The sequence below is a fragment of the Echiichthys vipera genome, assembly GCF_963691815.1.
Source record: "Echiichthys vipera genome assembly, chromosome: 7".
NCBI classification, from domain to species: Eukaryota; Metazoa; Chordata; class Actinopteri; order Perciformes; family Trachinidae; genus Echiichthys; species Echiichthys vipera.
This window is the reverse complement of record NC_139832.1, coordinates 14,382,426-14,660,026: the sequence shown is the minus strand read 5'-3', so window position 1 is coordinate 14,660,026 and position 277,601 is coordinate 14,382,426. Positions and strand designations below refer to the sequence as shown.

The following is a 277,601-nucleotide window of genomic DNA, read 5'->3' as shown; positions in this document are numbered from 1 at the left end:
AGGAACCTGGACAGTGTGAGAACAAACTAACTCCACCCAGTTTGACTGGGGCTCGAACCTGAAACCCTCTTGCCCCCACTGTGCCGCCCCCATGAAAAATGATTACCTGTCATCTGTTGTTCTGGACACATTTACTGAAGCGTAAACTACCACAGAGACAGTTTCTAAATCAACTGGTAGATGTAGCAGGGATCTTCTAACCCATATCTATAAGGCGGATGACCACTGATTATTACATTATTATTATTATTTATTTGAGTGATAACATCAGAAGCAGGTGGTTTTCAACATTTTGTCACACATTTTTATGTATCTCTATCTGTTACGAGAGCGACTGTGCAAGATACAGTCACGGAACTAGTGTGTAGTTGAAATCAAAATGAAGCTCTAGGTTAAAGATGGGTGTGGTCCAAACAGCTGGTTAGTGTGATCCCATTGCAATCTGGTCCCTAGTTAAAAAAAGGAAAGCAAACCTCTTTTGTGAAGATGAAACCTTGAAAATGACTGAAACAATTAGCGAACCCGTTGTCAATCGTGTGAATCGACACATCATTTGAGCTGTACACGTACATTTCCATATTTTTTGTATGAACAATCTTAATTTGTAAAGTAACTCAAGCTGTTAAAGCTGCATTTACTTACTTACATTCTCGCAATGAATCTTGATGTGTCTTTTCCTTTAATCAAACAACCTACAGACAACAAAATGACACCAAGTCACTCATTAATTCATTCATATTCATAAATGTATACTGTTTACATGAGTTACATTGAAGGTAACAGCTGCTTTGGAGAACCAGCATAGCATTGAACTACTGAACTTATTGTAAGTCCATGTGAATCGCATAATGTCTAAATCATTCGGCATCCTGGGGCCTAGATGAGACGAGAAGGGAGAATCACATGCACCTGCACATGTAGCGTTATTGAGCTGCCAGTCAGTCTATATTTCCTTTCTGCTCCATGTATGCAATCATGCAATGTATACACAACAAACTGACATGAACAATAATCTGGTGTGTACTTTGACCCTCAGGCTGGTGTCAGATGAACTCATCCTGCAACACCCTAATTCCTCCCTCAGATAGATACGTACCTCTCCACTCAGCAGTGGGTCTTTGTTATTCTTGTATGGAGCTCTGGTGCCGTTTCTTCCTCCAGTGTGGCTCAGCAGCAGGAGGGCTTTACTTGTAACTGTCTGCTGGTGTCAGTGACCATCACCCTGTCTCTGAAAGGAGTTTAACGTGTCACTGAAGGCACCAGTGGTGTAAAGTGACACTTTATCAAGTTCTGCTGAATTACAATTTTGAGGCACTTTATTTGAGATTTTCATTTTATGCAATTTGTCTCCTCCACCTGAGAGGGAAAGGTTGTTCTTTTGACACTTTAAATTAAATTAAAATTGTATGCACAAAACCTGAGCAGCCTCTAAAATATAAAGATTTGACTGAACTACTCAACAGTATGTAGCGACAGTAACAGTAATATTCTACTTACAGTACATCTGCTATGTAATATAACATTTACATACATAATATGTGGAATTCCATTAAATTCAATTCACTTTTATTTACAGTGCCAAATCATAACAAAAGTTATCTCAAGACACTTGACATATAGAGTAGGTAAAGACCACACACATTTTTCCCCCATGAGCAGCAACAAGTATCACTATCTTTAATTTAAAAAAAATAAATTATTATAGTTATTATATACAGTATTAATCCAACTATCTTGTGCACACTGTGGATACAGACCTTCCTTTTAATGAGCAGGAACATCGAACAGACCCAGCTCTATGGAGGACGGACATCTGTCTTAACTGGTTGGGAAGGAAGAAAAGGAGAGAGAAAGAGAAAAGACACAGACAGACAGTCCCAGAGATTTAAAACCTTGGGATACATCTTTTATTTCCAGCAGTTAAATGGTTGAAATGAAAAAAAATATTTGCACATTCATAGCTTCTGGATTTTTCAATGGGAGAGGAGAAAATGTGCTAAACGGAACTTTTCTGGAGGGGATCTTCAGTTCAGTTTGAGTTTTATTGCTCATACTAGGTTAACACTGGGTCAAATCTTTAAGTAAAAATTTGAATTTAGCAGGCCTGTGAATGATTTGTCCAGGTCATCGTTAACCCCAAAGCAATTTCAGTCAAAAGCAACTGGACTTGGTTATTTATAATCTTTTAGAGTACTTTTAACTCTAAAAGATTATATTTGCCTTGTGTTATTTATACTTGATATCTTGATGGTGTCTCTCCAGAATGACAGGAAGGCTACTTTACTGTGAGGGCGGTGTATAACCACAATCCTTTAACAGCTTTACCTCTCCAACAAGACAGTCATCACTTGAGGTTTGAGTTCAAATCAGGCGTCCCACTGTGATTCACATCCTCTTTGATATGTACAAGGACATTAACTGGAGCAATCAGCTCATACAGGGAATATTTTACAACATAACGCTCTGAGCTGACACTGAGAGGTGTAATCATCCTCTGCGGTCATAACAACTAAAAACAAATGCTCCATCTCTCAGGTCCGTGCAATTATCGTTGAAGGTGTTTTTGTTCTTGTCTGCTGGTGAGGTTTACCGCAAAGATTTATGTCTGCTGTTACTGTCCTCTTTCATTTAATCACACAACAATTAAAGGGACATAAGAGGAGAAATGGGGTAGTAGTGTGCTGAGATGGAAATTGCATGAACAAACTGTCAGCTTAACTGCAGTTCCCACTGATGAATGTAATAGATGATGGAGTCTCTTCTCAGAAGGGAAATGGCTCTTATGAAATTGATACTTGTAGAAACTTTAATGTAGACAAAACAACAACACGGAGTAAAATACAAATATTAAATAAAGAACAGGAGAGGGGTTCCTTGTGGTTTGCCACAGAAGAAAACAATAATAGTAACACCAAAAAACACAACTTTTTTAAATGAATTAACAGAGAATATCATCACAACCACTAAAGAAAATGGGAGTAAATCAAAAAAGAGACTTGCAGGCATATCAAACTATAGTAGCAGTAGTAGTATAGTGCCAGTACCAATTTTCTCGAAGTGAATATAGCAAATAAAGGGTCTAATCTAATCTATAATACAGTATTTACAACATGTATATTAAAATTCATAACAATGTGAAGTACACAGGACTGAGATTTTCATGTGTGTATGAAACATAAAAAGTGAAGTTGCAAAGAAGACAGTCCAATATTAGTGTGGACACTGACAGAGGAACTTGTCCTTACAGATGGAAGCTGTGCGGTGTGTTCACTGACAGTAAAACAGCTGAATCTGACCAGTTAGGTTAATGTCTTTTCTTTTTCTTTTTTTAGCTCATGGTGATCATCTCATATTTGTCCTTCAGACTGCTGTCCTCATCGTCTTCATCGTCCTCCTCGTCCTCATCCTCCTCCACATGGGGCTTCTCGGGCTCATCGCGGTGGTGGTGCAGCTCAATGAGCAGGTAGTAGATGATGGCTGCGATCACGCCTCCCACCATGGGCCCGGCCACAGGGATCCACCACCAGTTGTCTGCAGTGCTGTAAGCATAAAAAAAGACGTGAGAAGAAAGAGTTAAATCAATCTCTGGCAGTCACACGGGCAGCCGACACTGAGGCCACCGTGGGCCACTGGTGCCACCACTGGATCATTCACAAGCATCGACTGCATCTGTCCAGCACATGTGACATTATGTAACACTGTGTCAGCAGCTCAGGTATCAGTTTCCAGAACGACAAATGATAAACTACATTACTTAATTTATCAACTGTCTACATTTAACTGCAACAATCTCTTTAAAGATTTATTCTTTGACTAAATTCATCCGTCAACTATCTACAAAATGTTAATCCGAATCTGCAAAATGTCATAAAAGCAGGCGGTTATACTATATATAATAAAAATGAAAGGTGAAGTAACTCAGAGAGCGCAGACCTCTGCCAAAGCCATGCCATATTACAAAATGTTAACAAAATGAAAAATATTTTGTCTATCTGCGATGTTATTCGGATTCTCTCCAGATTTCAAAAGGGCTCTTCCTTGGCCTGTGCTACAAACCAAACCGAAAACATGAAAACCAGATGTATTTCTTCGAGCGACCAGAATCTTGTATCACAATGATATCAAATAACATCTATAGTATAAAGTCAGACAAGCAATAACATTTTTCTCGGTTCTCTCCCACAAATGATTCACATTATGGATACCCTTTTCTATGTTTCTATAATGGAGCTGGAATACAATTCATCAGTCGACAGAACTGACATTTTATTCATACAATCCATAACTTAGAGTCAACTATATAGGTTGATAACATTATCATTAAGTGTTTAGATGTAATTCGTATTTATCCTATGTTTCTTTATAGTTTTTTATGAAGTTATTTTCCTGGTTCTCTTTAATAACATCATCTTATAATCAGTAAATCTAACCACTTTTTAAATGAAGGCGTATTTTGACACACATAACTGAATTGATCCAACCTAGGTACATGAGAAAAATAACACATCAAACTTATCAAAGGGCTCTTTGGGGGGGTTCAGTTACCTGAAGACCTCCATCCCCCATCCCGCTATAGCTGTGAACAGTCGGGGTCCCAGGTCTCTGGCAGGGTTCAGGGGGTAGCCACAGTTCAGTCCCATTGACACGCCGATGGCCATGATGATCAGACCAATAGCAAGTGGCTCCACGCCTTTGGGAGCTCCAATGTTTCCACCATCAATAATAGCCAGGATACACAGAACCAGCATACCTGTCCCTATCACCTGCAGGAGTGGAACGTCATATATTTGGTAAACTGCAGAGTTTAGGCAGGTATGGGATCAACACATGCTAATATTTTCTGTAATTTTGTTTCTCTTGACTTGAGAGGTTTGTGTGTAAGCTATTGGCTACCTACTTCTCCTACGCAGGCTTTTTTTTTTACATGTATATATCAGTCTGTCAATATACAAATGTCATTGTTTGTCTTTTTTAAATGAATGAAATATGTAGAGTTTTAGGTAAACTATGTCATATTGCAGTATATGATACCTTCTAACTGTGTAATCTGTAATATGTATAACTGAACCAAGTGATCTTATAGGTTTTAACTGCTGTCAATTCAGTATTTAGGGGGTGCACCCTTTACAGCACCACAGTTACACAGACATTTGAAAGAAAACATTAATGTGAGCACAGCCACTCTGATGAGAATTATCTCAGTGGTTCACTGGGTGTGCTTTTCGACAGTTTTAAGCTGGTAGACGTGTTATTTTTGGATCACTGCACCGACTAAAAAGGCAGAAAATGGTGTTAATTATAGATCTGACCTTCCACTGAATGCCAGGAAATGGGTCATTAGACCCAAAACTGAAGCAAAAGGGGGGGGGGTTGTTCTCAGACTTAACGGGCCAATCAATTTTGCATTAGTTACATTTTCCGGACTTTGCAGAATTTAGAGCCTGAATGGGAGCGGCAATGCAAAATTTTGGGGAGGTCATTGGGTCACAGCAACTAGAGCTCACCTGATCGATGAAGCCGCCAAGGATTGACAGGTGTCTCGCGGGGTAGGAAGCAAAAATGTGACCTGTTGCGTTGATTCCTGTCACTGACAGAATCCCACTGGTGAAGTCCATGAACGCATCTGTGAGGAGGACAAATAGATGGTTGTAAATGTGCACAGGGACCCACATTAGTATCTCATATTGATGAACATGCAGCTGAAACTTTCTCTGCGGCAGCCATTACCAACTGGTATGGTTTGATATGCATGTGTACAGGAATAAAGTACAGGTATATTCACCATAGTATAATGCAAAGACTGCTGCAGCTCCAGCAAAAGCACCAAGAAACTGGGCAATGACGTAGAAGGGAAACTTCCAGATCTTTAGTTTGCCCAGAATCACCATGGCCAGAGACACAGCAGGGTTCACATGGCCCCCTAGGTTGGAACACAAAGCAGAGAGTGAAAGAGGGGTGCGGTGGGTGGGGGGTGTCTGGCATGATATCCTCTCCATCATTAACAAGACTGTCACATTTACGAGGGGCAGCAGAAGGGAAGCGGCCCCCGGGGGCGGTGCAGGGTTTTGTTATGTATGTTCACGGGCAAAGAGGCAGAATAATGGTCACATATTAGAATTTCAACCTAAGCCAGAAAACAAAAGGGAGCATTATTCTGCTCCTTTTTTTTCTTCTTTTTTTTTTTAAGCCAAGCTGCACCCACATCCCGGCAGTTTTTAATTTTTAAAAAACATCTGTCAGTGATCATTCTTTGTGAATTTTATTTGGTCCTTTTGATGTGAAATTGAAAGTAGCTGAAGCCCAGATGAGGCAAACAGTCTCATTTAGACAGATGAGCGTAGCCTATGATCAATGCAGTTTGCAGGACATTTAGTGCCCTGGGTTATGTATGACCCAAGAGAGGCTGTGCACTAGCACTAACAAATCAATGGTCAGTACACTTTCATTGGCTCTGGACCGAGAGCTGGAACGTTCCTGCTGACACTGGAGCTGTGGAGGTGGCATATGGCTGGACAGGAAGTCATAAAGTATTTTTTTTACAAGCTGTATGCCTCATGGGTAACAATGTTTTCATTACAACACATGCAAACAAGCTGTGTCGGGGTCGTTTGCATTAACTTTTAATTATTTGAATGCAGTCTGTCGCTGAACAGTAGATTTATCGCAGCAGAGATGCTGAATATACGAAAAAAAAACTATATTATTAAATCTTGATGTTTGTTTGTTGATTTGACAGGATACCCGCAGAGTAGAAACTTGATCTTTATTATGTTATACTTTATATTTCATGTGTATTAGATCCATATCAAGCTGGCGAGGTGTGGTGGGTCATGCAAAATAAGCTGAGTGAAAATAAACAATTAGGTGCAGAAGTTCCTCCAAAGCACATTTACCTGACACTCCACCAGCCACGTACGCCGCCATCATCAGTCCAACAGAGAAGCCGATGTGGACGGTGAGAGGCTCACCCAGGGTGTTTCGACTGAGGACGGTCTGAGCGACTGAGCCGCAGCCAAACAACTGAAAAACAAGAAGAAAACAGCAGATTGTCCCTGACATTATAAAGGGACAGGAAGATTTCTGCAGTCTGGAGCTCAACTCTTATAAACAAGATCTCAGAGTTGAAACAATTTTTAAAGCAAATATTTATAGCAATATATTTAATATTTTTTATTTCTAGCCTGAGAAAAAAAAAAACATAATTTTATAACATATAATGCTACTTACAACCAAGACAAATGTCCCCAGGAATTCTGCCAGGAATTCCTTGAGTATTCCATGTTTGAGAGCGCAGTGTTGCCTCATGCTTCTCTTGTGCTGTATTTCCAAGTATCACTCTGCCAAATGTCCAGTGGTGTGAACCTCTGGAGCTGTCAAATCTCCACCTCTACCCGACCACAACCATTCAGCACGGACCATTGATCCATTTGTAAAACCCTCAGACTCCTCTTATCAACACATTTGTCGCGAGGGGATATTTGTATTTTATCTCCATTACATTCAACTTCAAATCTGATTTTCTTTATTTGTCTGTGACGTAAGAGGACAAACATACAACTGGGTTTTATTCATTTTAAGAGTTTCCGGAGGATGGAACTTATTTTTATTGTTTTTTTCATTAGTTTAAAATTTGCAGTTTATACATTTACGCACGCAGCAAAAGAATAACTTATGGAACAAATTAATTAACTTGAGTACAGGTAAATAATCCAGTTTGTCTGCATTGTAAAACGTCAGTCAGGTGTTTTAGTTATACATATTGCCACAAGAGGTCAGGCTTGGTAAGGTACCACGCTATTCACAACTGGAAACATCACCAAATTACACCTGAGCGTGTTAATGGTATGATATCAAGGATTCTTCACAGTGAGTCCAACGTTTCTTGATAAAGTCCAGAAATTACTGTTTTTATCACGCCAGTCAATCAGATCCAATGTCATCCACGTCTTTCACATCGCCCTCCACGGCCTTAATGAGAGGAGGTGACTTCCTCTTACGCCTGTTAATGCAAAAGAATGAAATTAAAGAAAGATGTCATGCAACACTGCAGATTAAACGCAGAAAGTGGCAGAAGGTGAGTGGTCACCTCATCTCGTTCCGCAGTGAGCTCAATTGGCCATGAAGCTGCTCGTTGGCCTCGATCTGCTCATCCAGTTCTCTCTGCACCTTCTTTTTGGCGTGTTCCAGACGCTCGATCTCCTCCTCCGCCTCATCCATCTGCCTCTTCGCCGTCTTCAGTCTCTGAGTCAGCTGCAGAGTTGACAAAAGTGAAATATTGAGTCAAGAGTCAAGTCTGCAGCTACTTTGCTTTTGTGTCTTTAGCAGTTAAAGAAGTGTCTACCTGGTCTGCCTGGCTCTGCAGGTTAATGCGTTCCTCATCCGTCTGCATCTTCATCTCCTTCACCTTACGCTCCAGCTTGCGGTTTGCTTGTTGCAAGCTGTTGTTGTCTCTGTGAGCAAAAAGCACCGAGAGATTACATCGCTGCTGCAGCTTCCTGTAACTCAACACCTTCCCAGTGTGTTTTGGACCAGAGATACTCTCACTCTTACAACCACAGGGAAAAGTGATATGAGTGGGTTCACTGCTCGACAGCTACCATCAAGTATCTGATGGAGCCATTATCCAAAGTGTTATCCTGTGCTGATAAATACAAACTCTGTATACAGTAAATTTATTTTTGTTAAGAGCAATGGGGTCATTATTTCATGTGCAGGTGTTCACCTCTCTTCTCCTTGCAACCTTTCTTCAAGTTCCTGGATGCGGCTGTTAAGTTTGGAGACAAGTGAATCCTGGTTGGTCCTCTGCGACCCTTCCAGATGAGTCACTCTGCTCCTCAGGTCTTTATTCTGACAGCGGAAATGAAACAGATGAATTACATAAATTATGAAAAATTTAAAGGTACCCGGGGAAGTTTTCTGACCACTTCTGCTATGGAGCAATAGCAAAGTACAGGAGGACATGCAAGCAAGGCCAGATTATGTATTCAGCACATTTCAGCAACAGGGAATTAAAAGTGCTTCAACACTAAAACTACCAACATTAAAGAGCAATTAAAACAATTAAAATCAATAAATACATTTTAAAAAAGCCAAAATAGAACACGGTATGTATAAAGTACAATAATAAAAAGTTACATTGCAGTGTAAGAAATTAACAATTATTTGATTAAAAAAGCAGTGTCAAATAGTCAAGCCTTGATTTAAAAGAACTGAGAGTTGCAGTGCACCTGCGGTTTTCTGGGAGTTTGTTCTAGTTATGTGGCGCATAAAAGCCAAACGCTAATTCTCCGTGTTGTGTGCACGCTCAGAAGCCTGCACATGACGCAATACGCGGTACAGCCAGTGGTTTCACATTATTCCACTAATCTAAAAGAAATACAACATTGTGCCAAAAAGGGCCGGGAAGAAGTTTTCATATAATAAAATTATGAGCAAGGAAAAGCATTTTGACCATTTGCTCAAGGATACATATGCATTTTGATAAATAAAATAATAATATCATATATATATAATGAATATAAACAAAAAAATGTGTTTGTTTCACCGAGCTCCTTCGAGTAGTCTAACACTGACATCTAGATGACAGCAGAGAGCAATGATGCTGAATTATCTGTGCTGTTGAATGTCCTGCAGATCTGATAATAATAATAATAATAATAATAATAATAATAATAATAATAATAATAATAATAATAATAATAATAATAATAAAAACATTTTTTTTAAAGCCAAAGAAAAATAGGATTAGAAAAATTATTCAGGGTCAAGTCAAGATTCAAAAAATGTATGTTCAGTAATATACTAATTAAAATGTTAAAGTGCATATTATCAGTATAGTTAAAATGTAAAAAGCACATCTTTAGGCAGACAATATTATAATATAAAATCCTTATAAAATCCTGTGACCTAACTGCAATTTCAGTCATGTAATAACAGATGGTCGGATATGACATTTCTGAGATTTAAAAAAAAAAAGATGAACTCTGGTTTGTTGTCCAGGTTGTGTGGGGTAAGATGTCATACCTGTCGCTCCAGGCTTATCTTGTCACACTCCAGGTCCTGCCTGACCCCTCTCTCCTGCATCAGCTCATTCCTCATCTGATCCATCTGTCACAACGAGAGGGAAACAAAGTTTTTAGCATTCAGCAGAGGAGGAAACTCAGGTCTCAAGTCAATTTTGGGACAGTTGTACTGTACTGTAGGCTACTTATACTTCTACTCCACTACACTTATCTGACAGTTGTTGTTACTAAACTTATTAAGATTTTACATAAATAAAAACAATAATTTGACACATTCTTAAAGATTAAACCAGTGTGTCCCAATCTTTACTTCTTGTGACAAAAATGAAGCCTCTTGTCATGTTTCAGATGTCTACGAGTTTTTGGCAGAACAACCAAAGAGACATTTAAGCTCCAAATGATCTGATATTTCTTCATAATATATGGCATCTCACAAACGTTTAGTAAGTTAAGAAGGAGAAATATATGTGCACTGAATGAGGGCTGGGTGATATGACGACATATATTGCAGAAACAATTTAAAAAAAAGTCTATCACATAATATATTTATAAAAATGAGCGGCACAACTGCGTTACAGCAATATTTACTTCATTTGGAAAACGCTCTGAATTCTGATCCAATACTATTTATTTATTGAGTTATCAGAAAACATGCTATATCTTTATTGAGATATGAAATGAGTTATATCGGGATAGAGATATCACCCAGCCCTACACTGAACCACCTTGTAATTCTTTATGCTTTTAGAGCTAATTATGGGCTTGCACTTTATATGTACTTCCTTTCATATTGACTGAAAACACAGTCGAACCTTATTAAAAAAGGGCAGCACTTTCAGGTTAAATGAAAAGTTTTCAGCCTAATTCCTAAAACAAGAGGAAATGCTGTCTGGTTTGAGCAGCCACATCAGACCTAAAGGCTCTCTACTCTCTAATAACATCCAGAGGCCCAGTAAAGAGGGGGGTGAATAGCCGCTCACAATAGTTTGCTGTTTTTTGTCTTTGCGCTGTGTTTTGTGTCAATTAGTCTGCACCACTTTGCTCCCATGAATGGTGGCCTACTTTACAGGCGGATGTGAGGCTCTCATGACGACATCAGAGATGGAGAAACATACGCTCAGTCAGTGCAGTTCAGGCGTATTTCTGGCTGTTACAATGTGAATGCAGAGAAACAAAACAAAAAGTGTCTGGGGGGAAATCTGAGTCCTCAGCCCTACATCTGTTTATCATAAACAGATGTAGGGCAGGATGCCCGGGGCGTAAAGGTGGTTGCTTCACAGTTGGGGAAATTTATAAATGTTAGCAAATACTAACTGAGAGTGAGGGAGTGAACCTGCCTGCTCTTTGGTTTTGTCTAATCGCTCCATCAGGCGGTCAGCACTGCTGCGCTCATCATTGAGATCTTCTTCTAGTTGGCTAATGCGTCCCTGAGAAGAGAGGAACACATGACAAATGTGTCAAATCATCATCAAGTTAAAATATACTGCATTACGCTGCAATGTTTAATGAAGTACTGAGGACATTTCGAACCCATCCCTTGGGGCTGTGGTTAGAAAAGCTGACTCTGAAGAAGCCTATTGAGTAAAAATATATAAAGACAGATCTGGAAATACATGCAGTAAGACAAAGTGAATAACATCCTTTGATACGTGTTCACTGCTGAATGGGCGAGAGTGTTTGACACTGGGAAAGGGGAGGAAGAGAGAAAGATGTTCCCAGAACACCCAGACAGGTCTGATAACTTTGTACAGTAAACACGAGCTGCCCTGGTCGATACGAAGTGTCAACAGCGATCACACTGTGTGTTTTGTCATCATCAGCAAAAGAAACAGTGCTGAGCAGTGAGATGTTGTTGCTGTTTCTCTTTAGCACCCTTATAATTCACAAGAACCAGTGAGTGCAAATACTGGCACCTGGACATATAAACACTTCAAAACATGTGATAAATCGATGCATCTCGGACTGTGTGAGGACAGTTTCTAATTGAAAGCTCCAGATGATCAACAGTTTAGAATTGTAGCTTTTAGGCAAACATATACACAGTATGTTATTATGCCAGGGGACGTTGTGTTTAAAGTGCTAAAGGATGAGATCTACTGTGACCTCGGAGATACTTAATTTCATTCAACCTTTATGTGTCAAAACCCTACTGGACAACATTTAGGCTGTCAGTCACATCATTCATTCTTAGTAGGTGCTGTGTAACAATAATCTGCACAAAAAGACCTGAGGGAGACAATTTGTGGTCAAAATATCATCCAATCTTTACAATAAAAAGGACAATTGGGGATGAGAGATCAGTTTGTGGGTATTTTTCTTTTCTTTTTCATCCATAAGCAACAATTCATTAATATTCACGTTGATGCAAATTGAATTAGTTTTACTACATCCTGCACTGTGACAAAGTATACCTATTATTTGGATGCATCTTTATTTTCCGACAACAGCTTAAAGGGGGCTTCAGTTTATTAGTCATGCTACTCAGCCGAAAAAAACAGTTGTACAGTTTAAAGTCTGATGTGGCTCTGAGGGGATGTTTCCAAAACCTGAGAGGTCAGCTTGGGCTTGGAGAACACCGATGAAACCAGGGAAGGCCAGTCAGAGAAAATCTAATGAAGGAAGAAATTTAGGATCCAGTGACCCACACTAGAGACTTAAGGTCAGTATATCTCTGTCTCTCGCAATAATAAATACTGTTAATTTCACATGTTTCCTAAGTTGAAAATCTCAAAGATCTCTGTTGTGTTCTCTTTGGCGGTATCTATGCCTATAAGTGGTAATTGCAGGTGTGTTTTTAGATTTCTTTCTTTTAACTTTGGATTTCATCACTCTTTTCTTTGCCTGTTCTGCTGTAGTAACCGTTCATCCACAAGGCTCACACACAAGTAAGTCTAAGAGTGAGTCTGTTGCATGAGCTCCGTCTACCCTCTTTGGCGGACCAGCCTACTGTGTGATGGTAACTTTGCGCTGCTTGTGATTTTTCACCACAGACACCTGGTTTGTAATACTGCAAATGCAAGTGCTTTCATCAGTGGGCCACAGGCTCAATCCCCATTGTGTTACCCCATTTGGCCACAGATAGTGACTTAACAGAACCTTATTTAAATACAAGTCTTTGAGTTTGCTGAGACGTTTACCTCCATGATTTTGACATGGCGCTCTCGCTCTCCCACTGTGGCTGCGTTCCTTTCCTCCAGCTCCTCCACCCTCTGCTCCAGTTGCCGGCCCCTCAGCTGGGCCTCCTGCTGCTCCCTGCGACACCGCCGCAGATCCTCCTCCAGAGGAAGCAGCTGAACACATAACAGACCACAGTACAAACACACACTGTAAGATAAGGTAACATGCAAAGTCTTCTATTAGGTAACGGTTAATCAGTCAGACGTTATTAAACTAATGTAGAATTGTTAATCTACTCTTACGTTTCTGTTTAATCTCACACAAAAAAACACCTAATAAAAAGAGAAATACTTATTTTTTTAAAAGGGACATCATTTCTTTCCAACCTAGTGTTGACTTTCCATGTTATTGGTGACTCAAACAGTTGAACTCACATGCTTATGAATCAGAGAGACAATGAGTACCACACCTCTTCCTGAAGTTTTTTGGCTGCCTGTCGGGATTTCTCCAGCTCTGCTCCCTTTTCCTGCAGCTGTCTCCGCAGCTCGTCCAACTCCCTCTGATTCCTCTCTTTGGCCTCATCGACCTGGTTCTGAAGTACATCTGTGGACGCCTCGCACTCCTCCATAATGCTATTCATCTGAGATAAACAAAGAGCTTCTTTAGTGAGATAAGTGGACCTCTTTGGGTATATGGACGAGACTATCCAAGCACAAGAAAAGCAGCAGATAACAAAGTTTCTGGTTTCATTTGGCTCAGAAAAAGCAGAATTTTCCCCCAATAAAGAGTCCGGGTCCACCTCTCACCTTCCTTTGCAGTTGCTCCACAGTCCTGTCCTGAAGCCTCCTCTCATCCTCCAGTTCGGTTTTTATCTTCCACAGCTCCTCTATTTGTTTCCTCTCCTCCTTGAGCTTCTCCTTCAGGTCCCTGTGCTCATGATTTAGTTTGGTCAGCTTACTCTGGGAAAAAATGAAAACAAAGAAAACTGAATAACTGTGAGCTTCCAAGCATGGCTAAAAAGGCAGCTTGAGGTGTAGAGAGGTATGAAACGTGAAAAGAAAGAGGATGGCATGCAGCAAACTATGTTGCAGTTGCATGGTATGCATCTAAACCGTCGCAATGCCACCAAGCTGTTTTTCTAAAGGTAACAGTAACCTCCCTTTACCTGCACGTCCTCCAAGCGAGTGAGCAGCGACTGGTTGGACTGACACATCTCCTCCTCGTTCCTCCTCACATCTCTCAGCGCTTCCTCAACTTGCTGCTTCTCCCTCTTAGGAAACAAGGAAAACATATAGATCACATCAGTAAGATAAATGTGGATTAAAAAAAACCTTCTAGAAACAAACTAAAGTAAATCACTTTCCCACCTCCATCTGCTTCGCTCTCTGCTCAAGCTGTCTTTCTGTGGCTTTAGACTCCTGGATTGCCAGGCTCAGCTGATCCAGCTTGTTGTTCAGCTCCTGTACTTTTCCTCTCAGCTGATCTCTGTCCTGACTCAGCTCCTTCAACTGAGCCTTAGCTGCACCTCTATCTTCCTCTGCTTCGACCTTCCTTTGACCCAGCAGAGCACTGCTCTGTGACGCAGGGGGCGAAATAATAGATGATGGAACAATCTTTTAAGCTTTTGGGTATGAAGAGAAGTAGAAGAAAATGTCTTCCTTGTTACCTCTTTAGCCAGATCTAAATCCCTGAGCAGCCTTTCAAGCTCATTTTCATATTCATCCTTCAGAGCGGACATGTATGTGTCATGAGTCTCCACCTCCTCTTTGAGTGCCCCCTTCAGGGCACTGAGCTCCCGCTCTCTGTGGTGCAGCACCTCTTCCTGCTCCTCCTTCACCTGTAGCATCTCCTGGAAGTCCATACGCAGCTGCGCCATTTCCTTACAGACATCCATCAAAATACTACGTCACCACCTTAAGCCCAGTGAAGAAGCTTTACAGAGCTGCTGTTGATTTGTGAAGTGCATCTTGTTCATGTGCTTTCATTTACCTCCAGAAGAACTTCTTTGTCTGTATTTATCACCTCGGCCTTCTTGGCATGGTCCAGCTCATCGTGCATCTCAGAGAGCTGCTGTTGAAGGTCTTTCATCTCCGTCTTAGATCTCTCTCTCTCTGCCTTCATCTGAGTCAGCCTGACGACATTTAAAAATGTGCAGGAAAGAGAGATACATAACAGATTTGTTTTAGTTCCATATTTTATATCGAGGAAAGAAGCCTGCTTACCCTGCTTTAACGTTTTAAGAAGGGGTTTGACAGGACTAGATAACAAAAAAGGATATCTGCACACTTAATCCAAATGGTATTTGACCCTGCTTTCAGTCAAATGAACTTCATCAGATCATACATCACAGTTCACTTGAATGAACTTAGTGCAGAGGTTTTCAAAAAGAGAGGCGGGCCCCACAGTTTCAGGGGAGGCTCAATGAATGGAAGTAATATAATCGACTAGAATCATAAAAGTGTGTGATTTGGTTAAAAATGTACAGAGATACAGTAGATTTTTTTTTTTGGGGGGGGGGGGTCTTACTGAGTCTGAAACTAATAAAGGCCTTAGGACACAACGTTTTGATGTATTTGGTGGAGTCTGACATTATGTCAAAAAGCAATATTGGGCTAGGCTCATTAAGCGTCTATGGGCTCAAATAACATAATCCTGATCCCATAGGCATCGGGGAATTTACAAAACTAAGCAATACAAACTAAGGGGGGTGGGAGGCTACTTTTTCCAAGCTTTGTCTGAGGGGAGGCTCACAGTCTCAGACTTTTAAACCCCCTGCCTTAGAGTATTAGCAGATGTTCAGTTAAAGAAAGTGTAACAGAGCATTGAGGTATTGTATTTAAAAACTGTTTAATTTGCTCTTCATAAAAAACATTTAACTTTGTTTAATAGACTTTGTGTTGCAACACTATAATTATTTAAAGGAATAGTTTGACTCTTTTGGGAGTAAGCCTATTTGCTTTCTTGCTAAGAGTTAATAATAATAATAATAATAATAATATAATATAATAATAAGTATTACGCTACAGCCAGCAGCTGGTTAGCTGTGCTAAGTAGCTAAATAAGCCTCCAAAAGCCTACTAAATAATCCTTCATCTTCATCTCTCGAAGCTCACTAATTTTCTATTTATATCTCATACAAAAAATGTGCTGTTTCCTCCTGTTTCCAGTATTTATTGGATACAATTTGGGGTCTTTAAATATGCTTTTCTTTATGCCAGTACTCTTTTAGTTGATACAATTTGTATATTTTTTAAACAATTTTTCATTGTAAACGTTGTGGAATGACCCAGAGGTGTGATCCTTACTCCTGTTTGGTGGACTGAAGTTGGGCCTCGATCTCATCCAGTCTGTCAGTGAGTTTACAGAGCTCCTCCTGACTTTTGGCCCACTCTTCCTGAAGTTTCTTCTTCTCTGTCCTGGCCTTTTCACAAGCCTTGGCTAGAGTCTTTTCATTCTGCAGCACAGCACACATCAACATCATCAGTCACAGGAATAGGAAGTGAGCGTTTCAGAAGTGAATCAGCAGGATGGGACCACACTACACCTTTATCTCTGTTTCCAGTTTTTTCTTCAATTCACAGACTTCTTTCTCCAGCACTCCCTGTTTGTCCTGCAAGAGCTTCACCTCAGCTGCATAATCCTACGTATGCGGAAAAGGAGATGCCCAACACCATTGTTAGATTCAGACATTAAATCATGCTGAACAGTGATCCACACCCGCAAACATCTCATCCCAACACACACTTTCTCTTTCACTATATTTTCAGCAGTCTTCCAGTTGACCTTGTTGACGCTTTCAAGCAGCAGGGTGACTTTCTTCTGAGTGGTGGAGTCATCATCAGTCGTTCTGAGAAGCAAGAAAAATATGACAGGGTGTAATGATAACATTTTATTTAGTCAGTAGCTAAACAAAGATATGGCAGTGGATAAAAACACGTACTTCTTTTCACTCAGGCTGCCATACAGTGGGTACACAGCACGTTTGAAATGCTCTACTTCATCACATATTTCTAAAAAAAAGGCACTGATGAATCATAAAAACGTACCGTGTGAAGAAGTTATTTTATCAGTGGAGACATGTACATGCTCTGCATTCCTGACTGCTGCGTGAGCACACACAGCTGGAGCAGCACCCCTTATCTGACTACACTACACGATCACAACCGCAAGCTAATCACCAAAAGGTGGCTGTCGGGTTGAAAAAAGGAGGTTGTGTTAAAGAAAACTTTGTTTTTATTATTGGAACGACAGTTGACGTCCTTGTTTATTTAGCTGTTTTAAAGACATAAATCCACATTTTGGCAGTAAACTTTATTTGTTATCTTGCAGAGAGAGGACAATGACAAAAATGAGAGTGGTATCAATCTTCTCATCTAACTCGCAGGAAAGGAAATAACCATATTTTTCAAAATGTATAACTATTCCTTTAACTTAGAGCAAAGATTCTCTGTACTAAAGATAAAACATTGCTGGCACCGACAACAGTGCTGTGTTCCCAGATTCTCAAACAAAGTTACTTTTCTCCTGATTTGTCTGTCAGAATGTTAAGGGGATCTTTGGTTCATGAAAAAGGAGAAAATCAGAATAAAAAGAATATAATATTGATACTGTCCTTGACTTTGGGGCTAAGGTAATGATCATGATCTGCGTTCTCAATTACTACTCCCATTGGAATCAATGCACTCAGTCCCTACCTCTAGTCTCCTAAAGAGGTGGGGCCGTGTCAAGACACATGTGACACAGATGCAGGAAATGGCTGTTAGTTGCACTGTCTCACTTTTTAACCGTCTCTGCTAAAAGTGCTCAGTGCTGAGTGGCACTTACCCATCCTTGAGGTAAGTGAAGAGTATTTGTTTTGCTGTGTCTTCAGGTGGGTCTACTGAGACTTCTTGCTGTCCTTTCAGAAGATCAGGAGTGACCTGGTTAGGAAATATACAGCAAATAAATACAACCTTTTAAATTACAGCTGTACCTTGGCACAAATCTCTTTACCTGTGTGTCTCTTTCATCAGGTTCATCAGTGTGGTCACTACATGACCTGGAGATGGAGGGTCTCTCTGCTCTTTGAAGTAATTTTGCAGCATGTGGAGACATCGTCTCTTTTCCCTGATGTCCTTTAAGCAGTGCGCTGGGCTTTTTCTCCTCCTTCGCCAAAGAGGCTTCTCCGCCAAGCAGTCGAGCCCTGGCTGACCCCGGAGGATATATCCCACCTGGGGTCTCGCCCCTGATGCCCTTCAGAGACGAGGCTCTGCTGGAGGAAGAGGAGGTGGACGAGGAGTCCGAGGTTCGACCACTGTCCACACTGCGCGACCTTCGACACTGCTCTGTGTCCAACCTGTTCCTTGGGCCTCCCCTTCCCCTCCGCTGGCTGCTGTTGAACTGGCTTATTAGCTTCCCTACAGATATAAAGGAGTCTGTGTCCATTGAGTTTGGGGACCTTGCGGGGACTTGTCTACCTGAAGGAGGTGTCTTGTTCCGGGCTTCCTCACTCTGGTCTCCCACTGGACTCTCAGCAGGTAGAGGGATCCTGGGTTTGTTCACATTAGCAGTCTCAGGAAGAAGGCCAGTGTTAAGCTGTCCAGGTTGAGCGACTGAAGCTGTTGAAGGATGGACTAAGTTCAGGCTATTATTTTCAGGGTCATAAGGTCTCAGAATCTCTGGGTGTTTCTGATAATGAAATGGGGAGGAGGTTGCAGTCCTCTGTGACTCAGAGGAAGAGTGTCTTTCATCCACAGACCTCCTCACCATGCCAGGATTGTACCCCGTCTGGTGGGTGATGACTGAGACATCCCGGTGGATCTCCTGGCCAGAACTGTTCAGAACTACATACGGTTGACCTTTAATCCCTTGGATCTGCACCCTGACTCCAAACAAGTTGTCCTGGCTCCCTCTGGGATTGTGTTGCTGCGTGTAGCTCCTCTGTATCCTTACGTCTGGAGAGCTGCTCAGTCTGTGAGACTCCATCGTGACTCAGGTGAAAAAGTCTCTGGTGAAAAAACAAACCCACATGGTAAATAATGACTCTGAAGGAGACCGACCCTGCTTTGGAATAGGAGACTGATGCATCAGGTTGGTCAAGATGAGGTTAGTGTTTACACAACATTGGAGTTGGGTCAGAGCCACACAATGACAGACATCCAAGGAGCTCCTCACAGAGCTGCACTTAGCAGACATAAAGACGGAATAAATGGACACTAACAAGCGCCTGATATTGCTGTGCAATGAAAACAGCACCTTCTGTGTGCTCATGACAGAGTACTATTGTACGACTGCATGACGACTACAACTGGCCGGGGTCTCCGAGGTGTCGTCACCCATTTCATAGTATGACACTTAAATATGTTACTGTGAGGCTGAAACACAAGAACACAGGAGGTGTTGTGCAACAGACAAAACAGCATCTTCTCAAGAGCACCCTCCTGAGCGTGGTCGCTTTAATTAATAACACAACATTGCAACTGTTTTATATTAATAAGTAATAAGTACCGAGAAGGCACACTTCACAAAGGGTTCTATGATTGCTTTAATAATGTTAATATATGATTTATGAGTGCTTTATAGATCAGTTGTAAGCTGTTAACAAGAACAACCTTTGTGTTGCCAGGTTATAAGAAATCCTTCTCCAGCATGACACTGACTTTGTCTCTTAAATTCGTCAGGAAGTCCCCTCAAATAGACTGTTTGACCACCAAAGTCAATTTATTACCAACTTTAATGACATCAAGTTATTAGATAGGAGATAGATAAGATAAGAGAGACTTTGTTGTCAGCCTTCCATCTACAGTGCAGGATATAGAGGAATGGCATTATGTTTCCCTGGTCCCAGTGCAAAAAACAAAAGAATGAATGAACTTCAGGTAAACAGCAAGACACACAATCAGGTACAGAATAAGAAGGTATAAACATGTAGTGCAATGACAAGCATTTAGTGAAACGACAGAAAAAAATCTAAACACAAGTAGTGTAAATGTGAATGCAGTTAGTGTAAATAAATGCATTAGTGCAATAAACAAGACTAAAAGTGGTTCCTTGAGGATATTTAACATTATCATACATAAACTAAGAGCTATAGCTCAAAATACAAAGTGTTAAGGGAGAATTTTGTACAACCTGGCAACCCAAATATGTTCCTATTATTAATAGCTTATAACGGTTCTATGACACAAACGTTAGTTAAGTATTAACCACTAACAGTATAGCTTATACATCCTTTATGAAGTGGGCTTCATTAGAAAGAATAAACCGATTTGTCCAAATCAAGTGTCTATGAATTTGTACAGTAGCCTTTGTTGGAGGGATGTTTCTATTATAATTTTATTTCAGCATCACACCGAAACGTGGAGCCTAACATTCACGGATTATCCCATACAGGTAGGTTGTGAAAACTTAGCCTGCTGCGGATCTGCGTTCATCCGGTTTCACTTGTGAACTTCACTTTACATTTTTAAATAAAAAAAAACAACCAAAGTCTACACTTTGAGAAAACATATATAACTTTACAAGCACATCAATTCAAGAATCATCAATCAAAAAGTATCAAAGAAAACCGGAGCTCTACGCTGACAGATGAAGAAAGCAGATACAGGCTGGATTAAGTTCATTAATATCCCTAAACTCACCGCTGAGCCCCGCAGATTCACTGGAAGTAGCTTTAGAAGAAATACCGTGATGTTATCCCAAGAAGTAAATACGTTACAAAGACATCGATCTGAGCTGAAACTCACCAGCTGCGTGTCCGGTCCGAGTGTCGAGTCTTCCTCCTCCGTCCGCTCACTGTCCTGCCTCCGCCCGGACACGGAGAGGGGCGTTCACTGCCTTTTCTGTGTCCGATATTCAAACCACATGACTTTCTGCTGCTAATTATGGTGACATACTTTATACATCTCACCATATTTATACGAATCTAATGAAGAACAATAGGAGCATTTATCTCACTGCAATGCGATAATAAAACACAACTGTGCGTAATGGGAAATATGACTAACAAGGACTGTTGGAGGTAAGAAGGGGGGTTAACGGTTTTAAAGAGTCCGGGAGAGATGATTGCAGATGTTTGGTGTTGAGTAGTGTAGCATTTAGTAGCTTATACCAGTATAGGAAATAGATCAACTATTTGATGGGAAACTTTTGTCTGAAAAAAATAGAGGCATTTACAAAACTTTGGGGCAATTAAAAGAATAATTAGAGCATAAAGTTGCTGTTTAATGTGAAATGAGCCCAGATTAAAACGCATACAGTAGCCTAATGACCAGCGGTGGAAAGTATAAATACAATTACTCAAGTTCTGTGCTTAAGTACAGTTTTTAGGCATTTGTACTTTACTTGAGTATTTCCATGTTATGCTGCTTTATACTTCTACTCCACACCATTTCAGAGGAAATATTGGACTTTTTACTCTACTGCATTTATTTGGTCTCTCCAGCTACTTGTTACTTCACAGATTTAGATTATTAATACAAAATATTATCAACAAATACAATAGGATACATTGTTATAGATTAAGCCACACAGCTGTATATAAAGTAAATAAAAATAGCCCCACCTTCATCAGCTGCAACATTAAAGTGATATTTACATCCATCTATCAATAATTTCAATCCGATAATATGATATTCTGAAGTGGGCCATTCTGCATAATGACTACTTTTAATTTTTGTTCTTTAAGTGCATTTTGATGCTAATATTTTTTTACTTTTACTTAAGTAACATTTTGAATGCATGACTTTAACTTGTAACAGACTTCTACACTGAGGTATTACTACTTTTACTTAAGTAAAACTGTCTGTGTTCTTCCACCACTGCTAATTACCACCTTGTGTCAACATGAGTAAGAAAAAAAAGCATAATATTTATATTATCAGTGCATTTATATATGTAGCAGCACTGTTTGCATGAGTGTAGGCTATTGTATAGACGGAAATGGCAACTAAACAAATTGAATGAAAATAAAGTGATGGCTTCAGGTAGGATTAGGATATTAAAATTAAATATCAGTGTTTTAGGGACATACTGAGAATTCTTTTGGCATTTCTGACACTGGCCTATATATACTGTTATCTTTGAATATTACGAAACCAAGAAGGAAAGGTTTGTAAAACTACAAGAAGCTATTTATGGGTTTTTATTGGTCAACGCTTAACAAAAAACACTGCCGTTATTCTGTGACATATTTAAGGTTTCTATTGGACTTCTTTCCATGTTTTTTCAGAATTCGTTTCCCCCTACACCTTTTGCAAACCTGAGTCTGATTCAAAACTTTGCAACTGCTAAAGTCATTGGTTATGGGGCCAATGGACTATCAGCTGAGGTACTGGAGCACCAGATCTCAACATCGTTTTGCATTGTACAGGGGGATACATTATGTTGCCGATCCAAAATGCAGTCTGACATCATTTGTATCCCCCTTTAACTTTTGCTAGCAAAGAAGATAGTTCTCCATATTCAGCAAGGTTATAAGGCATAATCTGAAGTATACATGTATATAAAATAAAACACTTGCTGTAAGGTCAATATATAGAGACCAAAAATCTTTAGTCTGACAGAATGCCTGTGAATGTTCTCATTCGTCCAGGTCATCGTTATCCTCAAAGCAATTTCAGTCAAAAAACAGACAGAATTTGTATCCCCGATAACTTTGGAAAGGAAAGATGAAACTTCTCCATATTCACCAAGGTTATTAGGCATAATCTGAAGTATATACAAAATAAAACACTTGGTGGTAGGGCATTATCTGTGCATTATAGAGAGAGGATATACAATATGATTCAAGATATTTTTTTCAATATATCTACTTTTCAGAAGGCAGACAGAGCTTGGAGAAAAACAGGAAAGGCAGAAGAGGGGGAAGAGAGGGGATGACAAACTGCAAAGGGCCCCTTCTCCATCATTAGGAAACTTCACCATATTTACACAGGTTATACGGCCTTATCTGGAGTACATACCAAATGAAATACTAGACAGGGGATACATTACAGCTATCTAATAATATATGATAATTGATCAGCCACAGACACCAGGTACTTAGTGCACTTCTAGATAATAGTTATGTAGTACACTTTTGAAGGCAGGACTTTTACTTGAAGTAGTTTTACATTGTTGTATTTGTACTTCACTTACTAAAGGTTTGAGTAAAGGTTTTGAGTAACCGACACTTACTCCAATGTACTGTACTGTGCAGTAGGTGTGTGCGTGTGCGGTTTACCCTAGGCTACTAAAATAGATGAGAAGAACCTACACAAACAAAGACACAAACTATTTTAAAAAAGACATTTATTGCTACATTATCGTATCGACACATGCCTGTAGGCTACTTTAAACTGTACACATACTGTACATGTTATGATAGGAGTATTCAGATTATTATTCATTATTTGTTCAGCAGTGATAAGCAAACAAGACATCAATTATTCTGTAATACTGTATTGCTCAGAGCATGAAATGTGGCTACGTCTATTAAACTGCACAAAAAGGGTTTTCTTATATAAAAGTAAATAGAGACATTATGAAATTCACAATATTTGTATAAAAGATAAGTTACATAACTTAGAAAACAAATGTAAAGTTCTATTAAAAACTCAAACATGCAAAGAGCTTCGGCTACATCTGAAGAGTGCTAGTTACACTGAGAAGAAGAGAGATTCTGTCCACCAGTGCGTAATCCTGTCAACAGTGCTATATCACAAATTTGTAACAAATATACAAATAACAGATGATGCCCACGTGTTAAAGAACATTCTCGGAGATCTGTTCATTCACAGAATGGTTAAACTCCTGCAATACTCTCTCTCACAAACACACACACACACACACATGCGTATACACAACAGCTCACACACCACAGGACAAATGAAATCCGTTGTCTGAATACACAAATGTGGGAATGTCAGTCCTCTAAGCTCGGTTGAAATCACAAGTGTAAATGGTAAATAGTGATACACTGTTAGAAACATATCTGGCTCTGCCAAAAAGAAAAGTCTAAAACTGCAGATGACACCTCATCAATACTGGGTTTCATCCTTTCAGATCATTTCAAAACAGACTGATAATCAATAAATATACAAAATATGTACAAAACATCTGCAGCTTACAATGCATTTGTCTGTTACAAGTAAAGTTTAGGCACAAAGTTAGAAGTCTGCTTGGGAAGCGAAGAGATGATTGTTCAACTGAGTCGCGACCTCTCCACTCCGGACGTCCAAAACAGCTGGATGCTTCCTGGGATGCTCTTCACTCAACATCTGGACATCAAAGACACAAAGATTAGACATTAGACATTTAGCATTAACATTTTGTCAACGACAATATTCTTTATATAAAGATAGTGTGTATATTTGCTAAAAAAAAACATAACATGCATGTTTCAATTCAGAAAATGATTGAAGATTATTCCATATGTATAACTGTATAACTGTAACTGCAAAAGTCAATGTTAACTACTTGATTGCTGGATTTGATGTAGTTATTATCAGATGCTCAGAGGTGGCCCATGGGGTTTGCTGCGTCAGTCAGACTGGGATGGAAAGCGAGATGCATCGACTGCGGATCTGTCATGACTGCAGACGCCTTCTCTTCCTCTCTCCTCCGCAGACATGCTGCCTTTGGGTTCAGATTCCTCTCTGTGGGATTCAACAAACAATGGGTTAGCGTTTGACTAAAAAAAGAAGCTCAAGACACGGGATAGTGTGTGGATGTTATTCATTTCCATCTCCTGTGCAACGCAGATGCAGGGATTTTAGTTCTGAGGAAGCTAAAAGATAAATTCCTTATAATTCCTCTTCGACTGTTGACCTTTCTGTCATCATCAGTCTTAATGTATCACGGATTATTGTTGTGGCAAATGACTGCAAGTGTGCTGCTGTCATTTAAAGTTGTTCTAATCAATATCTGCATATCAATTTGACTACACGTATTGTAAAATATGTCACTTGTAGTGATAAATCCAATCAATTCCCACCAGACTGTTGTTCCTCTCAGGATTTTGGTTCATTATCTCAGCTCTTATATGTGTAGTTTTTGCACTGTACACTAGCTGCTCTACACCAAACAGCAGACATAAGGTTAGCTAACTATAGATATTTCCTGCAGGAAATGGTGGGCACCAACACTGAGCTAAAAAGACAGTTAATATTGGACTTTTATTCACTGAGTGAACAGACATATGACTCCAAATAAATACCCAATATCACATTCACGTGTAAAAAGTGGTAAAAAATCAATGAATGTAAAATGGAAGCAAAAAAAAGGTGGGTATGTAGATATGATGTTATTTCCCTCAGGAAACTAACTGGTTACTCTCGTACACTTTTCCCCAACCCCTAGTTGTAGGTTTCTATCTTATTTTCACTTTCTCCTTTGCTTATTTGGCTTAACAGAGAAACATGTCAGGGGTACACTGACCTCTGACTTGTTGTTCAAGGCTGAGGATCACTGCCACGGCCTGGTGCAGGACCAACAGCTTGGTCTGTGGCTTCTCGCTCTTCAGGTGCAGCTGACACATGTGACCCAGCTCCTTAAAGGCCTCGTTGATGTCCCGCACACGCAGACGTTCACGGGCGTTGTTGGCCATCCTTCTGTCGCGCTCACGTTCGAGCTTCTGCTCCGGGCTCAGATCCTCATCCTCATGAATGCTACAACATCAATGAGACATATATGAGAAAACGCTAAAGATGGAGCTTATTCATTTATTGTCTAAATCTTTTACAGAGTTATGTTTTTGAAAGTGATGTTCAAGCTTCATTGTGACACGTGTGACTGCGTTGAATCACACTGTGGATCTTATTGCCCTCTGCTGGTCACTGAGGTGACATCATGTTATTGAGTCTCCTGCGGTCAGCCCTCATATGTTCTATGAGAGGGGCTTACATGTGTTCAGGCACATGTTTATTAATAATTAATACATTAATTAATAATGAATTAATTTTTATTTGAACAAATTTCTATTCAGTAAACGACCAAATATATTCAAGACTCAAGAGATTTACTATTTTCAATTTGTAATAATGGTTGTATTTTAAATCATTGCATTTGAATAAGAAACCTAAACTAAGAAAAATATCCGACAGAAAAAGTGTTTCCGCAGGATCGTCCACATTTGTCAACATCAATTTCCTTCAACTATATTAGAGTTCTAAATAAAAAGGAGACGCGCTCAGGCATCAAAGCTGAAGAGGTTCGTGTTGAAGTGACCTCTGAAACTAGAGACACCAGAATGTAAACTTCTGTGAAATTATTCAAATTAATCAAACACTCCTGATTTCCAGCTTCTCAGATCTGAGCTGCTTTTGTGAATATATTTTGGGGGGGAATTTGAACTGTTGGCCGGACAAAACAGGCAAAAAACGGGCGCTTTTCTCTATTTTACAGACTAAATTTGAGAAACATAATCAGCAGATTAACCAATAATAAAAAATAACTGTTGCCATTGTATTTACAAATAATACAAGTGTAGTGAAAACTATACTGTAGTTTAGTAAAGGTCCCATGTTGTGCTAATGTTCAGGTATATACTTGTATTTTTGGTTTCTACCAGAGCATGTTTACATGCTTTAATGTTCAAAAAACACATACTGTCTGTCTGAATCTACCTGTATTCACTTTTTTTTAATATGGGATCTTTAATGGCAACTGAGGACAGTGGTAAAATACTAGTAATGCTGCGTACTGGAGATTTTTTTTTATAATCCCACCAACCCCAAATACACCTTTCTATCATTGATGTCTCTACCATTTACTGTATCTAACAGCTCCTCTTTGTTCCACATTTATTCACTGCAACTTAATGCAACATGGAGAAGAAATATGAGGCAGAGCTAAATAGGCTTGCTTGGACACAGCTGCCCTTCACAACAGGAGGTCTGACAGTGTTTTAAATTAGTGAAACTGAATGGCAAGAAAGCTTTAATACTTGCCTTTGAATGGGGGAGATTTATTTGAAATCTGCTGTTCTACTAAAACATAGTGTTCTTCAATATATTTGTATCATTGCAGATTATTCATCACCATCAAGGTGAAATAGACCTAAACATCACCTTTACCACTAAGGTCAGAATCAGAATTGGTGGTAAAAATGGATTTCTGTTCATGGGAGCATTATGGTGTGTTGACTCTATTGTTCTGTCTTTTACAAGTTCTTAGTATTAATCTACCTAGTAAACCTGTTTACTTAATAAGATTATTAATCATGCACACCATAATTATTTTAGCACAATGGGTCATACTCAGTTCAGCTGGGATAGGCTCAGCCTCCCACAACCCCAACTGAGATAAGCAGATGATGAATGGATGGATGGAGGGAGTCACACTCAGCAGCTGGTATTTCACACTAAACTATTTTTTCTAACCCGGTGAATGCTGTTTTTTTTCTACTAAGCTGGACAGTGGGACTGTTTACCTGTTACATCCGCTGTTATCTCCTTGTGTTTTGTGTTCGCTCTCGTCATCTGATCTCTGGCTGTCAGGGCTGTGACTGTGATTGGTGTGCATCATCTCTTCTCTTTCCCCATTTTCCATCTTCAGGTCCAGATTACTCTGAACTCCCAGACCTCCTGTGAGAGATCACATAAATTAGATGCATACCAGATATATATACACATTAGTTGTAATAAGTCCTAAAGGCCTAAAGGTTCAAAGTTCAGATAAAGGAGGTGCAGCAGCCTTTACCTCCACTTTGCATGGACAGAAGTGTGGCTCTCTGTCTGGCTGGATATGGGTGGCCATTTTGTGTGCGGCTCTGGAAGTGGTTGTTGTTCATATTGACAGCTTCAACCTTTATGACAAACAAAGAAAGAGATGAGATAAGGTCAATATTCATGTGTGCATAAGGCAGCGAGCCAGGCTCAGTCACATACAACTTTTAGATCCAACCAACGACAAATAAATCTCAAAACCAACATCTGCCTTTCCGACGTAACACTGGTTAGATCTCTCGCTCTACAGAATTAATTTAATCTCAGTCAATCTTAATCCTTCCCTTAAAACTACTATATACCCCCTACACATACCACTAATTCTCTTCAGGAATGATTCACATCATTTGGAAAAATAAAAGTGAGAGAATTTAATACCCTCCTCCCCCAAAGGATTAGACTAAAAACCCCTTTCCCCTGCATACACTTCCACTCCAGCTGGGCCAAAATCCCCATGTCTGCTGAAAGGGAAACATGCTGGACTGGGAATTGCACGATTCAGGCGTCCCCCATCACCCCACAGTGGAATTAGAGTCTGCACATACTGTACGCTCTCCATACAAGGGCCACGCGTCACAGCGCTCTCCCATTGTGCTCAGTTTCCTATTTCAAGGACAACAACCTTTACATGAGGAAAACATGCAGACACAGCGGGTGGAAAATTCCTGAAGCTGAATACCAGCACACACACACGCATACTGTGTACATAAAACACACACACACACACACAACATGGTGTTTCCATACATGCCGTCCTGTCCTTCCTTAAATACTGACCATGGCTGGAGTGTGGCAGGTGAGCGGGAGAGTGCTGGCAGGTCCCAGGTGGCCCTGGAGGTTCTGGTTTAGCAGGCTGTGGATGTCAGTGGGCAGGCCGGACGTGGGGCCCACAGCATGGTTCCTCAGGACGTGGATCACATCGTCCAGTCTGTCCAGTCGGTCCTCCACCTGAGACTGCAAACCCCAAGAGACAAAACGTTATGTGTGGCATTTGCCAATCAAGACACAGTTTTTAACATCCTCTGAGTATAAAGATGGGGTTTGTTATAATAGATTGTAGCTCTAAAATATTAATTATTTCAAAATGAAGCAGTTTTTGTTGTAACAGAAGCAGTTCAGTGAGTCACAAAGTAACAAAAAGGGTCTGTTTTAATTTGAATGAACATTAAGAGAATAGTTCAGTATTTTGGGGTCTGCCATTATTCAAATCTTTGCCGAGAGGTAGCTGACAAAATCAAAACCACTCATATCTGTAGGTTAAATATAAAGTTACAGCCAGCAGCCACTTAGCTTAACTTAGTATTAAGACAGTAAACAGCAAGCCTGGTTCTATTTTATTTTTTTTTTTGGCCAGTGCAGTGACCTCCTGTGTTCTTGTCATGATCTTGAGGCTGCCAAGCAACCAGCCTGCCACTTTAATCCTGTAAAACCACTACTTGTCATTTTTAAACTTTGTTTTTTTTGTACACCTTGACCTTCATACAGAGCCAGGTTAGCTGTTTTCTAAGTATTTCTTTAAAGTTTTGATCATTCCAGTAAAATTTCAGTGCACACACTTTATGCATAGTGTAAACTGTAAGAGTAAGGAATTATTTTTCATTTTTCCTTAATGTATAAGCTTCTCTTCTGCTGTGAGCCTTTAACTGGTAGCCTGTGTTAAGCAATTACTATTATTATTGTTAATTATTATATTTATTTATAATTATATATATTTATATATGTATTATGAGTGTATTATTTATTTGAACAGCTTATATTAAATAAAGGCAATATTTTTTAGATATTTTTATTGAATATATTCTCTTTGCTTTTTTTTCTTTATTATATTTTTCGTTATATTTGCTGCAGTGCTCTCATGAGTTTTCATTTATATACCCATTCATTATCGCTATGACACAATAATAGTTTTATAATAACAAAAAAAAACTTCAGGTATGTCCTATCAAGTTAGGTCTTTACCAAGGATATAAGTGAAGACTCATAGTGTGGTGAGACTGCTGCCTGAACTGAACTCCTGGGCCACATGTTGCTACCTGAAATAAAGAAAACAGCCAAATTAGACCATTTACACAACATGTAAATAACATTTCACTCTGGGCAGCAGCTACAGCAGCATGTGTTGACTCCAGTTTACCTGCTGGTTCAGCTGCATTCGTGAGTGGGGACGGAGACCTCACCGGTGTGGACGAGCTGGAGGGGAAACTGCTGTTGGTGTGATCTGGGGAATAAATCTGGCAACAGACAGGGAGAGAGAGAGGGAGAGAGAAAGAGAGAGGGGGGGGGGGCGAGAGTCAGGCATGGATCATTTTAAAAGCACAACTTGTCATTTCTGCGTACGGTTTTACAGCTGCTGCCACAGCCTTTGGAGCAGGCTCGTAACCTGAACTAAACTCATCAATTCTGGTCATTTTACTAGTCGGCAGCCAATAAAAAAGTCCAACAGCACGAGAGGAGCCCTTCGTTAATATGCACTTGTGTGCTACAGGCAGGGACAAAACACTATTTCCCCTTTGCATTATACTGCTGGGGCTCTCGGGGCTAGGTTTTAATCACTGGTCAGACTGTTTGAACATAACAGGGGTATAGATGAGCCAGTCTGATGAGATTGAGGAGGTGCATACTTACAGAGGCCAGAGCTTTGCCCAAGGTATCGCCTGTCTGGGACCCTCCTGACACATGGCCCTTGCTCCCTGAAACTGAAAAAAACCCATTTTCAAATATTACACTAAAGAGACAACAAACCAGAGGTAAGACAAGAAGTGGTGATTATTTTCTCCATTTCCTCACCTGTTGAATTCTCGGAGGTGTGCGGAGTGCGTGATGGTGTATTGTTGCGGTGAAAAGTGGACATGGGTGGGAGACCCCTGTTCATGTCAACAGCCATCACTGAATGTGGAGAGTAGTCCTGAACAGTAGGCAAAAATACATTATAATCAGCAGGGGTTGAAAAGTGCTGTGCTGTCAAAATCCTGGAGGTAAATCTCACCAGGTGACTGTGTTGCGGAGGCTGCAGGTTGGTGTAGTTCCCTGGCTGTGTTTGGTGGGTTGTGGCTGCTCCCACTGCACCTTCATAGCCCTGCTGGTTCAGCCCATTTACAGCGTTCCAGATGTCAGGTGAATTGCTCGTCCCTTCTAAAATAGATAACAATATGTTATAGCCTGTGATGGAACAGCATCTCAAGCAGCCAGTCAAGTCATGAATCTCTACAGCAGACTCTATGGAAACAATGTAACCCTCTCAGTCAATCAACGGCTGGACAATGTTAATTTATGTGGCAATATTTGAGCTCTGAGAATCAAATGTCCAGTTTTTAAAAAGCTCTTTAATTATGATACTGTAATTTCAATGTCATCCTGATTCCATTTTTTATACCATTATTTAATGGTTATTTTATCCCCCAAGACTAAAATATCTCAAACAACTATTAGATTGACTGCCGTGACATTTTGCACAGACAATAATGGTTCCCAGAGGATGAATCCTACTGGCTTTGGTGATCCACTGACTTCCCCTTCAGCGCCACCATGAGGTTGACATTTGTGGTTTCAAGTAAAATGTCAATAGCTCCTGGATATATTGCAATGAAAGGATTCATTTTAATCTAATAACTTTGTGGATCCCCTGACACTGTCAGGTCAAAATTTCAATTACTTTGGTTTATGACCATATACTTAATAGCTGCTTTAGTATCCTTGAAAACTCTTGTAGTATTTGTATATGTCCTTGAGTGCCACGATACTAAAAGAACAACGTGTTTCAGTGATGCTTAACCAAAGCATAATGTTCTTATTGCCAGTCTACTGGAATAATCATGTTCATTTAGGGCTGTTTGAGCTCACCAAAGAAGGTGCTCGCAAACACATTGTTGTGTGCCTTGGAGGAGGGATGTGAAGAAGAGTTCTGGTTGATGTCGTCATTAGCGGGAGACTGCCCATACACCTAAAGAGAAGAGTTTGTTTAAGGTATGGTTGACTTCTACCCATAACATTATGTACAAAAACAATGATGTTCTATGTCTTACTGGCACAAAAGTGTGAACACTGTGAGGGTGAGCTGAAGCAACAGTATTATAAAAACAAAGCAGAGAGCTGATGCACACTTAGAGCTATTGCGATAATCCATAAGCTGCAGATCCATGCACCTCCTCATCCGGATTTAGGAACCATTCACCATGAGAAATCCCTGCCCTAATCATGATCAGGTTTGACTGGCTTCAGAAGACTGAGACACAATTCCCTCCTTAATGAAATTGAAGGCCTTCTCATACTTTGTCCTCAGAAAGAAACCAAACAGAGAACTGAGTCTCACCCTCATGATCCCCTTAACAAAATAAATAGCAAACCGAATTTCACAACAGATTCCTTTGGGTAATGCTTTTTTTTGTCTTTTATTTGTAAAGCACAAGGCTAGATACCGCACATATGCACACAAACACACCAACACATGCTCACTCACTCAAACACACCAAGAGGTCTGGGCTGCACCTGCACCTCCCTCGATTGCTTTGATGTGCCCCAGGAAATGAAAATAAACCTCCCTGCACAGCATCAATGGGGTGTCAGTTACCCGGACGACAAGTTCTGTAAAGCAGGCTATTAAAGACTCTCTTGAGTACGCCTGTGCGAGCACACTCAGAGGCTCACGCACACAAAGACACACGCTCTTAAGCACATACATACACACACGCAGCCGTGACCCTGGCTGGCATGAGTCCCATGGTGATTGTGGGCTAGGCCAAACAGAGGAGCCCCTGCCGACACTGGGCCCGTCTGAGCCGCCATGGGCAGCATATGGTGGAGGATAAAGCCAATTGTCCTCCTTACCATCAGCATAGCAGGCGACCCGTTAATAATGGTCACACCCCCGCCCCAGCACGCCCTCCCTGGCCCCCACAGGAGAGGGGCCGTCACCATGGCATCCTCTTTTAGCATAGCATTGATTTAGGGACCATCAATCATGGCATCACAAATGATAAGGGACTTTTTTCAGCAAATAAAAAAAACACAATTAAGAGAGAATACTAAAAAATCTTCATATTTGCTTGAGATAATAATTTTCCATTTTTGCCTTTCTATCAGTTGCATTACCAAAGTTATTTTAAAATAAAATATGTATTTACAGAAGGAACAAACAGATACACTATTTTCCAATTGTATATGCACACGGCATTTCCATGCTAGATGAGTGAAATATCAACTTGCTATTCAGAGCCTATGCTGTGCTCCATCATGGCCAACTCCAGCCACATGCAACCAATTTTCTGCCTCTGTGATCCACGATGTCTGGATATGGTTAGTCTCACAGAGATCAAAGCTGCCTTTGATAATGGCAGCAGTGGTGGAGGGACTGCTCCAACATAGTGGGGTTAAATCAAATAGAAATAGCAGCAATCTGCTTCATGTCAAGATGCTTTCTGCTGCTAGGCTTGACTACATTAGCGAACAGGAAGCACCAGTCTTACCGGTGCATTTTAACACGAGTTTGTTAAAACTACAAGTGAGTGAGGTGTTACTGAATATTATTTTAAGTGCTCTGCATGGGTAGTTGCCATAAGTTTTGTGATTTGAGGGTAATCGTGATATTAATTTTTTTTTTTTAATTACATTCTTATGTAAACTTTAACTTTAAAAGCTGTTAATGGAGAACCAAACAGACAAACAAACAAATGACCAATGGTCCCCAAAGCAATTTCAGTCAAAAGCAACTGGACTTGGTTTTTTGTTTAGGAAGACGTTGGGGATAACGATGACCTGGACAAATGAGAACATTCACTGGCTTAAATGACCGATGGGCAAATAAGAGCTTTTTTTTTTTTTTACCATGTAATATTACACAAACTCCTAGAAATGCAACCACTGAAGTTTAAACAAGAATAAGCTTCATACCACTTAGCCAGCTCTACATTAAAGTGCCACATTCAACACACACACACACACACACACACACACACACACACACACACACACACACACACACACACACACACACACACACACACACACACACACACACACACACACACACACACACACACACACACACACACACACACACACACACACACACACACACACACACACACACACACACACACACACACACACACACACACACACACACACGATGAAAAAACTTTACATCCCATCAAATGTTCTGTGCAGAGGAAACATCCCCGCCAATTCAGAAATGCCTCGCAAAAGGTCATATGCAAATGTGAAGTTATAAATCTCTTAACTTTCATACAAACTGCACATGAATGCATTTTCTCACTGATTCAAAATGTAGGATGTCAGTCAGAGAACACTCTCCAGCCACTATGAACAAATACATTTTGAAACTTGTGTGCGATTATACAAGTCGACAAACAAACAAACAGAACAGAAGAATGCAGAGTGCAAAAGCATCATCACCAAATACACTGACTGTGTCTTGTATCCTCTGGAAGATAAGACCTAAATATCCATCTCTATAAGAAAGGTACTCACTGATTTCATGTTGTAGCAATACATCAATGAGTTGTTGCCTGTGCCAGCGACAGGATGAGCACAGTACATAACTCCGTCTGGTTCAGCGCAAGACTCCAGCCTCTCAATACAGTCCACAAGCAGCTTGTCTGTCCGTGTCTTTACTCATGTGTATGTAGTCCACATGCACTCTTCCCCCTAACCTACCCCTGCTGGTCATGCAGCTACCCGCAGACAACTTATGCAAATAAGGGCTGGACCATTCCAGGCAGCCGAGAGGGGTGGCCAAGAGTTGGTGCTATTACCGTACTAGCCTCGTCCAGAATATTATAAGCAGTCTTTTTTTATTATTGTTATCATTATTATTATTGTTATTATTAATGGGAAGTATAGGAATAAACACAGCCAGACTGTAGTGTTTATTGTTCAGTGTGTTTTGACTCTTAAGGAGTGTGTTTGTTTAAAATGGCATCATGAAAATAACATGTAAAAATCAGGGAATTCCCCACCCACGCATAATCAAGACACCTTGACCACACCAGAGAAAAGAGTTTTTTAAAAAGCCATCACCAGTGTGGGTTTTACATTTTGTTGTTCAGCTGTCCTGCCTTTTCCGATGACATCCTATGTTAGTGTAAAATCATATGCAAGCAAGCCCCAGAGATCTCTCTAAGCAGTGATGACGCCATGAAGATTATCTCCTTTTAGACAGGTAGAGGTTTCCAGTAAACAGAGGATACCACACCCCCTGTCTGACCTACATGTGCAAATAGATCCAAATCTTTAATTTGTAGGCACGTGTGGCATGGTGAGCTCCTCCAGCGGCTGGGTTAAAAGTTATTTATACAGAGGCCTGTCTGGGTGATGTGTTATTGTAAAACAGACATCCTGTAAGAGGTGAAATCCACCGTCTGTTGTCCTGGTGCTGAGGTTGACAGTGACCTACAGTTCTGTATACCCAGATAAACAACTAGATGTATGGGGGTACTTTGTCAGAAAACGCTCATGAGGAAGTCAACTGCCCAAAATACTTGAACAGCCAGAATAGAGGGTGTTTAAATAGTACAAGGAGCTGACCTGCTGTATTTTGTGCAATATTCTCTGTGTGTTACATAAATGTGAATCGCCAGAGAGGGGGGAAAAAACACTGCAGTTGGCGTGATGCTCAGACCTGCAGTGTGCCACACTATCCTGGCAAGACATTTTGTACTAAAGAAACCTCTCAAGAATCCAATCAAATAGACAGCAGCACAGCCTTAATCTTGAACTCATTGTCTTACTAACCCTCCAGTGTTTACACCAAAGTCACATGGGGATACCCCAATGTATGCACAGCTACTGCGGTTTAAAAATAGTCTACTTATATTTGGAAAAATTTGTATTTAAAGAAGTGACAGTGTTAAGGAAAGTACCCCTCCTGTTATTATGGTCATCAGGACCACAATAAAGAGTCCGATGTTTACTAGAGGAAGAAACTGATCTGAGAACAGATAAACAAACTATTGTCTGGTGGTCTCAATCTGCCTGAAGGTGAGCCGTGCAGTCAATATAGCTTCCTTAAAGTCAAAGTCTAATCCCGGCGATCCACGCGAGTGGTAACTGGGTTAGCAGGTCAGTCTCTTCATCGGGACAATCATGTGTGAACTTTTCCTTCTTTTTCTAGGAATAGCATCTCTCCTACAATATCAATTTTTATTATAAAGTTAAAAAACACAGGTTATGGACGGAAGATGTTTATAATCCCAATGTCTAAGCCAAAAATGAATAACAAAATTCAGGACTTTTACATATTATCGAGGAACACAGTGGCTACTGAATGACCTTTTCATCTGACAGAGATCAGTTCTCCTATCTGACACACTAAGCATACATAACACACACACACACACACACACACACACACACACACACACACACACACACACACACACACACACACACACACACATCTTGGGTAAATGATCCAAGAGCAAATATATACAGTCCCCTAACCCTGAACTTTGCATCAATCTTAGTTAATTGCAGTCTTGTCAGGAGTGCGATTATTCAAACAGGTAATGCAAATGTTAATGAGTTCAAATTTGCATATCTTTATTTTCCCATGGTTGAAATGTCATTGGTTATGACGCTCTACAATGAAGAATGTCACTCCTGATGGCCCCCTGATAAGTTGTTGGCCATTGAGGCCAAAAAAGAGCAACTGAAGGGGATGGAAGAGAAATAAATAAGGATGAGGCGGTGCTCAAAATAAAAAGAGAGGAAATGAAGACTTTTATATGCAAACAAATAAAAACACATGCACGCAATCACGCCATCACTGCAGCCCTCAGTTATCAAATCCAATTTTTTGAAGAATATATTAGTGAGGGGCTCAAAATCTGATTATATTCTGCAAAGGAAAAGCAATCATGACTGATTCTATATTGTGCCATACAATATATACCCCTTTGCAATCTGAAGTCATGGTTGTCCTTTTACTGTACGATACGCTGTTGTGCATATTACGCCTGCAACACACATTTCAAGTGTTGCTGGCAAACTGCTCATCGTCATGCGCCTGATTTGACATGGCTTAAATAACTATCTTCCTGCCAGTGATTGGCATTCACACAAGAAAGGGTGAGTGGGACTGGGGAGCAGATGGTGACATTCCACATGACCAAACTGATCAATCAGCATGCTGGGACGCAGGTGCAGCACAGGCGGGCAGCACCACACCATCTATTTCACCATCTACGGGGCACAAACACATGGGCACCAATCGTGGCACCCTGAGGGTCTGCATGCTCCTCTCTCCTGCTGTGCCAAGGTTGATGACATCAGAATTTCCCATCCGCTCTTCCACAGGATGCCAAGAAAGGAGGAAGAAAAAAAGCTGTATAAATCTGCAATAACAGCCCAGCCCGGGATAGGTTGTGAAAGTGACGTCAAAGCCAGGGACTCCCGTATTTCACCCTGGTATTGAACTGGTACACCATAAGGAAACATGGACAAAAGTAACAACACATTTTGGAACTGACTGTGTTCTTTTTGGGCCATGATAACAGTATGTGAGCGGTAAAATGACTAAAATGTCTTACTCACTGCAGGAACCCTGTGGATACTTTACAGGACCCCATCCTATTTTTTGATTTAAGTCGAACTTTTGTAGAAACATGACAATATCTGTGATTACTTTTAGGGCTGTAACTAATGCCATCCCCAATTAACTTTTAAGTCAAAAGCAACTGGACTTGGTTATTTGTCTAGGAAGACGTTTCACCTCTCATCCAAGAGGCTTCATCAGTTCATTTACGCATCTGACCAGGCTGGGACTGGTCCAACTAACTGGTGTGGAGATCCAGGTATTTAACCTTTCACAAGGCCTGTGATGTCACTGGAACCCCTTTGTGCTCCAAGTGCCAACGACCGTCGTTATAGTGACAGTCGTTCGTGGGAAGTAGGTTTTGACTTTGTTAGTGCTCTACTGGGTTATAAAGACAGTCGTTGGGGTCACAGGCGGCCATTTTGTTCTTTGAGGTTAGATTGTTGAATCTCCTGGGAAGGGATGAAAGGGCAGCATTATTAAATAAATTGGAGATAAGTGGTGTCTCAGACCTCCTCCTCTGTTTAGCGATGGTTTCTCTACTTTTGCATAGATGGCTTCTTTTACTCCTCTTTCAAACCATCTGTCCTCTCTGTCCAGGATGTGGACATTGTTGTCCTCAAAGGAGTGGGCTTTCTCCTTGAGATGTAAGTGGACAGCAGAGTCCAGGCCTGAGGAGTTAGCTCTCCTGTGTTGGGCCATGCGTTTATGCAGTGGTTACCCTCTCCTTGCATTGGACAGCATAAACCAGATTGCTTTTGTGGGTGTGTGGTGTTCTGTCCTTGGGATGTACAAGTCTCTGTCTGAGTGTGTTACTGGGTTTGAAATACACAGGGATGCAGTGTTTGTTGAAGATCCTCCGGAGTTTCTCTGATACCCCAGCCACATAAACGGAATGACTATGTTGTTCTCTTGTTTTCTTTTTCTTTTTCAACCACTTTGGTTTTCTTTCTGGAATCAGCTGCCGTTTTCACAAAGGTCCAGCTGGGGTAGCCACAAGTTGTGAGGGCGCCTCTCAGGTGCTTGTGTTCTTCCCCTTGGGCCTGTGAGCTGGTGGGTACGTTATCAGCACTATGTTGCAGTGTTCTGATAACTCAACTCCAAGATTGTGTTCCAGGGGGTGGTGAGAGCCAAACAGTAGATATTGATCTGTGTGAGTGGGTTTTTTGTATACCCCAATGTGGAGGCTCCTGTCATTCTCCATATGGACGTCACAGTCCAAGAAGGGCAAACTGTTGTCCTTGACTTCTTCTCTGGTGAACTTGATGTTTCTGTCCACAGAGTTTATATGTTCAGTAAAAGTTTGCACCTCTTTGGATTTGATTTTAACACGTGTCGTCCACATATCTGAACCAATGGCTCGGTGTTATTCCTTTGAAGGAGTTCAAAGCATTGTCATCTATCTTCTCTATGTATAGATTTGCCACAATAGGGGAAACTGGTGAAGTCTCAGCCTGGTCAGATGCATAAATTAACTGATGAAGTCTCTTGGATGAGAGATGAAACGTCTTCAATGTCTCACAGCCTCTCTACGACACACTGGCCCAGCAGAGGAGCACCTTCAGCAGAAGACTCCTCGCACCCAGATGCACCACAGAGCGCCACAGGAAATCTTTCCTGCCTGTGGTCATAAAACTATACAATGCATCCCTTGGAGAGTCTGTCACCTCCTCTCGGTAATTCAGACTCAACCACACTACTGTAAATATTAATTTCTGTAAATTCAAATTTGAGTCTTTTCTGGTGTTAAGTCTGTATAACATTTGTTGTTTGTATATCTGGAGTTTTGTAACACAAATAATTTCCCCCCAGGAATTATTAAAGTATTTCTGATTCTGATTCCCAGACAAATAACCAAGTCCAGTTGCGTTTGACTTAGTTTTCTTTGGGGATAACAATCACCTGGACAAATGAGAATATTCACAGGCTTATTGTAACTAATGATTGAATTATTTCTATTATTCATCTGCTATTATCAAAATAGTTGCCAAATATCTTTCTGTTAATGGACTAATTAATTTATCAACTAATCCTTTCAGCTCTTCCACCGACTTAAACAACAAATTCTTCGGGTGAGCACTTGAGTACTTGAATTAGGAGTAGGTAACCATTATCAGTAGTGCTGAATTTACCGGACAAATAATGATATGAAATGTTGGTTTGGCTAAAGAAATGTATACAGTAAATAATTAACTTTAGAGGGCTTGTCAGTGAATGCATCATAAAAGAAAACAGGCCTACTGTAGGCATACAGACAGCACGCACATGTTGGCCGTGGTGTTTGATACCTGCTGGCGTGACTGTACTGAAAATCTACTGTGTCTTTGGGATAAGACCTGAGCACGGCAGGCTGATCTTATAGTCTGCCTTGAGTGCTGGAAGTAGTGGGGGTTGTAAGAGGATTGGAGCAGCCATGGCTGCATGGTGCACGTGAGAGCCAGACTCACTGACCTCTGCACCACTGTGACCTCGCTGTCCCACATTTGCCATAACCTACAAGGAGAAGTCAGGTAGCTTTAGGTCACTGCCAGTCTAATGCTTGACCTGCTTTAACCAAACAACATGTGCTGTGTATTTTAACTACTTTATACAGGATAAGGTACAGAATATCAGCTTTAATCGCATTTCTACCTTTCAAAAAAACGCAAGAAATGCATGAAGGAAAAAATAAAGTATTGATACTCCAGACTGGACGTTCCTTAACAGCTTGTCTATATATATTTATTTTTTTATATGTATATGTGTCTTTATCATGTTTGGTAAATACGGTGAAGTAATTCCTCTAAAAAGGAATATTTTGCATAATACTTAAAAAATCAAGCAGTGGCTCAGAACTATGTGGATTACAGTGAGGCTATATACGTTGATGAGATATTGTTACTGTGTCATGACATGGTCACAAAAAATGGCAGCAACTTTGGGAAGAGTGTTGTAAATCTTAACATTCAAGGGAATGAGCAAGGGCAACGACTGCTAAGATGAGACCTTCCATCCCAAATCAGAAGTGACAGAAGATTGACAGTAAAATAAATCAGTCCAGAATAGCCAGCAACCGAAGGTCAAAAATAGAGTGAGAAAACAATGACTAACAAGGAAACAACATTTTCTTGAGATTTAGATGAAGTGTCACTGTTCCCAACCTCCGGTGTTGTTAACAAGCCAGAAAATGATGAGGTTTGATGGATGTGTGTTTGTGTGTGTGTGTGTGTGTGTGTGTGTGTGTGTGTGTGTGTGTGTGTGTGTGTGTGTGTGCGCGCGCGTGTGAAACGATATGGAGAGAAGCCAAAAGTGTCAAGAATCTCCAAATTTTGACAAGTTACACCAGCAACAATCATAATTAAAGCATGTTAGGTATGTGAGAAAATGTTTTACAATATCAGTTCACAAAACACCCAATGACGTTTCAGTCATTCAGGCCACAACTAAATTAACAATATAATCCTAAAACTTGACATAAAGCTTCTGTTTTACTCCAGTTCATAGTTTTCCTGTTTATAAAACCAAAACCCAAGGCCCAAGAAATACTGACTTGTAAATTCAATGTTTAGTACGATAAATGAAAGTTCGGTTTGAATGCTGTCCACCAGGGGTGCAAAGCTCAAGTCCACATTTTGCATTGAAGAGTAGGGGAGAGCGGGGACAGTTGGGACAGGGTCTTTTTAGCAAGCAGCTACACCTCTGTCATTCACCATGCTCATACTCAGCCACACCCTTTTCACTTTTATATCACAGTAGAGACCTTTTCCTCACATTTTATTCACAGTTTTGAAATCTACTACCTGCAAGTACATTTTTGGCTCTGTTGTTAATTTTCTTTTACCAAACTGTTTTAGTTATACCACATAAAAACATATTGTTGGAAAGCTTATCTTCTGGTCTATCAGTTGATGGTTTAAACTGTCAAATGTTCTGCTGGTATCAAGCACAGGGGTCCAAAGTGTGTCTGCTCTCACTGTGATGTTTGGGACAGTATTGTTCATACTTCCTACTTTGTTACAAATCAACAAAAACAGAGAAAAAACAAGACAACTTGTTTTCAAGACAGCTTTTTCTTATTAAATAAGACCCACTGCAAAGTCGCTGTGTGAACTTTTACACAAATTACAGACCCCTACCATATGTCAGTGAAAATATAATAATGCAAATGTTTCTTTTTGTCAAAGAAATGTGTGGAAAAAAAGGCTTTAAACATTGAGATAATGTGGTCAGTTAGTCACCAATTAATCTGGTCTTTGTGAAAGTAAAAGCACAGTGTAAAATACTCTGTTAAAAGTAATGTTACATAAGTAATATACTTATTAGCATCACAAGTTGTTAGGTAATTGTTTAAAAAGACTGACACTGGGTGAATATTGGTTTGAAGGCTACATAATAGCATTAGGATAGTTGTTTGAGTTGTATACATGATAAATAGGATTTAATAGTTTGAGTTATGGAGACGGAGTAGGACCATATAAGGGAAAACTTCTTCCTACTCCCTTTTTGATACGTAATCATGTGTATATTGAGAGTTTGTTTAAATTCCCTGTTGATTTTGTTGTTTTCTTTTTTGTTTATAAATTGTTACATGTTTGCAAGAAAGAAAGAAAGAAAGAAAATATATGTGCTGAGTGATAAAATGTGTGCATAATGCAGAATGGCCCATTTCAAAATAATTATAAACTATTAGTTGTGATTCATTATGCATCACATTGCTGTTGTAACTGGCAAAGATGGTTCTAATTTTGATTACCATTAAATTATAACTTTTAATAATGCATCATTATGTATTATTTGCGATGTATAGCCTAATTTATCCGAATCTACAAAGTAACTACACTACAGTTATCAAATAGCCTAAATGTTATGGATTAAAAAGTAGGCTACAATAGCATAAAAGTAGAAAACTACTTGAGTAAATATTTGTACCACCGTTTTTGAAGTTGTAAACCTTGACGTGTGACCTGCATTCTTCAAAGACTGATCATCAGCTTCTTAGTCACTGCAAAGGACAAAATAAAACAACAAAAAAACAATCACATAATGTTCTAAGAGACATTAAATAAACAAAACCGGAGCATAGCAACTTAGTCCTAAAAAACTAAACAGAAACCAAACAGCAATTTTATATTTACCCCTGTTGTTCCTGTTATTCTTATCTTAAAAGTCACTGTAAACTTGTCCATACATGCCCGTACCCGTGTGTGTGTGTGTGTGTGTGTGCGTGTGTGTGTGCGTGCGTGTGTGCGTGCGTGCGTGCGTGCGTGTGTGTGTGTGTGTGTGTGTGTGTGTGTGTGTGTGTGTGTGTGTGTGTGTGTGTGTGTGTGTGTGTGTGTGTGTATTACTGTCGTGCATTATGTTTCATGATCATGCTGTCAGTGGAGTAACATTACCTCTGTCCATCAACAGATGGCAGCATACAATAAGTAATGATGGAAGAATTTACTTGTGTCTTGTTTTTCTTGACCTGGTGGCTTAATTTCTCTATATTTCCACATTTATATTTTCATGAAGACGATACATTACTGGTTATTAGAAGGTTTAAAAACTTCAATTATAATCAAATTATCTGGATGTGCAATGTATGCGATTTTTCAGCAGGTTTACTGGTGTGACATAACGTTATATTTAGGCTATATCTGGCACAGACAATCTCAATCCAATTCATCCGCTCAGGTTCTTTTTTTTAGGCCAGCTGTGTCTCAGATTTCAGCCGAAGGAAAAAATAGCTGTGTGATGAACAATCTGTGTTGGTATTTTAGCTGGACCTCACTGAGAGTGTGATCATATGTTCATTCCATAAAAAACATTTTGGTGGGTGCTTTAATCGATACACGCGCTGGTAAATGACCGGTTTACATGATGAAGTGATATCATCCTGGCTGTTTACCCGTCATTGTCACTATCTGATCGACCAGCTTCCTGCAACAGCGCCCCTGCCGGCTGACAGCGGAACTGCAGCGCACAGCCCTGCGTCAAGTTACAGCAAACACGATGAAAAACTCCGTGAGGGTTTTTAAATTAAAACTGTGAGAATGAAATGCGCCGTAACAGTGAACACAACAGGACAAGGATGTATATATTTATCAGCAAATGTGTCTGCTTATAGTTTATAGGAGTTCACCTCAAATGAAACACACGCATTTACTTTCACATACACTTTTTTCTTGTAGTTAGGTTAAAATGTCTTTGTATAGTTGCACTGTCGTTATTTGCTGCTCTGTGTGCCCTGAATTGCCCCCCGGTGACAAATAAAGTTTTTTGAATTGAATTGAATTGAATAAGTTTGCAACCAGTGATTAACTTTAATACCAATTCATCTGACTTAAAAAAATAATAATCATTTTGTCTTTAAAATATCAGAACATTTGTATTATAAATAGTCCAAGATGACATATCCAAATGACTGATGCGTTTGTTTTTTTCTTCCAACTAACTGCCTAAATAACACCTAAATATATATTAGTTTATATTCACTAACTAAATTGATAAATAGATTGTCAAAATAGTTGAAAAATTCATTTTATATTGATCGACTACTCAGATACTGATTCCATCATTTCAGCTCTTCTTTCAAACAGTCCTTGTTGGGCATACTTTGATATAAATACTATATATACTTTATATATACTGCTCATGCACTCATGTACTTATATACTCATAGACTCTGCCAGCAAAAAACAGCAAGCAAAAAAATATTACTGCAAGCAAAAACTCTTCTGCTCATGTTAGTATTGTTTTCAGATTCAGATTTATTAATATATTTAAAACAGAGACAGTGCATAGCAATATATATTTACATGTTAATGTGTAAGACTGTAGCCAGTAGCTATTTTTCATCTTTAGTCCCTTTAGCAAGCTGATGTTAAATAAACAAGTTAAACTCATCAAAACACAATCAATCAATGAGAAAAACAAAACAAAACAAATAATAAAATAAGACAGCAAGTGTGAACCTATCCTTAAAATGGCAAAAGTTTATGGAGGACTAAACATGGCTCAAGTCTCAATAAATAAATAAATAAATGCAAAAATACATGTAGAAATAAATAGAGGAATGAATAAATAAACACATAAATAAATAAATGCTGAAATAAATGTATAACTAAATAGAGGACTGAAAAAATAAATAAATGCAGAAATAAATACATAAAACAGACATAAATAAATGCTGAAATACATGAATAAATAAATAAATAAATGCAAATTTACAAACATACACACAGAAAGAGTAAATAGAGTAAATAAAAAGAAGACATTAAAAGGGTATAAATATAGAATATAAAATATAAATATAAAATATAAAATAATGAATTATTAAATCATTATTTTATTTATTTATACATTTATGTATTTATACATTAATTAATGTATTGATTTATTTCTGTATTTCTGTATTTTTTTATTAATTGAGACTTAAGTCATGTTTAGTCCTCCGTAAATTGTATGCTTTTATTTTGAAGGCACACTCCCCATGTATTTCCGGGCTCGTGTGCGGTTCCTGTCTGTAACTTGACGCAGGCGCAGCTCGTCTGTAGCTGCTGCTGAGCTGCTGCTGCAGGCGTGCTATTTGCGGCAGCGGAGAGACCTCTGCGAAATGCCTTTTGTATTCCCGGGTGTTTTTTTTGGTTTAGTTTTGTGTTTTTGCGAGGGTCACATCACAATGTTCGTAGCCATGCTCTGCGGTGGATTCAGCGGGCTGTCCTAGCTGACTGAGCCGCTCCAGCAGCGGTGGGTCCGGTGCAGCGCACAGCCGGGGATGAGGCCTACTTGTTAAAGCTCCCCCACCACCACCACCCCTCCATCGTGATGGCTGATGATCAACAACAACCTGGTCAGAAGCCTGCCTCGGGATTAGGCTCTCTTCCAGCGCTGGTGCCAGGACTCCAGGGGCCCGAGGCTAACGCGTTACAGTTCAAAATAAAGAATTCAATTTGGTAAGGATGAAAAATAACCCTCAAGCAGCCACACTTGTCCTTTTCGCTGTAGCAGTAGCCTCGTAATTAGCGTGCCTAGCTGTGGAGAGGCAGGGAGGCTGAGTGCTGCACAAAGCGGCTGCAAAATAACACGAGTGCTCCCGTGCAACCCGGAGACATTTAACGGTAAATACGGTAACAGCGAGGGAAACTACTCCGCCTGCTATCCTTTTAATGCATTAATTACACGCTAACGTCTGGTTTATCTCAGCAGTAGTGACTAAAATCCTTAGCATCGAGCCATAGGAGGCCATGTGATAGATGACACTAAAATCCACCGGTGGTGCTGATGCTCGGGATGACAGGTGTCAAACCCAGACAGCTCCACAGAGGGACAGCCTCGCACTGATTTGATGCTGCTAATAACAATACACAAGAGTCTCCTTTAATAATGGTGTAGTTTGTGCATGTTTAGTTTTCTGCAGTGGATTTGGAAATGATTAAAACTCAATTATTTCTGTTTGATTTCATATCACCATGCAGTGAATGTGACCAAATAACTAGACATTTTATTATCTTTATACAGGCTTTCTACTCAGATGTTATGACAGTCAGTGGTTTTTGGAAACAATTCAAACAGCATTCATATTTTTGCACACTTTACAGATGCAATTTCAAATGGACTAAATGTACTACGTATGCAGTAATCCATAATGACAGAGTGAAAACGTGTTTCAGAGGTTGTTGTTTCTTACACAAGTATTCAGAGTCTTTGTCATGCATCCTTTGGCGCACCTGCTTTGATTATCCTTGATACCTCCAGGGACTTGTCTGAAATCCCTATTAACACCTATCAACTAAATGGTGCAGTATATTTACTGTGCACACCATATTATTATGCATGTCCAAACTCTGACTCGGAAATTTATAGTGGCCTAAAAAACTCACCAGTGGGCCTTTTTTTTTTCTTTTTTTTTTTGCAGAGGACGTAGGAAAAGCACATTTGTAAATATTAAAATGGCTGAATCCCATTCAGCTGCTTCAAGTTCAAGTTTTTGCTAAGTCTTGCTAGGACACATAAATACAATAAAGCCATTGTTGATGTTATAATGGGGGCCTTTACGATCATGACAAGTTAATTTAATGTGTCATGGGAAAAGGCCATTGGATCCGTGTCCCCCCCATGCAATTTACTGCATGTTACAGATGCAAACATTTAAATGGTGCGGCACTCCACCTGCCAATGATGGCGCAAAATGATGATAATTCATAATTGTTAAACATCTCAATTCACTGCTCACTCTGCAATAAACTATTGGGGCTCGATTGAAGCTCTCCTGCAGAAACTCAAATGACTGGACGTGATTTAAAAAGGCACACACACGTGAGTGTGTATGAGATCGCACAGTTCACAGGGCTTTTCAAACCATGCAATGATGTCCGAGGAAGTCTCTCTGGTCCTCCGCAGTTGTCAATTGATGTTGGGCATTTCCAAAGCTCAAAATGTTCCCAGCAGCACAGCGGGCTCCATCTTTGTGAAATATAAGAAGTTTGGAAGTGACAGGACTCTTCCTAGAGCTGGTCCAACTCGAGGCAAGGAGGGTCAGGGTCAGGGAGGTGACAAAGAGTCCTGGGGCCGTGGAGAACAGGTACTGGGTACTGCTCATAACCTGGCTAAAACAATAAAGCATCATGGATTATTGTGAGTGGTCAGCATCGTGTTCCACTGCGAAAGGGACGTGGAGGCTTGTTAGAAGCAATGGAAGAATGAATGCAGCCAAATAGAAAAAGAACCTTGAAGTAAACCTCCTCCAGAGCGCACACAACCACAGAGGTGAAGGGTTACCATTCATTACATAAGTCTCTGAATGTCCTTGAATGACCCATTTAACGCCCAAAAAATATCTGTGGAGGGACCTGGAGAGGAGTTCACCCACTTCCCATTCAATCTGAGGATCTGCCAGGAAGAAGACTTGAAGCTGTCATTTCTGTTTATTCTTAAAGAAGGGTCTGAATTCTTAAACAAAAGAGAGATTTGGATTTTAAATTCATTTGCAACCCATTCTGAAAGAGGTTTTTGCTGTTTTTGAATTGTTTATTGTATGTAGATTAATGATCACAAAGTACATTAAATCTCTTTTGAATTGAAAATTGAAAATGTACAACAAAGTGTCTGAATACTCTCCAAAGCCGCTGCACATCACATCTGAGTAGATAACAAACAAGATACGTTGTCTTTATTTCATTGTCTGTACGTGATGCAGCACATCTGATTCTGTGGGATAATTTAGGATATTTAGAAAATAATATTTAAAAAATAAACTACAGTTGTAAAAAATAAGTTAATATATTGACTGATCGATGTCTATGTAGAAACTCTAGTAACAAGTTTTCTTACAAAGAAAACTGGTGAATATGCATCAGTGTTATTTTAACCCAAGTAATATTTATTCTCACCTCTTACTTTTGCTTTTTTCCCTCATTTTTAGCAAATCTGTACAATCAAAAGTGGACAGCATATTGGTGAGTATCCACGACAGACCGTACTTGTACAGACCAAGCCTCTGTTATTTGTTACCAGTTCTCTGCTATCTACTCTTTATTAGTGGATCATAAGGACAGGTATGAATGTGAAGTCGTCCTACTATATAACTAAACTGGAACAACAATAGATACAAAATATATTTTGTGATAACACTAAAAAAATCTATAAATATTAATAGAAATAACAGTAGTGTACATTATATTGGCCTGTAAATGCACATGGACCAATTTTCTTTTTTTCTTGCAGTATACAATGGAACACAATTTTGGCATTTACAAAAAAATGTTGATATTTAAAAGTCTATTTATGCACATTTAGTTGTGGATTAGGGATGCATAATATATATTGGTAAACATGCACACACATACATACTGTGTGTGTGTATATATGTATATGTATATGTATATATATATATATATATATACATATATATATATATACATTATCATGTATTATTCAATTAATGACATTATAGCCAGTAAATTATCTGCTGATACTGCAAAGCCCGAGTGTTTTCATTGACCTACGCATCTTCACACCTCGACACAGCAGGTGGAAGCATGCACCTTAAAAGTTGGTTTACGATCCGCCAGTAACCATGCATTGAGTAAACATTGACATGCCTGATTGTACACATCATGTCAAAGCATTTTATTTGAATTTTAATGCGAAATGCACTATAAAAGCCAAAGAATGCTTGTGAAGATTTTTTTGATGTCCTTTTTATTAGAAAAGATACATGAACATTTGAAGAGTCAGAACTGTTTGTTGTTGTTGTGGCTGTTGTTGTTGTGTTGTTGTGACATGGTAGTGACGTCAGTTAGATTTGGTTAGGTTACTGAATATCTAATCATCCATCTTTGCCCAATACATCTTAGCTTTTCTTACCTTTGGGCATGCATAAACTATGAAGTTCTTTTTGAAATACAAAATGTGAAATTATCGGTGAGCTTATCAGTATCAGCCATGACAAGCAGGTAATTATCAGTATAAGCTGATAAAACCCATATCGTGCATCTGTAGGATTTATCTGAAGTGGCCGACAACACACGAGTAACAACTCCATTTTAGTGACATCAAAGCTACATGATGAAGTTTTGTCAATATTTACTTTATAATAAAAAATACAGAGCATTCAAAGTTTCTAATTAATTTCAGAAAGTCTATCTTATTTTTGACAGATGTCGGCAGACAGGTCTAGTCCCTTTCAATGTGTAAGCACTCCAGATGCTTGCACGTTGACACTGTTGCACACAACACGTCACTGGGGAAAATAAAAGACTGTGTCTCACGTGTAAATATATATAACACTGTGGAGACAAAATACTATGAACATTTGCAGTAATAATATTTAGGGGTGGGTGAAATGTATACAATCTTCTATCACCATATATTTAATCTTATATCAAGATGTATTTTATATATTACAGTACACATAACACATTTTTTTGGTAGATTGAAAAAAACAGCCATTTTGGCTTATCCAGTGAATTATTATTATTAAAAAACTGCCAATTCAAAATACATAATCATCATAACAGAAGAATATGCCAGTATCCTCAGAAGTCATTTTCATTTTCCCCACAATGTAAATTGTCATATTGCCTAAAAAAAATAAATAAAATCAACTTGATTTGACTCCATTCTTCTCAATAAAAAATTAAACATATTTCCTTAATTTATATGGATACCGTTTTCAAAAAAATGGAATAAATATGTGGAGGCATAGGGACAGTTCAAACCACAGTCAGTGATACAACATTATGGCCTTGGATACTGGGATTTAATTGTTAGGTCTGTTTGAATTGTTTGAAAATAAACATAAATACCACACGTATATTGCATTTGACCTGCAATATACAGGTTGCGCTTGCATCATGTAGCTGTAGGATGGTTCCTGCACCTTAGACATATGATTTTGTAAATGTTGCCTAGGTTACCGGTATAGGTTGATGAAGATGTAAAGACCGTCTTAGAAAATCCAAGAAAACATTTAAGGGGATGGTGCTAAAAGATCCAACCCTGGTATTAGCAGAGAATAACTAATTCACTTTACTGTATGCTTGTAGCGATGGAGTGTAGTAAATTGCGTTTCCATATACTGCTAATTGGCTGACAGCTCTCACCTCATTCATTTAAGTATTGGTTCCCCTAGCAACAGAGGAAAATAGTAAAGCTATAAGATGAGTCCATTCTTCCAAACCATTTGAAAAGCAGTTGAGGTGGACTCATTAGGATGGAGGTTGTGTGCAACTGTCATTCCCGTGTTGCATTTTAAAATGCTAAATTCTGATTTAGATAGCCTAAATTTTCTGCGGACATGTTGTTTGTATTTGAGATGCTCTCTTTTGTTTTGTGTTATAAATCCTCGCTGAGTTACTGACTGGAATGTGTGTTGACTGTTGTTTACCATAATGTTGAATATTTGTTTAGGAGTTTTCAGTATTTTTTGGCAGTGCACTACAACATATGTGATCTCATTTATTTTTATATTATTTTTCTTTAGTTTTTATTATGTATATGCAATCTATTTATACATTGTATTTTTTTGTTTTTATCATTGTTTTATTGTTTTTTTATTTTGTCTTTAAACATCAAGAAAGATAAGTTATCTTTTTCAAAGGCATCTTTTGGCATAATTATGCAACCATAATCATGTATACATTTAAAGGTTCTGTTGGGGGAAATTATTTCTTCTTTCTTTTATATGAATAACCTGTGTTTCCTTTTGTGGTCATTTTATTTTTTACAGCAAGATGTTGAGAAGTTTACAGACATCGAAAAACTCTACCTCTACCTGAAGTTGCCTTCTGGTCCTAGCAGTGGCAATGATAAAAGGTATGACACAGACACACACACAGGCGCACACACACACTTAACTCAAGTTTTCCTCTTTGCTCTTTGGCCTTTTTTTTTGACTCACACACACATGGCTGCTATGTTGTGGCTCTCATTACATTATTGGCACTGTTGTCTCATTGCTTGTCAGAAGATCAAATCACTATCCACTGGCTACTTCGCAGACAGTTTAGACTGCTAGCTCCTATAAATTAAGTTGAATTTCAAGTTTTTGACATTTTTGGGGGGTTATTCCTCACTGGTGAGTTTTTTTTAATAATGCAAAATTACATTGATTTTTCCGCTGTATGATTGATTATCATTATGAAGCAAACCACTGATCTATGTAGATTCTTGCTATACCTAGCTGTCTGTGTTTCATTTGTTTCCCCATATCTATTCATCACCCCAACCCCCCAATTCTGCCCATTTGGACTGAGAATGAGAGGGGGTCCTCCACTCCTGGATTATGGTATTAAAGTTTCTGTATTAACAAGAAATGATGCGTACAAATTGAGGACACTGCCTCACCAGATTTATTCTTCTTGTGTACCAATTTCAGTGATCAGAGTTCCATGTCGTCAAGCCGTACTCAACAGATGTACGCATTCAACTGGATACGGAATCACCTAGAAGAGCACCCGGAGACTTCCCTCCCAAAGCAAGAGGTGTATGATGAATACAAGTGAGTGTGTGACCTCACTTCAGGGTCAGGGGATCAGGTAAAAGGGAGTAAAAACAGTGTGTGTTTCACTTTTAATCTTACGGAGGATTCTCTTGTCTTGCAGGAGCTATTGTGACAATCTCGGCTACAATCCACTGAGTGCAGCAGACTTCGGAAAGATCATGAAAAACGTCTTTCCTAACATGAAGGCACGTCGACTGGGCATGAGGGGCAAATCCAAATATCCTTTTATTCTGATGAACCTGCCAACAAAGTCTCCCTATGTTTTTATTTATATGTGCTTAACTTTATTCTGCCTACGTAGTTTCCAAATTGTGAGCAAGTGAGTTGATGCTGTTTGTCGAATGCACACTTGCCATTCAAGAAGAGGCCTACTGCTCATGCCTACTGCTAGCAATAAGTGGCTTTAAGTTTTAAGTTTAACAAATTACTGTGATATCACCTTATTTGATGGCACATATTGTCCACAGAAATCTAAAAATTCCAGCTTTGAATCAAGTTTAAAAACTCTTGGCTCATTGTGCCTCCTGTTCATTAAATTAAATTACATTAGCAAAATCAGGCTGCATAAAGATTGGTTCATAGATCATTTCTGCTCTTTAAGAGTCAGCTGGGTACTACTGTTTTCTAATCGAGACTAAAGGCAAATGTTGTTTGAGTCATTAACAATTTGAATAATATGTTTCAGACACCTTAACTCCTTCTCACATACTGTTATAGCGGGTTAAGAAAGAAAGCTTTTGTTCACATGCCGTCCTTACCCAACCTGGATCTGCAGAAATCTGGTGATGGGGTAAGTTACATTGCAAAAAAAAAACCCACACAGTAAATATCTTGTTTGACTTTTAAAAAATGGTCTGATGCCCATCTACCTGCTGCTCTCGTATGTAGTGTGAGCTGATGGAGTCTACTGGTCAGTCCCCAAGCGCTGAGGATGAAATGAGATCTGCAGCCTGTGGACTGGTGTGTGAGTGGGCACAAAAAGTCCTGAGTCGTCAGTTTGACAACGTGGAGGACCTGGCCCGCTTCCTGCTCAATAGCCACTACATTGGTACTAAGTCCATGGCTGCACTCACTGTTATGACAGGAGCACCCACAGGTAAATATGTCCCCGGACATGCAGGTGTTGTGTACACTGTTGTCTCCCTCTTAGTGTGTATACTGCACATCATACTTCACAGCATCATGTTGAGGACTGATATGTTAAAGGAGCAGTGTGTAGGTTTTAATGACATCTAGCGGTAAGGTTGCAGATTGCAACCAACTGAATACCACTTTCCTCATCCCTTCCTTTCCAGTGTGTAGAGAACTTACAGTGGCCTTCAGGTGACATAAAAACATGAAACAGCACACAAAAGGCCCACTTTAAAGCCAGTGTTCAGTTAATGGGCTCTGTGGAAGACACGCTGCACCCTATGTAGACATATAGGGCTCATTCTAAGCTAATAAAAACTCTATAGTTTAAGGTGACTATACACTAATGAGAACAGAGGTATGAATATTATATTCCAGTTCTACCAATAGATAACACAAAAATCACACACTGCTCCTTTTTGTTGTAAATTTGTTGTCTGCATTTGTGATTTTGTTCCTCCTGATGTGTGTCATGATAATCACTACTGGACAGCATGGTTTATACATCAAGGCCCTGAAGTGTTTTTTTTGTGTGATTAAACATGCACATAGTTGCCAGCTGGCCACAGTGCTGAAAATGGAACTAAGTTAATTCAGCTGTCTGTAACCCATGTCACAATATACTTGATAATGATGTCCGTAATACTTTCCTTGCTTAAATTTGGCTCTGCAACTCCAGAACTATTGAAACCATCACTGGTTTGAAGTGCTTTGTTCTCACTAGCTTTATTCCCACAGCCTGTTGGTTGCGGGGCTGTTGCGCTTTTATTACGCCCCACCGTCTGTGTTAAAGATACACACGGAATGGAGGGACAATCTGTTGTGCCTCTGGGCCGACAGCAGAGGTAAACACAGAGTCAAAACAGCACCGAACCAATGTTTGTGTGAATGGGAAAGCCGGCAGGACTGAATGACACACAGTAGTGATGTTTGAGTCGACCCATAGGCAGGTCAAACTGTGACAGCAGCATTCAGAGTACCCTAAGTTATTAATAACTGAATCGTTGCGTTCAGTACTCCACCATCTCTTCCCCTCTTTCTTTTCTCTCTAACACATGCCACGGTGCTGCACTCACTCCATCTTTGTACTTCTCTCTCTCAACAGTTGTGCTACTATAATGCATAAAGTTGTGGGTCAGGCTGGGTTTGAGCGGTTGATTGACAGTGTGGATCGGCTCACACACACTAGACTCCAACGCTTCTTTTGCGTCTGGAAAGCCAGCGTTCTCTGTGAAAAAACAACTGGGGCGGCTTTACAACACCCGTGGGTCTATATAGTGTAACTTTATTGTTGCGCTGTTACAGAATCTCTCTGTGAAAAGGCTACTGATTGTATCCATTCTGATCATAATTCTTTGGGGGGGGGGTTATTCTTCTCTTTGATAGGAATGAAGACGCCAACTCCAGCCTCTGCATTTGTTCCAACAGCTGAGGCAAACTCTTTCCAGCCCCAGGTGAAGACCTTGCCCTCTCCCTCTGTTGATGCAAAGCAGCAACTGCAGCGTAAGATTCAGAAGAAGCAGCAGGAGCAGAAGCTCCACTCACCCCTGCCCAGTGACGCCCAGGTCAAGAGAACGGAGGCCAGTACCCCCGGCCCCACCATTCCCTGTGGCAGCCCTGCTCTGCTCTCCCCTCAGCCCACCATAGGCATCGTGGTAGCAGCTGTCCCCAGCCCAGTCACGGTATGTGTCTGGCTGAATGTTTCCCTAATTATACTTACTATTCTATAATTTGAAAAATGTGCCAAAATGTAATTTTATTGTCACCATTTTCTTTTCCCAGGTACAGAGAGGGAGGCAGCTGATGACTTCGCCCAGCCCTGTAGGGACAACAGAGGGGAAAGTGTTGCCTGTAAACTTTCAAGTGGTCACTCAGTCTCTTAAACAGTCGCCCAAACATCCCCAAAATATCTCTGCTAGTCCTGTGGGTGACCGGCTGGCACGACACGGTACACGGTACGCACAAATTCTGCCCAAGCCCTCCGCCACCAGTGCCATCACGCTGCGCTCACCCCCCACCTTGCTCATCACCAACAGCCCCATAAAAACTGTGATGCCAACTCCCCACGTCAGCTCAGTCAACGTGGTGAAGATGACGGCCATTGCTCTGGCTCCCAGCAGCAGCAGCACAACCGTGCGTCCTGCCTCAGCCGGTGTGAATACCATAGCTGCTTTGGACGATTCACAGCATCCACATGGTGGGAGCTTGTTTACCCCTGCTGCAATCAGACCCAGCGCCCTAATCTCCACCCCAATCCTCTCCGACCCAAAAGTGTTGTCTGAAGCTGGAAATGACAATAACCCCACCCCTAGCACAGAGAAAACTGCTGGTGGGACCAAAGAGGAGAGAATGGCTAAGTTCAGGGCTGCCAGTGAGCCAAGCTTCCTGATTAAGTGTTCTCCCGGACCAGACAAAGGGGCGAGGGTAAAAAGTGAGCCCACATCCCCTCCCATCTTGTTAGCTGTAGCTGGGACTCAGGATAGCAATAACAGTAACTGCCATGACAGTACTTTGTACTTGACTGTTGATAATCAGAACTCCATTGGCAACACATCATCCATTGGCTCCTCCGCTGTTACCCCAACATCGAAGGATCCCTGCCTAGATGCCAAGAGCCCTAGGAAGCGCACAGGCCCAGGTGGGGATTCCCATGTGATACCTGTGAAGAGGGTGTTTATCTCCCAGCAGCCACTGTCTTTAATTGACAATCCCAAACCTGGAGTCAGTGCTGCATTGAAGAGGATCCCCAGACAGGGAACCCCTGCCAGACCGGAGAGTGCTCCCTGCAAAGTGACTATGAAACACACCTCTATAGGGCCCACGCAGATCCTTGCACTCTCTGACTCTCCCATCACGCACACTGAGGGCTCCCGAACTGTTGTCAAACCCCAGGCCTTGGTTTTGAAGCGCGCAGACCATTCTCTCAGCACTGATACCAGCACTGGAGCAGCTGGAAACACCACGTCGGATCAGGCATTGCTACGGCAGATCACCGGGGACCCTCATGCCATACCAGCCAACTCAGGAGCACACGAAGCCTCTGTGATGAGTGACTTAAAGAGCACAATATGGGAGGAAGGACAGCTTGATGAGCTTCGGAAGCAGGCATTTGCACAGCAGATACCAGCAGAACACAAACAAGCCCCTACTGACCAACTTTCCATTATAGCTCAACCCCCTGAGACCTCAGGGCAGCTCACCCTCACGCAGGAGATGGTTGACTTTGCAGGTTCTCAGCCCAGCATGGATTACTTCCCATTCAATGATGATGACATGACCCAGGACAGCATTGTGGAGGAGCTGGTCCAAATGGAAGAGCAGATGAAGCTGAAGGGTCTGTTTGGTAGCTGTGTTGATGTGTCTTTACAAGGCCAGTCAGCCAGCAGTCAAGGCTCCATCCTAGATGCTCACCAGGCCGGCAGCACCTTCTTCCACTCTGCCCACAGCAGTACCACTCCTGTTCAAACTCCCACTCCAACTCCGACTCCAACTCCGACACCCACCCCCACCTCTGAAATGACGCTCGGGCACAGCATGACAAGAGAGAGCCCCTGTTCCCGCATGGCTCCCATCACGCCTGTGGATGGAGCTATGGGTCGACACACCCCCATCAGCACGCCACTGTCTAACTGCAGCAGCAGCGTCCCCCCGAGCCCAGTGGAGTGCAGGAACCCTTTTGCATTCACCCCTATTAATTCCAGCATCACAGGTTATCATGATGCCAGTATTGTCTCCAGCAGCCCTGTTAAGCCCATGCAGAGGCCGATGGCAACACACCCTGACAAGGCTAAACTGGAGTGGATCAACAACCGCTACAACAGCAACTCTGCAGGTCCTTTGCCCAACCATAGCATTGGCATTCTGCCCAGCTACCAAGACCTGGTGGATGACCAGTTCCGTAAACCACATGCCTTTGCAATTCCTGGCCAGTCATTTCAGGCCCAGTCGAGACAGGATGCTGCTCACTTTGGCCGTTTGACCCCCATATCCCCGGTGCAGCAGCAGCAGCAACAACAGCACCAGCTGGGAACAGGTGTAACTACTCCCACTAAACAGGAGAGTTTTGCTGTGCCCGCGCCGTTAGACAACAAGGCATCAACCTCATCAACATCCAGTACTTTCCGTTGCCGCAGTGTCAGTCCTGCAGTGCGCCAGAGAAACTTCAGTGGCAACACCGGCCCTCCAACCACCACCACCACCAATACCGCCACCACCACGAGAGCCGTGGTTTCACCCTTTAACTCCCCCATTACCTCCGAGGTGCTCAGCATCCTGTCCAACAGCCAGACAGTCGGCTCTGTCCACAGCATGGTCCAGCGTAGCCAATCTGTACCCCTGAACATCATGATGCAGAGTGAGATGCTGCCTGTGCAGGGTCCGAGTAATACCGCCAAAATCACAAACGTTCTTCTCAGCAAAATGGAAGCCGATGGGGATGATTCTGTCCGTGGCCTGGGTATAAACAACCTACCCTCTAACTACACGGCCCGTATGAACCTCACACAGATCCTGGAGACCACTCCTAATTTCGCTGGAGGAACGGCTCACCAAACTCAGCTGCCTGTTAGCTCCAGCCCTGCTGCCTTTGAGCTCCAGCAGCATGGCTACCTCACCACTGGCAGTGGAGAACAGGGGAGTTTCTCAGCTGGGGACAGCCAAGCACAAGCAGGTCCTGCTGAGCAAGATCATCATCAGCAGCAGCAGCTCCAGGAGAATCCTGTGCAGACACAACCACAGCTCCTCCTCCAGAGCACACAGCAGCAGGAGGTAGAGGATGAGCAACAACAGCTGGATTTCAACAACACTGTCAAAGACTTGTTGGGGGATGATGGCCTCAACCCCAGTTCCCAGTTGGTGGGTCAGGTAGCCTCTGAGCTTAACGCTGTGGCGTCTGACTTCTCAAATGACATCAGACTGACCTCAGATCTGTCCAGTAGCATCACTGACCTTAACACTTTGGACACCAACCTGCTGTTTGATCCTAATCAACAGCAGGAACAATATGAAGACTCAACACTGGAAGAACTGAAGAACGACCCGCTTTTTCAGCAGATATGCAGTGATACTGTGAACTCTGGTTTTGACTGGCTAGAAAGCAAAGACCAGCCTACTACAGTGGAGATGTTGGGCTAATGTTATCTTTTACTCTGTATAATTTTTATGTTCTCTGTTGTTTGTTTGGTGCGTATGTAGTTTATCTGTTTTTAACTATAGTTTGTTGGGATTTGTCTGGACTTTGCCATTTGTTCTGTTAAAAGTGCCAGGCTTACCAGAAAATCTCCTCTACTGACCTTTAGTTACATCTCTCCTTTTTCCATTTGTCACCCAGAGTTTCAGTACTTAACCACTTTCCCCCTCATCTGAAATTAGAAATGTAAGCATTTCAAGTAAAAAAGTGTGAATACTTGGTGGCAGAATGCACTTACAAAGAGCAGGTTTGTATGGTATGAACATTAAGAGAACCATAATCTTCCATGTCATAACCAATCAATAATGCAATATTTGTATTTAACAGACACTTAATGATTACAGAGATAGGTAGGAAATTTGGCACTAAAGACCAAAAAATGAATGCTGTTGGATACTATTTTAAGTGTGTGCAGTTCAAGTTCAACCAAATGGAGACAATATTGGGATTGTAAGATATGCACATAATAGTTAGAGTACATTTGCCTGCCATATCTGAATATTAAAAAAGGGTGGCATCTTATGCTGCCAGGTGCTGAATTTATGACATAATCTTTATACTTTTATCATATACCAAATCAGTGGAAAACTGATTCACATCTGAGCATTGTCCAAGAATGAAATGTTCTTAAAGCCTATACTTCTTGTACTGTTTAATATCTTGTAAAGGGAGTAGATGAATCAGTAGGGAGAAGATGGGAATTCAGGCCACTTTGTGGACTATACATCGAAAAGGATCAACAACTGGCTGCCTTATTCCCAAAGACCAAGGCCTTATGCCATCTGTAGAGAGACTGTATATAGTATAATAAGAATCTTCTGAACCATCCAGAGCTTCATCATATCAAGGCAGCTGTTACTCTGATACTTTCAGTACTATTTCTTATTGTTTTTGTTTTGCAGTGTTACAATATAGATGCATATTGTATAGGCTAACGACACTGTGTGTGCCCTTATCAGTAATGGATTTAGAGGAATATGATATGCTGTCCATAAACCCATGGCAGGCACACTTTCAGTCATGTGATTTTTTTATTTTAATTTTTAGGCATGCTATACTCCCAGCTTGGATAAGAATATCAATGGTATGGAGAAGGCTTAGTTACATAGAAAGCTAGAGGCTGACATTTATGTATTGATGTCATCCTGGGATCAAGATGAAATGAAATTATGTTTGTGGAGAATCCAGCCTTATTTCCATACCAAAGATGATCTGTTTGAATAACGTAAGAGATTATTACACATAGAGACACTCCTAGTAAACATGAACAACGAGAAACGGACGGCCTCGGAGATATAAAATAATTTTATTGCATATGAGGAAAAGGGTTAAGTTGCGTAAATCTTATGTACAGTATGTAAATTTGTGAAATGGTCACTGTCCTATGTTTTATAGGTAACCATGGACCTGAAAGCATGTTGAAACCATCACTGCTAGCCAGGTAGGCTATGTGATACAGTAGGATGCTTGCTTGAGTTTTTGGCTATTGTCTATGTTGTATAAGTCATGTTTAAGCTCCATCTGTAAATAGGATAGATACATAGAGATTTGATGTATCAAGACACTATATTATGGCCATTATTCTAGCTAAGTATGTGCCATTCAAAAGAGAAAAAAAAGCTTAACAGATCTATAGACGGCAAGATACTGTATGTTGTGTGTTACATTTCTGGCTCAATGTGTCGTAAAAGTAATGCTGTCTGGTCTCGCTTGCTGATTTTCTTTTACTTTTTTTCAATTCAAAGATAATAGGTCTCTGCAGTTGCAGAAGTGATGTGTGCTTTGAGCAGGATCAATAGCATGGTATATTGAGAAAAAAAAAGTTGTGATACTGTTAGCTGGTTGCAAACATCTCTGTGACAGACATTGTGCTCAAAGCCTTTCAGCAGACACTGGAAAAAATGATTACTCATGTTTCAACAAACTTTGGAGGTTCACATTATTGCACTAAATTTTTATGACACATGGCTTTGCCACATCTTTAATGGACAAATGTAATGATGGATGCCCACAAAAAAAGTTAAAAAAAAGTATTTTTTATGACAAGATCAGTAGGGAAATTAAGTGTCAGAAAATGACTAATTGTCTTGTAGCAAAATGTGCATTAATCTCAGTGAGATACACATTTCTTACTCATTCTCATAAACGAGAATATAAAGCATTGAGGGAAAAAAGTCAAACAACCTTTTAAAACCTACATGCTCATTATGTTGATAAATGATTGTACGCACGCATGTGTGATAACTTCTGTTGTACTTTGTATTCTTGGTAACCACTGTCTTCTGTGATTTGGGCAGGTTCTGTTAACCAGACTGGCAGTGCTAGTTTCATGAGTTGCATTACTTTTATTGTGTGCTGTTTACTAAGTTAATGTTCTATATGTTCTGTTGAAGACTGTTTTCTGTTGATTTTACATATTTTTTTGCTAAATGCATTTGTGAAGAGATTTAACATTTTCTCGTGATTCTTTCTTTAACAATAAGGCACTGATATTTGAATTTGAATGAAGGAAATGCACCTCTTTATGAGTACAGGAGCTCCATCAAGCAGTGACTCTGATTCTTTACCTTTGACTGACCCAGAACCAACTCTGTTTGACTATCTTGTCCATTTCTACCAGTAGAAAAAAAAACCCTCCTCTGTGGTGTTGTCTGGTGTACTGCTTAATGTACAGTAGCTTGTTAATATTGCAAACGCGTTGTTTCTTTTTTCAATGGAAAGTACTCACTGGTGAGATTTTTAAAGTGGTTTTAAAAGCCAATAAACTTTTTTAAAGAATGTTCTTGTGTGTGTATGTGCTGATTATTTCATATTTTATCGCAGTACATTAAAAGATGCTTCAAAGCATGAGATAAAGTAACCTTATAGGGCTTAGCAGTCATTTGTAGTTTAAAAATAGTCATCATTGAAAGTTGAATTGGTTTATGTAATAGCTAAACATATTCATGTATTAGGTGTCATTATCAGTACTGTTAAAATGTCCCTGGTTAATGACAGGTTTTTAGGATAGAAATCTAGGATATCTCCAATACAAACATTGCAAAACAAAAACAAAGTTTTGATTGGACTGACCCCAGCTTGTGACATAACGGTATTGTTTTGTTTTTTTCAAATGTGATGCATGATGTTTATTTGCTTTTGGTCAAACACCACGCACTTTTTTTATATTTTAGCAGTCATGTCTATCCAAACCTCCATCATCCTTTTGGCATGAGGTTAGAGGTGATTAACTCTTCAAATGACCTCTTGGGTCAGTGGGGGGTGGCCTCTCCTATTGACACTCTCCAGCCAATCAGAGCCCAGTTCGTTGGACCTCTTCTCTGCTTTCCCAGGGCCTCGTGATATTCATAACATGTTAATGACCTTAACCCTATTGATCACAGCCAAACAGTCTAACCTTTAGCCATGTGGAGCCCAGCGGTAACCTCCACACCACAACATTTGGCAACTTGAGTCGACAGATTTCACAAGCAACACGGGATCATGTTTCCTGTTTGTAAACAGCATATCAATAACCAATAATGTAAAGCCAGGCAGCAATAAAGATTACATGTCTTGTTTATTTGCAACTAAAATCATCACTGGAGGTTTTGTCAGGGAGAAAATGCTTTTTTTTTTTGTATCCAGAAAAACATTTTTTTTCACATGTCAACTAATGCATGTCACTAAACTCTATGAAGAAGTTAATAACCATCCATGACAAATAAACTTACAACATATGTGTGTTTCCTAAAAATAATATCATTTAAATACATAATATTAGATGCATTGTGTGTTGTTACTCAATATAGAATCATTAATATAATAATTTGAAAATCTAAACTATTGAGTTAACACATTAAAGGATGCTGTTGACCTGACCGATGGTTTTGAGCCTTGAATTATAACTATAAGGCTTTGGATGATTAAATCAATAGTTAGTTCTAATCAATACATAATTACACTCTGCTCTCCTCGTTTGATTGAATATTGAAGCAGGAGGTGCATGTTATGGCAGTAATCCCTTAAAATCATTACACAACGACTCATGGATATCATTGAAAAACCAAAGTTATATAATATCTATTTGAAGGCAAAACACAGTCACCATTCTGAATGTGACGACTGCAGTTACCTACACCAATAGATGGGTGTTTTGCTGATATAGCATGGTCAGTCTCACAACTGGAGCCCATTGTATTACTATTGAATGAGGGCTGGGAGACGGGAGGGTCATTGTCAAAAGGCACGGTCGCCCGATCAATATCTGAATTAATTAGGCAGCTGACTTGCAGCCATCAATATCTCCTCATAATTACCAGGTTTTGTGGTAGAAGCAGATGCTGTTCAGGGTGACCTTATTACCATCTGTCTTTGGTAACTGATAATTCACTTCATTCATTTTATTTTGTTGTCTTAAATATCTGATACACATAAAGAATCTGATACACAGAAAATCTCACAAGGCTAAATTTCTTCTTGGGAAATAAGTGAACGCTAGTTGATCACTGAACCTGACAACAACTCAAGCTGGGGCAGAAAACCTGTGCCACAAAGACCTGGCCCATTTTCAAACTGCTGCGCAAACTTCAAACTCTTCACACACACACACACACACACACACACACACACACACACACACACACACACACACACACACACACACACACACACACACACACACACACACACACACACACACTAAATACCAGCATCACTGTCACAGCTGGTAAACAGCAGTGGCGGAAAGTACATTTTCTCAAGTACTGTTTTTATACTCAACTACATTTCAGAGGAAATATTGTACTTTTTACTCCACTACATTTATTTGGCAACTTTAGTTACTTTACAGATTAAGATTATCAATGCAAAATGCTAAAAACGCATCTCTTTCGACTGCACAGTGGCTAAGGAGATGATTTTTTTTTTTTAAAGCACTTATGTAGCACTCTATAGATCGGCTTATTTGAAGCTAACGCGCTTACTTAATAACTTGCTCTTCTGGTTTGTACCCTAATTGTTGAATGCACTTATTGGAAGTCGCTTTGGACAACTAAATTAAATGTAATAATGTACTGTAAAAATATTATCATCAAATAAAATAACATATATTGTAAAAGATTAAGCTGCACAGCAGTATATAAAGTATATACAATTAGCCACACCTTTCTCAGCTGCAACATTAAAGTGATATTTACATTAATCTGTAACTAATTATAATCTGATAATCTAATATTCTGAAATGGGCCATTCTGCATAATGAATACTTTTACTTTTGTACTTTAAGTACATTTTGATGCCAACACTTTTGTACTTACAAACATTTTGAATGCAGGACTTGTACTTGTAACTGAGTATTTATACAGTTTGGTATATACTACTTTTACTTAAGTAAAAAAGCTCTGAGTACTTCTTCCACCACCACCAGATTGCACTTTGTAATTGTAATGGAAGAGGCAAACCTCAAGAATTAGGCCTACCAAAGGGAGAGACTACAGGAACTGTCAAATAACCAAATATAACATAGATTCACATATTAGCCAACACAGACTCTTTTTGAATACTGTTAAAGAAATTTTTAATGAAATTCAATTGCTGGGCAACAACCTTGGTCCTTGTTAACTTCCTTCAGCTGATGTCATTCACATGCACTGCAACAGGAAATAAACAATGACACATTTAGAATGTTTATGTTTACGTCTTTGAAAAGGTCTAAACATATGACCCTCTTGGAGTTTCATCTCCAGGTGATGATCTAGTGGTTCTCAAACTTTGTACATGACGTACCACTTCAGAAAATATCAGGCTCTCTCATGTACCACCACTGAGATGAAAGAGAAAATACAGCAGCGTAGGCCGACACTGTCCAGCTGCAAGCAGGTTTATTCCTAATCAGAGATTAGTATTAGTAAAGAGTATTTACTGTTGACTGTGTTGACTGTCTTCAGCCATGACTTCAGTTTCAGATGGACTGCTCTAAATATTCTCCTCCTGCTCCACACTTCTCTTCCTAATAGTTCCCATTTGGAGCCATGATTGCAGTGTTTTTAAACTAATCGTTTTACCTCTGCTGGCTGATGTTGAAACAAAAATATAACAACAAATGCTGGACTTATTTTAAATAACATTTCATGGATCATGGAAGTATTGGCTTTTTGAAAAGTTGTAGTATTTTGATTTAGATTTCAATTAATGTTTCCTTTTTTTATTTAGGAGATCATAAGTACCACCAGGGAGAGCTTGAGTACCACCATTGGTACAAGTACCACAGTTTGAGAACCAGTGGTCTAGAAGGTATCACCACCTCTGATCATAACATCCTCCTGTGAAGATGCAATGAATTACATTTTTCCTTTTTTGTGACAGTTGCATCCCGGGATTTAAACCCCTGGGGGCCCTAGACCTTTGAGACACACTTGCTTCTGGCCTGTGCTGTCTGCGCATGCGTGCGACACCCGAGTGGAGCCGTCGGTCCTGGGCTGCAGGCAGAAGTGATTTTGGGGACGGACGGGCAGCAGCACGCAGGACAGCGGCGGTTCGCGGTGTTGGAAAATGATTCAAAAATCCGGATAAATGGCGAAGTTTAAGATGAAGGATTACCAGCACTGTCTGCTTTTTGTTTTGTTTCTTCCTTTATCAAGTAAGTGTGTTGTTTTTGTTGTGTTTTTAGTGTGCTGACCTGATATATGGTCCGTGCGCACATTTGATGGCATCATGTTAACTGCTTATAACATTAGATAGACTAATTATTCTTCCTGAAACAGATGTATGTAACTATTTCATTAAAAGACAACGTTGTTTTGTGAACTACGTTGACAAAGAGGAAATAACCATGTTAAACTCTACCTGAATAACGTTATTACGTTTTTTATTAGTCGTTTCTCTGTCATTAATGCCAGTTAACTCTATTCGGATGCTACGAACTTCATGTCTTATACTTTTGATAAATAGATAGATCTTTATAGTCATTGCATGTTATTAAACGAAACTCTGTTGGAGCAATCCAGTTTAGAGCATTAAAAACAATTAAGTAAATAGGATATCACATTTATACACATGGACCAGTGCACACACGCACACACAAGACCAAGCACATCTCACCTATACTCATGCTACACATTCATTCCAATAAAACTTTTAAATATATAGGTAATACATGAGAAAATGGCAATGAAATATGACACTTGTTATAGTTTATTGTTGCACAGGGTCCATTATATTATGGAAGCAGATGTTAAAGCATCATAGGCTACATCAGTGTATGTTGCATGGGTAACCAGTCTAATACAGCTTGTTTTATTATTTTTCACCTTTCTGTTTGCTCCCTTTATTGTTTTCTCTAGTATCAATAGTTTCTTGTGATATTACATAATATACATTATTATTGCACAGCTGTAGTCTTCCATTGCATAGAAACAGAACCACCTTTTTGCTAATGTTCCCCTTCTTTTCCTTTTAGGTGTTATATGTTTCAGTGAGTTGTCCTTCATCACAGAGCCCAGTGATGTTACATTACTACCAAAGGACCCTGCCGTCTTGGACTGTCAGGCTCACGGGCTACCTCCGGTCACCATCAAGTGGCTGAAGAATGGAGTTCGGTTGGCAGAAAGTGAGCACATACACTTTCTGCCCAACGGCTCCTTGTACATACCAAAAATAAAGCATACCAAGGAGGATTCAGATGAAGGATTCTACCAGTGCCTCTCCCAGAACAAATATGGAGCTATCCTAAGCCAAAGATCACGCCTGACTATCGCAAGTAAGTATGGAGCTCAGAGTGGATGGGATTCTCTGGAGCTAACAGGGACTTTTTTCCTGTTTTCCACTGCTGTGACCAAGATTAGGATGGGTTAAACTTGTCAGTGATATCCACTTTGTAGTGTCAACATCCAGGCAACAGAATGGCAAGTTCATGGGGTATTAACCTGGAGATGGGAAGCAGATGTACCCCACCCGCTCCTTTTTTTCTTTTCTGAGGAAAAACCTTTAAAGTCTGAGTTTTTATGTTATTGGAAGTTGTTCAGACTTGGTCATGCTCAAGTTTAAAGCTGTCTGTCCAGTTATGGGATCATTTTAAGAGGCAGTTAAAGTTAGATGGAGAGTCAATCTAAAAGCTCATAAAAACTCAATAAACAGGCAGCTCTGAGTCTGAGTACACTATCTTTTCCCTGTTTTGAGGAAACGTTAACACTTAAGAAAGTACCCAGAAAACTTTGACAAATAATGAAAAATTAGCCTTTTCTATCTTATGTTAGTAGGATGGTATTGTCACTGCAGCCTGTGACCCTGTGTAATTGCTGAATGGTCTGCTACACAGAGGAATCTCTGAAAGGCTATTTGCCTTTTAGCCTTTGTGTGGAGTAACCCGGACCGCCCCAGAAGAAAAGGCTAGGTTTTCAGGGCATTTGTTTGTCCACATATCAGTGGACATGGCAGCTGTGGCTATTCAATAGGCCTGGTCTACCATGGACACTTTTCACAGGTATTAGAAAGGATATCCCATGACTGGTGTCATGGAAACTAGCATGGCCTTCTGAAATATACTGATTTTGACATTGACACTGAGGATGGACAGTTTTGAGCAATATGTCCCAGTACTCAACGGTACAAAACACTGAGGATCTAGATACACTTATCACACAGGAAGAATTTATTAATATAGAATTGCAAATTGGAAATCAAATCCCATAGTCTTTTGGAAACACCAACTCTACTCTGACAATTTTATTGTTATTGTTGTATATCTGTTAAAGGACAACAAAACAAAACACTGTTTACCCTTAAAAACCCTTAAATGTCAAGTTTGGCCTGGTGTCCAGCCTTTGTCAGTGAAAGGGTTAAGGTTTTCGGTCAGCTGTAGGCGGGGAGTGGAGGATGGGCCTCCTCTGTGCTCCCCTTCTGCCCAGAGGTCCTGAGGGTCAGGGGTCAGCAGGGAAAGGCTTTGTGATGTCACAGGCCTGCTCTGCCTGGGCTGCCCTGCTGTTCTTTCTCTCAGCCCACAATTCCTTTCACTGGGTCTGTCCCTCTGTTGCCCTGTCAAGCAGAGCCCTTTTGTAAAAGAAAGGCCAGTTTGGCATGTGATTGAACGGGACACATATATTTGTGAATAGTGATGATCCGTTCAAAACATGTTTACATTCAGGAAGTATTTTCCAAGTGATAACATGACTACATCACTAGTCTCAGCACCTCTTGGATTTACAGAGTATGTCACATATCTACCATATATTTCTTAAAACATTTGCATTATAGGTACTTATTTGCTTTGCTGTTATAATGTAATACTACTACTGTAGCATTTAATATAAGATATAAACAATATACTAATCATAAGGTTCTCTTTTGTAGACTAATGGTGAACTGACTTCGATATGGCTCCCAGTTACGGCAAAAATTGAATGGACAGGGGGTTGAAGTGAACTTTGACCTCTTTTGAGAAACCTTTGTGCTGTTTGACCTAGACATTGATTTGTGCTTTACAACAGAGGTGACCATATTAGCGGATCAGTCTGTGCAGGCCACACCCACCATCTACATTACTAATCCCAGCATGGGTGAAGACGGTCCACCGTTATCTCCCAGTGGAGAGAAACAACATATTGTTTCTAACTTCCTATCAGATGCTAAGGGCTTTTCATGATGCTCACCAGTCAGCCATGTTGTCTGGATACAGAATAGGTGGATCATTCCAGACTTTGTGGTAATATTGACCATTGGAAGATAATTAGATGTATTTTGGCTAAACCTACTGCAATTTCAGAAGAATAATCCACCAACAAACCCTAAAGGATCATTCTTACTGACCCTGGTTTAGGCTAACCCTGTAATGTACTTCACTTAAACAGGGTTGTCAGTTTATTTGTGTAATATTGATGAGATTAGGTTTCAAATTAAAGGATTGCTCTTTCATTTGGATTTCACCAAAGCTCTGGATTAAAATGTGGAGCTTCAGTGGGAGAAGAGGGTATTGATTTGCTTTAACATGATATTGACTTCCTTCCTATGAGTGAGGGGGGAGGGAGAGAGTTTTCGCCTTAATGAGTGAAGGTCATTGGTCATATCTTACAGACTATTCTGGAGACACATACAGATTGGGGCTTGTTTATATATGGCGATTATTTAAAGGTCTTTTAAATACACATAAACAGAATGTGACTCAGCAACCTGATCACAGTCATTGATCATTTTTAAAGCAAGAATATTTATACTTAATCAGTGTCTACATAGCAAGGTCTAAGCAGAACATTTATAAAGCTGTAAAATATGTGCAACTAGAGTCTGACTAAATAGCATTTTTTGCCTTAATGTAGTGGGACATCCCTGACTTCTGGAAGAATTAGTTTTTCTTCTATATTTCAACATAATATCATATTTGTATAGTCATAATGGTTGCTGGTAATCCTTTCTTATGCAAAGTGAATTGATTAGTTGTTTTTTATCTATACCAGTGCATCATTCACTGTCATTCTTCAATTGATCCATTGATTGGCCCAGCTGGTCAGTATGGGACCTGATGGCTCATCTGCACACGAGCCAAATCATGGTGTTTTACAAAGATCCTTTCATACAATCAGTCAACATCCATTAAAGACAGGGCTTTTGCAAGTGACAAACACAATTAAAAAACACTGAGAGAGAATAAAGCTAATAAATTAGGTTTAACTTGAAATATTCTGCTGCTGATTCTTCCGGCCTTGAGTGATAATTATTTTTTTTCCACAGGTATCTCAGAATTTGTGTTTCATCCTGTGCCTATGGTGGTGACTGAGGCCTCAGTGGCACGATTCTCCTGTGCTGTTACCTCCAGCCCTCCTGCCACCATCACCTGGGAGCACAACCAAAGCACATTACCGCTACGAACAGACAGGTGCCTGCAGACATGCCTTGGGTCATAGACACCATTATACACTATCCATATAGTCCAATTGCTTTGTTGACAACATGTATTTGGCAGCTCCCAAATTATGTTGCAGTCCACATTTACCCTCTAGATTGACACTAATGTTATTGTTGTGTGTTTCCAGAATAACGGTTTTGCCAAACGGAGTCCTTCAGATCCACAATGTTCAACTGGAAGATGCGGGACAGTATCGATGTGTGGCAACTAACATCGGTAGCCGTTTCAAGAGTAAAGAGGCCATGCTGACGGTCAACCAAGGTACATGGACTGCATTAACTGGATTTTAGGAATGAGCATTAAAGTTCATATAGGGAATGTATTTTTTAATATTTTCCTTTTCTTGTGAAGGTGCACGCTCTAAACCACGTCAGAGGCCCAGAATCATTGCTGGACCTCAGAATGTCACGGTTTCTCTTCACCAAACTGTGGTGCTGGAGTGTGTTGCCACAGGCAATCCCTGGCCCATCATCTCCTGGAGCCGTGCTGACAGTAAACCCATTGATGTGTACAATGCCAAAGTGCTGGGAAATGGGAACCTGGTTATTACTGATGTCAATTCCAAGCACAGTGGAGTCTACCTCTGCAGGGCCACCACCCCTGGAACCCGCAACTACACTATTGCTGCAGCCAACATCACAGTTCTAGGTACAGTATAACTATTCATGGTTCTCAGACCACATCTCCTTCCCTCTTCTTATATTCCATATGCCTTAACACAGGAAAAGCTTTTGCAGACTAGTATATTCAGATAATAATCCATGCCTGCTTATAAATAATGTGTTAGTTGCATGATGCTCCACATACGTATAAACAATAGACTGTGTTTTCATCAGTTTTCTCTTACACCTCTGTTTCAGTGCCACCATCCATTGTCGAGAGGCCTGAAAGCCAGACCCGTCCAAGAGCAGGCACTGCCCGGTTTATGTGCCAAGCAGAAGGAGTGCCCCTGCCACGCATCAGCTGGTTAAAGAATGGAGAAGAGGTTCACTTAAATGGAAGGATTAAGATGTACAACAGGTATTGTAACCATACTCTACTAAGTACTGTGTAAGAAACCTGCCTTGATTGAATACAATTGTATTTATTTTATGTTAGTACTGGTTGTTAATATTTTGTTCCATTTTTCACAGTAAATTGGTGATTACCCAGATCATCCCTGAGGATGATGCCATCTATCAGTGCATGGCAGAGAGTGAACAGGGTTCTTAGCTGTCCTTGGCTCGCCTTATTGTAGTCATGTCTGAGGACCGGCCCAGTGCACCAAGAAATATCCATGCTGAGACCATCTCAAGCTCTGCTATCTTACTGGCCTGGGAGAGACCTCTCTACAATGCAGACAAAGTCATTGCCTACTCCATCCATTATATGAAGGCAGAAGGTGAGCCCAAGTAGATGAACCAGTTAATTCTGTTTAAGGTTTTTCATTTGCGCTTACAAACAGTAGTGTGTGTGGGAGGGATGAAGGTGTGAAAAGATACAAGATGGCAGTCCAACCACAATATGCTATCACACTCTTTCACATGTGATCAACTTTCTTTGGTGAAGGCCATCTGTTGTTGCTGCTCGGAGCAGAGGTCAAGGAGGACTCCGAATGGCAACTTCACTGAAATAACAACAGGCTTAGCCAGTCCATTGTCTGCTGCCCGGGTCATTCTGCTTGCAGTTAAAGGGACAGGATATCTTTTTAAAAGCCTCACAGCCTTGCAAACCAGTAACAGGAGATATTTCACTTTAATCATTGAATTGACAGTTAGGTAACTCCATTAAGTCAAACCTGCCTATGTAGTAAACAGATTTTTCGATGTCTAATTAGGTTTGCTTTAAGAGGCCTGGAGGCAGTTATGTGGCTGTGCCTTGCGTTACACATGTTTACAGAAAAGATGAGTGACATTCTGAAACTACCAGCATCGAGCCTCTCAAAACACTGACTGTTTATATGGTTCCTGTCTCACAACCTTCAAGTCTCTTCTTCTTTGGATGATTTTAACCTATTTCCTAACCTACTTTACCATCTGTTCCATGTCAGGTCTAAACAACGAAGAATACCAAGTTGTTATTGGCAACGACACAACCAGTTATATCTTAGATGACCTTGAGCCGGCTCGAAATTACAGCTTTTACGTCGTGGCTTATATGCCAATGGGAGCCAGTCGTATGTCCGACCAAGTCAGTCAACATACCCTGGAGGATGGTAAGCATAGAGCATTGAGACTCCCAACATTCCTTGCAATAAATCACTCTGGTGGTTAAGCTAACATGCATGCAAGTGATGTGTGTACAGAGCACATTTTGAGTGGAAAATAAGGGGGATGGGCATTCTTTTGTGAGCACAATTTTCTACTGCCATCGTGTTTGTGTTCTGAAGAACCCCATCACCACATCAGAGCCAAGTATATACTTATATCTATGTCTTTCCGCAGTGCCTTTGCGTACCCCAGAGCTAAGTCTCACCAGCCAGAGCCCCACAGATATTCAGGTGAGCTGGCAGCCGCTGCCGGCCAAGTTGAGCCGTGGTCGGTTGTCTGCGTTGAGACTTTCCTATCGTACAGCTGCGGACAGCACTGTCTCCTCTGTGGAGATACCTCAGAACAGTACTGAATATGTGCTGGAGGGTCTGCAGCCTGATACCATCTACCTGCTCCGCATGGCTGCAGCCACCCGTGTGGGCTGGTGCGAGCCTTCTGCGTGGACCTCGCACCGTACACCCAAGACCTCCAGCGGCAAAGGTAAACCTGCAAAAGGCTGAAAAGAAAATGATGTAAAGCTGTACCTCACTATGCAATCTCATCACATACATATGTGTATATATATACAGTAGCAATTTTGTTTGCTTAATTTTTGCATGTGTGACTAAAACATGCATGTTTGGATTTATTCTAAAATATAAAATCAGGCGTCTTCAGCCGAGTAAGAAGCAAACAAGTTCATGCTATAGAGAGAATCATGTGGTGCCAAACTTGTTACTGCCTATACTTTAGCTTTTGTTACATCGCTGTTTTGCTGCTCTTAGAATACCAGGGGGATCACTAGAGCTCATGCAGAGTGGCTGGCTTATGACTAGAGTTTGCTCTTGTAGCATTGTCCCACAGTCTTTGTGTTGGTTACCCAGGCACCTTTGCCCTTCGCTGTCAGTGATGTTAGAGTGGCCTCAGTCACGGGTCATAAAGAGAGGGCCTCAGGCATCTATGTGGGGAAAAGAATAGCCTTCTTTTCATGGCCTGATGTGTTGGGGGAGGCTGTTTGTCCACCAAAGCTGGACTTTGTTTTCAAAGTTTGGTTATACTATATTTAAATGATGTAGAGCAGCACAGCCAGCAGAATTGTACCTCTGTTTTGTTTGCGAGGAAAGTTAAAAGATGAATGCTAGTGAATGAACAGTCTTCCAAAAATGGTATGTGTATTGGTGCATCTTCTTCCAACATGCAGCTTAATTTATAACTCTGCCACACCCATACCATTGTGTCGATGAGATGAGATCTTCCATCCAACCTCTTTTCTACACCCGGTGTCCTGTTGTTTTTTTGTTAAGTCTTCCTTTGTGCTCAGCAATATTTTCAATATGAGCGTGTATTGATTTCATGTCTGCCGTCTCTGCCTCATAGTGCCTTCAGCCCCTGTTCTTCAACTTGAGCCGATTAACTGCACCTCCATTGTGGCACGCTGGCAAAACTCCCCACAATCTGTGGCTGTCCAGGGTTACCAGCTGTGTTACCACGAGGAAGGCCAACCAGGGCAGCCCATCATCCAGCTGCAGCCTCAAGCCTATACCTACACCATCAGTGGCCTTGGTGAGTGATGCGGAGAGTGGAGTGGATGGAAAACATATAGCATGTATATTTTACTTTGTTAGTGCATTTCTAACATCTAGCCTGTGAAATCGGTGTAGAGACAACAGAGAGTGACCGATGGGTTCTCACTCAAAAGGGTCCCAATTTAATTCAGTGGGCAGTTAGAAGCTACATTTGCATTTTCACCCCACGTCCTGATCAATATGGGCTGACCCCTCTTGCCTAACCAGTAGCCCCCTCCAGTCTGGCTGCAGTATTGTGTGAGAGCAGGCTCCCAGGGTTAGAGGTCAGTATCCAGATGTCCCTCCCACCACCGTTTCCCATCCCGCGGCTTGCATAATTACCCCTGGCCATTGTGTTCTATCGAGGGCCAGACCTGCCCTGTAAGACCCTGGCCACTACCCCCTTTAGCTGGACACTGAAACAGACAAACAAAGACCCCTGGGATTGGTCAAAGCTGGACCGAGCCACTGACCTCTAGCCGTGAGACAGCAGTCCTGGACTAGGACCCTGCCCCCAATGGTCATCTGTGCTGTCCATGTAAATAGCCCACAGCAATCTATATGCAGTATGAACCAGGGCTAAAGTGATCAAAACTCTTGACGACCTCATCTTGTCTGATGTAAGTCTACAAGCGCAGTGCGCTTCCGATGCAGTTCCTACCCAAAAATGTTATATATCAATGGGTTGTTTGTTAACTGGTTTTAATTAAATGTTTTTGTAATAATAACTCTCTGGATATATAAAAACCCTTCAGTATGATTCTATATTAATAATCACACAAGCTGCTGTTATTGGTTTCATAATCCATAATGTATCTGATCTCAGTATATGTCCTGTTTTGGAGCCGTGTTTTTTTCTGTCCATTGCTCCAAGTTTAAGGCTAAAGCACAAGGCCAGTAGGAAAAATGAGAAAGGGGGAACAAAAGGGGCCCAGCTCCTCTCCCACAGTCCTGCGCCCAGATTCCTTCTGTTCTATCTTGGCCTGACCTGGTGACCCCAGGCAACCCACCCCCCAGTCCCATGGGCCTAGGATCCCAGCAGCTGAACACTGCCCCTGGCCCAGCCCCCACAGCAGGCCTGGACACACCGCCTTCACTGGTCAATACCCATAAGCTGACCTTTCACACTGGAGGCATAAAACAAATGTTAACACTCCCTAGGAGCTAATGCAATGGTAGTGTTTTAAGTTAAATATTTTAACTTAGGTTGAATAACAGAAAACAGAAAAACAAACTCTTTCCCAGACCTCAGTGATCTTTCTGATACTTGATACAGCTTTTATGTCCCATAATTACTTACTTATTGAGTTTTATCTCATCTCACCTTCATTGTTCCCCTCAAATTTTGTGATGTGTTTGTTGTATTGTGTTATAAAATCTAGCGCTGCCGATTTTAGTTATTAAATCTTTATAGGCTTCCAAAAGGGAAAGACAGTGACATGGGATCATTTTCATAGAGCTTATTGATCATGTCACCCTATTTACTGGGCCTGGGGGCTGGTTGATCTTTCTCATGCTCCTTACACGTGACAACACATGATAAATGAGATGTTGGGGTGACTCAGGTGACCATGCATTGTCCGTGCATGGGGAATGACCTACAAACGTCCCCTCCTGCAGCTACTTTCAATGTGCCTGCCGTTTTAAAAAAAATGAATGTGGCTTTATTTGTCAACCATCACTTTTGGTATTTTAATGGTGATATTTTAGGTCTGGCATTAACCTGTGTTTAGGCCCTATTGGACTATTCATTTGAAAAAAAAGGCTGCGCTGTAAAAATTATTGTAATTTCACGTTGACCAGTCTTCAGTTTTAGAAACAATGGATATCAATGACTAAAATGTGTAATTTATTATATTCCAGATCCAAGGAGAAAGTATCATGTCAAGATTCTGGCTGTCAGTCAAGCTGGAGAGGGCTATCAGACAGACCAAACAGTTAGTACTCCGGGATGTGTGTGTAAGTACATTGTTTTTATTAGACATTTACACTTTAAAATGGAATAACATCCTTTTCACAAAATACGTAATGTGACAAAAATATGAATTTTGTTTGCATTATTCAGCGGCTCGAGACCAACTGGCAGCCGCCCCTCCGCCTCCAGACCATGTGACTGTCTTGGCCAACAACTCATCTGCAGTGTCTCTGCGCTGGGGCCGTCCTGCTTTCCCCTCTGGAAAAACTGTTAGCTATACAGTCCGTTGTACACCTGTGGGCACCCACAATGCCTCTTCTATACGCTACCTACAAACGTAAGCCGAGAACCCCCAAAACTTCAGTATTTTACCTCTGGCCTGATGAATACAGCCTCCAAAAAGTCTATTGGTTTGATTGTTTGAGTGTAAACATTATATTTCACTGCATCTTTGTGTGTGCAGATATGGCCCTTGCGCTTTTTATGATTGGCTTACCCTACAGTTTAACATGTTATACAGTCAGTAGCTCTGGATTATTGTCTGCCAAATGCCCATAATGTATGAATGTTGTCTGTCCACAGTACCAGACAGAGTGTGATGGTTCGGAATCTGCATTCAAACACTCGCTATGAGTTTGTTGTGCGTCTCCACATGGACCAGATGTCGAGTCCCTGGAGTTCTGTTGTTTACCATCAGACTCTGCCAGCAGGTAATACATCAGTCTTTTTTTCATGACTATGTTGCTGTATCTATTTTCTCTACTGTCTGGACTCATATCAGATAATTCCATACCTCTCAGTAAATTTCTCAGCAAGTGTTGTTTATAGTGAATGTGATTTCTCTCTGTGTGCAGCACCTAGCCAACCACCTGCAGGAGTGCGAGTAACTCTGATCGAGGATGACACTGCTCTTGTGTCCTGGCGGGAGCCCACAGAGCCAAATGTTGTGGTTACACACTATACCATCCTGTACGCTTCCCAGAAAGCCTGGATGGCTGGACGCTGGCAAATATTGCAGAGGGAGGGTGAGTAGTAGACTAGATGACATTATCTGTGTCGGTGATGCAGAAAGTATTGTTTGAGGAAATGTGTCACCTATGGCGATCACATTGCAGTTTCAGAAAGATATAAAATATCAGAATATCAGAGAGATAGTTAAAACCATGAAGCACAGTAAGTGAGTGCTGTAGGGCAATTTTTAAACATAGAGAAAAATTGTTTCCAGAAAACATTTCAATATATATAAATACCCTGTTTAATGTGTTAAAGTGAGTTGTGTATATACTGTATATACTTTTATATCTACTTATATTTATATATCTGTACATAGTCAAATGTTTATGTTCACCTTTGTTCATCTTTTTTTCCCTTGTTTTTAGCTTTATGTCTATGTCTAAGCTGGGGTCAAATTCCTTTAACTTGTTCAAACTTAATTGACCATTAAAGCGGATTCTGATTCTGAGATGTACCTGCCAGTGTGCAGGGAGCTTTAAAGAAGATAAATGCTGTAAACAGTTATTCAACAGCATTTAGTGCACCAGTCTCAGTATTCTGCATTTCTAATCCTTCATGTGTGTTTCTGCTATTGTTTACAGGAAGTCACACAATGGCCCTGCTGGAGAAGTTGGAGGCAGGAAATGTCTACCTGGTGAAAATCTCGGCCTCAAACCAGGTCGGTGACGGGCCTTTCTCTGACATCGTGGAGCTGGCACTGAAGCACGGGAACACCCACCGCAGCAAGAATCCCAGGCACTCTGACAACTTCCCAGATACAACAGGTAAGCATCATCAAACAAGTTTATAGTTTATAAGTTTATAAGTTTATAATTGTATTACAGTAAAGCTATACTTTTGAGTTAGTGTTCTTAGCTCTAAATGAAATGATGGGTTGGGTTTCTCTCAGGCCGTAATGTAATGTTAGGGTCCTGATCTGTGTATCTTTTGTTTACTAAAGTGCATTTTTTCTGTAAGGTCATACATTTTTACACCATATGGATTCATAATCATTAGTGAAAATGTTCTATAGAGAGGGAATGAAATTTCCTCTCTGGTAGGAAACAAACCACTAGGAGGCGTAGGTCAGCAACACTTCAAAGCCATATTAATAAATAAACCTAAAGGTTGGTATGTGTAGAAATAATAAAGCATAGAGTTTTGGATTAATACATTTTTTTCTTTAATTACTTATTTATTCATATTTAAGGTAGGAATATGGAGAAGTTCATTTTTTTGCTGATGAACACATAGTGTACTTTTTAATGTTGAATTGCAAACAACAATAGATGAATGTGAAGGTTTGTTAAACAGCAGTTTCTAGGCTGAGAGTATTAACTTCAGTTTTCCATCAGCGTTATCCCTCCTCTGTAAATACATTTTCTCTAAACAATTGTACCTAGTTTGTGTAATAATTTCCCATCTGAAACACTGTTGTTTATTTTCCAGTGTTCTCTGATGGCCTCTACCACATAGACCAGAGGTCTATGACAGGGATCATTGTTGGTGTGTGCATCGCCTTGGCCTGTATTGTTATGTGTGCTGTGATCCTCATCAGTAAGGGCAGACCAAGGTATCAATTATATTTATTTGCATCAGAAATAAACTGTTAACAATTATATTATAAAACATAAACAATTTGTTTTTTTCTGACGTGTTATTTCTTGTTATTCTCTTTGTATGACTAATAGTAAATCCTCCAGTCAGAAAGTCATTGCTGTTGGAGCTGCTGAAGGTCCACATGGTTTGTCTCTGCCCAGTGAACATCATACAGAGAATGTTGAGGCCCTTATCCCCATGATAAGTCACCCCTTCCTAGATACCAAGGTGAGACAAACAAAACAGTGGGAATGGTCTTCTGATGATGATTCTTCTAGTTTCGTAAATAGAATTTTTGGATTCACAGTTGCGTGTCCGATGTTCAAAATAGCACAGGGCCATAAAAAAAATGTTTTGTATTTCTCATATATTTTCTCATTTGGTCCAGGGTGAATCCAATATGGTCATAAATAAGGCCGGTCCAGTCAGCAGCAACAGTCAAAGCAAGAGGTGGCTGCTCTTCAAGAGGGACATCAGGAATCCAACTGAAAGTGATGTAAGAGATGCAACTTTATTCTGGTCGATCAGCCTTCTCTTTCAGTCAGATTTATTTTTTATCTTAATTTCAATGTTGCCTTGTCTATCTCATTAGGCTGAGAGGAGAGCCAGCTTGTATGAGCCTGGGAAAACGGTTTTGAGGTATGAGGAGCATTTAGGTTCAGCGCCCCTGCCACCTTCGTCGCGGGAGATCATCTACGGACCTTATCACTCGGAGAGCTCTCACACCAGTGAGGGCAGCCAAGAGACGGGAGACTCTGGACACTACTCCAACGAAGAAAGCAACGAGGAGATGAGCAATCCTTCGACCAGCCAAAGCTCCAGACCTGAATCTTTTGGGCCGGACGATGGTACCACTGACGCTGACCTGAAGCAGTCTTTTGTAGTGGAAAACGAGGAGATGCTGAGCCATCCCCTACATTACTCTGCCTCTGACGCTGCCCGGTTCTGCTGCACCTCAGAGGGCTCTCATCCTGCCCCGCACACGTCCCAAGCAGTCGGCTCCTGACACCACCCGGCCTAGATCTGCTCACCAGCAGCTGAAGCTACTCCACGTCTACCTCGTTTTGCTACCTGAGTTTGCCCCTTAGCTTATTTCCTGAGGCACAGAGGGATCAGGAAGCCAGCTGCTGCGATGGACGAAATGTGTTTTTGCTTCGGATCTACCTCAGGATTTTGTATGAATGTTTGTTATAACATTTCTTTTTTTTTTTACTTTCTACATGTTTGTCTGTTTGGTGTTGTCTGTCCTAAACCAAAGCTCACCCATGATGAATGTTAAAAAGAATGTCAAAATGTACTGTGATACATTATTATATACATTATATTTAATTACTTTCCACTGGAGCAGAAGGTGTAGTTGGGCCCTTTTGACTGATTATCTACCTCTATGTTCTGTTATTATGTATACATTACTACCTCCTTTTCATCACATATTGTGCAGTATTCTCTCAGACTCAGGAGACAAGGTGAAAACATTTCATTGCCATGTCTTGGGGCAAGAGGTCCCTTATTTTTTAAATTCTCTAAACTTTCATTTTCACGGTTGAAAGAGCTTTTGTTTCACATTGTTTGTCTTTGAATGATGTATGTTGTGTGAAAAACAAGTGCATTAGATATGGTCGGACTATTTGAGCTTTATCGTACCATGTCGTTTGGTATTTCCAGTGCACTGAACTCAAAGCTTTAACATGGCCTTAATACCGAAAGGGCTTTGCATACTATAGAATATGAGATTCAAAGACGGGAGACATTGTACCCAAAGAGTTTTTGATAATACAATAGATATTCTAAGGCAACCAAAAATATAGAGAATATACATTAAGGGAGCGTTTGCCAAAATATTGTTATTGCCAATGATGTAAATTTCTCTTAGAATGGTGGTTTGAATGCTTTTCTCAGTGTAAATTTTCTTGATGCTTTATTCTGGTGAAAGCTTTAGCACAAGTCTCCCCGGCTTGTGTTCCATTTGCCTTCTAGACCATTGCTAAACGCGGCGATGATGCCGATGCTATTATCCAAAGAGTTGTCTCCTTCCTCAGATGGGTATGGCTTTTCATTCAGTCGGTCCTTGGTTCTATGAGGTGGAAATATTTGACACAAGACCAAAGATCCAGTCTGTCCTGCCAGTGATAGATGATGACATATATTCTTGGTTAAGAGAATCATCTGTTACCCTTACCCAATATATTGCTGTATGGGGAAGAATTCTCTGTCATTCTCCATAATATAGCATTTGTCCAGGTGTGACATTGAAGGATTCTGACTATCAAAATGGAAACCCTATGTGTGAAGAGCAACATAATCAATTTTTATATCTTTGTAATACAAATAATCCTAACCAAAGAAATTTGAAGTCTCTGTTATGTAGTGATTTTCTTTGGTTTGCATTTACATTATTTGCATTTAAATGTGATATAATTTCCAACGGTTTTGATTGCTAGAAAGGCTTCTTTTCTTTTTTTTAAAGCTTGAGATGTCGAACTGTTCTGCTGTCATTTTACCACCATGAGATTTTGCCTGAAAGATTCTTACATAGGTTACATTGGACATTTTTATTTTAGATTGTCTTTTTAGCATAATGTCGGAAACATTTCTCAATTTGAATGTGACATTTTACTAAATGAATAGGGCTGGTTTCAAGTTTAAAGTTCATCTGTGTAATGCATTAATATAAAAGGTGAATTTAAAGCCACAGATGATTTTGCTGACTGAACTCAGGTGCCAAATGTAGATTTCGTGTAGACTTAAATGTGAATATTTAAGTTATGTTTTTTTTATATTTCTGCTTTTGAATACCAAAATACATCTTTTAATCCAAAGTGCGCATCAAAACAAATTATTTTAAGTGCTGGAATGATGCAACAGACTTTTTTGATACTCAAGATGATCCCAAATACTAGATAATAAAATTCTTCTTGAAAAAATACATTTTGTGTTGCACTTTGTCTCCTTTGGTTTGTGTGTGTGTGTGTGTGTGTGTGTGTGTGTGTGTGTGTGTGTGTGTGTGTGTGTGTGTGTGTGTGTGTGTGTGTGTGTGTGTGTGTGTGTGTGTGTGTGTGTGTGTGTGTGTGTGTGTGTGTGTGTGTGTGTGTGTGTGTGTGTTTTAAATATTAATTGAAAAGTTAAGATAAGGTATATTTTGAATAACACTACTTATACTACACTACTAATACTATATGCAGTTATGGCATGAACGGCTTATTAAAAACAATAGTATAGACTATTGAAAACAATGAAACTCTGCCAGATGCTCAACACTGAGTGAAGATTTCATCATCTGATTGTCTGCTTACACGTTTTAAGCCATTTCACATGAAGAGAGATGGTTTCTTCTTGTCGGCCCACTCACCGTGTGGACATATACTGAGATATGTTTGACTCCATAATCAGTATAAAGTCACATGCGACATTTGAACTCCATGGTCACCATCTGTATGATAAACAAAAGAAGCAGGGCAGAACAGCTGTAAGAGCAACACTGCAGGGGTTTGTGTGGTAAAATATGGTGCCCTTAAGGGTTCAATATATTCAAGTAATAAGATATTATGATATAAATGATCATGAATAAAAAAAATAAGAAAAAGTGAAGTGGCAGGGATGTGTGAGAAATGCCATCATGAAAAAAAGCCAAAGTTTGTAAAGGGGCATATTTAGATAAATATCTCTAGACTGAAAGAAACATGAACTGCAATATAACTGTAAATACAAATTTAAAAAATAAAACAATAGTAATAGAGTTAAGTTATTCATCTATTTCGTAACTAACAGGTTCATTTATACTTTAAACCATTTATTTACATGGTATTTTGTTTCATAATGTCTTTTTTGTTTATACTGTATGTTTAAAATTAAACATGATGGGCCTATAAGTTTAGGAGAGAGTCAAAGTCCCACAGCTATTAACTATGTTTTGTTTTACATCAACGCCGAACTGATTCAAGAACATAACATTTTCTCCCACCATACTCATCAACCCTCAGTGCAAGTGGAACTTTTTCAGCATGGTGAAGAAATGGTTTAAATGATTTTCTCAGTAATTTTAGCTACTTTTACTGCTAGTTACTTGTCACTTTATTTCCTTTATTTGTTTATTTTTTCCAAATTTCTTTATTGAATTTTCTGCAGACAGGCAAAAAAAGTACAACAGCTGCATACTGCATCAGAGCGTCAAAGTGAAAAATAAAAAGGAAAAAACACTGCAGCATGAATCCCACTATCCCTCCCAACAACCCATGTCAGAGTAGTCACAGTAATTAAATAACATATAACATAAGTATATAACTAAGGTGTAGTGAGCAGTTCCTTTTAACTATTTAATTGTTTGGTATTATTTTTTATTTTAATTAAAAATTCTATAAGCACTGTTTTCTTGTTTACCCTCTATTAATATACATGTTTCATGTTTAATGCTCTTAATGGTTGTCATCTCCTTTTGATGTTTTTAATGTAAAGCTATTTCAGCTGCATTTTGTATGAAAGGTGCTCTAAAAAATTAAGATTATTATTATTATTATTATTATTATTATCATTATTATTATTATTATTATTATTATTATTATTATTATTATTATTATTAGTCATTTACAGCCGCTGAAGTTAAGACCGTAAACTTCATGTGTGAGGCAGAAGATCCAGCAGGGGGCAGCACTTTGGCCCCGCTGCCGTTATTATCGCAGAAGAAGAGACGGGGCGGTCTTGTTATTATCGGCTGTAGCACGCAGCGTCTCTGCTGTGAAAATGCGCATCGAAAAGTGTTATTTCTGCTCGGGACCAGTGTACCCCGGGCATGGGGTGATGTTTGTGCGGAACGACTGCAAGGTATGAAACTGCCTTCCTGCCTGAATAATCCTGTAACTTCCCCAGAAGCTCGCGTTGGGACTGTCAGCTAGGTGGCTAACGTTAGCGTGCTAATGAAACGTGCTGTGTTCACTCACGTGGGCTCAAGGCAGGGTTTTAGACAGATTTTAAACAAGTCTAGGTGATAATTATTTAACTCCGTGTTGGGGGATTCACACCGTGGAGTTGAAGCACATAACGTTAATAACAATTTCCAAAAATGTAAGATCCATTCTACATTTGATAAAATCAGGTTGATGGACATTTAACTACCAGGGCCTCGGTCATCACGGCTTGTGGAGCAACAGCGCCCCCTGAAGTTTACCCACTGAACTGCAGCTTTATTGTATCTTTAAACCAAAGAGGTTGTTTACACTGGACCAGGGTCAGGGGGTCCTCTGGGGGTCCTCTGAGCTACTGCAGGGGTCCCACAATTTGTTTGATAATCTATCTAAAAAAAATAATTTTTCAGAAATATGTCTAAAAATAGACAACGTATTATTAGTAAAGATACATTTGTGAAAAAAAAAAAAATACATTTACACCTTTATAAGCCTACTGGCTTATAGGCAAGCTAGCCACGCACAGATACAATTGAGCTGAAGGATTCAATGTGCCTTCTAAATGTATGTTTAACATTAACATATGATGTTTAAATATATGAATACGTTAATAATGATTATTGTAATATCTTAATTTTGTATGCACCATAAAAAGCTGTGTGCTTAGATGTTAGGCCACTCTAGCTGTTAGGCCCAATTTAATATGCAACTCAATTTAATAAAATATTTGGAGTGGGGGGGGGGGGTCTCTGCTTCATCTCTCCCTCAGCGAAGGAGTCCTTGGCCTAAAAAAGGTTGAAGACTCCTGCTGTTGAAAACTTGCATGTATCCCCACAGTCATAGATCTGAAATTCTAAATTTAAAACTGCACTAATGTTGAAGACTTCAATTTTACTTGGCACCACTTGTGTTTTAACTCCTGACACAGTCACAGCATATATAAAACATGAGCTTCTACTACAAGGGTAGTATTCAAGGGCTGATCATTTCTTTCTCATCTTATTTACTTTGTGATGTAATTAAAGTATATACCTTATTTTAATTTAGTTATGTTTCAATAACCTACTAGTTTTATGGCTTACAGGTAGACGTGTTTATATCCATGAAAGTCCTGTGGTTTTATTTTGAGTGTAACCTCAGGTTTCTTGTTATTCTGTCCCTCTTTCAAACAAATGCAGGCATTCAGATTCTGCAGATCAAAATGCCATAGGAACTTCAAGAAGAAGCGTAACCCAAGAAAAACAAGATGGACCAAAGCATTCAGAAAGGCATCAGGAAAGGAGTTGACAGTGGTGAGTTGGTTTCTATAGAGTACTATCTCTGTGTCTTAATTTTGTTTTACTGATCCAACAAACTCCCTCTCTTTCAGGATAACGCCTTGGAGTTTGAGAAACGCAGAAACATACCTGTTAAATACAGCAGGGGTCTGTGGGACAAGACAGGTAATGTAGACATGTATTTTTCACATGTACGTAATGTGAAAATGTGACTTGAGTTCTGATCTTAAGATTTTGTGTTTGATTTGTACAGTGGAGGCAATGAAGAGAGTGGAAGAAATAAAACGGAAACGACAGGCGAGATTTATCATGAACAGGTGAGCAGGCCATTTTGCATCATTTGTTATGCTTGTCTTTCAGTTCATCTTTTTGGATGTACCATCTTATGTTAGACCTTTTTTATGGTACACCTTAAGTACAGTATTGACAGGATTTGGAAATCAATGTTTGCCTCACCTTTACTGCTTTTGTCTCCCCTTTTATAGATTAAAGAAGGGCAAACAGTTGGAGAAGGAAGAGGCCATCACCGAAGTGAAGAAAAATATTCACCTTATCAAAGCACCACATGCAGGTAGAGTCACCAAATAGCCAATTTTACACAAGGATCTTGTATAAGGAATTTGAAAAGCTGACACTTTTTAGTTTAGTTTTATTTAGCATATAAACAATATAAATCCCATAATAACAGAAGCGTACATGCAGTTACTTTTAGTTTTGCACACAGTACAGCACCCTTTTAGTACAATGACAATTCAGACCATACAAAATAATAAAAATAATTATTAAAATAAAAATCCATTTAGGGAAAAAACAAAATACTACATAATGAATGTAAATTAGATAAGTCTGATTTAAGCATTATTCAAATGTTGTCTTTTGTTTTTACAGGCAAAGCCAAACAATTGGAAGCCAAAATGGTGCAAAAGCTACAAGAGGACGTGGACATGGCAGATGAAGATAACTGATCTTAGACCCAAGGAGTTTTGTTTGTGTGATGACTCTCGTGAGCAAGTTGACCGTGTATACTATTGTCCTACTTTTTTTGGAATTAAAATTTCCAAATGGCTGATGATGGATGTAGTAATGCTACAGTTTTAAATGGCTGTACGAGGACGCAAAGCCTTGATCTAACAAAGATCTGCCTCCAAAGCAGCAACAATAGTTAACCACATACCTTCCAGTCATTTTTTTCCATTGTGGTTGTTTGGGCTATAACGAATTTACTCCACCATGTTGCATAGTAAAATGTATTACAGTAATGCACAAAATGTTAAAAGTTAATAAAAATTTACTAAACATCTTTTGGGAAATGTTATTTTGTTGTTTATTGTCTGTGACATTGTCCACTCAATAACCATAGCTAAATTAAAACCTGTGTTGGAGATTAGGAGGTTATGAAGGAGACTTTACTTTAGTTTTACATTGGGATTTTTTTCTGATAAACCCTTAATTTCTGATGGTCAGTGTGTTAGTATGAAGACCGATATGGTTTAGGGGAAAGTTGCTGTACTTCCCTACACTGCACGCATGATGTATGCGGATGCCTCATTGACTGGGATTCATCTTAGACTTAGACTCTTCTGTATTGAGTAGTCTGTTGACTATACAGACTTCTCTGTATTGATCCCTTTGGGATGACTCCCACAAGGAAATTAAGTTTTCCAGCTGCTTACATAAAACACAAAAAAAAATACTTGGCTAAATAAATACAGAAAGTATTAAAAAAAAATAAAAGCAGTAAGCAATAAGCTCTTAGTCAAATATATATATGAGGTAGATGTAAGAATACCGGTCAAATAGAATTCAAGGAAAATTAAATTAGATAAATTAAATGTAGAGGAAATGTATAAGATAACATATGTATAACTATATGACAGAAATGAGCAGCAAGATTAAATTATTGCACTTAAAAGGTGGATAAAGTTATTGCACCAAAAAGAAGTGTCCAGGTATGTATGAGTAGATTATTAATTGCACATTGAGTGGCTCCCACTCCTTCCCTCCTGTCCTCTTTATTTCCTCCTCCCCCTAAGTAAGGATGTGAGGATGATGGCCTGAGGGACAAAGTAGTTCTTGAGCCTGTTGGTCCTACACTTGGGCAGGAGCAGCCTTCCACCGAACAGGCTCCTCTGGGTGTGGCTGACAGTGTGCAGGGGGTGGCTGGCATTGTCCATAATGTCCAGCAGTTTGTCCAGTGTCCTCTCTGCCACCGTCACCAGTGAGTCCAGTTCCATGCCGACTACAGAGCCGGCCCGCCTAATCAGTTTATCCAGTCTGGAGGTGTCCTTGGATATGCTGCCCCCCCCCAGCCCACCAGAGTGTAGAAGAGGACACTGGTGACCACAGACTGGTAGAACATCCACAGCAGTTTGCTGCAGATGTTGAATGACCAGTCTCCTCAGGAAGTACAACCTGCTTTGTGTCTTCCTGTACAGTGGGTTGTCCAGTCCAGTTTGTTGTCCAGCCACAGCCATCTTTCTAACCTATTAAGTCAAACCACTTACCTCCCATTCTATACCGATGTGGTAAACAAACTAAATATGATATATTTGTAAGTAGAGGCATGATGTCTGATCTTCTAATACAATTGTTTTTTGACTTGTGTGAAAAGAAAGTCAAGTAGGCCTTTACCACCATGACAGCAAGTGGACTAACTTACATTAAATAGTTGATTAGATTAATAGACTATTTTCAATTAAGACAAAAAATAAAAGCAGTCTTATATCTTTCAGGCCCAAATACAATTTTCTTTTAAAGTTTCCTACCAATTACTCAGGAAATAATTCAGATTATAAATTGTGAGTGTTTCATTGAGACAATGGTGAGTCTATGGAAAGCCTTCAACAAGAATTTCGATTGTATTTGAGTTTTTACTTTACTACTACTAGAGTTTAGACTCCCACACTAGTATATTGAGTATTTTACTTCCACAATAAAATAGTAAATAACCAAGGCATTAATCATATGACATGGTAAGTAGGTGCATACTACATATGTATATTTGCTCTTGCTTCTACATTTTCACTTTGCAATTATTCAAGTATGCATTGTGGTAACCTTGTGCTGTAATATATTCCATTACTTACCAAAAAATACCTTAATGGGAGAATTCAATATTTTAATATCAATAAAAATAAGTAAAATACACAAACCAATATTCCTAAAATATCCTGGATTTTTATACCACCCCCACTGATGGATGAAAACATTTTTTCCTTAGGCTTTTCCTTGAGTACAACATAAATTGGGCCCATTTTAGTGTGTGTAGTTTTAGTAACATTTGAATGAATAACAAAATAAACACAAGGGACAAATTGAATTGAATAAGTGTACTGATAAGATATTATGCAAAACTATTTTATTTACAAAACAAATGGCACAGTGTGACTGCACAGTATAAGCACATGCACACTCCAGACATGTCATGAGAGTTTCTTTCCATAAAATCCTAAGTGATTCCAGTCAGACAGTGACAGACATTTCAGGCAAAATTCTTAACTAAGATTCTCACTGAGGGAGCAAATATTGCTCAAGAGGAACGACGGTTCGTTACTTTTAAGGCCATTTTAGAGGTCAGGATGAGATGGAGACCAGCAGCAAGTCCTTGCAAACCAATGTCACTAAAATGAATTAAAATACAACTGGCTAGTTTGTGAGATCTAATCATCAGTACTTTGAAAGCGTAGAATCAAACAGCTTTACAGAGAGAGAGAGGGAGGGACACAAGCAATCAAGTATTAGAAAATAAAAAGCAGGATTATATCACTTTTGACCATTTAAACAAACATGCCTCCATTTGAGCAGTTAAAAACCGTTGCAAACGGAAAGGCATCTCTGTAAATTACGCTTCTAGTTCACACATACATCAATGCAAACGGTCTGTGGTCATAACTCCTAAGTATTTTTTTTATCTCTGTAATTATCAGTAACATGGTGGAACAAGATTCCTCTGCGCAGCTTCTCTAAGACAATTTGTATGGAGGCATATATCCTTAAAAGTGAAAATATTATGTGGGAATAAGACAGCATTAACTTCCCTTCATATTTATAATAATTTTATAACCAAATCACCATCCGTCTTTTTTTATAGTCTTGAAAAACATTTTCAGCAACTAGTTTTTGGTGGTTTTAACTTACTGACAACTCAGTGCCTGACAATTGCCGTTTTTTCTCAAGAAGGTGGCTTGTTACACAACTTGTTCTTAGAGAGAATACATACAAATGTGAAAAATGAACAGCATGTAGCTTTGAAGTGGGGGTTGGAATGGTAACAAAAACCGTTAACAGACATAAAACCCATCAACCAGCCAGTTTGCTAGCGACAATTGAAGTCTTTCTTTGAGGCAAGTCCTGAGGTGTTGGGATGTGCCCCCCTGTGATCTCAGTCTTCTCCGTTGGGGCTGATGGCAACTGCTTATTCTTCATTTTTGCTTTGGCCATGTTGTAGTCACCAGAATCAAAATACTTCGGCTGGAAAACAAGATAAAAAGTGAGTATAATGGAGAGACTGGTATTTATTAAAGGAGGGGCCAAGATTAACAAGGAATGAAACGCACCCCCTTCTGAAGTCTTTTTCTGAGTAAGTCTGAGCCTCCAGGCTTGGCTCCCAGATTCGGATACCTGGCCTTCAGTTTGGCCTCCTCTGCTTTCTCTGGACTGACGACTTTGTCCTCCATTTCCTGAAGTACAGTGTGTGTATAACCAAGCTCAGATGACTTGTTGGGAGGAACACATGATACTAACAGTGATTAAAGAAACAGCAGCAGCAGTTACAGCTAGTATGGCAATAATAAGAGCACACAATTAGCGCCATTTACCTGCCAAATGCTAATTAAATATGCAAAAGCTAGGAGATTTGCTTCACCCACTAGCCAAAACAGCAATGGTTATCTATTGAGTGGCTGGTAACATCTGAACATTCATTAGACATTTGGCCACTGTACGAAAAAAGTTAATGTTGCACCCTAGCTATAATGTATACTAAACAATACGCAGGCGTCGCCATGAGGGACAACTTCAACTGATGTTTGCACCAACGTTAGCATTAATCTTGACTTAGCATGTTTAGCTACAGTGTTAATCAATTTCCGCTACGCCCCAAATCCATTTGCAATTGACGTGGCCACCTAATTTACTCATCTGCGTCTCGTGTTGCTTAACCAATAAACGCTAGGAGCTAATTAGCTAATAACATGACGGCAGCATCATTCTTGACATTAGCTCAGAGCAGCTACAGGCTAGCATGCGGCTAGCCGTCTGCTAATTTATGCTACCAGACTCGACGTGTTAGCACCTCAAGATAACGAGTTAAATTGTCAGTTCGTCGATTCAGTTTACCTGCTGTTCCTCCGAAGGCTTCGTTCCGTCAACCTCCTCGGACATAGCTGTGTTGAATCCCTGCTTTGCTCGCAGAAGTGCGGTAGAAACGTTTCCCGTTTAACCAGATCTACTGGAAGATGAAAGGTGGTTCTGGGAGCGACGAGGCGGGTGAACAGCGGCAGCCTGTCCAGCAACAGGCCACTTAATCGATGCCTGAGATGCGGATGAGGCAGACACATAAACCACACAGTCTACGTTATGAATGAATTAATTGAGGCTTTATTTCGAAGATGTGAATAAAACAATAATAATACAATAGAAGCTAAAGGAACAATAACACAATATTAACTTAATATGTCCGAAAAGGAATAGGAAGAAGTAGCATATTGAGCCTCAATATGTTGCTTCTTCCTATTCCTTTACAAATAGTCATAATGGAGGACTAAGCATGACTTAAGTCTCAATAAATACATAAATAAATCAATAAATAAATGTATAAATAAATACAGTAATAAATAAATACAGTAATACATAAATAAATTCAGAAATATAGAACTATTATATACATCAAATGAATGAATAAATGCAGAAATACAGAACTATAATTTATAGTAAATGAAATAATGTATAAATAAATAAATACAGGAATAATAAATAAATACAGGGATACATAAATAAATGCAGACATTAATGAATAAATGCAGAAATACAGAACTATAATATATAGTGAAAAAATGTATGAATAAATACAGAAATACATAAAGAAATGCAGAAATGCAGAACTATAATATAAAGTAAATGAAAACATAAATGCTGAAATAAATCAAACAACAAATCAATGCTTTACGGTTATTTCTACATTTTTATACACCTACATTTGTTTATTTCTGTGTTCATATGTTAATGAGGCAGGAGGTCCCATTTATTCATGCATTAGTTTATTTCTGTATTTATTTATTTATTCCTGTATTTTTTTATTTATTCATTAGTCATGTTTATGCCTCCATAATGACACTTATTTAACCCTACCCCCTTTCCACTACTATATAATAATAATTATAATGAATGGCTTCATATTTATCATATCTTATTTTTACACTTTTCAATTTGGTACGGATGTATATATGCACACACCACAAAAAGAAAACATATACATTTATATACGTATTCAGAAAATGAATAATTTAAATAAACAAATAAATATCACCTGGTCAAAATACTCCGTCTTCCTCCCTGTACCTTGTGAAACCCATATTTTTGTAATCGTTTTTAAACGTGGTCATGCATGGACATTGCTTTAACGGATCTATTAATCTGTTCCAGTTTCACTCCACATATATAACACATGATGTTTTAAATCATCATTTATTATTACATTAATCTCTCAAGCGCCCGACAGTTGTTTTAAATGTAATATAAAAAAACAGTATATAAACATATATAAATCGTTTTTAGCTGGATAAAATTTATGAGTTCAAAGAAAATGTATTTCACTTTATTAGTTATTAGGCCTTATTCCATGCTGACACCACTCAGTCTTTTTTCTTTAACTTTATTTGCATATTTTCACAACTATCATTATACAAACATTGTAGAACGTTTCGGCATCATACTTGACAATGAAAAAAAGGAATAACCCCACTCAGCCCTTTCTTCTCAGGTGGTTTAGTTTAGTTTTCACGGGCGCCTCTCTGCCTCTCAGCATGCGCATATACAGCCGCCATCTTGTGTCGGGGTTTCAAGGGCCGTTGAACCGCGCTTCTTTGAAGGTCAGAACCAGAGAAGATGCCTCATATGGCTATAGTAACGAACGAACAAAGACGACAAAGGATAAAATAATAACTTTTCATAGGTACAATTTTATTTTGTTATCTTTTATTTTACGAACGTTTGTTACGAACTCTCTCTCCAACAACAGAGCAAGAATTTGATGAAGAAACTGCAAAGTAGTGTTGTTGCAAGTATACTAAATACTGTAAATATTGCAATCAGGTGTATATATTGTAAATATTGTGTAGCTAGTTCATTATCAATAGTTATTTAACCAAACTTATACAATGTATGTGTGTAAAGACCTACCCTGTCTTGTTCTTTTTCCAAATAAGCAGGTAATGGCTGTTCATCTTTCGTAATAATGTAAAAACATGTATATATATATATATATATATATATATATATATATATATATATATATATATATATATATATATATATATATTGCTTGTATACAAATTGCTTGTAAAATATATTGTGTACATTGTCTATAGTTCTCTACAAATCATCCAAATGCCCTTCAGTATATAGCAACAACAACAACGACGACGACGACGACGACGACAAAAAGCGCTTCTCTATCATTTTACCCGCCTCTCAAATGTGTTGATTTGTGATGATTTGAATTCCGTGTCACCCTGGCTTCTATTGACGTTCGTTCATTTAAAAGCAGCGCTACCCCGTACCAAGATGGCGGCTCTGTTGTCACGTTCGTTCCCATGGGTGGCTGTATTCTATTTCTATGGAGACGAGCTTGTCCGGCCACTGGGAGGCATGCAAGAGATGCACGAGAGCAAAAAAAAACGTGTTGGTCGGTGCACGCGCAGCTGACTGACAACTGTTACTCTCCCCTCATCACACACACACACAGAGGGAGAGAGGGAGAGTGCACCGAGACCAGGACTGGAGCTCAGAAAAGTTCACTTTTTCCACTCTGGGAGTAAAGAAAATGTGTTATCTTTTCTCTGCGGGCAGAGAGAGTTTCTGAAAGCTCACTGAGCGACCTGTCAGAGATGGCAGCCTCTGAACTTTACGCCAAGGTAGGCATAAGTTATATCTAGATTTCTCCAGCTCTTTCAACGGTTTTCTCTAGCTACAGTTATGCTAGTTAATATATCTGTCGAGATGGTGGTCTAAGAGACTGGCTCTTAGAGGTGTTACAAGGGTATTTCAATATTAAGGTATTGCTTATTAAAAAAATCTGTCACTTCAAATACCCCGTATCCATCCACATTATACGCATGACTGCTGTCTGGTGACTTCAGGTTAGCTTCCCTGCTATTTTCCACAGATACGTGTCACTGATGTTTTTGCTGTAGTTTTGTAAAAATATTGTATATTACTGTAAGTGTAGCGGTTGAATGGCTCTGACCCCCTGTGTCCATCACCAGTATGCCCGTGTATGGCTGCCAGATGCAGGGGAAGTGTGGAAGTCAGCAGAGCTTGTCAAAGATTACACTCCTGGCGACCTGAAGCTGACTCTGCAGCTGGATGATGGCACGGTGAGACAGGCAAATGACACACACAGACACACACACACACACACACACACACACACACACACACACACACACACACACACACACACACACACACACACACACACACCTACACACACACACACACACACACACACACAGATCGAAGCACTGAGGTGGAAATGGGTGTGTGATGTTCTGTCAGAAAGCCATGAACACATTTCTCTGCAAGAACACTGGCAATGAAGCCTCATAAATCTTGGCGTGCTGTGGGATTACTCCAGGCAGCTGTGGTGTTTGGTAAATGCACACAGATTCCCAGACAAGACAAACACCTTGTGCGTCTGTATGAGCCTCCGCAAAACTCTGGATATGAGCAGTAAGTGTGGGTTCAAAATAGGTGGACTGATAGATGAAAATGTATGAAGAGTACATTTTTCACTCAGCGCTGTTGCTACCTGCAGCTCTGAGGTCGAGTTTGGACATGCTCTTCAGGTATGGAAATAAGGCCACACTATTATCATGAGTGAACACGAACAAGCCGAGCAGAGTGGTGCTAGTTAGCTTTAGCATGAAGTACAACTGATGCTTAGATTTAATTGTTTAACTGTATATTTGTACTTGTTTTTGTGTCCTTTCACTGGTTGTCTTTACCGTTTTTCTTGCGATTTTTCTAAAACAAAAGCAACTTTTTATCTTTAGTCTCACACTGTGGGTAGTTATAGCTAACTTTTTGTGTCTTTCCAGGAGGTGGAACACAAAATAGACCCGCGCAACAATAACCTGCCGCCACTAAGAAACCCTAACATCCTGGTGGGGGAAAATGACCTCACAGCTCTCAGCTACCTCCACGAGCCTGCAGTGCTGCACAATCTTAAAGTGCGCTTTATCGACTCCAAGTTGATTTACACGTACTGTGGTAATGAGCTTCATCTCCCCTGACTCACACTATCACTGTCACCGTAGACTTTGGAGCCCTGCTCGCCGTACGCTCTTGAGATAATCTACAGTACATCATGCTGATTATTGTGGTGGAGCAGGCTGCTCTTAAAGGAACACACACTGAGATGTATTACATGAATTTGGGATAAATATTGCTCACAAAACAACTACATTCAGGGTTCATTCATTTGAATTAATGTCACATAACATGTCAATGCTGTTTTAATAGAGTGACAATTTTTCTCCTTGTGGTATTTAGGAATAGTCCTGGTTGCCATCAATCCTTATGAGAGCCTACCCATCTATGAAGCTGACATCATCAATGCCTATAGTGGGCAGAACATGGGGGACATGGACCCCCATATATTTGCAGTAGCAGAGGAAGCCTACAAACAGATGGCCAGGTTTTGTATCCTCAAAATACAATTAATTTTACTTTACATTTTAAAACAAATTAAATGCAAATGTTATGCTTTTTATGCTGATGCTCTCAATGTGTTTTAGCTGATATTTGGTGTGTATGATATTTGGTTTGTATGTCATTTTTTTTGTCTTTTCACACAGAGATGAACGAAACCAGTCCATCATAGTGAGTGGCGAGTCGGGAGCTGGCAAAACTGTCTCTGCTAAGTACGCTATGCGTTACTTTGCCACAGTCAGCTGCTCCTCTGGTGAGACCAACGTTGAGGAGAGAGTCCTTGCCTCCAGTCCCATAATGGAGGTAACATTTAACACTGCAGGAAAATAAGACACAAATATAAAATACAAAGGTTACTAAGAGCATTTTGTGTGTTTCTTCAAGGCTCTCGGGAATGCTAAGACAACAAGAAATGACAACAGCAGTCGCTTTGGAAAGTACATTGAGATTGGGTTTGACAAAAAGCATCGTATAATTGGGGCTAACATGAGAACCTACTTACTGGAAAAGTCTAGAGTTGTGTTTCAGGTAAATTTCATTGGTTTTGGTATGGTTTTGACTCGCATGTCTTCATGTGACTACCTTCAGCGTGTGAATGTGGCCCTTCTGATCCTTCTATCTGATGTGATTCTCCTTGCAGTTAATTGATTTAAAACACTCTCATGTGCATGTAACATGTAATATGTATAACTCAGCAACATAAAAACAAACAAGATAAACCACACTCAGTTTAGCCTGCATGGCCTTTGACTCAGAACGATGGCAACACATTGGGTTTTGTTAAGCAACTGTCGGTTACTTTCAAGATCGAAATGGACGAGTTTAAGCCTGGGTTTAGCAATGAGCTTGCATGCATACGAAAGAACTATTAATTTTACTGATCGGTTTGTAGTACTTGTGTAATTTATTTGGCTTTCTATCTTGCCTCTCTTTGCACTACTTTAAGGCCCACGAAGAAAGGAACTATCATATTTTCTACCAGCTGTGTGCCTCGTCACATTTACCAGAGTTCAAAGCCTTCAAATTAGGTAAAAGAGTCGCTAAAAACAATGAAAAAAAAAACAGATTTATCTTGTCTACTCAGTACGATATATTTATATTGTGTTTGAAGGTTGCGCCGATGACTTCCACTGTACTAACCAGGGTCAGAGCCCAGTCATAGATGGAGTGGATGATGCCAAAGAGATGTGCAATACCCGGAGGGCTTTCTCACTGTTAGGTTAGTGCTGGTTGTATTTTTAAATGAAGTTTGAATTTACATCATGTTGCATGGGCATTATTGTTTCTGGAATATTATTTATTGTTTCATTGTCCTGTTTTCATTGCAGGAATCCGTGAAAATGATCAAATGGCAATTTACCAAATTCTGGCAGCTATTCTTCATCTTAGCAATGTGGGTGTGAAAGATGAGTCAGCGGACAAAAGCAGCATCCTGGTAAACACTGATTACCCCTGAACACAACAAGAGAGTATTCATTTTGTCTTTTATTTTTGGTTAATTTAATGTCCATATGTTCCATTGAGGCTGTGCAGATCTGTACCTGTATGACATTATTATTGTTAATGTATTTCCAGCCAGACAATGTCCACCTGATGGTGTTTTGTGAGTTAATGGGGGTGCCCTGTGAAGAAATGGCCCACTGGTTATGTCACAGGAAACTCAAGACGACGAGAGAAACCTATGTCAAGTCTGTCTCCAAAATGAATGCGGTTAATGGCCGGGATGCCCTAGCGAAACACATCTATGCCAGACTCTTCTGTTGGATTGTGGACAGTATTAACAATGCCTTAAAGTCTGCAGCAAAACAACACTCATTCATTGGTGTGCTCGACATTTACGGGTATGTTTTCATCTCCATGTTTGTTGTATTTCCATTTATGTTCCCCTTGAGGACCAGACATGTTTTACATTTTTTTAACATGTATTTTTCCCTTAGATTTGAAACATTTGATGTCAACAGCTTTGAACAATTTTGCATCAATTATGCCAACGAGAAGCTTCAGCAACAGTTCAACCTGGTATGTGTATTTTCTTGATCATTACGCTCATTTTGTAGTAAGAAATTACATGTACATTATTTCCTTTGCTCTCACTTCCTTTAGCATGTCTTCAAACTAGAACAAGAGGAGTACATGAAAGAGGAGATCCCCTGGACATTGATTGACTTTGACGATAACCAGCCATGTATTGATCTCATTGAGGCCAAGCTGGGTGTTCTGGACCTTTTGGATGAAGAGTGCAAGGTAAAATGCCAGTTTTTTTTCTGTTAAGCTACTTTCCGCCAGAGTTCTCTCCACCATGCTATGCTTGGAGGTTATGAGTAAGGGAATGAGTCAGCTCTTCCTGTTTCCATAGATGCCTAAAGGCTCTGATGACACATGGGCCCAGAAACTGTACAACACCCTCCTGAAGCAGAACGCTCACTTTGATAAACCCAGGTTATCAAATAGAGCTTTCATCATTCACCACTTTGCAGACAAGGTAAAACATGGTTTTATGCGTCATGCTGAGGTGGCATTACGTCTCAGTGGTCAGCAGATGGACGGATGACTCATGTTTTCTAATGAAGAGCACTAAAAGAGTCAAGTGTGAAATTGTTATTGCTGCCCAAACTTCCCTACTTCGGTTTGAAAAGTCATATTTATGTGCCTCCATCACAAATGCTGGATGATTCTGTTTATAAGAGCAGTACTCAACAGTCCACTGCAGACTTTGAATGATGAATATGACCTTTAGTAAAAGATCACTTTGTGACCTGGTCCTTTGTGCCTAGGTGGAGTACCAGTGTGAGGGTTTCCTGGAGAAAAACAAGGACACTGTCAACGAGGAGCAGATTAATGTGCTGAAAAAGAGCAAGGTAAAATGGTTTACAAATAGTTATATTTTCAATTATTAGTCATTCTCAAATAGTTAGTTTGTGGGTGTCACAGGAGTCTAGTGTGTACACCTCTTCAACTAAAAGCAAATTACTTTGAGTATATTTTGTGTTGCAAGTCCCTGGGCACACACCCTACAATTGTTCAACCACAACTATTGGAGGAAATACACCAACTTTTGAATTTCAGATTGAAAATACTGCCATCTGCTGTTTAATGATGATCTTGTTGTTTTGACATCTGAATAATAATCTCATCAGGTGGATTGGCTGCTGAAGCTGTTTGAGGAAGACGAGAAGGCAACCAGCTCTACAAACAAGCGTGCTAGTGTCACTGGAAGGGCTGGTCCGGCTCAGAGGGATAATAAGAAGACGGTTGGACTGCAGGTGAGAGCATTAAAAGCAGGTGACATGACATTTGATGGTGTGGTGAAAAAGCATGTTTAAAAACCATTTTTGTGCAAAAAATTATTGAAGATTATATTTGATTTAATGGTTTCTCAGCCGGTCGGATTGAATTGCCTTTGAGAAAATAAATTGTGGTTGAAAGTGGTTATCATCCCAAATCAGATATTGGACATTTAAACTGAATGTTTAAGGACATTTTTACAATTCATGCATTTCTATAATTACTTTTCAAGGATTTATCTTTTTTGCTCAGTTTCGACAGTCTCTACATTTGCTGATGGACACACTAAATGCTACAACTCCTCACTATGTACGCTGCATCAAGCCAAATGATGATAAATCTCCATTCACGTGAGCATGATTATACTCTTCTGTTTGATACGATTATCTGCGACGAGCACAGATAAAAGAGTAGTGCACTCATTGTTGTAACAGGTGTTTGTCATGTCATCTTTTATAAAGCATGGATCCTGCGAGGGCAGTGCAGCAGCTTCGAGCATGTGGCATCCTCGAAACAATCCGGATCTCTGCAGCAGGCTTCCCATCTAGGTAGAATATCAACAACAGCATCTGGTACAGAGCACAGGGCCAGGGTAGTTTATATGTGTATAATACATATACCTACAAAAATAATCTATTCAACTTGTCTTATTAACATGAATAATACAGATGGACCTATCAGGAATTCTTTAGACGGTATCGGGTCCTCATGAAGCAAAAGGATGTGCTTCGTGACAGAAAACAAACCTGCAAAAATCTCCTGGAGAAACTTATAAAGGTTTGTCTGAATTTCACAAAAGCAATCCCATAATGTCAATTACAAAAATAAATTTGAACTTTCACAGAAATATTATATATTATATTTGCTGATGTATATACTCTTTGGTTCTTAGGACCAGGACAAGTATCAGTTTGGCAAAAACAAAATCTTCTTCAGGGCTGGTCAGGTGGCTTACCTGGAGAAGCTGCGTTCTGACAAGCTGCGATTGGCGTGTGTCCGCATTCAGAAGACTATCCGCTGCTGGCTGGCCCGCAAAAAGTACCTGAGGATGAGGGATTCTGCCATCACCATACAGAGACATGTGCGGGGTCACCACGCACGCTGGTGAGTAGAGACGGTAAACAGCAGCAGAGACATATCTATCAACTTCTAGCTGATCAAACATATTTCTTCCATGTTTTGTTTCAGTTATGTTAAGTTCCTGCGAAGAACCAGAGCAGCTGTCGTCATTCAGCGGAACGTGCGTATGTGGGTGACCAGAAGACGCTACCAGCAGCAGCGCTCTGCGGCTATCACTATTCAGTGTGTCTTGAGGGCCTACATGGCTAGAAATCAGTACTATAAGGTAATGCATTGCTTGATGCTTGAGGAATCAAATATGTTATTATTCCTTTACTGAAAGATTTTACACTCAAAATTTGATTTCACTGACATAATTCCAGGAGCCAATATATTATAGTATTATTGAGTTTGTTTTCTGGAGTTTGAATATGGTTTCAAAGGGTGTTTACACAACCCATAGAGCAGCTTTTTAGTTGAATAATACAATAACCAAACTGGATATAATCGGTGCCACCAAGAAAACAGGAATAAGTGCCTCTTGAAATAACATGTTACAATAACATGAGATTCAAAGGTCTGGACCCGGGCAATATACTGTAATATGAAAAAGTTCTCCACTCAAAATAAACCCGCATGTGGCAGGTTCCATTAGTGACATTGCCGAGTCAGTGAAACAGCAGTACACAGAGTGCACCTGATTGTTCTGCACTTCCTAAACCTTTATCGTGAAGTCATGATATTCCTACTGACCACGTTGACCTCGTTTACACTTTTAGATTTAATGTTGTTTTGAAAGTATACAGACAGTTTCAATGGAACTGTATTGCTAGGCAACAGCCTGGCTTCATATTTGCATCCTGTCAGATGATGTCATCAGGGCTTGACACTATCTTTTTTTGATCACCAGCCACTGTGGCTAATGGTTTTAAAGAGTTACTAGCCACTCAGCATTCTCACTAGTCACAATTTTGTATATATAGTATTTTCAGAAAAAAACTGGCCTATATAGTTGTAACTGTGTTTCTCAACTGTTTATTTTGTCCGTAGGGCTGTATGGTATGGTCTAAAATTTATATAATGATATCATTTAAAGCATAGACGTTAGTTTCATTATATCAAGGTATATATATGCCTTAAAATACAAGTTTGAGGCTTTTGTTTTTGAATATTCTACTTTTTACTCTACTACATTTATCTGATAACTTCAGTTACTAGACTAATTTAGATTTTTGCTTTTTTGCTTCCCACTGATATACACTGGCTGCAGAGTTGTTTCAAAGTATAAAGAGACATTGTGGTGGCGATTTATTTCACTATTTCACTTATAAGCTTGATGTTAAATATTTATCTTTTTTTTTACAGCTGATGTTTGAGCAAAAAGCTGTTGTCATCCAGAAATGGGTGAAGGGCTGGCTGTGTAGACAGCAGTACAGACGCGCCCTGGCAGCCATTGTCCTACTGCAGAGCTGTGTACGTCGCATGAAGGCCAAAAAAGAATTGAAGAAGCTGAAAGTGGAGGCACGCTCTGTGGAGCGCATCAAGAAGCTCAACATTGGCATGGAGAACAAGATTATGCAGTTGCAGCACAAGATAAATGAGCAGGTGAGTACTATGTGCATACTGAAATCTAGTTTTGTCTTTCTTAGGTTGTTGTTTACTCTGGAATGTACCATGTGGAAAAAAAACAGTAGCTGGAGAAACATTGGGTCATTGGGAGTTGTCGTATCACATGCCCAGCATGTGTGTGTTTCTCCCCCTGCAGCATAAAGAAAACAGAGAGCTCAGTGAGAGGCTGAATGTTGTGGGGAAGACCCAGACTACGGAGAGAGAAAAACAGAAGAGAGAGATCGAAATCCTACGTAGATCGGAGCAGGAGGCCAGGGCCAAGGCTGTGACACTTCCCTCTCTGCTTGAGCAGCTCTCATTCCTTCAACACGAGCTGGAAAACACCCGCAGAGAGAAAGAAGACCTGGAAGAGCAGACAAAGGTCTACAAGGAGCAGACACAACAGGTGGGCCTACTTCATCTAGATTTATCCAACTTGACAGCCAGGCAACTTCACTAGAATCTTCTAGATATTATATAGAATGATAACAGGCAGGATGAAGACATAGCATTGGTGGAAATACACAAGTACTTTCAATGACATTTAATTAAAATCCATATACAATACAAAACTTCTACATTGTTATTTTCCCCACTAAGCTGGACAGCAGATGTTGGTTCATTTCCCCAGTGTTTGTCACCAGTCAGCTCGTCTTTCATCTTGTGGTTCATTTTTATCTGTATGAATGTTTTTGTGGGCATGTTTGTTTTTATATGTGCTCTCATCACGTTCTATTGCTTTAATCCTGCTAATGTGTTTTTTGATCTTTAAGATTGCTTGACCAAAATGTTCTGGAATGACTGGAGCAGTCTTAAATTGAGGTTTTTAGGTTTCCGCAACCTATCTATGGTGGCCTGTGGAGTATAACTTTCCCTTTCGGCATGTTATGAATTCCGCAGTTTATTTTGCTTCACTTTTGTCAGTTTCAAGAACGTCAAAAGCCATGATGAATGGGAATAAAGTCTAAGATGATTTTGCTTCCTGTCACAATCAGGTGGTAGAAGACCTTAATATGAAGAACAGCTTGTTGAACAGTGAGAAAGATGACCTGAACAAACTAATCCTGGAACAAGCCCAACAGTTAACAGGTACAGAGCAGTTTACCCAAAAACCTTCAAAGTCCTTTAGCATTTAGAGTTATTAAATAAAACAAAAGTGTTTTGTTTCAGATGTTAAAACTAATCTTGAGAATGCAAAACAGCGTGAGAAGGACTTCACTGAAGAGCGCTCTCGCTACCAAAGTCTGCTGAGTGAACACCTGCATCTAGAGGAGCGGCACAGAGACCTGAAGGAAGAGATGAGTCTCAGCATTGTGAGGAACACTTCATTTGACGTCACAGTGTTGACATTGCAACAGTATTTGTCATTTGATACAACTTAAGATGTGGATTTTAACAACACATTTTCAAGAGGGTGTCACAAACTAAAATCACTTAAATTAAGAAGTTATGAAGTCCATGTAAACCCCTTTACATGGTGACAGTAGTTAACAGAGATACAAAAATCTGTTACCTGCACCAACATGTAACAGATAAAATATTAACAGGGCATCAGTTTACAAATTATATGTGACATGAGAAAAATGTTTGATGATGTTTATTATGATGGAACAAATTTAGGTCTGGCCTCCTTTTCCTTCTATAACATATTTTTATGTTTTATAACATGTTTTTTTCCTTCACATATAACCAGAGTTCAAGCAAATCTGGTCACAAGAGGACAGACTCCAACTACAGCAGCAATTCATCTGAGTTTAGTCTGAGCTTAGGCTCTACTGAGGGAGAAGACAGCTCCATACAAACAGAGGTAATGCAGAAAACTACAGTATGCTGGTGCAGTATCAGAATTGCCTAAGCCTGATACATATACCAGCACAAAATGTTTCTTTTGCGCATGATATTTATAGGCCTATTATATATAAAGGAATAGCTGCTGTTGTGTGAAAAAAGTCTGTTTTGAAATTTCTTTTTATTGTCTTTTATTTATTTCATATGTTCTACTGTTTCCCTAAAGGCGTCCTACTGTTTATCTTGCTTTGTTGATCTGCATGTGTCTCTGCTTTGTTTGCCAAAGCACTTCGTAAACTTTTTGTTTTTAAAGGTGCTATATAAATAAATAACAGATTCTAGTTTTCATAGTGAAAAAGATGGTGCCACCTACAAACTTTACTGCTGTTTTACTGATGATGAGTCAGTCACTCATTCCTTGGAACAGCTGTGGGAAGATATTTTCTGGCCTTGCCTGTGTTATAATCCTATTAGTGCAGCATTCAAGTTAGTTTGTGAAGAGGTTCATCAATCAATGCTTGCTGTGTTTTGTCAGGATGAGACCCAGGAGACGGAGAACCTGCCGGTCCTCCTGAAGCTCCAGAGAAGAGTGAAAGATCTGGAGCAGGAAAAACAATCACTGTGGCAGCAGCTGGATAAGAGAGAAGAAGCTCAGCAAGAAAATGAAAAAGTATTGACTGAAACACTTGTTTCTTAATGGGGAAATTAATAAATAGAAAACAGAAGATTTGTGTGTCAGTAAGCTATTTGGTATCTACTTTGATCCTTGTGGTTGAATGATGATTTACATTATATGTATTTTTTTTTTAAAAGGAGGTGGAGGAGCAGCGAACCGTTAGCAGAGCAGAGCTGGACTTGGAAACACTGAAGGTATGACTTTGTCATGCACATGTTTGACATTTTGTCGGATACATTACAGATGGTCCATAGTAGGTAAGATCTCTTCCAACATCCCCAAAAGGAGATATCCACCAAGAGTAACCACTTTAATATACCGTAAAACTTTAGGGTGAGCAGAGACAAAAATGAATGTTTGACTTGCTTATGTTTCTCTAAATGTTTACATTTCTTAGCGGCAAGAACTGGAGTCTGAGAACAAGAAGTTGAAGCAGGATCTTGATGAGCTGAGGAAGTCTCTGACCAATGAGAATAGTGAATTGGCGCCCCCTGTCCCCGGCTCTCTACCTTACAACCTACTGCTGGAACACCTCAGTTCTTCTAATGACGAGCTGGAGATGCGGAAAGAGGAAGTGCTTCTCCTCCGGTCACATATGGTCCGCCAAGAGGCTCTTAAACATAAAGTGAGGAAATGAATGACACTGTTACATTATTACATTCTTTTTTATTCAGTATTTTTGCATTCAATGCAACAGACATCTGACAGTACCTAAATATAATTTATCATTTATGAACTGATGTCTAGGACTCTGCGCTTGGGGAAGGTGTGAAATTAGATCTAAGTGAAATTCCCTCGTATCAAGATGTTGACAGGTAAGACCATGTGGCTCCCTCTTATCTGCTCTATATCCATCAGGTGGCACAGTTATTAATTCTCTGATGCTCCTCAGGTCCACTGACATCCATACTCTGAATGAAGATGGAGAGCTGTGGCTGGCTTACGAAGGCTTGAAAGAGACCAATAGGTAATGAAATAATATTCTGTCGTTGTTTAGTGCATTCAGCAATGACCGTGCCACATGGAACTGAGTACTCTCTATCCATCTTCCAGGCTTCTGGAGGGTCAGATGAAGGAGCAGGAACATGTTCACAATGAGGAGAATAAGAAACTGCTTAAGGAGGTGAAGAAGTTGAAGGCTGAAAAGGAGCAACAGCAGAAGCTGCTGGCCCAGAGCCTCCTCCTCCCTGAAGATGCCCGTATTGAGGCGAGCCTAAAGCATGAGATCACACGGCTCACCGATGAGAACCTGGTAGGTCTGCTCACTGGTCTGGATTTGTCAGTCTGCCATTTATCAGTCCTTTTAACTGTGTACTTATATTCACAATGCAGTGGATATCTTTGTTTAATACTGGATCTGTACCTTTTGAAAGGGCCCTCTTTATAGTTTACTTTTTCCAAATGAGATTAAATGTATTGTTCTTTGGGGAAACATTGTGATGCTGCATCAGCGAAGAATAGCATGTTAACAAATGTACAGTTATATGAAAAACACGTAAGAGTAAAGAAAGTGTTTTTTTTTTCAGATGTAACACTTTCTAAGACTTTCAGGGACAAAAACTTTTCTCACCATATTGCTATCTACAGATTAAAAAATTAAAACTGAAAAGTTTGGTTGCCATCACACTAATCTAGTATGTTTATATAATTGTAGGAACGCATGGAGCAGCAAGAGCAACAAGACAAAACCATGCGCAAGTTGAAGAAACAACTTAAACTTTACATTAAAAAAGTTGAAGATTTTGAAGGTAACATCATGACTGTGTTCATACAGCACTAAACTGTAGACTTTAGCACCGCAACAATCCTGCAATCTCTCATATTGTGTCTCTGTTGTGTTTAGCGAGTGCTCCGCAAAAGAGTAAAACCTCTGTGGCAAGTGCTCCTGTCAGAGCGGTGAATATCACCCGGAAGGAGAAAGAGTACCGGGGCATGTTGGAATACAGGGAGGGTGACGAGAGCCACCTGCTTAAGAATCTGGTCGTAGGTATGTTAAACCTGTTTTGCTCAAGCAAATCATTTTCTACACTGTTCTTAGAATTGCATGCAAATGTTTTCGTAGATCAAGGTCACATTATTTGTGGATTTTGCTTTGAAATGTTGTAATCTTCTCAGATCTGAAGCCTCGTGGTGTAGCAGTCAGCTTCACGCCTGGACTTCCGGCTTACATTATCTTCATGTGCGTACGATATGCAGACAATGTGAATGATGATCAGAGAGTCAGCACTCTTCTCAATTCCACCATCAGCAGCATCAAGGGGGTCATTAAGGTGTAGTATATTACTTTGATATGTTAAAAGAAAGCGACTGATGCTTTTGTCTTGAATTAATCTTTACACTTTCTATAGAGGAGAGGAAATGATATTGAAGTGGTGTCTTTCTGGCTGGCAAACACGTGCCGACTAATGCACTGTCTGAAGCAGTACAGTGGAGACGAGGTAAGCTTGAGAAGGCTTTGATGCCAGTTTTATGTTTGCAGCTGTACATGTCCCTTCATTAACCCTGGGTGTCTTTATAACTTCTTTATACTGTAGGTCTTCATAACGCACAACACTGCCAAACAGAATGAGCAGTGCCTTGCCAACTTTGAACTGTCAGAGTACCAACAGGTTTTTGGTGATCTCGCCATCCAAATTTACCGCCAGCTCATCAAATGCATGGAGGAAATCCTGCAGCCCCTGATTGGTGAGGAGACATAATCTCACCGTACATAATAACTAACAGTGTGTTCTTCTCCTGACCATAATAAAACCACATGAAATCTATTTTCTCTCAATTTGTTTCTTATGCGTAGTGGCTAGCATGCTGGAGCATGAGACCATCCAGGGTGTGTTGGGGTCCAAACCAACAGGCCTGAGGAAGAGAAGCAGCAGTTTCCCAGAGCAGGCTATTACAGTGGAAGTCCTGCTGCAGCGTCTTGCTTACTTCCACCACACCATGAGTCAGCACGGCATGGACTTGGAACTCGTTAAACAGCTGGTCAAGCAGCAGTTTTACATCATCTGTGCAGTCACACTCAACCACCTGCTGCTGCGGAAGGACATGTGCTCCTGGAGTAAAGGCCTGCAGATCAGGTACTGCATAGAATGGTTGTCCAGTTGTTGTCAGAAGAGAGTGTATTGATGTGTGTTGGTCCTTACTCACTCCTACATCGAGCAAGCTTTCTCAAGCAATATCTCAGACGCAGCATTTAACATGTTATATTGACTGAGAGAGACGATACTTTGATCTGAAGAAACTTCAGATAATATTTTAAAAGATTGTTTAGGACTTATGCACCAGCCTGTTATCAAACTGTTTCAGATTTTTTTTTTAAACTGACTTACTCCTACACTCACACAGATTTTTAAGCTATTTTTATAGACGGGAAACTGTTGAAATGTACTGTTGTTCAGTATACGTGTGAATATTTGTTTTGCATCCATATTGATATGAATTGTTTTTTTATATAAGAATGAAGGTTACTGTGTTTAGTGTTTTGTTTTATTTTTTTTTATTGAATAAGGTCAACGTTTCATTAGGTGCAGAAAACTCATGAAATTGTTTATGTTTATTATATTTAAACTCATCAAAGAATAGGCCTCTTTGTCCCATCTCCTGAAGCCCTCCCTGCCAACCTCCAGGTGCGCTGCAAAAAGATAAAATAAACTGCAATAAGTAAAACCCTTCACGTTATGGGTCAAAAAACTTGCACACTCTATTGTTCTCAAGATTCTTATACAACATCTGGTTTTTATGTCAAGAGAGATGTCTTAAGAGCGGCTGGTAACTTTCATTTTGATATGTTCAGTAATAATTCATAATTTGAACCACTTTTATGTTTTATTACCAAATATGAAGTAATCCGAATGTGCTTGCCTGATACTCAATCGCCACTTCACACATTTATAAGTAAATATGAGATTTCAAGATTTCCAGGCCCTCCTGACTTGGTTATAATAATAAAAACAAATAAAAACATTATTTTGGACAGTGGATGACATATTGCATATATAGTATGAATTACAGTAAATAGTTTTCTTTGACATCCAAGCAGCACTTTTTTCATACAACATAAACCTCTCTATTGTGTGTACCTTGGTTCAGTCTGAATTGTTTTTCCAATGCCCCTTTGCTTCAGGTACAATGTTTGGCAGTTGGAGGAGTGGCTGGCTGAGCGGGACCTGGCAGACTGCGGCGCCAAGGAGACTCTGGAGCCTCTCGTACAGGCTGCACAGCTTCTGCAGATCAACAAGAAGACTGAGGCAGACGCCCAAGCTATTTGCAGCATGTGTTCTGCCCTCACCACAGCACAGGTCCGTCATCAGTAAATGCTCTTCCTTCTTAAGCGGTAGAAGTGACAGTGCTGCTAGTGCTTTGATTGTTGTATGTTTCTCTTTGCAGATTGTAAAAGTGTTGACTTTGTACACCCCGGTGATTGAATTTGAAGAGCGAGTATCAACCAGTTTCATCACAACTATTAAAGTGAGTAGAGGTTTTGTAAATGCAGGGCTCTTTTTATACTCGTGTTTAGTACGGATATTTATCGTGTTGTTGTTTTGTTGTTTCAGAGTCTTTTGAAAGACCGAGTTGAGTCATCCACTTTGATGATGGACACCAAGATGATCTTTTCCGTCACACTTCCCTTCACACCCTCCTCTGTGGCTCTGGAGACCATTCAGATCCCTGCAAGCCTCAATCTGGGCTTTCTGGGCCGCATCTAGACCAGAGACCTCTCCACGCTGAATTCTGTTTACCAGAGTAAAAACGCCTAAGACTGTTTTTCACCAAAGTTTGATATGTTTTTACTATCACTGATTATTGCAGTGCTGCAGCATAAAAAGGAAACATTGTTTACGTGCATCTATGTATAAGCCTTCAGCGCTTCATAGCCCATGAGGAACAATAACTTCATGAATGGTAAGTCTGCAAAAAAAAAGGACCTTAAAGGTCATCTCTTACCACATTTAATGTATTTCCGATACAGGTGTTGATAGTATTTTCTGAATTCATGGGTTCATTATACATTCATGAGTATAATTGTACCTAATATAATATCTAAATTAAAATAAGGACATTTCACTTCACATCTTCTTGCTTTTATAAAAAAAAAGGATAAGCATGAGCAATATCAAAATGTTACTGTGTTAGAAATGTCACAAGATGAAATTCTGCTTTATTTCTGTAACTACTACTTTCAGGTGATAGTATTTATGTGGAGCAGAAAATGATGAAAGTTTGAATTTAACCGGTCTTAATGTTGTCGGTCATATTAAAGGCTGGCTTTTCAGAAAGATGGTTTGAAGTGCTTTAACATACTACACAAAGAGTTTCTCTACCTCACAGGGTGAAAATATAGAATATTTTAATAATGTTAAGGTATTCTCTTTCTTGACACTGACACACTGTTGAGATGATTCATAGTTCTGTAATAAGAAAGGGATACTCAACTTGCTTTGCCTGGCGCCCACATATGCAAAGTGACAGGAGGCCAGATCATTCATTCATTCATTCATCTTCAACCGCTTATCCCGGGGTCGGGGTCGCGGGGGTGCTGGAGCCAATCCCAGCTGACATCGGGCGTGAGGCGGGGTACACCCTGGATAGGACGCCAGTCTATCACAGGGCACATAGAGACGTACAGAGACAGACAACCATTCACACCTACGGGCAATTTTAGACTCATCAATTAGAAAATCGTCAGAGAGCCAAATTTTACCCTCAAGCTGTATCTATAAGGTATAAAATTATATTTAGCAGTAAATATTTTTCATGGAGCAAATATATAATTTAAATAAGGATTTCCACTCTAATCCGCATCTATTTGGGAGACAAGAAGATTTATAAACTCTTCCTATATCAACATGTTTGGATTATACATGTACTTGACTGATGTAATTGTGCTTTTATATCTGGACCTTACATACTCACCATGCTGTGTGTTATCCCTTATCTCAACATGTTCATCATTGCACTGTATTTGCAAATGCTTAACATGTGAAAATCCCTATTCCCTAACTGATTAATGTCTCGGTTTAAAGCTTCTCGGCTATGCACACCAGGAATGTGTTTTTATGTGTTTCCTTGTAGAAGTCCTGATGTAAAACTTTGTGTGTGTGTGTGTGTGTGTGTGTGTGTGTGTGTGTGTGCGCGCGCACGTGTATACGTGTGTGTGTGTGTGTGTGTGTGTGTGTGCGCGCGCACGTGTGTACGTGTGTGTGTACGTGTACAAGATGATTTTTGTGCTGCTTAATGATGCTGCTGTAGGCCTAGTCTGACGGGGATAATCCTGTTGCTGAGCTTCTCTCCTCTCTGTCTGTATCATTCACGTCTCATCAATACATGTTACTAATTCAACTTCTTCCCCGGAGTTGTTTGTATTTTGTCGTCTCTCATGTCTCTGCTGATCGTGGTGGTGCCTGCTGCCGTGGTCCTGCATGACGCTTCCTGCTGCAATTATCACTATTACTCATTTATACTGTCATTAGTTTTCTTAATTATAAAATTTGTAGCCATAAAAACATCATCAGTAATATATCTCATTGTATCACAGCTGTTATCACCACTACTCATCACTGATCATATTTACCACCATAATTATTATCATTGTCATATTCTATCACCTTAGCTGCACTTGTTTCTACTTTTCTACTTTATTAACTGTCATGACATATAAGTCATATTCACATTACCATAGATATTATTATAGTTACTTTTGTGGTTGCTTGCATCTCTGGGACTTTTCAGAGAGTCCCTCTTTGTCTCCCTCTGTCCATCTGTCTGTCTTTTCTCTCTTTTTTCACCTTTTCTTCCTCCCAAACCTGTAAAGACAGATGTCCGTCCTCCACAGAGCTGGGTCTGTTCGTTCCTGCTGTTAAAGGGAAGGTTTCCGTTGCCACTGCGTACTCAAAGAGGGAATTGTTGGGTCTATATTATACATGAATAAGTCAGAGTGTGGTCTTTACCTTCTCTGTAAAGTTTCCTGAGATAAATTTTGTTATGATTTGCCACAGTAAATACAATTGAATATAGTGTATTTCGCTTAACTTGAACAGAAGTGTGTAAAATGCTTCCAGATGGTGAGCTGACTGAGGCCTGCATCCGGTTTCTTTTGTTGTCAGAATCCTTGAGCAGACGAGCACACCCACTCTGTCAAGCCGCTGTCACAAGACGGGAGGGCGGAGTCATCCAGTCAAAGTCCGCAGCAGGTGAGCGACAAGTCAACCAGGAAGAAGCGAGACACACCTGGAATATGAGTGACGAGGCTTTCAGAATAAAAGCACTGATTTGTGACCAACGTTTGTGGGTGTTCTATAACATTACAGATTAAGGCCTTGTTGTTGACTTGAGTTATGGGCAGCAGTGTTCAACTAAATAATTTCCTTCTCAGATTGTTTGTCCAAGAAAAGTCTACAAATCAATTGGGCTTTTTCAAAATATAGCCAGTATTTCTTTCTCATTCAGTGTTATCTTCTAAACACACCTCAGATTTGATTTGGGACCCTATGCTTTACAGATAATACTTAATAGTAATAATAACATGTATTAGCCTATTATTGGTAAGAAGTTTCATAGCCATGCCATGAATGAGGCAGACCAAAATTCAAGTATAAAATAAATGTGGCCTATTGAATACACAGTACGACATTAGACATACATATGCATGACATTGACGCACACAAAAATCAGTCAGACACGTGGGTGAACATACAGGATTAATTAATAACCTAATATATATATAATAACAATAATAGTGAAATATTGGTTCAAGTGTATGTCAAATTAGATTATCAATTAATTCAGTGTGTTTTATTTTGAAACTTACAACCAGGAAAGCGAGGTCATGTTTTTTTCTTGACTGGTGATTCTGGCTTAGTTGATAGGCAGGGAGGAAACTGGTTGGTAACCTGGAAAGTACAGTGACACAACAGCTTAAAAACAAATACACTGTCAAGAGTTGTTAAAACAATAATGTGTAAACATGGCTCTGTTGGAACTGTACACCGAGGTAAGAGAAAAGCACCATGAGTGTATTACAATAGCGACAATAACACCTTAATGTTGTTTTACAGAAACATATGGAAACAGTGTTACAGGGATGTAGATGAGGCTGAAGTTAAAGTCTAAATGTTCAACTTTTTAAAATGTAAATCTTTCTAAAAATGTCATTATAGATAGCCTATGAACTAAACTAGACTGTGTGGTTAATTGACAAATAAATTAAGATCTTGATAGTTTATGTTTACATAAGCACATGTTCATACAGGGAATAGCATTACATTTAGAGTGTTATATGTCTTAATAACTATAGTAAGCACTGATACTGTTAATGTGTCACTATTGAAATCTTCTCCCACAGTACAACAGAGTGTGGATACCAGATGTAGAACATGTGTGGAAATCAGCTGAGATTATGAAAGACTTTCATTTGGGAGATAATGTTCTTGAATTGCTTCTTGAAGATGCCACTGTAAGTACAACGTGACTAATAAAACCTTTACATATAACTGCAGTGGATTTATGATAGTGAGAAGTAACAGCTGATCTGCATCTTTTACATAACCTGTCTGTCCCTGAGCAGGAGCACTGCTACCCTGTTGACCCCTCAAAACCACAACTCCCTCCACTTCGCAACCCGGACATCTTGGTGGGGGAGAACGACCTCACCGCTCTCAGCTACCTGCATGAACCTGCGGTCCTGCATAATCTTAAAGTGCGATTTGTGGAGTCCAGAATCATCTACACCTACTGTGGTACTGTTGAAATAAACTGGATCTAAGCACCAAATTGTAGGTTGTTGGCAGTTTGTGCACTTGGCAATCAACCTGTTTCCTCATTTTCAGGTATTATACTGGTGGCTGTAAATCCATACAAACAGCTTCACGTCTATGGAGATGCAATCATTCATGCCTACTCGGGCCAGAACATGGGAGACATGGACCCTCATATATTTGCAGTGGCAGAGGAGGCTTACAAACAGATGGCCAGGTAAATAAAAGCTGAAATGATCATATAAAGTAGATACAGTCTAGCATCAGAGGAGGGTATTCCAGCTGCACCAGGAAGGACCAGAAAGCTCTGCAGAGGGTCATCAAGGCAGCCCAAAAGATCATTGGGACACAGTTGCCAGCAGCCAAGACCTCTGCCAGTCCCGATGTTGGGGCTGGGCTTCCAGCATCATCCGGGACACACATAACCCTGCTCACCACTTCTTATAAACTTCTACCCTCTGGCAGGCGATACAGCGCAAAACTGATAAACAGCTTCTTCTCCAAAGCTGTCAAATTGCTGAAACCCCACCCATGCACCCACTACAATACACCCACACCAACACACCCATTGTTTAGTGTTTATTTGCAAATTGAGTACTGTTCTTATTTTTACCTTCTTTTATATTGTTTTTAATATCAGTGGCATCACAATTTTTGTATTGTTTATTTTTCTTTCTAGTTTTAACTGTACATTTTCCCCTCAGAAACCACAAGAACCAGTCTATCATCGTCAGCGGTGAATCTGGGGCCGGGAAAACAGTGTCTGCTCGATACGCTATGAGGTATTTTGCTGTTGTGAGCAAATCTGGAAGTAAGACTCGAGTTGAGGACAAAGTGCTGGCATCCAATCCGATAACAGAGGTACGATTTGACTGGAGCAGGAGCCCTACCATCACATCACTATTCTCTAAATAAATGGTGGAAGTTTAAGTACTGTGATAATGTTAAACTAATATAATGCACCCAATGCTTTAACAACTAATACCTTTGATAACTTGAAAAGAGACCTGATGACCTGAGGTATTTTTCTCTCAGGCAATAGGAAATGCAAAGACCACCAGGAATGACAACAGCAGCCGCTTTGGGAAATACACGGAGATCAGCTTTGACAGGAAGTACCGGATCATCGGAGCGAACATGAGAACCTATCTCTTAGAGAAATCCAGAGTGGTTTTTCAGGTAGAGCATGAGATGAAGGTGTTGTTTGGTGTGTTATTTTTCATATATCTGATCTATAACTGTGATACTCTTGTTTTATTCAGGCAGACAACGAGCGAAACTATCACATATTCTACCAGATGTGTTCCTGTGCTCACCTGCCAGAGTTTAAGAATCTAAGACTGTGTGAGAATCTAAGTTTTACAATCATACACATTTATTGTGGGATTATTTTATGGTAAGAGCGCTTGCTGATATATTCTTGTCATGTGTAGTGAGTGCAGATAAGTTCCAGTACACCTGCAGGGGCGGTGAGATCACTATTGAAGGTGTAGATGACAAGAAAGACTTGGAGGAGTCTCGACGGACCTTCTCACTCCTGGGTAAAAAACAAAAAACACTTTTACTTTTTTTTAAGTGTGACTTTAATGTAACCTTCCTCTCTGCCTATCCAGGGTTGAAGGAGGACTTTCAGTCAGATGTGTTCAAAGTTTTGGCAGCTATTCTGCATTTGGGAAACGTGGCGATCAGAAACTCTGGGGAAGACAAATCATCAGTTCCTGTGAGTCTCAACTCAAGCCTTAAATTGCTTTCTGTTCGTGTGAGGTCAGATCATAAAACATTAACCTGGTTCAATACAAAACTTGATTTGCATATCTTCCAGCCCAGTGACCCACACCTGGCAGTCTTCTGTGAGTTGCTGCATGTGAACGCAGAGGAGTTGGCACGTTGGATGTGCCATCGGAGAATTGTTCTGGTAGCTGAGACGGTGGTGAAGCCAGTGCCCCAAGAGCGGGCAGTAAATGCCAGAGATGCCCTAGCCAAGCAGATCTATGCCCATCTCTTTGACTGTATTATTACCCGGATAAACACAGCACTACAGGTTCCAGGAAAGCAACACGCTTTCATCGGTGTTCTGGACATTTACGGGTAATGCAGATGCAACACCTTTTTTTTCTTCAGCGGCTTGGTGATTTGCATCTCTTAAGCTGCTATTTTTGATGCGATCTTTGTGTCCTTTGTCCTCAGCTTTGAAACATTTGACATCAACAGCTTTGAACAATTTTGTATCAACTACGCAAATGAGAAGCTTCAACAGCAGTTTAACCTGGTACGTGTCACCATCATCCCAAATCATTGCAAACAACTCAGCTTAGAGGGTTATCTGGTGATAATTCTCTTGTCTTTCTTATTTTTAATCAGCATGTGTTCAAGCTGGAGCAAGAGGAGTACATGAAAGAGGACATCCCATGGACGTTGATAGATTTCTATGACAACCAGCCGGTCATTGACCTGATTGAAGCAAAGATGGGGATCCTGGACTTGCTTAATGAAGAATGTTTGGTAATTGAATGAACGTGATGGGAACTTTTACAGTTAACTCTTTCTCTGTGCCGCCTATACATGTGTCTTTTTACTTTACAGTTTCCACAGGGCACGGATCAAAGCTGGCTTCAAAAGCTGTTCAACTACCTTGATGCCAATCCTCTCTTTGAGAAGCCCAGGTTATCAAATGAGGCATTTGTGATTCAGCACTTTGCAGACAAGGTAAAGTCTGATAGAAACCTTCTTCCTGCTTAATGCGACACACACATTACTCCAACTATTATTAACTATTGATGCCTTTGGATTCATTTTCTGTTAACAGGTGGAATATCAATGCAGAGGTTTTCTTGAAAAGAACAGAGACACTCTCCATGAAGAACTGGTTGACATTTTGAGAGTCAGTAAGGTAATTAAAGACCATGTTTTATTTGGGCTTTTGATTTTTTAATACATCATAGTGTCTCTATCATTAAAGCCAACCCTTGCAGCTTTGTTTTTCTCATTTTAACACATTTCCTCCGGTGTGAAACTGTTATCAGTTTCCTTTCCTGGCCAACTTTTTCCGAGAGGAGGAGCAAAGCACTGTGAACACTAAAGGTGTCAAAGTGAGACCCGCCAGACCTGGAGTGAAACCAGCCAATAAACAGCTGAGAACCTCAGTGGGAGATAAGGTGAAAATGTTTACTTACTGTTGCTGCTCACTGAAGATTGAAGTCCTTCACTGTAGTTTCCATAATATTCTGTGTTTACCACTGTGTATACAATAGAAAACTTGTTTGTATCACGTACCTCTCACCTCTGTCATGAACTTTGTGATTGAATGTAGTTCTGCAGCTCCCTCTCTTTACTGATGGAAACACTGAATGCTACCACCCCTCACTATGTACGCTGCATTAAGCCCAATGATGAAAAGCTCCCATTTGAGTGAGTATTGATGAAACTGTGTTAGACACGACCCGCTCTGTGTTCGCCTGAATCATTTGTGCATGTTTGTGTCTGTGGTTTAAGTGAGTGTTTGCTTGTTATTTAAGATATGACTCAAGGAGGGTGGTGCAGCAGCTGCGAGCCTGCGGAGTCCTTGAAACTATTCGTATCAGTGCACAGAGCTATCCGTCCAGGTGATCCTCTATGACACGGTTCTATATCTGCCAAATAAATCTTCATGCTCATATTTAATGGTAAACATGTTTTTTTGTTTGCAGGTGGACATACATTGAGTTTTACAGCCGATACAGTATCCTAATGTCACATCAGGAGGGCGACCTCCATGACAAGAAACAGACCTGCAAGAACGTTCTGCAGAGGTTGATCCAAGTAGGCTGCCTTTTTTTTTGTCTGCTTCTTACATTAGCTAAAACTTTGTGTATAACTTTGGCCTCATGGCTTCATCTCTAGGACCCCAACCAGTACAAGTTTGGTCGGACGAAGATCTTCTTCCGAGCTGGTCAGGTAGCTTATCTTGAGAAGCTGCGTCTGGACCGACTGAGAGGAGCCTGCGTGACCATTCAGAAACACGTCCGCAGTTGGAGCCAGAGGAGGAAGTACCTGTGCATGAGAGAGGCAGCCATCATCATACAACAATACATCCGTGGAAAGAGGACAATCCGGTTAGAGGCATCCACTTACGGTTTTGTTATCCTCCTGTTGTGTCAGGGTTCTAACGTAAGCGTTATGTTTTTCAGTAAAACAGTGAGTGCTGCAACACTGAAGCACGGCTGGGCAGCAATGGTGATCCAGAGATACTGGAGAGGTTACCGCGTGAGACAGATCTTCCTCTTAGTCCGTCTGGCCTCCATCACCATCCAGGCCTTCACGCGAGGTTGGATGGCTCGCAAACAGTACCGAAAGGTCTGTAAGGTTGATTAACTCTAGTTAGTATAGTGTGATGAAATTGATTGATTCATTTTCTGTTATCTCTTTGTTAATTCGTAGATGATGCAGGAGCAGAAAGCCCTGATTCTGCAGAAGTATGCCAGAGCATGGCTGGCGCGGCGGCGTTTTCAAACAATGCGTCGTCTTGTGATGAATGTTCAGCTCTCCTTCAGGGTACAGCAGCTCCGAAAGAAGATTGAAGAGCAGGTAAAGATGCTTCCAAGGTTACTTCAGGTGCGGCTTTTATGTAGAGAACGTAACGGAATCATTGTATCCTTACAGAACAAAGAGAACCGTGGATTGATGGAAAGATTGACAAGTTTGGCCAACGCCCACTCTCAAACCGTGGACAGGCTTCAGGGTCTGGAGATACAGTTGGAAAAATCAACCAATCAGAGGGCGTCTTTGCAGGCAAGAGAGAAGAAAGCGAAAGAAGATGCTAGTCTGGTCAGTCTCTTTTTTGCTTAAATTTGAATACAGTTGTTTGTGTCTTTGCAGCTTTGTGTTTGCTTATGAAGCAGACTTTAAGAGCCATTTAAAATGTACATTTGTATTCTTGCTCCAGACAATTGCACAGCTTCAGATGGAAATAGATGCACTGAACCTTAAAGAGCAGAATTTGGAGAAAGAGTTTGAAGCTACCACCAAAGAGACAAAAGGTAATAGGTGTCAAGATTCCTGCGTATGGCTACGCCATTTGTAATCTGTACCATATTTGTGACGGATTTTACACTCTTACAGAGAGCTTTGATCAAATAAAGAGGAACCTTCTGGAAGAAAAAGAATACGAAGCAAGGTTTAGACAGTAAGTCATAAAAATGTGCAATCTACCTCCTCTACAGCATAAAGCAATATGTGCTCAGCTTTTTTCAATTTATTCAGTTAGTTGATGAGAAAATTCTTGGCAGAATTGCAGAGAACAACATTGAGATCCAGAGACTGGACCATGAGAAGGAGGTGGAAACCCTGAAAGAGGAGATTAAAAGATTGAAAGAGGAGCGAGTCAGTCTGCAGAGAAAGATCGAGGAGGGCAACCAGGTGAACTCGGACCTGCAGGAACAGGTCATCCAGCTCACCAAACATGTCAAGGCCATTCCCGAGCTACGCAGGGATCTAACCAACCTACAAAACCAGAGAAATAACATGGACCGAAAGATGAGGCAACAGGCGGAACAAGCAAGAGGTACCGACTTTTAATTATATACCTTCAGCTATGAAAATGATACGCCCTTATACCTGATTAAAGACTGATGATGACCCCTGAATATCTTCCCTCAGCTAAAATGAACGATATCACAAGACAACTTCTTGGCGGTGTTGTTGAAGAGGAGGTTCTTTTGGGGTAATCCAAATATTTATTAGTTATTTCTAAGGCTGGGCGGAGAATCATCTCTCCGGATATAAGTAATGACGATACTATCGATATATCACAATATGCTTTCTTGTAATTCAATAGATAAATAGTCTATGGTATATGAAATAACTAAATGGTAAAGCCTACCCTACAAAAACCCTACAAAAGAAAAGTACTAATATATTCTCAATTTATTAAGAACTCAGGTGCAAAATGAAGATCACGTGAAAGTTTCAGAACGTAAAGCTCCATCCAAATGGTGTAAATATTAGTGTAATGCAATTTGACCACTGTTTTTTTGACATTTTTGTGTCGTTTTGACAATATATATAATCATATCGCCCAGCCCTTTTTGTTCCATATCTAATTTTGGCATTTACTCTAACACATTGTTTCTCTGAAGGCTGACTCCAGATGATCCTGAGAAGATTTATGAAGTTGAAGATTTGCTGGCAGGCTTTGATGAACTACAGAAAGCTACCAGGTTGGTCTTTAACTGACAACCATAGCAATCCATATCAGTGTTATCTAGTTTTGCTTGACTTTGCACCCTTTGATGGCAGAATGCTGGAAAACCACCAGAGGGAGCAGAAGGAGAGCTATGAGACACAAGTGGAGGGCTTGAAATTGAAAGCTGACCACCTTCAAAATGAGAACAGCAAGTTGCAAAACCTGTTCCAGGAGAAAACTAATGTCAACGAGAATATTCGCCAAGAAGTGTCCAGGCTCAGCAGCGAGAACTCAGTGCGTTATTGCATTCCTGATTCCATATTGAATTCTTTTTTCCGGGGTAGATGAGGTGAATAACACGCTGTGATTTGTGCTTTTTCCTTATTCCATGTGACCTACAGCTTATACCAGAGCTGAAACTTCTGGCTTCAGAGCTGCAGAGGCAAAAACAAGAACTGGAGGCCCACGTAGAGGAGCAGAGCAGAGAACTAGCAGGTAGATCTAGAGTCAGTATTTCTCTATCAAGCTCTTTAACAGATTACTATTTCACCTATTCTTTAGTTTATGTCTTTTTTCATGTCACCCCAAAGAAAAAACTGAGGAGATCACAAATGTTCTTCAAAGAAAGATTCAAGAAGAGAGCTCACAACGCAGGTAAAATAATCCAGTTAAAGTCAGTTTCCTGATTGAAGAAGTGACGCAGTCTCTGTGCCGGCCTGATTTTTGATGCTCTTTAGGCATCTTGAGGAGAAAACTGAAGAGGCGGAGGGGTTGAATAGGGTGCTTCAAGGACGAGTAGAAGAGCTGGAAGAGGAGAATGATCACTTGAATAGACAGCTACTGATGGAGAGCGAGTCCAAGATCAAACTGAGACAGGAGACTTCACAGTTAACAGCTGAGAATATGGTGTGTGTGTGTGTGTGTGTGTGTGTGTGTGTGTGTGTGTGTGTGTGTGTGTGTGTGTGTGTGTGTGTGTGTGTGTGTGTGTGTGTGTGTGTGTGTGTGTGTGTGTGTGTGTGTGTGTGTGTGTGTGTGTGTGTGTGTGTGTGTGTGTGTGTGTGTGTGTGTGTGTGTGTGTGTGTGTGTGTGTGTGTGTGTGTGTGTGTGTGTGTGCGTGTGTGTGCGTGTGTGTGTGTGTGTTTAAAAGGTTACAGTATGAGCGCACAAATGAATATGTTGTCCATATGAAAGACATTAACAAATTCTGTTTCTTTTTCCAGGACTTTGAAGAGCAGCTTGACCAGAAAGACAGATTAATAAAGAAACTCCAGAACCAAATAAAGAGCCTTCAAACATCACAGAAAGGTAGCACTGTGGCTTCTACATGCACATTATAAAATGAATCCACCTTCTACGAGTTCATTACTTAAATGTTTCTCACACAGCAAAGCAAACGTCTGCGTCGGTCATCCCCAAAGATTACCTCGGCATGTTGGAGTACAAGAGAGAGGATGAATCCAGGCTCATTCAAAACATCATTCTGGGTATTCTTCCTTTGTATTATTTTATTTTTAACATTCATTGTGTCTGCCTTTCTCTACGTGTCTGCTGGGAAAGCATCTGTGGCCCTCTCGGTTTTGAGCAGGAATGAATTATAACTCCATGAAACCTGCTATATTCCACTCACAGACCTGAAACCCAAAGGTGTGGTGGTCAATGTGATGCCCGTGCTGCCGGCGTACATCCTCTTCATGTGCGTCCGCCACGCTGACTACCTGAATGATGAAGTCAAACTCAAGTCTCTATTGAATGCGGTCATTGGTGCTGTCAAAAAGGTCGTCGTGGTGAGGTTAAATCTCTTTCTAGTAGCCTTTATCGTGACTGTAGATTTGCTAAATAAATAATGAATATAATCCAAAAACTATTATTCATAATAACCATATCTAAGATCAGGTAGTCTGAATGTTGGCAGGAGTTCAGTTTGCTTTCATTATTTCACTTTGCCATGTTGATGATGTGAAAACAGCCGACAGAAGTAAGATGTACAAGTTGCATGAATAAAATCAAATGTCAAAGCTATAAAGAATGATAAATAATAATGATTTTTTCTCATTTCAGAGTTACCACAAAGACTTCGAGTTGCTGTCATTCTGGCTCTCAAACACGTATCAGCTGCTCAACTGTCTGAAGCAGTACAGCGGGGAGGAGGTCTGGATTTACTGCATTTACCCTGGTTGCACTCATGTGTTTTTTGGTGGATAATGTCATATACAGGAATGCCATTTTTTGACATTCTCTTGTCTCTTCATTGCTTTCTGTTCACAAAAGGAGTTCCTGAAACAAAACACTCCTCGACAGAAAAAGAACTGCTTGCAGAATTTTGATTTGTCCGAACACAGACAGATTCTCAGCGACCTGGCCATTCAAATCTACCATCAGTTTCTCTCGGTCATGGAAAAAACCCTCTCTCCTGCAATTGGTAATTTATCATCAGTTTATCATTCATCACATGCAGATTTTGAGCCTTTATAATGAGCCTAAAATGTGCTGCTCTACTTTCTCACCCAACAGTACCTGGTATGTTGGAGCACGAGAGTTTACAGGGGATTTCAAGCATGAAGCCAACAGGCTTCAGGAAGCGTTCCAACAGCATCTACGAGGACTCGGAGACACACACCATCTCCTCCATCATTCAGCAGCTCAGCGCCTTCCACTCCACGATGAGCCAGCATGGAATGGAGCAGGGCCTCATCAAACAGGCCGTCAAGCAAATGTTCTTCCTAGTGGGTGCGACCACCCTGAACAACATCATGCTCCGCAAAGATATGTGCTCTTGCAGGAAGGGAATGCAAATCAGGTCTGTGGTTATTTTTTTCACGAGAATAAAAAAGTATTCTTACCCAGAAAAAAATGAGTTTACAGCTTCTCTTTTTGTGTAGGTGTAACATCAGTTACCTGGAGGAATGGCTGAAAGAGAAGGAGCTGCAAAGCTCCAATGCTATAGACACTCTGAAGCCTTTGTCTCAGGCCGCCTGGCTGCTGCAAGTCAACAAGTCCACTGATGATGACGCCAAGGAGATCACTGAAAAATGCCCTGAACTCAACCCTGTTCAGGTACTTTATTCGTGCATTCTGCATTATTTTTTTAAATCCAGCCTCCCACTCACATGAAACAAAACTTGCATTCAAATTTGCAGATTGTCAAGATTTTGAACTCCTACACGCCCATTGACGATTTTGAGAAAAGGGTGACATCGTCATTTGTCCGCAAAGTTCAGGTGATCTCGATTTTTAATTTTCTCATTTCAGTGTAAGAAGCTTTTCAAATTTAATATACGTGCGATGTCTTGAAATTCGTGTTCACCTGCCATACTTTGCACATCACTGAATATGCCAACCTGCTTCGTGTTGCAGTCTTTACTACAAGACCGTGACGGATCCATGCAGCTGATGCTGGACTCAGACTATCGTTTCCAGGTCATGTTTCCTTTCTGCCCGTCCTCACAGGCTCTGGAGCTGCTGCAGGTCCCGAGCAGCCTTCACCTGGGTTTCCTCACCAGGATCTGACACAGCCAGCCTTTGACCTTTCACTCCTCATGACTGATTCATAGTGCGCTGGCCTATGGCTGTATCTTATTGTATATATAAATATGTAAACACTTTAAATAGACAATGAACACAATAGAAGTAAAATTCATGTGTAGGATTTTTTAAATACATGGTCATGTCGCCCCAACGACATGGCCTCCTAAAGGAAGCAATTTTTTTAAATAATAATTTCTTATTTTATTTCTTCTGACATTTGTGTTTATTTTGTTAGAGGTGCAGCTAATATCAATTAATTGACCAGCAACTGTTTATGTAACTGATTAATTTTTTAAATCAAAAACTCCTTCAGCAGTTCTGTGGGTTCAGCTTCTCCATCGTGAGGATTTGCTTTTTTTATCATTGTAAACTGGATAACACTGAGGTTTGACCAAAAATCCATCTGAAAAAACGTGTTATTTCCTAACATAAAGGTCTAAATGGGCTCTGATAGAGTCAAAAATGACAACTTTCTTTGTCTGATAGTTTGGTGACTTAAAGATAGCCATATTTAAATATAGCAAGTCTAAAAATACTGAAATATGAGCCGACTAAGGACATGACCTCAACTGTGGCTGCGAAAGTGGAATAAATAGAAAATCAACAGTATTTTGAATCATTAACTCAAATCAGAGGATTATATACATTTTTTAAATATATATTTCTTAGCTATTTGATATGAAAACGTGTTTATTGAATAATTGATTCCTTTGAAATAAATTGTTTTATATGTTAAAACACCAAGAGTGGCCACATTTCTCTGCTGTGTCTTTGCAGCGTTGTGTACTCCCTATATAAATGCATAATTCAGCGGTAGAGTAGTGAGGCTGCTGAGGATGCAGCATCACCAGGATGCAGGACCCTCCTCATCCTCCTCCTCCTCCTCCATCTGGAAACTGGAGGAGCATCTTCTCCCCCTGACGTCATGACAGCAGCATCAGCTGTTAGCTCTGCTTTAAGCCTTTTCGCTGCCGATCGCTGCCTGCACAAAGGAAATATATGAGATCCCCTTTAATCCCTGAAATGGCGACACAGGAGGTACAGCTGAATGAGACTCTGACCCATCTCAAAACGGAGTCGGAGACGCTGAAGACGAAGCTGGAGGAGGAAAGAGCGAAGCTGCACGATGTCGAGCGTGAGTGCTGAAAATGGAGAGGCCTCGGTTCACCGCTGCGTTTACAGTGTGACGGGACAAATAACAGCAAATACCGAGTGTAATTTAGCGGGGAGGTCAAGTGTTGACAGTTTTACAGGGACGTGGATTTGTCCGAACTTGTTATTGACCTAACTGGCTCGACGTTAACGCAGATATTTGACAGCAGGCTGTTTGTTTGTCTTCCCCATTTTACAGCCCACTGCTTATATCCGAATTTCTTCAATGTAGTGGTTTCGTCCAATCATATCTCAGCTGGAAGCTATGTGACAGATGTTAAGATGTGGGGGATAGAAACATGGAAACAGGCCATTGCTGATGCATGTTTTATGAGATGCTCACACAGATTAAGCAAAGATTAATTCAACAATATTCCTCCATTTATCGCAGGCCTACTTTAATCCTTATTGCTCCTGGGAAATATTAATCCAGGGTGTGCTGGCGCTACTGTAAATTGTTTAATGCAACCTACAGTACAGTGCCTGCCATAACTGACAACTAACTCATGTGCAATAATGTTTACCAAACCATTGATCAATATCAATATCTCCTATGCGCAATACTGTGAATTCAACTGTAAAGTCTGTCTTCTTGTTATATTTTACTTGTTTTGTTACTGATTATTAACTATTTCTGCTATTTTACCATGTTTTTTTCTACGTATGCTTGTAATGGTTTTAATCCTCTCTGCTGCTTCAACACCGCAAATGTCCCTGCTGTGGTACTAATAAAGACTTATCATATTCTAATGTTTTATACTACATTGTGTGTGTGTGTGTGTGTGTGTGTGTGTGTGTGTGTGTGTGTGTGTGTGTTTGTGTGTGTGTGTGTGTGTGTGTGTGTGTGTGTGTGTGTGTGTGTGTGTGTGTGTACAGTACATCAGGTGGCAGAGAAGGTGGAGGGGCTGGGTCAGTTTATCATGAAGACCCGAAGAACTCTGAAGGGACATGGAAACAAAGTTCTGTGTATGGACTGGTGTAAGGACAAGAGGAGGATCGTCAGCTCCTCACAGGTCACACACTCTACGCTCCTGCTGACTTTCACACTTTTAGTCCTTATTTTCTACCTCACAGCCAGTTTCTAATTGGATATAATGAACAGTGTATGTGTTTTATATTTGACTTGTTCTTATCTCTTTGCAGGATGGAAAAGTGATTGTATGGGACGCTTTCACCACCAACAAGGTAACATCTCTTTTTAAGTATATAGGGGTTTTATTACAGAACAATCTTAGTAAAGTGCTGATAATTCTTTACCCATTCCTGCTGTATCCTCCTTCACACTTATTACAACCCAGCTTTAGTCTGCATCTGTTACTTCTGACCCCTTATTAGAGGTTATGGACATAACTTGTGAGGAGTTGGACTATCAAGTGATTTTCCATCTTAGATTACTTATTTAAAAAGATTTGTGTGTGACATTACTGTGAATATTATAGAGTGTTGCCATTGCTTAGAGAAATCATTTGTTGAGCCTCTAGATGAGAATTTCACTCTCCGCGATATGTAGAAAAATCTAATCTATGAGGTATAATAGACAGGAAGAGACATGGCAGATTTCCAAATGATGCAAAAGATGCTAAGCTCCATTTTTTTTATAAATGAGGACGGGACACAAGAGATATTATCAGAGTTGAACATTGACAAGAATGTCTAAAAATATATTATAGAAAAGCCAGTTTGCCCTTTTAAAGTAGTTAAAAGTTGTTGTTTTTTAACTGTAACACAGCTAATGTGTAACAGCCTAAAGCTCCCTGTTCTGCTCTAATTAATTGATTCTAATTAATTTGATTCATCTCGCTGTCCTGGTGCGACTCATGCAGCTTTGTCTTTTGATATTTATTAGGAGCATGCTGTGACAATGCCTTGCACCTGGGTGATGGCCTGCGCCTACGCCCCCTCCGGCTGTGCCGTAGCTTGTGGGTGAGTCTCACTACCTGTGATGATCCAAATGTGTCGTGTCATTTGTTTGGTTTTCCGTTTGTTGTTTTTTTCTTTTCTGGTAAACTGGGGTTATATTTTTTTCACAGGGGCCTGGATAATAAATGCTCAGTGTATCCTCTGTCTCTGGACAAGAATGAGAACTTGGCTGCGAAGAAGAAGTCAGTGGCCATGCACACAAATTACCTGTCAGCCTGCAGCTTCACCAACTCAGATATGCAGGTGAGAAAAAGTTAAATGTTTATAGAAATAGTAAGACATTAAAGATATAACAGATAATTAAGGTTCCTGCAAAAAATTCTATTCATCACTTTACTCATTATTAATCAGAAATCACTGCCTCCCATATTCCCACCATGGAAGGAGCTCCCACACTTGGTTAATAATTCACAGCAGCCAGTTGCTCCTGGTTTGATGTCCTGGTCACATGATGTTTCACACAGCAAAGACAATCCATTTATAGCTGTGTGTTAGCCCACATCGACTTTCACTGATCTTCAGAACAGCCCTTATTCTTCCTCCTCGTTGTCTGCTCGTGTTTAAGATCCTGACGTCCAGCGGGGATGGAACATGTGCATTATGGGATGTTGAGAGTGGGCAGCTGTTGCAGAGTTTCCATGGACACGCTGCAGACGTGCTCTGTCTGGACCTGGCCCCCTCCGAGACTGGAAACACATTTGTTTCAGGGGTGAGGACACCTTTCACTGTAGCTTACTGTTATTTAAACTTGAATTATTTCAATATTTGCTCATATTCCACATTATTCTTAATGCTGCAGGGCTGTGATAAGAAGGCCAATGTGTGGGACATGCGTTCAGGACAGTGTATTCAGTCCTTTGAAACTCATGAATCAGACATAAATAGTGTGCGGTGAGTTATAACATTTCTATTACTCTGTCAGTCTGTGTGTTTGTTTGTAGAAAAATAAGACAGTTTCAAAGACTAGTGCAATCTATGTTGTTGCTTTTAACACATTCATTCTCAGCTACAGTGCCTGTCTACAGTTTGTTCCTTATGCAAAATATTTTCCTATCCTCAGGGGTTCTTAATACAGCACATGTGCACTTCAGTTACCATGGTTATTCTTCACTCACGTCAGCATCCTTTAACGTTACTTGACAGCATTATTGTCAGTCACAACAAAGAGAACACAAAAAGAAAAAGAAGGCCAAACTGGACACAAGATGAGAATTGTTCTCCTTGAACAATATAGAAAGTGCAATCATATAATCCAAAATGACTTTAACTCACTTACTTACTTACTTAACTTGGTGTTGATGGTGCGGTTCAAGTTTTGTTGAGCTTCTGAAGATAGGTCAACAGTCAGATCTATATTCTTACAAGTTGTGCATCACTCATAGTGTCCAGCGATACTGAGAAATGTGTCTTGGTATATCCCCCTCCTCAGAGGCGGACCAGTGCACAGGCTGGCCTGGGCTGCAGCCTTGGGGCCCCAGGTGTGCAGAGGCCCTGGATTGGCCAGACTATTTAATATTTTTTTTAATTTACCTCACTGGGGAAAAAAACTGGCCTCCTATCTTGGCCCTTAGAAACATTAAAAAATTAGGTCACTGATATGATACATATGTGACACCTTTACCCAGTCAGCTGTTACTAGACAGTATAGTGGCAAAATGTCGGAAAGGAAATCGGGGGGGCACAGACAAACAGTAGCCTAGGGGCCCATGACCACCTTAATCCGCCACTGCCCCTCCTCTTCAATCACCATTAATTCAGCCATTGTCTTATGTTACTTTTAAGAGACTGGTATGGGTCCCATTAAGGAATATGGTTACTAAGGTCTGTCTAGCAAAGCATAAGGAAATGCTTAACTAGCTAAGGGCAAACACTTGCAAACATATGCTAAGGGAATATTCATGGTGATTTTATGCATCTCTTCTTTTTAAAGCATCCTTAGAGGAAAATTGCCAAAGCGGTTTTATGCAAGAGATATACAGACAGATATTTCCAAAGCCTACCGAAGAGATGTGTTTGTTTACTAACTGTAGCTGTCTGTTCTGTTGAATAGATACTACCCCAGTGGAGATGCATTTGCATCTGGCTCAGATGATGCAACAGTAAGTAATCAGATAAGTTCCACATTAAGTGTAATTGGAAAATGATTGAAAATGATCTGTTACATTAAAACACTGACCTTTGTTACAGTGCCGCCTGTATGACTTAAGGGCAGACAGAGAAGTGGCTATTTATTCCAAAGAGAGCATCATATTTGGGGTCTCCAGTGTTGATTTCTCTCTCAGTGGTAAGAAATACACTTCAGTATAAGTCTGGTTACCAAACAGCAGCGAATGACCAATCAGAGTTCAAAATGATTTCTCTGTTTATTAGCGATAAAAGCATTTATATATATATATTTTTTTTTTAATCTTGCAGGACGGCTACTGTTTGGCGGCTACAACGACTACACCATAAATGTTTGGGATGTTCTCAAAGGAACACGGGTCTCTATTCTGTTTGGACATGAGAACCGTGTCAGTACGCTGCGTATTTCCCCAGATGGGACGGCCTTCTGCACAGGGTCTTGGGACCACACTCTTCGGGTACAGGATGCCTGTTACGATCATTTGACAACTGCTATGTGTAGTAGACATTTCTGATGATATATTGTAATGTCTGCTGTTTGATTTTTTCCAGATTTGGGCTTAAGGATGAAGACACAGAGGATGAAATAGTCCACAGACCTACTGAAGACACACCAACGTTTCTGTTTGCTGGAGTACAATCACAGAGATGGAGACTCAGTTTTGGTTGTACATATCGATAGCATTGTATATACTCCAGTCTCATGGCCACGGTAGATTTACATATTTCAGAGAGTAATTAAACCAAATGGCACGCGCTTGCATTACAGTATGATTGAAAGAAAATTGCACAGAAGTACTTGTGGTTACAACTTAAGATGTAAAATAACATTGGTAGTGACTAGCATCAGATAGAAGTGACACAATAAAGTGATGTATTGTATGTGGCCACATAAAAGGACATTACTTGTTTATTGATTTTTTTGCACAAAAGATAATGGAGGAACTGCGATTGAAATGCGATATGACGGAAAAAATACATCTGCAGGAGAAGCAGTAAGGTTTTTATGACTTTACTGTAAATGAATAATCTGTAAATGAGAAATGTTTGAATATGAGGGATAGTGAGGATTATTGGATTGGCTTGTAGGAAAAAAATAATATTGGTTAGTCTGAAGCCAATTCAAAAATAATATTGGATATGAAGGAGCACTGGCGTAAATATGATCAAAAGTACAAATGTGTAGTTTATTAATGATGGAAATAGATTTCATTCCACATCCTGTGCGCCTAACAAGCCTTGACAGCAACTCACCTGCCAATATTATTCTTATGTAAAGAAAGCACATATTTACAAGTTAGCCTAAAATACATGATGTTTATTTTCCCTCCATATGATTTAAGAAGATGGTTCACCTCTCATCTGTCAGCCACTTCCTGCTCTATGTGCACATCCAGTCACTGCAGACACCCTGAACCCGCGGTCCCCCACTAGATATCTAAATACTGATATATATATAAAACATGTTTAAATTAGAATGTACTCCTTTTCATGCAGTTGTCCAATGGCTGTAATTTCATATTTACTGTAATTATTTTACTGTAGTTTAGTGTACAGTTATTAAAGGGACTGTTTATCAAAGTAATAAAATCAGAATAAACTGAGTTTTGAATATCACTATTTTGTCATTATTGTTCTTTACCTTGTTATATTTTCTTGTACTGATCTATGGATGACAAAACATGACATAAAGGTTGAATAAGGAGAATGAGCAGAACACCGCCATCTAGTGTCTCAAGATCGTAGACGCAACAACAAAACATTATTCCACCACTCAGGTTGCCAGGTTGGTCAGACCTGGTCCAGTAGCCTACAGGAGACCGGAGCCTGTTTGAACCCATCCCCTCTGGCAAATCACACCATAAAAACAAGTATTAGAGGAGTTTTACTGACAGTTAGCGTTAGCCGTTACAGCTAAGTAAACATGAAAGTTAGTTTACAGATCAAGGAGGAACAAAGCCATTTCAGCGTGCGTTTTAATGCCGTTGAACTCCTTTATCTCAGTCCATGGAGTGAATGCTTGGCCTATACTGACTCTGGTTTTGCCCGTCTCCGGTCACTCAGCTGCTGGGACAAATAAGCAGCTGCAGGATTGGTAAACTCCATTTCACCCAGTGCCAGCCGACAGTAGCTGCACCCAACAATGACAACCCTGGCTACAGTAATGCCAGCTGCTATTGGCTGTTACAATGTAAACAGAACGGGACAGACAGTCATTGTCAAACCCGTAAAAAAAATTAAAATATTAGTTCAGACTAAATTTTCCTTTTTTATGGAAAAGCAATACTTTCATTCTGTGCCCATCAAAACACCCTGTTGGTGTATTATTCAATATATATATAGCTTTTAATGAAGAGTCTAGATATTGAACCTTTAAGTCTAAATAAATAAATACATAAATATATGTATAAATAAAATCAGGAATAAATAAATAAATGCATGAAGAAAATGGGACCTCCTACCTCATGAACATATGGACACAGAAATAAATGTATGTAGGTGAACAAAAATGTAGAAATATATTTAAAGTATTTATGTATTTGTTCTTTTGTTTATTTATTTATACATTTATTCATACTTGTAAATATTTATTAATTTATTCCAGTATTCATTTATTTATTTATTTATACATTAATTAATTAATCTATTTATTTATGTATATATGTATTTATTTATTTATTTATAAATTTATTTTATTTATGTTTGTGTGTGTGTATGTATGTAGGTATTTATTTATTGAGACTTAAATCATGTTTAGCCATCCACACATATCGAGCAGCCACTGTTTTTATTTAAGGTTTCCAATAAAGTTTTTCTAAAAGATAACCGGAAGTGACATCATCAACAAGCAGTCTCGCTGAATCAAAACAATGGCCGACCAGTGGCCGACTGGAAAACTAGCATCTCACCTCTCGTGATCTTTTTTAAACGTGTAACAATTAACTTTCACTGACTCCGTTGTAGAAACGCCCCCTGGGATGGATAGATGATTTAATAAGTTTGTTTTGTGGGGAAAAAAGCTGCCAAGTGCCCTTTTCTCTGCCAAAATGAGCGATGTTGTGGAGAAGACCCTGACAGCTCTGCCGAGCCTCCTGTCTCTGGACTCTCAGTCTGGATCTGCAAAACTGTCCTCCACCTCCAAACTAGGAAACCTCATCAGAGGGATCACTGAGTTAACCTCCAAACATGTGAGTCTGTCCTTAAAACTGAGATGAAATAAGACGAGTCATGTGCTCCTCTAATGTTACCTTGTTTAGCTGCCCATGCTAACTTGCTTATGTGTTGTGAAAGCCTAAACATGACTTAAGTCTAAATAAATAAATGTTTAAATGAATAAGTGTAGAAATAAATAAATAAATGCATTATGCATTAATAAATAAAATAATAAATAAATAAATTACTAAATTAAAAATAAATGTATACATACACAAATAAAAAAGAATTACATGCTTTACATTTATTTCTACATTTTTGTTCACCTACATTTTTTTATATTTGTATCCCTGTGTTCATATGTTAATGAGGTAGGAGTTTGCACTTATTCATACTTTATTTATTTATTTTATTTTTTATTTTTTATTTTTATATTATATGCTTAGTTTTTGGTTGTTGTGGACTTATGCTCTGGCACAGCGGAAGGCTTAGTTTTTGTTGTATATATTTAGGTGTCTGTATAATCCTGTATGGGATGGGTCATGGTAACATGACCAGACACGAAAATAAAAATGCATTCATTCATTCATTCAGTCATTCATTTATTCATTCATTTATTTCAGAATTCATTTATTTATTTATTTATTCATTTCTGTAATTATTTATTTATTAATGCATTTCTTTATTCATCTCTGTATTAATTAATTTATACATTTATTTATGCGTTTATTTGTTTATTGAGACTTATGTCATGTTCAGTCCTCCGTATTATCTCATGTATTACGTGCGGTACTGTATTATATTATGTTTTAGACTGATTTAACAGACACCTTCTCGTTCGTGTTATGTTGGTATCACTGTGGTAATACAGGGGAAATCAGAGCTGGGTCTATTTAAAAACTCGTCCCCGTTGGTGCGTTCATGTGCGTGTTATAAACTCAGACATTCGAGATGTTAAGAGTCAGCCGCCAAAATGTTTTGTTTTCAAAAACTGTTGCAGAGAAGTTAAACCTGGAAGAGGAATATGGACGTTGTAAAGAAATAAAAAATCTCAAGTCCTTGATAATATCCCACAAACATGAATGCACCAAACAGAATAGTGAATGCTGTTAGCTGGATATAACTGATGTTCACTGGGATGCTAACTTAAATCTCTACAATGAAAATGAAAACTGATATAAAATTGAATCCAAAATTGAATCAAATCAACAAACAATCAATAACTTTTTTTTAAAGTAGACAACCACATCATAAAATACGGTTGTGGGGTATTTTTAAAGGTGCAAATATTTCTTGGCATCAGCACACAGTGAAGAAAAGGACTCTTACCATTATCAGTTTTAAATCTATAAAGGTTTATATTTGCTTCACTGTCTCTGCTATTATGAGTATAAATGTCTATCCCCTTCTTGAAATAACTGGTGAAATAATTTGGCACATTTCTCTGTAAGATTCTGATAATGTAGTTCATGGGCTGAAGTATGTTATTTTGACAGCAAACGCAGCATGGTACTACCATTATTATTATTATTAATATTTGATCTTCATATCCTTCCCCCTTTTTCAGGAGGAGGAAAAACTTATTCAGCGTGAACTGTCATCTATCAAAGAACAGGTGTCCTCCCCTAACACCTCCATGGTACAATTCTCCTGATCTTCCAGTTGGTTTTATATAAGAAAGCAGATTATTTAAGAAGGTCCAGCGATGCCTGAAATTAACGATGTGTTTCCTTCTTCCGTGTGACACAATCTGATTCAGAGGCAGATGAAGGAGCTCATGGTGAGAGCGATCTACTGTGAAATGCTCGGTTATGAGGCTTCATTCAGCTATATTCACGCCATCAAACTGGCTCAACAAGGCACTGCTCTGGAGAAAAGAGTCGGTATGTTTGTGATGCTAAAAAGCTTACTTAATCTTCAGAGTCCTTACCCAATGGCTCTGCACTACTCACCTTGTGTCTTGATCAACACAAGGTGCATGATTAGTATTTTTTTTTAGAACCTTCGTCATTTCTTATAACAACAACATTATTAGCCTCTTATTGAACTGCTTTGAGATGAAAAATAAGGTTGCATTTCCTAATTGCAGGTTATCTTGCTGTGTCTTTGTTTCTAAACGAAAGTCACGAGCTGCTTCTTCTCCTTGTGAACACTGTATTAAAGGTGGGTGTTACATTTTTACAGCATTTGCAATCTGGTGTCTGCATAAGGGATCTTGATGTATTTTGTGTTTTCAGGATCTTCAGAGCACAAACCTCATTGAAGTGTGCATGGCTCTAACTGTTGTCAGCCAAATGTTCCCCAAAGATATGATTCCTGCCATCCTTCCTCTGGTCGAGGAGAAACTTAATCACCCAAAGTAAGAGATGCTCTTCGACTTCAGAGTCTAAGTAGTTTTCTGGCGATCGATTCTGATTCCCAAGGTCCCAATTCGATTGGATTTGATTAAATAACGATGCTGTAAATTGTACAAAGAACCCTCTAACTTGGTGCATTATTAAACATATTTATGTTTTTTATCAATTAATATATGTTTTACTTAAAAGCAGTGAACACAATTATGTACAGTCTGTGAGTATTGAGTGACCAGAAAAAGAAATCATACAACTACAATACCTAAAGCCATACATCCTGATAATGGCCATGCCATTTTTAAACCTTGCTCAAATTTAGCCTAATTTTGGAGCTTTATTTAGCATCGATGAGCTTCCATGACATGCATATTTCCAATTAGGGCTGCAGCTACCGAATCTTTTTGTTATCGAGTATTCTACCGATTATTCTATCGATTAATCGAATAATCATATTTAAAAAAATATATAAGTTTGTGTAAAAATATATTATAATTTGCGTTATTTTGCAAAAACCTATTTTATGTCTCTGGGGGTAGTTACCAAAATGCTTTTGAGTGGATTTACTCATATGGTAAACTGGAGCATGAAAAATCCGCTTGAATGTGTGATTAAAAAGGGTTTCTCCTAATTTATTTGCAGAGAAATCATTCGACGAAAAGCAGTCCTGGCACTGTACAAATTCTACCTAATAGCACCAAATCAAGTTCAGCACATCCACAACAAGTTTCGTAAAGCTCTGTGTGACAAGGATCCTGGTGTAATGACAGCTTCTCTACACATCTACTTACAAATGATCCAGGTAACTTGTTTTTCTTTCTTTCTGGTTTGATCTATTTGGTGTGATCCAATCTCATCATGTTTTTCTTTTTTTTTTTCCAGGAGAATCAAGAAGGTTATAAGGACCTGACAGCAAGTTTTGTCACCATACTGAAGCAAGTGGTGGGAGGAAAACTGCCCATGGATTTTAACTATCATAGTGTCCCTGCTCCATGGCTGCAAATTCAGCTTCTCAGAATACTGTCCTTACTTGGGAAAAATGACGAGAGGTAATTATTACTTGCTGCCATGTGGTGACGCTCTGTACTCAAATCCTTGTAAGTACATTTTGTGAATCAGTTCTTTGCTTGACAGTACAAGTGAGATCATGTATGAAGTCCTCGACGAGTCTTTACGAAGAGCAGAGATGAATCATAACATCACCTATGGTATGTCCACTTTAAAGCAGCATTGCTTTTTCAAAAATTTGGTTGTTTTAAAAATAATTCAAACCGCTTTCTTTGTTTCCAGCAATATTATACGAATGTGTAAGATGTATTTACACAATTCATCCCAAATCTGAACTCTTGGAAAAAGCTGCAAAGTGCATTGGCAACTTTGTTCTGTCACCGAAAATTAATCTCAAATATCTCGGTAAGATTCAAATAAAACCTTTGATATAAGTCATTTTTTATGTTTACAGTCAACATTTCAGATATTCACAGTAGCAAATTGCTTTATTCGGTGTCACTGTAGGCTTGAAGGCCCTCACCTATGTGGTCCAGCAGGATCCTAAACTGGCCTTGCAGCATCAGATGACCATCATAGAGTGTCTCGATCACCCCGACCTCATCATTAAGCGTGAGGTGAGGCAGATACTGGTGCAATCTGGATTTTGGTGTCATAGAATTGCGGGTTTACGGCATTAAGAGGCTGTTTTCTGGTTTCTTGTAGACACTGGAGTTGCTCTTTCGGATCACCAACGGCCAAAATGTCACAGTCATCGTCGAAAAGATGCTAGAGTTTCTGCGCAACAATAAAGATGACTACACTACCATTGACCTGGTGGGGAAGGTGGCAGAACTGGCAGAAAAATATCCTTAAATATACAATAATTTACCTCTGGTGGCACTCTGCAAGTGGAAAAGTGGAAAATGCAAACAAAACAAAACCACTGCCATATAATTTAGCTGCTATAAATATTGAAATAGTGGAACTGCTTCTCCGATCCAGGAAGTGAAATGTGCAAAAATTAGTCCTGGACTGAAAAGAAATACAACCCTTGAATAACATGCTCTTTTGTGATTTATAACTTGTCTGTTCCTCTTTCCTTGTCGTTGTTTTTCCTATGAACCATTATACATATGCACCAGACAATGAATGGTTCATTGAGACGATGAACATAGTGTTTTCAGTGGGTGGAGACATGATGCAGCCTGACATCCCAAACAATTTCCTTAAACTGCTGTCTGAGGGTGAGATACCCACACACTCAACATTCAGTTCAATAAATTGATACTGACGTTAATTATAAATGTATAATGCTAACTTCTCTTTAATGGGCTAGGATTTGACAGCATGGAGGAAGACAGGAAGTTGAGGCTGTTTGCTGTGGATTCATATGTTTCTCTTCTGCAAGAAGAGCCTGGCAAACTGCCACAGCGCTTCCTCCAAGTCATCAGCTGGGTGAGTGCTGTCTGGACAATCAGCAGTTTGTATAAGTCTTATAATAATTATAAGAAGAACAAGAAGGCATAAAAAAGACCAGTAACATTTAAAAGGAGATGAAAACCAATGCTTTTTACTGAACAGTGTTAAGAAAAACTATAGGAGGTAGAGCAAAACCCATAAAGAAACAATATCCGTTTTTAAAAGTTGAAATGCTGGTGTGTCTTCTTACGGATGATCAGAAGTGAGAAGATCACGCAGCTCACAGGGATTTAAGAGCTCTACAGTGCTACTAACAGCCAGATCAAGCTGAGTTTTAAACATGGCCAGTAAGATCCTAATGTCAATTTGTTATATATTGTATATATATACGGTATATAGTACCCTGGTGGCCTAAAAATGGAGACAGTAAATACACATAGTCACAGTAGCTAAAACAAAGATAAGATAAGAAACTTTATTTTCATTATACTGCTGTGCACAACAACAATACAATGTGATTATTATGGCACTATGTTCTATTAAAAACGATATAAAAGATGTTGTTCAAATAAACAATAGCAACAACACAGTATAGCAGTACCAAAATAAGTCGCATGGAATTAAGAATAAGAACAACGACAGTTCTCTTTACCTGTTGTTGAAAATGTAACTTACACTAAACTGTGCAACATACTATGCAGTGACATTCACTGAATAACACACTAAAGTTTTGCCTTTTGTCTGTCATGCACAGGTCCTCGGTGAATACGCTTATTTGAAGGAGGAACTTGAAATAGCCACGGTCCTGCGACTGCTGGCCAAACTGTTGGACATGAGGAACACCAGCAGTGAAACCAAAAGCTGGGTCCTCATGGCAATGATGAAGCTCTGCGATTGCAGGGTGGGCGTTTCTGTGGCCCTGGAGGTTTCTGAAACATACAGCAGCTCCCTGGACACAGTGCTAAGACAGAGGGCGCAGGAGCTGCAGCACCTCAGTCAATACTCTGAACTACGAGCCAAGGTGTTACCTCGAGACGCTGGCTTGGAACCCCTGGAGGTAACATACGTACATGCAGGACTGCAGAGTTACAGTAATGATGTTTAAGTGTATGGTATATTGTTACCGTAATGTTCTACTAATAGAAACCCGATATATTGGAAAAATGGAGACATTTAATTTGACTTTTCAAAGTCTGCCACTGCTGTTGAAACTATAGAAAACCACAGTAAAAAAAAAAGAGATTTAGCTCATGGAACCACAGCAGATGATGTTACTTTGTAGATTCTCCTCTCCGGCAGAGAAATGATCATTGTCTGATGGCTGGAAAACAAAACCTGCATGCACTTGTCCCTTCGGGCCACACAGTCGATAAGATTAATGACCGTATTATTATTTTGATCATCATTCCAGGCTTAATCGGAGCAGCTGTTTAAACATGTCTAGAGTAGAGCGGGGCGGCACGGTGGTTAGCACTGTCGCGTCACAGCAAGAGGGTTCTTGGTTCAAATCCCGGATGGGGCCCTTCTTTGTGGAGTTTGCATCTTCTCCCCGTGTCTGCCTGGGTTTTCTCAGGGTTCTCCGGTTTCCTCCCACAGTCCAAAGACATTCACGTGTTAGGATAATTGATGACTCTAAATTGCCCGTAGGTGTGAATGGTTGTCAGTCTTTGTTTGTCTCTATGTGCCCTGCGATAGACTGGCGTCCTGTCCAGGGTGTAGCTCGCCTCACACCCGATGTCAGCTCCAGCCCCCCTGCGACCTCGATAGGGACATGTGGTTGAAGATGGATGGATGGATGGATGGATGGATGGATGGATGGATGGAGTAGAGTGACATTTGTAAACACACACATATAACATCTTTAGTCCTGCAGAACATATCCAAATGACCCTCCCATCCCCATTAAAGGAGAGGTTAAAATGTGCAGCTGATGTCGATGTTGCCGTTGGTTTCCAGGTGGATTCCTCTTTGTCATTTCTGGATGGATTTGTGTCAGAGGCTTTGGCTGCTGGCGCTGCTCCATACAAGCCTCCCCATCAACGGCAGGAGGAATTAGCTCAGGCAAAAGGTAAAAAGATTGAGTTTCATATTATGGCAGACTTGGCAGCATGTGCGCTGCCTTTGTTATGATTTGTTCTGACTGTGGTCTGCTTCAGCGTTGAGCCTGGAGCCGTACGGCCTGTCACTGCCCATCAGCATGTCCTCCTGCAGCATCACAGACCGACAGTCTCCTACACTGTTGTCCATAAGCTCTGGTCTATCAGGAGATAGCAACGACCTCTCAAACAAAGGGGGGTACGTACTAACACACACGACCATGCTTTCTGAATTAAAATAGCTTACACACAAATGCAAGTGGTTTAGAACTCATTTTAGATTTTTGTTTCAGTTCTACAACTCTGAAGCTGGATGGTTTGAAGAGGGTGTGGGGGAGGGAGGGCTACCTGGCGCAGAGGGAACCTGTGGAGGAGTCTGCCCACGTTGAGGTCCCCAGTCCCCTCCGGTCACACAGCCAGCAGGGAGAGGCTGACAGTTCACACAGCCAGTCTCCCACTCTGTTACCTACCAGTGAGCCCGAACAGGAGAAACAGAAGCTGGCCTCTTCGCTGTTTGTCGGCCTGAGCTCCCAAAACTCTGTGTGCCTGGTGAGCTTTTTAAATCTTCTTTTTCTTCTTTGAGATGGCGATGCACAATCTGAAGTAAAGATACTGCCTGAAAGACACTGGCAGGACGCTGGGGAGCACTTTATTCCAGTGCCTCAAAGTGGTGCTGCACACTTAAATGTGTTTTTTTGAGTTGTGAACTAAATGATATGACTGCTCTGTGGTGAAACAAATCGATGCTGGCTTTAATAATGACATTTCTCACCAAATTTATAAAACACTGCATTCCATGGGTTGCAAATGGTTGAGCACGCCCTCTAATCTGAGCAGCTCCCCTACTCTTGCCCTCTCTCTGCCCTCCTCTGAGCTTACTTGCATTTTTCAAAATGATAACAATGCATACGGCGATAAAAGCACAACACTCACCAGCAACAATCAGTGTCTGCTCCCACAAATGGGCTTTTCTGTCATTGTTGTGATAATTTCTGATTAGGAGAAGCCGTGATGACACTAGCGCTTTTCTGAAAAGTTCAGAGATTTTCAACTCTAGGCGCTCGGAGCGGCCGCACAAAAAAAGCTATGTGACTTCATACGGCCACATACAATCTCCCCGCATTGGGATCAATTAAAAAAGATGCTGTTGCTCAGAAAAAAACTCTGCTATGTGGATACTTCTTCTGGCAGCTGGAAGTCATTTACTGTGTGGCAGCTGCAGACATTTGTCTCTATTAATCTGGTGAGTTAGTCCTGAATGCTCACTTCACAGATTTGAAAGAGTATGACAGGGGGTGCAATATGAAGGGCGCAATACTTTTCATTATTGGTCAAATTGAGCAATAAATCTCAGCCATTCTGATGTGATATTGCAGCCCTATGCCATGTTTAAAGTGAACCTTATAGTAATGATAATACAAATATGATGCACTGTGCCTTACTACAAATGCATCTGCTACAAAAAAAAACTTTTCCTTTCAATAGATGGGAAAATCTGAGCCGACGCCGCAGCGAGTCAGAAGAAAAGCCAAAAGTCTGGGCTCCTCCTCGGGTGCCAGCGAGCAAACATCCAACTCCCTCGCCTCTGCTACAAGCACAGTGGATAACTTGCTATGTAACACCCTCCTGGACTCCAACATCACCTCTGAGCTGGCTGTTGCCTCACCCGAACAGATGTCCCAACTCTCTCAGGGCCTCACTGCTGCAAACGGCACCTGTGATGTGGAGTTAACTGACAGTCGTCCCTCTCTCACTGGGGATAACAGTGTAGTAGCTGCTGGTCCAGGTCCACATGAAAACACAGACGGACCTAAAGACTTGTGTCTTAGTTCTCATCTTCCTGCAGAGCTCTCTGGACTCTCTCACTCAGAAATAACTACCCTGTGCTCCAACCAATGCCTGGATCTCTCGGCCTGTCATATGCAGAAAGAATATTCTTTAGTGTTAGTTGTTTTTATTTACAACTCCTCTGACTCCGACATCCAACAGATACGACTTAAGCTTGACTCAGATGAACTTGAGGTACAGTAATTATAGAGCTGAGAATTATTAGTGAATTCTAATACTCTCTTTATGAGCCTTTCATACTAAACGGTATTTTGTTTTTTTTTTGTTTTGTTTTGTTTGTTTGTTTCAGGTGTCCAGTGTGTGTGACAGTCCAGTGCAGGAGATGAGAAGCCACAGTGTAGTCTTGTGTCAGTATTCCCTGACTGTGAAGAGGCCTTCAGTCCAAGTTGGATTGGTTGGGATGGCATCTTGCGCGTTTTCTGGTGGGACGCCTCTGTCCGTGCAGTTCTCATACAAACTGCCTTTAACCAGCTTCATCAGGTGAAATATTGTCTTCTTTTTTTCCAAGTACAGCAGAGAAGAGAAGATAAGTCGCTTACTGTAATTTCACTTTTCCTCCAGACCTTTGACTCTGACCACAGAGGAGTACGGGGCAATGTGGCTGGACTTCTCTCATGATACAAAGCAGAACCTGACACTGATAAGAGACGGCCAAGAACCTCTCGCAGCCACTCTCAACGTGCTGAAGAAGAAACTTCAGCTTCATATCGTGGAAATCATAGGTGAAGGGAAATTGAATTCTAATTTAAAATGTCACGGTTGAGCTTTTAGGCTTTTACCAACACTGCTGAATGTGTGTAATAACCAGCGCTGACTTAACCTGTTATTTTATAATGTGTTTATTGGGGTTGTCAACATTCATTCTTGACCTTGAAAATGGTTGCTTCACAAAACACAAAGTCCTCTTTCTAGGTTTTTCCCAGAGCTTTTCACCTCGCTGATGCAGACCATCAGATGCAATCAGGTTTAAGTGGACCATTTGTTAAGATTATTTTATCAAACTTTTTTTGATAGACTGCTTCTAAATGCTTGAAATTGTATCTGCATTTCCTTCTCAACAAATAGCTACAGAGTAGAAATCACATAAGTTGGAGAGCCTGAAATGAAAATGTGAAATAATCATTTTGATTATGTATGTACTGTAGAAATATGTGATTTTTTACCACAGCTGTAAGGTGCTGAAAAAGCTTGAAGATGGACATTGAAAGTGCTTTAATTTGAACATGGAAAAGGTGTCCGAACACTGCATATATGAAAGGTTAAATATAGTTCAATTCAAAATACCTTATTTGTCCACTGGAGGCGATATGCAGACTTGTGAAGAGTAGTACAGTAACACAATATAGGAAAGGTGCAGTGCAACAGTGTTTGACTAATACCTTTTCTACAGGTTGATATGTGTGAAATGCATCTCCACTTCCCATATATTTTGTATAATTTTTCACACTATTCCTGAGTTAGCTTTATTATTTCTCCCTGCAGGTATGGAAGGTATTGTAGCTTGCCAGCTCCTCCAGGATCAGCCGTGTCTGATGCACTGTCGTTTGCATGCGGGAACACTGGCAGTGTGGCTGCGCTCTCCGGTCCCCGACCTGCCCGACTGCCTGATGTATCACTGTCAGAGAGCTTTACAGGAGCACTGAGCCACCTGAACCTCAACCGATGAAGATGAAGGTACACGGAGCACAGGTGTTGCTCTCATCTTCACATTACAGTGTTTAACATTTGTTTAGCATTTCCATTATAAGTCACGTTTTGTTTTTTTGTCCACCAAACCTTTATTTTTAATAGTTAAATTGGTGGAATTGTTCAAAGCATCTGTTTGAAAGTCATGGCTGGTAATAACCTCAGGGCCAAAAGATTGTGTTTTTAACCTTCTGTGGACGTTTGATGTTTCAGAAAATGAATGTCTTAAAATGATGACAGGGCTGCGTGATGACATGAGCATTTGAATGGCTGAAACATTGTTAGAGAGTGAGATTAATACAAAGTATGATACTTTCTGTGTAAAAGAGAAAATCATGAATTTTTACAGTTTTGTTTTGCGCCCCAGATCTGCATGCTGAATATCAGAAGAGATCATGTCCTGCTTTCTGATTTGTAGCATGATTTTTTTTAAAACCAGCTACATTTTCTCGGTCAGATCGATCATGACATTGAAGCCAATTTATATTTTAAACAGACAAAGAGAAAAGTTAATTTTAGTTCTTTAAAATTGATTGAAGCAGTACTGAAATGGAAAAAATAACTTTAATTCTTGCACTGGATTGGTTGAAGATATTGATATCTTTAAGTACCAAATTCATTTTTCTGGTAAGGACACAAACTAGGGATGCTCCGATCCAGATATTGGATATCAGATATATCAGGCCCATAATGACTCGTACAGCTGGATCGGGCTTGTGTCAAAAGGGCCAATCCATTCAATTAAATGATATGTTTATATACTATATACACATTATTTGTTCACATTTAAATTCTTTCTTTGTTTTGACCAATTTGTTTCTGCATTTAAAAGGTTTACACTTAAATTTCAATTTCTGTTAAGTTTAAAGATTTTTTGTTTTTGCCAACATTTATTTAATAATAAATAACAATTCAGTAAATGTACTGTATATACATGTATTTATGTGTAACATTTTGTTTTACAAAGTTAGGAAAGCAATGTTAGGTTGATGTTGCATTAGACATAAAAGAATGATCCCAGTTACTTCCACACATTGTGGCACACAGCTCGTTCATTAAATACTTGTATCGGATCAGTACTCAGTATTGGCCTGGCCAAAGCCCAGGTATCGAGATCGGTGCCGAAAATATTGGATCGGTGCATCCCTTAACACAAACACAACTAACCATTGTAGCAAAATTTAAAATACTCCAAAAGTAACATTCACAGATAACCGCTTTTCCAGAAGAACCTGCTCGTCTTCATTGCTGAAGTTCCAACACAAACCCTGTTTGTCTTACAGATCACATTATTCTGACACTAACCTCCTGCAGCAGTTATGCATATTTCTTACGTCCAGGATGAGAGTATCTTGTCTTAAATGCAGCGACGATGTCACCCTGTTATGTCCATTTGTCTTTCTGATGAGGAGCATTTCTGTTTCCCCTCATGTTTAGCAGACGCTGCCTTCTGCGTGATATAATTATCTATGCACTCATGTTTCTGTCAGTTTTGCTGAGAGGTGGTTTTTAGTGGTCTATATTTTTGTATCAATGCAGTATTAAAAACATATTTATTGGATTTATATTCTTACAGAAAATGTTTTATTATTATATTCTCTGAAAGAAAGAGAATCATCGTGCTCCATGTACTGTGTGATCGTGCTGTGCCAGATCTAACGTGTCTCAGCCTGTTTTATTTAATTCAACCTGAAGGGAAAGCTCATCTTTATTCTTTGTTGCCTGTGTTCTCATTTGAAGTGTGTCTGAAACTCAACTTTAACCCAACGCCTTATGTTCTAATGCCGAGGTGGCGTGTTTGATTTGTGCCTGTGGTACAGAGAAAATCATTGTTTCTTAGAGTGCCTGCCACGACATTCTGCTAACTTATGAATAAATCCAACATTTCAAATGAACTTGATTTTGACTCGATGATTATTCATCAAAAAACCACAAATGTGCTGGAAGCAAAGAGGGACATTAGTAAAGTAAATAATATAAACATGATGGTATTTCCTCTGTTTATTGGATGAGCACTGTTTACTTACTTTTACTTTACTACACAGACCAAATATAAAAAGATTAGTAACATTTGAGTTGCTTCCTTGTTGTACAGTCCACATTTCCATTCACAGAGACACTAAAAAACATTTTCCATACAGAGATTTAACATGAGAAAACAATATGAGATAGTGAGGGGTAATGTGTGTGCTGGATTCAACTTATCCTCATACTAATGGGTTACACTAATACACTGTGCTGTGCTGAAATTCTAACACGATGTTTGCATATAATACTACTCAATATACCGTACTTTAACAGTGATATTTTAACTTGTTTAATACAGAAACCCCCACCATGCTCACACTACTGTGTTTAAAACTGGGACATGATGAAGACAGGATTGACCTGGGATTAACAAACTAGCTGTAGCTGTTTGTCTCAGTCGGGGTCTTAAATAAAAGAAAGCTGGGATCACATTTTGACATGTACATCATTTTTTGAAATGTCTTTTTCAGCGTAATAATTTTGTGACCACAAAAAACATCGCTCTTGTACATCCTGACTTCCGTTGTTTGCCTCCTTTCCTTGTCTCTCTCCCACCTAAGGTTGAGCGGAGGAGGCAAGGAAGAGACACGAGGAGAGAGGAGTCGAGGCAAAAGGCATTTAACCAAATGAGACATTGGAGCTGTCAATATGACGTGTGGCACAGCTGCCATGTGGTTTCTACCTACCAGCTATGTGTCGGGCATCTTTTAAGGATACATCTGCTCTCAAATTTCCTCTTGCTCCTCTCTCCTCGAGATGCATTTTAGGAATTGAGACATCCTACAAGATGGCGTGCTGAGTTCAGTCTCTGGTCACATGCAGAAGGAGGGAGGAGACGAGGAGGCACAAAACAGAGAAATGAGAAGAGCGATGCGTCCACACAGGTTTTCCATACGATCCCATGGGTCAGAAAATCACACTTACACTGCTCTGTATCAGCTAAAACATTCAACCGTATTCGCTAAAGGTCATTAATGTAAAAGTAGACAAAACATCTGCTGTCACATCACATTTAGTAAGAAATACAGAACTCTGTAAAAATGTGCAAAAACCCCACACCGTTTTCAATCTTATCTTTAAAAATATGTTTGTATCAGTTATTTCAAAATATGCAATACTAAGTATTTTCCACCCATAAATGTGTCTCAGTGACTGTGTTGAGGTCATGTCGTTCGAGGGATGAAGCGCATGGCCAGCCTGTGCTCGTCCTCCACAGGCTGCTGCGACAGGTTGTTGGTCTGCCTGATGCTGTTGAGGGTGCAGCCCTGGCGAGGACACACGGTATAACGAGACAGCAGAGTGACCAGGATGGCCTTCATCATCACCATGGCGATGTGTTTGCCCACGCAGGAACGAGGCCCGCAGCCGAAGGGCTGGAAGAAACGACTGGGCACCTGCCAATCAGAGGAGGTAAACACTGAGCTGTTGTTTTTATTTTTAGAGCCATCAAATGCTGCATAACGTTCAGCTGACTTACTTTTTTTTTAAAGTTCATCAGGCTGAACTCTTTGGGTTTTGGGAAGAATTCAGTTTTATGCATAAGGCCAATGTTGAGAATGATGTTGGTTCCTTTTGGGATTTTAATGCCTTCGATTTCGTCATCTTCCAGAGCTTTTCGCATCGTGAAATCCACCACAGGATGAAACCTCAGGGACTCATTGATGAAACTGTCCATCACTGTCAAGCTTTGATAATCGATGTTTTCACCTTTTCCGCCTAGAAATGAAAAAGCAACATTGATAGGTTGTTGGAATAGTTTCCTTTTTGCCTGTCATAGAGTGAAACTGAGATTTTTACATGCACTTGCACTCACTCAAGACAGCACTCATCTCCTCTACTATCCTCAATTCCACGTCTGGGTTTTGTTTCAGCAGCATCAGCATGAAGAAGAGGCTGATGGAAAGTGTGTCAGGTGCTGCAATTACCATCTCCAGCACGCACTGCCTGACGTTGTCTGCAGACAGCTCTCCGACATTCTGTTCAAAAGAAAATGAAGGTTTGCATCAAACACATGACGCGATCAGGATGATAACTCTGTGACACAGATGCTATGGATTCATCAAAAGAGAGAAACCTGAGCAAAGATGAGCTCTGTTGCAAAGTCATGATCATCCTCCAACTTCTCAGACTCATTTATAATCTTTCTTTTCATTTCAAGGAGGCTCTCCATCACATCCTGCAGCTCTTGGCTGTGGGCATGAAAAGTAACACAAAGATAGGTTGAAAAAATCACAATCCAAATGTTGAGTTACTGTCAGCGGAGGAATAGAGGTGGGATTTGATTCCTCTTGTTAGCAAAGTGACCAAAATGCAGAAGAGAGAGAGCATGGGCAGAGGGCTTGTGTAGTTGAATATGTTAGTCTAGTCTCTCTGGCTCATTGATCCTTTATCTGACTGAGGTTTGCACAAGTTAGAATCTATAGCCCCGACCACGGGTCCTGAAACATCAGTAGCCTAACTGTGTATTGATAAATCCATAGTGCTGTCAGTGGTGCTGAAATAGCAGACAGATTTGTAATAACCACTGTTGCTCAGTCCTGCCCTTCTCTCGGTTTCGTCGTAGACCTTTAATATTCTCTATAATATAAATACTAAATTATATTCTATGTGGTAGTCTTCGTATATACTCTATGAAGTAGTGTCTCCTCATGATCAAAGTAACAAGTATCAACGTGTAGTCGTGGAAGAGCAAGAGGATCGTAGAGGCACATTGCTGCCTGTAGTATTCCTATAATACTTCTATGATCACGCTCCCATTAGACCATCCCCTCATTAAATATTAAAACATCACCAACTGGTTGCAATGATGCATGAGGATCTTACGCTGCTCTCTTGTGCTTGTTGTACAGCCATCCCATCTTGAAGAATATATCAGGCTTTATAAGAACAGTTTGCCAGGTCTCAAAGTAGTTTTGGATTTTCATCAGCAAGTCCTTTTCTGAGTTATGAGGAATACAAAAACAGAGTCAGGAGCTGCAGTGAAAGAACTGGAAATATTATTAGCTGGCAAAAAATACACATAAAAAATCGTTTGAGTGTAGAATATGCAGACTGAACATGCAGCTGACCGTCGAGCGGCACTCTAAGGAAAAGCCTGTTGGTGATTTCCACCACTATGGCTCTCAGCAGATTGAGCGCATCCACGTGTGTGGAGGGGTCGGTCATCTCCTGCAGGTGATCCAGGTGTTTGGCTGTGGAGCTCTCGCAGATTCCAACCGTCCTCTGGAGGCCGGGGCCTGTCAGAGCTGCGGAACAACCATGAAACAGTAATCAAGTACAAGAAATAGCGTTCTAGTTATTGTCAGACTTTAAAAATAAAGGGGTTACAAAAGAGAGAGAAGTGAAAGAAGGCACCGTGATACTTTGGCTTTATACTCTCTTGTGTAAGGTAATTGCTCACCTTTAGAAAAATATGTCCTCACTTTTCTCCAGAGCAGGACGTCACTGTTGAAAATGATACCCCTCCCTTCCATCCCAATACACTCCAGCCCCTTTTTGCTCCCAAATCTGGCAGTGTAGTGTGCGCTCCTCAGAACATGATACACTGCTGAAGACCTGCAAGAGTAGTCAGGCTTCGACTTAATACAGATTCATGGGATAAACAGTGAGTGTAAAGAGTTTTTTCAGACTCAGATCAGACTCGCCTGCTCAGAATGAGGGTCTCCTCGCCGCTAATCCAGACCCGGACAATGCTGCCATATTTATTGTTGTAGTAGTTGCTCGCTGTTCCAATCCCAGTCCACATGAATCTGCTGTAGGAGAGGAGAGGGCCAAGTCCTGCCAAGAAGGAAGGACCTGGCAGAAAGAAACAGGTGATGATGTAAGACATAATAGATCCCTCTGTGCTCTAATGTGACAACAGATATCTTCCCTTATGGAAATCAGTTAAACTATTAAATTGTTTCATCAATAAGGTGATGCAGGAACATTTGCTTTGGCTCTAAGTTCCCTCTTTCACTATTACCGTAACTACTCAAATCTATACAAGTCATGTACAGTTTACCTTACCAGGTATTTGTGACCGGTTTGTTCGTCTCAAGGCAGTGAAGAGCAACAGGAGAAGAAGAAGAAGCAGAAGGGCGGTGACTTCAGACATTGTGCCAGCCAATATGGGAGTGATGGTGAGTGTCTCCAGCAGCAGCATCCTCTTCATAAATCCAACCAGGAACACACACACACATCTAAGCAGGTTTACTGTGTCCTATATCTGCGCTCACAAAGCTTCTGCCCCCTTGAACCGGCAGACAAAACAAGCTCACCCATTGGTTAAAAACAAAATAAAGGAACCTTAATCTGAACTTTTCATCCATTGTAATTCTGTTGTCCTTGTACGTAACAGCAGTAGCACACATTAAAACCGAAACACACTCACACAAAGCTTTAACTGTGTGTTACTGAACTGTTCTTCTAATATGTTAGTTTTGGTGACAGAGTATTCCCTTTTTACCTTCTTTTTTTTTCTTGTTACTACAGGTTTATTATGCTCATAACATTTGTGTTTTCTCCCAAAATATTATGTGCAGTACGTTTTTGTGACAGAACAAAACAAAACTGAAACATGAGTGTCTCAATACAGAAACAACGTCCACATAATTCAAATTTTAAATTGAGTAAAAAGTCAAGGTGGGTAACGATTTTTTCAACATATGCTGGGATGTTTTTATATCTAGTATCTTTTAACTATTCTAAACATTTATTCAATAAAAAAAAGGTTAAAGAGCGATACTTACGTCTCTTGTTCTTTCCTACTCCTGACAAGCTAGAGCTCAGATTGAAGAGGTGCTGTTCTTCCTCCTCTCTGCTTTTAAGGATGACCGGCATCCACCTACAGAGTAAATCACAGTGATGAGAGCGTTTATAAATCCTCGGTTAAGCCCTCATTTTACTGGTTGCTTAGAGACACTGCCACTTTGAGTACTGTTACAACAGAGGACAGGGCAAATACAGTGCACATCTTAACCACAAAGCAGCTTAAAAAAGAACAAAAAAGTAGGTTATTTTAATCATAAGAATGAAAAACCTCCAGGTCTTTCATCTGTTGTACTTTTTTTTTTTTTTTAAAGATGGCTTTACATCACATTTATCTTTGTTCAAAAGAAAGAGACCCCGCTGTCCAATTCATCCCGCGAGGAGGCTTTTCAGGGGGAAATTAATTAGCTGGGTCAGACTGACCTGTGTCAAAGGGAGTAGGGATTTACTCCGCAGTTTAAAATAGGAGACAGGAGAAAGAAAAAAATGTCATCTTTATAAAGTGTCACTTATAAATGGGTGTCAGTGATCCACTATGAGCACGGGTGCAAAATTAGAAAAGTAAAAACTGTGTTCATTCAGATGTTGTGTGCTTCTGAGGAGCTGTCCTTCAAGCTCAGAGGAGCTGAAATGAATAGCTGGTATGTTGTTGATGGAGACGTTGGCCCCAGATTCAGGGGTTTGGGGCTTTTATCCCAAGTTGGCTGAAAAACCTGCTCTCCTTATAACAGTAGAGACAAAACTGGATAATCAGCACTTTTTGGAACTGGAGAAACTTTAAATACTTGTCTGCCGCCGATAAAAGTGGAGAAAATAAATGTGTAATTATTATTCTATATTTGGAAATGCATAATGCAATGAGTGAAAAACATTAAAATAATTTTTTTGAATGAGATTTCAGTGTACACACACACACACACACACACACACACACACACACACACGCACACGCACACACATGCACACGCACTCACAGTCGTTTACTGGAAGCGCTCTGAAAGCTCTTTTGTAGAATCAAAGAATGATCTCTTGTTCACAACTTATTTATTCCACTTCCATGTAATTTGTGTAGGACAGACTGGTGGCAATATTGAGAGGAAGAGCACCAGAATGATGGGAAGCACTACACACACACACTGTGTGCATGATATGTCATTCTGGAAATATGTCCATCAAGAAGGCCTACACATTTTAACTGTTTCCCAGATGCGTGTTGTTGCGCAATGCATCATGTGGTTACCCCTTTAGTTACAGACAGATCTTGACATGTTTATTTCTCTCCAACAGCTCGAGCGTAGTTTCCCTCTGACGTCTCATCTGTTGGCAAGTGGTCAGATATGTGCTGTATGGGCTTGTGAATTTCAGAGCTCAGATTACTCTGCGGTGGAGGACTAGCAAGCAGGGCACAAATATGAAGGAGAGGAGTGGAGTTTTTCTGGCCTGGAAAGTGCTGCTGGTGGGGATGTGTGCGGTGCTGCTCCTGAGCTCAGCAGGTTTAGTGCTCCTGCTGGTTCGACAGAAAGAGCTCTCTGAGGAGCTGGTCAGGTTGGACGCCCAGGTGCAGGTGCTGTCACAGAGCTGCAGGCTGCAGGCACGAGACCTGCAGACCACAGACCCTGCAGAGGCTGGAGAGCTGAAGAAGCTTCAACGCAGCAGAAGAAACCAGGAGGGAGAACCAACACAAAGCCAAGAGGAGAAGGATATGCTGATGCTGATGACATACTCCATGGTTCCTGTAAGACATCCTAAATGCTTCAATGTGGGCTCTGTGTATGAATATGTAAATATTGTCTGTATTCTGCAAAAAAATGTATGAAAAGATAATTTCTCATTGTTTTTATGAGACAGAACAATTAACTGCTCTTTGGTGTCATCTTTAATAGACACATTTCCTCCCTTCTCCCTTTTGGGAAAAGAAGCATGTCCGTGTAATGCAAAGAATCCAAGAGTCTGTTTCAGAGATCTGGTTTTCCGCTGAGTGTTTTCTGGATAAATAGTTTGTGCAGTGGAGCTTGACTGCTCCTTCCTCAACTGTACTGGCATTTCTCCAGACAGCACTACTGTATTTGTTTTTCCCAAATGTTTTTATTGAGTTTTGCAGACAAATAGAAAGAAAAAAATACCACAGTTGTACAATACGTCAGTGCATCTGCTTTAAGATGAAGAAGAACAAAAAACACAACTCCCGCTATCCCTCCCAACAACTACTGTATTGTTTTACCAAAATAAAGTTTTATTATTGGCCTCATTGATTAATAATCACCAATTACATTTAGGTCTGCAACTATTGGTTATATGGATTTTAAATTCTTATTTTGAGTATCCTCTGGATTCGTTGATTAGGTTTAACCTATAAAATGTCAGAAAATAGTGAAAAATGTTTGATTCAAATTCAAGAGCACAAGGTGACGTCAACCTTCCGAAACCAGAAGATATTTAATTTACCTTCATAGAAAATGAAAAAAATAAGCAACAAACATTCATATTTAAGAATCAGGAACAACACAGTACGAGATAATCCTTTATTTTCAAAGACGAGTTAAATTAAAGATATTGGAAAAGAAAAGCTAAACAGTGAACAGTGCCATTCTCGTGGCGCCGTCCTGAAAAAAAAAAATACAAAATAAGAAACCTCTGGAGAAGAGTACACTAATTGTTTTGTTTTTCTTCCCTCCCTTACTTTTCAAGGGAGGGGACAGTAATGTTCCTGTTTGTTAACCGCTTAAATTTTTGCCTGTATTCTTTCTGAAACAACAGTAAAACTAAATATATAAAAATAAATCAAAAAATAAAAAGCAGGATCAAGTGAGTTTTTGGATTAAAAAAATTACACAAGTGATTAATAAATTAACACAAATGTTGTTAATAAAGTGTCAACAATGAATAAATCAAAAATCGTTCCTAATAATGGAAAAAATGTGAAATTGAAATGATTGTTATCTTTTATGACATAGTTGCAGTAAAAAAAATGCCTCACAAGAAAGAAAGAGGTGTTTGTATTCGAGTGATTTAAAATGTGTAACGTTAGAAGACTCCATGTGGTTATTACCCGCACTGACCTTACCTACTGTTTGTTTCTGTTTTATTATTTAGGTCAAGGCCTTCATAGATCTGTGTAATAGCACCAGAGGAGTTTGTTTAACAGGTGCAATTATACATATTCTCCATTCCAGCACTGTGTTTTTTAAGATTATAGATGCTTTGATTTGTTTAAATCATTTTCTTTTATTTTTCTTTTCCCCCAGGCCCACCTGGACCACCAGGTAAAAACAGGCACTATAATGAACCGCATCAGTTACTGAAACTAGGCTGAATTATTTACTACAGTAAGTCACAGTACTTTTGTCTGTTTCACCAGGACCTCAGGGTGTACCGGGGCCGAAGGGGAGACGAGGAAGAAGGGGTGAGAGATCTGTTATGAGTGGTGCACCAAAACAGACAGAAAGTCCAGCACAAGCTACAAACAGTCTTTGGTTGTTGAGCCATGCCCCTCAGGCTTTTGCTTTCACTCGGCTCTGCTCGAGTCGACTCACTTTTGGTACCAGGTGTTTTTCTCTATTTAATTATCTGGGTTAGTCAGGGTAAGGGGTGCTCTACATATATGAAGTCATACTAAATTCTGGGTGGATTCGTAGATTTTGCTTAGATTTAAATGGCCAGGATCATTTATAAATATAAACAAACAAATCCAAGCCACAGATACTTGTGTACTACACAAATGACCTACAGTATATCCCAGTTACAAAGGGGGTAACATTAAAGTGTAATTCCGGCACAAAATCCTCCCGTGGTCTTTTTCAGCACTTACATACATCAAAAAAGCCATGGAGACAGTTTTTTTCGTGTAATAACTGTTAACGAAGAAATCCCGGAGAGTCACGCGTGGCTAATACTGATTAGCTTGGGGCAGTATGGTAAAGGCATTAAAACGGCTAACCACAAAGCACCAACAACAAAGTTAGCGAGTGTTACGGTACCAGCTGCTGTTGTAGTAAAGTCCATTCAAGTTGATAACCAAATCCAAAAGGAAGGAGCCCATTGGTGCTTTGTTTTATGTGCAGTGACTCTTATCATGCTGCTGCAGAGGGTTGGTGTTATTTGAGCAGTATTATTGGTTAAAAAAGCCATTTTAAAGCCTTCACCGTAATGCCCAAAGCTAATCATTGTTAGCCACATCCGGATGTCAGTGGCTTCAATGTGACACTCACCGGATCCTTTCATTGGCAGTGATGTCTGCACTTCATCAGTTGTACGGAGTAGTTTTATGGTCAGTAGTTTTTTTTCAAATATGGGTCAAATTGACGGTAGCATGGCTATTTAAAAATGACGGGTTTGTGCAGGATGTTTTGCAAAGGCAACTCTGTCTGACCAATCAGTGTTCTGCAGTTTTTTTTAACTCCAGTTTCCTGCATCGGCTCAGCTCGCATGGAACCTCAAAAAAAGTAACCAGTACTATCCACAACTTTTGCTGATGGAAAACCAAAAAAAGAGCGAGTCTGAAGCTGCCACGTTAGCAATGCTGCAGACTGGTTCTGTTGGCAAAGGTTTACTGATTACACCTGAATCAGAGGTTGCTTGCAGTGACTCACAGAGAAAAGAGTTCATGTTTGAAAAAGAAAAAAAGTGTGTGTTTACAGGTTCACAGTTGTGCCGTTAACACATGATCATCCTGTTTTTCGTTAATGTTCAACTCACTGGTTTGAACTAACAACAACATGTGTCAATGACTAGGTGAAAAAGGAGAACCAGGACCTAAAGGAGACCCTGGGCCTCCCCGACTGAAAGGGGAGAATGACATTTTCATTGAGGGTGAGCGATGACGTCATGTTTAAACCTGATATGGATAATGTAATTAACAGAGAGGAGGACGGTCACGATCAAGATTACACCTGAAAGGCTTTCACCTCATTTTATCTCATTTTCTGAGTTTCTTCTTCTGACGTTTCAAGGATTTAAGATGTTTCATTTAACACATTATATTGTTGTGGGGTGTAATATTGTATGTCATTTTTGGTATAATCTTGATTTAATGCTGATTCTTCTCTTTTGATTTAAGGTTTACCTTTTCTTTCTTTTAATGTTCTCATAAAGAACCTTATGTCACATATTTTAATAATATTGATTTTAATTAAATCACACTTAGGATTATTCCTGTTGTATCTTTTTATGAATATTTTTATTTCTCACTTTTTCGCTGTGTTTTCTGTTTTAATACCCGTGTTGATTTGTTTTTGTAAAGCACTGTGAGCTGCATTTTATGTTATGAAAGTTACTACATAAATAAAGTTCATTATTATTATTATTATTATTATTATTATTATTACTATTGTTATTTATATTATTGACCAGCAGTATTGTGTGTTACGTCAATTTAACATGTCTAATTGCAGCTACTGTATGTTAATATGTGAAGGTCCACCTGGTCCAAGGGGTCCAGCAGGTCCACCTGGTCCACCCTGTCCTGCCTGTTGTGTTAATAAAGTGAGAAACGAGACCATCGAAGAAAACTTCCATGGAACCAACAGGTTGATGGGTGAGAAAATCTCCGCAGAATAATTAATCAATGACCCAGCATGTTTCATTTTCACAGTGAAAAAAAACTCCAATGACACCAATGCCTCATTGAAAAATAAAGATTATTTTTAGTGATACCATAACATCTTTTAAAGTTTAATCCTCACTGTAAAATACAAAGTATCAAAAACATCCATAAAAACTCTGCAGAGTAGCTGATTTTTGGCATGCACTGGGTGACTGATGAGAATCCATTGTAACCTGGATTTTACAGATAATAAATCCAAGGTCACCGTTCCCTAGATAAAATGATGACCAGACAGCAATAAATGTATATTTTTTTATCTGTTTCCTCTGAAAAAAAAACAGAAGCATCTCCACGCTGCAAGGAATACAATTATGCGAAATAATGAATCCTTTAAATATGTATGAATTGGCTTAAAAGTCAAAAAAATACAAAAAATCAGCCCATAAGTGTTGGTTCTGAGCACAGCCACCATGCTCCATAAAGGACAAATACACACCGTGGCCACCCTTTCAAGTCTACATGGGGGGAAATCTTTTTCCTAATGTTTTGATAGATTATTATTATTTATAGAAATGTTTACAGAAGTTAACCTTCCATTTCTATTTAGATTCATCTTCTCTGACCGACGTAGAAAGCAGCAGCTGGACAATTAACATGACTGGTAGGAAGACATTTAAAACTGTGTACAACATTTACATGAGTTAGTGTTTAATATTATTTATGTTAGTGTTTGTGACGTAGGGCTTCAAGTTCCTCTTGTATCATTTGTTATATGATTTTTAATAATGTATGATGTCTTGGTTTTCGCACCACCAGCACATTCTGCCGATGAGAGCAGAGATATATTGAATGTTACTACTTCTAAAACACTTGAAGACACACGTTTGGACTCTGGTAAGGAAACGCGATAAGAAAACTTCAGTGTCAGCCCTGATAACACATTTAACCCTGTGCTTTTCACTTTTCTTTCCTAGAGTTCATGTCAGTTCATCCAGAGTACAGAAACAACACAATGAATGATACCAACACAGAAAATGTCACAGAGGCACCAGTTAGATTATTAAAAGGTATTACCTGTGTTTTGAATAACAGATAATTCTGAATTAAATAGGAGACAATAAAGGTGAATAGGTTGACATTTTTCACCATGTTTTAGCAATAATCAGGCTATGGATGATATATGAACAAACCCCTCTGTAAAAACCTTCAGAATATAAATAGGAATGATGGTTTGGTGTATGTAAGTGCTGCTCAGGTGAAGGTTTATGTCTCAATTATGAGAAAAAAACTAATTTACTGCTACTCAGTTTAAATGCATGTATTGGTATTGTTAAATTACCACACTACAGGTGAATAGGGTATTTTTTAACTAAAAGATATTACCATGAAACTTCCTAAGTTGATGTATGACATTAAGGCAATACTTTTTTGCATTACAAGTTTTCTGAAATGTTGTGTTTAAATATGCAAATGATGCAAACTTTTGGTGATTTAAGGATAAATCCACATACGCAAATAGACAAAGTTTATTATAGTAAACATCTAAATGTGTTTTGGATGTTTGCTTTCCACTAGTCTGAAGGATGACATGTTATGGAAGAAAAATAGCCAAAATTGAAAGAAAAATAGTGTCTCACCTAAAGAGTTTGTGTAATTGTTACAAAATGAATCATTCTCCACTTTCTGCAGACCAGAACAACGACACCTTCAATGGCACTGGAAACATTAACGATGCACCCATGAAAAGCGGTAAGAAAATGTCATATTGTATATATTGTATTAATCAATTGACATATATGATTAGTTCAGCGGGGGGAACGGTGGTGTGGTTTTTAGCACTGTCACCTCAGAGCAAGAGGGTTCCTGGTTAGAATCCCGGCCTGGGCCCTTCTGTGTGGAGTTTGTATGTTCTCCCCGTGTCTGCGTGGGTTTTCTCCGGCTTCCTCGGCTTCCTCTCACAGTCCAAAGACATGTACGTATTAGGTTAATTGATTACTCTAAATTGCCCGTAGTTGTGAATGTGAGTGTGAATTGTTGTCTGTCTTTGTTTGTCTCTATGTGCCCTGTGATAGACTGGCGTCCTGTCCAGGGTGTATCTCACCTCACGCCCAACCCAGCCCCCACGCCACCCCGATAGGGCATAGCGGTTGAAGATGATGGATGGATTAGTTCTGACAAGGCACTAATATAAAATCTAGTTAAATCTAGTGGCAGGAAGGCTTTATTAATTGATTTTTAATCCACTGTTATTTCATGGAAATCTTTTACCATAAACTTTCTGTGTTATTTACTACAGAGTTAGAATCACCTCATCCAGACTACAGACATGAATTGTGGATTGAAACCAACACAGGGAGTGTTACATCAGCTAACTTATTAACAGATGGGAATGCTGAAACTCATTCATGAAATGTTTGGGCACGCAGATTTGATCTTAACTTCACTTCTACTCATTAAACCTCCTCAGTGTTGCCGGCACATACAGCTCACGAAGCCACAGATGTTTTATGTAGCTGACTCTGATTCTTAAAATATGATATAATATATAATATACTCCCCAAAGCAATTTCAGTCAAAAGCAACTGGACTTGGTTATTTGTCTAGAAGGACGTTTCACCTCTTATCCAAGAGGCTTCCTCAGTTCATGTACGCATCGGACCAGTCCCAGCCTGGTGACTGGACAAATGAGAACATTCACAGGAATATAATATACCCTGAAACTCAGTTTTACTTCCTAGAGTCATTTCATAAAGATGACAGCCACGACAGCCAGAACAAAAAAGAGAATGTTACAGACGGACCAATTCAATTATTTACAGGTAGGAAACCTTTTTTTGTATCATCACTAAAGCAAGACTATACTAAACTGACTATAACTTTAAAACCTTATATTGAATGTTTCGTTTTCATTCTTGCAGCCAGAAACAGTGATTCCTTCAATAGCAGTGCAACCATTATTAATACTCCCATGAAAAGTGGTAAGAAACTGTCTATTTGGTGAAACAAACAGAATAAACTTCCAACAATATAGATGCACTGGCTGCTGTATAAGCACGGTACAGTTTAAGTCAATATTGAATATTTTACAATATGTGTAGACTACTCACAATATTTCTCTTGCAAAGTATACATTTTCAATATATCCTATTATATTTATACAGTATATATAAATATAAAATATAATTTCTTTAGACTCTTCATATTCCTCACGGGACAACAACAAGCTAAATTTGACTAACAATAAGAGATGGACAAAAACTGGTGAGCAAACTGTGAATGTTTTAAATTGCAGAAGTACACATCAATACATGTTATGGGTTAGTGATTTTCATGATGTGGTGTTTGTGAATTAAGACTTCAAGTTTTTATAGTATTTAATATCTGAACCATCTCTTCCAGTTGAATCTCACCTTTCTTTCTGCAGAATCACCAACTGCACATCCGACTGACAACTACAGAAATGTTACTGACTCTGAGAAGCTTCGAGACACAAACATGGAAGCTGGTAAACAACTGTTCTGAGCTGCAGGGAGACTGTAAAGACAAACTTTGACTATATGAAAAAACATGTCAAACCCAGTACTTTTCTTTTCTAGAGTCAGTATCATTTCATCGGGACGACAGCCGTGGTGCACTGAACGATACCAACAGAGAAAATGCTACAGAGGCACCAGTTAAATTACTGACAGGTAGGAAACACTCTGTTTTGAATTTTCAGTAAAGCGAGTGACCATAACTATAAAAAAAACATTATATTTAATGTTTTTTTTTCATCCAACAGCTCCACTTTCTACGGACGAAAACAGTGATTCCTTCAATGACAGAGGAACAGTTATTGATACAACCATAAAAAGTGGTAAGAAACTGGATATAAGTATCAGTGTTGATCAATTCACACATTTATTTCAATATTATTTTCTCTCAAAAGGGAGTTATATAATATCTGAACCATCTCTTCCAGTGTAATCTCATCTTTCTTTCTGCAGAATCACCAACTGCACATCCGACTGACAACTACGGAGATGTTACTGACTCTGAGAAGCTTCAAAACACAAACATGGAAGCTGGTGAACAATCATTTTGAGCAGCAGTGAGACTCAAAAGACAAACGTTGACTATATGAAAAACACAGAACTTTATTTTCTAGAGTCAGTATCATTGCATCGAGACGACAGCCGTGGTGCACTGAGCGACACCAACAGAGAAAATATAACAGAGGCACCAGTTAAATTATTAACAGGTAGAAAATATTCTGTTTTGAATTTTCAGTAAAGCGAGTGACCATAGCTTGAAAACGTTATATTTAAAGGGATAGTTCAGTTTTTTTGAAGTGTGGTTGTATGAGATTCTTATTCGTGATCAGTGTGTTAACTACAGTAGATGACGGTCGGCACGTTGTCAGTTTGTAGAAGCAGACAGGAGTACCGGCACAGAAGCTGCTGTGGACGGGGCAGCAGCTGCAGCAAAACATACTTTAGTCACCTTTAAAAAAGGTTCACCTAAAAACATCCATAACATACCAACCAACCATATCTACTTCACCTATCCATCAGACAGTCCTTTTCCTTTGGCACTACGTTTGAATCAGACTTTCCATAAGTTATGGAATAAACAAATCCAAGAAAATGAAAATGAGTCATGATGACAGTGATGATGAAATGTTGTTCACTATGAAGACAAGAGACCCCCTTTATGAGCCGGAGTATTAATACAGCAGGAGAACTTCTGCAGAGGGAGACACTTCTACGGAAACTGGAGAAGAGCTCTGTCTGACAGCAAGGTAAAGCAGTGAAAATATTCTGAATAAAGCGTACATTTAAATTGAAATTCTTTTTTTTAGGTGGCTAAAATACATTAAGAGTGCTGCCCCCATCCACAGCAGTACATTTATAGCTTCTTTGTCAGTACTCCATGCTTCTCCAAACTGGCGCCGTGCCGGACATCATTTACTGTAGTTAACACACTGACTATCAATTAGTACCGCATACTTCAAAATGCCGCTTCAAAATAGCTGAAATAACCCTTTAATGTTCCTTTGCATCCAACAGCTCCACTTTCTGCGGACGAAAACAGTGATTCCTTCAATAAGAGTGGAACAATTATTGATACAACCATGAAAAGTGGTAAGAAACTGGATTTTGGTATCAGTTTTGATGAATTCACGCATTTATTTCACTATTTTTCTCCTCCCTTAAAATATGGATATTTAATAACTGTGACTGAATTAATCTAATTTTGTTTTGCAGAATCACCAACTCCACATTTGACTGACAACTACAGAGATGTTACTGACTCTGAGATGCTTCGAGACACAAACATGGAAGCTGGTAAACAACTGTTCTGAGCAGCAGGGAGACTGTAAAGACAAACTTTGACTATATGAAAAAACTTGTCAAACCCAGTACTTTTCTTTTCTAGAGTCAGTATCATTTCATCGAGACGACAGCCGTGGTGCCCTGAACGATACCAACAGAGAAAATATTACAGAGGCACCAGTTAAATTACTGACAGGTAGGAAACACTCTGTTTTGAATTTTCAGTAAAGCAAGTGACCATAACTATAAAAAAAAACATTATATTTAATGTTTTTTTTTCATTCAACAGCTCCACTTTCTATGGACGAAAACAGTGATTCCTTCAATGACAGAGGAACAGTTATTGATACAACCATGAAAAGTGGTAAGAAACTGGATATAAGTATCAGTGTTGATCGATTCACACATTTATTTCAATATTATTTTCTCTCAAAAGGGAGTTATATAATATCTGAACCATCTCTTCCAGTGTAATCTCATCTTTCTTTCTGCAGAATCACCAACTGCACATCCGACTGACAACTACGGAGATGTTACTGACTCTGAGAAGCTTCAAAACACAAACATGGAAGCTGGTAAACAATCATTTTGAGCAGCAGTGAGACTCAAAAGACAAACTTTGACTATATGAAAAACCCAGTACTTTTCTTTTCTAGAGTCAGTATCATTTCATCGAGACGACAGCCGTGGTGCACTGAGCGACACCAACAGAGAAAATGCTACAGAGGCACCAGTTAAATTACTGACAGGTAGGAAACACTGCTTTGAATTATATGTAAAAGTAACAATGATCTAATACATTTTTTTTTCTTCTTCTTCCTTTTGTATTCAGATTCTGTGTATCAACTCCAGACCAATGAGAGACAAACAAAAACTGGTCAGATCATTTTATTAAATTACAGTCTGTTTCAAATGATCCATCTATCTATCTATCTATCTATCTATCTATCTATCTATCTATCTATCTATCTATCTATCTATCTATCTATCTATCTATCCATCTATCTATCTATCTATCTATCTATCTATCTATCTATCTATCTATCTATCTATGTATCTATCTATCTATCTATCTATCTATCTATCTACCTACCTACCTACCTACCTACCTACCTACCTACCTACCCATCCATCCATCCATCCATCCATCCATCCATCCATCCATCCATCCATCCATCCATCCATCCATCCATCCATCTATCTATCTATCTATCTATCTATCTATCTATCTATCTATCTATCTATCTATCTATCTATCTATCTATCTATCTATCTATCTATCTATCTATCTATCTATCTATCTATCTATCTATCTATCTATCTATCTATCTATCGTACTGAAGTACATATCTTTTTTCATTTAGAGTGCAACATTAGAACTATTAAATGTTCGGAGAAAGCCACCAAAATGCAAAGCACTTTTGGAGCCTGGATGTCCGATGCATCCCGGCTGGATGATGGTCGTTACTGGCTGGCTGATCATTTTTCAGGTGATTATTATTATTATTAATATTATTATTATTATAACAGCAACCACAAGACTACAAGTCATGATTCATCACAGAGATTTGTAAGTTGTTGTGGATTTAAACACTGGCACATTTCTTCCACAGGTCGAGTTTTGGTGGAGCACAGGAACATTTCCACATTTCTGGATACAAACAACAAAATTATAGACATCAGTATGTTCTTCCAGGGCTGTGGTCATGTTGTTTACAAGCACTCATTTTACTTTCACAAGGCAGGAACAAGCAAACTTATAAAGTAAGTGTTTGTGTTAAACATATATAAGACATTGTCTCTGCTTTAATAACTTGCTGATGTTTTTATGTCTGTGTTCTCAGCTTCTTAACTTACCCATGATCAATATTTTACAGATTTGACCTGAACACCAGGAGAACAAACACCCTGATCATGGCAAACAGCAGGTATAACAACCTGAAATATCTCCTCCGCAATTCAAAGACGTACTTCAAGTTTGCTGTGGATGAAAAGGGACTATGGGTCATTTTTGCATCAGATACAGATGATGATACGATGGTTGCGAAGATTAACCCTGACACATTCTCTGTGGAGTCAGTCATTAAAACCCACTACCCTACAACTAAAGCAGGAAATGCTTTCATTGTATGTGGGGTGCTTTATTTTACAGATGACAAAGACAGAAGAGTTACATATGCCTTTGACTTAAAGAAAAAGAGTCCTCTGAATTCGAGTTTTGATTTAAGGCCAGCTAATGGCACCCTAGCTATGCTGTCATATTATCCCAACAAAAAGCTTCTGTATATGTGGGACAACAGCAGTGTCAAAATCTGCAAAGTTAAACTCAAATCAACCTAGAAATGACCACACACCATGTAAAATGAGCAATAAAGTTCTGTTTTTTTTAATCTCAGTTGGCTTATGAATTTTCTTGAAGCACTGACCTGATTCTGACACATGTGGAGGAAGTTGATGGTAGAAGGTCAATAGCTCACACTGGATTTTCCAAAAATATGTTCATCAGGATCCCCGACTAGTGATGTTGACGTGTTGATTGCAAAGGACCACATTGCTGGATTTTTGCAGCATGACATGATGATGAATGTTCAAGGGAAATTTGGACATTTTTCTGTTAGTTAAGATTCATAGTCAGAGCTGCAACAGTCTGCTTTTATTCATTATGAATTAACTAATTATACATTAGTTATGTGACTAAATGTTTTACCCAATTTGTCACACATGGATGTTTCATGTTCATGGTCAAAATTAATATTATACAAATGATATGTTCCCAAATGTATTATGTGATATTGATACTCTGTAGATACGTGGTGTGAGGAACTACATGGAAGAAAGAGCAGAGAGGCCTCAAGGGTGGATGAGTTTGAGCACAGGCAGTTGTGAACATGCCCCGAGAGCTGCTGCCTGCAGAAAAGCCAATGCTAGAATACCGACTCGGCAAAGCAGACCCTCTAATATTAACAGTGCAATTTACCTTTCATACACGCTTCTGTAGCTGTATTCTCACCAAGTTAGACAGATCTAAGCGGGTTGTTTTTGCAGACAATAACTTAAAGTAGCCTGTACTTTGAAGCAGAGATGGAGAGGAGTTTCACCCTCAAGCATCCTTCTGTCCTTTAAAGTAGAAAGCTTACAATTTTACCAGAGCAGACTATTTTTGTCAAATGATGACAAGTTATTACTAAAACTAGGAATCATCACATGAGTGGGTTAAATTTCGAGATGAGGTTTGTGTCCTCATTTTGAAGCAAATTAGACAGCTCCTTGCTTATCTCATGTTTGCTGACTGAGAGGTCTGGAGGTCTAGGATGCCTGGATGAAGGAAAATGCCATTTTCAAAGCCACTTATGAACCAATACAGAACAATCAAATCCAGAACCAACAGATTGAAAAAAATGTTTCTTCCTCCTCAGGCAGTAAAATGCACACACCCTCCTCCCTCCATCCCACCCCTCTCTAAGAACTGAATTGATGTGCAATAACCCCCTCACCAGAGGCGGATTAATGCAGGGCCCCCGGATTGGCCAGACTATTTTAAACTGTTTTAATTTATGGATTTAATTTAGTTTTTTTTAAAAAAACATTCCTCCTATTTGGGCCCTTAGAAACATTATTAACAGTCGCTGATTGGATTGATATGGGACACATTTACCCAATCAGCTGCCATCATGTGGCTCCGACTCATCTTCTCTTCTAGCGTTGTTGTTGTTGTTGTTTTCTGATTAAGCGTGATTAATAATGTGGGGGCCCAAACAAACAGCAGCCTGGGGCCTCTGGCCACCTTAAACCACCTCTGCCTCTTGCCCTCCAATTACTTTGCAACTTAGTATAAGAACACCTCATTATTTAATATTTTACTATTTTCCTTACCAGTTCTTGAAAGCTGCTAAACTGTGTTTCGTTATTCTAAAAAAAACGAACAACAAATAGTAAAATCAATCTTCGGTTCAGTACAGCTTCACACATTTACGAGGGCCACCTGAACGCATCACCAGTCGTCCCAGTCAACGCCTCCTGGTGATTACTAGCGTAGATCTCAAAATATCTGGATGGTGTAAATTGTGTAGACACAAGGTGAAGCCGCCATATTGTTTACAGCGTCCACCGTGGTGAAACCACTTCTGCTAGCTACTGTACCCTGACTGCCAGTTAGCAGCTAAAGCAGGATAACCGACCTAGTTCATAACAGCAGTTACATCACTTTAGGTCGTGTGTCCCACCTGCTGGGAAACAGCGGCCTCGAGGAGCGAAACCGACCGCTATTGCCACTGTGATATTAGACACACTGAAGCTGTTAAAAGAAAAGCGAAAGCTGCAGTGACATTGCACAATTTTGTTTTTCCGAAGGGGGACTGGTTTCATCGTGTGCCCTGTGAGTAAAAACCCACGAGCAAGTTAACGTTACATGTTGCCTCGCCAGTTGCTGGTGTGATGTCACGTTAGATTTGATTAATTAGCTCGCATGCCTTGACTGTTGGCTAGCTTACTTAACGTCATTTCAGGGTAAAATCACGCAGCTTGACCACTACGCAACATAGGCTGTCTGTCCGACCCACCAAGGGGTGTTTGCTGTCAGGTAGCTCTGGCTTGGGCCTTGCTTAAGCAGCTAACAGTTGCTTATTTATGTAACCTAGCTATTGTTTGTTTTGACATTATTAGTAGTAGTATTAGTAGTATGAGGTACTTGGGCTAGCTGTGATATACTCGTCAACCAACACATGTCAGTTTATTTCTGTTTTAGTGAGTCGCATTGCCAGCCACCTTCGCCAGTGACGTTAGATGACCTGCTAATGCTAAATGCTAACAGTGACGTTGAAGTTATGAAATGTTTTTACGCTAAACGGCTGCTCCTGTACGTAGCCTGTTAGCCACCCCATGCTCTCATTATGAAGTTGCACTGTGTTCACTAACTTTAAGTTTATTTTCAGGGTTTTTAACCAAAAAGAAGAGGAGCTATGTCCTGCCCGTGTACTTCGGCTGCCAGGTTGTTTCTGAACACAGCCCACAGAGGTAAAAAACAGTTTGTGCCAACTGAGTACAGCTGCATGACATTGTGCTAACTTGCTACAGTTTGAGAGAGTAGGTCTCCAGTCACGTAATGACAACAGGTGTAAAAGTCACTGCAAAATGTACAATAGCTGCAGGACATAAACATACTCTGGATTTCTTGCAGCTTAACTTGCTCTTGATTATTCAATTCAAATTTATTTATAGCGCCAAATTATAACTTAAGTTATCTCAAGACATTTTACATATAGCATAGTTCCAGACTGCACTTTATGACTACTTTATGATTTACAGAAACCCAACAATTCCTCCACGATCAACAGCACTACCTATTATTATTATTATTATTATTATCATTATTATTATTATCATTATTATTGTTGTTTATATACAGTATCTATTATCCAGCAATCTTGTGCACACAGTGGAAACGAAAACCTTCCTTTTAACAGGCAGGAATGTCGAACAGACCCATCTCTATGTTATATCGCCATCTGTCTTGACCGATAATACGGCTTGTGTTCAACCGATAAAGACATAGGCCATTATGTTGCTTTTTGACTTATCTGATGTGTTAACTAATTAAGTTCACTGCCCCAATGATGTACGCAGACAATTGTCTTGATTGACTTATAAGTTGTTATTGTGTAACAAGATTATGAAAACTTGCCATTGCCATTTGTCAGAGCCCAAGGTGACCTATGTGACAAATGTCACAGTTTGTCCCCAAAGATGTTTACTATCATAGGAAGAAAATAAAAGTGAAATCATTAATTGAATATTAAAATACTTGAAGATCAATTTTCTGTTGATGGTCTAATGGATTAAACGTCTACTCATTTAAGCACTAGTTACATGACAGATATGAGCAGTCATGAAATTTTCTTGCTGCTGAATTATTATTCAGGGAAATATGTTTTGGATAGGTTATCAAAATCATTCAAAATGACATGATCGTTGTCGTCCATTAAAAATGTATGTTCACAGACCACAATGTTATTAAGAATCAAAAGGGATGTCTTTGTTGTTGTTACAGGATTGTCCTGCTCCCGGATCCAATTGTTTTCTCTGAGTCGTCAGGGGTCTCGGGAAACTCCTTCACCTCCCTGGGTACGAGTGAGGTCATTTTCAGAGACTGCTGTTTGCTATGCCGCTAAAGATGGGACAACAAAGGACAGTGGAAGTGATGGTGGAAAGGTAATCTTTAGGAGGATAAATCTCCTTTGTAGTTCCCTTCCATGGTAATTTACAGTATTGTGCATTACTTTGAACATGGAAGAGGCTGAAGTAATATAATTTAATATGTGCTGATGCCGTCATTTTTAAACAGAAAAACATCAGTGAGGCGAAGAGACACTCTGGCTCCGGGTCAGGATCAGGCAAGGGGGGAAGCCAGCTACGCTGCCCCAAATGTGGAGATCCCTGCACACATGTAGAGACCTTTGTATGTGAGTAAACAAGACACATGATTTTCTGTACATTTTAGGTCGAAAGTTCAAATTAAAAGGATTAAACGTAAAGGAATATTACATGAGGTAACACACATCAGTCACAGAAGTTTTATAAGACCGGTTATGAGAGATATTATGTCTCCAGACTGTGAAAACACTAAATTGTGCATATCTGGCATTATTAGTTCTAGAAGAAATGTGATTGACATTGTTGAATAGGAGATGAAAAAAATTAGATGGTTTATGCAATGACTGAATAAAAAATTAAACAGAAGTATAGAAAATACAGTATACTGCCCATGCAGATTGACAAATTATAGTTTGTATCCACAATTGTGTTGACATTTTTTTTTAAACAAAGCATTAAACCAAGATTCACATTTTTATGTGGTAAAAAGTGTGGTGGTGAACTGAAGCCACAGCACATTAATGGTACACTATAAACAACCAACACAAGCAATTTCCTGACAAGGTCTGTCAAACTAAAGACCTGCGAGTAAACACTGAGGGATTGGTTTTAATTGTTGTTCACTGAGCATTTTCTGCAACATCAACTGTGTGACTTTATGCTGCTTGCTTAAACTAAGAAGGGTTGTTTGGTAGATGTTGAAGAAACCACAGATGAGAGATTCCTGCACTGGTTTGTTTTGTAAATTCTGAAACGATCTGACATGGTAAAATTTCCACCCTCATTGAAAATATTATCACCCTACACCTTTTTTCATTTTAACTCCCTATTACTTTCGTATAACTTACTTGCTTTTACATCGTCTAGAATAAACCTTACAAGTTAAGAGAGGTGTGTGGTGTACTGTTCATATGCTGTTCACGGGTAGAAATTTGTTTAATACTATATTTTAAAAAGTCTACTTTTGCACACAATACTGTCAAGTGAATAATACAGAAAACTGACAAACAGAACATTATTAGTGAAAGTGAAACTACAATCCATAGTGTCTGCCTGCTAATATACAGACAATCTGCTGTATGTCTCTAGTTTTGTTTTCTATGATGCAGACAAGCAGTAATGTTTGTAATGGCATGGCAGGAAGGTTAGCAGCAATTGTTTTTTCATATTTAGCCTGTTGATGTAGATTATTCAACAAGTTTCTCTGTAGGTCAGGACCAGCAGCAGACAACTTTTGGTCATTTCTCCCTTTCAGCACTATGAGCAACCCTAAGTTACTTTTGGTTCGAATGTCATTCGGCTTAATGATCTGAAATCTTGTTAAACTGTCAGTGCCTCAAATGTTTCTTTCAGCAAGGTTGTAAAGAGTTTCAGTATTAAATGTGTTGTGTGTTGTTCTTTTTTAGCATCAACACGATTTGTCAAATGTGAAAAATGCCATCACTTTTTCGTGGTTCTGTCTGAAACGGACTCTAAGAAGGGGCTAAACAAAGAGCCAGAGTCTGCTGCGGAGGCAGTGAAACTGGCGTTTGCACAGAAACCGCCCCCTCCCCCTAAGAAGGTGAGAAATTGAAGCAGGAAATCCAAATATGCTTTTAAAGGAAAGTGTTATACATCCTCATGTAATAGTCCCTCTGTTATACTTTTACTTTGTTATAAAGTATAAATTCCTTTTTTCTCCCAGATATATGCTTACCTCGACAAGTACGTTGTTGGCCAGTCGTATGCAAAAAAGGTGTTAGCAGTTGCAGTGTATAATCACTACAAGCGCATCTACAACAACATCCCAGCCGGGAGTCGACAGCAGGTGGAGGTGGAAAAACAACCCTCTCTAACACCGCGTGGTCAGTATTAATGTTGTCTATAAGATATTGCTTTATTCTGATGCTTATTGGTGTAACCCCTTTTAGAGCGAAAACTCTATTTCTAATGTCTGGTATCTTTTAGATTAATGTTTAAAATGTATTATGGGTAATGTGGTTTCCACTGATCACTTGCATGAATCAATTCACTCTTGGTTTTTCACCTGTAAACAGGACAATCATCGTAGGCTGATAGTCGGTAAATACTTCGGTAAAGTTTTTACAGACAAACAAATATTTTGAATGAGCAGAAAAGCTTTGAATTATTATTGTAAATTGACTTTGCCAAAAGTTCCATGTTCTATATTTTGTTTTGTATTTTGACAAATTCTGTTTGACTCAGATATACTATAGTGCTGAGCTTTGACCTACTTTTGGGCACCATTTTTGTTTTCATTCCATGCTGGGCCCTCAGAGACAGACCGGAAACATGGGGAGAGAGTGAGGGGGAATGGCATGCGACAGGACCTGTAATTTAAAATTGAAGAATTGTATGTTACTGCTTGGGTTTTGAATATGATCCTGGGATTCATCAAACACTGCTTTTAAAACGCTATTTCAAAATAAAACCCAAACAGGGATGTATATTATATATAAAAACAAGGCTGTTTTGATTAAGCTTCTGATAAAATAAATGCATAAGAGATCACAGTCAGAATGGGTTTAATTTCCAAGTAGGTTTTCACATACAAGTCATTTTCTGTGGTGTTTGGTGCGTACATAAATTATACACACACACTCATCTTCAACCGCTTATCCGGGGTCGGGTCGCGGGGGCAGCAGCTCTAGCAGGGGACCCCAAACTTCCCTTTACTCATAAAATATAAGAGGAAATAAAAAATAAAGCCTAATGCTACAACATAAATATAGCATAGAAAAGTGGCCATAAATATAAAAAAACTGTTCATGCAATTGTTCATGTTTTTCATATTGAAGCAGTACGATTTAGTGCAAAATGTGTTTTATTTTTCACTCATTAAGATTTTGCATAATCAAGAGCCATTTAATCACAAAAATCTGATGGCTATGGCCTTCAATTTTGACTTGTCTTGAATCAAAATCTGTATTATTTGGCATTTGTTCAATAACAATTGCAACTGTATAAACGGTTATGCACGACTGTAGTGATAATGTCATAGTGGTAATGATCAATGATAATATTGATTTGAGTACTTTCGTCCTCTCCCTGTAGAGCTAGAGATGAGAAGACGAGAGGATGAGTACAGGTTCACAAGTAAGTGGTTGGTCCACCTTGCTGTTATCTTCTTTTAGAGGCCACTTTAAAAAACACAACACTAAAACATTTTCAGACTTTATTTTCATGAGTTGCACAAATGCCAAAATGTACAGACTGCAGGGGCTCCTCAGTTAGAGCTTTATTCAGCCTTTTCCAGGTAGATATTTCTGGTAGCGCACCTATAGTCAAACTCAACCTAAACAGAATCTAAAATTATGTCTTAACACCAGATGACAAAGGTTATATTATTTTGAGGAAAAACAGCTCCAGTTCTGGAGCGGTGACTACAGATAAACGTATATTTAAACAAAACAAAAAAAAAAAGCTCAAGAAATTGAAGCAATAAGATTAAGCTTGTTAATCTTTGACTGACCAGACAATAAGATAAGGTGACCCACATTCACATCTGTACTATTTTCAGTCCAGCTGTCCTCACTTAGTACTCCACACTGGCTGTGCCAGGGCACAAATATTTTTAGCCTGCACATGGAAATGTTTCTATGCGCAGTTTGACACATACACCATCAATGAATGGCCTGTTTTAATTGTGCAGCAGTTTGAATAGAAAGCGTTCAGTTGCATGTTTATATTGCTTTGTGAAATACTGTTCCTGAAGTTCTTACTTTTTAATCACAAATCTTACCCCTGTGGCTTTGCTTGTTGTTGCAGAACTGCTGCAGATTGCGGGGATCAGTCCTCATGGAAATGCCCTGGGGGCGTCCATGCAGCAACAGGCGAGCCAGCAGGCACCTCAGGAGAAGAGAGGCGGGGAGATCCTGGACTCCACACACACTGAAATTAAACTGGAGAAGAGCAACATCATACTTCTAGGTCCAACTGGTTCAGGTTAGTGTTGTGTCAACACTGTCCTAAATTGTGGTATTGCACAGTGACATTAAGATCATTAAGATTTACACTGCTAAATAGGCAGTTTACTTAATAAATAAATGGTGCGTTCCGTTAACCTCGGAGGACAAAGCTTAGCGCTGGGAATGACATTTCAAACGAGTTGACCGCGTTATAGTTACAAAAGCATCACAAAGTTGTAAAACCATTATATTAAACAGCTTAGCTATTGTTAGCAATACCAGCTGATGTATTATGTTGTATTTTGTCCTTACAAACCCTCTAGCAATATGTCCACAGATGAAAGATGGACAATTCTGTGTGTAGGATTATTTAATGGGACACAAATAAGACAGAAGTGAGAATAAAAAGTGTATTCCAACAGCTTTGACTGTTTCTACTGGCAGTTGCTGTCGTGTTTGATTGAACAGAAATTCAGAACTTCGGGTGGCCACGCCAACGCCACGCCAACCGGAACACCACAAGAGATCTGTCTTGCCAAAAAATGTAATTGGGATTTTTTTTTTTTTTTCCCATTTTTCACAGGAAAAACATTGTTGGCGCAGACACTGGCCCGTTGTCTGGATGTTCCCTTTGCAATATGCGATTGCACCACACTAACTCAAGCTGGATATGTGGGAGAAGACATCGAGTCTGTTATTGCTAAACTGCTGCAAGATGCCAACCACTCAGTGGAGAAAGCACAGCAAGGTGGGCAGAGGGACACACACAAGAAACATTCACTCTTCTCTCTCTTTCACTGTATTTATTTCACTTTAACATCCATCAAAGATTGAAAATCACATCTGATGGGACTTTGAAGAATGGAGTACTTATACACGTTTTCTCACATTTTATATTTGCATTCCGAAATTAAATAAAATAATGCGTTTGAGACCAGCCACAAATTTTTTCAAGTAATCCCAAAGGATTTCGTCTTGGCCACATACAGTATCTACTGTTAAGAAAATACAAAAGAAGGTGATGGTGACAACAAGGCCTCTGTCCTCCTGTACGCTACTGAACCTGTAGTCCTGTTAATAGAAGTAGTGGTCATGATAATAGAAACACATTTACAGTTTTCACTAGTGTGCTCTCTAATATATAACAAGATCATTTTACCATCAAATATGTAAAGTTGTTACTAACGTAATATAAACTCCATAAAACAGTTCAATAACAACCTTGTTTAACAAAAATGTGGAAAACCTCTCGTTAGACCATAACCTTGTAAAGATTAAATTCTGTCGACTTGTATATCAACTACTGCATTATTCAGCTACAGCCGTTTTAAATGTGCACATTTATGTCATTTCTAATTTCCATTCCTTGCATGGGTACAGAATGTGTTATTTGCTTGATTTAGTTGGACATGCTAGCAGCAAACAGGAAGAGGTTAAAAAAACAAACCAGGATTAACAAAAGTAAACATCTGTTTTGTTATTACAAGGGTAGCTTTCCACTGCCCTGCAACTGTCAAAACACAATTGAAGCTTTCTACATTATTTAAAAGTGAATTCTGTATAGTGTAGGCTGACATGTGATGTCAACATAGTATACTGTACATGTACGCCTCCTGTAATAGTGAGATGTGAAACTTATGCTGTTTTGTCTCTCCTTTTTATGTCATGTTCAGGTATTGTGTTTCTGGATGAGGTCGATAAGATTGGCAGTGTGCCTGGAATCCATCAGCTGAGGGATGTAGGAGGAGAAGGAGTCCAGCAGGTCAGTTTTCAACCTGTGTTGCACTAACTAAAACTTTAATGCAGTTGGTTTATAGACATTAATCTCAGAGTACAATTGTGAGAGATTTAGGAATGCAACAGCAGGCTCCACATTCGATAAAAATATTTAATCGCATGATTGTCCATAGTTAACTCACGATTAATTGCAAATTAATCACTACTTTTCATTATCTGTTCTAAATGTACCTGAAGGTGATATTTTTCAGGTTTTTAATACTCTTGTCAACATGGAAGTGGACAAATATGTTTGCTTAATGCAAATGTATGTTTATTGTTATTATTATAATTATTATTATAGCAACAATCCAAAACAATGACAAATACTGTCCGGAATATTTTCCAGTATAACCTCAAAGGTGCCGCATGCTCCAAAAATATGTTGAAAGGGTATATTGACCTGAATCTAACATTACTTAGTATTACTACAACAGTGTAATGCAAACTATCTAGCGCGCTCTTTCTTTGTTGAGGGGAGGAGGGCTCTCTCCATCAGCTGTATGCTTGGACAGCAAAAGGTATTTGAGACTCAACGATGCTCCAGTGGTAACTTAATTCAAATCGACAGGAAATGCAGATAACTTGGGTCTTTTCGAGAGAACCATCTGGCTTTGAAACTGAACTTGCCATTCAAAAGAGCCTCTTTATTAATTTCTGCTCAAGGAGGTTTGTTAAAGCTTGCAATCTACAATGTTACTGCTGCTTTCCTGTTTTCCCAAAACTGTGCGTATGTTATTTGCGTGTCCAAAAAAAACAGTGGCAAATCAGAGGAATTTGCCTTAAAGCGTCATTAGCTCATTAACTTTAACAGCTCTACTTTTTATCATAACTGTTTTTTTTTCCTTGTCCTATATTAGTTGACCTAAATCTGTGTTATTGATGTTTTTGTCTTTTCTTTTTATTCCATCAGGGGTTGCTTAAACTCTTGGAGGGCACAATCGTCAATGTTCCTGAGAAAAACTCCAGGAAACTGAGAGGAGAAACGGTGCAGGTAGACACAACAAACATTCTGTTTGTTGCATCCGGTGCCTTCAACGGACTTGACAGAATCATCAGCAGAAGAAAGAATGAAAAGGTAAATTTAATGCAAGGCTCATGTGTACCAACTGTCAGCAGACATTCAGCCAACACTCCTGTTAATTACATTTACATAACATAATTCCTGCCTCTAACTTGATGCTCATGTTTCACGACTCCTTAGTATTTGGGTTTTGGAACTCCTTCCAACCTGGGGAAAGGGCGCCGTGCAGCAGCTGCCGCAGACTTGGCCAACACCAGCGGTGAGACAGACACAGTGGCAGAGATAGAGGAGAAGGACAGGCTGCTGACGCACGTCGAGGCCAGGGACCTGATCGAGTTTGGAATGATCCCAGAGTTTGTTGGTCGTCTTCCAGTGGTCGTCCCTCTGCACAGCCTGGATGAAGAAACACTAGTCCGAATCTTGACTGAACCACGCAACGCTGTGGTGCCCCAGTACCAGGCTCTGTTCAGCATGGACAAAGTAAGAGCTCTCATATACTGGATACTACTATACAGTTTTCTGCTGTGTTCAGACAACAGTGGCAGCACTGTGTTAAACAAAGTTGGTTTGCTAAGCAGGGGTTCGAGCAAGCGGACTCGGCTGAATTGTTGCCAGAATGCACTGCAGTGTCATCTAGTCACATACAAGTGCACATTCCTGTAGATGACTTTGTAATGTGAATGCAGTACAGTATTTCTACTGGTGTATAGTTAACAAGGCAGACCCTTCTCCTGTATCCGGTCTACAGTAAAAAGAACATGTTGAACTTATTAGACACCTGTGAGACACATTTCTATTTGTCTTATCTGAGCAACTGGATATTTGGAATTTAAATGAATCTGCAATGTTTTTTGTTTCAGTGTGAACTCAATGTAACTCCAGATGCTTTGAAGGCCATAGCCCGGATGGCTCTGGAGAGAAAGACTGGAGCTCGCGGGCTCAGATCCATCATGGTATGTGATTTTGTTTCCTAGGGTATCAAGCTTTTAATTTTTTGTAATATTGATTTAATAAATAAGCATGTCCTCACTTCTTTACATAGGAAAAACTCCTTCTAGAGCCCATGTTTGAGGTGCCACACTCTGACATCATGGCTGTTGAGCTGAACAAAGAAATTGTCCTGGGAAAATCACAACCCAGATATATCAGGTCAGTATCTCTCAGCTCACTGGACAGGGCTACATGTGTGTCATGCTAGAGATTAGATTCCTTAAGCCCGGCTCACCGAGCCTCCTGAGTTGTGTAGTTGAAACCTGAACTGGACTTTCCATTTGAATTTCAGAACTCCAGCCAAGGAGTCTGCAGAAGAGGAATACGACTCGGGCATCGAGGAGGAGAACTGGCCTCGGCAGGCGGACGCTGCTAACAACTGAACCACACGTGACTCATTTCACCTAAAGACAGTCTCTGAAATCATTAGATCACTATGAACCTCTGGATACCTACTGTGGGTTTACTATAGCCCCCTGACAAACAAGCTGTGGACACTGTAGTTGAGCTGGTGGTTTTCATGATGAACAAGTTAAGAGAGTGTAACAACCTTTGGTCCCGTGCATCAGATGTTAATTCTCTAGCAGTGCACTCGGCAGAGTGGACCTTTTTTATAAAATATTTCAATCTCTGGGGATTGTTAACATTTTTATCTATATAAAGATAATGCAATTTTATTCATGAAAGGGTTTGTAGCTAGTTTGTTTTCTCCTTTTTTTGTGGTGATGGGCTGTGATGGCAAGGGAAGCAAATGGAAATTATGGGATCATACTGTACACTTGAAAAGAGAGGAAGTGTAGATGTGATGTTACCATGTCGTGTGATGCCTTACGTCATAAGGGCATAATATTCCACAAGCACATCAATATTTTGATGTTTTCTTCTGTACCACCATTGTAATAATGGTGTTCACATTAAAACTGGGCTGTAACTGTTGGGCTAAGTAGCATCTGTAAGCAGTTTGTATGACATGACCTCTAATTAGGAGAACATATTGTGAAGTGTAACGCACCAGCACACTAAACGAAGCATGTGGAAAATATTGGTGACCTTTGCAACAGCCAGAATGGTTAGTTTTCAGTGTTTTGCTTCCCTCTTGTAGCCCACTCTTTAGGAAATGTATCTGTGTTTCCATACAGACCTTTTTATGACAGGACTGGATAAAAAGGCTGTCTCTCAAAGCAGGTATTAGCAGGTCAGCCAGGTAACTAGTGTTGACGTGTCCTCTGAAGTTTTGTAATAGATATCCTCCAACATACAGTACATGACTATTCAATTTTTTTAATCTGACAGTCAAGCTTTATTGTTCAGATTAAGATCATATTTGGACAGATGATCTCTTTCACAGTTAGTTCTTAACTGTCTTTGTCAGACACCCCACAGCACAAAAGCTTCTATTTTCTTTTTTTTGTCCTTGCCCCAGCGTTGGAAACTCACCTTACCGTTAGTGATGTAATATCCTGTTGATAACTCAATACACACGTCTGTAATCAAACCTACAAGCTCTGACTGAACTCAACACAGCTGCTGTACTCTTTAAAATGCTGTTTGTGCTATAAAATGAGATTAAACTAGGTCTGTTCTTTCTTTGCGCATAAGTTTCCTTTTCTTTCACTTAAGTTTCAAACTGCTTCTCTGTTTTCAGAGGTCTGTTACAGAACCTGTAACCCCCCCACCCCCTGATTGTGAATCTTAAATGTATTGTGATTGTTTAAAATATATAAATAAAATGTAAATCTCTGTACAGATTTGTTCTTTACCTTTTAAACTTGTCTGCAATTTGGTTCCCAAAGTTGCTGTGACAAAATGTTTCTTAGACATTCTTAGCACACACAAATCAACCAAACAGGAAATGAATGTGATAAACATAAACAACAGTGTTGTTCCACACAGCTATGCTGTCATCTTTATGTAATCGGCTAATCTGATCTAAGTATTGTACTGTTGTTTCCCAGTACATCAGCATTCCCTAATCCCGTCAACTACAGATTGAAATCGAGGAAAGTCACACTGTTGGAAACGTGCCTTTGAATACAGATACAGAAAAAAAAGATAATAAAGCTTATTTTGTTAATGTATTATTAACAAAATACAACATAATTATTAAATGTATCATTTGTGGGTTTTTTTGTAATAATTAGTGCTACCCTGGTATATGGTTATATGTTTTAATACTCCATTATTTGTACTGTAGGCTACTGTGTACGTACGGTTGGGATTGGTAAACAACTCCTCAGGTGATGTCAGAGGCTTAGTGATGAAGAGGCTTATCACTCACACGATAATGTCTTTGTCTTTATCACACACACGATAATGTCATTTACTCCGAACACCGGTCAATGCTGCAGAGGGCTGTGGACCTACAGTCAGAGAGAATACGTGACAAAGGTAAGTGTTGATAAAAATGTGATGATCTGGTTGAGTTAAATGAAAACTCAGGAGCTCTTTGTGTGTCTTGTGATGCAGGTTACCCGTTGGTGTAAATGAACACTCTGGAGGATGTCCCATTTCAGACCCTACTGGGGTCCCTGGAGGAGGAGGTGCAGCTTGTGACGGCTCCAGACATCACTGTACCAAACTGCCATCAGATACTACAAGACACTGAGGTCACATCCAAGTGAACATTCACACATTCTTTATATGTTTAATGTCTTTCTGGGATCACTTTGTTAGCAGTAATCTGCCTGACTCGGAGGCTTTTAGATTTTTATTATGTAATTTCAGTTCAAAATCTGATTATATATTCCTCTCCTAGTTATTATACATGGGTCCAATAATAGGCCCAATTTCATTATGTGTTTTTTAAAAACACATATTCCTGTTTAACTACATAACATTTGTCACAGCACAAAAAAAACTATGTATATAACTGTATAATTAACATCCATGTTGGTTATCGTGATACTGAATGATTTTGTATTTATTTTCTCTTGCACTCTATAATTGCTATTTACCCTCATGGGCGTATTTGTATTTATTAGTAGTGGAATGTAACTAAATAGATTCTCCTAAGTACAATTTTGACACTCTTGTACTCTAGTTGAGTATTTCCATTTAAATATACTTTATACTTCTACTCCACTACATTTATTTGACACTTAGTTAATTCAACTCAATTCCATTTTATTTATAATGACAGTATATATACAGCAATCTTGTGCACACAGTGGCAAAGCAAACCTTCCTACTTACTATTTTTAGACCGTTTTATTAAGTAAGTAAGTAAATAATTCTGAGTACTAGTTCCACCCCTGGCTGTGAGACATATTGGCTCATAAGAGAACCATTGTGAAGGTTATCTGTGCTTTTCCTACGATCTGCTGTGTATAAGTTCTGTTTCTGTTTGCTTTTGCTGCAGTATGGATTCAACCTGGAAAAATGGATATTAACTGGTCAGCGGCCAGCCTGTCAGGCCCCCTCCTGCCCTCCCTACTGGCTGATGTTCAGCAGCCCTCAGGAGAGCTGCAGGGCCACTCGCAGGACCAGCGACACATGGGCCTCAAGCCCTCGACCTCGCAGTCACAGCCTGAATTCTGCAGACACTCGGTGGCTGCACCATCGCACCGTCAGGTTCCACATACCTGACTCTGAGGATGAAGATGGTTACCACGAGGATAATGAAGCCTCCTCCACTGATGATGCGCCTGACCACATCAAGAGCAGAGAGCGGCCCTCGAGCGCTGCACCCAGAGACCCACTCTCCAGGGTCAAAGACATGCACCATGGTCCTTCCACTTACCACTGTAAGCCTGCCTCACCTCAGGGCCGCAGAGGCCACAGAGGCTCTTTACCTTCTCTTCAAGACTGCAGACAACCTCTGCAAGCACTGGAGCAACACAGGTCACCGCAGGCTAGCCCCCACGGTCAGAAAAACAATAAAAAGAAGCCGCGTTCACTGAGCTCTGTGGGCAGAATGTACTCCCAGAACACACCACCTGCTCCGTCTCCACCCAGACTTCTACAGAAACAACGCCCCTCCTCTGCAGGGCCCATTGTCAGAAACCACAGACAGAAGGTTGCTTTTCTCTGTCAGTGTCTTTCAGATTGTTTTTTTTTAAACTTGATTTTCATAACCCACAGTTTTGATCTGTTTTTCCCTTGTTTTCAGGCCCTGAGGACCGGTGGCTCTCGTGGGGTTTTCTTTGACTCAGCAGCAGAGTTGCTGTCAGCACTCAGCCAGGAAGAGAGGGAGCTACTTGAGACCATCACAGACAAGGGCTACCCTTTACGCACAGCTATTCTGGCTCTGCAGAAGACAGGCTACCACAGACCGGAGAAGGTAGGCACCACTTTGTGTTTAGCTGTTGATCATAAACGTCGGTAATGCATAAATAAACTACATTTGAGGAAATACAGCAACAAAGCGGTTCCTTACGAGTACATGTGGGCTAACAACTTGGCAACCAACGATTTTATTTATTCAATTTTGGCTTATTGGTGACCTGTCAAGCAATATTGAATTTGCTCATGTTAACACAGAAATCCAACATATGCCCTTTGTACTTTCTTTATCAAGACCAAACATGTCAGTCAATTGTTTGTCCCATTTTCAACAGATCCTAAAATACCTGGTAGCCAGTGATCGTCTGTGTGAGTTGGGTTATGATGAAGCACAGGTGGAGGAGGCCTTAGAGATGTTTCAGAACTGTGAGAGCAAGGTGATTCCCACTCGTTAGCATTTACGTAAGAGGTTTCAAAAAGCAATACCACAGCCATATCTTAATGTGTATAATTACTCACTTTTAATTTCTATTTCAGGCTGCCGAGTTCCTGCGCCTTCTGACTCAGTTTAATGAGATGGGCTTCCAGCAAAGTGCAATCAAAGAAGTGCTACTTGTTAATGAAAATCACCGCGAGAGGGCTCTCGAAGAGCTCATGACACGCATGGCTTAAACTGAACATCTTCCCATTTTAATCTGCATGGAGTATTTTCTACAGTGTGTGAAATGTACTATAGATATTGTGTGGTCAAATATAATACTTCACAGATACTGCCTTAGGTTCAGAGTTGATATAAGACCTGTGCAACTCAACCATCGGGGCTAATGAAAACATCCATGTACAATTAGAAATGACAAGTTAATAAATAGGTACACTTGGTAAGGATGGATGTTTTTAAAACATTTATTTACAGCATGTCTTTAAAAAAAGCACTCAAAATACTCAGTTTCTGAAGCACAAATTTAGCTGTCATCCCAGCTGGAGGAATAAAATCCTAGTGCGTTGACTAGCTGCTACAGTACTAAAACCAAAAGCCGAGTCAAGATATGGTTCACTTAAAAAAAAGCTCTATCCACAAAATCAGCCACAACAGCCTTGGTACAAACTTGCCACAAGAAAAAAAACATACAGGAAAGAAAAGGCTGCGTTTAAAGTCTTATGAAAACAGGATCAACAGAGACTCGACATAGTCAGACAGATTGAAATATTTACAAGTTTACATTAAAGCTCCCTCTTCTCTGCAATATAAAAACTACACCAACCCACCGCAGAGCTGGATGACCTCAGCTCCTTCGACCCATCACTGATGACTGACAGTGGAGTTCAGCAGTCCTGTCTTCAGGTTCGACTTAGAAGCCTTCGAGAGCTCTCTCTGTAAGGAAAAGTCAAAATTAACAGTATCAGTACCTTTGTTCATATTGAAGAAGTAAATGTGTACCCATTCACAGTGTTGTGGCGTTAATGTAATATGAAATGCTACGGTTTGTAATTCCTTTTGGAAAGCTATTTGTCGTGACGTACACATTTCAAAATAATGTGGTGAAAAGTTTAACTGTTGGAAACACGTGATTGAGACTTTGGTATGTAGTTAAAAAAAGGATGATTAGAATTTTTCATAATTTTCTCATGATTAACTGCTTGCATAAAAATAATCTATTGATATAAGCTTTAGTGGTGGGATATGATTGAAAAATCGATCTAAATAATGAGAGGCTTTGTAATTAATTTGCATATCAATATTTGACACAATTAGCAACATTTTTCAATTTAAATGGACTTTGATATATTATAAAAAAATAAAACAATGCAGTATATTCAAGAAAAGTGTAAACCTAACATGGCAAAAATATTTAGAATATCATCCTTGGCATAAAATAAACAGTTTAACAGAGTGCTTTTTCTCCCATGTTTTCAAAAACAAAAATTAATCAACTAATGACAGGAGCGTGCTAACGTTAGCTGCAGCATGTTCAGCACTGGGGTGGAGCGGAGGCTGAAGAGCTCCGGTGGGGGGGCGAATTCTTTCTTGCAATTTTTAAACAGCCGTGCTAATCATCCATGTTTTCACTTGGTCGTTTCTTAGAACTCAGATGTCGGCACCCTGAACCCAGCAACAACTCATGGCTTTCATCTCTCTCGTGTTGCGTTCCGTCAGTATTACGGGCCGTGCAGGAACTCGAGTGCAAAAATAAATCACGTTATTTTTTTCTGTAATTAATTATTTAATTGTAATTAATCGTTAAAGTCCCAGCCCTAATAAATATGTGTATTTAATGCATGTATGCATTGTCTACCAGTGTCTGAATTTTGATGATCAGTTTCTTAGCATTGTGGTGTTTTGGCAGAGGTATGCATGGTTGCTTTTTAGTTGCTCCATTTGATAAACGGTTACTGTACAGCAAAAGATGGCTTCAAATGTCTTGAAAAAAATATGGTTCAGTAAATTTTGTCTGCAAAATACAAGTGTCTGTAGCAACAAAGAAGATACTTTCAAAAAAGGAAAAATGTATTTCCAGGACTTACAGGTTCAGGTCATATCCTGTTACATGCAAGCCATAAATTTACTGCAGTACCTATATCATCCTACAGCCTTGAAAACAGAATATTGCCCTTGGTGGAAGTATCATGGTAAGAAATGTAAAAATAACATGTTGCTTTTTTTGTAGATTGCATTTTTTTTTTAAAGTTAGGGACAAACTGAACAGGTGTAGAACCGCATTTACCGCAAATTCCGAATAGGAGCCAGCAACAGAGTTAAAGGTGATGGTGTGATCTTGAGTATCCTGAGACCTTAGTGTGCCACTTGGAGTGTTTCTAAGATGGGAGAGGTTTTCCTTGTTTCTTTCTAGTGCACGAGGAGTCTTTCCATGTCCAGGGGTTCGCAGGCCAAGACCCTACAACGAGACCAACTAGAATGAGAATGTGCTTTTTCATTTCAGTCTAAAAAGCATGAGGTGAAAAAACATGAGTGCACTGTATATTGAAAACAAAAAAAATATCAAAACCATAATGGTAATTTTAACGGTGAGCATACCTTGCTGGAAGAAAGAGGTGGTTTCTGGATGGAAGACTGGCACATGGTTCCCCCGAGGCCTGAACTAAGGAAGCTGTTTGGAGTGGAGATGGTGGAGGTGATATTGATCTAGCGGAAAGTGAAAAGGGTCAACTTTTGTATCTAGTCACTCACTCAGTTAGTGACACTGTGCATGTAATAATCAAGTAAAACTACAGCACCATCTTACCTTTCTTGCTTTTCCAGGCGTGGGAGTCCCTGCTATCCGCCTTTTGGTTGGTGTTCTCATTGCAGTTCCATATAGCATGTCCTCCTGTGTCTGTTTAGTTTTCTTCATTTGCTAATCCAAACAAAAAGAAGAATGTGGTCACACTGACAATCCTGTAACAGGGGAATTCAAGACTTGCTGTAGTGTTTAGTCAAAGTAATAACAAACCCTTTCCAGTTTTTCTTTCTCCTTCTCCGTGTGGTGGTGATCCCACTGCTGCTGCACGTACTCAAGAAATTTCTGTCCATTGACCAGGAATTCCCTGCCGTGCTCCTGCTCCCAAACGTCAATTTGGGCTTTAAGGCTCTTTTCCAGCTGGAACAAAACAGGAAACATTTGACCTCGTAGGTATGCTTCACATTTACCACTGACACTGGTCATTCTACATAACAAAGTAGACTGATTTTTAAAATTCCCTCGTACGCATGTCAAAATCTGGTGCACAACAACTTTTCACAGAAACTACAGACAGATATTTGTAGCTTCGATATCCCCATCTGTTGGCCAAAATCAGTAGTGCACCAACAACCTCAGCTGTTTCCACTCTCCCCTCACATATGGTTCTCTGGAGAGCATTTGTTTTATTGCTAATGAAACTAATTTGACACATTTGCTTTTAAATCTCCACTAACAGCTTCTCTTAAAAGCAGAAAATTGCTTAAATAGCAATCCTGTTTTTGTTTAGTGAACACACAGAACATTTCCTTAAATACCACTTTCAAACATTTACTCACCTTAGGCAAACTTTTCTGCAGGTCAGCTCTCTGCTTCTCTTCTTTCAGAAGGTTCCCGCCTCTGTTGTTGAACCTTGCGGGGTCATTGGCCTTTTTCTGAGGTGGAGAGAGGTTACCACACCAAGATCAGTATGTATTAAATAAAAATAAAAAAAAACACCTATGAGATTTCTTCAGTCCCTATATCTGTGCTTTGGGTATCGACTGATACTGAGTATCGATCAGATACCAGAGTTTTATTTATAAGCTGCATCACTGTGTGGAAGTAACATTGATCATTCATTTAGGTATAAGGCATCAACATGCTTGACTTTAAAATTGCTTTCCTAACTTTGCAAAACAAAATGTAACAAATAAATACACAAGTAAATAAAGTTAATGAATTGTCATTAAAAGAAATTATGGTAAGGCAACATTCATTCACATGAACAGGAAACACCGTTCAAATGTTAACATTTTAATTGCAGCAACAAATTGGTCCAAAGTTAAACAGGAATTAAAATTCCACGATATAAACATATAATTGAAACAAATAGACCCCTCCCCCCCCCCATTGTCACTGATACCCAATCCAGCTATTTGATTCAGTGTCAGCCCGATATCAGTATCAAATCTGTGCATCCCTATTTAAAATGCTTCCCCATTAAGTCAACGAGGACAGTGCTTACGTCAAGTTCCAAGTACAAGGTCCAGTTCCCCTGCCACTTTGTGACTCCCTCAAAGAGTTCTCTGTGGTCTTCGAAACACTTCTTCAGGGTCTTCACCTCTGCCTCGTGAAGGCCAAGAAGCTCTTCTGTGAAATCGTCTGGGGAAATAAAACATGCACTGAGACCCACGTTCTCTTTCTGATAATCAAGAGAATATATATCTGGTGTAAGGGCATTGTCTTTACACAACAGATATTCACCATCATGAAATGGAACAAAAGCTTGCTGCTGTTCTTGGCTATAGAAGCATCTCTCCCAGAGAAGGGCGATCTCTGCTCTGATGGCCTCAATGACACTTTTCATGCTGTTCATTTTCAGCACCTCTAGACGCTGGACCTCAGCCTGGAGCTGAAAGACAGAATGCACGTTGTTAAAACTTGTTGTGTAGGTGTTTGGTGAAACAATAATCTAAATGACCACCTAAGGTATATGTCTTACTGCCTCATGGTTTCTCTTCTTTGACTTGACCATATGCTCAGACATGGCTTCCCTCTCTTCTTGAGGAGTCTGAAGTCTCTCCCACAGCTCATTGATCAAAGTGCGGAAAGCTGAACAACGGAGCTCCTTCTCAGCCTTACGTTCTTGTAACTGGAAGGACGATTATAAATCACATTATAATATGATACAATACATGATATTACAGACTTGAAATCATAGTCAGATTAACAAACATCTAGATGCAAATATATAGTTAAGAAAAAAGCACCTGACTGAGAAGTAGTTTAAGAGCAGCAATGTTGTCATTTGACAGACAAAAGGCCTCCTCATCCTCACACATCACATCCATCTCAAAACTGGTCTCTGGGTGCTGCTCCAGATCATCCATGCATACTACAATCTCCTTTTTGACACTCACAAATTCATTATGGCGGCGTTCCTGAAAAGACAAGAGAGGTTAGAACCCCATATAAGAAGTGGCAAGTAAGTCATTGAGAAAAGCAGAACGTCAGTAACACCTTCTCTTTGGTCAGATCATCCAGGTAGGCATGATATGTTTCAAGTTGCTTCAGTGATGGGATGGAGTCCTGGTCAATGCAAAATGGGGTAGTGCACATAATATCACACAGCTCAAGGTCTTTGACAATGAGGCCCTTAAGCTCTTCCATTCTTTGCTTCTTATGCTCCTTCATCACTTCTAGACGCGTGCGGCTATTCTTCTCCATCTGCAACATGGTGCAGCCATCTTCCTCCTTCACACAAATCCAGAAAGTTAGCCCACACATTGGCAATTTCTTCAAGCAGGTACAAGAAAACAACCACATATTCCTAAACGAGACTCTACCTCAAAGGGGGGTAGCTGAAGTTCGCTGCACAAATGATCAAGTTCTTTAAGACATGACTGTATGCTTTTCATTAATCTCTGCTTAAGCTCCTCTTCTTCTGCAATCATTAGTTCCAGCAGACCCTGCAGGATAAAAGAGTGTAAGTGTTAATTTTTAAGCTCTGTACGGTCAACAATCAGGCTTTACGACAAATTTAAATTGGTGTGGGATTCACTTTGATGTGCTTGTTGACATCGTTGGTTCTCTCTAGACGCTGTTTCTCTGGAATCCCGATTTCTTCCCAAATATCCTGCAACCCGACCAGTGCTCTGTTGAGGTAGGCAACAGACTCTGCTGCGTGGACGGCACTGGAAAGAGAAGCAAAAGTAAGCTAAGACAGTCCTTTATTAGCCCCGCAGTGGGAATGGGAGGTTTTTAGTGTTACAGCAACATAGTGCATAAACAAAAGCGTCAATAACGGATGCAAAATATAACAACGCGAGTGGGTCAGTGATCTTGAGTTCAAACACCTCTTACTAACCAAACCTGCCCAGTATTAACGTTGGCGGTAGAGAGTGACTTGATTTAAAATCAAGCAGCAGACTCTGTCGGTAGCACAGAGCTAACATTAGATGCCACAATCATTTCATCTACTGAGCAAGCTAGCTCACGTTAGCTTCTCCGACGCTGTAACGTCAACGTAAACTATCACCTGATTACGAGTGACACGAGAGGGAGACAAAAAACAATTACCGTTCAAAAACACTCATTGCTGTATTACACCGGCGGCTACTCCGTCCCGACGTGACACGGGCTGCGTGCGTCTCGTTAGCTAAAGCTAGCTAGCTTTATCTGAGATCGGCAGGCTAATTTATAGCGTCATACCATTGTTAACGTAAACAATTCAGGTCCCAATTAATTAGAACATTACTAACCTCACTCTCATGTTGCCACCGCAGACTTCTAAAAAAAAGTATTAAAAACTATCTTCCTTAACGCAAAAGCGATCTTCAAACATAAAAAAACGGTTGTCTGGCTGCCCGTTGGTTTGTTTCGACTGGTTTGAAATTTGGTTTGAAATTTGCTCCGAAACCAGATCTGGGCTCTGATTGGCTGATTCTAGTGACGTCAGCAGTTGCGCCTTTATTGTGGGCGGTACTTTGTAACAGTTGAAAAAAACGGCTGCTCACCAGAACAGTTCAGGTCCGCCCTTTATTTTGTTAGGTAATTAAATCCAATACATTTATGAAGTTCATAGATAGCGTTGAATCATAATTATTAATTATGTATAATATTTTATATTGTCAGGATATGTGATTAGATTTCAACAAATACCATAGACATTAGTGTGAATAAGACGGTTGATAATTTGAGCTGCTCTTGGGTGAGCTTGCCTAACTTTACTCACCTTTCTGTCCCGGAAACATCCATTAAAACTGTGCTTCAAGCTCCTGCTGACAGATCTATATATGTATATCCCACTCTCTTTTCCTCAGGGCCAGGACCTCAGTCTGTGTTTCCTGTCTGTTTTGACCAGGGTCTGTCTCAGCCAGTGCTTGCTCGGCTCTTATCAGTTTTGCTTTAGGTGTGGTCTCTGATTATATATTGTATGATTTCTCTTCTTCCTCTGTGTTGACTTTTGCCCTTGTTTGTGTATCTGTAGTGTATCCTGTTTCCAGGCCTGCAGGGAGCACCGATTTTGAGGTCAAGGCCCTGCCAGTCTCCAAATGTCTTTTCAGGTACAAACTCTCCGCACATCTTAATCTGCTTGCAACTGCATTTCAAAAATATCTCCATTTTTCTGACACATGCAGCTCTGCTACTTTATCTTTCTTGGTTGTACGCTGTAATTCCAGTTAAGTCTTAAATACAATTAGATATTAACTTTAAGCCATATTGCCCAGCTTAAACCACACCACTCTCCATGCTGAAATATTTGACAAAACATAATATTTATTTACACATATTCATAACAAAGAGATCATGTAAAAACAGGTTATTTTTGTTGGGGTTCTTTTTTTTTTTTTTTTTAGCTGTCCTTGATGTTTAATCATCCTTTAATCCTTGTACGCAAACACACTAATTTACACACACAAACTTTTGAGTCTGACATGAATAACTTTATATAGAGGCACATGCTGTAGAGGATGTACAGTAGCATCACAAATAAATAGGTGAGAACACTTGGTAGAAAAACTAAGTGAAATTGCAAACAGACAAACCAGGATCTTGACTATAGTTTAGGGATTTCTGCGTAAGGAAAGACAGCCTTTGTTCCCTCATCGGTGAGGATACTAATGTAAACAGAGGTTCCTCAGCACTTCCTCACTGAACTGATAGGTTAGCTTCTTCTTTACTTTTTTAATCTCTCCAGATTTCCCATAGTTCCTCAGAGCTCGAGCCATTTTTTGGTACGTCATTTTTTTGCGGTTTCCTTTCTGAGTGCCCCAGTGGCTGGCCAGAACTTCTTTGTGTTTTGTGGAGAACTGAAAGATGCCCTTGTCCTGGTCCACCCACCAGATGCTGTCAGTCATCTCACCGTTTCTTAGCAAGTCCAGGAGGAATTGGTACAAGCGGATTTTCTTCTTGTTGCCTGGAATGGAAAATATGAGACTTGTTCAAGCAATTTAGTGCCCATTATGTATGTATATGGCTTTTAGTACATTAGGACGTGATGTCAATACAACATTTACATTAGAAACACTCACTAGTGTCTCTCCTAAATGAAGAGTGGTTGCGGTCTTCGAGTTCATCCTCCCCTTCTGATACCTCAAGCGGGGTACTGATTCCTCTTTGTTCCTCTTCTGAGTAGTAATGTCCAGGCGAGGCAGAGGCTTGGTACTGGTAGCACAAGGACTGGCTGTAATATGGGATCTTTAGGAGACATTTAAAGCATTTTACGGTTCAAGTCTACACAGACAAGTGATATAGCTGCAATTTTCTTTTGTTGTGCAATTATCCATTTTGACATTTTCGCTTAAACACTGTCATTGTGCTAAAAGAGGAAGTTACTGCCAAAATAGAATTCAATGCTGTGCAAGACCACGTGAGGTAAAGGGCATTTCAGTGAAAATATCCCAGACTGTCTACATCATGTATTCACAGAGATGAACGTGGGGCTTTTTTTAAGATTTCAAATGATCTAAATCCATGATGTTTTCTTCAAAGTAATTCCCTAATATATGTCGTTATTATGGTGGCAGCAATAGATTTAGCCCTAATAACCCCTTCGGTCTGACCTAGTATTAAATTCTGGAGTCTTTATCTGTATTAACAGCAGCAATGTTGTCATTTTTCAAGCAAAAGTAATTTCCAGCTTCTTAACTGTGAATGTTTTCTAATTTTCTTTGTCTTCTATGATAGTAAACTGAATATCTTTGGGTTTGAGACTGTTGTTTGGATAGATCCAGAATTTTGAAAGAGTCAACTTTTTAAAGAGTATATGAATAATTATTAGTGACAACCCTTGTTTTAATTGAAAAACATTTTCACATATAAAGGGAACAGGTTGTAGTATCCAAAATAAACACAAAAAAAAGTAGAAAAATGAACAAAAACCCTATTTTTTTTTATTGTACTTTAGCTCCTGTTCTAATCTTTATATAGACTTGACTGCAGCGGGTAAATGTCTCTTCACTCTGGGGAAAAACAGTGAGTAATATGATTACTATGAATCAGATAATGTAGTAATACTTGACATAATGCTTTTTCATCTGTGCGAAACAATACTGCTGCATGCTAATAATGAGATCCCATTAAAAAAAATGGGATTTCTTTTTCTCCTGCTGAACATTTTCTTATCAATATGATTTAATTAATATCAATACTCAGTCACATACAGTGTGTATAGATTAATAACTCTTCACATAGGGCCATCATTCATTTTCCAGACATACTCACTTGTGGTGACAGAGAGAGAGCTCCGAGTGTTGGGTCCAGGTGAAGTGGCAGAGACTCACTGCTGAAGCGGTATGGTTGTATCAGCTGTTGAGGAGACACAGACTGAAGCTCTATGAGGTGATTCACCGGAGAGTTCTCAAAGTCCGTCGGCTGCACGCGCTCCGAGTGGAAGGTCCATCTGTGGTCTGAAAAGTGACAGAAAGTGAGGCACTGAGGGATTTGTTCTCTTCTCAACGGTTAAATCAAGACTCTTCTCACCTTCATAAACCTCCCCCACATTAGTGAGGTAGGGGTACAGCTCTGCAGGTGGTCGATAATTCTCTGGTTCATTAGGTAGAATTTCCTCTGACGCCTTTTGGGGGGGGGAAATTAAAATTTGTCACAGAGAAAGTTACATTTTCAGTCTCTTTGTCCTGACAAAATTAAACCAAATACGACCCATAGTTTTTGCACTAGAATTGCTTTAAGTCATGTCTTAAACTTGATCTTTATTGCTTTTACCATTAATGCAGGAACATGAATAGAAAGAAGTACCAAGACAGACCAGGGGAAATAGTTCATACATGAGGTTTACTGTACATTTAGAGTTACTTGCCTGATGTTCACAGTGAAAAACAAATACATGGGTCCTTATTAACACAAACATAACTCTCGTAACGTAACGTAAGTGTCCATCTTGAATAAATTGAATTCAGAGTCCAATGGAATTATTTGGCAGGTTAAAAGAAAACCTTTCTTTAAAAAAAAAAAAAGAAACACATAGAATAAACAATAAAATATCCTCTCAATGTCACAAACTATGATCAAAGACTGAGAAACGAAACAATAATAAAGCAGCAGCACTTACAGATGATATGACATAGCCGTCCATCCTGTAAACAAGGCAGCATGAGAATCTTGGTTCTTGAAGCTTGTGATGAACGGTAACTTTTTCTTGTTTCTTCACTGAAACGCACTAACGTCGCTGAGCGCTGACTTCACCAGACAAATGGGAACTGAAAGTGAGAAACAAGCTGGACTGGATGCAGTCTGCGATCATGTCAGTGGTCAGATTCATATGATCAGCTAGTTCCTGATGGCTGATTGTCATGTACAGCCTGAGCCAATGATATTTACATGCATTTACTGCATAGTTAAGAGGCATAAGTGTACAAGGATTCATAATGACACCTGCCTTTTGAGATTTTAAGCGGTTACAGTATATCTATAATAATTGCAAAATATTTTAGTCATGGTCCAGAGAAATGGTAATATCATCAGGAGCTGGGCTGGCTCAAAGTTATATTTTGTTATGCAAAAGGGCATATATACTGTAAATATTCTAACGGTATTTGTGCAAACAGTTACATTGTTAAAATAGACTTTATTTGTTATCACACATTTGATGGCTTGCCCTTGTGTGCTTCAACTTCCCCCCTCGTCAGTTCAAGTGGTGTGACCTTAAAAAAACCTTCAATTAAATGTTATTTAACTTAACACAAATCAGGCTTTCCTACCATTGCCGTGCAAGGAAATCACAATTTACTTGTTACCATCAATCACAATAAAGCTGCAGTAAAATGTACTCTTGTAGGACTTTCTTTAAGAGGTACTGCGCACAGGAGCTGAAACCAAAAATGATGTTTGGAATCAAGCTTGTTCCTCTTTTAGTTTGGCATTATGGTTTCTTTTGAGGAAGTATTGACCATGAGAATGAAACCAGTGAAAACATGACTGAAATGTCCGGAGCCACTGTGTCCCTGTAACTTGTTTGTGTTGTAATATTCCTATCAACATTAAGACATTATTAGCTAAAGTGAATACTTGTGTCCTATGTGATGCTGTTTAACTGTGGCAAAAGTATGATCTTTCTGTGACCTCTCTGAAAAAAGATTTAAAATAGTGTTTGATGTGTTTGGCACTGTTGGGATGGAAAGTTACCAGAGGCAATCTGTTGGATGTGATGAAACAGTTTCCTGTACACAGACAGAGAAAAGGAGGCCCTCTGTGTGGTTTATTATGGTCTGTCTTTCAGTGTTTCATAACTGAACCCTTCAGACAACTGAGGTGATACAAAATCTAAAACACCATGAGGGAGGGTATTTCCTCTAGTATGACTGTCAAACTCATCCTTTCAGATCATGATCTACTGTGCAGGTTGTTGTGCTTTCAAACATTTGCTCTGTCTCCATCTACTGGAAAGAAGAAATGTTGGACTGGCCAGCATCTAGGCTAGACTGAGTTCAGAGGCAGAGAGGAGACAACCAAAATAGCTCATCGAGGCCCAAATTTATTTATCACCCGCCTCTGAATTTGACTTCTATCGCTGGTGGTAGACACATGTAAGAAATGAGGGCATTATGGGCTTATCTGCATTTCAGATTTCCATATATTGCTGAATTTGCTCCCCACCTCAAATAGGTTTCTGACAGCAGCAGCAGCAGCAGAAGCAGCCGGGAGCGGAGTCCTGCTGTCCCGTGGATTTATCACGGTACCGAGGTGAGATAACGTATGGAACATGGCTGCTATGAGGACTTTAACCGTGGCGGGTCTCTTTTTGGCATTTTGCGCTTTGGGACTGATAGCAGTGGCGATCAGCACTGACAACTGGTACGAGACTGATGCGAGGAGGCACCGGGAGCGCTGCAAGAATTATTCCAACAAAAGAAACGACCCCGGCTACATTTACATCTCCAACAACAACCTTCCGCTTCGTATGTTGCCAAAGGAGAGACATGTGGAGAGGAGGAGCGGCGAAACGCTGCTGCGGGCTAAGCGGGACTTCTTGCCTCCTGCCCCGGCCATGGAGTCCCTCTGCAGTCGGCAATTCAACTCCACCATGACCGGACTGTGGAGAAAGTGCCACCGAGGGGGATTTGACTTGGAGATAGAGGATTTAATCTTTAAAGGTTTGTCTTGTGGGGGATCATATTTTGTGCTATGATGTGTTTGTTTTAAACATTTTTGTTGCAGTGTTTGTGTGTGAGGTGCTCTCGGTTAATACTTTGTGCACGAATGCGCTATCCAAGGTGCTGCTGCTGCGCACAGACCCTCAAGGCCTACGCAGTAGGCTATAAAGCGGAGTACAGTTTCAGTCGACGGGCTGTGTTGTTTTCCAGCACAACGGGGTGAGCTGTAGTAACAGAAGCCTTGAGATGCGTACAATAAGCTACTCTACAATAGTGCGTGTGGGTGGATGAGTGGGTGGTGGTGGAAGGGGGTTGGGTGTTTTTATTTTTTGGGAGGGGGGTGGCAGCAGAGAGCTTTGTGATATCCTCTTCATCTGATCTCCGTGCTTATGTGACATCCTCTTTGTGTTGTTTACATCCACAGGATTGGTTCCGCGCTGCACACCAATAAAATACTACTACTCATCATCAGCTCTGCCCAGAAATCTTCCAATCAATCTGACGAAGACAATAAGGCAGGATGAGTGGCACGCGCTCCGTAAGCACCCCCCTCCAAAAAATGCCTTTTCATAATCTGATGAATACTTGTAAAAGAAACTTGGCAGCACCACAACAAACACTGTCACTTCTCTTCGCAGACCTCCAGAGGATGACTGCCAGCTTCATAGGCATGGCCATATCCATCATCCTGTTCGGCTGGATCATAGGCGTTCTGGGCTGCTGCAAGAAGCATGATCTGATGCAGTATGTGGCAGGACTTCTCTTCCTCATGGGAGGTAAGATGTAGTGTACATAAAGCAAAAATCATACCCTGAATCACCACAGAGGGGCAGTAAGGTCTTTGTTAATGAGAGAGTGGGGAAATGATGCATCAGAGGAGATGAAAATGGGTTGCTGTCGTGTCGCTGACTTTTTTTTCTCTCTGGCAGGGACATGCTGCATTATCTCCCTCTGCACATGTGTGGCTGGGATCAACTTTGAACTGTCCCGCTATCCTCGCTACATGTTTGGAATACCAGAGGACATCAGTCACGGTTATGGCTGGTCCATGTTTTGTGCTTGGGGCGGACTGGGCCTGACGTTGCTGGCCGGCTTCCTGTGTACACTCGCTCCTTCCCTCTACCCTCCACACACCCCTGTGGTGCACAAGCCCAGGCAGGAGAACGGCTGTGTGTGACAGGCCGCCGCACATCTAACAGACACCTGTCTCATCCTGAAACAGTGACGAGCCCTGCTTTACAGACACTTATGCCCAGGGACTCAGGGCAGAGAGCCTTGGCACAGAGAAAGCACTGGACACTGGCTCTCGCTCACGTGAAAATGAAAAAGAGGAGACATTTGACCGAAGTCGATTTCGGTTCCTCCGGTGCTTTTTACCCCCTGTCCCTCTTTATGAATGAACTGTTCAATGTTAATTGCCTGCTGTGCGAGAGGAGAATAGTTATACATACAAATTTTCTTCCTGTTAAATCTGCTAGTTTGAGAAGAAAAAAAATGAGAAAAGAAACACTGGAAGATCAATAGCACAACTTTGTGTAACAATCTGTATTGAAGATCAAACTATGGATGTGAACCTTCCCATTTCAAAGGGCAATCGTGTATCACTATGTACCCATTCAAAACAAGATATGTACATGTACTTTTTGAATTGTATGTATGCAGATGCATTTGTGTTTATTCAAGGAAAAAAAAGAGCATAAAGACCAAACTGTGTTTGAGGGAAATGTTTTGTTGTTCTTGAGGTCTTAACACCATTGAAATATTTTTGAAAAATAAAACAGCCTTGCAAAACTATCTTTTCCTCCTGTGTAACGCACTGAACAGACGCCATATAAGCTTCTCTGTGGTCATCTTTTCTCTTGCATTAGGACATGTGTCCACTGGTATGTCAGCAGGCAGAGAGCCGGCTGCTAATGGAGTCAAAACTTCCACAGCATTGTTTTTAAACTGCAGTTTATATTTCTGTTAGTGGTACAAGGTCTCTGTTTCATCTATACACCTTTGAACACTTAAATGTGCAAATATTGGTGACCCAAACTAAGTCTCAAAACTGACTAAATAAAAGCAAACAATAAAATAGAACAGAAAAGGTGCAGTAATTGTCTGTGGTGTATTACAGTGACAGAAAAGCTCCTTTAATAAAAAATCAATTATGAAATAAATCCAACATTCAACATTAACTCTCTGATCACATACCTTATTCTGAAAACAGCACAAACTTGTATTAATATTATTGTTTTTTTCCCCATTGACAGCATGCTTACCAGTGTGAGCTGTAATTACTTTCCCAAAACATTTATGAGAAATTAAATCTTTCTAACATCTAATTCTCTTCCTGGCTTCAATACTTTCCTGAGGTTTATTTGCTGCTTAGCATGTCCTCTTTACTATTCTGTTGCTCATATTATATTTTGGATCTTCATAGAGTTATTATGATCATCTGCAGCCTTGAAAGTAATCCCCTTTGTTGGTGAAAAAAAGATATTTGCTACTGGAGACTGTGTTTTTGTAAGTAGTTATAGATTCATGACAGAATTAATGATGTACTGTACATCAGACAAAAATCTATGATAACCATTATATTCTTGTTTGAGCCGTGCAGCTGTGATCCCCTCTGGCTAAGACTACTGCAAAGAGGGAAGAAGTAGTTATTACTTAAGCAAAGTATCAATACCACCCTATAATAACCCATTAAAATGAGATTATTCTAATTTGATATGTAATAAAAAGTAAGTATTTGCAGTAATGTGTATTTACATATCCAAACTCACTGTAAATAATGGATCCTTTTGCAGTGTTAAGGTCCCTACACATGATATGCGGTAAAAACACTTTGCGCCGGCCGTTCTATTCATTTCATGGAAGAGGCGGTAGCACCAAATGTAGTGGCAGCGCCCAAGGTAGCGGCGTGCACCGCTCGAATTTGCCTCTCTCCCACTGCGCTCAAGTTTACATCAGTTGAACTTTGACCTAGTTGTCGCTGACCTTTCAAAAGTGCAACCAATAAGATAGAAGCTTTGAGTGTGACGTTAACTTTTTACAGGCAACCAGAGAGCATCATCAAGCCGGTTAGAAAGATGGAGGAAAAAAACGTTTTGTATTGGAAGTTTATAAGCAATCACACCAGGTTTATGAATAAGCAGTTTACGGTTGTTGATGTACTAATGTTGATTTAGCCCGGGTCTCTGTGCCAAACCTCGTGGTGAGCCCAGTGCAAAACGCTTATCATGTGAAGGCCCCTTTACGCTGTTGTTGCATTGCACTAGACTATCTCTGCCGTGTCACTGCCTTGTGGGTCAGTTTGAGTCGCAGAGGAGCATGACAAAGCGGTGGTTGGGAATGCGAACATGCTCACATTGAACACTTTTATTGGCTGGGCGATAAACACCCATGTGGGGCTCAAAGACTCTTTGCTGAGGCCCAAATGTCCCACACAGAACAAAAAATAAAGAAAACAGAAAATACTCTAGAAAAAGGTGTGTGACTCCTTGGTTAAACCAAACAGACTTAGCACTGACCACTATCTGCCAATCACATCTGTGCTGTCAACATTTAAATTTATTCTCCTCTCTGTTGCTGTCATCTGTCGTTTTACTATGAATAGCTGCCCTCCTCCACCCCGTTCACCTCAAGGTCATCATTTATAGCATTTGGGTCTGAACCAAGCCCCCACCACAGCCATTGAGTGGCCACTAGGGGCAGGTTTCATAACAGAGCAATTTCCAATTGCCCCCATGTTAAAAGGCCTTTTTTACAGCATAATTAAACCTTTTTAAGGCCTGGTACAAAAAAACATTCTAGGTTAAAGATGGTGTATCTCCCTCCCCCCAACGTCACATCAATGCCCTTTTTTGGTAAGAGGAAATGAGGCAGAGTCAAAGTCTGACAAGATTGCGACTCCGGTAGACGAGTACGATTGGATCAAGTTGAGAGAACAGACCTCGACGGGTGTGCTATGTCCATTTTGTATACTGTCTGCGGTCTGAACTCACCAGAAGCCTGATCCTCTTCTTATCCATCCAGATCTCAGCGTCCTCATCATTCTCCACCATCACCACTTGTGTCTAGACTCCATCAGTGGGTATCCTACACTACTCACAGCTTCTCTAACCCCTTTGAAATATGATGCCATCCCGTCATGGGGTCTTTTATCATCTTTATTTTGCATGTGTCAGTAAATAATTGTTCACTCAAATGAAGCCCCTCCCTTATAGGATTCTCATTCAAACCCTGCTGCATAAAACAATTTAGTGGCAGACGGAGCTGAAGGATGGTAATGCTATTAGTAGTTGTAGTAAAACACAGTAGTATTCATTGTGGGGGTTGGACGAGTAGCAGCTGTAGTATTCAAATAGCTCTCATCTTTCTAATAATAACACGTGGTTTTGGGGCTTTGTGCTCTGCACAGAGAGGGATCAGCGTGTTCTCAGGTCAACGCCGCTCTGCATTCCTGACCTTTCTTTTTTGTATGTCAGTGAGGAAAATACATTCTTCTAACAGCGTGCTTGAAGCTAAAGACTTCCTCCTTCTAAGGGTCAGGGTCAGGGACTTAAAACCGTTCTACAGAAAAAAAAAAGTTCTATAGGTGGAATTTATGATTTGAGCCAAAAAAGACAAACTAAGTAAGACGGGTGGGGTTTAGTGAGCCGCTCTCCTTTTACTTATACAGTGGAAATTTTAACCAATTATTTTAATGAAATCTTGCAAACCCTATGCAGTACCCCTGGAAATTAAGAGCCATACAGACATATAGGGTTTCTCTGCAGCTCTGTTTTTTTGGGGGAGGGGGGGGGGGGTTGACGGGGTTGGCCCGCACTGCACTTAACTACAGTCAGAGGGCTGTTTTTAAAAAGGGGTCCCTCAGGGGAAGCTGGACTGTGAGGAAAACCAGACAGAGGAAATCACACCCAGTTGCGCCCATGGCAGCCCATCTGGCTCCCTACATCTGCAAAGACATGATCTCTGTAAAAAAGTGGGCACACTTATAACAGTTACTTTGTGGTTGTCGCAGACTTTGGCTGTTACAAGATGTTTTCAAATGGTAGTTAAAGACAGCAATACACATATTTCTACCAAAGTCATTCAAAAATAATAAAGTCCCTGCAAATTAAAACAGCCGGAGGTTTGTGTGTGTGACCCTGCAGGGTAAATGCGTTGTAGAGAATTCCACAATGTTCCTCCAACAAACAGTGTGTCTGATATTAGATGCTGTATGTCCACACAGCAGAAAAGCAAGAGAGAATATTTCTTTAGAGAGTAAAACAAGCTGTGTGTTATTTATAAGTCTATTTTTAGTAAAGTTACATCATTCAATTTCAACACAAAGGCATTTCATATAAACCCCAAATTTTATAGATCATGACCGACAAAAGAGAATATATTGACGACAGTGGCTTCCTTCGGACAAATATACTTCTTACTCGAGTAGATGACTTCCAGATGGAAGTGGGAGGCAATGACAGACTTCAGACGCCAATTAACCAGGGCCACTTGACGGGACAGTCGAGTCTGCCACTTGTAGTGCCAACAACAAACATGGTGACGTAAAGACATGACCGACGAAAATCAAAAGTTCAGATTTCAAAGGTTTTTAATGTTTATGTAAACCTCAAGCTTCAAAGGATGGGGGTGCTTTTTAAAAATACTCCGCTGTGCGGCTGAGTGTGTCTCAGGACAAATATGCAGCAAAAAAATGAACATAGCAAAAATATATAATAAATGTGGATGTTTTTGATGACTTTCATGTAGTTATGTTGGGGTGTATAATGCATTCATGCATGTATTTAAATGAGGCTTTGTAGGCTACAGATTTTGGCAACAAATTTCTTTGGAAAATAATCAACCTTTCTTATGAATATGAAATGAAATAGTTGAAAGGCACTGAAACACAGTCTTGCTTTAAAAAGTGAAAATAAAGATGTGTGATGAATAACAAGCATTTATTTGATGAGTTTCAACCTACAATTGTATAAACAACATAATTTAAACCACACAAACAAAGATGAAAAGCTTTAATATCGATTCAGAGGCTGATAAATCCACATGGAGGGCTTTTATTTTCACTTCTGAATAAAACCCCTCCTCTGAGGTGGCACAGAGGGCTCTACCATATACTATAATTTATGTTCACATTTCCTTTTTCCCTCCTGACTCAGAGGAATGTCTTGATGTTTGTGGTAGAGTCCACGTTAATGACACATGTCCAAGGAATGGGGATATAGACAAAAGTCAGAGATATTCAAGATACTGAAGAAGGATATTCATAATTAACTTCCCAGTTGTTTGTTGAACTGGAGGGTCTCACGCGCAAAAACACAAACTCTCCACAGACACACTAAGCTTTCAGTAACCCCACTATGATCCGACATTGAGATACTCTGTCTTCAGGCGGCTCAGCCTGGTGCCGTGACTGCGGATGATGAGAGACAGCAGCTCGTGTTTATCTTTCAGCCCCACAGAGATGTCTGTCGTTTCCCTCAGTGCTCCCCGGATGTCATTCATTTGTTTCATCACATGGCCGTTCAGCTGTTGCTCTTCTCGCAGCTCAGTTTCTTGACTCTGTTTAAACTTTACTTCCAGCTCAAGCAGAGATTTGTCCACGTTTGAAAAAGCCTCGCCGATCTGGGAGATCTCCCGCTGGAGAAACTTTCCGTAGCCGTCCTCCCCGTCCAGGTCGTGCGCCACGGTCTGGCCGATGCCCTCCAGCAGCCGCGCCGCGTCCTCCGCCTGCAGCTTCGTGATGATGAAGTCGTCCCTCACCACGGAGTCCCTCTCTTCAGAGGCGCCACATGTATACACATCCGAGAACTTAAACAGCATCTGGCACTCCTCCGGGTCCACGGCCTCATCGTAATCCCCGTCCGGGACAAAGAAGTGATGGAAAGTGCCATTGGAGATCTCCGGTTGGAGGGGCCCGGTGTAGACTGTCGAGCCAAACGGCAAAGCTGTGAGTATGATGAGCAGCAGTGAGACGGGATCCATCATGCACCTCCTTTCTCTCTGTGGAGAACAGCATCTGCACTTGGAGCTGAAACCAGCGCACAGTTTTCATCCCGACTCATGTTACACAGTCCCCCGTCCCCTAAAAGGCGCAGACCGCCTTAAAGGCAGGAGGGCCCCTGGTGGCCCCTGGTTACTCCAAACACACTGTACAACCAAAGTTGCGCGGAACAATGTAACTGAACGTATACTGTTACACCACTTCTCATTGCCAAATAAATCTATTTATGTTTGAGCAGGAATAGTTTGAAGTGTTTAATAGTTTTATGACCTGAAATTGACACATTTGGCAAAAAAGTGCAAAAAAAGTATTTTGACTTTTTCAAAACAGACAGATAATTTATTAGCATATCCTTTAAAGATTAATGGTAGTTAAGAACATGTGTCAATCCTTTTTGGAGTGATTTGTGAAGATTATCAGGAGCTCAATAGGTATAATATATTACCAGAGAGTCAGTTATAGCGACAAACAAGTTTGATTTATATCTTATAATCTCTTACTTAAGGCAGAGCTTGTCTTCATAAACAAATGGAAAGTCATGTTGAAAGGTTTCCGAGGTCACCAATTGCTGACATGGCATTTGAATACTTCCTTTAACTTCCTTCACACCACAGCCAAGTTCTTTCACCAATTAAATATTCAAGGCCTGCCTGAATGCAATCTATCCGCTGCACAAAGCACCAAGTCTAGTTTTTGTTACATCGTTGTTACTCACATAACTCACATGTATGGGTAGAATAGAATAAATAAATAATCCTTCATGTTTCATATTTCAAAAATGTTGATTCAATAATTAAAATAATTAATAATAATAATAATAATTATTATTATTAAGTAAACTACACAGCTCCAAACTGATATTTTGAAAAGGAAATCCGTTATTTTAGTTTCTAACAACTTGTAAGTCACACCTGCAACAAAAGAACAGATGTCCTGGGACAGTACACAGAGTTAGGAGGAACATGTTTTCAAATGTGTCACTTCTAACAATAACTGTATAGTGAGTGGAGCTCTTAGTTGAGGCATTTCTATTGGATTCGTCTGAGAGAGTGTAGTTAGAGCTCACTGTGATTGCTTCGCTCAGGTGATTACATTACTACACAGAGGGAGAGTCCCCTGGGCTATGATCCCCTCTACTGCACATCCTGTCTCGGGTAATTACATCACAGGGTGGTCTCCAATACGGCTCTCAGCATGTTAGCAAAACTCACACAAACTGGAAACATATGCAAGCTGTAAACACCGGGCTGGATATGGCTGGTTTGGTCCTCCTTGTTTGATCCATACATCCATGTCCCATACAGTGTTTGGAGCAGCACACACAACATGGTAGAGAAGTAGTCAGGATTAAATCACAAACTAAATGTCATGGAAAATCAAATGTGTTTGATCACATTTGTAGGTTTTAATATTCAGGTTGCTGTGTATTTATCTTCCCTGTCAGACTCCTCAGACAGCAGCAGAAGGTTTAAAGCAGGATTTACTTTGTCAATAGGCAGGACACAGGTCCGCAACAGGTAACTGTCAGCTGCAAACGAAACCGAGAGATTGTGCAGGCTGAAATCCAAAAACTTGCTGGGATCAAAGACTCAAAAAACAAACAAACATGTAGGCAGATACAAGACAAAGCTGCATCACTGTGGCTACGAGGCACAATCTGTCAGAAAACAGGTGGTAAAGGGCAGATAAAGATACATACTGGGAGCTGATGAGGGAACTGGTGCAGGTGCTCAGGTGGGTGTGGAGGTCAGATGATGGAGGAAACAGGCCTCTTTTCAGAGCAGACAGTTTGAATTGCTTCATTCCAAATCGTACAGGTTTTCTTGTGACTTTCTGTACTGCAGTTGCCTTTGCAACATATTATATTGTTGCATGTAGCAATTGTACACTTGGGACATATTACTTTATAACATTGTGCCTTGAACTTTGACCCTCTTGCTCATATATCCGTCATCTGCCTGTGCTCTCACGTTGCTGTGACGTATCATTTGATGCACAGAGGATTGTGGGTCAGAATAGCCAAGCATGCTGGCTTGCATACTGTGAAATGTGGTAGGACATCCTGGTATTTTTAATCTTTTTCTAGCATACGAAATAGTATGGTTGTGTGTGTATTGGAATGCACCCTCAACAGATGTAGCTAATTTAAACTGTTTGGGGGGCTCTGTTTCATTCAAGTGTATCAATGAGACAGCATAGACAGCGGCTGGGCCATGAGACTAGTAAAGCTAAATGGAACACAGCCCTTATTGTTATTATCAAAGTGCAACTCCGGCGAAAATGGACCAATGGTCTTTAAATCGAAATATACGTCAAATAAGTCAAGACAAGTTTTTGGGGTGATCACTTACTAACAGAGAAATCCCGGAGAGAAGCTAGCAGCCAGACATGAATAAGACTGAGTAGCTCAGGGCGGAGCACTAAACCATCCAAATCGTCTTTTTTGATCCACTTATATTGCTTTAAATAGCACCAAACCTCTGCAGTAGCATGATAACAGTCCCTACACATAAAATGAAGCACCAACAACGTAGTTAGCGAACCTGGAGTTTATTAAAATAGACAATATGTCAATATGGATGTAGCTGGCTGCTAAGGCTTGTAGCATTGTAAAACAGTCTTTTTTGTTTAGTGCAAACAGGATGATTAAAGGTGAAGGAGTTAACTTTCTGTTAAAAGGATAAAACTTTAAGGCTGTTAGCTAAACAGTACACAAAAATATGTTTTAAAAAAAACTTTATGTGAGAACTGGGCTATACAGTAACAGATCTTGTTACGTTTTTGATCAGTGCTGCCTAGTTTCACAGTTTGATCACGAACAGTCATCGGTTGTTTTAGGTCGGCTGTGGTGGACTAACAGATGCCATTAGGAGCATCAAGGAGCAGCAGCTGGAGGTAGAGGTACATGGCAAAGTGAAAATTTTCAGGAAATGTGACAATAAATCATAAGTCACCAAATTCAGCCTTAATGGGAGGCAGCTGCTAAATGCTCCACTGTGTTCACCAGCTGCAGTAACCTTGTATGTGTCTGTGGTTTGGTGTTGAGCGGGTAGTGAACAGTGGGTTAGTTTTCCACTGAGTACTGCTGCCTGCTGTGGCTGGATATGACACTAATTAAAGCAGCAAGTCTGAACCAAAACATCAAAGTTGTGGACAGACAACCCAAACAATGAGCTGGGAGATGTTGCAAAGCATTTTATCTATTGTAAATATAAAAATACTGATTATTTCAATTTAATTCAATTCAATTGTATTTTTTGGGGCAAATCATAACAAAGGTTATCTCAAGACACTTTACAGTAGGTAAAGACCACACTCGTGGTGAGTCACAGCCTGAGTCATGTCTTGAGGGATTTTAAATTGGTCACCAAGGGGTCAACTATTTAAAAGTTATTAATAGTGCAGTCCAAACGTTCAGTACAAAGTTGTGTAAAGATTTCACAGTTGTACTTCAGAACAAGTGTGTGAACTCCTTGTAAATGCACATGTTTTTAATTTAACACATTTAACTTTGGGTCACCAGAGTAGAGAGTTCTGTTTGTTTGAAAACCACTGTTGTACTGCTGAACACTGTTGAATGAAGGATACAGGCGAAGACAGCTCGAGGCTTCCCGGCATGCAGCCTTTCTCTGTTTCTTATTCACTATTACATCTGAATAAATAAAGCGTCCCTGAACATAAACACAGATAGAGTAAACTGACCGGCTCGCCAAAGCTGAGCGGCCGGGGCCACTGCAGGGCAAAGCTGCCTGAAAGCAGATGTAGCAGCAGATGTGACAACAAATATAATTTAGTGGAGTTGGGAGGGATGTTCTTGTTGATCCTCTACTGTATGTTGTGACTGTGTGTTTGTTTGTTTGTGTGTGTGTGTGTGTGTGTGTGTGTGTGTGTGGACAGATGCCTTTCAGATGGTGGTAATGTGTTTCCTCGCAGTGCTGATCTGAGGGAGCAGGAGGGTCGAGGGCCTGCAGGCTGTGTGGGAGGCTGCAAAGATGGGCAGCTGACTCACAGTCTCACAGTAAATCTTAATGACCCCACTTCAATTCAGACACGTTTTTATGACCTATAGCAAGGTTTATTTATGCAGCCCGTCATTAAAACAAGGTCCTAGAAGAATCTACATATTACTAAAATCAACAATCAATCAAAAAAACACACGCAGAGAGTGCAAACCTCGGCATAATGTTGTTTTGATAATTTACTACTTTTTGATTTTGTAATCAAATCTACAGTGACAGTCATGCTCGGCTGATGGTGGCCATAATACTCGGAGAATAATAAATAAATAAAATAAAATAAATAAATCCAGTCTGAACATATAAGGACTCAAGGATGCTTTTTTAAAGAATTTCGAGTAAAATCCCATTTAAATGTATCGTATTGCTGCCGTGCTACTTATCAGCAAAATGCAAATTTGGGAGGATTGGATGGCATGTCTGCGCGCCCTTAGGTTTTGCCGTAACTGAACGATTTATTCAAGAGCTCTTTGTCAAATGAGCAGTTTGGCTGCCAACATTTCTATGCAGGAAAACACAGAAAATACCATGGAATAATCCCCCCCCAAATTACTTTTTTGATGCTCTCTTTTGTGCCAAATTTGTTGAAGATGGAAAACATTTCTAGGAGCTGTGGTAGAGGGAAAAAGCAATTGAACAGAAGCAATAATATTAAGTAGGATGCAAAGAAAAATGGGATAAACATAAAGTTTGTTATAAATGGTCCAGCTTTGGGAATAATCTATATGTTTGTGGGCAATATAAGCAGAACTGTTTAATTCTTGCAGATAAAATGGTAGATCACTTCACATAAAGACATTTCCAGAGCAGTTGCAATTGGCATTGATTACCAAAATATACCTATCAAAAGCATCAACTGTAAGCATCAGATTTATTTTATTCATTCCAAAGAGAAAATGCATTTGTTACACTCACTATTCTGCAACATTCAGCAATCACACAGGAGAAAAACCACTGAAAAATAGAAAGCTAATATTCCACTGTCAGAAACCTCAGTAGACTGTAATGGAATACAGCCACAAGACGTATCATATTGTACTATTTTTCACTTATAATCAATGTCACAGTATTTTTTCTCTCTCTTTCTGCACGCACACATAAACCACCGCTGAATGATGACACTTTCAGAAGCCCGCACACACACGCACACACACACACACACACACACATACACACACACACACACACACACACACACCCTTGTTTAAAAGCAATAAGGTCACAAACCGTCTGGAAAGTGGGAGCATGACAAATGGATCCTGGAAATGAACCCACTGAAGGTTACAGATGTAAATTCAAAAGTGCACATGAGAGTGGATATTTTTCATCATGCTAGTGTTGTTTAACGGAACAATGTTTATGATAAATTACTCTCTCGGCTCTCAACTGTGACACCAACTCTGAGACACGACGAATGCTGGATGTTTTCGATCCAGAGATGCAGCTCCTGCCATGTTTAGGCACCAACTCCGTTCTTACACACTGGCTATAAACATGTAGAATTGTCTTCAAATAATTTGTTTAATACTTTACAAGGATAGTTTTCTATCTATTCTTTTGTCCTCGTTCTCACCCTCCTCACTCTGCTCATATTTCCTGTGCAAAATGTGTGCAATCTTTTCCACGCCTGTTGTTGTTTAACTAATGAGTTCAAGTTCCCTCGCCTACCAGCTCAAGCCTTATCCGATTTCTAGAGGGACGCTTCCAGGTTTTCAGGACTGTTTTTGGTTTTCAGTTCAATTTAGTATATACTATATAATAAACATTATTGTCTCCAAGGGAACATTCGTCTCGGCTGCAGCGCTACAGTCTGTTGCTTCACATAAAAAAACACATCACAGTAGTAACACACAAAAAAACACAGCTTAAAACATAAGAGACATTTTACATAGAAAACACGGCAAAGTAATTATCTATCTATTTATCTAGCTTAAAGATATAAACATATAATCCGTTTCTGCTAAGTTACTATCTATCAAAGAGTGAGTGAATACAATGGTGATTGATCACATGACCCACTAATGAAAGCACTTGTCGTCTTTTTGCAGAGGAGTCCAATATACGTGTGTTGGGTGACATTCCCTCCCTATAGAAATGCGACGCCATGTTAGTGATGCTGCTGACAGCGGTTGGAACTTGTCAATAACAGTTGTGCGAAAATCAGGAACTAACAACTTCTGAGTCAGGCTTGTAGTAAGGGCAGAAGTGAGATAGGAACATGTGTGTGAGTGGATATGGAGGGTAACATATAGGGGACGGACTGGAAGTAGAGAGGTGACTGTTTCAATAAAGTTTACAACCAAAGAGGCCGCTAGAAACAACGTATCTCAAATCTTACGGATTATGACTTTTAAAAAAAAGAACCTTTACGAATTAAAGTGAAAAAGTGTATTTATTGCACTTAGGTGTAGCATTAGAGTTCAGCAGCTTGATGGAAACTGGAACAAACAATAGCTTTAAGCAGTTGTATTTTTTCACTTTTAAAGTGCTGGACTAACTAACATTTATGTAAACACAAAAACCTGCTTAACGCTATGTACAGATCAATTAGCACTTCAGATCAAAACAAAGCAGGACACGTGTGTTCAGATGGCCAAGCAGATGTCACATTTTTATATGTGAGGACAAGATGGTGGATCGACTTGCAGGTGTTTAGTCTGGAGCAGCCTGTGCTTTATTACTACTAAAATGACAAAAAATCTTTATGGTTTACAAAGACAAAGATGTAAATATATTCCTATGATATCAACTCCAAGATACCGCGGCATAAATATACTACAACTAGCAATAGCACAATAATGGTTATAATAATTAGGCTGAAGTTTTCTTAAAATATCATGTCACTTTAGTGTAGAATACATTAAACTTGTTTTGCTAAGTTATTTCCTGGTTAGATTGCCGGTGTTCACCTTGACCCTCTGTACACGTGTCAGTTCTTTCATCCATCCAGCTCTGCAACAATAATTGGAGGCAGCTGCTTCTTAGAGCATTAGGCTTCACTCAGGTCAGCTCGTCAGTGACTGCTGTTGCTCATGCTTCATCACATCTGAATCTCAATGCCTGTTGTGCTGTTCTCCACCAACTGCTGAGCAAAATGCATTATATATATATATTTTTAAATTGAATACATTTTTATTCCTTGAAGTGGTAAGTTCTCAAAATTGTATTTATCTGTAATTGAATTATCTAAAAAATAACTTGATTACCTACATCAACAGTTTATGATTTAAGTAACGTGTCAGATTTTTTAAAAAGTGCATATTCTGGTGTATGATTTTTGTGTTTTCCTGCTCTGTACAGTTAAAACGAAGATTTCAAGTGTGCTGTCAGTTCAAATGCTTAAAACTCATCTTGGATGGACTTGAGCACAGTTAGAGGAGCCAGTAAAGAATCAGACACAATGAATTCATGAGAAATACGCTGACAGCCTGAGAACAGCGGTGCATTTTTGCAAAAACGTAACAAGACTTGACAAGAGTCAGACATGCAAGCGGCTTCCTGAGGCTTTACTTAGGCTAGTCAGCATGCTAACATGCTCACGATACCAATGCTAACATGCTGATGTAATGTTTACCATCTTAGTTTAGTATCTTGACAATATAACATATAAGTTTGCAGGTCATAAACCAAATTGTACAACTTAAAATAATGATGTGAAGGTGGTGCCACATGGAAAGTTAGGATGGTAAGTTAGATCACAAAAATTATTTTAATTAGTTCTGACGGTTATTTCATGACTGTGGTTGCACTGGGCAGCTTCCAGGTGTTAATTTCATCAGGGCGTTCCTAAAAAAGACAGCATTGCTCTCAGTTAAACTTCCTTGAATTACTAAAAGTCAGAAAAACATCACATGTGAGCCTCATGGTGGTGTAGAGAAAAGATATTTTGGTCTGAGCCAAGGAGGTGCTGGACCGACCAACAGACCACTAATGCAGCCGTGGAGTCACTTTGCCACTGTGGAAAATCAACTACTCAAATGAAATCAGTGGGACAGACTTTCATTAAACTTCTTTTGTCATGTAGAATTGTGGAAACAGATCTTTTGCATCCCTGTAAAAGAGCCAATACAGGTTGTGAAGCAGTGAACGCCTCTCTCTGTAATGTTGGAAACAGTTTCTTGCACTCAGCCAGCTGATGATTTGTGGACGTCTGTGTTGTGACTCCTTTGTCCTCTGCTGGTCATCCTTGGCTCCCTGTCCAGTTTACACATCAGTGGTTCGAAATTTATGGCAGGCCCACTGATTACCTTCCTAACCTGAACTGTAAATCTGTGTTGCAGTATATGAATAACATTAATCAGCTGGAGGTGCTCTCCTGTCTGCAGTCTGTACAAGAGGGAGAGTTTAACATACCTGATATATGAAGCTGTGGTTGGAATTATGTCTCTGGAAAACCGCTCTGCTCTTGCTTCTGTTTTATTGGCAGAGGTTTAACTTTGGTGCCCTGCAGAAAGCCCCCCGACTGCTGCTGCAGCTTTATGCAACTGAGCTGAACAATACATTTAATGTTGAACCAGAGTATCTTTCTTCTTGCCGGGAATAGAACAGCGCTTGGATAACATGATTCAACTATCTCTGCTATCCATTTGCAAGGGCACCGTTGCTGCATCCGGGGCTTATCTCAGAATGATAAGCCTGTCTGGCTTTGTCAGCGCTGGAGGTCTTGCTTTACGAGACTTGTAGGGGGCAAATACTGTCTCTGGCTGTTTTCTCCCTCTTTGCTAATATGAGCAGTTAAAAACAAGAGTTAAATAATGAAAAGGCTGTGGAACATTTGCAGCAATTTGGAGCAATATTTTTAGGTGTGGGTCCTCGTTTAGTTTGTTCCTGTTCGCATGTCACAAAAAGAGAAGTAGCACATAATAATACATCAGTGACAGTGGCCCGTTTACTGTTAATACCTTGAATATTTCTGCACATTAAGTTAAGAATGCAGAACTTCTACTGTACTTGTAATGAATACATTTTTTATTATAATATTGCTACTTTTAAGGAACAGGTTTGAGTGCTTTGTCCTGCTGCAGGCTTTAAGCTCCCCCCCCCCCCAATTTTAAGTTGCTTTTGTAATATTTATTATTGTTGTTCATAAATTACACATTGTTTGCACAGACTACACATATACTTCTTCAGCATCCTCTATGAAATTTTCAAGTACCACACAAAATCGACTTCCGTTTACATGGGGTGGCATTGCCAGACCATATACTCCAGTGATGGAGTATAATGAGGTGGCAGCCCTACAAGATTGAAATGCATTCAATCTATATCTGAATTTCTATTTTTGCTAAAGGACCCAACAGTGGTGAGAAAGTGAAACCACAGCTTTTCAGGGCAGGGAATTATGTAACGTCTGTTGGCCAAAGAGGTGAAAGGAAATATCTGGGTGTGGGCATCAGAACAGAACACAGGAAACAATTAAAGTATTATTAGTACTTGTCATCAGAGGTCAAATGAAACCATTTAGTGTTTAAATTTCACATCATGAATGGAAAAGCAGTTAGAGATGAAAGCTGAGCAGCAGTGGCAGTGAACAGTCACGGCGTAGTGGGAAAACCCTACATTACTCCAAATAGTGGGTTTCAAATTGAAACACAATCATTTTAACAATATGTTATATGAACGCTCTTTGGCAAAAAAAAATTGTGGTTTGTGATAATAGTGTGGTGGGGTGCGGGCGCTCAATCTCTGCCCTCTGCTGTGCTCTGGTTTGCTCCGTCAGCATATTTAGTGAAACTCGATGATGAAGATGATATCAGTCAGGCCCAGAGGCTGTTTGTCTGTATCATAACAGTAACACAAATGAAGAGAGGAGAGCTGATTAAAAGATACAATCCATGATTTATTACAGAAAAGAGTGATATCCAAATTATTTTTATGTTACATTATTTTTTATACATTTCAATATGTTTTTACATGTAAACAGGAACGAAGTAAACAATGTTATTGATACACTTCATGTCACAACTGATACCACCCTATTGTACAGTTTAATCTACGGTCTAACGTCACTGTGCTTCCACGTCAAGTACATAATTTGCTCAAGCACAATTCTATTAGGAGGCATAGCGTAGAACAGAAAGCTTAACCCCCCCCCCCCCCCCCCCCAGACTGCTATATTTTCAGAGATGTGCAAGGTCATGCCATTATTACTTATTATGCAATACCCATATTGTGCTATCCTCAACAGAAGAAGGCAGCCTTTCTACCGCTGTGCAGCATTTGCTCTCAGAGAGGAGAAGATGACAGGAAAAAGATTAGTAGCTGGGTAAGTCAATCATTAAAGGCCATATTCGTTCAGAAATGTGCCCCTATCCCATTAGGATAAACACTTCAGCTGTTAGAGGGTAAACACAATTCTGATTCCCATTTAGTGTTCAAATCTGACTCTCCTTGAAATTCAGTCCAGGCCAGTTTATATAAATAAGTCTGGAGTCCAAGCTTTTATATTTAGAAAATATTCTTACAGTTTAAAATTCTGCCACATCAAGAAACATAATGTTCGGTCTGGACCTCCAAAAAAGCATCAACACTGAAAAAAGGGAGGTGATATGTTTAAGACGCTGTTAACAACTTGACAGACATTAGCTCTGCACAAAGCAGGTGTTAGGTCATGCATACTCTACAGTACATTTACATCTGCCTCTGTTCAAACTCAAGGATAACAACATGCATAGATTTTCAATGTTCACATAGCAGGGAAGATATTCTGAAAACCTGGACTAGTTATCTAATGAAATATCTCTCTCTTGTGAGTGAAATGATTATGATCAATGCTTTGAACGCTTGAAAGCATCATTACTTCTTTACCAACGACCCGCATCATATGTGCCCATAATGAACTGTGTGATCTGCTCTTATATAGATACCGATTTTTGCAAACGAAAAATCAATCATGCTTTTTACTGTTAGTGTGTATTACAGTCATGCGAATGCACTGCAGTGCAAAAATATATATTTTAAAAAGCAGGACACCTTTGATTGCATCTTAGAAAATATAAAACATTCAGAGGACACCTGAGAAATGTGGACGTTACTTTTTTTCTATCTGAAGGTGAAAACAGGACGCAAACTGATAACAGAAAATGAAAAGTATAAAAACATTACATACATTATTAAATGTATATACATAGAACAGCAAAATAAATAAATCTATTTAAATAATGTACAATTCTAGTAAAATGATAAATAGGTTCTTCAGTGTTGTGCAATGCGTTCAGTGTAGTGATATTCTTCATGTCTACTAAATCTTATTTTACCACCATGTAATCAACATGACCTGTACTGAAGCTCTCGGGCCAATGTTTAACGTCTCACCACCTACGAATACAGCCTCATTAATACTCACTCCACAAATCGCCATCTCAACATGAATGAAACAGGAAATAATTATGATCATAATTCTGACTCACAGCCTCACAGATGCATGCGTCACTCATGCTGCCTGTTTTCCTGAGTTCCCAGACACATGCTGCTCCATGACAGCGCAACTGACCACAATAAAAGGTCACGGCTCTGCATTTAACAACAATAATTGCTCAGTTTCACATCACCAAAGGTCAGGAAGCAGCTGAAACCGCATCTGACCATGTGCTTAACAAATGACCAGAACTGAAGATTGTTGGTGTGAGCGAGGATCAGTGGATGGATGCTCTTGCAAGCTGAACATCCAAGCCACAGGTATGCCTAAGTAATCCAAGTTTCAACCACGCTTCAGGGCTTCCAACAACAAATGAAAAACAGGCTGCGAGCGCAGAACGGAAGAGCAGATTTGTGGCTCCTGAATGTGAGTGTATACATTGTTCACGATGGGAGTCACATTTCAACGTATGCCGTGTTTCAGAGCCATTAGCTGAGACCCGAGTAGGTACCGTGGTGTGACTTACATCCAAAACTAATCCTTACAGTTAGAGTTCAGAGAGTTTGCAGAAGATCACACAACAGAGAACCGAGAGAGAATATTTCTTGCACTTGAAAAAGCACGTGCAGCACAAACAGGCACACGTGATGTTGGTGACACAATTGTGGTGTGCACAACTTTAGGCACAATCAAATCGCACTAAGTTCACATTTCCTCAACTCAAGACAGTCATTATCAGCAGTAGCACAAACAGAGATAAACACACAGCTCACACCGAGTACAGACACACGTGGACCAGGCATCAAGACGGGGACTTTGTCTATCAAAAGGTACAAAACAATATTACCATGCGCTTTATATAATGTCATAGAGAATCATTTGTCAAATGTTCTGAATGAGATGTTCACATCCTCCACAATGAATGCTTTTGTTTTTATTTTTGTTCCTTTTTCTTGCCACAAATATTGATCAGCATGCTTTGAGGGCAATATACAGTCGCTTTCCAAGGACATGGTCCATTGTATTTGGTAGCCACATCACCAGAATCTCTTTTGCAACAAGAAACGCTAAGTGCCAATGGTAGCTCTGCCACATATAACTGGCAAAACTGGTGGCTCTGCTGATGCTCACGGGAGAAAAAAAACAGGGCCATGCTGCAAGATGCACCAAACGGGGTGAAAGCGGAGTGCTAGCTGCCACACAGAGAGTGCAGGGTGGGTGCTAAAAATGAACAGTGGTGATCTGCAGCCCTTGATCTGCATAGTAAACATTACAATTGCACAGGTTTTCCCAGTGAATCCATGACACAGCACAGACCCAAGTGCAACCGGCTGCATGAAGCCAGGTGAGGGATCAGAGCGGGGCGGGTGGGAGAGGTTCAGAGCCAGAAACCAAGAGCAGTGCCAACACTGGACATGGAACAGATGGCGAGGGAGTGGTCAAGTTCAGAGCCTGAGGCCAGGCAGGTTTGGGGGAGGATCATTTTACTAAAGAGGGTGTCTTTGGTGTACAGAATCAGCCGAGTGAAGCTGGACTCTCAAAGCTAAAATACAGAAATAAGCAGGCAGGGGGAAGGTTATGCCTGTGATTTGAGGGTTGTGCGGCATGTTGTGGAGAAGTTGGGGGGGGGGGGGGGGGGGGGGGGGGGGGGCTAAAAGCTAAGGCCACTCATGGTGATAACGCCGTCCGTTCTTCTTCCTCTCTTTCTGCAGGTGCTCCAGTTCGGCTTCGTACATCATCTCCTGCATCAGGTACTTTTCCCTTCTCATACGATCGCAGAGATCCTTCGGCATATCCGGAATGAGGTACGCTATGAAGGACTTGATCCCGTACACCAGGTGCTGAGGGAGGCATCAATCATTTATGAGTTACCTTCATCAGAACTGACACGCTTTAGTCGCAAGTATTAGTTATAAGGTGAACACCGTGTACTCAACAGTAAAGCACTTTATGTGCCCTGTAATGTTTTATTGGTGTATGTAATGCCAGTTTTTCTTACTGTGGAAATTTATGGCACAAAGCAGCGTTGTCAGGGGTAAATCTTGTTAAATTTTAAAGGAAAGATGAAAAAATATGGTGCTTTTTTTAAGCTGGACCACCATGACTGATGTATGATTTATTTTGTGGGTTTTTAGAGAAATTCTTCAACCTACTGTGGCAACATAAATTTGACTTATGAGGTTTTCATTTCACAAGGACAGCTAATGAATTAATGAAAGTAGAAAACAAGTGATTGTAAGTGATTCTGTAGTTAGAAGACATGAGGGATTTTCATGCCAGCTGCTTGTCTTGCTGGTAAACAAACAAAAAAGAAATGCTGACTGACCTCAAAGACGATGATGAAGGCCAGTCTGGCAGCCAAGACGTGCCAGAACTGCAGGGTGAATTCGTAGGGCACTGGGCTCCAGGGCGGTGCCCTGTAGTCTCTGTACCTGCAGTATCTATACTGGCTGCTGTTCTTGGTAATCTCGAACACAGACAGGCTGCTGTTCATGTAGCCTCGCAAACACCTGAGGGAGGAAAAAGAGAAGCTATCAGACCACAACACCAGCAACTCCGCGGGTTGTATCTAAAGCTTACGCATTTATGCTTACTCATCTTCGTGGTGACGTCCCTTGTCAACACAAGGGCCATATTTGAAGGCGTAAACAAAGCGGGGGATGTAGTCTGAGGTGATCGCGATGACAAAGGCATTGGTGATGACTGCCAGCACGCCAATACCTTCGAGAATCCCATGCCAGATACCTTACAGCCGACCCAGAAAAGAATAAACACTTTTTTTTTTACTTTATAAAGCACAAGCAAGTAGAGAAATTTTTATAAGCCTGCATAGTCTTATCTATAACTCACTGTAACTTAAGCATTTGCGCATTTAGCAGTAGATACTCAGTAATAACATAAAAGGAAAATTGTACCCTTCATTCACTTCTCTTCAGTTAATAATTAACCAGATTGAGTTTCAGGACACATTGTTTATATACACACATATACAGGTATATGACCAAATAGTCTGTAAACAGTGTTACTTATAAACACCATGTTTTTGGATACAATAAAGTCTATTTAGTCTAATGTACTGTCGGTAGAGAAACATCATTCGTTGTTTTCTGCATTAGATTGTCTCTCTATAATCTGTAAATGCCAGTTTAAACCTTTCAAAGAGCCTTTCTGTGATTCTGTGTGACTGAAACATAATGTGTTAATTACAGCTGAAGAATTCTAAGTGTTTCAGGGTGGGTTGTCCTTTAATTACAGGGTGACATGCCAGAAAACAAAGTGTCTGTGATCTAAAAATACAACAGGCAGTGTGTGAGAGTCACAGAGGAGGTGTGGGGACAGTCAGAGATCACACTGACCTATGTCAGTGGCTCTGGCAGGCATGGGTCTCCTCCACTGAGTGACAAACTTATAGGCGTCAAGACGAATCTCAATGATGTTGTTGAGCAGAGCCAAGAGAGGAGCCAGCGGGAATGCTGCTACAAAGATGGTGGTGAAGCCAAACTGGAGAACTACAGAGCAAAATACAAAATTTTTTGGATGAACTTCAGAGGATGTCCGTCTCAACTCTGGCATAAACAACCTACATACTTTGAATTTTTCCCCTCCCTCGTCAGACAAATATAACTCAAAAGGGGTGTCATGATTTACCCATTTCAAGATATTCATCCACCAGTCCATGGGCGTTCATCGGCTGCAGATTCCAGTCTTTGTCCCACTGTGGAAGCTGGGCTTTGTTCTCTACATTCTGCCCTCCACCACCTCCTTTCTTCATCTTCCTACGAGACCACCAGTTCTGCAGCAAACTGTATAATGTAACAAGTGGCTCACTGTCAAACTCAAAGTAATTATCTCTCACAATTCACTGAGTACTGCAGGAAGCCTTTTACTAAGCTCCACACAAGAGGATTTGATGTGTTTCTGCAGGAGAATAGCCTCTTCATATGCTAATTAGCTAAAAGGACAAAACAAAACTACACAGAAATGACATAAGGCTTGTCAAACTGGCAATCATTTGAATTGACAGCATTAAGGATTAAACGTGGCATTTCTAATGAACCGTATGATTACAATAAAATATTTCTCACAGATACAGAACCGCATGAATACAATAAAATATTACTTACGGATAACCAAGCTCCATGAAGTTGTTCCAGATTTGTTTGAAGAACATGATGACTCCCATTTGCAGGCACAGATCAATCAAACAGCCGCTCGGGTGACACTGAGAAAAATAAAATGAACTAAACTGTAACATCCATATTTCATGCCCGATAATTCAAAGCCATGAGCGAATCCTGGGACACACTTCATCCCATTCTGTTGTTTGATCATTAAAATTCAAAATCCCAGTAATTATGGGGGAGATTAATGGTGCACATAGTTAAAACACAGAGGGATCATTAGAAAAACGAATTATGTGAAAATTCTAAATATATCCTAAAACAGAAGGCAATGATCAGCCCACTTATGCTAACGCATAATTGCACTCACCTCCTCCAGTCTCCATCGATTAAAGAGTTTATTGTATTTTCCAGGCCTGCCAGCAAACCTGAACAGATTGAGATTGGCAACATTAGCTGCGAAATTCAATCAGAGGAAAACTAATAAAGTCTAAGCAGGAAAAAAAGACATTTAAGGTGCTAATTATGTCCAATAAACCACAGCTTGATTATGTTTCTAGTCAATGTAGTTTTTTGTAAATGCTGAAACGTGAAAAAAAAGCTCTGCAGTGAGGAGGGAAAGGAAAGGAGTCTTTGCAGATGACATGACACGGGAGTTTGAAACAAAACATCTTTGCACAATCGCTCATTAAATTCACTGTAAACAGGAACTGAAGAGTTCATGGCAGCCAGCCTACCTTCCGAGAAAGAAAGCGATGTAAAATGTGGAGCTGTTCAAATTTACAAACTGGAACAGGAACATTTTCAGAGAGAAGCTGTTTTCCCACTCAGACTCTGTCCGTGGGTGCTCTGGGGGGGGGGGGGGGGGGGGGTTGTTTGGGGAGGAAGAGGGAGAGAATAAGTGCTTGTCAACCATCAGGGAAGCAAGAAATAATGAAGTTATAAATGTACGCAGCATGTGGACAACGCTCACCTAAATTGGTCAGCAGATAGGCCACCTTTTCATACACCTGACAAGATGATAGTATGCGTTAGCATCAAGAATAAAAATGCTAAGAAGGAGAATGATCATGAGAAAGAGAGACAAAAAAATCTCAGGAAAATAATGTCTTTCTGGCAGTGGATGTGATATTTCCTGGAACAAAGTTCTGCATAAATGTTTCATGAAACAGTCATTGGACAGAATATGTAAACGTGCCAGATGATGCTCGTCCAGACACCCACCACGTTGAGAGACATGATGATCATAAAGTTGATGCAGACGCCAGTGCCGGAGGTGGCAAACTGCCAGTTCTTCTTCACAAAATACCAGCCCAAGGAAGCAAACTTCTCCATTGCAATGAGACGGAAAACCACCACGGCAAAAACAGCTGTCAAAACGAGGGAAATCTAAGCAGAGGTGATGGAGAGAAAGGAAGCACAGAGGAGGTTATATGCACGTGTGCATGTGTGTGTGTTTGATGCACACTGCAGTTTAGGTTGTAGAGGTTTTATCCTATAATGAAATATGGTGAAGCATAAAAAATGACAAATTATTGATTAAGAAACTATATATTAAGGTGAACAAAACACTCATCATTCAAATGTAATCAGTAAACAAGAGAAATGAAGCCATCATAAAGGTCAAATCGACTATTTCCTCTCAATACACTTTTCATCCAGCAGGGGGAGATGTTGTGCCACTGGTCGATCATCATAAACGCTCCAAAGGTGGCACACAAAATAACGGTGATCTCACTCTGAGCCTGAATCCCAAAAGAGGAGATTATTCAAAGATCAAAGGGTTTACCATGAAAAATATTCCGGACACAGACACCATGAGCCGGCTGAGTTTGTCTGAGAAGGGTTGGAAAGGCTCTGGCTTGCCAGATATGGGGTTGACTCTCTCCACCCTGGAGTACTTGGCTTCAAACTGAGGCCTCAGCTCCTCCTGATTCACAACACACAATCCTGTAAGAACTACTGAACAGTGTATTCTTTGTCTTTTTATGTCATAACATGCTGCATGAATTAATATTGTGAGGTGTGCAAATGGTATCAGATTTATTTAAGGACGTACCTCTTCCTCCTCCCAATCGATGAGATCCCAGTCATAAGTCAGCTCTGCCCTCCTCCTTTTCCAGAACTCCAGGAATACTGTGGCTGTAGAGCGGATAAGGAATCAGTCATATTAAAGATCAATTTGGATATGTAGCACACATTTTGATTGATAATCATGTGAGTGTAGAGGGCCATTCATTGTGCACACAATGACGAACCAGGGCAAAAACACCAGATATCCTGAGTGAAACACAGACTGCAGCGACCTGCATGGCCCATTATGGAAACTGATTACAGACGTTAGTTCACACTCTGCTGTCTTCTGTGGAGAATTTAAGGAAAAGACGCAACAGAAAATAGGCTTTACTTGTACAATGTTTCACTCCCAAGTTGTGTATTTGTTAGGTGAGCTCCATTTTGTTTTAAAATAATTAAAAAGTGAAGCTTTACGTGGGCACAATTCACTCTGGAGGAGGCATTGTTTTCCTTTGTGTTGGACTCTATTGTTACTTGTGCTGCACACCACACCAGAAATGATGTTGGTAGTCTGTTACTGTCAGGACTTGTTATGTGTTCTGGTTTAATACAGATACATAACACCAGAAGAAAAAGCTTTTTACACACACACACACGCACACACACACACACACACACGCACACGCACATACACACGCACACGCACAAACACACCAGAATCCACATTTATGTGTTTCAATAGTATACAGTAGTAAACAGTATGTAGAAAAATGTAGTTAGAGAGAGTGACAGACGGAGTCAGCTGAAAAGAAGACTGCAATCATGTATGATCTATGACGGACAGCACACTCTACTGCTGATTCTGCCCTTTTGTCAGTTCCCATTAGACTTTCACATCATGCACATGTGTGATTTTGTAGCAGTGGGACCAATGTTTAATAAAAACTGACAGGAGTATTTGATCAGTGCTGTGCAGCCTGAACACAGCTCTTTTATACATCTGATTGTATTTCATGTGATTGGAGCTGAATATAAAGTAATAAATTAATCAAATAATTGTCAACTATTTTAACGAGAGAACATTTGCAATGGGATCATACCCGCTGCAACACCATATCAGTAGGGTGTGTGTGTGTATGTGTTTGTGTAGGGGTTAGGGGCACTACTTTCTATCCTCCAATTTCCACACACAAATAGTTTTGTCTGGAAATACTCCAAGAGGAACAAGAACACACAGACCAGATGAAAACAATACAATCAAATCATTTTTCAAGCAAAACTGCCCAAAAATCCCTCCTCGGCAGATTCTCACTTCGCTGCATATCCATGACATCACCATGGGATTTTGGACATTTTTTTAGACTAAACGATTCATTGAGAGCATTATCAGCAGATTAACTGAAGCGAATTGCCCATGCAGCCCTGGTTGTGTTATTTGTCAACACATGTGAACACAATGTGTTCTTAAAAAGCACCAGAATATGAATCTTCAGAACAACTTTGACTGCTGTTAAAGATGTTGAAGTTTAATATAGCTTGACCCACTTTTGTTTTAAGGCAGAGAAAAGCAGCCTTCTCAGATGCCTACATTCTGTCCCTTTGGGCAAACCAATTTTTCATCTCTATCTCTTGCACACACACACGCTCACATACAGCAGACCTAGAGTGCACTCACTCAGTGGTGAAGTACTGTTACTTTGGTCCACATTGCCAAAAGCCTTCATGCAGGATTCAAAGCTGCTGCCAACCTCAAGTCAGCGAGGTTGGCTAGACCTCCCTTGGCTTTCCAGCTCTCCTTGGCCTTCATTTAGCCTAAACATGGAACACAATGTGCCAAGTCTTCCCTCTGGGCACAGGTGATTATTTACCATGCTGGCAGAAAGATGGATGTGTGCCAAACACTGCTCACACTCTATAGTACAAATATATTATAGCTGGGGAACCATAGCTGCAATATACCGCTATCATGGTACAGTTCGACAACCCTGACAGCCAAGCGATAACCGCCTGCCCTGGAGAAATGTTTAATTATTGAACTAATTACATCAGGATGGCACAGGGAGTGTAAGTGCAAATGTTCAATCAGAGAAACCTGACCGTGATTTATTCGCTGACAAATGTATTACGGAGTGAAGATCTTCTGTATTGGCTCTGCAGAGTGTTTACTGTATTGAGTTCTCTGTTGAAAAGCTTTATGTGTTTGGAGGAGTCGAGTGCAGAGTGAAAGTATGAGCACTGACACACTATTGTATAAATAGATTTGAATTCCAGAAGGGTTTGTATCAGGCAACGCACATAGTTGAGGTAATACAACAAAGTGTTCACAAAATCAGGAAAAGGGACACAAAAAAAACAGACTCCACCTACCCCATATAGCCATGAAGATAGCAAAGAACACAGTGCCACCGTTATCAAACAGATGGGTCACCTACAAACACAAGCAAACAAAGGGCTGCTCTGAAAAAGCGCTTCCTGAAATGGTGGCAAGAAACTAGGTTATGACTTTGATATATTTTCCATTTCAACAGCTTCACTTTTGTCAAAGACATGTCAGGATTTTGTGATAAACTTCGCACTTCAGTGTTTCTCATTCTTGAGTGTATCTGTGTTCCCCAGTTCAATATCCTCTTTATACGACACATAGAGGAGAACTTTCAACAGGGTTTTATGCTCCAGGTAATGTTTTTTTCCCAAGATCAAAGGTTCAATATAGATTTAATTTCAATATGTTGAAATCACCCACGGTTTTACTTGAAACCTCCACCAACCTCCAATTTGCCGGCAAGACAGTCTCCTTGACATTTGAAACATCCATCTATCTTTGTTCTTTTGTATTTTGAAATGCAGCCCTTACAAGGTCAGTTTATCAAGAGACTCACATGCCCTGGGTTTATAAGAGACTGAAAACATTGATTTTACAGGAATAGTTGACATTTTGGGAAATAAGTTTATTTGTGTCTTGCCAAGAGTTAGATGAGAAGATTGATACCACTCATGTCCGTATGATAAATATGAAGCTACAGCTAGCAGCCTGTTTGCTTAGCTTAGCATAAATGGTGGAAACAGCTATCCTGGCTTTGTCCACTGGTAACAAAACTGGCTAATAGCACCTCGAAAGCTACCCAAGTCAGACTTTATATCTTGTTTTTATCTGTTCAAAAACAAAGTGTAGAAATGATAAATAATAACAAACATTTTTGGTCTTACCCTTGGACAGAGCAAGCAGTCTTTGTGCTAAGCTAAGCTAATCAGCCTTTGGCTGTAGCTTCTTATTTAACGGTTGGCAAGAAAAGAAAGTAATCAATTATATTTCTAAAAATATCTAACCAAACCTTTAAATATTGATTTTTGTTTCAATATATTATCTATCTATCTATCAGAACAAACTGGTTTCAAATTCCAAATTATTTCGAAATAATCCATTTAAAGCTCCAAGATCTCTGTGAACATGACTCCAACCTTAAAACTCTCTAATTTCTGGGGTGATGAGAGTTTTTGGACCTAAAAATGTTTGTAACAAGTTTATAATACACTAGAAGAGGATGAGAAACTCTAACGTACTTAAATGCTGTGACTACAGATGAAAACCAAAACTGCACTGACCTTCGCGTAGACACAACTGTCGCTCAGCGTCCACGGCTCACATGTGTCCTCACACATAGGACACATGATTGTGGTGTTGGCTTCACAAATCTCTTTACTGGCGAGACAGTGAATAAGCACATTACAGCAATAAGACATGTTCTAAATGACATGTTCTGCTATTTGTATCAATACAAAGGAATATGTGCATCTTATGCGGTACGCAGATTGTGTTAACTGACCTGACTTGACTGGAGTCCATAGTGAAGAGACCATAGAGGAAGACAAAAACGCCAACCAGGGCAGCAGGGATCAACATGCCCGTGTACCAGCCCAACCATGCAAAATAAAGACCGATTTTCTCACCAAAGTACCTCCTGAGAGAGAGACAGAGAGAGAGAGAGCGTGGTTAAAATCCATCAATAAACTGTGCTGACTGTTAATTAAACCTGACCATGTTCAGTGAAGTTGTGTGTTAAGTCACTGTACTGTTGTTGTATTCCAATGGATAGAGAGGCTGCTGGGCTGTAAGGCCACACAGTAAAATGCTGCGGTGGGAAACAAATCAATAACTGGGTCTGCTCCCTCAACCACAGCTGTCAGGGTGCCCTTGAGCAAGACACTTATTTCACAACCGCTTCAGTAAATCAGCTCGGTGGCGCTTAACTGTATCAGCCAACGTTGTATTTAAAGGTATGTATGTTATGCTCATTTTCAGATTCATACATGTATTTAGGGGTTTCAGTTAGAACATGTTTACATGCTTTAATGCTCAAAAACACTTTATTTATTACATTATTTTATTTAATGTATAGGGCCAATTCATAATGAACGTTATCTCAGGAAACCTTCCATATAGAGTCGGTCTAGACCACACTGATTTACAGAGACCCAACAATTTCCCCATGAGCAAAAATCAACAGTGTTCCAGTAATGGTTCCTGGTTTCAGGATAAGGGCTGATGTACACTACAGGTTTGTCAGTACGAGTGAGCACTTTCACATTTTTTTCACATTGTCATTTAAGGGATTGTAGTTGTATAAATATAGATTATAACCTCTTTAAATACAGTATTGCAATAAAGCAGATCTGCTTCTTTATTTATTTGTCATGTGAGTGTAGAGGGACCTTGGTAACAGTGTTGGAGCCAATTGGGTGTTCTTTGGTTTCTTTTTTGAAAGCTTAATTTAGATACTTTGTGTGTTGGTATATGACGTCACAAGGGGGCGGTAACCCCTCGCGCATGTTACAATATCACAGGCACACACCTCAAGCTAGGCATACGCTAAATTAGCAGTTGCTACCTATGAGTGAGTTAGCCAGCCTACCTCCTTGTAGCGTGTACTCCACAGGACTCACAGGAGTCTAGTGCACATGCACTGACGAGCACTCGATTGGAGAGAGCGGAGGAGGTCGGTGGTAGGGGGGGAGGGGTGTAAGAGTTGGAAACATTCGAAATTTGACTTTTTAAAAAATTTGAGTCAACTCGATCTGCCAAACTTGCCGACTGCAGCTTTAAAACGTTTTATTGTTTGTTTAATCTGTACAAAATCCAAACTATAATTGAAAATGTGTGGTGATAGAGTTATGTAGTGTAATTTCGCCTGTTTCCAATCATAAAGCTCATCGCCTCATGGACCCAGCTTTGTACTTCATACTAGAGGTATCGATCTTCTCATCTCACTCTTGGCAAGGAAGTGCATTTGAAGTGTACCAACATGTATAAACTTGTCACGCTAAAATACAGCAGTGCAAAGGCAGCCATAAACTTAAGTGATGTCATCCTTTAACTGTTAAAGTAACTCCATCAGTGCAGAAATATCGAACATCCTTGGATGTCGGGGAACGATAAACAAGCCGACAGCAGAAACCTGGATATCTTTATAGTCATGGGCTTTAAACAGAGCGATGAACTCCGTGTTCTCTTTAAACAACACCTCCTGGATATGATCAAAGACAGAATGAGGCTGATAACCAGGACACTAGAGCTCCCATAAGTGTCCCATACCAGCACATGATGCTGTGTTGATTACCTGATGAGGTCCAGAGGCTGGTATTTGTACCACATTCCCCAGCGGGCCCAGCGCTCATACAGAAGATGCCTGTGGTTCTGGGCACCGTGCGTCTTAATTGGGTGTCTGCTCTTGTACCCACCCTTATGAGACAGAGAATAGAAAAGTCAGTATTATAAAGAGTCGGACAATTTGTGAATCTCTACAGCTTTTCAGTACAAATATAAACCCTCTCACCTCATGAGGAGGAAATGCAGCCTCGTATGTGTTGTTGCCTAATAACCGGTTGATACCTTAGGAGAATAAAACATGTTGTATCAAAGGATGCAGATATACTAGCAAGAGACACAACGACACCACATTTAAAAGTTAGTATCAGTCATGATTGGGAAAGGGGTCCAAGGGTTCATTTAAACCCACCAAAGTCACAACTATTTACTATATTATGTAACTGACAAGCTGCATTAGACAAGCACTTTAAAGGCTTAAAACAAAAACAGTTGAATTTCAAATAGCTGCTAACACTTTAAAATAACCTTTTTCATTTTAGCTGGGCCACAATTACTTTGTGTAGAATCACTCAATCACAATAAACTGACTGAATTGACTGTAGGTGATGTACTGTGTGAAGCAGTAATGTTTCAGAGGAAAACAGTGTGCGTTTCCATCGTCATTCCTACTAAAACTGTAGATAAAGAGAGCAGGAGCAGGGAGGAATGCATCTGAAAAGGATTTTCCACTCTTGTGGCAGTTCTGATCTCATTCGTTGGAAAGCAGAGTGGTCAACAGTATCAAAATATGAATGTGAAATCTGTTCCAGCCCTTCAACGCCAAACTTTAATCAGCGACAGCAGTCAGACAAGATAATAGATGTGGGAGTGGACGGGCAGTTTGGTAACTGTTGATCCCACAGCCAGAAGGAGGGGAGGGATCAGCCGCAAGTGGGGAGACACAGACAGCTCAGCAGCAGCCCACATTGTAATCATCCCACAGCAAAACAACAAACAAAAGCATACTTCCCCTCACTGCCTTACTATCACTACAGGAGGCTAAAAATTAACAGTAAAATCAAGTCTCTTTCACTGATGGTTTTAGTCATGACACAATAAACACAAAGCAACCAGCAGAAAAAACACAGAAATAAAGACAGAAGTATTGTGACTTTTGTGTCTTTGCCACTTATTGGAATTATTTAGCTGATTCTGTCTAATAATAAAGCTATGAGCTGCAAAAGTAACAGAAACAAACATTAAAAACAATTTATTTTCTAAAATATGTACACTCTCTCATCCCTTTCTCAGTGAACGAATGTCTTAAATAGGTCATGATGATGGATACTTGTACGCTGTATATAAATGAGCATGGGAATCCCTCGACGCAAACGCGACACGACTGGAAATATTGTTCCGTACGTGAGAAGCAAGAAGAGAAAACGGCGGGCGCGGTGCCTTACCCATTTTTGGTTTTCCATCCTCATACTTGGTGCGCTGCAGCACATGGTGGACTATTCTGCTCCTGGTGGAATTGGAGAAGAAGGTCTGTCTATTGTTGATGGTGAAGCTGGAAAATAACAGCACACTCCTTCAGTTATTCATCACGTAATAATACATCATTCAGTCATAGCTTTTAAAGGGAGCAAAGACAATAACAATGCAAAGCTCATTAAAACTCAATACACATTTTTTATTTATTTGTATTTCATATGTGTATTTGTATTTTATCTATATGTATTTAAAAAAAAAAGAAATGTGATGGATGACAAGCGATGGAAGAGTGGAAATGATTCATTGACAAATGAAAAAAGATGATGTCTTTCATCAAAGTTTCGTCAAAATGAAACAGAAAGGACAGGAGGAGGAACTTCATTTCATGCACATATGTTGCTGTAATTTGATATCTTATTTATGATCGGCTTGCCTTTTTATTCTGAATTTCCGACTCAAATCTCTGAAATATACATGACAGCTGCAGAGCAGGATGAAAATCAGCTAACACTTCTGACACAGACACTGCCATTATGTGACCATCTGTTTCTGTGGCGGCATGCAAGACTGTGTTCCTGTTCTCCTTACTGATGCATGCGTGCTCTGCTGAAGGGAGCTGTGTAGCAGTCGGTCTCCTCCAGGTCAGGCAAGGCCTCTTTGTCCAGTTTCATGGGATTTCTGGGAAGCCAGCTTTTTATCTGACGACATCTCAGATGAAACCTGCTGCACAGATGCACAGAGAAAACAGGATTAACAACAAAGATTGACACGAAGAAAGTTTTTATTTGATGTGGAACAGTCGCTCCTTTCCTTGTTTCCCTAACACAACCCTGACATGCCCGCACCACCTCACACTTACTAAAAAAAAGTAGACACACACACGTACGCATTTCAGGCTGCAGACTATTCTTCATTTTCACGTTGCTCGTGAGCCTGAGAGAGAAACAGCTTTCCAGCTCAAATCATTGAGGTTCCCGCATTTTTTAAGGTGTCGAGATAGAGAAAATTAAAAATAGGTACAAAAGAGCACATTACTCAGTAAAAACCGTTGCACACTGAGGTGAAGTGTTTTGAAATCAATGTCTTGACTTGTCCATGGGTAGTCATTCTAAGAGTGTGTTGTAGATAAGATAACGTGGGACTTGAAGCACAACACAGTTATAGAGCAAGTTTGGTAGGTCCTGTTGTCCAGCATAGATGTTATATAGGGTTGTGAATGCGGTTTTACTACTTGACCTAAATGCTTACAACAGTATGCAAATATGCCCACAATGTCAATGCTGACAGTATGATGTTCACCAGCATAGTTTAGCGTGTCGTCATTAATCAAAATCAAATCAAATCAAACTTTATTTATATGGCGCTTTTCATACAGGAAAGTATCGCAAAGTGCCTCACAAGGATGTACAGAAAAAGATTAGCTTATAAGCACTAAATAAGCTTAAAATACATAGTACAGCATAAAAAATGAAGGGGTCACCAACTATTACAATTCATCCTGAGGCAGAGCAGGAATGTCTGTATCAAATTTCATAGACTTTCATGCAATAGTTGCAGACACATTTCAGCGTCAACCTCATGACGGCGCTAGCTGAAAAAATCGGGGGATCTCCAAAGCCATTAGGATTCATCATCTGGGCAACATGAATGTTTGTACAAAATTTTATAGTTGAATTGTTGGATCCAAAGTACAGGAACAACCAAAATTGGCATCCGTCGAGCTCAGCATCAGGTGTGCTGGGTTTTATTTGCCCACATTTGCTGCGGATGTCTCTCTAATTTATCAGGCTCTGCTCTGATATGGATTGAGTAAACATGACTGAGAATTCTGAGTGAAAACACAGCAGCCTGAGAGCATTTTATGAATTTTGTTGTGAAGATGAAAGGTACTGTACAGAAAGTAATGATATCAACCCAGTGAGCTGTCATCACCTGCACACGGCCCATTTATTCAGCTTTACAGGGACGTGAGTCAGTGACAGACCATTAGTAAACACATAAAGCCTATTTACGACTCGGGTGGATTTTTCTCCGAGGAAATCCGAAATGACCTCGTTGTTCACAATGACGGAAAAACACTCTCACACAAGACTCAAAAGTGCTTTGTTCTCAGTTGGACAGGAGAGTCTTTCTTGTCTGTGTGACTTTTGTCTGCTCACTATGTGTGTGTGTGCGTGTGTGTGTGTGTGTGTGTGTGTGTGTGTGTGTGTGTGTGTGTCCTCCAAGCACGACCATTAAAATGTACTGAAAATAAAAAACAAGTAAAAAAAAGTATTATCCATATTGTGACCTCCAACTTTAAGGGGTCTACTGACTACTGTATTTGTATTCATAATGTATTAGTGATAGTTTATCGATATTAGAGTTGTTCCGCTACCAATACCAGTATGGGAAATGCCTCCGATACTGCTCTATGCACCGAACTGACACAACATTATTTAGCACAGATAAAAACGACTTCATCTACTTTAAAGTAGTTTATTTATGTCCCTTTTTATTGTGACTGGCTGCCAATCTAGATAATAAAAGAAAGTTCTATGGCATTCATTCTCTCTATGTTTAGCAATCATATCACATTCATACCGGGTTAGTAGCATACAGCTGTTAATAATACACATGTATTTTTTCGACGCACTGGTATCAGATCAGTACACGGTATTGGTTGATATGTGTTAGCGCCATAGAGAACATGAGGCTTTGCATTTTGTGGCTGATTAGTTAATATCTATTTTTGCTTAAATGTATAATGATTAGTGATAACTGATATTTTGTTTTATCTTAATATAATCAATGTCTATTCAGTAGATATGGTTTTATTATTCTCTTATTTTGTCCTGCTATCACAAATTGATACTGCCGTAAAGCACAGCTTACTGTTGTGAATTGTAATAAATGAGTAATGTGGGCACCTCAGCTTTGCAATTAAGTTATCGGAGCAGGACGGGAGCAAAAATGTTCTGACCGGAGCTCAACCATCGTTTAGGCATAAGAAAAGTATTTTTTTGTCAATGAGTTTGATTTGACAGATATATACGGATACCCAAGATTTTGCTTTCGCTCAATGTGGATTATATTTTGAGTATAACTCGCAGCATTTTACCTTTTTACATCAGCCTCGTTTCCTTGTTGGATTTTCTTTGGACTTCATTGCCTTATGACAAGCACGAGTACAGAAACTTTATGTCCTGCAAGAGTGGCAAATAGGTTGCCCCTTCAATATGCGTTAAGGAAAAAACTGGTATTGAAAATTCTCTAATTGATATAGTATATCAGTCCGCATGCGTTGAAGTATCATAAAACACTAAAACAGGCACATTTATGAGCTCTGTTCAAAACAGAGCCAATGAGGGGGAAGCAACATGAGTCACACCCTGTTTGCAGTTTGATGGATAAAGAAACCAGCCGTCCTTCATGACCAGTAATATCCCACTTCACTAACTGCTGCCCGATCAGAGCTTTATAATGGGCTCATTCAAAGCGTACGCATAAACGTCTGCCATCATTGATGCGGTTCAGACATCTCATCCCCGGATGGAAAAACAATCTTGATGTTATTAAGAGTTTAAAAGTCAAAAATTCTGCTAATCTGCTGAGAGTCCCGCCACTTCAAATCAGTGAGAGAAGCACAAGCAAAATGAAAAATATATTGTGTGAGACATCCAAAGCTGCTCTGATGTTGAGTTCATGTAAAACTTGGATCACTTTTAGTAAGGACTCAATTGGGAAAATGTTCTTTTAAGGTGATTTAACGAAAAGAGGGATTGTAGACTTTACATACCGGTAATTAAGATCTACATGCAGTATCTTATCTATCTAATCAAAGGCCTTCTTCTTCTTTCAGTGATTTGTTGTTGCACTGTTTCTTCTGCATTCCAGTGAGATGTAAGTTAGATGAGCCCTGCGCAGAGCCTGCACAACTCATCATATCACATCAAAGTGTGTCTCTCTAAAAATAGTATGCTAATCAGTCTGTGCGGCTCCATTTGTTTGACTGAAAGATTGCAAGTACTTTAAAGAAAAGCACCGTCAGTGTTACAGTATCATACTCTTAATGATGTGCCTGTAATGCAGGATGCTTTGCTTTGTGAAAAGGTTGGAAAGTTTAATTAATCACATCAATTTAACGAAACAACAGTAAAATGCACTTAATCACTGATTTTTGAACGACTTTCCAAACACTTCAGTTATTGCTACTCATCAGTGCTGCACTCAGGGGGTGACTATTTAAAAATCTAACCCCAGACTTCATACGTACTCTTTATTCACTCATGGTCTGTGTAAGGCTTTGATTCATTCTGGACTAATTAATATTCGCTCAGTGGTCGGGTTAAAAAGGATGATTGCTTGACTCAATGTCTCTGTTTGAGTTCTTCACTGAGAGATAACTTTCGTCTTAAAACACCACCTCCGGCTCACATTACGGCTTAAGCCTCGCAGCTGTGTTGCTCATGAATTTCATTAGAGACAGTGAGGCATCCAGCATCCTGCCTCCAGACAGCAACAAAGAAAAATAATCCTCCACCTTAAAGTTACTTACCTGCCCAAGGTTTTGCTTTTCCAGTCCGTAAAGTAACATTTTTTCCTTAAAGGAGAAAAAAAAGACAAGTTAGAGAGACTGGATGAAGTTGCCAGCCACTGAGGAAAAAACAGACCTTCACACTCTAATCTTTTTTTCTAACTACGGTCACCTGAAAGGCATTCGGATGTTCATCTGCTCTGCGTATTTGCAAAGCGTATCCCAAGGAGCGTGGACCTTCACCAACATGATGTCATTGTTTGTCAAGGAGGGCTTTGAGATTAAAAAGAAACAGAAGTTTGAGAATTGAGCTGAGAATTAAAAGAAATAAAAGTTGTTGGGTTTCTTTTTACCTCTTTTTCCAGCATTAGACCCTCAGCCCGTAAATTCTTCTCGAAGGTGCACCTCTTTTCCACCTGTGGACTGGACTTCTTGTAAACCAGGATGTAGTCGATGCGCTTTTTCCCATCTCGGAAAAACAGCCCAGAGGAATTAGCTGGATTCTTTCCCTGTAGCGACAAGATCTCATCTATGAATTTCAGATGCAGGGATGCTGATCACAGGACTGCTTATGCTTGAAGCTTCTCAGTGTAAAATGTAACACAGTGAACATTTGTGATAATTACTGTGGATTACTGGGAGCGTGATACCTGAAGTGAGTCTGTGCGGGCCTCTAGTTTAGCACGGGTGGCAGGCTTTTGTAGCAGAAATGACTGGTCTGCTCTTGTTTCACTCGTAGTCACCTCTGACTCCTCCACGTACTGATCCTTTCCCGCTTCTGCTGCACACAGACACAGACAGCGCGGTCAACGACACAGTTATTGAACTGGTAACAAGACAAGGTATCCTATCCGTATTAAGTCTTTTGTCGTTGCTCAAGTGAATATTTTCCTTAATCCAATTGGCAACATTTAAATGAGATCTGAGCTAAATCCAAGTTTTTTAAATGTTGGCGCCAGTTTGAGAACGACACCCTGAAGCAGTTTAACAGTTCCATGCACGGGTGTTGAAACCGGGCCGATCATGTTTTCCTGCCTTTCTGAATCTCTTCACACTGATGTGCATAAACAAAGTAAAATTCAGTTAAACCCACACTGTGAGGCAACACAAACAATGCAGACTGCATTGAGACATCCTTTTCCAGATTGTTTTCAAAACTAACCAGATTGCCTTTCTTTGTCACAAACAAGAAGAAGTCGGACTTATTGACGAGCGATAACTCTTTCACACAACGGAAGCTTTTCTATTTTCAGTGTGGTATGTACTGCTTCTCTGAGGAGGAAAGTAGATTTAGTGAATATAACAGTCCATCTGCCTATGTCTAAATTTCATAACACATGCACCCTAAATGCGTGACATGGACATAGTCTACACCCTATAGCTATGGAGAGATGCATCATTTCACAGCACAGGTTTTGTGTGACAGCTCGGCTCGTTTTTCCAGTCAAATGTGTCTCCTTTACCACCAGATCAGTGTGACTACAGGCAGAACGCCTTTATACTGCTGTGCTGAAATCAGACGTAAAAAATCTCAATGATTTCAACAATATCAATGACTAACACTGATGATTATTACAAAAATGTGTGGAAATTAACTACATACTTAGCATTTCATTTAAATCACAGAAGCATCCAGACTGAACAGCTTCATTAAGTAACTGCAGTTAAATCAGAGTCTCTAGAAGATAATGGGTTGTATTTTGTGTGAACACATTATTGGGCCTTGGACCGAGATAATTCAGTGTTAATGCAGAATCACTAGCTGTGACAGTTTCCTTTTTTTTTACTTTCTTTAGTGTTGAAAGTCCAGAAGGTTGTGGGGGGAGTTGTTTGCGGTGTGTGAGAATTGATGTCTTTTTTTCAGACTTCAATGTGAATTTCCTCCACACTGAAAGCCAATTCAGACCATTTGTATTTGGTGTTAAAAGTGTCAACTGTGCTGAAAAACGACTCAGAACTTTGGCCGATGTGGGCCGCTGTAGAGAATCAGAGAGCAGTCTGAATCTACACTGCAGGATCGTGCTGTGTTTTCACTGCAAGAATCAAGGTTCAAGGTATCTTTATTATCCCCAAGGGACAATTTGGTGTACAGCCAGCAGTAAAAGCTATGCGATGTGAATCAACTGAATTATTTCCAGTATGAGGTGTTACATATTTGATCAGGTAACTGTAGGCTAGAGTGAAATGTGTACATAGACAGTAAAACCAAACGTGTGTCACATCTTGGGTTAACTCTCCAGCCCCCTGTCAGTGCACACAGGTGGGAAGCTCATCTGTCTGTCGTCACTCCCTCCTTCTGTCTGCTCACTCCTCAGACCAAACAGAAAACAGACCTTTTTTCTCAGATGTCTATTTTCAGCACGACAGAGAGACACTTTCACCGAAATAGCAACACCTCACCTTGTGCTGCCTCATCTGCATGAAACTGCCTCTCGCTTCTCTCTTTTGCACACTGCACTCAGCAGCGAAAATATCAAAGTGTCAGGCAAAGGACGTCTCAAGGTCACAGAAATGCCAACATGTCGAGGTGAGCTGCATGGGCCTCTGAATGTTCTCGAAGACATTAATAAGCTGGAATTCTTTTCCTACTTCAACAGGCATTTGCATTTTTTTAGCCATCTATAATGTGATGTCCTGTTTTCTGCCACAACAGTTTCTCTCCCCCCGCCCCACGGTCTCACTGCCTCTGAAAGTGCACCAGGCACATGCGATTGTGTTTTCTAAATCCACTGCTGGATTATCACAATCTGCTCGATCAATATTGTGCACACGACTATCACAGGAATTATGAAAATCTGTGTTGCAACCATCTCAGGATACACAGAAATAAGCAGTTTTCATCACAGACATTATGTGGATCTGCTGTAAGAGGCTAACTTGTTGTATCTAAATATTTTATATAATATATATACTCTTTTATTTTTATATCAGTATATTTTTATATCTGTAAGCAATATGATAAATTGTGAAACTGTCATAGTATAAAGAACACAGCACCTTATGCATACATTGTTATGTTGACGTGAAAGAGTCAAAGTGCTGATAGTAATTAAAAATCTATTTGTGTTTTTGAGAATCGATACAGTATTAATATTATTAATATATTGCGATACTCAAGTGTATCGCATTATCCATTAAGTATTTTGACTAACCACTGCAGATACTTTGAAAGGTTAACTTTAAAATCAACACGTAACAGTGATGCAGACTGATGTAGCCGCTCTCTCATGAATCATTTTATCCACTGATGGTGTTCAGGAAGACGTTGGTACGTTCCTCTCAGCAGACTGACCTGTCTTTGGGGGCAGGAGGCTGCAGGAGGTGCTGATGCTCTCACTCAGACCCTCGACTTCTGGTTTGGGCTCCGGGCTCAGAGGCACAGACAGGAAGTGGTTGAGGTTGATTGGATGAGTCTGACTCTGGGCCAGGCAGGGCAGGCTGCGGCGAGACGGCTTCAGGCTTTTCTCCTTCAGGATCTCGCTGATGCTGGTGTGCATTCCTGAGGACGAGAGGGACAGAAGTAGAGGGGAAGTCATTTCACTAGTCACTTTAAACATTTATTAAGAATGACAGTAAAATAAAAGACCCTGTAGCAGATTTGTGAAAAATCTATCTATTTTATCATATTTATACATTTTGTTTGTATCATGTCTGCATGCTTATACTGGTGAATAAAATTAGTCAGAGAAACTTAAGGTGCAGTAATAAAAACGTATTACATAATTAGGAGGTAGGGGTGGTGCTGCGGTATCAGCAGAGAATTCAGTTTTTTATGGCTGCACTGTGCATCTGTATGAGTGCAGCAGCTGATGAATGAGCCTGTTACATGGGAGCATAAAGGGACACTTCACTCCACAAGTTCATTTTAACAGTTGACAATACAGCTGTGAAAGGAGATTTATAACGTCAGTGATAAGAACCCTGATGATGTCTTCAGGTTTATCCATTATCCCTCACAACAGATTTAAAAGAGAAAACCAAAAAACACTGAGGCCTTTGGGATTGGAAGATGTGAGCATTCAGCAGGCAGGCGGGTTGTATTATGGGAAATGTAGGATCCAGTGTTTTTTTCGAAACTTGGCCCATCTACAGTAGGGACTAAGAGTCGGGTGTCTCTGCCTCTGCTACATTCATTTTGAACCATTCTTTTGAAAATCTGGCTCTTGTGAGTGACTTTATGAGAGTGTAAAGCCCAGTTCAGACCACAGATTCATGACAAGACGAAACTGTTGCAGACCAAGTTTCAACTCATCCCATCTCGTCACGATTCAGTCTTTAGTCTGATCTGGGCTTTACACTAAATCACGGGAGTGTCCCTTAACAGTAAAACAGCTGATGGCAATAAGATAATGCTTCATCACAACACACACTCATACATAATATAACACTCTTGTTTCAGCGCAGTTTACTATGCTCACACTGTCAAACCAGGCAGGGCTGATCAAATAGGACTCAATATTCTGCTACTGTGTTGCCTTTCTCGCATAAAATGTTTTCAGAAACACATTTTAGTTTATGATTTAGCTGCAATTTAAAAAAGTTTGTGACCCAGGCCGCCAATATTTTCCACTGAGCAAGCACCGTCATTTAGTTGCATTGATTGGTTGTAGGTTTATCGAATTGCATCCAACAGTGTTTTGCTCTGCACCGTTGATAACTCCCCTTGAAAAAAAAAATGAACTGCGAGGGCCCAGATGAACACACATCTGCAATTAGTCGGGTGATGCCAGGCTAGTATTATACAGTATATACATAATCTTTTTCATATTAAATAATGCATACTTGGGCAGTGAATTAAGAATGTTAGTAACATGCTGAAGTAAGATCTCAACATAAACTCGGAATAAGATGAAACAACAAACATGAGTCACTTAAAAAGGCATAAATGGCCCATTACATAAAGAGGGAAGGAAAATAACATTTAAGAAAACCCAGTAGATCTAGTGCATGAACTGATGACAAGGGAGTAGATGGAAAAAGGGAGGGAGGGAGAAATCACTTCAGTCATCAACTGGTCCATCCTTTTATGGGCTACAGTGGTGAATGTATTAAAACCACTAGCACTCCTCCTCCATCATCACACAGCTCAATACCTCAAGACAAGCCGCATGATGGTGCACCACAAACCTTACAGCCATACGCTAGTGCTGCAACCAATTTAAAAACAGATACACGTAATAACATTATTCATTTGCGCGTCCTTATTAGCATGTCATTGTTTTATTAACACCAGTAAAGGTCATTTACAAGGTTATTCCAGTGATAAAAGAACTATATGGTGATCGTTGGATGATTGATTCAATAATACTGTGATGATTAATTGTAAAGAGAAACTCGATTAATAACGGAAATAAATAATGAATGTCCAGCAATTGAAGCCGACCATTGCAACTGACCTTCACACCAGGCAGCAGCTCCTGACATTTATTCATGAATTGAAGGCGCTCCCTTTCAAATGGGAACGTGACTTACTCTCGTCTCTGGTGGGGAATTCTCTATGACCTTCCTGAAATGTTCAGCTGCATTGATAATTTAGTCTCTGCACCCTGAGGCTCAATGCAAGCTACGCAATAACTCACTCTCATGACAATGATCCCAGTGGGATTCCCCCAGTGCTAAAGAGTGAGAGGGAGCTAGTTAAAGATATGAGCTCGAGGGCCCAGGGGAACCAGTGATCATACTGTTTAGTTCCTGTGCTGTCCCACAGATATGAAATGAATGAAAGTAGTGAGCTCCAGCTAAAAGCTATACGATGAATAATTGAGAAAGTGAAAATTGTTGAAATCTTGATGCGAGACTAAATTCTGCTTGCAGCTGGATTTCACTCTACTCAAGAGACAGATTTAGAAAAATAGCTGGAAATAAAAGTCTTTTACACATAAGAGGGTGATTAATCAGCACAAAACACGACGAGTAAACTTTAAATGAGTCAATTAAAGTTAATTTCTCTTCCGGCGAACAACAAGGCATGATTTCCCGGTGCTTTAATTATTTCTACAGTGTTCACAGGCATTCAGCTCCCCTTAGTTACTTTTAATTTCATTAAATCCAATACTTTACATCAATACTGAGGTGTAGATTGCCAGGCTATCATTAAAGAGTCATATTGTGCCAATTACATCTGCCATGAAATTCAGAAACCAGAGATTTTATGGTCTTGTGAGCAAGAGGGTTTGTTTCTCTCAGCCACATGCTTTATGACCGGCTGGTAATTCAGAGCTGTGTGCTTCCACTCAAGAGTCCAGAAGCCTGAAGAAAAAGCCTCAATTCTTATTTAATACACCTGCCCCGCTTCCGCTCCATTATGCTGATCGATACATGGCTGCTGTTGTGTATATATTATCAGAGGTGCATTTACTGGATTTAGCTGGTCTAGATAATCCCAACAGACATCGGCGAGGCTCAGCATGTCTGGGATGATACATCACAGCAGAGCGAGCTAATGGGCCTGCAGGGGTGAGGTTCGGTGGTCCCTGAGGAATCTAGCATTTTAAAATAGACTCACATGTTAGACAGAGTTGGCGTTGTGTAAAATTGCTTTCATAGAAATGAAAAAAAAAAAAAAAACACTGGTCAAATCCCTCAGACTCTGTTAAATTAAGGATATAATTATGGTTATCATTGCCCTGTTCTAATTTACTAATGCAGGCAGACTGTGAACTCTGTCCCACAGTGACAGCATCTGTGCATCACATTCTAAAGACAGTGCATTGTGTAAGTCTATATAAATATATAAAGGGTTCATCTAATGTGAAATCCTGTGTTTAATCTCACTGCGCACCGGCTAAAACTGGTTTATCAGGAGAAAATTAATCCTGTGTGTGTGTGCCAGTTGGTATGGGAGTCTGTGGGCTGTTGCTATGAGTCCTGCACACACACAGAGAGGAGGAAATGAAATAATAAAGTAGACGCTAACTGTGAAGTGATGAAAGGAAAAACACCTCAGTTTTTTCTCTGCATCAGCATGACACAGGGCATTGACGACAAACCCTGTGTGTGTGTGTGTGTGTGTGTGTGTGTGTGTGTGTGTGTGTGTGTGTGTGTGTGCGTGTGCGTGCGTGTGCGTGTGCGTGTGCGTGTGCGTGTGTGCGTGTGTGTGTGTGTGTGTGTGCTCTCACAAACACAATCTCAGGCTCATCTGACGCGGAGCTGGACGAGATTCAGGGAAGGTCGTGATCTGGGATTTGAATCTCTCCTGGGCAGCTTGTCCATGACGGTTTTGTGAAGTGAGATTTAAAGTTTTTTGTCTTTTTTTGGTCTGTGCATGTGTGTGGGTATGATATATTGTGAATGTATACTGTGTACTAATGTTTTCGCTTGGAACAAACACCCAGAACGTAGGTTGTGTTATTTGCATGTTATGCTCCTCTTGATTATTTCTGTAATAAAAAGTGCACATCCCTGGCAGTGCCAGAGCACGATTCCTCTATATGTCTCTATGCAACTGTCACCAATCTAGTCTGAGCCAGCTGGAAGAACAAACATTTAATTTAGAAACGTCAAGGATTTTATGATCAATTGCTAGCTGTTATGTATGAGAAGAAGCAAAACAATGCTGTGAAAATGAAAAACAACTATCCAATATGTGTAAAAAAAAACAAACAAATGAGATTTTTGTTTTTAGTCATTTGTCCACAATGACCACGAGAGACCTGAGCAGAAACTTAAGCATCAAAAGCCAAGGAGGTTGTACAAATAGCAAACAGAGAATTCAGGTCAGTGGGCTGTTTCCCATCATGCCTCTGTGTTTCCTCGTTCTACTCTATGACTTCAATAATTCATGCATGTTCTGCCCATTCGCACTTTCAGCATCACAGCTTTCAACTGAGGAACATTCTGCATCTGGACCTTTTTAAGCACAACAAACATGATTATTGCCTTTCCCTTCCAGACTGCAGAGGATTCTTACTATGAACGAGTGTGCAAAGGAGAAAAAAAAACTCTTAGAGAAGCAGATTCAAAACAGTGCTGCGGTGGGTTTATGAAAATGATCACGTGGAGGCAGGACTGAGGCGAGTCTCTCCAGAAACCTTCACTAAGCAATTAAGAGTGAATTTCATCCTCTGCCTGGCACCATATCAAACAACACATAGACGGAGCAGAGCTCACAGGCAGAATTTAGAACAGTATCATCAACAGCCACATATCTTGTGTTACATGTTGAGAACTTGAGGCACACCGATGAATCTCGCCGACCAAAGACCAGTATGAATTATGAGGCATCCCTGGAGCACCAAGCAGGAAAACTTTTTTTCTTTTTAAGTAAAGCTATCTTTTACGCTAGAGCTGAAAGAATAACTTCAGCACCCTTTTCGCTGACTGCAGGTTTGTAGCTTCAGATTTCATGGAGAATATTATATAATTGTATTTTCTATTAAGAACAGGAAGAAATAAAGTGCCAGTACTTTCTGAAATGCCCCACTGACACATCCATTTTTGGCACTCAGCAAAATACCATTTTTTTTCACAGTCATATGGACTAACATGCACGCATGGCCGGACGGTCTATCACAACAAACAACAGTGAAAAATCAGATTACAACACACACGCAGAGGGAGAGTGACCTTCTCTGATCAAGTCATCATTACTCCACTTTATCTTTACAGAGAAAATAGTTGTTTGCTGCTATAATAATGTTCTGACTGTCAAGTACAGCCCCTTTAAAGCCACAATATATTGAATTAAACTTTTTCTAAAGAAAAAACATATTAAATCGGAACAATACAAGACGTAGAAATTCAAAAGCATTGTTACATAGGGCTTCAAAATGTTTCCATGTTTGATAATAGTAAAATCTGACTTCCCCCGCATGATCTAGCAGTAATTTATCCACTCAAATACGAATATGTCCACTCATTCATTCATTTAACAATGATAAATTATGGTTAACTATTGAAATCTCATTTGTTGAAACTCCTGACTTAAATGAAGTGGCTATGAAATATATTGCAGCTAATGGATACAGTGTAAATATCACAAAACGGCTTACTGCCTTGACCTTAAAAACTAATAAATGTCTGTTTGAAATATAACTCTATGTAGTGAGCATAAAACTATTCACCTGTTTGCTCATTCATGTTTTATTTTATGGAGTCAAAGTGGATGTAACAGTAAACAAAAATTAAATATCCAAGTAAAAACAGTCTAAAATAACTAATAATTTGCTGCACAGACATCGTTGCCAGTCTGTCCATCACGTGTAGCCTTGGCCGACAGTGTGACCGTGAACACACCTCCCAACCGCTGGCACTTTTTACCCCGGTTTAAACAGATTCAGGACCTCATTATACAATCCTGGCAAAACCTCTGGGTTGCATCATTTGAGCAGATTAAACATCTTCCTTCTCTCTCAATCTCTACATTCATCCCCGCTCCTTTAATGTCTCACTATCTTCTTATGTCCCCTGATTGCTTGTGATTTCTACTACGTCACAGGATTTTCCGCAAAGCCTCTCAAAGCTGTGTGTGTCCCTGTGTGCACACCTCCTCAGGGGATGCACACTGCATTGTCTCCGGTAAACATTAACACGCATAAAGGTCACTGCAGAACATTTCAGTTCCACCAAGAATCGCCCAAATCAGTATTTTTGGCGGACGGGATTAAACTGTAGAAAAACTTTTGGCTCCAGAAGAACTTCTGTATTGTTCTTATAACCTAGCAACAAAACCGCTGACTATTTAAAGACTGCAAAAGTGTTAAAGCTGGCGGGAACTGCGAGAACATACACACACACAGAATGCAGAACAATAGAAGCTTCTTTGTTTTGTGTTTTTCTAATCTCTTTGTCTACCTGGCATGCTACAATTTCATAATTTTTACAACTTCCATAAAACTGATAATATTCTACAGCAGCCTGTATAAATCACTGATGATACTAACTGTGTATGTGCTCTCCCAAATCTGCCCTGAAATGAATGTCTGTATCTATAAAACCATCTGCCCGCTTGCATAAGAGAACAGGTGGCCCGCTTAGGACTGTGCAATCAAAGGTTTACACACACACACACACACACACACACACACACACACACACACACACACACACACACACACACACACACACACACACACACACACACACACACACACACACACACACACACACACACACACACACACACACACACACACACACACACACACACAGTTAGAAAGTGTAACAGAGGACAGGACTCTCAGCCTCCAGTGAACCAACCCATCGACCCCCCCCCCCACACACACACACACACACACACACACACACACACTAACACACACACACACTAATCTATAAACTGTTTCCATAAGGAATTTAAGCAGGATATTGCTTGATATACAATACTGATTATTTAGAAACTATAAGTGAAGTTGCTTGTTAGTGCTGTAAATAGGTTTAACAGTGCGGGATGATATACGATTATTTTCATCATCAATCAATCTGACGATCATTTTCTCAGCAAATCAAAGCATTGTTTGTTCTATAAAACACCAGAAAATCGTGAAAAAAGCTGTTACAATATTCTACAACACAATATGACGTCATCCAATGTATTGTTTTGTCCAACCAACAGTCCAAAACACCAAATTATTTAATTTACTATCATGTAAGACTGAGAAAAAGCGTCAAATTCTCACATTTGAGAACATAGAACCACTTTTGTTGAAAAACGTCTTAAATGATTCATCAGATATCAAAATTGTTTCCAATTATTATTATTTTTTCAATCGACTAATCATTGAAACTCTATAATAATACACGTAGAAGCATGACCAAAGCTTTGACTTGAGTATTCATATGTAGTATTGTGTAGTAGTGTGTACTCGATATACTGGGATTGCCTCCACATGGCTCTCACAGACTGTTCCCCAACTCATTAAATACTAACGTTTTGTCGCAGCCATCGGCGTCTGATAACATGCAAGCACGGCTATTAAAACAAAGAACAGAGAGGCTCGGATTACAACACACACAGAGGGAGAGTGACTTCCATCTCTGCTCAGGACGCCATTACTCCACTATGTCTTTACATAGCAAATATTTGTTGTTGTATTAATGTTCTGAATGTTGAGTAAAGCCCCTTTATCTGGCAGACACTGAGTGTGTCGTTAAGTTTCAACAACAACTTTATGATAAGTCTGCCAAAGAACATTTGTAATGCACTCAGCTCATGGAAGGTAATATCAGATGGCTGTGAGTCATCCAAATGGAGCTGTGTTTTCTAGTTTTTAACCAACCGAGCGAAGAAAAATACCCTCATCTCAGGTTCTTATCTTCTTATTTTCATAATCAGTCCCTTTTCTAAGTCTTTGTGTTCTTCACCCAAAATATGTTTCCTCAGTAGCAGCTTAACAGAGCTTTTTAAAAAGGAAAATTGGAGAAAGATTTAACTCCCATGTAAACCACCTGATATTGGCTTCCAGGTGATTCAGAATCAATTTTCAGATTCAACTGATTACCAATAAAGCAATAAAGGCTTAGCTCCAGCAACGCTCAGAATAAGAAGCTTTTCATGTACAGAAGCACAACGCTACACTCAGCTCTAAGCATTTTAAGGCTCTCACATAGGTTTTGCTTATTGTATTTGAAAGCGTAATATATTTTGACTTCAGCAGGACTTAGTGAGCTAACATTCACCTCCTTTGCCTTTAATTTAATGGTGCACTTAGCGGTCGCTGAAATATTGAGTGGGCCCTCAGGCCTGTAGTGGGAATTTTTCTTTGCATAAATCTGATATCATGTTGTGCTATTTGTTTCCTTTTGGCTGGACTGAAGTCAGTGGAAAGAGACATCATTACTGCATGGAACCCAATTCATACAATTACTGAAGTTAATAGGATCACACGATTTCCAAACAAACCGTTATGGACTCATGTCAGTCCCTATTGTGCATGTAGGTTAAGGTAGAAAATAAAGAGCTACTTGTCAGTGAAAATAACCTGCTCTTTTTTTGTTCAACTAGTTTGTTTTCACACTTAAAACCAGCGTAGAGACAGGAGCTGCAGCAGATAAGCTATCACCCTTTTCAGCAGGGCATCCCTCACTCATCAGCTCAGCGTCCTCTCATTAGACGCCAGGGGGTAGACCCTTTCATCCTCCTCAGCCAGGTGCCTCGACAAAAAGAGCTCATGGCTCCCCGTTTATGAGCCTGCGACAGCACGGAAACAAGAAATTTCTCCACTATTTTTCTAAATTTAGACAACCAGCACATGAATAATTAACACAGTATTAAATCATCACTAGTGTTCTCTAAAGAGCCCATACTTAGGGTCAAAAATCAATACTGGCGCAGCAGTGTAATCAAGCTGGAATGGAAGATTCAGATAGATGACTTGATGGCTATTTATTTATAGATTTGAAAGAAATCTGCTCCAGTGTTTGGAGACCAATTATCTTTCTTTCACAGAACACTTTGATACCAAATGTGGTTGTGGTTGTTCCTAAAAGCAAATATGCCAAATAGACACCAACATGAACTGGAATCTGATGTCTTGTCTCATCTTGCTTTTTTCAATAACTTGGAGACTGAAGGACAGGAACATTTAACAGCCTCAAATCACTTGAAAAAAAAATCTGTCAAAGCCTGAGTGCAGCTATTCTTGGCAAGCTACTTCACCTTTAGCACAAACTATTCTGCATCCTCCTGAACAGATTTGTGCGGAACAATGTGTATCCTTCCTCAAATCACGTGCACAATGCAATGCAATCACTGCTTGCTTGTATGGCTGTGCAGGTTTTTTTAATAGCTCCCTGAAAGCTCACTGCAAGTTCAAAATGATACAAAAAACAACCTTTTCCAAAAATATGCACTGATCAGAAGGCCACGTCTTGTATGCAGATGTATTATAACAAAAACGGTTTAAACACAAAAAAATATCTGATAAATAAAAATACAAGGTGTAACCTATTATTTGCTTTAATTGCATCTATTTAATTTAATTGGATCCTGCTAAACAAATGATGCCCTATAGGTCAATGTAACGTAAACTAGTGGTTAAAATATGAAAGCGCACAAGGTTCATAAACAGGCTTCATCCCAGGAGGCTGCAAGACCTCCAACTCTGCGTCAGTGTAAGTGCAGAGCCCGATGCCTCCGAGTGCCATTCATCACAGTAAACTATTTAACTAGAATAGAAAAGTCACCACACATCACGCTCAGCTCAAAAACAAATCACTACCGGACGCGTAATGATCCCATTATATAGCGACCAACCTTTCTGCTGCTTGAAGGACTGGATGGAGCCCGAGTGGTGCACCATTGCGACGTTCAGTCGGTTTCCAGCGTTAATTGAATTCCGTATTACGAGAAGCACGATTGCAGAATACATGGGAAACTAAATGTCGGGGTTGCGTAGGTGTTCTCGCAGCTCCCATCCTGCCCAACGATCTCACGGGCGATGCGCAAACCCCAGCAACACCTGTCTGTGAGCTCCGCATGCTCCACCGCCACCATCCATCCAAGGCTGTTGTCATGGTGACGGGTGGAGGGTGTGGGGGGGAGGTCCTAAACATGGACACGTCCCCCCCGGCCTGATTTACTGACTCCAAATAAGCTGCGGGAAATGACCAGAGCAGCGCATCGCAAATGGACCGACAAGGACATGTATCGATCCGGTCATCGGTCAAAGTGTTTTAGGCTGTGCGTGATGAAAGCTGCTCGGTTTCACTTTGTAGAAATAGTTAGACTCAGTTAGTGCTAACTAAAATACAGTGCAGTCAAACACTCTTCAAACAATTGGGAGATTATGTAACAGGCTTTATAGTTCACATTTCAGACACTAAAAGCCTTTTTTTAAATATTTATATCCGGCCATTTGGCTGCCTCAATGACACTTCATCCTTTAAAAACTCACTCAGAAATGCATTGGTGCAAAAAACAATAACAACCCAAAACAACAAGAAGAAGGATTTCACATGAACCTTCACATTGACCTTATGTAGCCTAAACTTCAAATTAACGCACAGATGACAATATCTGGTGTTGGTAACTGCAACTTTATGGAAATATTAGAAAAGACCAAAATATCAATAGATGGAATCTGGACCATTTGACTTTTTCAAGGCTGAACTAGTTGCTTTGGCAGGCGTTAAATACTGAGGCTGTGAGAAAAACTGAAAACAATCAATACTGTAGCTCAGTGCTCACAGCCCAGCTCTGCTGACACACTGCTGTCGTGGCGGGGGGATCCCTCTTAAACGAATGGTTATCAGTCTTTAAAACTGGGCGGGGTGTAACAAATGGCTGCAGCACACGTGAAATGTTAGGAAAACGGGTAACTTTGTCATGCTGGCTTTATTGTGCCACTGGGACTAAACTAAAATGAAGAAATTGTATTTGGTTATTGAGTCTCTGCAGGTTATGATAGATTTGGACAACAGAATGTATACAACACCGAATACAGTATAATTAGACCTAAAATAAGATATTTCTCTGCTGTACCACTCTGCCTTTCTCTCTCACTCTCTTCTTTTCATTTTTCTATTTAAATTTATCTTCTTTTTTAGTGATATTAGTGCTGTGTTGTTCCTCTTTCACATATTTTACTCTTGTTTTTGGCTTTTTACTTTCACACATGACTTGGGAAGACATGGAACAGGAAGCATGTTATCACTAATCACACACACTCAATTTATGTGGTATCTAAACCCGCACCTTACTGAGAATAAGTCATCGAAACATACAATATTGTCTCCTTATCACTTTGCATTAGGAGTTTCAATCGCACAGCATCAACCCAACAGAGATCTTATCGAGGTTTATCTGCAAGGTCACTGGTTTTATCTCAATGTCAACCAGGCAGCGCTACAGTCCGGCAGACGTCCACTCGTGATTTGAAGCTCAAGAGAGTGAAACCCTTTGTGTTGTTCATACTGTTGTGCGCAGACACTGAAGCGAGTGCTGTGATCTGGTCAGTCTTCAAAGGGTCACAATAAAACAGATTGCAGTCGGTTCTGTAGTCCTACTTTTGTGGATCAATCTGTCTGTGATGGTATTCTGGGGAGTAGTCTGGCATCTGTCAACGATGCAAATACCATCTGCTTTCTTGTAGCTCAGCACGCCTCTCCTCCTCCCACTGTTCTGGTGTTTATTGAAGACTGGTGTCAGGGCTCTGTGTGCCAACCTCTATAACGTGTCATTGAACTACAAGGCAAATGCATTTTTCTTCCACTGGGCCAGTAAATAAATAAGTAAGCAGCTCTTAAACGGTCAGTCCCATTTGAAATTGTATCTCTTCCATTCCTGCCTGTTAGTTTAGAGATGTAGGTCAGATGACAGCCCTGCAGAGGGAGCGGTGTCTTTAGATAAATAACATGCTGCCACCTTGTGGGTAAAACTACAACTAACTGAGCTGTCAGCACTCAGCTTTAACCATTAATAGCATGATTCACCTCAGCGTGAGCATCTGAATAAACAATCATGAACTACTTTTGTATTAAAAGCCAAAAAATAATTCTCACAGCTAAAAATATAGCAAATCCCCCAAACCTGTGCTGCAAGATGGATGCCATTTTTACATGTAGCCAAAGTGATATTACTGCACAATAACTGCTGTTTGATCAAAATTTTAAATATACTGTAACACTAATATAAGCAATCAAAGAAAGGGTCACATGAAGGGAGAGATACCATCGCATTTTCCCATAGACCGAGTTGATGTCTTTAACTTGCCTGTTCAGTCTGAGACAAAAAGTCTAAAACCTAAAGATATTTACTTTACAGTGGTACAAAACAGAGAAAAGCCATGGAGCCTCACATTTGAGTAGCTGGATAACATGTGGTGTTTTTGCTTGATAAATGACTTTCATGATAAATCGATTGCCAATTTAATTTAACTGACTGACCGACGTGACATAATCAGAATCGTGCGTATTCATTAAGGAATTAGCCTAAATTCTAAGTATTGACCTCCTATTCATACAGTAGGTGCAGCAATATACCCTACATGTATGTGCAGATCTTAGATGGAGGTAATGGATTTAAAAACCTTTATTCATATTCATATATAAGTGTTGCTGGCAAACTCACCAGAGAGTTGGTCGCTGATTGTCTCTGTGTCTCCAGAGGGAAAACTGTTGGCCAGCGAGGAGCTCCAGGACACTGACTGGCTGATGGTGGGATTTATAGGAACATGCCGGTCGGCTCCCGAGGAGCTGGAGGCCTGACTCTCCAGCAGGGGCAGGAAGACAGAGCTGTCTTGAAGACATGATCCTGCAAAACACACATGAAGTGATCAAAGTGTCTACAGTAGGGATATGGTGTTATTTATTGATGCTTTTATTTTGAAGGGCATCCTGTCACATAGTCAAACCATGATACTAGTTTGTCAAGTTATCAGCGGGAAAATGTAATAACTTTTATTCTCAGATCAGTAAAATTTGTAGGTGATCACGACAGTTCAGCTTCCCACTTAGCCCTCTTGTGTTGCTGCATTCATACATTTTTAATCGCATCTTTAAAATCCCTTTTTACCCTCTGATACTTGACACTGATGGGGAACAATAAGGCCTCTGGCTTACCACAACCAACCATGTAACTCATCTGATCAGGTCACATTAATAACCAGTACAGGCTAACAAGACACGTGATCTTTTAGAAGTTTTAGTAAGATCATGTGTCTTGTTATAAGACTGTTTTAAATATTTCTCTAAACCGCAGCTTTGTTGCCATGGAGTTTGTATTCCAGCTCATAGGAAAACAAGAGCAAAATGTCAACTGATTTTTTTCTTTTACAAAAGTTGAAAGATGAAAATTGGCGTAGATGTTAATACACTAAACCTTTTGCACATTTTTATGTATGGCAAACAGTATTATGGGAAATGCATTATAAACAGTACCATATGCTAAATGCTCCTCTAACAATATTGAATATAGAGAACTATTCAGCGCAATGAAAAGAGAAATAGCTTAATGCACATTATAAATGAATATTTACCATTTTGCACAGAGCCATTATGTTGCAGTAATTGCTTTATTACATAATGTAGAGGCTATTCAGAATCCTAAACAGGTCACTGCCTAGGTTAACCAAGATGGCATACGATAATGCATTTTAATTTGTTTACAATGGAAAAATAACATCTTCAGTCAGAGATTTTCATTCAGTGTGTGCTGAAGTGTGCTCCCTCCCTCGTGTGTGCACTGGGCTTCATTAAACCAACAGGAAGGGCTGCGGGGCTGCACTCAGTCCAAACAACATGACTCACCAACATTCAGAGGTACTTTACATCAAAGAAATAGTCCTCCACAGGTTCAACAGCGACATTTCCCTTTCAGCTTTCTCTTCTCAAAAGGAGCCCACGAGAAAACAACACATATCTGCAGGATATGCTGCAGTTATTGAAATGCTAAATTTTAAATGTGCACGGTTTACTTTTTTGACAGCAACAGAAGTTACAACCAGAGGGTTGTGTAAAACAATCCTGCAAGAATGGAGGCTATGGAAAATATGAATGAATCAACAGTTTAATCAGTTCATTGTACGTTCACTGAATGAGTGCAATTTCTCAGCTCCTTGTGATGCACCACAAAAGAGGACCACAATATAAACAAGGTATCCTTTAACTATCCTGAACGTTTTCAATGAATGTATATGTTTAACAGACATTACAGCACGTCACTGCCAAAGAAACAACTCAGAATCTTCTGTTTCTAGGTTACCAGCCCTCTGGAAAAAATTACTTTACCTGAAAAGTGCTTTGTCCATTACAGCCGTGTAGTCTAAGTGCAGTTGGCTGATTGACTGCCCTGAGTATTTTTTTAAAATTATGGAGACAAGGTAGATCGATTGATGAGCAGCTCCTTCCTTCTCGAACTTCCTGGCACATTGATTATTTATTTAAACAAATACATTTCAAAGCCTCGGGTCACTTATTTTCACTCTCAAGTAACTGTGAATGTATGATGAGATGCTGAGGGAAGTGTGACTCCATTAACCACGTACAGTATATTGGTAGGATCTATCCAAGCATATAATGTACAATCGCCAGACTGTCTGACAAATACTATTACCATGACTGAGTTGCTACTCTGCAATAAGTGCCACAAACACATATCGGGCTTATTGATAACATTAGGAGATGGAATAATATAATCAATATATGTGCACAAACACTTTACAATATGGAAACGTCAATAGTGGAAAATGTATTTAGTTTGAGTGCAGCCAGGTGGACATCTTTTCCAGCAACTTGTTAATTGAATAAAAGGGGGCATCAGTGTTTATCACCTTAATACATATAAGCAGAAGGGGGTGTATCCACTCTGCAGGGTATTTATACTGCAGTATTTCCATCACATGACGACTGCTCCAACATGGTCTATGTGCCTAACATCATTTAAACAGTTTACATTAGTCAGCAGTAATTACTTAAGGCCACATAAATGTCTTCATTAACTCATAACACTCCTTTTTCTCTCTCTAATCCAATGTGTGCAGATAAAATGTTGGGTTCTTTCAGGTGAAAAACATGTTGAGGTGCCAAACTGCACTAAGAAGCAAACATCAGAGCCTTCAAACACACTTCTAAACAATTACCATCATGTAAAGCAGCAAACAAAAGTTATTATGATTTCACAAAAAAGGATCATGACCACCTGCAGATTCTCCTGGACTTGTCAAGTCACACAAAATACCACAGAGAGCTTCGACTGTCACTGATGGAAAAATGAAAATGGGTGAGCTACTTATTTGAAATGTTAAGACCTTATCATTTTCTTTTAAAAAAGCTATAAAGATTATTTGAAGAAAGACTATTACACAAATCTCACTAAATTAGTTTTTAAAACCGGATTTTCACCATTTTCTTCCCAGGGAGTTCACACACAACTCCTCGATTACCCCACAAAAGTGCTTCTTTTTTTAAACAGTTACTTTGACATCTTTGTGTGCTCAAAATATTGATAATGAAATATATTGACACATAATCATTACTGATATGTGTATCGATGCAGATGCAAATGCTGTGACGGCAGTTTTGAAAAAGAAACCCCATGGTGGAGTGCACGATAAAGCCAACAGCTGGCAGCTGGCCGATCCAGTCTCAATTCAAAACAAACATTAATTCAAAGTTTAAAAATGTTTATATTATTTTAATATTCTATTTAACTTTTAAGATCTCTGTGGGCCTGGATTTAAGGTGTTTTAAATTGGACAATCACTGCAGAATAATGAGGAACAGCTGTTTTAAATTCTGCGTAGGACATGGTCATTATCCAAAATTCAGTGAGTGATGCGACATGCACTGCGATCTCTGTATCGTGACCTCTGTATTGCAATATCGTTTTTGAGGCAATCCGCACCCCTACTGAAGAGTGACACACAAACATGGGGTGAGGCGAGTCAAACTGAAGGGGCTTGATGATTTATATTATGATGAACACTTGACCCAGCTTCCAGCAGAGCCACCACATACCACTCTGCTCCGCAGCCCCCTCTCAGAGTCTGTGCACAACACTGAACATTATCCACACGCTTCAACACAGATGTCCCATTAGTTATCCAAACATAGACACAGTTTTTGGCCATTTTCATTTTCGCCTGGGGCAGTGCTGATTTAGAACAGCTAATAAAAGCCACAGCCTCGGACAGCTCATTAAGCTGAATGACATGTTTGCTGGATTTCCCTAGAAAACAGTCACGCTCTGTGACTGACCACTGATGTCACAGCACAAGATCCCAACGTGCTTTCCTGATCTCTAAATGGTAAAAGGAACGCCACACACCAAAAAGACACATGAAGTGCCCTTTAATTCTATTTAAAGACGACGTAATCTATTTAACATTCATGAAAAAGGACATGAAAGGAGAACCCATGTGACACTTCATAAATAAATTAATCCTAAAGGATCAGCTGTCATCAAGTAGATTACTTTCACACTGTATAAACAACTCTTCTGCACTCTTCACTTATAGTAGTTTTGACATAATAATTAATAGAATTATAATGGACAACTGCTGACCCAAAGTGTACTTTTGCTGTGTGTTGAGTACATAATTAGAGGACAGAGACGGTTTAATTTACTGACCAGAAACAGTGAGACAACAGCTACTTTGAATATTCTTGAACATGTTACAAGAGAAGCTCATTTACGTGTTTTCTTTTATAATTAACCTATTGCACAAACAATAATAATAACAATCATTAAAAATAAACATTAACTAAACATAGAAGGGTAAATGAAATACCCAGATGACAAATCAAATTCAATGTTTTTGGTTTTATAGCTGCAGTTTTACTTTACAGTCGTAACTATAACTTCAGAAGTGAGTCAAACCTACCTGAGGAGCTGCTAAGAGCCGCTGACACCTTGACCTCCATCGCATGCAGCCTACTTGCGCCTCCAGCATAAATCCCCCATCAATAAGTTTCAGAGTGTCAACTTGCACAACTACAACAAAGCTGTGCAGTCCCGTGAACCTGCCCTCAGTGCAGCACTTTGCGCCGTGAAGGAGCCCGGGCGGTGCTGCGAAGATGGATGGGTGGAGTTTGAAGTGTTGTCGGGGTATAACATTAAAACTCTGCAGGTTATTGATTGGGGAGTATCGATTGAACGGGACTGCTGTATTGCAAACCACTCGCTTCACATGGAGCTTACTCGTTAGTCTAAACAGCCCTACATGCCAGGAAATTATAATCGGAGATAATGATCTTTTAAGGGTAGTTGTGCTTTGAATTTGTTGGCCTACATGAATAATCTGCCACCATTTAGGTTAATCACACGTGTGAAACACTATTTTTTATATGGGAACCCCGGCATCTCTTTAACATTTGTATCCTCTTTGCATGTATAGTGGCAGTCGTGCGTGAGTTGCAATCCAACCATCAGTAATAGAAAATGCATAAATATGGTGGTAGTCATGGATGCATTATACAATTATAGTTACCATGGTGATTATTACATCCGTACTACGTTCCACGAGATGGTGCTGTTGGACCAGCTATCAGAGTTGTTGTTGTTTTTTAAACTTTATTTACACAAATAGATTTACAACAGTGATTACTGTTCAATCTTCAAACAATATAACAATAGTAACAATAACAATACCGCTCGAGGTAGTGCATATGTCATAAATAAAACAAAACATTGATGTACATAAATCACTACAGATCAAATTCATTACAAATGGCTTTGGTTTCCACAGCTGTGCAGTTGTTGCAATACTTGAGTGTGTCCAGGTAGGAGTTAAAGTAAGAAATGAAAACAATAAAATTAGGTTATGGTTTGCAAACTTGGTGGTGTGTGTAAAGAATTTAGCTAATAAAAATAAAAATGAATAACATACAACTTTTTGACAGGACATATACTTTCAAAAATACCCCCCCCCCCACCCCCCCAAAAAAAAATAAAATCAATTTTTAGTTTAAGTTTAAAAAGAGGGTCATTTCATGCCACAGTGTTTGACTAAAAGAGCCTTCCCAAAGAAGATGTTGTGCTGTTTCATCTGTGATGTGACAAAAGGAGCAGGGAGGATCAATATCTAACATAAATCTTACAAAAACATAATTAACAGGATAAAATCTGTGCAATCATTTCAGAGGCACCTCGCACCTTATTGGAGTTTTTTTTATTTTTTTTCAAAACGTCCTGGATAATAACCATGTTTTCCCTATCTATATCAAAATACTGATTACTCCAGGAAAATAAAGAAGCAGGTTCACTAATTGTGCATCTTTGTGTAAATGCCCTTATACATACAGTAAGATGGTGTCTCTGATTGCAGATTATTGTCAGGGGACCCGCATTCACCCAGCCCCTGTCATACTAAGCTGCGTTCACTGAACACACGTTAACTCAATGAGGTTAACTTAAGTGTGTTATAAACATAGAAGCCAGTTATGTGGCTACACATAAGACCACTACTGCTTACGATTAATCAAGAATAACACATTTGTTTTTATTGCAGACATGAAAGTAAACGCTTACTTCTGTGTATGGGAGCTGGAAAAAAAAACTGTGTTCGTGAACGTAATGTTCTTGAACGCAGCCTTTTCAGATCAGTCTGCCAGTTGAACTCGCAGAGGGATAAACATTTGGCTTTGACGCCTGACTTTAATAACAGACTTTCCCCAAATGTCGAGGCGATTTAACAGAAGGTGTGAGGAGAAATAATGTATTATTAGGTGGCTTTGGAGACGTTAACAGAGCTTGTAGCTAGTGGTAGCTTTAGCGAGCTGTTAGCTAGAATGCTTACGTTAGGTTAAGCTAATTTACCAGGAGCCGTTAGTCCTAGCTAACGGTAACGTTATGTTGCTGCCCCCTTTGCCTTAACTACCAGCTCCCAATTTGAAACTGGCTTACCGGCTAGTTAGGTAGCTAGTCAGGCTAAACCGAGACACTGATATCTAATTTTCTACGTTGTTGCCTGGAAAAACAACTCCAGTATGGGGATGTGCTTACCGTGCCTTGGTGGAGCAGCGGACGACGTTGTTGTCACTCCAGATCCGGTAGGTTAATTTAGCAAAACTTTAATAACCAGCTGTGTCACTACAAAAAAAGTTAGAATGACTCACGTGTTACAACATGACATGTGAATTGACGCATATGAATTAAACCTAACGCTTCGTGAATGTGATTAATCATCTGTAGGCCCTACTAGGTAATGCCCAGGAGGCGTTGGCTGTGTTTAGTTTAGTCTCTGTAAACACTGACATGTCAAGTATGCTCCAGGCCCGACACCGGCAACTAGCTGGTTATATACCACAGGTAAGACTGTCTTATAGCTGTAGATTAAACGTTTCCCATGGTCTTTTTTTCCAGGACACAAGGAGACGACAATTAGCCGAGGCTGCTGAGAAGAGACAAAAAGAGGTATTTGAACTTATAAGTGGTTGTGTCTGTTTGTCGCGGTGTGTTTATGTTTTACTACACTTGGTTGCCAGGTTATTTTGTACATCTAGTCCTATCATCATAAAGTTTGTGGTATTTGGTGAAGGCTGTAGTTTGTAATACTGTTGAATTGCATAGTGTTGTTTCTAATATCTCTCAGTATAACGCTTTACAATTCAACTACAAAACAACCACCGCTTTCCACTAACATAATAACCAAAAAGATCAGCAGTTCTTAGCAGCCTTTATAAAGATAGGATTTTCTGCAGGTTCAGACTGCATTGCCAGATCTACCTACCAATCTGGTAACTAAGTGTAGTCTAAATGTGTAGGCTACTATTGCATATGTACACCCCATTAAAGGTAGATGGACTTGACAGTGTGGTGAGTGATTTTTTTATTATAGAAAAGCCACTTGAAAACCCGTAAGAGCCATGCTAAAGTTGTATCAAGGTAAGTAAACAATGGATTAGAATAAAAACTCTGTTTGGCCAGGTGAATCTTTTGGATTGGCTCATATTTAACCTACCACATTTCTGCTCCGAGGCACCGTTTCCCCTTTAAATCACCCCGGCACCCTGACAAACCACACTCTCACTACTGCAGATGAAAGCACTGAGCCCTAACCCACAGTCACGTTTCTGAATCCCCTTATTTGGCAGTGGTATGCCACTTTGCTGGTTGTGTAAGAACATGCCTTGTGCTTTTTGAAAAAGTTATGGTAAAATATTCATTAACGATGCTTTTGAAAAACATGCATGTTTTTAAAACTATATATATCTTTTTACAAACCCACAAGATTGAAACCTTTTTTTTAATGAAGCTATTGTCTGTTAGTGCTTGACCATATCCCACTCTCTTTTTCAGACAACATACAGGGGTGTTAAAAATCCAGAAGCAGTCGAGAGAAAAAAGAAAAAACAGGAAGAGACTGAAAAGCAGGCGATGAGCACATCTGTGTCTGGTGGCGGCGGCGGGTTGAGGGTAAGTTTTGTGTTTACCCTCCAGCTGCGTGATTTCTAGAACAACGGGATGATCATGAATGTCAGTCCTGAGGTCCAGCACAAATAAATATCTTTGAACACTCTTTTCTTGTGAAACTTGACATGTTATCTAAAATACTTAAGTAATACTGAACTATTTTTCACAAATGAATCTAACATAAGCAGGTACAGATTTATATGTGTTAGAAGTCCATGAAGTTGTCTAGTTTTTAGTTGAGACAGAGAATTGCCATTAAACATTTCTAGAACAAAAGTAAAGCACTTTGGACGAATTACTCAACTGACATTTATATCTAGATGAAACTCATTAAATATTCAACTCTCAGTATGGTTTTGTTTGTGTTATTTAATAGACAAGTATAGATTTGTTTGTCAGTAAAGCTGAATAAATATTACAATAGATATGAGGCTATATGTCTATTAATAATGTCATAGTATTTTGTCGATGATCACTGATGCATTCAAGATGATGTTTTTCAAATGAAAAAATAAAGGAAACAATCACTTGTACTGCCGAGGCCATTGGTGAACGGATAGTAAGTAGATGTCATTTGTTTGTTATTAAGCTATAATCTTAAACCCGGTACACAGAAATTTCCAGACGACCTCAGGTTTTATGTGTTGATGGATGTTATAGTGATATATCAATTATCACTACATCTCAAAGACTGAATATTGTTCTGATGATTTCCCCCTCTTTCTTCTCTAGTGGCAAGTGGGCTGAATATCAAGATGAAGTCTTGACTCTGAAGTCCAAAACAACATGAAGTATTGCGACAAGATGACATGAAAGATATTTGAACTGCTTTCCAGTTTTTGAATTATCATTATTTTTGCCTATTTTATGATGTTCTGAGACAAACGCCTATAGTTGTCGTGCTTTGTGCAAACGATCTGAAGTGATTACAGAAAGAACAGCGGGACTTTCACCCTTGTTGCCAAGTTATACGAGTAAGTTTGGACCTTTGGACAAGTCACGGAGGACACAGAGACGTGCAGGGAAATACAGGTCCTACTGTAATAGATTTATTGACATTTGATTAGACAGTCCTAAAGGAGACCGCTATAATGAAGTGTGGCAGGATCTCTGATGCCTGCTGTCATATTAAGACAAAGCTGTCCTCCCAGCATTTTTACTACACTGCTTTTAGTTTTCATATTTGCAGTAAATCCACATCACTTTTGTATGAAATCAGTTATGCAAAGGACACATTTTTCAAGAAAACACATTTTATGTTTACAAAGATTTAAGTGTGCTTATAATAGGATTAGTATCCAGTTAACATTAATTTATGACCTTATTCCGGGCTCGATTTGGCAACACAAAGACTCGTGCAAACAGTGCTATAACTTGTTGGTATTTACTCAGCTTGTAAAGTGCTTTGGCTGTCCCCGGGTGGTTTTGTGACCAGTGCAGTGGCTATGTCACTAGAGTCCCTTAAATTGAGGTGTTGTGTCTTTGACATTGTGCTGAGAATATGCAGTGTGATACTCATTTGGTGAAGTACAAACATGCCAAAATATGCAGCTACAGAAAATTGCTGAATAATATCAAACACTTAAACATTCTCCACCCAGTAAAAATGAAAAGGACATGACCTAAGATATGCCGTTAATGACCTTGTGCATATCTTGGCCTAATGCACTTTGCGCTGGTTGTTGCCATTACTCCTTTTAATAGAGCCCTTTTAATTTTTTTCTCTGCACAGTTTGAGTTTGTTGCATTGAATTACAATGTATGAAAAACGCTGATGTGATGCCTGCTTAATTTAAAAGATGTGAAATGTCTTTGTGAATTGCCATATCACAAAAAAAGCTTTTGCCAGACATCCATTCGAACACAGTTTGTCAACATTTGGTGAACAGCAAACACGCTTGCTCATGTTGGAAGAGAATCGTATCTCCTGTAATGAAAACAGGAAGAAACTGAAGGAAAAGAACAAGTGAAGTGTGTACATTACGTAGTGAAGTATTAACTTTAACTTGCTTATCTGAGTGCATTTCCTACGGCCTTCACTTGATCCTTAAATGCTTCTGGTGCTCTCTGCATTTTGTAGAATAGGGACCTAAAGCCAACGTTATTTGCTACAATAAATCACATTTCTGTTACTTGTGTGTGGATTTCATGAGAATGAAAGTTTTAGAGATGATTCGAGTTCAAATATGAGTTTGATTTATTTCAAATGATCAGTGATATCGGGTGCAGATCTGATGTCAGGATTGGGAGGGGACACAAAAGTGACTTCTTTTTATCTGCCCATATGCAAATCATACTATACCCCCATAAAACACAACATCGTAGAGGCTCACCATATACAAAAGTACTGCACATGGATTCATTCACTGTGCTTACCATTTTTGTTAATTTGTCCTAAACAGCTAACAGCATGTATCACTGCTTACTTAACAGTTATATTAGTAAATCATCATTTTAAGGGCGTATAATGTCTCCTCACCACCAGTTCTTCTCACCATCTTCCTTGGTCCCCAGTGTATGGGACTACTTTATGTATGATTAATTGATGTGGATGAATATCAAAATATGAAGCCCTTTTTTAAAGCCTGCTGATCATCAGTGTCTGTGTAGGAAACTACTCGTTCATTTGTGTTGTAGTGGAGGAGAGCAGAGCCAAAATGTGGAGTCAGAAATATATTTGTCTAACATTAAGCACCCATGAGTGATATCATTTGTATCATACTAGGACTGAGATATCTACTCTCCAGTCTACAGTTCAGGTCTGTCGGACATTAACCGGTAAGTTTCAATCTTGCATATATTAAAAAGGTTTACTCCTTAATGTTTGGGGTTTGGGTGAGAAAACGTACTGAACCCAGTTCTGCTGAAAACATTTACAGACAAAGTAGATTTTTCAAATTAGGAAGGTTCAAGTTTTGAGAATTTATTGAAAATGTACATCTAAAATAGAAATTCAACTTTGCACTTCGCATACAAGCCTGTTTGCATAGCTAGTGATCTAATGTCAAACCCACATTCATTTCCATTTCAGGGAAAATGTTGCACACATTAATTGATTGTATATTTAAAGTTGTGAATCTAGTAATTGTAAGAAGGTAAATAAGAGTATCAAGTTTTAATGATTGCACTACCGCTAGAGGTCAGTAACATGCAACAGATTCAATTTCAGAACCTCAAATGAGTAAATCGACTCCATTCTGTTTAACTACATACTGTATCTTGCACAAGTGATTGTCCATGTTCTTACAACAGAAATTATATAAAACAGGAGCTATCCTAATGAATAATTATTAAACATTATAATGGTATAAAAATACATTTCATAGAATAGTAACTCAACATGTAAACAGTCTAAGCATTGCTTTGATTTTTTTTTAGTCTAATAAAAAATACATCATAAAGAAAAAACAACATTTTTTTCACCAATGTTTGGTTTCTACAGGAGATTTGGCAGGTTTTAAAAGAATATTATGAAATGGACTACGATGTAAAGATTAGGTAATGCACAGTTCTTTGGACATTAAAGTTCTTCTGCAACTAGAGTGTGGTTCCCACTAGAGCCACCCCAGTATTCGATGAACTCTAAGGCAGTTAGGAAAACAATATCAGCCAAATAGCAAATTAAAAAAAGGGGGAAAAATACATTGCCTTTGTGGAAAATGTCAACTTTCTTTTCTAAAATCACATAAACATGTTACCAAGGAAGAGTAGCTTCTTAAAGATCCTGTAACAACCAACCCTAAACATGTAGAATATAGTCAGGTACCGCTGGCCTGAACGACTCAGTTGTAATGAAAGCATAATGACTGACTTAAAGCACATTGGCCTACTAGTTTCCAGGCTTAATCTGCTCACAGTTGTCCAGTTGCGGTTGTGTGTGTGTAGCCATAATATGTATAAGAACTGTGACCATATGTTGTATAGCCTGGTCCTATAGGGAGTAAGCAATGGGAAGAAGTCATCCTCTGTTCTTTTATGAATGGCATGTTTCAGTCTCATGTCTTCACTTTTTGCTGCGGTAGTGGGCTGCCACCACCAGGTAGCTGTCAGGGGTGAGGTCCTTGATGTTGGGGGACTTGCTGCTGACGGGGGACGTCTTGCTCTCCACCCGGGAGATTTGCAGCATGCGGCATGGGTCGTGTTTCAGCAGGTAGCTCTCAAAGGTCTCCCAGCCTCCACCAACACGCACCATCACGTGCTTGTTGTGCAGCATCTGCAGAGGGAAATAGGATTATAGTGTCAGTTCTGATGTTGGGGTGTCAAAGGAGAGCTTAAAACGGTTGTCGAGGAGCTTCCTTCTATAGGACTAATGTAATTTCTCTGATTGAGGCTTTGGTTCTCAGGCAGAAGGTGAATGAACAGTTAAGTATGGCTTTGATGTCAGAGGATGTTGATTGATGTTGGGGGCCTCAGACTGGTTGATTTCCCCTGGAGGGTAGCTCTCTCCATCTCTTACCAGCCTAATACCATGCTGAACAAGCTACAGACAAACACTGAGTGATTGATTCATCTCACTGTTTCAGTTTTACACAATACACCAGCGTGAGACCACAGCCATGCTAGCAGCTGTGTGAAACTGTACTTTGCCACAGCAATGCTTAGAGCTAAAGCTAAAGCATGCTGATGTGCTCACAATGTAAATGCTAACAAGCTAATGCTCATCAGGTGTAATGTTTACCATGTTCACCATTTTAAAGGTATAATATGTAGTTTTATCCTAACAAACAATGTATAGACTAATACAAAAGCAATCCCTCTCAATCATCACTTATGACCCACTAGAAGTGTGTGGTGGTGTCTGTATCTGCAGTCTCTGCACGCATCATTTTGCTGGTTGCAGGACGTTTTTGGGTCCACATCATAGTGGCAGTAGAGGGAAAAAGTCAGAGGATCGTCAAAATCAGTAGAACTTTCTCTGGGAACCATGAATGTATGTACAGTATTGTATGGCACTATCTAAAAAAGTTGTTGATATAGGCTTATTTCAATCGGGACCAAATTTGTGGACTGACCCACAGACAGACATTGCCATCAAATTATCTGACAATTTCATTTTACAGTAGTATTTACACTCTGTTTAATGCAGTGGGTTTTCATCGTTGAATCTGCAACATTTGCTTAAAAAGGATGCCACCTGCCACAGGGCACATTCTCAAGGTTGGGTACCATGGCAACATCGACCATTATAATAAAGAGAAGAAGAAATAAAAGGCTCTGATATATTGGACGCTCAGACACTCACATTCCCCAGAGGCTGTGCACATAAAACATGTCTGCCTCTCAATAGAGCCTTATCACCCTTTTACCTCATTAACACGACATTACACATCTACTAAAACAAGCTTGTTTACAGAATGTCTTTCTCAGAGGAAATAGCACATAAACAGGTTAATATTAAGACGATTAGGATGCTATTCTTGTCTTTAACAAACCAAACCGTAAGAGAGTGATTCAGACAAATACCTACCTAAATCGTTTGATAAAAAGGGTAAACTACCTCGTGAGATTGTCACCTCAGTCTGGCAGTTATGAGGCTTCCTGCCTTGCAGCAGCATAACATGCAACATTTATAAGCCTCTTAAAAGAATCAATCAAGAGGGTACCGGTGGGGCAGTGTTTCCAATCACCAGCACCAGGCCTTCAGGCTTTGTGGCTGTGGATTTAATGGACCTGTGTGATGCAGAGGGGTTTCAATCACGTTGCTTTGGGACAAGACCCCTTGCATGAGCCCATTCCCTCCTCAGCAGCCCAGAGAAGGACAGAGGCCCGGGGCTGAGCTTGGACAGCCCTTCTCACAAACACTGTGATGTTACTCTGCCTGCTTGTTGAGGCAACAACCACCCCATTTATTCCAGGAGCGGAGAAGGTCAGTCTCTCAGGCATGTACAGATAACTGTGGAGTAGACTCTTGTATACGCTGCATGCCACAGTTGCTCTTGCTTCACGGCTGCCTACAGACAGTGAGTTGGCCTTCGTTATTCACGCCTTTTCAGTAGAAGCAGTTGCTGAAGGGTAAAACCATCTGAGGAATTTTGATTAAGGCATTTTGAATGAATTCCTTCTCATTTGTTCTTCCTGAGGTTTCTTATTCCTTAAGACCCTTATTCAAATCAAGGGTCTTGGATTGTAAAGGCTCAAGGTTCAGCTCTATTGTCAATTAACAATACGGGACTGCACAATGAAATGCAGTAGTAGACCCCGTCCACGCTACGCACACAGAAAATGTACAAACACATGTTTGAATATTTAAAATTAGAATAGAATAAAATAATAACATAGGTGATGAAATGGAACAAAGTATGTAAAATAAAATAATCAAGAAATAAAAAAGAAAAACTATACTCACAAGAAAGATATACAGCATGATGAGTCAAATTTGTGGTTTTGGTCTTTATAGATAAAACTGACTCATCATGTAATGTAAAATGTACTGTACTGCAGCCTGCCTTGGACCGACACTGTGAGCTTATCGCCATTTGTCCTTGGTTGCTCAGCGACACAATGAAGACTGAAACATCCAGTGATTGAAAAGGCATCAAATGATGATAAATATTCAGATTTAAACAGGATCTCATGTTATTCTAGCAGGAAATTAGAGCCCCTTTCTCATCTCATCTCTTCTTCTTCGTCATCACTAATGTTTTAGAACAGCTTTGTTCATCTACACCTTAAATGATTTGATTAGTTTGAGATTAGTAGTTGCAGTATAATGGGATGGCAGCAGAGGACATCCAAGAGTAAACTCTCTTCCTAACGTATCCACATCCGAACATACCATTGGCATGAATCACGTTCTTAGAGGTGTGAATCCAGGTTGAGGGTTGCCAAGTAACCAGGATCTCAAGGGGACCAATGCTACTTGTCTAATCTGTGTTATCCTCCATTTATCTTCCTCCTACGGCCTTTATCCCTCCACTCAGAGAGAGTCGAGTAACATTTCCTGGACTAATAGATTCAGTGTGATTATAAGATGTAATTAACGCCACTACGGCCACTGCTGGGCTTAGTTAAATATTTTCCAAGTAATAACTTTAGATCTTATGGAAACGTGTGGGTGTTATTTTCCCTTTATAGCCAGTGAGCCACATTATGTTTGGATGAAGACAGACATTGTCGGAATACCATTACCAGTAAATGAGACCTCACAGCAAAGGCGGGCTCTCCAGACACAATGGGTTACTTTCATCCCGAAGCCAGACCCGAGTATCAACATACTGCCATATGCTGTGTGAATGGAGAGGGTTTCGCACTGTGGTGTGAGACCTTATTGTTAACAACCCCAAACTGATTTATGATGAAATTTTGATGAGCAAAAATGTGTTTTGTTTTAAATTATATCAACCCAATCAAACATGTAGATAAATAAACCACAAAAAGTCCAGTTCAGGTTATTGATACTGGCGCTTCACTTGATTATTACAAACTTAATATTTTTACTTTATTAACTTTCAGAGGGCAATATGTAACTTTTAACTCAACTACATTTATCTAGCATTTGCAGTGACTAATTAACTTGCATTTTAAGTCTTGTTATTTGTAATAATGTGATACATAGCTTGAAAATAAGTGAGCAAACAGAATATGACGTACAGTAGGAAGCAGGAAGAATTATTCAGACTCTTTACTTACGTGAAAGTAGCTAGACAATGTTAAAATACTCTAGTGAAAGTCATCCATTCAACATTCTAGTAAAAGGACAACTGGCAAAACAGCAAACATTGTTACATAACACATGCAAACGTATTGTAGGTAAGTACTCCTTAATCAGGGCTCTGGCAGTGTTTAACTATGCACTGACATGTATATAACGTTTAATTGTTGCTGCTGGTCAAAGTGAAGCTAATTTTAACTTTTTTATTATCTTGGCTCGATGATGCTGATTATGACTGGTATGTAAAATATTATTATTATTATTATTATTATTATTATTATTATTATTATTATTATTATTATATCATTATTATTGTAAAATAAGGGACTAAAGGGCTGGGCGATAATTCAATATCATCATTTATCATCTTTCAATGGAAACGTATTGTGATGAAATCATATATCAAGATATTCTACATAATTAAGTTACCAAAATTTATTAAAAAACAGTTTAGATTTTTTACTAAGGTTCTTAAAAAATGAGAAAATGCTCAGTACTTTTGACTTTTGATGTCTTAAATTCACACACGAGTGTACAAAACTAGGCTTTGCCATGTGGTTATTTCATAATATTTATTTATTGGATTACCAGAAAACATGCTATATTTAAATATAAATCTGTATTTAGATATAAAATTACCTATATCGGGATAGAAGATTTTGGCAGTATCATCTAGCCCCAAGAGACGTTTAAATGTAGAATAAAAAGTAGCATAAAATGAGGCACTCAAAAATTGAACTTAATTACAGCAGGCACTGCTTATATGTAACCAGGACTTTTACTTTGAATTGAACATTTCTCCTTGTAATATTCTAACATTTAACTATGAAAAGGATTTGGTTACTTTTTCCATCACTGTTGAAACACAAAAACACTTTTTTAACACCAGATGCTACACACAGCCAAACCTTACTGTAATAAACTCACCCGGATAAAAAGCATCTTCTCCCCAACACGGTATCGACCCTGCGAATGTCTCTCTACACAGAATTTGTTCAGACATCTGCAGGGGGGATCATCAGCGATATGTCTAACCTGTAACACACATGAAGACGAACATATTACAGATGTTTCCCTCCTGATATCAAACACAGGGGATAACTACTGCTAACTTACAGCGTCATCCAACAGCTTCCCTGTACTTTTCTTGCTGGAACTGACTTTGGGCAGAGACGGGGAAGGAGACAGGGAGGGAGATAAAGGGGGAGATGGGGGACGTGGCTGAGATGGTGATACAGGTGATGGAGGTGATGGAGGAGATGGAGGGGATGGAGGTGGTGGAGGGGCTTTCTCTTCTTGTTCAATCTCTTTCTCCAGTTTTATGAGGCCAGGAGGTTCCACATTGTACCTGGACCAAAGAATCAAAGAGTAAAGTCATTCCAGAGATGTAGAATTAAGAAGTAAAAAGGGAAATAGATATGTATGAAAAGAAAATATAGAAAGCAAGACTATACCGTGATGCTATCCGTCCCAACTCTAAAAGACAGAGGCACACTTCTCGTGGCTGCTTATGAAGAACTACAGGAAGAGGTCAAGATTTAGCATTGGGTAATTACAGTGCATGGACATTTGGTGTATGGAAAAAGGCAATGAGTGACGATGAGTAAAGAAGAGTGACGATGAGTGACGATGAGTGACGATGAGTGACTGTGTGACGGTAAAATGCACATAAAGTGAGCTTGTGAACTTCATGCATTCAAATGTTCTTCTCCTCTGCAATTCTGTTGATCCCAAATCAAATGGAAATATTATTCAGACTTGCGTATAAAGGCTCCAGATGTTTATTTTAACCTCACCCAATATATGACCAGACAGTGAAACGAGATGCACAATACATGTGACACACCACACCATGCATTATAGGCAAATTATCCACTGCATGATAGCAAACCTGGTGTTGTTACATCTACTGTTGAACTGATAAATCCATCCAGAGAAATAACAGGAGAGAGAGAGAGAGAGACAGAGAGAGAGAGAGACAGAGAGTGAGTCAGCTGTTACTGTTCTATGTTCAAAACATTTTGTATCACAATCACATCTCCACTGCGATGTTGATGATTTACTGTGTGTGACTTGGCCTCCAGAGATGATTTGCATAGTTGAAATTGCTTAGCGATGGTCGAGCAGCCGTTAGTCAGAGATGAGAAGATTGTATGAAAATTCTCGGTATTTGTGTTACTGGCAGGGTCGCATACTGTATATGAGATTGTAAGGACAATATTTCAGTCCAGGCATATCTTAACCGCATATTTTAGTGACATCACATGCAACAAATCCTTGAAATAGATTAGAGAGACATGGACAACGCACTGAGTGTGTGAATAAGGAAGAGAGCAGAATGTCCCCATTCTGGGATGAGGAAAACATTTGCATAGCATTGGCCTACTTTTCCCTCTAACTCACACCCTTCTGTCTGTGCTCTCTTTGTTTTATTCCAGAAATTTTGTGCATGGGCACAGCATTGGCGATACGCTTGTCCTTCAGGTAGAGCTGCTCCCAGCCACTGCTGCCGCTATGTTAGCTTTGTGAATGTCAAAGGGGTTGAAGAGATGGAGATGTGAGCGCTCTGAACCTCAGAGGGGAGGAGGGGGAAGCAGTCCAACCTGCGTGATACTTTACCTGCACAATCGCGCCATTCACAGGAGATAGAAATCTGAGTCCAATGCCCTGGTAGCGCCAGTGACAGTATTGTATCTGAAGCCTGTTGTCAGACTACCCTGTTTGTCTGACATTCAGATTTTCTACTGTTCTGATGTTTACGGCAGAAAAAGAGAGCACCCACCTAAATCCTCTGACTCAAACAGACATGTTTCTCCAACTCCAACTTTACGACACCAGGCCAGGAAGTTGGCTGTGTTGTCCCTTGCAAAAAAGGAACCGGAGGGAGCACTCTGCCGACATGGTATCCTTCGATGGGGAATACTCTGCCAGAGACGTAGAGAGGTTAGTGCATGTCTTTATGTACGCTACACATAAATGAACGTGAGATGAAGAAACTTTAATTGATGAATAGTACTTTTTTAAGCTGGGCTGAGAGAAAGCAAACATTCACCAGGGTGACTTGTCCAGCCCAGCCCCCAGAGTTTCCATCAAAACATAGCGCCACACTCTTTATCTACACTGATTTCTTCTCCATCTGCTGCATTTAGCTCAGGATGAAGGACCTTTCCTTTGCTGATCAATATGGGAGATGGCGGGTTAGAAAACCGGGGCTACTTTACCAGGCCTTCTATGATTTGGGATCAAATGACACGCTTATGGGTTTCAGCCCCCACACGGTCTGTTCGGGGAGATTTATGCGCCTCGCTGTGGTTTTATACAGGATATGTGCGTCTGTGCTATGAGAAAGGTGCAATGAGCTCATTCTGGAAATATGCAGGCTTTTGTGGGTATTTTTCTTCTCTTTCCAGGCTCTCCCTTTGACTGTTTCTAGGATCCTTTCTGTTGTTGAATTACTTTGCATTCCTGGGGAAATAATGTTGGCCACATTGCCAGTTTTTTTAAATCTAACAATTAGAATTGGCTTGGTGAATTATCTGCACCTTTACATATCTAATAATTGCACAGAAGGCCCAGAACTTTTGGAAAGCATTATGTTTAGAGGGATGGGAACAAATTATAAGCCTAAAGAGGTACTTTGCTTTAAAAATCACATACTTTTCTTTCATTCAGGAAGTTCTAAATGATTTATGTAGACTGTCAACATCCCACATTCCCAGTTGTACATACAGACTTCAAAGGAAAACATACTTGTTTTGGGAAATATGTTTTTTGGCTGAGGGTTACAAAAGAAGAAGATTGTACCATGTTACATCTATTACACGCAGCCAGGTAGGTTGGAAACGGCGGAAAACAGCTAGCCTGGCTCTGTCTAACAGTTAAGATATCCATCTACCAGAACCTCTTTAAATCTATTGTACATAATAGCATTTTTGGAGTTTGTAGCAAATAAATTGTTCATTGTTTTGCATCCATTTCACACTCCACTTTCCTTTCTTATGGCAATTTCCCATACAAATCTAGAGGGCGTAACAGAGGTTTACGTGCCAAACTACAGAAGCCTAGCACAATAACTTTGTTGGTTGCCCGACAACTAGTACCAGCTAAGAAATAGTCGACACAAAACCCCTTTAAAATGGCCAACTGTCATTTTTATACACAATAAATATGAAACTAGTGGCGGATTGTGTTACCTTTGGACAGAGTTGAGCTAGCTGTTTCCTCGTTTTCCATTTTTAATGCCAGGTTTAGCTAAGTGCTGGCTGTAGCCTCACATTGAATGGACAGATATGAATGTGGTATCGATCTTCTTATCTAACTCTCAACAATAAAGCAAATGAGCGTATTACCTAAAATGTTGAACTTTTGCTTTAACTTTCAGTAGAGAGGCTCATTGTAACAGTTAATGAGGTGGTGGTATTGAACTTGGCACATTGCAGTCAAAGGGTAGAACAAGAAAGTAATATATTTATCGTCTGAAGTTCACATGGATTAATGTAAACACATGGGAAGATATGTGAGATACAGAATCTACAAAGGGATCAATTGTTTCTCTCTGGAATCACTTCACATCTTCACATCATGTAACAACCACAACTTGAAACAAAGTGCCATAAGCTGATAAAACAACAACTGTTTGAACTTAAACTGGTAAGATGACGTACAGTGTATCAGGCAAGGAGAACGTGATCACAGTTCATTGAAATGAAAGTGCTTTATGTGAGCTGTATACTATGAATCATCGTACTACAACTTTATTTGAGTTGCTGGTCAGGGTCGGCCACTTTCTCTTTTTTAACTGCCTCAGGCCTTTCTCGCTATTGGCCTCCATGATCAATAGGCTCCTCTATTTCTGTAGATCCTCTGCCGTCCCACGGTTACTGACCTCAAGCATTCCCTCACATCTGTGCTGCTACACTCACACTGAGATCAGGAGACCCACCGTCATCAGCGCAGTAATGCCTCAGTGCAAACATCAACAACTCTCACTCAAGAGCCAACAAAAGAGTCTTTTGCTCCTCTGAACAGAAACTAATCAGTGTTTCCTTCTGTTGGAAACATAAAACCCAACTGAGCACCAGATGTCAGTTCAATGTGTAAAGTACAGATACCTATAGTCATTACAGATATTAAAAAATACATAATCATGTCTGCAAGATGCTTTTTCATATTCAGCAGTCAGAGACAATTTTATTTTTTATTTAACACTCTTGTAGAAGCCAAATTTTAGGCTAATGCCTAATCAAAAGAGTCAATCTAAATGTGCTCAATACTATAGGATGTTTCTATGGATGGCTATAGTCTGGATATAATTTGAAAATACATAAGCAATTATTTTGTTGTTTCATTTGATTTGTCAGTAATAAGCAGAAGCCCCCTGTGAATTATGTTCCCATACAGTGAAACTGCACTTTCAATTACGTTTAGGGAAACATATTTTGTCCCAGATAATGTGTCTTTGAAGTATAACAAATACAGTAGGTTTCTAATCAAAATCCACAAAACTCCGCACAGAGACGAGGTCGGGGTAGAGGGGTGGGTCAAACCAACTGGACACAAACAGCGGTCACCTAGATCAAAGTCCTGTGTGAAACCAAAAGTAACAAACATATTCATTTCAACCCCAACTATGAACTTTTTTGAAAACTAACCAAGTAGTTTTATTGTAATTCACAATGTTAACCATGTGTTTAAAACTGACTGTTTCCCAACATGCACCGGTGATGGAAAAACGTTGAAACTTAACTAAGATTGCAGTTTCAATTTCAAAGACAGATTTGGCTGAAGACATCAAACCCTGTTGCAGTAGCTCTGAAGCTGATACAACTTGAGGATTTGCACCCCGATCGGTTTGTTTTCTCTGACCCAGTAAAATATACGATTGCGACTTGCAAAGATGCCCTTTAATCTTATGAAATTCATTAAACCCTCACTCAAGGCTCACAAGAAAAGAACATTTAACATAGTTCTGCCAATTCTAACAGGGGTTGAGGGGCCCCATCAGTTAATGTGTCCCTGCCAGCCTCATTTTTTTCTTTTTTGCCGTGCTGAAGGCTGCAGAATCCCATCCCCCCCATCCCACCCTTTATATGCTGACTTCTGAAACTATGGAACTCCTTGCAAAGTTGGGATTCATGGTCGCTGCTGAACTGACAAAACCAATCAACAAGTAAGATCTTTGGACAGAGAGAATATAAACTACAATGCAGAGTCTCTCGATCTCTGTGTTGCTCCAAAGGTTATGATATCAACCTTTCCTTGAGACATGAGGGACTATATTAGTGTAGCTTTTATTGATCTTATTGAGGGAAACCTGATATCAAGGAAAGCTGTTTCCTGTCTCAGGGAGAGTCAATAAGACTTCAATACTGTTGTCTTCAAGCCGTCTGGTCCCAATAAATTATGCAGAAAAGCGGGATTTCAAGGGATCATTCATGTGGCAATACAGTGACCTGATATTAAACATGGATTTGGTTTTTAAAAAAACAAAACACGTTTAATGGATTTCACATTCTTTTCTAATCAAGCAGGAGGATTGTTCAAATAGTTGAGACCAAAATGATTGTCAGTCAAATGATCTAATAAGTCACTCTCCCCTCTCAGAACCAATCCTCTGTCGAATCACTCAACACATTCAGCCAAGATTTGGCTCCCATGCAAGTGTTTTTACTGTGACCGTCATCTCGCCGGCCAGACTACTGGAATCCTCAGGTTTCTTGGTACCTTGCTGTTGCCAGAGGCAGGAAGGTCTCCATTACTTTGCCTGAACTTCTCCTGTAGCGTCTCAGCCAGCTGGCACAACAGGAAGCCATTGTCTAAGCGATCCATGAAGCTCTCAGCGGTGATTTCCAGACCTGATCAGGGGACACATAAAGAAAGTCCAGCAATAAATTCAACAAAAAAAATCTCATTTTAAAATATATGCACAGTATAAGGAAATACAATTTATTCTTCCAGTGCCATGCCATTGACTCTCTTATTGGCTTAATGAGTTTGGCTTGTGCTGCTGGGTTTAGGCATGCTCTGCAGAAGCCAAATGTTCACATATTACAACACTGGCAGTGGGGGGTGGGGGATTTTCTGGTAGTAGACCGCGGGGTGGCAAAGACAAGATCGCATGAAAAGGGGGCATCTGATTGCGCACATTATGCCTCATTATCATGCACAGTTGCAGAGATAGATTGGTGATCAACATGTGGTGTCCAGTTGACTGACTTCCAGAGGACCATTCCTTCATAGTTAGATCATTGTGAAATAGGAGGTGGTGGCAGGGGGGTGTCTGTGGAAAGAAACCGGAGAGATTTTTTTTAAAAATCCCTTTTCTTTTTCTTATAGGAGGAGGGGCCCACAGGGTTCAACGTTTAATGAGTTCCAAATGTTGTAATTGAGCCCAGAAAAGAGAGATTGAAATCTTGAGAAATACTCAGTGAGCTCCCGTCTTCTATGCTTAAACTCTCCCTCGCTCCTCGCTGTGTGAGGAAAATATATTTCAGTGGGCTCTGAGAGAAACATTTTCAAGACAGTACTTCGTTCAACCTCCCATCACAACAGCAATATGACTCATCAGTATAACCAAGCATCAGCTTCCCACTCAATCAGTGGACTCGTTATGCCGCACTGCTCCTCCTACCTGAAACTGCAAACCGTGCTCGGTGGAGCACAAAGGACATGGCTTAAACCAAAAAACTGGTTTGACACTTTGTATTTACTGCAAACATGTGGATTTTCACTTTTTTGTCCCTGATCCCTCACTGCAGCAGACCAGAGGTTTCTAGCTCGGCTGGTTCAAGTGCAAACACAGAGCGCCAGAGATAACAAGGGAGATACTGAAGTTGTTATAAGTTGACTAAGTTTCAGGAACTTAACCGGCTTCCAGTTGATTTGAGAAAATATTGTCAGAGTGGCTGCAGTCTGCAGGATCTCCCAATGAGTGAGACATGACACTATTTTAACAATATTTAGTGCAACTACACATATTTAAAAAGCAAATTTAAAAGAAATAACTTTAATAATGAAGTGCATCAGAGAACTGCCTCTCTTCTTAAAGACTATAAACTCTTTAACAAATCTTAAAATGCTGACACAATAAATAGCCTCTTGAAAATTCAGCCCAAACAATTGCTTATTCTTACCTACTCTGTTGGAGGAATTGTAAGAATTTGTGTTTTGCTAACAATTTTGTGTGGACACTGAATGGTCACTGGTGCTATAGTTAAAACCTGCAAATTGGCATTTTCTCATGCTCAAATACTGAGTCTATCACGAGCTAACCTTAAACTTAACTTTCTGCATTCAGGCCCAACTGAACGTGAGTCTCTAAATTCAAATCAGATCCTCAGAGTGCCCTGTGCATCGGTTTTGTCTCTGCACTACAGGGTGATTTATAATGCAATAGCAACCTTGCACAAAGCTTCTGCTGATGGTCTCTCCGGTATGTATTCTCCACCACTGGCTTTGCGGTCCTTCAGAACTCTTAATGACGGCCATTATTCAATTAAGGAAAATCTATTGGAAACTGGTTCACCCATTTTAGTGACTTTAAAATAGTTTGTAATGACGGTCCCATTGATTCCAGTCCCCTGCAGAAGTGTTTACATCAGCAATTTATGTTAAAGATGAGGAAATTCAAAGCCAAGCTATTTCAGGATGACTTTGAATTAATCAGCAACAGCACCTTGTATTTGTTAGCAAAGTTAGCAAAGTCTGTAGGGAATGAATAACTTTGCTGCAAACTGAGGCACTGTGTTGCAACAATATGAAATATAATGATTTAAAATCCTGTGTAGCAAAAATTTCTCAAATGAACACCACCACCAACAGATTAAAATAAACATAAACACAAGACGTAGGCTTACACTACTTTGTCGGTGTAAATCAACGACTAAGCCTAGATAATATTATTTCATTTTATATTGAGAAGCAAAGGTATTCAGGAAGGCAGCATTAGTATGCAGTCAGATGTATCATTATGAGTGTTTCTGACCGAGAATATTAGTGAGCCACAGCGCCAGGTCTTCCTTCATGGGCAGCAGGCTGGCTTCATGTCGACTGGCCAGCCACTGGTGATACTGCTGCATATCTGTGAGGCCGGGGCCACTGGGCTGTTTGGGGCTCAGGGAGCTGCACATTGTTCCTTATTGACGGCCTGAAGAAGGAGAAAGAAATCACTCACAATCTAAATTCTCACAACAAAATTCTTCTATAACAGCTGACGTGCATGTGGCCCAAAAATCCCGAAAGGAGTGGAGGAAACTCAAATGAATAGAAGAGAAGAAGGGGGAGTGTTTTTTTTCGTCTGGTTTGGCTAAGAGTCCACTTGATGACATGAGACAGCACAGTCTGTTGTCCACCTCTTCACTGGACAAGAGACAAAAAGCTCCTTCAGATTACAGATCACACAGTCCATCACAGAGTCTAAATCAATACATCAAGCAGACAGTGCAGCGGGCCTAACATGACAGCCTGATGGAGAGACTCAATTTGACATCAATATTCAGAGCGACATTTAGCATCTAATCGCTGCTTGCAAAGTGAAGTCAATGAGTAAATGAGACATTTTTCACAGTCTTTTCCAATATGGCACAACAGTGTGACAAATATTTGAGCTATAATGTGAAAATCTTTCACACTTCAATCCAGTCACTCCATCAGTGGATCTGCTGCTGAGACAAGCGACAAAACAACAGGGCAATGGTAAGAGGGCACGTTTTAAGAATTCAGGCTTGTTCAAATGTGGTGATCTTTTAAAAAGGTGGTTTATATTGCATCAAACATATCAACTTTTCTATTATTACAGATAATATAAAAACATGGATGACTGATGATGATTTTTTTTTGTTCCAGCTTATTCTTTCTGTTTCTTTGACATTAAGCTTAGAAGTTATTTAAGAAACAGGAAGTGGGTTGAGTCTATAAAAGTTTTGCTTCCAGCTTGGACTCAAGTCATCTTACATAGCATAGTAGGCAAATAGCAACAGGATATTTGATGCAAATTACAACAAGAGCTTATTCAAAAAAGGAAATGAAGCTGCCATGAACAATTAGTTCATAGTCTGCGATAGCTGAAAATGTCCTCTGAATACCGAGGGAGTGTAACACAATGTGAGGAATCTGACATTTAAGGCTGTGTAACATTTCAAGGTCCCTCTGGAGTTGGCTGTAACCAAATCACACTGTGGTGCCACACTGGACATCAGGACCTTGATGTCTGACCAAGGTCGTCTTATCCTCCTGAAGACAAGAGCTCCACGTTGCATACACACACTAAACTCTGGACTCAGCACTCACACACAGGTGCTACATTCACACGTCCACTGTGGTAGAGGCTGACAGACAGAACAAGGCCACTGGGACAACTTCTCATACAAGACCCATTCATACAATACTGGTAAATGGAATTAGTGAATGGACTTGCATTGTTTTCTGACCACTAAAAAGTAATTTGATGAGGGGGGTTATTTTAACCATTCGTACACTGATGTCACAACCTTCAGGAGCAATTTGGGGTTCAGTAACTCGACCAACGGGCAATTCGACATATGGAGGAGGGATCAAATGGCCAACCTTTGGGTCAGTGGATTAACTGCTCACCCTTCTGAGCCAGAGTCGCCCTGGTGTCAATAAATAAATTTGTAATTGACATATCTGTCAACGGGCATCATAAACAATGGAAATATACTGTGTATATTACACATCATCACTGTCCAATGAAAACCACATATCTCCAAACTTTCTCCTAAATAATTTAAAAATTCTGAAAAAATGCATTGGAGTTTATGGATAAACATCTGTCAGTGATCAGCGTAACAAAGTAATAAACATTAGTTCAAAAGCTGTATTGTTCTCAACAGGATCATGAATATACATAATGCCCATATGTATGATGTATCCCCCACCAGGTGTCCTAAAGAAACAACCAGCTGTTAAACATACCTGGTTCCTCTCACCGCAGGGCAGCCTGACCTCTTCCATTGCAGGCCAAAAACCTAGCCAACACCACCACTCTGCGAGGCTTTATGTAGCGCCTGCTAAACTTGCTGCTTCATCTACGTGACATTATTTTTCAGAATCAGAATCTGACAGTCGGCTTAGGATAATAATCAGGAAAAGCATCAAAGCCAAGAGATATTACAGATTTCTCCGCCTGAAAAGCCCCATGACTTCAGTAAAGCCGTCATAACCTGCCACAGTTGGCCGCAGTTAGCCCCAGGAAATGCATATGGATGGGAATTTCTGCTGAATCACATCAATTAGAAAAAACAAGAGTGTCTCTGTCCTCCTCACCCTCACCAGCCTCCATGCCTTTCTCCTCTACAACAGCAAACTGATCTGGGGCTGATTTGTCCATTTAAACTCAGCATGTTTCTACTGAAGATAAGGACTGTGTGCGTCTGTTGGGAGTCAGTGTTCACAGGTATCAGATTGTGTTCAGTAAACTACAAATTCTCAAACAAAATATTTAAAAAAAAGCAGAATATTATCCTGTTACATTAGGAAACAAAAAGGAAATAAATCTACAGCACAAAGTTTGTTTGTATATTCAACAATATATCACCAGTGCACCATGGCGTCATAAATACTAATTCATTTCTAAATGTAAAGGCAGCCAGTCTCAGGCCTGCATTCAAAGACCGACCCCTGTTTTCAATATTTCCACCATCAACACACTACAACATGTCTACATAGTCTGCACCATACAGATCTTTTTATGTCTGAATTTGGTGCAATAAACCATTTTTGGACTGTGTTGGTTTGGCCTCTTAAAACACCCAGCAGGTCATTTACAACTGTTATTATATTTTAAAAGCTGTCTCCTCCTTTACAACTGTCACAAATAAAAAAAACAGCCACAATAGACACTTCACCACTATGGAAACAGAATCAGGGGAGGACGCCTGATGAGTTATGACTGAAATCCAGCAGAGCAGCCGCTAATTAAAACCAATGAAACGACTGAGAGCTGCAGCTGAGGAAACAATATCAGATTCTCTGTCATTAAATTTGCCTTGAATTCCTTTTAAGAGATTTTTTAATTATAAAGAAATAGCCTAAGCCTTAACTGAGACCCAACTTTTAAATATAGTGTATGACAGTATTCTGCAAAAGGCACATCAGTAAGAAGAGTAAAGGGGCTATAAAGTTACACCGCCCCCTAAAACTTAAACAGAATATGCATAAAATCATTCAAAAGTCTCACAGTAGTTTGGCAACAGGAAAACAGTCCAAAAAGCTCCTTATCTGTGCTCACCCTCAGGGTTCAGCTCGCTGGTGCGCACCTTCCTCTCACTCGTCCTGAGAGCTGCTGGATCCCAGTTTTCATGCTTTTCACCGCGATGCACCACCGATCCACAGGTTAGGCTCCAAAACACTGAACCAATGTGGACCGGGGAGGTCTTTCTCACTGCGTATTTGCACAGGGATCTGACTGCCTGCACACGCACACACATACGTACATTCACTGCACGATGCTGCTGCTGCTGATGATGATGATGATGGGAGGGAAGTTTGCTGGCAGTGCCTCCCTCCTCTCTGCGCTTTGTGTTGCCTCGGTATGACATTTCTGGATTGAATTCAGCAGGTCAGCACGAGGAATTCAATCATCCACATTGCTTTAATTTAATAGATGTATTTATTTTTTTCCTGTGTGCCCATGTAATATAAACTGACACACCCTCATGTCAAATCTACAATCGTGTTTGTTGTGAGCACTAAATTTGAATGACACAGTTTTGTAGTTGTAAATATATCGTCACGAAGCAGACAATCACAAGTACAAATTGTGAATTGCTCTTTTGACAGGAATGCATCAGTGAAAGTTGTTTTTCTCACTAGATGGGCTTCGTTGAGGATGTATTAACATATGTTAATACAAACAAAATGAGAAAATCTAAATGCCTGTACTAAGCCTACAGACTTCTTATATCTGCGTTTTTTAAACTATTATTATGTTGTCTTTGTTGTTGTTTGTTGCGGCAAGTTACTCTTCCACTTTTTTTGTTTTGTTTTTTTAAGAAAAAACAAGTTGGCATCTCAGGGACGCATGCGCAGTTGTAAAAGCAGCACAAACAGCATCATGAAAAAAACTATTTTTTTCAGAAATGCGTGATTTTCTCACTAGATGGGCTTTGTTGGAAGCGCATTAATATACATACATTATGTTAGCCAGAAGAATGAAAAACAAAATGAGAAAATCAAAATGCGTGTACTGAGCCTATTGACCTGCATCTTTTTTCTTCATTTATTATTATTATTATTATTATTATTATCATTATTATTACTATTATTATTTATTATTATTATTATTATTATTATTATTATTATTATTACTATTATTATTATTATTATTACTATTATTATGTTGTTGTTGTTGTGTTTTTGTGGCAACAAGTTACTCGGTGGCTTTTATTTTGAAGGGAAATAAGTTGGCATCTCTGAGACGCATGCGCAGTGGTGAAAGCAGGATGAGCGGTAACTAAGGAAACAACAAGTGAGTGCAACAACAGAAACTATGTTTTTTGGACTAAATATTCATTTACTAACGTGTCAAACCTGTTTGTGCGTAGTGCTGTATGTGAGCTGCTTTAACCGACAGCTGTTGGAGCCTTTGGAGCCGTTGTTCGGCGGCAGAAGTCGGTGTGGGCGCATGTTTAGCTAAGTCCTGTCTTTCCTCCACAGTTAGCCTCCACCACTGAACTCTGAACCCGGAGGGCGCCACATGGAGGCGGCGTTGAAAAATGTGGCGAGCACGGTGGAGCTGCTGGCCGTGGCGGCGCAGAGCGACGTGGTGGGGCAGTGGGATAAACAAACTGCGTCCAGAGCTTTTCACTGGGCCCGGTACTGCGAACACGTCTTCTCCAGGTTTCATAATAACCCCGCTATAAGGGGCGCTATGGAGACTCAGCTGCAGCTCACAAATCAGAGTTTGCGATCTGCCTTCCCCGGATACAAAGGAGTCTCCTTCTCGGACCTCTCCCGGTGTCAGCACTTGCTGCTTGTTGGGCTGATGAAAAACCCCGAGCTGCCCCTCTCCATCATGAAGATGCTCTTTGACCCTGGTCCTGTTAACACCGAGCACAGTGAGTATCAGGATGTCACAGGCATCGGCAGCCACTTAATTCAGTGCAAGTCTGCTTGTAAAGTCCTGAGTCCTCTCACTGTTGGTGCTGATGCTGAGGTGCAGGGGGTGATGCTGATGGAGAGGATGGACGCTCTGCTGCTGAGCCGAGGCGGTGAAGCCCGCTGCAGGACAGAGCACATTTTAGACTCTGTCCTCCAGGGATGTGAAGGAGCAGCAGGACATTTCTGTCTGGTCATCGCCGCCGCTCTGCTGACAACGAAGAACTCAGCTGCACAAACTGCTTCACAGGAGTTTCTCTTGGACTGGCTGCAGAAAGAAGAACACCGCGTGCTGCAGCGTATGTGTTCTGTGTTGCCCAGTGCACTTATTATAGACCTGGCCAGAGAGCACCTGAAATTTAGGGACGCATACTGCAATGTGCTGAAAAGGTGGGCCTCTGGTATGGAGTACAGCTTAAGTGAGGGCGAATGGGTTCAAACCGGCCCAAACCGAACAGTGTCCTTCCAGAGACTGACGGAGCACTTTCTGGCCTTGTTTGAGGCCTGTCCGTCTGTGAGGGAGGACGTAGAAACAGAGCTAAGTGCTTTGAACCTTTCTGATGGGGACTTTGATGCCAGAGGTCTGAGCGTGTGGAGAGACCTACTGTCCGCATTAAACAAGTGACTGTCTGTCAAAATGTATCTGTTTATATGTTTCTGTAGTGTTTGACTCTGAGTGGGTATTAAACCTCAGTACTTTCAAATATCAAACTAAATGTGTCACTGTCCGCACTCAGTTAGAAGCTGCCAATGACTAATACTCCAATACTCCGATTCATATTTTTCTTTACTTCTGACCGGACAGTTTTTCAATTATAATTTTGCCTTTTTTGGCTTTATTTTAATGAGACAGGATTCTTACAGCTGCTTGGGGTAGAGACACCTTTTTTTATTGGTGACAGAACAAACAAGTTCGCACAAATAACATTAAACAACAAGGGAAACATATCATAGGGGGGATTAAATTCAATTATCAAATTAATAGAACAAAAGAAGGCAAGACATATCACTAATTATAATTTAAATAAAGGGTCCCCTGCATACACCTATTGTACTTTAGTAGTGTACCTGCTATGCTGAGACAACATTTAAGAGCTTTGGTTTTGTTTTGTTGAATTAAAAAAAATGTCATATTTAATTAATTCTAACAAAGGAAGGTGTATTTTTGCATCAGCACGGAAACTCAAGTATAAGTATTGGTATCAACAAACATTTGTTAGTGTGAGCTTTTCCATTTAAATTCTTCACTCTTAATGCTGCGTTTCTTTTTTAAAGTAGTGAAATATAAGAATCAGAAACGCAACATACTGGATATATTTACAAGATGGAAATATATTACAAATCTAATTGATGACAACATAAACATTCTCACTTTGGTGCAAACCTTAAAATATATTCAACTTGCATGTTTTTTTCAGCGTATATATATTTTTGTAAAGCTTTATTCATGTACCTTTTGTAATAGTGGAATTGATGGATTTGAAAAAATCTCAATACAACTGATAATTAGTTAAAAATGCTCAGTTTACAAGTTTTGGACAGATGGTAGCATCTCGTGCTGTCTTGTAATCATTAGCAGCACGTGATCTGACTGAATTAAACTGAAAGTAATTGTGAGGCAGTGAAAAGATAACACTTTAGAAATTGGTCTCTGGAGATTCAAGGCATCATTTAGCATCATAAATCCCACCATAATAAAATCATACTGGAGCTGTTGACTTATGTGGTCCTGAAAAAATAGGTTTAAAGGACAAGGGGCGATAAAGAAATAGCAAAAAAGCAAAGGAAGCAAAAGCATTGTCTAATCCAATTTACCCTTTTCTAGCTGTACACAATCATTTTCACTTTCTCACACACCATCTGTCAATATTGCCTCTCCGCCACAAAGCTCCACTCCCTCTGAATCTGGAAATTTTGATTGGCTTAATGCCAGCCATGTGACTCGACTGCCAATTCACACATCTCAGACCTCACCCGAGTGTCGGAGCACCTCCGCAGCGAGGGGATCAGTTAGTCAGATCAGGCGTCTTCAATCAAACCTTCCACAATAGCTGGTGGTGTGTGACATAACTCTGGCAGACCGCGGATTAGAGACCCGGCCGCCGTGCGGAGGGAAACACCAACACGACCACGGCTCGTTTAACACGCCATGAAAGCAATTCAGGTTGAGACAGACAAGGGTCACTGAGTAAGGGGCTGCATGTACACAACCAATTTATTTCCATCCAATGAAGAACATATGCATGTGGCTGCAGAGAAACCAACAACAATTGAAGGGATCTCACCTCCTATAGGTTATAAATATAATGCAAATTCACCTAATTTCAGTCTTGTTAGATCAGATTTTAGCCAGTGGGGTATTCAAGAATGTGAGAAAATAAGACACATTTTGTGGAGTTTAATCAGATGATAATGTTCAGCCTCTACATGTTTCCAAGCAGCACGTGAGCATTTTGCCTCAGGACTGAAAACTGACAGAATTTCTTTGTTTCATTTTTAGATTTTGTGTTTCTCACTCTTCTTCACAGCCTCACACATGACTGGAAGAGTGGGATAGCAGCCATGGTGATGATTCAGATGTGTTAGTGTGACTCCAAATGAGAAGCTTATAATTTAGTCCGCTGCCTGTATCCACCTATAATGGAAACACCCTTTATTATATAGGGTGTATACTCATGTCTGACAACTGATAATAGAAAAGTAAAGCCCATTATTGTCAATATATCTTTTACAAATAATCTTTAGTTTCCTTTGACAGGGATCTGTGTTATTTGAATATGGATAATTGGTTTCTCTTTTGCAGAGGATCCCACTTGCTAATCATTAAGAACATCCCTCTTAACACTTACTGCATTTATTGACCAACCAGTTGTATTGTCTCATAAATGGGAACAAATTGCCCTCCGCTCTTAACCTGCAGTGTGAAATTACAGGCTTGTCCTATTGTATCACTTCAAACAGCAGGAGGTTGACGCAGCCCCATATTATCTACCACCAGCCCACTTTAAATGTGTGAGGTTTGCGTGGAGATGTCTCAGGAATCTGTTCGAGTAGCAGCAAATGTCTTGGAAATGCTACGATATGAAATTAGAAATGAAAAACTGCTCTCACATCTTGTCCTTGGCTTGTTTTGGATTCTGTCCGCCGTATTATTGTCCTGTGTCAGCGTGGGCTAACGAACTGCAGTGAGACGTGCTGTGGGCGACTGTTGTTCTGCTGCTTCTAAAGGGTCATGATTCAAGGATAGCGTTCATTAAAACTCAGATCCAGCCCCCATCTGGTGGTGTGAATAGGGAGTCCTCTGAGACAGGGGGGTAGAGGGGTGTAGAAGCCCTCCCTCGGCACGTGCCTAAGCCGCTCCAGCCTGGCCCTTGTCTGGCCTCGGTGACGGATCACAGAGGCAGGAGGGCCCCTCCACACACCTGTGCCCCACTCATAGGATGCTGATGATCAGTGGCTGCCATCATCAGGCATGCACCGAGTAGGAGGGATTGATGCTTTCATTAGTTGTTCTTCTTAAAGTGAAGCTGTGAGGAAAAGATGGATGCTTTATTACGAACACAGAAGTGTCATGTGAGTCTTGGAAAATGTCGAGGGAGCTTGTGACGAATTTTTTGCTTACAGTGAAGCTGTGAGGAAAAGATGGATGCTTTATTACGAACAGAGAAGTGTAATGTGAGTCGTGTGAAATGTCGAGGGAGCTTGTGACGAACAGGGTGAAAGTAGTTTTCATTGTCCTCTGCAGAGCATCCCATGAAAACTGCGTTGTCAGATACTCCGGTGAGGTGCTGTGGTTGCAGAAACACTACTGTGTTTTTGCACATAAGGAGAGGGAGGGGGTTGAGTTGGAGGGGTAAAAGGCCGGATTACTGTACATCTAAAGAGAACAAAAGAAAGTCGAGCTGCAACGATTAACCAGTACTGAAAATCATCGTTCGATGCTGCTGTAGTTGTTAGTTGTAGCTATTTTATAATTATATGATTAATAATTATGGTCTTTTTTTTCATGTGATGCAGATAATAATAAACAATATCAATTATTTTCCCTTATCTGCAGTTTCTGTCAACAATTTATCCAGTTTTCAAAGCAAAGCACTGCCAACAATGAGAATATCGTGTAAAATCTTATCAGCCTCTTGCCCTTTGTGTGTGTGTGTGTGTGTGTGTGTGTGTGTGTGTGTATGTGTGTGTGCGATACAAGCCTGATATGAGCGTGTTGCAGAGAGGAGGGTATGAAGCTGTCAACGTAATGTGATATGGGGGAGGGGAACTGGAAGGACCTGTGATAGATTACCTCACATACATCCGTAGGAAACCAGTTTTGTGGAGTAAAAACAATTGGATGTAGCAATCTCCCGTCCTCTTCCTCTGATTGTGGAAGATGCAATTCTCACTCCACATATGTCAGGACCTAAAATTTGCTATATGGCGTCACTATTCCCCAGCCTCAGTACTGTGTTAGTAGTTTGGTATTAATACATGTTTCAACGCAACGATGAAAACAATGATTGCACACAGTTCTCGTTGCTTTTGGGAGCTCAACAAGATGGAGATGTTTTTCAGTGGATGCCATTTGCATATCAAAAGAGGGAATGTCTTTTCTGTGTTAAGTGAGCAAACAGAAGCAAAATAAGATTAAAAAAATAACGTTAAGGGAGAAGTCTGTTTGGAAACAGCAATATTTTAAACATGTATAATTATATTGGTTTCAGATTGCACATGTGACATGAACATGTCTGGTGAGACAGACTGATTCGGGGTGCCAAGCTCTTCATTAATAAAGCAGTTGGCAAGCGAGGAGAAGGAGGCGTTTACAAATTCAATTGCCCCGAGGTAGTGTAATGTCATGCGGGAGGGTGCCATAAAACAGTAATTACTCCTATGCTGCTGTTAAATGTTGGGTTATAATTACTTGTTCTTTTTGCATATAAGGCAGCTGAATTTTGGACGTTAAGTTAAATTCTATTCAAGCAGCAGTGTGGCGAGATCGGTGTGTACAATTTTGACTGCAGACTACAGAGAAGAGAGAAGGGATCAGGAGGATAATTGCATGCAGGCAAAATCCCAGGGGAGGAGTGCAACCCCGTCATCAAACACTCATTCTGGCTGGGCCTCATCCCATTACAGTCCCTCAGGAGCCAAACCGCACCTGCCCCACAGACTGACAACTACTCAATCTCCCTTCCCTCGCCGTCACGATTACACAAACTGCACCGACAAAATCACGACGACTAAGTCTGAGGTGCTGCAAAAATAACAGGGTGGAGGTCAGAGGCAGGTATATGCTGAGAGAAAATCCCACCTATGAATGGAAACGTCGACACATTTTTTTGTCCAATTACCGTTAGGGCCCCCCCAAACAGGCACGTCACTGGTGCGACAGCCGTGACCACTCTGGCTGGTTAGACATGAGAAAACATGTTCCGCGTGGCCAACGACACAATTGTGTTTTCTGTCAAATTAACATGTGCACCGAGAAGCAGGCGGTGACGAGCGTTAATGGTTTCCCTCCTCAGCCGGAAAGATAATCGGAGGAGAAACTCAGATTTATTGTAATTGCTGCCACCGCTGCTACTGGAAGTGTTTCAGACATGGAGCCGCTCCTGTGATCCAAGCATCGGTCGACACAGAGCAAGCAGACCCACTGCTGCTGCTGCACATTAATTTGATTCAGACTGTCCATCATGTGTTTAAAGCCGATGTTCAAAACCTTAACCTCCGCCCCCACAAACTTCATGCCTGTCTATCATTTCTTCTTGGGGAGTGACTTCATTTACAAGAGGCTGCAGATCTTTTTCCCTGCATATATTCACCCTGGCCTACAGTCGGGGGAAGGTGGAAAAACTACCACATTTAATAGCTCCCAGTTGGTCCCATTGGCATCATACGTAATGAGCGTAACCTTGTGCGAAACCTTCAGGAAGCTGGTCAGACCTCTAATGATGGACTGCTCTCATATTCTCTATCTGTTCATATGACTCATAACCACCTGCAGAGGCTGAGAGACACAGTCAGAACCACAGTCTTTGATTTAGCAGAAACTCGTACACACCAGTGAGCCCTTTCCGCCATAAGGAGAAGCTCTAAATGATGCACATGGATGGATGGACGCTGTGTTTTCCTGAACGATTAACTAGCTCACAGACGGGCTGCAGATTGTTGTTGCCAGTGTAATGATAAATGGTAAGTGGTAGAAGTTTGTTTAACCGTTTCACATTTTTATCATCATTAAAACCGTGCTTGATTACCACACTTTGAAAAATCACGGTAAATACCGTGCAGGTGCAGCATGCAACGTGGGTTTGAATCAAAGATCACTGCAAAAGGGATGTTATTTTAATGTTTAAATGCAAACTCAAAGGGCATAGTGCTGCTCATTAAAGTTGTGGTTTTCAAACATTTCCAGCACATTTTACCAGAACTGCTTCAGATTTAACTGTCGGTCATAAGACCATCCGTTCTCTCAAGACTCCCCTAATGTCGGGTTGTGTAACTTTGTTTGCCTTTTAATAGTCACTTATTTTATTGACTTTTGTCAGGTAAGATTAACGGGGAACAGTTTATCTGCTTCTATTTTATCAATTCTTTCTTTTGATAATTACTTTGGTCAAATTAATATTTTTTTAGCCTGACTGTCAACCGATAAAGCCATAACAAATGAATCCTAATATTTCAAATAGTAAATGCTGTTTCCATTCATCACAGAACAAAGTTGTGTGGAATAAATGTTGCTTTCAGCTTTCGTTCAAGCTTTGCACTATTGTCTAATGGTTGCTTATAACACACAATGTAGGAATCTAGCCTTATTCTGCAGCTGCACTCATTGTAAGTTACATCGAGTATTTGATTCAAATGTAAATTAGCTATACACTTGTGTGTGTTTTAATTCAGTGTTTTTGTTCATTGTTTTTCTAGCAAATGTGAAATACTAATAACTAGGAAACACAACAACAAATGTAGCACAACCTTCCTTGTCACCAACGCTTATTTGGATTCATTAGAAGCTGTTTTCCAACACACTCTACAGTTAAACGGTATGGATTTGTCAAGATTTGATTCAGGAGCTGGGTCAATAGTTGAATATGTTGCATGTAACACTGTTGATCTCAGTTGTTCAGCGGAGGACACACTGAGGAAACAGTAATATTCCACAATACAGTCTCACAATGTGTTTTCTTTTATTTGAATTATGCCTCTGATTTATTTTTTCCTCTACAGTTCAGAGAAATGTGAGATGCTTCTGAGAAGTTTAAAGGGTGAATCATACTTTTGTGCATCTACACGACACCTCTGCATCTACACTGAATATTAGGGTCGGGACTCTTTGGGAAGACAGACTATGATCCTGGTTTGTAGGGATGTAAACTCCAGTAATAGCATTAGCATTGCTGTTTACTTTTGTTTTACCAATTACCAAGCTACAGAGTCCAATACTCCCCCCTGGACTCCAGAGACCTTAGTCATTGATTTACTGATGAGGAACGTGGAGCAAATTGGAGATACACGACACTGATTGGAGCAGGTGGTTTAACTGGTTAGGTAGTCTGGCTCCAGTCCCTGAGGACCACTAACCTTCAAAGACACAGCTGAATGTACTACAGTACATCACATCAACACACACGGTGAAAAGATGACGAAGAATGACAAAAACGTGACTTTTGGTCGTTTTGTTTTTTTTTATAAAATGATATGAGTATTTTTTATAACACTTTTTGACATCAACATACCTCTTCATTAAACACAATATTAGAAGCCATAAAATCACATTTATCTGTTTACATAAACTTCAGGCACAAAGCCGTAATAGCATCTTTTGGTCATCATAAACATTCTTTAATATTCATATATTTTAAACATCCTTGCGAATTTCATACAGCAAATAAATAAAGTGTTCAAATAGCAAATAAAGGTGGAAGAGCAATCCATTAACTCGTGGTGCACTCAAATGTGACAATATCCAAGTGTCAACAAAGTACTTTTGGTGACATGAGAAGAAACACCGAGAGATCACAAGAACCTGGTTGTTCACACACATTACTGCATTCCTCGCTGTCAAAATGCAACATGTCCTGCATCATGAGCACTAAAGCTGGATTCTCCAGACACTAGTAATTTGTTAAAACACACACCTTAATGTTGAGCATCACATGACTCCAAAACAATTACAATTAGATACAGCAAGCCAGTGTTACATTACAAAACAGAATGTGATGGGTGGCGGCTGGTACACAGAATTTATTGCAGTGCACACCAAACATCAATAAACAATGTCTTCTGAGCAATCGCCTACAAAACTTTTTTGATTTGTCTCACATCACGACTGGCACCTTATTATGAAAGTTCATTTTTTATCATTTATTATGGCAGAAGAAGACGCTTATCTAAGAACAAAGCAGTGAGCCGGATGAGGACTATCAATGACTGTGAGGCGGCTGCATCGGAAACATTGATCTGAGCAAATTCATGCAAACAAACACACACTAAAACTCTACGGTTCAACTTCACTCACGCTATTTTTGTCTTATAGTGTATTATAGGCCTCGCTCGAGGAGCAGGAGGCCTTTTTTGCAAGCAGACATCTCCCTGAAAAGGTACTGTCCATGAAAAATATGGCCTTTTATATTAATGTTAACACAGATCAACGACCCAAAATCCACAATAGTCTCACAGAAACAGTATACAGGTATATACAGTACATAAAACACATTTGAGAGACAGAA

General features: G+C 39.9%; 23 protein-coding genes across 31 annotated transcripts; 13 read left to right on the top strand and 10 right to left on the bottom strand.

The window, feature by feature from the left end:
• Nucleotides 1-3,095: 3,095 nt before the first annotated feature.
• aqp9a (aquaporin 9a) lies at nucleotides 3,096-7,320 on the bottom strand. The gene is made up of 6 exons (XM_083917137.1): nucleotides 7,228-7,320; nucleotides 6,894-7,020; nucleotides 5,783-5,920; nucleotides 5,505-5,623; nucleotides 4,546-4,763; nucleotides 3,096-3,539 (listed from the first exon to the last, which is right to left on the bottom strand). The coding sequence occupies exons 1-6, from the start codon at nucleotides 7,303-7,305 to the stop codon at nucleotides 3,329-3,331; spliced, it is 891 nt and encodes a 296-aa protein (XP_083773263.1). The 5' UTR covers nucleotides 7,306-7,320; the 3' UTR covers nucleotides 3,096-3,328.
• A 156-nt stretch (nucleotides 7,321-7,476) lies between these two features.
• On the bottom strand, nucleotides 7,477-20,904 carry LOC310948936 (cingulin-like protein 1). Of its 3 annotated transcripts, none has more exons than XM_083916240.1 (19): nucleotides 20,864-20,904; nucleotides 18,132-19,125; nucleotides 17,964-18,058; nucleotides 16,884-16,986; nucleotides 16,684-16,779; nucleotides 16,445-16,593; nucleotides 15,129-15,270; nucleotides 14,806-15,018; nucleotides 14,507-14,713; nucleotides 14,305-14,409; nucleotides 13,946-14,098; nucleotides 13,609-13,779; nucleotides 13,160-13,312; nucleotides 11,360-11,449; nucleotides 10,024-10,107; nucleotides 8,723-8,847; nucleotides 8,342-8,450; nucleotides 8,087-8,250; nucleotides 7,477-7,999 (listed from the first exon to the last, which is right to left on the bottom strand). In XM_083916240.1, exons 2-19 carry the CDS (start codon nucleotides 19,101-19,103, stop codon nucleotides 7,921-7,923), a joined length of 3,210 nt encoding a protein of 1,069 aa, XP_083772366.1. In that variant the 5' UTR covers nucleotides 19,104-19,125; nucleotides 20,864-20,904; the 3' UTR covers nucleotides 7,477-7,920. The 3 variants fall into 3 exon arrangements, with proteins under 3 accessions (XP_083772366.1, XP_083772365.1, XP_083772367.1); XM_083916239.1 differs by lacking the exon at nucleotides 20,864-20,904 and adding an exon at nucleotides 20,759-20,805; XM_083916241.1 differs by lacking the exon at nucleotides 20,864-20,904 and adding an exon at nucleotides 20,759-20,805 and having other exon boundaries at nucleotides 16,923-16,986.
• A 3,264-nt stretch (nucleotides 20,905-24,168) lies between these two features.
• LOC310948867 (transcription factor 12-like) lies at nucleotides 24,169-34,440 on the bottom strand. The gene is made up of 13 exons (XM_083916145.1): nucleotides 34,310-34,440; nucleotides 31,664-31,763; nucleotides 30,810-30,955; nucleotides 30,611-30,728; nucleotides 30,449-30,519; nucleotides 29,958-30,054; nucleotides 29,783-29,856; nucleotides 28,601-28,777; nucleotides 27,798-27,903; nucleotides 27,529-27,682; nucleotides 25,536-25,765; nucleotides 24,576-24,754; nucleotides 24,169-24,376 (listed from the first exon to the last, which is right to left on the bottom strand). The coding sequence occupies exons 1-12, from the start codon at nucleotides 34,376-34,378 to the stop codon at nucleotides 24,612-24,614; spliced, it is 1,485 nt and encodes a 494-aa protein (XP_083772271.1). The 5' UTR covers nucleotides 34,379-34,440; the 3' UTR covers nucleotides 24,169-24,376; nucleotides 24,576-24,611.
• A 10,531-nt stretch (nucleotides 34,441-44,971) lies between these two features.
• rfx7b (regulatory factor X7b) lies at nucleotides 44,972-60,437 on the top strand. Its single transcript, XM_083916815.1, has 10 exons — nucleotides 44,972-45,289; nucleotides 47,758-47,791; nucleotides 50,566-50,652; nucleotides 51,086-51,123; nucleotides 51,214-51,336; nucleotides 51,440-51,559; nucleotides 52,048-52,129; nucleotides 52,228-52,435; nucleotides 53,857-54,152; nucleotides 54,253-60,437. The coding sequence occupies exons 1-10, from the start codon at nucleotides 45,162-45,164 to the stop codon at nucleotides 57,601-57,603; spliced, it is 4,467 nt and encodes a 1,488-aa protein (XP_083772941.1). The 5' UTR covers nucleotides 44,972-45,161; the 3' UTR covers nucleotides 57,604-60,437.
• A 3,773-nt stretch (nucleotides 60,438-64,210) lies between these two features.
• Nucleotides 64,211-77,840, top strand: prtgb (protogenin homolog b (Gallus gallus); the record flags this gene model as incomplete). Its single annotated transcript, XM_083917300.1, is given in 20 exon segments — nucleotides 64,211-64,277; nucleotides 65,097-65,396; nucleotides 68,360-68,504; nucleotides 68,662-68,795; nucleotides 68,886-69,182; nucleotides 69,395-69,554; nucleotides 69,668-69,743; nucleotides 69,747-69,915; nucleotides 70,564-70,728; nucleotides 70,958-71,263; nucleotides 72,140-72,325; nucleotides 74,191-74,286; nucleotides 74,393-74,579; nucleotides 74,825-74,952; nucleotides 75,097-75,267; nucleotides 75,838-76,020; nucleotides 76,685-76,808; nucleotides 76,927-77,062; nucleotides 77,223-77,330; nucleotides 77,427-77,840. Coding segments are annotated over 20 exon segments (3,552 nt in total).
• A 3,683-nt stretch (nucleotides 77,841-81,523) lies between these two features.
• Nucleotides 81,524-84,309, top strand: rsl24d1 (ribosomal L24 domain containing 1). Its single transcript, XM_083917148.1, has 6 exons — nucleotides 81,524-81,652; nucleotides 82,911-83,024; nucleotides 83,102-83,174; nucleotides 83,263-83,326; nucleotides 83,495-83,580; nucleotides 83,898-84,309. Exons 1-6 carry the CDS (start codon nucleotides 81,572-81,574, stop codon nucleotides 83,972-83,974), a joined length of 495 nt encoding a protein of 164 aa, XP_083773274.1. The 5' UTR covers nucleotides 81,524-81,571; the 3' UTR covers nucleotides 83,975-84,309.
• A 2,043-nt stretch (nucleotides 84,310-86,352) lies between these two features.
• On the bottom strand, nucleotides 86,353-88,475 carry LOC310949503 (cAMP-regulated phosphoprotein 19-like). 2 transcript variants are annotated; one of them, XM_083916976.1, is made up of 3 exons: nucleotides 88,347-88,475; nucleotides 87,566-87,724; nucleotides 86,353-87,479 (listed from the first exon to the last, which is right to left on the bottom strand). In XM_083916976.1, exons 1-3 carry the CDS (start codon nucleotides 88,389-88,391, stop codon nucleotides 87,309-87,311), a joined length of 375 nt encoding a protein of 124 aa, XP_083773102.1. In that variant the 5' UTR covers nucleotides 88,392-88,475; the 3' UTR covers nucleotides 86,353-87,308. The 2 variants fall into 2 exon arrangements, with proteins under 2 accessions (XP_083773102.1, XP_083773103.1); XM_083916977.1 differs by having other exon boundaries at nucleotides 87,566-87,688.
• A 2,510-nt stretch (nucleotides 88,476-90,985) lies between these two features.
• On the top strand, nucleotides 90,986-106,910 carry LOC310948834 (unconventional myosin-Va-like). The gene is made up of 40 exons (XM_083916092.1): nucleotides 90,986-91,141; nucleotides 91,493-91,603; nucleotides 92,327-92,498; nucleotides 92,781-92,925; nucleotides 93,086-93,242; nucleotides 93,324-93,467; nucleotides 93,886-93,967; nucleotides 94,051-94,158; nucleotides 94,268-94,374; nucleotides 94,515-94,780; nucleotides 94,877-94,958; nucleotides 95,043-95,183; nucleotides 95,296-95,421; nucleotides 95,714-95,797; nucleotides 96,077-96,202; nucleotides 96,477-96,574; nucleotides 96,686-96,772; nucleotides 96,893-97,001; nucleotides 97,117-97,328; nucleotides 97,413-97,569; nucleotides 98,649-98,888; nucleotides 99,049-99,297; nucleotides 99,887-99,980; nucleotides 100,062-100,204; nucleotides 100,585-100,698; nucleotides 101,215-101,349; nucleotides 101,493-101,549; nucleotides 101,753-101,980; nucleotides 102,103-102,170; nucleotides 102,248-102,322; nucleotides 102,409-102,607; nucleotides 103,010-103,103; nucleotides 103,199-103,342; nucleotides 103,471-103,625; nucleotides 103,704-103,793; nucleotides 103,890-104,040; nucleotides 104,150-104,429; nucleotides 105,476-105,650; nucleotides 105,739-105,819; nucleotides 105,906-106,910. Exons 1-40 carry the CDS (start codon nucleotides 91,115-91,117, stop codon nucleotides 106,056-106,058), a joined length of 5,466 nt encoding a protein of 1,821 aa, XP_083772218.1. The 5' UTR covers nucleotides 90,986-91,114; the 3' UTR covers nucleotides 106,059-106,910.
• A 2,324-nt stretch (nucleotides 106,911-109,234) lies between these two features.
• myo5c (myosin VC) lies at nucleotides 109,235-120,473 on the top strand. Its single transcript, XM_083916261.1, has 40 exons — nucleotides 109,235-109,342; nucleotides 109,694-109,804; nucleotides 109,916-110,087; nucleotides 110,178-110,322; nucleotides 110,810-110,966; nucleotides 111,141-111,284; nucleotides 111,368-111,449; nucleotides 111,539-111,646; nucleotides 111,719-111,825; nucleotides 111,928-112,193; nucleotides 112,293-112,374; nucleotides 112,467-112,607; nucleotides 112,689-112,811; nucleotides 112,912-112,995; nucleotides 113,129-113,260; nucleotides 113,416-113,513; nucleotides 113,621-113,707; nucleotides 113,792-113,903; nucleotides 113,985-114,196; nucleotides 114,272-114,437; nucleotides 114,522-114,668; nucleotides 114,744-114,908; nucleotides 115,027-115,120; nucleotides 115,203-115,266; nucleotides 115,370-115,644; nucleotides 115,740-115,803; nucleotides 116,219-116,299; nucleotides 116,379-116,559; nucleotides 116,667-116,760; nucleotides 116,856-116,919; nucleotides 117,003-117,171; nucleotides 117,486-117,570; nucleotides 117,651-117,749; nucleotides 117,895-118,049; nucleotides 118,324-118,413; nucleotides 118,534-118,684; nucleotides 118,777-119,062; nucleotides 119,145-119,319; nucleotides 119,403-119,483; nucleotides 119,620-120,473. The coding sequence occupies exons 1-40, from the start codon at nucleotides 109,316-109,318 to the stop codon at nucleotides 119,770-119,772; spliced, it is 5,229 nt and encodes a 1,742-aa protein (XP_083772387.1). The 5' UTR covers nucleotides 109,235-109,315; the 3' UTR covers nucleotides 119,773-120,473.
• Nucleotides 120,474-120,834: 361 nt separating this feature from the next.
• gnb5a (guanine nucleotide binding protein (G protein), beta 5a) lies at nucleotides 120,835-125,619 on the top strand. The gene is made up of 11 exons (XM_083915978.1): nucleotides 120,835-120,925; nucleotides 121,819-121,955; nucleotides 122,086-122,127; nucleotides 122,789-122,865; nucleotides 122,973-123,105; nucleotides 123,428-123,571; nucleotides 123,662-123,753; nucleotides 124,913-124,961; nucleotides 125,050-125,146; nucleotides 125,278-125,444; nucleotides 125,539-125,619. The coding sequence occupies exons 2-11, from the start codon at nucleotides 121,863-121,865 to the stop codon at nucleotides 125,548-125,550; spliced, it is 906 nt and encodes a 301-aa protein (XP_083772104.1). The 5' UTR covers nucleotides 120,835-120,925; nucleotides 121,819-121,862; the 3' UTR covers nucleotides 125,551-125,619.
• A 2,414-nt stretch (nucleotides 125,620-128,033) lies between these two features.
• On the top strand, nucleotides 128,034-140,369 carry ap4e1 (adaptor related protein complex 4 subunit epsilon 1; the record flags this gene model as incomplete). Its single annotated transcript, XM_083917126.1, has 21 exons — nucleotides 128,034-128,174; nucleotides 129,707-129,778; nucleotides 129,899-130,022; nucleotides 130,229-130,302; nucleotides 130,377-130,498; nucleotides 131,133-131,292; nucleotides 131,373-131,539; nucleotides 131,625-131,698; nucleotides 131,781-131,903; nucleotides 132,006-132,115; nucleotides 132,204-132,343; nucleotides 132,612-132,724; nucleotides 132,817-132,935; nucleotides 133,654-133,956; nucleotides 134,856-134,967; nucleotides 135,056-135,194; nucleotides 135,289-135,544; nucleotides 136,481-137,017; nucleotides 137,133-137,323; nucleotides 137,405-137,565; nucleotides 138,326-140,369. 21 exons carry the CDS (start codon nucleotides 128,034-128,036, stop codon nucleotides 138,484-138,486), a joined length of 3,399 nt encoding a protein of 1,132 aa, XP_083773252.1. The 3' UTR covers nucleotides 138,487-140,369.
• Nucleotides 140,370-141,720: 1,351 nt separating this feature from the next.
• Nucleotides 141,721-144,653, bottom strand: LOC310949187 (aromatase-like; the record flags this gene model as incomplete). Its single annotated transcript, XM_083916540.1, has 9 exons — nucleotides 141,721-141,951; nucleotides 142,035-142,273; nucleotides 142,371-142,533; nucleotides 142,632-142,746; nucleotides 143,381-143,495; nucleotides 143,626-143,802; nucleotides 143,958-144,112; nucleotides 144,202-144,352; nucleotides 144,566-144,653. The coding sequence occupies 9 exons, from the start codon at nucleotides 144,651-144,653 to the stop codon at nucleotides 141,721-141,723; spliced, it is 1,434 nt and encodes a 477-aa protein (XP_083772666.1).
• A 2,042-nt stretch (nucleotides 144,654-146,695) lies between these two features.
• LOC310948875 (uncharacterized protein) lies at nucleotides 146,696-158,558 on the top strand. Of its 4 annotated transcripts, XM_083916154.1 has the most exons (28): nucleotides 146,696-147,041; nucleotides 148,400-148,451; nucleotides 148,552-148,569; nucleotides 148,665-148,709; nucleotides 150,038-150,115; nucleotides 150,720-150,839; nucleotides 151,456-151,509; nucleotides 151,665-151,742; nucleotides 151,823-151,915; nucleotides 152,538-152,597; nucleotides 153,587-153,667; nucleotides 153,767-153,826; nucleotides 154,041-154,109; nucleotides 154,273-154,353; nucleotides 154,445-154,537; nucleotides 154,630-154,704; nucleotides 154,835-154,915; nucleotides 154,996-155,088; nucleotides 155,897-155,971; nucleotides 156,095-156,175; nucleotides 156,267-156,359; nucleotides 156,453-156,527; nucleotides 156,658-156,738; nucleotides 156,820-156,912; nucleotides 156,996-157,040; nucleotides 157,528-157,653; nucleotides 157,777-157,927; nucleotides 158,041-158,558. In XM_083916154.1, the coding sequence occupies exons 1-28, from the start codon at nucleotides 146,718-146,720 to the stop codon at nucleotides 158,501-158,503; spliced, it is 2,838 nt and encodes a 945-aa protein (XP_083772280.1). In that variant the 5' UTR covers nucleotides 146,696-146,717; the 3' UTR covers nucleotides 158,504-158,558. The 4 variants fall into 4 exon arrangements, with proteins under 4 accessions (XP_083772280.1, XP_083772281.1, XP_083772282.1 ...); XM_083916155.1 differs by lacking the exon at nucleotides 154,996-155,088; XM_083916156.1 differs by lacking the exons at nucleotides 154,835-154,915; nucleotides 154,996-155,088; nucleotides 155,897-155,971.
• A 1,765-nt stretch (nucleotides 158,559-160,323) lies between these two features.
• clpxb (caseinolytic mitochondrial matrix peptidase chaperone subunit Xb) lies at nucleotides 160,324-171,817 on the top strand. Of its 2 annotated transcripts, XM_083917345.1 has the most exons (15): nucleotides 160,324-160,538; nucleotides 161,095-161,176; nucleotides 162,210-162,370; nucleotides 162,504-162,621; nucleotides 163,939-164,093; nucleotides 164,217-164,376; nucleotides 165,587-165,628; nucleotides 166,301-166,477; nucleotides 167,024-167,188; nucleotides 168,114-168,202; nucleotides 169,130-169,294; nucleotides 169,421-169,720; nucleotides 170,101-170,193; nucleotides 170,283-170,389; nucleotides 170,523-171,817. In XM_083917345.1, exons 2-15 carry the CDS (start codon nucleotides 161,122-161,124, stop codon nucleotides 170,611-170,613), a joined length of 1,878 nt encoding a protein of 625 aa, XP_083773471.1. In that variant the 5' UTR covers nucleotides 160,324-160,538; nucleotides 161,095-161,121; the 3' UTR covers nucleotides 170,614-171,817. The 2 variants fall into 2 exon arrangements, with proteins under 2 accessions (XP_083773471.1, XP_083773472.1); XM_083917346.1 differs by lacking the exon at nucleotides 165,587-165,628.
• Nucleotides 171,818-172,713: 896 nt separating this feature from the next.
• LOC310948993 (uncharacterized protein) lies at nucleotides 172,714-175,123 on the top strand (the record flags this gene model as incomplete). Its single annotated transcript, XM_083916309.1, has 5 exons — nucleotides 172,714-172,836; nucleotides 173,589-174,245; nucleotides 174,339-174,509; nucleotides 174,787-174,888; nucleotides 174,989-175,123. 5 exons carry the CDS (start codon nucleotides 172,714-172,716, stop codon nucleotides 175,121-175,123), a joined length of 1,188 nt encoding a protein of 395 aa, XP_083772435.1.
• Nucleotides 175,124-175,397: 274 nt separating this feature from the next.
• Nucleotides 175,398-181,488, bottom strand: LOC310949688 (protein regulator of cytokinesis 1-like). Its single transcript, XM_083917198.1, has 14 exons — nucleotides 181,371-181,488; nucleotides 180,671-180,803; nucleotides 180,456-180,578; nucleotides 180,130-180,363; nucleotides 179,880-180,050; nucleotides 179,612-179,761; nucleotides 179,374-179,521; nucleotides 179,135-179,271; nucleotides 178,467-178,562; nucleotides 177,901-178,047; nucleotides 177,694-177,804; nucleotides 177,486-177,593; nucleotides 177,175-177,345; nucleotides 175,398-175,823 (listed from the first exon to the last, which is right to left on the bottom strand). Exons 1-14 carry the CDS (start codon nucleotides 181,379-181,381, stop codon nucleotides 175,752-175,754), a joined length of 1,812 nt encoding a protein of 603 aa, XP_083773324.1. The 5' UTR covers nucleotides 181,382-181,488; the 3' UTR covers nucleotides 175,398-175,751.
• Nucleotides 181,489-182,392: 904 nt separating this feature from the next.
• Nucleotides 182,393-185,317, bottom strand: spi1a (Spi-1 proto-oncogene a). The gene is made up of 5 exons (XM_083916308.1): nucleotides 185,183-185,317; nucleotides 184,594-184,687; nucleotides 184,336-184,520; nucleotides 183,144-183,309; nucleotides 182,393-183,028 (listed from the first exon to the last, which is right to left on the bottom strand). Exons 1-5 carry the CDS (start codon nucleotides 185,204-185,206, stop codon nucleotides 182,730-182,732), a joined length of 768 nt encoding a protein of 255 aa, XP_083772434.1. The 5' UTR covers nucleotides 185,207-185,317; the 3' UTR covers nucleotides 182,393-182,729.
• Nucleotides 185,318-186,595: 1,278 nt separating this feature from the next.
• tmem276a (transmembrane protein 276a) lies at nucleotides 186,596-188,400 on the top strand (the record flags this gene model as incomplete). Its single annotated transcript, XM_083917287.1, has 5 exons — nucleotides 186,596-186,656; nucleotides 186,736-187,223; nucleotides 187,648-187,761; nucleotides 187,862-187,999; nucleotides 188,153-188,400. The coding sequence occupies exons 2-5, from the start codon at nucleotides 186,833-186,835 to the stop codon at nucleotides 188,398-188,400; spliced, it is 891 nt and encodes a 296-aa protein (XP_083773413.1). The 5' UTR covers nucleotides 186,596-186,656; nucleotides 186,736-186,832.
• A 4,554-nt stretch (nucleotides 188,401-192,954) lies between these two features.
• On the bottom strand, nucleotides 192,955-194,210 carry fibina (fin bud initiation factor a). Its single transcript, XM_083915994.1, has one exon. It carries the CDS (start codon nucleotides 194,205-194,207, stop codon nucleotides 193,578-193,580), a length of 630 nt encoding a protein of 209 aa, XP_083772120.1. The 5' UTR covers nucleotides 194,208-194,210; the 3' UTR covers nucleotides 192,955-193,577.
• Nucleotides 194,211-207,170: 12,960 nt separating this feature from the next.
• Nucleotides 207,171-236,583, bottom strand: ano3 (anoctamin 3; the record flags this gene model as incomplete). Of its 2 annotated transcripts, none has more annotated exons than XM_083916086.1 (25): nucleotides 207,171-207,437; nucleotides 207,923-208,106; nucleotides 208,191-208,341; nucleotides 208,953-209,105; nucleotides 209,245-209,399; nucleotides 209,721-209,818; nucleotides 210,088-210,145; nucleotides 210,455-210,566; nucleotides 210,691-210,727; nucleotides 210,942-211,106; nucleotides 211,507-211,647; nucleotides 211,777-211,859; nucleotides 214,101-214,161; nucleotides 215,337-215,433; nucleotides 215,558-215,692; nucleotides 217,349-217,470; nucleotides 217,565-217,620; nucleotides 218,781-218,887; nucleotides 219,400-219,534; nucleotides 223,349-223,393; nucleotides 223,500-223,600; nucleotides 223,681-223,836; nucleotides 223,978-224,108; nucleotides 226,620-226,826; nucleotides 236,520-236,583. In XM_083916086.1, the coding sequence occupies 25 exons, from the start codon at nucleotides 236,563-236,565 to the stop codon at nucleotides 207,255-207,257; spliced, it is 2,919 nt and encodes a 972-aa protein (XP_083772212.1). In that variant the 3' UTR covers nucleotides 207,171-207,254. The 2 variants fall into 2 exon arrangements, with proteins under 2 accessions (XP_083772212.1, XP_083772211.1); XM_083916085.1 differs by having other exon boundaries at nucleotides 223,978-224,105; nucleotides 236,520-236,565.
• Nucleotides 236,584-245,309: 8,726 nt separating this feature from the next.
• On the top strand, nucleotides 245,310-249,229 carry svip (small VCP interacting protein). Its single transcript, XM_083916090.1, has 4 exons — nucleotides 245,310-245,752; nucleotides 246,066-246,116; nucleotides 247,002-247,118; nucleotides 247,848-249,229. Exons 1-4 carry the CDS (start codon nucleotides 245,690-245,692, stop codon nucleotides 247,860-247,862), a joined length of 246 nt encoding a protein of 81 aa, XP_083772216.1. The 5' UTR covers nucleotides 245,310-245,689; the 3' UTR covers nucleotides 247,863-249,229.
• Nucleotides 249,230-250,096: 867 nt separating this feature from the next.
• Nucleotides 250,097-267,112, bottom strand: gas2a (growth arrest-specific 2a). Its single transcript, XM_083916088.1, has 8 exons — nucleotides 267,014-267,112; nucleotides 263,750-263,911; nucleotides 261,490-261,620; nucleotides 257,549-257,690; nucleotides 256,221-256,284; nucleotides 255,883-256,114; nucleotides 255,694-255,801; nucleotides 250,097-251,328 (listed from the first exon to the last, which is right to left on the bottom strand). Exons 2-8 carry the CDS (start codon nucleotides 263,892-263,894, stop codon nucleotides 251,119-251,121), a joined length of 1,032 nt encoding a protein of 343 aa, XP_083772214.1. The 5' UTR covers nucleotides 263,895-263,911; nucleotides 267,014-267,112; the 3' UTR covers nucleotides 250,097-251,118.
• A 1,115-nt stretch (nucleotides 267,113-268,227) lies between these two features.
• On the top strand, nucleotides 268,228-269,506 carry fancf (FA complementation group F; the record flags this gene model as incomplete). The annotated part of the gene is made up of 2 exons (XM_083916089.1): nucleotides 268,228-268,252; nucleotides 268,441-269,506. The coding sequence occupies exon 2, from the start codon at nucleotides 268,481-268,483 to the stop codon at nucleotides 269,504-269,506; it is 1,026 nt and encodes a 341-aa protein (XP_083772215.1). The 5' UTR covers nucleotides 268,228-268,252; nucleotides 268,441-268,480.
• Nucleotides 269,507-277,601: the final 8,095 nt, after the last annotated feature.

Coding starts and splice junctions, on each gene's coding strand:
- svip (XM_083916090.1), top strand. CDS start 245,690: ATGGGGATGTGCTTACCGTGCCTTGGTGGAGCAGCGGACGACGTTGTT. Junction 245,753..246,065: donor TTGTTGTCACTCCAGATCCG/GTAGGTTAATTT, acceptor CTTTTTTTCCAG/GACACAAGGAGACGACAATT. Junction 246,117..247,001: donor CTGAGAAGAGACAAAAAGAG/GTATTTGAACTT, acceptor TCTCTTTTTCAG/ACAACATACAGGGGTGTTAA.
- LOC310948875 (XM_083916154.1), top strand. CDS start 146,718: ATGAAGGAGAGGAGTGGAGTTTTTCTGGCCTGGAAAGTGCTGCTGGTG. Junction 153,668..153,766: donor ACCAATTCAATTATTTACAG/GTAGGAAACCTT, acceptor TCATTCTTGCAG/CCAGAAACAGTGATTCCTTC. Junction 157,041..157,527: donor TGAGAGACAAACAAAAACTG/GTCAGATCATTT, acceptor TTTTTCATTTAG/AGTGCAACATTAGAACTATT.
- fibina (XM_083915994.1), bottom strand. CDS start 194,207: ATGATGGATCCCGTCTCACTGCTGCTCATCATACTCACAGCTTTGCCG.
- aqp9a (XM_083917137.1), bottom strand. CDS start 7,305: ATGAGGCAACACTGCGCTCTCAAACATGGAATACTCAAGGAATTCCTG. Junction 5,921..6,893: donor CGTGGCTGGTGGAGTGTCAG/GTAAATGTGCTT, acceptor GTTCCAACCTAG/GGGGCCATGTGAACCCTGCT. Junction 4,764..5,504: donor TTGGCGGCTTCATCGATCAG/GTGAGCTCTAGT, acceptor CCACTCCTGCAG/GTGATAGGGACAGGTATGCT.
- spi1a (XM_083916308.1), bottom strand. CDS start 185,206: ATGGACGGCTATGTCATATCATCT. Junction 184,688..185,182: donor ACGGCTATGTCATATCATCT/GTAAGTGCTGCT, acceptor CCCCCCCAAAAG/GCGTCAGAGGAAATTCTACC. Junction 184,521..184,593: donor TGTGGGGGAGGTTTATGAAG/GTGAGAAGAGTC, acceptor GTCACTTTTCAG/ACCACAGATGGACCTTCCAC.
- LOC310948867 (XM_083916145.1), bottom strand. CDS start 34,378: ATGTACTGTGCTCATCCTGTCGCTGGCACAGGCAACAACTCATTGATG. Junction 30,729..30,809: donor CTCCGCAACACAGTCACCTG/GTGAGATTTACC, acceptor CCTACTGTTCAG/GACTACTCTCCACATTCAGT. Junction 25,766..27,528: donor GATAACAGCGGATGTAACAG/GTAAACAGTCCC, acceptor TTGATGTTGTAG/CATTCATGAGGATGAGGATC.
- myo5c (XM_083916261.1), top strand. CDS start 109,316: ATGGCTCTGTTGGAACTGTACACCGAG. Junction 110,088..110,177: donor AATCATCTACACCTACTGTG/GTACTGTTGAAA, acceptor CCTCATTTTCAG/GTATTATACTGGTGGCTGTA. Junction 118,050..118,323: donor CTGTCAAAAAGGTCGTCGTG/GTGAGGTTAAAT, acceptor TTCTCATTTCAG/AGTTACCACAAAGACTTCGA.
- gnb5a (XM_083915978.1), top strand. CDS start 121,863: ATGAAGACCCGAAGAACTCTGAAGGGACATGGAAACAAAGTTCTGTGT. Junction 121,956..122,085: donor GGATCGTCAGCTCCTCACAG/GTCACACACTCT, acceptor ATCTCTTTGCAG/GATGGAAAAGTGATTGTATG. Junction 123,754..124,912: donor TCAGACATAAATAGTGTGCG/GTGAGTTATAAC, acceptor TCTGTTGAATAG/ATACTACCCCAGTGGAGATG.
- rsl24d1 (XM_083917148.1), top strand. CDS start 81,572: ATGCGCATCGAAAAGTGTTATTTCTGCTCGGGACCAGTGTACCCCGGG. Junction 81,653..82,910: donor TTGTGCGGAACGACTGCAAG/GTATGAAACTGC, acceptor AAACAAATGCAG/GCATTCAGATTCTGCAGATC. Junction 83,175..83,262: donor GGGTCTGTGGGACAAGACAG/GTAATGTAGACA, acceptor TGATTTGTACAG/TGGAGGCAATGAAGAGAGTG.
- LOC310948936 (XM_083916240.1), bottom strand. CDS start 19,103: ATGGAGTCTCACAGACTGAGCAGCTCTCCAGACGTAAGGATACAGAGG. Junction 10,108..11,359: donor TAGACAAAACCAAAGAGCAG/GCAGGTTCACTC, acceptor TCGTTGTGACAG/ATGGATCAGATGAGGAATGA. Junction 8,251..8,341: donor TGCAGAGCCAGGCAGACCAG/GTAGACACTTCT, acceptor TCAACTCTGCAG/CTGACTCAGAGACTGAAGAC.
- LOC310949503 (XM_083916976.1), bottom strand. CDS start 88,391: ATGTCCGAGGAGGTTGACGGAACGAAGCCTTCGGAGGAACAGCAG. Junction 87,725..88,346: donor AGCCTTCGGAGGAACAGCAG/GTAAACTGAATC, acceptor CCTCCCAACAAG/TCATCTGAGCTTGGTTATAC. Junction 87,480..87,565: donor GAAAAAGACTTCAGAAGGGG/GTGCGTTTCATT, acceptor CTTGTTTTCCAG/CCGAAGTATTTTGATTCTGG.
- clpxb (XM_083917345.1), top strand. CDS start 161,122: ATGTCCTGCCCGTGTACTTCGGCTGCCAGGTTGTTTCTGAACACAGCC. Junction 168,203..169,129: donor GAGGAGAAGGAGTCCAGCAG/GTCAGTTTTCAA, acceptor TTATTCCATCAG/GGGTTGCTTAAACTCTTGGA. Junction 170,194..170,282: donor GCGGGCTCAGATCCATCATG/GTATGTGATTTT, acceptor TTCTTTACATAG/GAAAAACTCCTTCTAGAGCC.
- LOC310948834 (XM_083916092.1), top strand. CDS start 91,115: ATGGCAGCCTCTGAACTTTACGCCAAG. Junction 94,159..94,267: donor GAGGGCTTTCTCACTGTTAG/GTTAGTGCTGGT, acceptor TTTTCATTGCAG/GAATCCGTGAAAATGATCAA. Junction 100,205..100,584: donor AAGAGATGAGTCTCAGCATT/GTGAGGAACACT, acceptor ACATATAACCAG/AGTTCAAGCAAATCTGGTCA.
- LOC310949688 (XM_083917198.1), bottom strand. Junction 179,762..179,879: donor TTAAACTACTTCTCAGTCAG/GTGCTTTTTTCT, acceptor TCGTCCTTCCAG/TTACAAGAACGTAAGGCTGA. Junction 177,805..177,900: donor AGAAAGAAAAACTGGAAAGG/GTTTGTTATTAC, acceptor TGTTTGGATTAG/CAAATGAAGAAAACTAAACA.
- rfx7b (XM_083916815.1), top strand. CDS start 45,162: ATGGCTGATGATCAACAACAACCTGGTCAGAAGCCTGCCTCGGGATTA. Junction 47,792..50,565: donor CAAAAGTGGACAGCATATTG/GTGAGTATCCAC, acceptor TATTTTTTACAG/CAAGATGTTGAGAAGTTTAC. Junction 51,337..51,439: donor GAGGTGTATGATGAATACAA/GTGAGTGTGTGA, acceptor CTTGTCTTGCAG/GAGCTATTGTGACAATCTCG.
- gas2a (XM_083916088.1), bottom strand. CDS start 263,894: ATGTGCAGCTCCCTGAGCCCCAAACAGCCCAGTGGCCCCGGCCTCACA. Junction 261,621..263,749: donor GTGGCTCACTAATATTCTCG/GTCAGAAACACT, acceptor TCCCCTGATCAG/GTCTGGAAATCACCGCTGAG. Junction 251,329..255,693: donor AGAAGATGCTTTTTATCCGG/GTGAGTTTATTA, acceptor TTCCCTCTGCAG/ATGCTGCACAACAAGCACGT.